We start from the raw sequence: 237438 nt of genomic DNA on the forward strand, positions 1-237438 counted from the left end.
AACCACCGACCCACGAGAAGCTACCAGCAAGCTTTCTCACATACCTACATTGGCCGAATCCTAGACTCGAACCCATGCAGACAGAGGTGAGATGACGTGATCTGTAATGGAGAGTGCTTTAGACCACGTAGCCACTTGGGGACCCCCTTAAAATAAGTAACAGAAAAGAATGAAAGACAACAAGCTTTATAAAATTTAACATATAATTTATTTCCCTAGAATACAAAATGAAAATGAGAAAATAGAACTTAGGTATTGTGAATGAAATCCCAAAATAAGTAAAGAATTATGGACAAGTCCTTGTAATTCAAAGTCCTGAATAAAACTCAGTACAAGTCCCGTAGAAATCCAAAACTGAAAGCGATGATGTGTATGTTATAGCTTATAGAGTGTTGATGTGTCATGCCTTTTGTTGAATCACGGTAGTAAAATTCCATGTTTGAATTCAGTATAAATTTCGGTGAACTTCTATGGCTTCAGTTTCACTAATGGCCCTTTGAAAGTAATGAGAGATGTCAAGATCTTTTTCCTGTTTAACGACAAGTGATTATTCTTTGTCCTCCTGATTAGAATAAAGAGAGTGAATAGTTAAGAGGATCACTGTGATCAATACCCTTTGATCCAAATGAGGAGTGAAAGTGACCTCATCAAAAGCAAGACCAATACATTTGTCAGCTAAAGGAATACTTTCCTGATCAACATCATTCTCCAGAACATTCTTTGCATAGCTCTATTAACTGCACAAGCTGGTTATAAATCAAGGATTTGTTTCAATAGGATCTACTTTCTGATCAAAACAAGGCTTGTCAGATACAAGTGGATTAACCACAACCTCATCTCCAGCTAGGTCATTACCTAGTAATAAATGAATACCTTCAATGGGTAAAGACGACACCTGAGGCTAAATATGATGACAAATTTACACGAGTAAGGAACATCAACAAAGCTGCACTCTACTACCTGAATAAGAACACTCTCATTTGAAGAAGACCTCTCAGAAAAAGGCAAAGTACTTGATAATAAAAGACTGAGAAGCTCCTGTGTCCCTTAAAGTTTTAATAGGGATTCAAAATGAATGGTTCATAATTCTCCATAATAAAATTAGACGGGGGTTTAGTAGACCCAAGAAACATATTGCTTTCAATACATGACCGTGACCTTGGCCTCTTAGAAATAAGAGCATTTGGAATAGGTCTCTATTCTTTTGCTTATTTTTCAGTCTGAAATAACGTGTCCTTCTTGCAATAGATAACACGTGGGAAGAGATAAGGACATCTGATCAATCTTATCAGAAACTTGATTTCTGAAAGTTGTGCCAGATTGAGAATTGGAAGGGCTTGTATTAGACTGAACTACTTTTTTAAAAGAAGACTGCTGAGTGGAAGACTTACTAACAAAAAAAACTTTATGAGCTAAGGAATGCTTGTTAGCTGCACGAGCAGCATTTTCTAAAGTTTCGATCTTATGCTCATCAAGATAAGTCTTAATGTCAATATGGATGCAATTCTTGAACTCGTTAAGTAAAACGAGTTGTCTTAGATTTTTGTAATCTTGATCAACTTTCTTGGCTAAGAACTACCTATCAAATAATTACCCTTTTTCTCATGCAAATTCGACATGAGTTTATCCAGTTTCTTTTTTACAGCTCGTGAATTTTTGCTGATACGCCTCGGGGACTAACTCGTAACCCTTTAAGATGCATTCCTTCGCAAGATCATAGCACTCTGCTGTACAGACAGGGAAGCATAGATGTCTCTGGCTTTGCCAAAAAGGGCATTCTGGAATAATCGTGTCCAGTGCTCTCTTGGTCATTTTGAATTTTCAGCTATTATTTTCTTCTACTTTTTCTCTGAAAGGTGGCACTAACCTAATATTCTTAGTAACATGAAAACTTGAATTTTTGGTATATAAAGTAGGGGATTGCTTTTCACCTGCCAGTTCCAATTCTTTTAATCTAAATTGATATTCCCTTTCTTTTCTCATTGCATTTGCATCTCTCTCTCTCTCTCTCCTCTTTGTCCAATTGCATTTGCATTTGTTTCTCTCTCTCTTTGCTTTGCACCTGCATTTTCCTCTTTCCTGTGAACGTGTCTTTTATAGCTTATAGAGTGCTGATGCATAAAGTCTTTTGTTGAATCACACTAGTATAATTGCATGTCTGAATTCAGTATAAATTCCAGTGAATACCTCTATCCAAGAAATTTATCAGAGTACTTTTGTATTTCTAGAGAAAATAATCACTTAAATTCAGTAATTGAAGAAAATAAAATTCAGCCCAACTGGTCACAACATAATACAACTTGAAAATCCTAGATGTTAAAAGTATGAATGAGCACGTCTACTTCTCTATTTGACCTCAGGTAACAATTAGCATTTTCTATATATAAAAAACATTACCTAATGGAAAATAACCTCTTAGTATGATCCTGATGTTTACAAAACAACCTGGATTATGTGTAATTCACTTAGGAAACTCCAAGAATTTGAACCAAATAAACACATTTACTTTTATTAATAATGATCCTGATATCAAGCCTATACACAGGAAGAATAATTTAGCTATGTATTAGTTGTTCACAATGAATAAAATAAAAAGTAAATCAGGTCAAGCAGAAATTAACCCCGTTTCGGACAAGGTCATGTCTAGCATACAATGTTACATTAAAATGGCATGTAATGAAATATATATAAAAAATATTTTAAAATTAACAAACAAATTTACACAACGCATGTTTAATATTCGTTATGTCTTTGCTAACAGATTAGAAAACTGCATCGTTGGTGAAATTTTACCCGGAACTTGTCATTGCTTTGCTAGTCACATGACCACAAATCTCATAGTTAACATGGCCATGACTTCAGAGGTCCAGTAGTCATGTGATATCAACAGTAAAGCTATGTTCAATGTTGTACACAAAATTAAAAAATATGTAATGAAAATCGTGCAATGTTTGTATAAAAACTAATGCACACTTACTTTGCCAAATATTTATTCAAAACAACAGCGACCAAAACCTGTCAATGTTGCAACAACCTGGAGAAAGCAAGATTCATCAAGCATAGAGCATATGTTGACAACGTTTTTACTGGTATCAGGTCACTACCACGTTGACATTGACTCGGCATGATGAGCTGGCTTTCTTCACGTTGCTGTGTCATTGACAGGTTCCTGGTGACACCGGTATTTTCCTTCGAATACATTCCCTGATCACATTAACTTTTGGAATTCAAGCCCTAATGCCTCCTATATCCAACCCTCTCAGAGATGAAATATTCATATGTGTCAGTATTATGTAGAAAAAGGGCAATAATTCTTGCTCATTACTTCTTTTTGCCAGCTTTAGGTGGTGTTACTTTTAAGCTTTCACTGTGAACTTATAACATCATTCACTTCGCCTCTCAAAATCCATTGGAAATTTGTCATTTTCATATGTACTAAGGCTATCATAGAGGTGGTGTACGTTATTTTGTTAAGTTTGATTATAATTATGTGATTATTGTCACCTCAGCAGACTTCGTTTCCATGTTATCTGACGACATGGCTCTACGCGGCTACATTATAACAATGTGTTGAAGTCCTTGTTTGTGCACACTATTTATCATCCATGCTATAATGGGCATCTCTAGCACACTATTTATCATTCATGCTATAATGGCTGTCTCTAGCACACTATTTATCATCCATGCTATAAGGGGTGTCTCTAGCACACTATTTATCATCCATGCTATAAGGGGTGTCTCTAGCACACTATTTATCATCCATGCTATAATGGGCGTCTCTAGCACACTATTTATCATCCATGCTATAATGGGTGTCTCTAGCACACTATTTATCATCCATGCTATAAGGGGTGTCTCCAGCATTCTTAATGGAGTTAACTATGCATTTCTTGTCGTCTTTTCTTTATTTCATTTGAGAATCAACTATGATGACTAAGTATGCTAAATGCAAGAATTCAAAGCCAGCAAGAAGCCCATGACTCGTGTTTCACATGAACAAATTATACATCGTTGTGCATCGTTCAGCACATATGCCAGTTCGTTTGAGAATACATAGTTTACACTTAAAAGGAAAACTGGAAGAGATGGAGTGACATAGAATATAAACGGACAGAGAGTAATGATCGTTAGAACATTCACCTTGTACTGAGTCTTTAGCTAATATGGTGGGAGATGGTAGGTGAACGGAGGAAGCTGCCACTTCTCCACTGTCCACTGTCTTTGGAGTAACAGGTGCATCTTTTTGTACAACAAGCAATGACAGCGTTGATTTGTTCATGCAATTTTGTCCATGTCCTTCCATCTTCATCTGTTTTAGTAGAGAATTTCGACACTTGTAGGGAAATTCAACCCAATTCTAGGCAGCCCTGGTGGCTATGTCCTCCACATGTCTGAGCATGACCTTCATGCCTTTAAATGAGTTGAATCAGCCATGCCATCTTGTTGCACCTTTGTTTTGATTCCATCTCAGCTGCTGATCATATCATTCAGCCATCCAGCTCTCGATCCATAAGTACTAGCTGCACCTCAGTTTTTATAACATGTCAGCTGCCGACTGTACAATCCAGCCATCCATTCAGTAACTGTACGGCGTCTGTTACATATTGCCCTATGCGTCAAGTTGAGCCATGGAACGTTAACATTACTAGGAATCTTCTTGATAGGCAATTCCATCTGCCAAACATTACCATACGCCATCAATACAGCCATATATACTCCCGTCTGTACATCCAACACCCTTATGGCTGTTTTTAATTTCGACAAAATGATTTTATACCATTTCAACAAATACCTCCTGCAGATACAGCTAGCCGTTTACTCACAGCTTACCCTCTTGGATGGTACCGTGACAATCTTAGAAACAACAGCCAACCAGGAATGTAATATATGGATATCAATCTTTCAACTGACCAGAATGACCCGCACACTGAGTGTAGGAATAAACCCGATGATGGTTCGTGCTCGGATACCACCATAGAGTGGACTGAGTATAGCTTTAAGGTGGCAATAAGGAATTTATGGGGTGTTGTTGAACTGAGAATGTCTGCCACCATGATCTTCTACATCGACATACAGGGTAAATGCCTCAGTTATTATTGATAAAGAAGACAGCCCTTCCATCTTCCTCACAGTATAGAACAATTCGGAAATTGCTGAAATTATATCTGCATAGATCAGTGCAGGCAATTCCAAAGCCTTTATTTTTTTTTCTTCTGAGAGTCATCTTTCAGAGTTCTGTGCAATCTTGCTAGTATAACACCAATTCTGACGTATTCAAAGATTTCTTGGCATTAGACAAGAACTACAATGCAATCAATCTGCCTTCACCTGCTTCCATGTGGTGGATAAAGAAATTGTGCACAACACTTTGAAGATCGTCGCAAGATAAGGGCTGCGTCTTTTGTTCTTGGACTTGGCATCTCTGATCATTCGTCAGGGCTGGGTGTGTGGGGGGGTAGTATGACTTATATTCTAAACGTTAATGTGAGTGGGTAAGTGTTATAGAAGAGACATAATTACTGCCAATTTGCTTTTTCATGGCTCTTGAATTATAAAAAAATTCAGCGGTATGTACAGAATATTTCCAGATCAAATCCCATGTTTATCAGATTGTAAATCCACATAGAAAAACAGCCCTACCTCCAATGTCCTTTTCAGATTTTCATGGCTACATACTGCAGTTCTACCAGATAGTTATTTTATCAGATACAGTAACCAATCAGATGTGACTTCCACTCATTTGCTCATTTGAAAGTTAAAAGTTGACAAATCTAGGGATGCTCTATATTAGTGTTTCCCAGCCCATGAACTGCAACCCCCTCCCCGTGCTGAAGGGTTATTTCAAGGGGATTTATTATCCCGATTAAAAGAGCCTTAAAGTAAAACTTAGGGCCTGCGAAATTTTTTGAAGCTAAGAAGAGTATGTACTCAAAAAGGTTCAGAACCACTGCTCTACAAAGCAACAAAAAGTCATCTGCTCTTATAATATCCACATGGGGCAAATGATAATCAAAAACATCAGCATGTAAGTTGGTACCATAAATCAAAGGCAGAATAAAAGAACCAGTTATGTGATTCTTTTTTTAAAAAATTATCCTTTACCTTTCACATCATTTTGAATATGTATACCTATAAGGGAATTGGTCATGTAAGTTATTTCACAACTTCGTAGCAAATTAAAGTAGTCTTGTTTATATGCACCTTGTGTAACATGGCTAACCAATCAAAATTGATCCTGGTGTGATTACATGTGTAACATGGCTAACCAATCAAAATTGATTCTGGTGTGATTACATGTGTAACATGGCTAACCAATCAAAATTGATCCTGGTGTGATTACATGTGTGTAATATTCAGAATTTGAGATGGGTTAATTATAATTCAGTAATGTGATAAGTATAATTATTGTGTGTGAAGCTAATTCTACAGCTCTTTGTGAATTGTCCTGAAACTTGGATGTTGTTAGCAGCTGCATATTGTTCTGTCATCACACTGACGATTTTTATTTCCCCAAGAGTTATACCTTTTTCTTGGTGTTAAATGTGATCATTTTTGTGTGTGCTTTGGCTGACTTGAAACATGGCAGATATTATGAATATCAGTTGAACATATGCTTATCATTCTGTAACATTCCAATGATTTATGTTGAGTTCACATTAGGGGAAGCAAGAAAAAGCAGCAACTTTTCCAGCTGTAATGGCATCAGTTGTGAAAGATTTGCATACGATTCCTAAACCCATTGGTAGACTTGTACCATACTTGGTATGAATCATTATGAAGCTAAGACAATTAACTTTACATCATGTTCACTGACAACTTTTACCTTGGGGTCAAGGTCTTTGTCAACAAATATTTGTGTTAAGGCTTGATTTTTAGTTTTTTAATTTGCTTTTTTAATTTCTGAGCTCCATGATTTTCATCACATAAATCAGTATAAAGCCAAAATATTTATTTCACAACATTCTTGCTCACCCTTATTACCTTAGGGTCAAGGTTATAGTCGTGCTTTTATTTACCTAAACCCCTTGGTGGATTTTCTTCATACTTGGGATAACTGATCTGAAGCCAAGACATAAATATAGCCAGAACTGTGATAACGTGCACTAAACCCCATGCCTCAGTCATTCCCTCCACCCGGCCGGCCATCCATCCTCACAGTGACAACGGTGACAGTAGATTAAAATATTAATACAACAGTACATAATTTTGCAAATATAATTTTATTTTATGTAAGAACATATATGACACATCTTTGGAGGGAGTACATTGAAAATGTGGGTAAGGAAAATGACCATTTTATTGTTATAAGCATGCATGATGGTTAGAACAGCAGATTAAGGCAACAGTATACATTGGATAAGAAATATGACATGAGGCAAATAAAGGTTCTGAAAGTTAAAATGGAAGCCTTTAAAAATATTTAAGAAGATCAATAACTCAAAGAGGAATTATGGGTGCAGGGTTTAAGCCACAGTATCTGGGTGAAAATGGTAACCTTAAAGCTGAATTGACCCTGGTCACTAAATAGATGGACATAAAGCATATTTACAGTGAGTCTGTTGACTTGTTTTGAAGTCATGGGTTTTCTCAATTCATTAGGCAAGCTGTTTATGTGAGCGGTAAATTTAAAAGAGAGCTTACCATACCTTGTGGTCTGTACCATTGACACTATTGCTAGATTTTGGTGCAGTTTTTTAATGTAGCTGTAGTAATTAGTTGTTTTCTTGTGAAGTACATTATACAATTTAGGTGTTATACGTCTTAATCTTCAGAGTATGAAGATTTGATTTTAATGGAGAATCATTTGAGCTATTAAAATCATCCAACACAGTTTATCTCCCTTTACCGTATTTTTATTTTTCCATTTCTTCCGAGTTTTGTTTGCTTTAGAAATGTTCAATTTAGGGACAGCAGCTGACGTTTGAACTAATAAAGATACATAGATTAATGGACAAATAATGGTTGAGACATTGCAAGATATTTAATTATCGTGCTGTTTTTTTTTGTTTGTTGTTTTTTTTTTTTTGTTTTTTTTTTACAGCTCTTAGGTAAGTGGTATAATCAATATATAGTTGAACAAGTTTCACACCATCCTTACAGAGTATTTCTTGGTATTTTAAGGTTAAATAGGATAAATTTTGCATGTTTGTGCCAAGAGCAATGTCTTGGGATTTATGAAGGTTTGCTTCCATACCATTCCCTGCAAGCCAGTTATTTTATACAAAAGATTTGGGTGAGTTTCTACGGATATGGGATAAAGTTAAGGTAACAACAACAACAACAAGCACATGCACCAACTATTTACATTTCAATTACTAGCAAATAAGGAAGTTTTTCAAATATTTGAATTGCCCTTCATACGTACATAACAATTCTTCAGATCATTAAACAGAACAAAAGTTCTTGAACTTCTTTTTAATGTTTAAAACATTTACAAATTGTGTCATTACTCAACTTAAAAACGACTATAACTTCGACGACATTTTGTTTTACTCTTGTGACCTTTACAGTGTTCACATGTGCATATTATGACTTATGTTCACATTTTGTTGATATTTGTGCATGCTATTTGAATTTTTTGTCCTATATTAAAAAAAAATCAGCGTAGGCGCAGGCTCTTTTTCTTCTACACAGAAATTGTCTTTTTTTAAATTTTTTTTACATACCATATATAATCGCGCTTAAGGGGATCCTAACTATAAACAAACTGGACCATGGTTTGCCGTCGCATAATTCGTTGGCAAATCAGGGTCTGTCTTGATTGTTCTACTGATTACTCTTAACAAATTGCATCGAACCAGATTCGCCAGCATATTATGGTTCGACAGATCTGGGTCGGTGCAGTTTGCAGTTGGATTCTACATTTAAGCGAGTATCGGCGTTAATGTAGAAGCATGCAATTCTAAGTGGACTTTCTGATTTGATGGATTCACATCATTTCAGATTCTAAATGGCCCTGGAAAACGTCTAATAAAAATATCGACTGAGCTGCAGTAGGTAACATGTTATTGTACGATACTTTTGTGGTGTGACGCCCAAGCTTTTCAAAACCAAAATTCATTTTCTTTCTGCTTAAACAGATGTATAAAATAGATTCATAAATCGCTCAGATACGGAAGTTCTTTTTTATATAATCATTAGGATAAATGTATCATTATCAAACGTAACAATTGTTTTAAAGTCATTTATATAGCACGTCGACGTTATGGAGAAATTATTATTGATTTACTTTTGAGTGGCTAAATAAATCGATGTGATATGCTTTAATTCCCTAGCTGAATAGTTAAAATCGTACATACCGCCACTGGCGTACTAAAGGTAAATGGCGCTCGGGGCGACGATGATGACCCAATAGGCCAGAATACGAGGCAAGACATTTTTTCAGGTGTTTTTGGCGTCCCAAGACATCTGGCGCCCGGGGCAACTGCTCCGTCCGACCCCAACCCCTCCGTTAGTACGCTACTGCATACTGTGGAGTTCGAGTCTCGCTTCTTCGCTTAAATAAAATTCATTCGTATGTATATATCACTTGAATATGTGTGGTAAAGTTTTGCGGTCAGCTAATGCCCGTTGGGTTATTAAGTTCGAGGATTGAGCAACCGCGAGATCCGTCTGTGAAAATTAGTAACCCGCGAAAAATAGTGAAATCATAGCAATCAAACGGTACATGACGTCACGAATCTAATATTTCTTGGTCTTCTGGCTAGTTATGATAACATCAAAGGTAATCCCAATAGTCCATGTTCATGAAAATTCCATCAATTATCACGTAAAGTTCACAGATAAAGTACACATACAGACGCGCGCGCACACACACACACACATTGAATCTTCATATATTTTCACCTATACTGGTATTTGAAATTAATGTCAATGAAAATTAAACGAATGATCACGGCTATCAAATGTTATGTACATGGTTCGTGAAAATTTTCACAGTATGTGAGAAGATAATGACTGATATTTTCACACAATTTTCGTTGGAAATGCGTCGATGTTCATGAATATAAATGAATAGATAAATAAATTAATAAATGCCAATATGTTCGAAGGAAAAATTCTGTATGTATCTTTCACATTATATAAATTCACATTATATACCAACATATATCAAAGATGTTTAGTGTTGTTTACAAATAAAATATACATTATGAGTTAAATAAATACACACACATTCTATGAGATCTTCGTTATAGACTACATAATATATCGTTCATGTCGATACTATTTCATTTTCGTTCGGAAAGTTATGACTGCTATACTTCAAGGACTATGCCCAGTTTCTGGATACGATCTCAACAGATTTGTTTTAAAATACTGTTCAATTCAGCTTAGCGCATATGTTTCCGTTCACAAATAGACCATGCTAGGAAAGCCAAGTCATGTTCGGGGGTAAGATTAGAAACTACACGCGATACTGCCATAGTTTTCAGCGTACATGTTTCCTTTGTCTTTTTCAATTATTTTTTATTTTTTGTTGTTTTGCTTTGTGTTAGCCTTTTAGTTGTGTATATACGCTGATAGACGTACAGCTTTGACCTCATCGCCAACAGCGATACTTTGGGGGAGGGGAACCGTGTCTTCTTTATTATGCATTTTGTAATATCAAAGGACTTGTTCTAATATTAGAAAACAAGTTTGCGTGATATTTTAACTCGCTAACATTTACTCAGAAACTAATTTATTTCTCACCATGGATGTAGCTGGGTAATAGTGTTCCCATTATTTGTCCGTCCGACCAGTAACTTTTTAAGCTTAGGAGGCTTTATTGGAAGCTGTTTGAGGGCATATTTTGTTTCATAAACATATTTCCGGGTCTAATATGTAACATTGTTTTACTCTAAGAAAATGATATTTCTTTTGTTTGTTTCAAAATAACTTTGGTAACAAAGATGTATAAGCTGATCTCAATACTTTTTGGATTCAGGTTTTTTAAGCAGTTCCTAATGGCAAGACCATTAAATCTGTTGCAGTGGAAACATTTTCCTTAACAACACGAATATGGTTTTGCAGTTTTATTGCAATATTGTGAAAAGCGTGTTTCAGAAATACGTTAGATCTTTCAACAATTTGTTATTGAGGGTGGTTCCTGGAAAAGTTTTAATAATTTCGAAAAATAGTTTTCTATTAAAATAGTTTTCTTTGATTTTCAAATCATACTTGCAACTTTAAAGTCGTACAGCAATGCATCAAATATGAATTAGGACTCTAATTTACTACAAACTTTTATAAATAATTGTGTATACATTATTATGAAACAATAAAAGAAGAGCTAATACTATTTATGAAAAATTGATTGGAAGCAATAAAATTTCAGCTTAGAGGAGGAAATGGAATATTGTGTTTGCTATTTTAGAAGACAAGGATCAGCCGTAATTTTTTTATTTATTTTGACCGCTCCGGTGGCCTAGTGATTAGAGTGTCCGTCCCGGATGCGAGAGGTCACGGGTTCGAACCACGGCCGAGTCAAACCAAAGACTTACACAAATGGCACGAACGGCTGCTTCTCTAGGCGCTCAGCATTACCAGGTTAGTGTTAGGACTGGTCGGCCCGGTGTCAGGAAAATGTTACTGGTTGGGACATGATGCTACGTATCTGCGACATGACAGTCCAGTGCTAGACATCACCATAAACTGACACACTGTAGACATCGTAGCGATATGACTGAAAAATTGTTAAAGCTCCGTTAAAAAACCCAAACACAATTTTTAAAAATATTTATTTGTTCAGTTTTACAAAATATGATCATTGTACAGACAATTATTTATTTGCTCACTATTTGGTTTGTTGAATTTCCCGATGTCTGTTACTCAACTTTTCACATGGGCAAACAAATTTGTGTGCTCTTATAAACGTATTCTTTTGTATATTAAATGTCAGAAGAGATGTATTTGATACATTGTGTTATATAACGTCTGTCTTTTGATGTATTAAGACGCTTTTATATTTGAGATGAATAACTTAGCTTCTTAAAAGGCCTAATTAATTATGTTTTCAAAATGTTTATGCTGCGCAAGTAAAACTCCAACTGGCATGTAAAATCAGACATTTATTTGCCCATGGACATGTAAATTTTTAGAGCAAATGTAAGGCTTGTCGGCGCTATCAGAATACTTTTTGGGTGGGTGGGGGTGGCAAACATGTAATGGTCAACTATTTAGTTTTACGGATGTAGGCCAAAAACATGTTAAGATGTAAAATCATGGTGGGGGGGGGACATGGTGCCCCTTAGTGCGGACGCCCGTGAGCCTGTCGTAATTTTTGTTGTTGTAAAAATTGTATATTTTCCTTTTGTTCACAGTATCAAATATTTAATAGAAGCTCTCTATCTCCCTCTTTCTCACTATTTTGTGGTAGTTTTCGTGAATGACCATGCCTCTGTATGATTTGTTGATACTTTGTTTTGAAGAGATTTAAATATTTTTCATATTGTTAGTACGTCTTCATGTGAAAAGAAAGTCAGAAGCATTTGTATATAACACATGTATAGATAGATATTCGTGTTTTGGAAAAATGACTATAATATGAAAACACGATGATCTTGTATTATATAATTCTTGTATGATACAATATAATAATTTCACAAAAGGTAGAAAGAGAGTCTCGTGTTCTTTGTGAAGTGGTAATTTTCTTCTTTTAAACATAGAACTTGCCTAACTAGATATTGATTTATTGAAAGAAAGAAACATTATTTAATAAATGAAAAGTTGTAGGCTTTCTCTGCTTTGATTATAGGAATAATATGAGACAAAAACCAGATATAACTAGGACACACTATAATCAATATCTAAATAATGAGGAAACACTAAATTGAGTATCTTGACTGCGCAAACAAGATATGACTTAACACGTGGAAAGATATCAGAAAAGTCGACCTTGGGCTGTGAAATGGGGGTCACATGATATCAAAAGGCTATGTAATGGGTCATACCTTCCTATATAACAGTTTAAGCCAGTGCAGTTCAATTGTAAACAGGGCCGTAGAGAGCTATCATAGTCCCTGGGGTAAGAAACACCATGGCCTCTCCTAGTTCTTGTTCAAACAAAATTTTTCTTTTATAAAATTAGAAAGTGTTGTTCGGTCCAGTCCACCCACACACACCCAGTTCCCCCGCCCCCCCCCCCCCCCCCCCCTTTGTTGGCCCTGATCGCAAATACCAACATCACATGTATTGGCCTTTGCAAGTATTAGTCCAACATTTATTTTTAAAAATTCATTCGGACCACTTCGGCTATTTTTACGTGACATGAGTATGCCTTTATGCCTCGGAGCCACTATAAATATACAGGACTGACGTCGTGGTTACAAATGTACTCTGCACTCCCTCATAAGAAACACCGCATGAATCTCACTGGAGTGAATGTGCCACGTTTGTGAATACACGGTGTTTATGTAGTTATGATTGTAGGTAGGTAGATATTCATTCTTCATCCGTTGATAAAGAACGTGATTGATGGGGATAAAATTACGGTACATAGGAGACCAACCATTTAATGAGGGTGGGGGTGAGTGGGCTAGGATTTATTTTCGACCTGGGAGATATGTCTTCTTTGACCACTTGCAGGCCGGCCCATGGGCAAGGCGAACGAGGCAACCGCCTTAGGCCCTGCACTTTCAAGGGCCCTGCGCTGCTGCCAGAAATCAACTCCGCAATGTAATTTTTTGGCTCGTGTCCCCGCTCATTGCTTGCTGCTTTGGGCCTCGCACATCCTAGTGTCGTTTCTGTCCGCTAGATAATTGTTTTTAAAACTAATATAATGGATACGGTAGGATGTCTCTCTCTCTTTCTCTCTCTCTCTCTCTCTCTCTCTCTCTCTCTCTCGTTTGATAAGTCGGAGCAAGAATATTTTAAAAAAAGGGAATTAAATGTATTAAAAAAAAGTCGTACCCTTCCTCTCTAATTCAATCGCCGGTGCGCAAACTATATGCACGAGGTGCATAAGGGGATACCATAGTGACATTCATCATTATAAAGAGGGGTGGACAAAGACAAAAATTTAAGAAGAAATATATAAACAGTCTTGCATGTTTATAACAGCCTAGTCTGAGTTTCCTCTGACCCTTGTCACACCATTTTTGATATTTGGACATTTATACTGGGGTGTAGGGTCAGAGTTCATTCCCTATCGAAAAGTTGGAATTCGCCGCTTATTAGTCGGCCCAGCAAACTTGAACGACCTTTCATCGAGATAAACCTCTATTTTTATCCATCTGGCTATGACATTGTAAGAAACTTAAGGTGGTCAGTTCATACAGTAGGTTACTGAGTATTGTTGCTGTTGTAGAGTTTAACATCTTTCAGCACAATATAGGCTATACGTGGCGGCCAGTATAAATGGTGGAGGAAGAAGCCGGGAAAACCTCGGAAAGAATCACTGATCCACGAGAAGCTACTGACAAGCTTTCTCACAAACCCACATTGGCCGAACCCGAGAATCGAACCCACTCTGACAGAGGTGAGATGACAATGATCCGTAACGGTGAGCGCTTTAGACCAGTCGACCACTCGGAGCCCCTGGTTAGCATGTTGGTAGGCAAGTAGATAAATAATTAGTTAAGTCAGTAAGTAAATAAATAAATAATTAAGTTTTCGCTATCAATATAAACAAAGGACATTAAAATTTGTATCAACTCACGAGCCTAGCCAGATATATATATATATATATATATATATATACACACACACACACACACACACACACACAAATAACGCACAGACTGAACGCATTTTATGAACGGATAATTCTAGCATGTTTATGCTGTAAGAGGTCATTATTTCCATAATATGTTAATCTGATTTATACATTCCTTTTTTTATCTATTCCTATCCTCGTACTAAACCGGAGTTTTGCATTCGTTCAGAGAAGGCTACAAAATAATGAAGAATATTCTTGCAGGCTGTACTAAAGGCTCCAGCAAGGAACACTGGATTCACAAAAGAAGAATTGAACGACGAGTGAAACCAAGGGTTGATAATGACCTTTTCTTCTGATGTAAAACCTTGTTATCGCTGAAACTGAATCCGGATAGAATTTCGTACAGCTTATAAACCATCAATTTCCTAGCCAGTCGACACGAATCGATTTGAAATGGTGGAGATCGAAAATAGTATAGACAACATATTCTCGCTGAATTTGCGTCGTGTTGTGGAGTATTTGTGAAAATGCATGCCAAAAGAACGTCCGCCATTAGAAACTGTAGATATTTCTAAAGTCAGGGTACTACACGACAATGTATCCTTTGGGTAATTACTGAGGCAGTGTGGTATATATATATATATATATATATATATATATATATATATATATATATATATATATATATATATGACAAGACGCCTGCCAGCATCAGAGGGGGTAGTACACGACAGCGTATCCTTTGCGTAATTGCTGAGGCAGTGTGCTAAAAAAATATAATATGGATGACAAAACGCCTACCAGCGTTAGGGGGATATTGGACAAAGATGAAGCTAAAGACCACGATTTTGACTTCGAAGAACATTCTGTTGAAGGCATCGATTACGAAAATAAAGTTGTAAATAAAGAAGGAGACTTCTGCTCTAGAGGAAAAGCTGACACACATACTAATATGAATCCTAAAGTACAGTCTCACAAGAAGGCAGATGAGGAACACGTTGAAGTGGAAACGTTTATCCAAGTAGATTTGGCTGAAGAGAAAAGGAAAGATGAACGGAGGACCAAAAACGTTAAGTTTGATGCTGTAAAGAATGAACAGACGGTATTATCGGCAGCGGAACGATTACTTAAAGACCAAGATAATTGTGCGAATTCCAAGAAGAACAGTGCTGGAATCGAAGATGACAAAAATACAGACGAAGAAGTTGATAATCACTGTGACGAAGCTGACGCTCCTTTTGGAACGAGGGAACGACCGTCATCGCCATTTGCCAAATACAGAAAAAGTTTAATCTTGGAGTCTCCAGACACTTCAATAGATATCAGTGATAATGGAAATATGAAACTTCAAGAGGAGGATGTCATGAATGGGCTTAGTAATGATTATACAGATCTATATAAATTGTCAGAAGGAACGATTGTAAACGGAAATAGGGCTAGTACGTTCAAAATCTTAAGGAGCTCCGTTCGCCGTCTGGAAAGGCCGTTGTCTGTTTTTGCCGTCACTGTGTCAGTATTACTGTTCATGGCAGATATTGTTACCGATTGCTTGTTGGCGGGAGAATACTACAGTGAAGCAAAGATTGAACTATTGTATGCAACTGTTGTGTTTATCATCGGTCCTGCTCTAATTATGTCTGTCGTGGACCTATCCTGGTTGTACATTGACATCAAGAAGAGACATTCTTCAAAACCATGGAGTAATAAGTGGACCAACATGAAATGGATTCTCACACTTCGTGTTCTGCTTGGAGTTTTCTCATTCGGAAGAATTGTGCGGTATTAAGTTTTATTATATACCAATACCTTTTAATTTTTACTAAAGAAAAACTAGAATTTCAACACTATTTTCTAGGTGTAGGAAAACGAATTTACTGATATTTTCCGATTCCATTCCATTGCATCAAATTCTCTAACGAGGCTGCCCATTTCGGCTTATCAAAACGGTTGAAATTTAAAGCAGTTTATTTTATTTTTTTTAGTTACGGTATAGTGATTTTAATTAAATAATGTTATCACGGTAATCTGATCTTGATTGCTCGATATGTCTTCTTAGTTAGTCCTTATCAGGAGTTTCCGATGCTGACAACTCAGCATAATCTATCAGTCACAATCTCTCTCTCTCTCTCTCTCTCTCTCTCTCTATATATATATATTCCGACTACATATTGGTCGCATGTGTTATCATATATCCAGTACGAGCATACGAAAACAAATTCTTGGCGCTGAAAGCAGGTAGTAGTTTTTGCCATGCAATCTTCAAAACCTATATATATCCAAACTATCTTACTTTATTGTTGAAATTGATTCTTTTTTAAATAGATATTCAAACACATTGGGTTTTACTTGTATTGTACTCTAGGACTTAGAGTGATGTTCATCCTGTTTTAATGCCGACTTTTGCTTTATTTGGAAAATGGAAGGCGGTCCGAAAGCTGACTGCTTGATGTTCGAATATTCATTTGTTCCAAGGTTTTAAGTCCGAAATAGTTTTGTACAAGAGTTATATTTCGCGAACACTGTAGCCGAAAGTTCCATTGTTCGGAAGTTTAGCACGTTCGAAGAATGAAAGGTCCATAGTGCAAAGGTTCATTGATCACAACTTAGAAGGAAACGTTTGAAAGATTCACAAATGCGAAGGTATATGATCTTTGTGAAGACAACAAGGTGTTCATTAGTCCGAACATATTTGAAAAAGATTCACATGTTCGAAACTGTTTTGGTCTGAAGGTATTTAAAAATGGGTTCATTGGATTGAATATTCAATAATTCGAAGATATTTTTATTGGTCCGAAGGAACATTAGTCCTGAAGGTTCATTGGTCCGAATATATATATATATATATATATATATATATATATATATATATATATATATATATCCAAATATAGTTTCATTTTGTACAGTACCGATGCTTAAAAAAATCCGAACATAATTGAAAATGAGTCCCAAAATAGTATTTATTGGGAAAACATTTTTAAAACCATACAGGTCTTTATCATATTTAATTTAAAAAAATGAACGAAAACAATGTTATCTCAGTTTTTCTTATAAAATGGGGCATTTAAACGGGTGTTACAAATGGATGCTCAAATTAAATATTGGGTGCATTATTAAAGTAATTTTACAGTTGTATTAGTTTTCATGAAATGATTTCTGTTAAATATGCATTATGTCGTAATGAGGCAAGGACAAAAGAGTACACGACTGTAAGGAAACAAAATTAAAAAACATTTTTAAAAAAAAATTATAAGCAGTTACAGAGAAAAATTGGGATTTCCATTCAAATTTCCAAACAATTTACATATACGAAACCTTTCTTTTATAATAAAGTCACTTGTTTAATTTGTCCAAATTAGCATCAACTAGAAAAGAAACTCTTTCGTGCTGTCACCTGTGGCATAAGTGTTGTTGTTGTTGTAGTAGGGTTTAACGCCATTTCTCAGCACACGATAGGCTATACGTGGCGGCCAGTATTAATGGTGGAGGAAGAACCCGGGAAAATCCGGAAAGAACCACCGACCCACGAGAAGGTTTCTCACATACCCACATTGGCCGAATCCGAGACTCGAACCCACGCAGACAGAGGTAAGATGGCAGTGATCTGTAACGGAGAGCGCTTTAGACCACTCTGCCACTCGGGGCCCCTATGGCAGAAGTACGTGCATATTAGAAGAATTATTCCATATGAACCTTTGGTATATCTAACTTTCTGACCAGTGCTCTTCCATCGGACCATTGAACCTTGGAAAAAATTAAACCCTTTTTTCTGATTATGACCTTCAAAAAAATGGAACATTTTCTGGATTAAAAAAAAATCTTTGGGCTAATGTACCTTTGACAACGGAACATTTGTCCAGTCTTTCGGACCAACGCACCTTGGGACATTAAGCCCTATTCTTTACCAATGAACCTTTGGACTAACTTACCTTCTAAATATTGAACCTCAAGGCCACTGAAGCACTCTTTCGGACTGATGAACCTTCGAATCAACTAATCGTCGAAAAAGTTAACCTTTTTTCGAACTATGGAAATGTAACCGGTTCAAGTGCATACCTGCAATATTTTGAAATATTGGGTGGTATTCTCTCCAGTTCAGAAACGTTCTTAGCAACATCTATGTACAGAACGAGTTAGTTAGATAGCAATTATTCTTATTTCTGTTCCAGGAGTGTCCAATATATTTACCATTACCTAATGTTCACGAAAATTAAAAAATCAGAAACCGGAAAGAGAGGAACGGAAAGACTATATCAGAAATCTCGTGCAAAAGAGGAGAGACGAGATTTCTATATGTTGGATTTTATTAATGCTTTCACTGAATCTGGTCCACAGCTGATGGTGCAGCTCTTTCTGTTCTTTCAGTATGACCTGAATCTCGACGTTATCAGGGGTGAGTGTATCCATTACTTTAGCCGTGCAATAAAATTTTATGCTGGTGTATCTTTCGAACGAACTCGGGATGTTATCACTTTTCCCCTTTTCGTTCGTAATAGTATTCTAGATTTTGTCTTAGGCACAAAAATTTACGGAATTCTGTAGCATACAAACTTTTCGACAATAGCAAAAGCATACAAAATTTTCGACAATAGCAAAAATAGAACGTACGTGAAAGGACTTGCTGTATATAAAGTTATTCCTCACTGGCAAAATAAATACTAGTACACACTGACAAAATAAATACTAGTACACACTGGCAAGATAAATACTAGCATATTTCCAGACCTGCAACTTGAAAGACAATTCGGCCCAACTCGAAAGACAATTCAGCCCTACTTTTAACAAATTTTTTTTTTCAAAGAACAAGTAGATACTATGTAAGATATATATATATAATTTAAGTAAGACAAAATGTTTTTGATCATTTGTATAGGTTGTATAATAGAATATATGGGAGAACACACAAACTGACATCTTGCGCATTCTAATAAAAATATTATACACATTTATTTTTTATGCCAAAAATTCTGTGCATCTTCACAACAACACTCTTCCGGTCAAATTATCAATAATGATTTATAAAGTAATAAATAGATTTGTACAATATTCTACAGAACACGTAATATTTTTCTAAGATTAGCAACACCGTACACGAAATATTATAACAAATATATTTAATTTTAGGCTTCAGTTTTTAACATTGCTGCATATAAGACACACTCAATTGCACATGGCTTTATAAAATATAGATGAGAGAGAATAATGCAAAGCATTTTGTCAGTGTTTAGTTGCTGCTCTTAACAGTTAATTTTATTGTTTTTATTTTTCAAGTTGATGTCTGTATGTCTTAGTGTGTGCGCACGTAAACTGAAAGCTCAGATCGGAAACAGTCCGAGTTGTCAAAACTATATAGGTTATATGAAATCTTCGTACAGTGTTAGCCTGCTATGCGTGTTCAAAAATGGAAGCTTTCCGACAGCGGCAAATAGAGGTGTTTATAAAAAAATACCCCGTATTTTGAAAGATTATACACTTTTTGTGCAGATACAGAAGATGAGTTTCACTTTGCTGTCTAATGTCCCATGTTTGATAATTTGAGAAAGGCCTTTTTGTTCATTCATAAATTCGTTGTAATGCAAATATTATTTTCATACAGAGAATCAATAATAATATTAATATACAACATAATTTTGCTATTTATTAGCAAAATCTTTAAAAGTGAGAGAATCAGTGTTGATTTTAGAATCGTTACGATTAGTGATTGCACAATATTTTAATACATGCACGTAATTTGGGCTGATGACCTATGTTACGAATAAAGATTATTATTATTATTATTATTATTAATTGTTTATGGTGCACACATGTGCGCAACATGTACACACTACAGGAGTCTGACGTTTTATCAATAACGTAGGATTAAATCTCTGACAACACAAAATCATCTTATAGGTACTATAAGTGTTAATTTCTAGTACCGATAAGGTGTTTCGTGTTGTCAGTGATTTCATCGTACTTTACTGATACAACCTCAAACTCCTGTGGTACATCCATCACGGTTCAGCACCTTCTCAGCTTAAAATAATAATTAGACACATTTGTTGTTTTATAGCCTGCTTTTAGAGAACACTGCAATAGTTCCTGATTACATAAAATAAAAAAAAAAACAACAAACAAAATAAAGGTAAAATAAAACTGTTTGCTATTAATATTGACATATAAAACGCTACAGTACTGTGGTTGCAGTCACAAAATACAGAACTCCAAAAACAGACATGATACTGGACACAAACCGTGACTCCTGGCAACGGAGAAATTTATAGTGACACCTGGCAGAACTCATAACATAAACATTTGACCAATTTATAGTGACTCCTGGCATAACCAATTCCATAAACAATTGACCAATGTATAGAGTGACTCCTGGCATAACCAATAACATAAACAACTGACCAATTTATAGCGTTACAAGACGAAAGGCAAGCTCTGCTGCCAAAGAGCTGCATTGATTTTAGAAAAAAGAGGACATTTACAAAATAAAACACTTCATTTGATATTTAAAAAAAATATTATAAAATCATTGCTGTAGGAGACTGCAGATTTATGTATACAATGCCACCAAAGAGACAAGCAATATAAATTGTAAAGTAAATTTGTAAAATAAAATATATATATTTTAGAGTATCAGATATCTGTATTAAAATGTTTGCATATACACAGTGAATATCATTTTCATTAGGCAAGTTTGCCGAAATTGCATGACCAAGGTAGGTCAATTTAGTATGAAAGTGTAAATGTTTCCATTCAATACAAACGCTCCAGTGGCCTAGTGGTGAGAGCATCCACCTCCAATGCGGGATGTATGGGTTTGAACCCGAGCCAAGTCATACAAAACTTTTTAAAAATGGTTCTAGCATTGAAATGATGCTACATGTCTTCGGCATGATGCCCCAGTGATAGACATCACTATACACTGCCACATTGCAGACATCTTTGCGATATAATCATTAAAACTACATTAAAAGTCCAATACACACCATTCATTACAAACTGGGATTTTAGATGAATGTCAAAATATTCAGATTATCATGTTTGCGCAGCACCAGTTTGTAGTGTATAAACTAAGGTATTATTATAAGCCATGTTTTGATGTCTAAACATTGCCGCAGGCTAGAGTTAGTCTCTTACACAAGGTTACAGCCACCAGAGAAGACCTGGCATCGTGGATTGGCACAGGCATTAGATCGAGCGACTTCCCGCCTGTGTGTTACAGCTTAGTCCTAAGATCAGAGAGACCAGGGCATGTTCTAAATTCGCCTCCTGTGTGGACAGACAGCGAGAAGGACATTGTCCGCTAAGTTTGATTGGATCGGGTCAAAGCGACATCCAATTGGAATTGAGACGGATAGTGTGATAACAATTTTGATTCGGATTATAACTTGTAACTAGCAAGCGAAAATTTATTCTTGCCTAGGAAGATTGCTGAGCAATATAGGATTACTCCGAGGAAGCCACTCGTAATTTGGCAGTAAAACTTAGCGAGGAGATTCTAAGGAAAGACAAAGCTTCGTAAAGATCAGTAAGTTATTTGCTCGATTTTTGCAGAATATTACAGCATTGTAATTGTAATTATGTGTAGCATATATACTTAATTACTGGGATCGTTTGCATTTATATCTTAAAGTACTGCTACAAGTAGGCCTTATTGAAATTTTCATGGATCAAAATACTGTGTCCTGAGATATTTTGTATGGAAAACTGAACAAAACATATGACTCTTTATTGAAGTTGCGAATTTCATGATGTTGAATCAGATTTCCCGACACTAACCGTCATTTTCAACGAAAGAGCTGGTATTTCAGTGTTTCATTTACTATTTTTAATTGTGATTTTATTCATGCTCAGCAAATAGGGACCAATTGTTTTGGTTGTATTTTCTAGAATAAAAAAAATGGGACCATGCCTGACCCTGTATTTTAAGAGTTTGCGAGTTATTGAGACAGAGGTGTGTTGCACAGATTCCTTAAACACCCCCCCCCAAAAAAAAAACATCAGTAGAACGATGCTTTCTAAATCAAAATTGATTATACGTTAATAAGTCATCAATCCGAGTTCGTTTCAACTGCTCCAATACTATTAAATTAGGTAGCGAGAGCTTTAGTTCCACAGTTTAAAAATAGAAGCTTTGCCGGCTGTATCATTCAACATTAAAGCGAATGGAATGATCTTGCCTTTTTCTCTTTGCACCAATCGCTAGAAGAGATTGATATTGGATTTGTAACATACTTTTTAACAAATTCTGTCATATCGCCTCGATGTATGCAGTGTGACAGTTTATAGTGATCTATAGCAGTGGGGCTTCATGCCGCATACATGTAACATGATGTCCAACCCAGTCACTTTATCCTGAAACCAGGCTGACCAATCTTAACAATAACCTCTTAATGCTGAGTGCCTAACGAGGCAGCTGCTAGTACCAGTTTTATACGTCTTTGATATGACTCCATCGGGGTTCAAGGCGGATGCTCTAACCACTCGACAACGGGAACAGTTGATATTTTTTTATCTAAAAAGGCAGAGACAAGCTAGTTATAATGAAGGACTTCACATTCTGTTGCAGATTTAAGAGCATATTTCCGTTGGTCTATGTTTGTACACATGTAAGATTACTTAAGTTAAAAAGTTTAGGTTTTCCACAATCACGTGTGTGTATAGACACTCGCGTCATGTGACTCAGATGCATACTTCTATCCAGGTACAGGAGTATAACACGCCAATCCTTTAAAAAGAAGCCCCACCCACCTCCTACCAGCTCATAAACATTTTACTATAATGCATAAATTCCTAGATTCTTTACAGTTTGCTTTTGTTTTGGGTTTGATATCATTTTTCAGTACACAATAGGCTGTATATGGAAGCCAGAATAACTGGTGGAGGAAGAATGCTGGAAAACCCCAGTAAGAACCACTGACCCATGGCAATTTACTGGCAAGCCTTCTCACATAACCACACTGGCCGAGTCAAAGATTAGAACCCATGCTGACAGAGGACAGATGGCAGTGATAGACAAAGGTGAGCACTCGAGACCACTTGGCTACCTGTGGTCCCTCTTTACAGTTTGTATTTATACATAGTAGGGCATCTATTGGTAGTTACAGTGATCTGAATTTCATCACAATTAGTGTCACATTATTGCTGTGATTTAACAAATATATATATTCTTTTTCAGTCTCAAGCTTATGCACATCGTGGATCAGCATTGCCTGGACGCTAGTGTCCTATTACAACTACAACAGAGATGCAATTTCAAGAAAACAAGCGCCTACCCTACTTGGAATTTGCATATGTTTTATAGCTCGTGCATGCGAACTTGCTGCCAGGATTACAGCCACTGCCCTTTTTATAACTGTCTTTCATTTCTGGGGGTTCTTCCTTGTTTTCCATTTCCTGGGAATGTTGTTGTGGCTGGGTTTTTTTTCCAGACCAAAGCTTGATGATATAGCAAGCACGAAGTTCGGAAAGGTCTTGTACACAATTCTATATGCATTTGTTTTAAATTTTTGTTTCATAAATCTAGAGGAGAAAAGAACATTCAAGAGGATGCTTGTCTTTTATGTCATACTGTATTCTGAGTCTTTTATAATGGCAATTGCGGTTCTGATAAACGCATTACAGTATGACGGGATCCATTCATACAAGGTTCAAAGTCTGATCATCGTTCCTCTTGGTTGCGTGATTCATCTTGTGGCGCAGACAGTGTTTTACTTGTGTTGTCACCCAACAGTTAGTGAAAAGTACCAGTGTTCAAAGCATATGTCATGCAAATAATGCAAACCAATTTTGTCCTTGGAAGTATGCATCAAAGGGTTACTGAGACATCTTGTATTGAGGAATTTACATGATCATGTGCATGCTGTAACACGTGCCCTTCAGAGGAACTTGTCACTGTTTCCCATTTGTTCCATATTTTACATTCCTCCTGCTATTTTATTACTAGGCCTAAGTATGTTTACTCCACTTTTATGAAGAGTCATCATCGTCTAATGATGATGAGAGAGCCTTGTGTCAGCAGAAGGGGGGATTATCAACCTGTGAAGGAAAAGTAAAATGGATGAGGAATACATACATTTACTGATTATGTTACATTATTCTCTTAATGGGCAGCTTGAACTCTTGTGCAATATACATTTCTGAATGATGTCAGCAATCCCCATCAAATACATTGTTAAAAATCAAGCAGCATCGGTAGTTTGGCCAAGTGTAACAACTAAAAGAAGGAATAATATTGGCAACATATATATTATTTGAAAGAGTGCATGGAGCAGAATTACTTTGGAAGAAAACATGTTGTTAATGAAACTCGCATGAATTTTTAAGTTAGTGTAAACCACAAGAATGTCAAACAAATGATTCAGAAAGAAATCGGGAGGAGTAGGAGAGGTCCATCGGGGTGGTGATAGCAATGACTTACAGAGGAAATGCACAGCATGATGAAGGCCTTCTTTCCTTAGGAAACCACTGTGATTAACTGCATCGTGTTAATTTGTATGGTATTTATGGTAAAGATGAAATACCAGTATAATTCAGTTTTACAGTTGGAAAGTACTATCAGGGTAATACAGGTCATCATTTGGACACTGGATTATATAAGTGGCGGGAGATGGGGAATATTACAGCAAGTACATGGCTTGTTTCATACTCAGATTAAAGGCAGAGCAAATGTAGCAGTTGCAGGGCCTCTACCTGGTGAGAGGCCCCACAAAGCAATGAAATGGTATAATTAGAGTGGGATGGGCTGCTTTTAGGAACTGCACCAAGGCCTCCTGCCACCTTAATCCGGGTTCATTTTATGGCACTTTCAACACATTATTGGCTATATCATATGAAGAAATGGGAGCTAAGTGTCTTAAGATTTGCACCAATCACATTGTAGTAAAAATAATGGCACCTTTTTTAATAGCATAAATATGGTAAGATACTAAACAGGGTAAAGAGCTATGAGAAGGGTGCCACCTTGGAACAGGTAAATATGACAAATGAATCCACACTGGATATAAAATCTTTTCTGAGAACAAATCCTTTCATGTAACAAAACAAGCTGAATTATAAATTTTTAAAAAAAATGTTACCAAAAATAACAACCTGAGCTTGTAGAGTTGTAAAATTCACAGTAAATCTTGACAGCAAAGTTAGCTTGTCTGGAGAGCATTATTCTGCAACACTGGTCACTGAAGTAAAATCAGTAGCCTACAGACAGACGTACATGGACCACGCATATTTTTGTATTGCCATCTTGGATATGAGAACATTAAAATAAATTTTAAAAAGTCACATTGTCCAAGTTAAAATATATGGGTATTTTTAAAATCACAAAATGAAATATATCCATTGCATAAACAGGAAAATACAGTTTTGTTATATACCAAAACTTGCGCCTGAATTGAAGCCTAAAGATTAAAGTCTCTGCAGTACCCCACCCACCTACTCTTTCGTAAGTACACCACAATTTCAATTATATTAACAGGCTGATCATAAAAATAGCAGCAATTCAAGATCTGTTGCACTAAGCTACAGTTCTGACATTATACAATTTTTCACCCTATCTGACCACAGTTAAATCCTACTAAGTTATGTATTTATTTTCACATTGTTGACAATGTAGTACTCGGAAACAGCTTTCCTTGCGTGAAATGTGACAAGTTTCCATTTATTGCACTGGCTCACAGAATTTTAATTTTTTAGGCTGCTGGTGTAATTTCAGTAGCCACACACAATGAAGTGTTGCATTGGCATCATGGGTACTTTTGTACTTACAGATGAAAATAGGATATTTCACATGTAGAAATACAGGAATAAAAAAAAACAATGAAAATTATTTCACTAATTGTTTTATATTCCATGCCCATATGCAAAATCCATTTACCTAAAGTATACTGGGGCTTTCCAGTATTCTAGTAAGGGACCATGAGTAGCAGCAGTATACTGGGGTTTTCCAATATTCTAGTAAGGGAATACAAGTGGCAGCAGTATACTGGGGCTTTTCAATATTCTAGTAAGGGAATACAAGTGGCAGCAGTATACTGGGGGCTTTCCAGTATTCTAGTAAGGGACCATGAGTAGCAGCAGTATACTGGGGCTTTTCAATATTCTAGTAAGGGAATACAAGTGGCAGCAGTATACTGGGGGCTTTCCAGTATTCTAGTAAGGGACCATGAGTAGCAGCAGTATACTGGGGCTTTTCAATATTCTAGTAAGGGAATACAAGTGGCAGCAGTATACTGGGGGCTTTCAAGTATTCTAGTAAGGGACCATGAGTAGCAGCAATATACTGGGATGGGGTTCCAGTATTCTAGTAAGGGACTACAAGTGGCAGCAGTATACTGGGGGCTTTCCAATATTCTAGCAAGGGACCATGAGTGCCAGCAGTGTACTGGAGGGTTTCATGTATTCAAGAAAGAGGCAACAAGTGGCAGAATACTGGTGGCTTTCTAGTGCTCTAGGAACTTGGTAAAGGACCATTAGTGGCAACATTATTCTGGTGGTTTTCATGTATTCTAGTAAGGGACAATGAGTGGCAGCAGTAAACTGCTATGTTCTAGTGTTCTATTAAGGGACCGTGAGTGGCATCATTATACTGGTACCATTCTAATGTTCTAGTAAGGGACCATGAAATGGAAATATAGATTACCATACATGCCAACCTCCCCACCCGACCCCCAAGGAGTAAAAGTGCAATTAATACCATTACAAGTGGCCAAAAAGCGTAATTTGGGTGTAAAAAGTATATTACATGCCAGAATTACAGTACTTACGAAAAAGATGAATTTACTTGTGCTACTAATTCAGTTCTGCAGCTGGTCAAAATACTTGTCACATAGTGCAAGCTCTATGAATTAATACAAACACAATAAACTGAAAAATTATGAATATTCAGTACTTAAACTATTCTACATGATTGTATCATTTCGCTGAATGATTGTGAACTGGACTTGTGCTATGAGCATGATCATGTGCTAAGAGGGCTGTTTTATTTTATTATATTCCTCTTTTAAAGTTTGTGAAGCAGTGAAGGTTTGTCCTTTTTTATTATCTGACATTTCTTGAAGTTTGAAAAGATCCATCTGCTCTAAAATTCTTCGTCATACAACACCCACAACTCGCATCATTAAAAAAAAGCATTTCGCTTAACATCTGGTGCCATTATGTTTAAAAGTACAGACTGGTCTGCTAATTAATTGGCTTATCAATATAACGAACCTGTGAGGAAAAGTTCGTTTTTGAAGAAACCCATCTGTTTTCTTGGAAATGGGTCATATACAGTTGCTATAAATTGAAAATAAAGAAAGTACTCTTGTGCTATTCATTTTTTAAAGAATATTCTCACATTTATACGAAAGGAATTAAAAATATAAAAATGACAAAAATAACTATTGCTCTATTTTTATCATATTTTTCAATGTACCAAGAAAGTGCAATCCATATACAGGCGAGCATAAGACATAACTTAGTGGGATGAAAACGTAATGATTATGCCAAAAGTCTAATGGTTGGCATGTATAGATTACCATACTACAGAGAGCCTTTAAATAAAAATGAACATGTTTATGTGCCTATGCTAAACTTTACTTTTCCGATGCATGAAAATGACTATTAAAACGTTTGTTTTTTTATTGGTAAATTCATTTCTTTCTGTTTGTGTGTGTATCATCCAGAAGAATAATAGTACATTTCTAAGTAGGAAATGTTCAGTTATAGAAATTTGTATATGAATGTTTTCAACACATATTTGCAAAAAGTAGCATTAATATTAGTACTAGGTTGAAGATACATTGTGACACAATTTATATGGTAAATTTCACATCATACAAATGACACAATTTATAGGGTCCTTTTCATGTCATACAATATGACAGTTTATATGGTAATTTTTACATCATACAGTATGACAATTCATAGGGTCCTTTTCATGGTGACACGATTTATAGGGTCTTTTTCATGTCATACAGTATAACACTTTATAGGGTAATATTTACATCATACAGTATTGGGTACACATAGGAAAGCCATACTATTAATGTATGCAAGCTGCAAAATACCATAAAGTAAGTATAGTAGTATGATATACTAGTAGACAATTCATCGCAGAATTTAAAAAAAATTTTCCTAAAGAATGCCTTCCATCCTCTTTTAATCAACTTCTGTGAAAGATGCACACATATTATAACAATACAAAAAGTTTTGTTAGGAGAATTAAACATCACGTGTCTATTTATGAAGCACGAGTTTGTTTTCAATCAAACTACACATTTATAAAGCAGGAGTTGTTTTCCATCAAAACACGTGTGTCTATTTATCAAGCAAGAGTTGTTTTCCATCAAAATATGTGTCTGTGTATCAGAGGCTGCAGTCGGAGTACGCGGGACCTAAGGCCGACCATGACCGCGCGGGGCCAGAGTATCGGTATCTCGATTGGTATGCTACTGCATACACTGATTATGACTAGACTAGATCAACGTTCGCGTGCATTACGTTCGGCCTGTACCAGCGTTTCCAATTTACCGGAGAATATAGCATGACAAACTCATAAGGACTGCCTTAGGCCTGAAGCGCGGGGCCCCCTCAAGAACGGTTCCAGGGGCGGTGGCCCCACTTGCCACTCCCAAACGCCGTTCATGCTATGTATCAAGCACGAGTTTTTCCTTCGAAATACGCGTATCTGTTTATCACGCACTGTTGTTTTCCATCAAATTACTGCAACATGATTGAAACCGAATAGATGCTTGGATTGAATGATAACGCAACACATTGTGAGGGTATGCAAGTTTATGAAACAAAATAAATAAATACATGTTCACTACAACACATGCAAATTGACTCGCACACCCACCCACTACACATAATAAACTACTACTATAATGAACATATTACAGATACACATGTGTAACAAGAATACGAGTGGTTCTCACATTGACAATGTGCACAATGAAAAGAGTGTTTACGAATACGTACGAGACAAATTAACAGACAAATACTATTCTCAGAATCGTATGATGCAAAATAAAATAAGTATGGTTCACACAACTATATGATAATAGACAATCGGTAAGGTTCACACAACCAAATACCAACGAAAAATAAATATGATTCAAATAACCACGTGTTACAAAGAATATTAAGTATGGTTAAAATAACCACGTGTTACAAAGCAAATTAAGTATGGTTCAGATAAACACGTGTTACAAAGAAAATTAAGTATGGTTCAAATAGCCACGTGTTACAAAGAAAATTAAGTATGGTTCAAATAACCACGTGTTACAAAGAAAATTAAGTATGGTTCAAATGGTTAAGTATGGTTCAAATAACCACGTGTTACAAAGAAAATTAAGTATGGTTCAAATAACCACGTGTTACAAAGAAAATTAAGTATGGTTCAAATAACCATGTGTTACAAAGCAAATTAAATATGGTTCACAACCATGTGTCTTTGTATACATTACACAATCTAATAGTACTTATCAAGGAGCTGAGAATTCACGTCACAATTCCTTGTCCTTCACCAGAATTATACGTCCATATTCAAAAATTCCCACCATGAAAAAAGATACTGTCGGTTGAGATGGCTTCACTGTCATACTACGGATACTATCCTCGCCATACTGGTTCTTATAGCCCATCCATCCATACAGGCAGACGGCTATAAATAAATCAATCTGGTCATAACAAGGAATAAACAAAATTCAGGGGAAATCCATAAATATATGTTACTAAATTGTTTTATGTGAAATAAAGCCCTTATCGATAAATTGCAACATATTGACTGTCTTTTTCAAGTGTATTAAACCCGCAGAATGACAAATAAAGGCAGTACATTGAACAAAGGCATTTAAACCTTAAAAATACACTTATACAGTGGATTTGTATAAAATTAACACTTACATTTATGGCCGTAGTTAGAGATACATGTAATGTTCAGTCACACCAAACAAAAAAGAAAATGAACCACCCTAGGTAACTCTGTATGCGTCAATGAAATTAATTAACCAAATTGTTCTTAAGGTATGCCAAATTATTTTCTTGCCTTATTTCGTGACAATTACACATTTATTTATAAAGCACGAATTGTTTTCAATCAAAATACACATGTCTATTTATAAAGCACAAGTTGTTTTCTATCAAAATATATGTCTCAGGGGTCAAGCTAGACTTCAGTTTTAGGGAGAAGTGATTTCTCATTTTGGACAGAACAGGGAGAAGTGGGAGCAAAGCCTATATATATATATAGTGTGTGTGTGTGTTGTTTTCATTCTCTTATTTGAATTATGACCTCTATTTCCCAATATGCATACATTGGTTTTAAGCAATAATTTATTTTCAAGAAGAAAGTTTTTCGAGCTCTATACTATGAACACATTTGGTGCATGTTTAAAAATTACCATATTCATATGCAGTATATTTTGGCAATATGACTTAAAATGAGAACAACAGAAGTTATACAATGTAATGAATTTTAACTGAGTAACTAGATTACAGAATTATAATTGCGAGTTAGTATAAATGCTTAATCGACTACCCTTAATCAAAAATTTATCTTTTTACTTTCTAAAATTTCATTATAAAATGGCAGTTGAAAAGATTTCTAAACTTGTTCAAAACAACTACTGTACCATGTACATGAGAGCAAATGCACAAGTCTTTCAGATAATACCGTTGGTCCTAATGTCTTTGTTGCCGATAAAACTTTGCCATAACTATTCGTAGACAACACACCGAAGAATTAAAGTCAGTATATGAATGAAGTAAACGATTTTTTTTCTCTCAACTGAATCGACACAGCCAACATGCAAGTGCATCTATTTGAAGAGTGAGGAGTTTTCTTAATGTCAGCACTCAATTCATAGCTGCGTTTCAATAGTCCACTGATATGATTGCAGATGTAAGGTTTTATTATTTGTCTTTGTACTTAATGGAATGTTAGGCAGTGATTAAATAGTATTTGTTTTGCTTTTTTTTTCTTATTCATATTTTCACCCCAAAAAAGCATGGAGTTTATTCCATCAACATGCAATTGTCTATTTATCAAGCATGAGTTGTTTTCCACCAAAATATATGTGATGATAAACAAAAAGCTATTTTCTAAGCATATTTACTTTTTGCAATGAACTTTGTGCTAATTTAAACAAGGCACTTATATCTATACAAAGTATATAAAAAAACTTCAATATATATATATATATATATATATATATATATATATATATATATATATATATATAATTCTTGTTTAGTTTTTTTTTCATGTTTTGTCTCTTAATTTCCTTTGTATATATCATTACTTGACTTAAAAACGACTATAACGTCGACGACCCACGACGACGACCTTACTACTGTGATCTTTACAGTGTTCACATGTGCATATTTTAAGTATGTTTACATTTTGTCAGTATTTATTCTTGCTATTTCTGTGTGTTGCCCAATACAAAAATTTCAGCAAAAGGCGCATGCTTTTTTTCTTCTACGCAGAAACTGTCTACTTTTGTTACACACACACACACACACACACACACACACACACACATATATATATATATATATATATATATATATATATATATATATATATATATATATATATATATATATATATATATATATATATATATATATATATATATATACACATATATATATATTTGAAACAAAAATACTTTCAAATATGCTACGTTTTAGTTGTCAGTGAGTTTTATTCAACGTTTCAGGCTATTTAATATTGGCTCCATTTAACTCACTTTTGCCACCAGCCCCCCCCCCCCCCTTTTTTTTTTTGCACTGCATGAATGCTTTGAAAACATCTTATTACCAATCTCATGTCTAACTTAAACTTGGAAGATATTACAATGTTATCTTCGAAATAGAAGAAATAAAGTAGTTTCCTCGTGCGAAGAAAATCTCATCTAGAACAAATCTGGGCATCGGAATAAGGTTGAATACAAACAAAATCTATCATATTGTACTTCCTGCAGATGCAAAAGACTGCTGCGGCCACAGGTACTTGTATTTGTTAGTGAAGAAGGAAAACTATTGACAACTCCCATGCATATTCTTAAGTTTTAAAAAAAATGTACACGAGGTGATAAACTTAAGCTGTTTGAAATCTGCCCCTTTACTGAATCTGTGGTATGTTTCTTATTCTATCAGCACCTTCAGTTACTGGTTAAAAATCTCTGTATAAAAAGAAAAATTCCAAACTTGTTCCCCATGTACAATTTAATTAATGAGAGATGCTGCCAGGATTTTATTTTAAGGGGGACTTCATCCTTTGTCACCGAAAGAAGGAGAGAGTAGAAAAGAACGAGGGGGAGGACGGAACAGTCATGGTTCAATATTTACCTAATACTTCAATACTCCACTTCTTTAGAGCTTTTCTGAAATCAAAATCTTTAAAATATGTCACCTTTAGTTGTATAAATATTAATATTTAAATTATTTCTGAGCATACTGTTCCTTATCAGTGTGTTTTCTGTGCTTCCTTCTGAAAGGGCATATGAACTACTAACTTTGTCAGCTTGAAGATGTTTTGAAACTGATCTTTGTAGCTGTTATTTAGAATTTTCAGAGCTCACATATATTATCTTTTGGATATATCTGCTCCAAAATAGGATTTTTCACTAACACAAACTTATTTCTTAAATCAGTAGTTTACTGACTACTATGCCAGATTTCTTATCTGTTGAAAAAATGCTGTATTAGTTTTTTTTTTAGTCAATCAGTGCCGTAGTTTGCTTGTACAGACAGAAGTATTCAAAATGAATATCTTTACTTCTTAATTTCATTTTTGTTCATCCTTATTTATTCATTTTATCTTAACCCTGATATGGATATATGGTTTTGTAGCATATGATTCACGGGCTAAATTGATTGATAAAATAAACGCAAAATTGCATTCAACTTTTAAATTATCTGTATTTTAATTAGGCTCAGTATTCTGCCCTTTCTACATTTAATTTCGAAATACCACGGAAAGGGAGACTGACCGTCATGCCCTCTATTTTTGTTCATCCAACGTGCACATCAGACTCATATTTATAACCAATTTCTCAGCTACAATAATCCAATATATTTCATAACTTTAAACATTGTTGTCATCATCACTATCACCAGCCAGTATTTGGCGCATAAAAACGTAACGAACCACGTCGGGAATCAGATATTTTGGGTCACCCGTAATTTGTAAACGCACTTGTAAAACTGCCTTCATGGAAGGTTCAAACTACGCCATAACGCTTATGGCACTAATTGTCAATCAGATTTAGTTTAGCAACCATTTTTGTCATGCTTGAAGATCCCAGATGTGTAAACAGTTGTCTACCGAAAAACAGATGTCGCAAGAAGAATTGGTAAATAAAAATATTATACCTCGTTAAGCAGATTTTCATATGCAGGACTTTCAACTAAGTCGCAGGAGTTTTCGCGCATCACTTATCTCCAATTCGTACATATTTTGCACGATTCGCGCAATTGCACACCCTGACAGCATCTTTGTTTAAGTACTTTACATATCAATGACTGTAGAGCCAAGTTTCTCTGTTGCTTTGATAGTACTTCCTGTTTGTCACGCTGGGAATAAGCTACACTGATTGCTGATTGGTAGTTATTATTTAACCTCGACCGGAACAAGCAGTAACCACCAATCAGATTTGAACATAATATGTTTCACCATGTGACACACTAGCAGTGTAGCTTTCAAATCGACCAAAGTTGACAAGATCAAATTCAATGTAGAAGCTATCGCGTAAAATTGGTTCATAAATGACAAGTAAGTTCTTCACTATATTCATTATGCACGTGGAACACGTTTGGAAAGTATCGTTTATGCTGAACATGCTGCTGGGTTAAGATAAGTAGCATAGCATTGGGGGTGGGTGGGGGTGGAGCAGATTACGAATCATGTCACTTTGTTTGAATTTGCAGACGACAAGCGAGAATTCTAGATAGTCTTTTTCGCTTTTACTAAACAAAAGGAGTGCCTAGGATTACAAATGTTTTTTCAGCTGCATTCTATATTTAAATAATAAGAAGGCGAACTAATAATAATTATTGATAACCGCTGAAGACTAAAATAACTTATATACGGGAAGTATCGTTTTGTATCGATTCTCCTTCTCTTATATCGATATGTGTATCGTTCCAGCAAAAGTGTCGATGAAACGTTTCAACCCTAGTAATAATTAAACATTCACAAGCAGCTAAGATGTTAGTTAATGCTCCAAAAATATACACACCCCGCAGGGTGTTCATATAAACTGGATGTCCGTGATTCTTTTCCATGGATTATCGTGAAACTTATATAAAATCATACATAATTTTCATTTATATTGATTAATTTTCATCGATATTGACATAAAGTACTCTCTCTCTCTCACACACACACACACACACACACACACACACACACATTGAATCCACATGTATTTTGACCGATTGGTTTCTCGTTTCCTTTGTCTGGTTTGGAAGTACCGTCTGCTTGTCATGCTGAGCAACACACTGAGCTCCAGAAACCCACTGGAGCAGGCAGACAAGGGCGGGTCAACACATTACTGACCAGGAGCTGCCCGGCTTGAGGCGGGCGGTAGTCGGCCAGTGGGACACGATGATCCCACCCACGGTGGAAGCTGACCCGTGGCGCCCCTTTTCTACGCCAATCGGGTGGGACTTATAACCCGTAAAGTGTCAACTTCTGTGTTGTTTCCTAACTCAGTAGCGAGACTGGAGTGACCTTTCCGGGGCACAAGCTTAGGCATGGAGTATGGAAGTAGTAAATAGGGATACCCTAGCGACAATGGAAATTAGCATTACAGGACCCCCTGGGACAATCTGGCGACAAGGGAAAATTAACATGGGAGAAAAATCGTGGGACAATTTGGCGACAAGGGAAATTAACATGGGAAATAGATTTTGGGACTGTTGAGCAACAAGGGGAAATTAACATGGGAATAAATCGTGGGACTGTTGAGCGACAAGGGGAATTGAACATGGGAATATGGGACTGTATAGCATCAAGGGAATTTAAACAGGGTGGGACTGTATAGCGTCAAGGGAAATTGAACATGGGAAAAATTGCTGGGTCACTCTACGGACAAGGGGAATTGAACATGGGAATAGAGTGTGGGTCTGTCTAGGGACTAGGGGAATTTAACATATGGAAATTGAACATGGTGGGTCTGTATAGCGTCAAGGGGAATTGAACATGGTGGGATTGTCTAGGGACAATGATGGTAGAGGGTCAAACACAACAGAGACAGAGACATAAATACACTAGTACAAGCGTGAGATTTATATATAAAGCATTACCAAGACCTGAAATCTTGCTGGGGTGTTCAAAATTTGCATAATTATAATGATGCTATAAATAGCTATAATCAAGGAAATGCTCAACGACAAAATGGATGTGACTAAAAGTAACGCTAAAATGACGAAATTGTCCCAGAATTTAAAGGAAAATAAACATATCCCCGAAAATTAATTTACAATGGTTTAGACTAAAATGGATAAAATTAGTAACTACTTACAATATTAACTTGTGTGACGATCGTGGATACACACCATCTATTTATAGCTATAATGAGCTGAAATTTCTATGAAATTCCACTATCTATTTATAGCTCCAACTTGTGGGTTATTCCTTTGGAAAATCCCACTATCTTTTTATAGCCTCAGCTTGAGTGACGTTCCTGTTTATGAACTCTAGTACATATGTATAGCTACAACCTGTGGAAATCCCCAAGTCCATATTTATAGTCTTAAAATTTCCAGCGTCAGTGACGTCACTGTACTGAACACTAGGGGATAAGTGTCAACAGTGTTGCAAGTGGCTGACCTGAATACGCGCTACTGTAGGTAGGTAGGTAGAATGTATTTGATAGGGATAAAGGGAGTTTTATATGGACAAACAGAGACCAATAGACACAAACACACACACACACAACGTATGCGCGCAGACATATTCACACACACAAATACACAACGTACGCGCGCAGAGATACTCACACACACAAACACACAACGTACGTGCGCAGACATACTCACACACACACACACACACACACACACACACACACACACACACTATAAAATAGATAAAATCAGTAACTACTTACAAAATTTTTCTGTCCGAGGGTGGTAAAAATTGTACATCCATGGATGTCTTGCTGAGCACCTTTTTCCTCCTTTACCACGCTCGGACAGAAAAATGAGTGTGTGGTGAGACAATTCCCACTCATGTTTAAAGGCTTGTCTCTGTTTGTCCATATAAAACTCCCTTTATCCCTATCAAATACATGGGTGTTTATCCACGATCGTCACTCAAGTTGATTTTGTAAGTAGTTACTGATTTTATCTATTTTATAGTGTGTGTGTGTGTGTGTGTGTGTGTATGTCTGCGCACGTACGTTGTGTGTGTGTGTGTGTGTGAGTATGTCTGCGCGCGTACGTTGTGTGTTTGTGTGTGTGTGTGAATATGTCTGCGCGCGTACGTTGTGTGCGTGTGTGTTTGTGTGTCTATTGGTCTCTGTTTGTCCATATAAAACTCCCTTTATCCCTATCAAATACATTCTACCTACCTACCTACAGTAGCGCGTATTCAGGTCAGCCACTTGCAACACTGTTGACACTTATCCCTTAGTGTTCAGTACAGTGACGTCACTGACGCTGGAAATTTTAAGACTATAAATACGGACTTGGGGATTTCCACAGGTTGTAGCTATACATATGTACTAGAGTTCATAAACAGGAACGTCACTCAAGCTGAGGCTATAAAAAGATAGTGGGATTTTCCAAAGGAATAACCCACAAGTTGGAGCTATAAATAGATAGTGGAATTTCATAGGAATTTTAGCTGATTATAGCTATAAATAGATTCATGGGTGTTTATCCACGATCGTCACTCAAGTTGATTTTGTAAGTAGTTACTGATTTTATCTATTTTATAGTGTGTGTGTGTGTGTGAGTATATCTGCGCACGTACGTTGTGTGTGTGTGTGTGACTATGTCTGCGCGCGTACGTTGTGTGTTTGTGTGTGTGTGTGTGAATATGTCTGCGCGCATTCGTTGTGTGTGTGTGTGTGTTTATGTGTGTGTGTCTATTGGTCTCTGTTTGTCCATATAAAACTCCCTTTATCCCTATCAAATACATTCTACCTACCTACCTACAGTAGCGCGTATTCAGGTCAGCCACTTGCAACACTGTTGACACTTATCCCCTAGTGTTCAGTACAGTGACGTCACTGACGCTGGAAATTTTAAGACTATAAATATGGACTTGGGGATTTCCACAGGTTGTAGCTATACATATGTACTAGAGTTCATAAACAGGAACGTCACTCAAGCTGAGGCTATAAAAAGATAGTGGGATTTTCCAAAGGAATAACCCACAAGTTGGAGCTATAAATAGATAGTGGAATTTCATAGGAATTTCAGCTGATTATAGCTATAAATAGATACATGAGTGTGTATCCACGATCGTCACACAAGTTGATATTGTAAGTAGTTACTAATTTTATCCATTTTAGTCTAAACCATTGTAAATTAATTTTCGGGGATATGTTTATTTTCCTTTAAATTCTGGGACAATTTCGTCATTTTAGCGTTACTTTTAGTCACATCCATTTTGTCGTTGAGCATTTCCTTGATTATAGCTATTTATAGCATCATTACAATTATGCAAATTTTTGAACACCCCAGCAAGATTTCAGGTCTTGGTAATGCTTTATATATAAATCTCACGCTTGTACTAGTGTATGTATGTCTCTGTCTCTGTTGTGTTTGACCCTCTACCATCATTGTCCCTAGACAATCCCACCATGTTCAATTCCCCTTGACGCTATACAGACCCACCATGTTCAATTTCCATATGTTAAATTCCCCTAGTCCCTAGACAGACCCACACTCTATTCCCATGTTCAATTCCCCTTGTCCGTAGAGTGACCCAGCAATTTTTCCCATGTTCAATTTCCCTTGACGCTATACATTCCCACCCTGTTTAAATTCCCTTGACGCTATACAGTCCCATATTCCCATGTTCAATTCCCCTTGTCGCTCAACAGTCCCACGATTTATTCCCATGTTAATTTCCCCTTGTTGCTCAACAGTCCCAAAATCTATTTCCCATGTTAATTTCCCTTGTCGCCAAATTGTCCCACGATTTTTCTCCCATGTTAATTTTCCCTTGTCGCCAGATTGTCCCAGGGGGTCCTGTAATGCTAATTTCCATTGTCGCTAGGGTATCCCTATTTGCTACTTATGGAAATCCTGGGATGCCCATACATCAGGATCCTCCTGTAGTCGTTTTTGGTGGGGGCCAAAGGAATGCTGAGTATGACATTTGGCACCAGTTCAGATGCAGGAGCTGCCGAAGGAATTCGTAGTTGACACCCAGCCGCCTTAGGGGCTCCACTCCGGATTTTCTGTCTGGGTTTACTCCGGTAGCCTTTCCTTCTCCCAAAGATATCCATAAGGCAGCGGAGCCATCATCCAATGGATGAGACTTGGTGGGTTTGGAACCAGTTTCCTACTCCTAGACAAACTGACTGACAAGGCTAACGAGCCCAGTCTGCCCACCCAGTTATACCGCCGGGCACTCAGTCGCGTAACACGGCAGGCTCTGTGCAAACAGGGGGCCCCGCGTGAAGGTGCTGATGTGGACACAATAGTGTACGAGATGCCATCTGCAAAAAACCTCCTGTCCAGCAGACCAGACAGTGGTTCCGCGGAGATCACTACACATGGAAAGGAGAGGCTGTGAGAGACGCTTCCCTTTCCTTTGGGAGCAGGACGTCAGGTCCAGGCCTAACCCCCTCCTGAGTACATATACATACATATATATAAGGGTGCACTTTTCTATCGATCCATAAAGAGCACTTACATTTGGGCTAATGAATAATTAATCAGATCTATGGGGACAGACGTGCATGTTAAATTGCTATACTGGAATGATTTTTAATGTATGTGTCGTGAGAAGAATGGATTCTTAATTAAACCTTCGTTTATCTAACATTCAGACAGACTGGAAGGAAAAGGTTAACTTCGATCTTTGTATCGAAAATGTCACAGTTGAGATTGGCCAGAATCAGTTATTTGGTAATCTAGAAGTCAGGCTGACCGCAATTTTGGCGCATAGTTATTAAAGGCGGTATATATACAGACACACACACACACAGACACACACACACACAGACACACACACACACACAGAGACAGACAGACACAGACAGACAGACAGACACACACACACACAAATATTTTCTATGCTAAATAAAGGCGTGTTTCCCCACAAGAAATTTCTTGGTTTTAATCTGCCCCATCGCAAAATTTAGTCGGTCTGCAAGAGGAAAAAAGAAAAATAGGAGACTCCGTGATTGAATTTAGAAGACATTCTCTCGAAAAAAAAATTATCAGAGTGACCGGATATCTGGAAAGTCGACAGATACAATTCTGGAGGTAGAAGCGAGCAAAGTCGAGAGCACAAAGTATTTACGTGAATCTCATGTAATTCGTTGATACCAATTTACTGATTTACTTGAATTTATTTGCGTGTATTTGCATGACTTTATGTGTTTAAATCCGTATATTAATTTTCTTGATATGAGTATAACTGAGTTCATCTATCTGAATTCGTACAATGATCTTCCTTATATAAGTTTGACGAATTGTTTGAATTTGTCGTTTTGATTATTATATGAAACAGGTATTCTAAGAATATCTGCATTACTTTAGTTGATATGAGTTACAAGAATTCGTGTGAATTCTCCGATCTTAGATGATTTTCGTATGATAAAGACTTGAGTGCGTATTGATTGAAATGAACGTTGTTAAGCCATGAAGAGAGATTTCATGTAAAGAATTGAATGTGTGTATTCTCTGAAAATGACGTAGTTAAGTCATGTAATGAATTTCATTTATTCATTTGTGTAATTGAGACGAGAACGGAACTGTTATGTCTCGTGCGATGTTAATGTGAGTCAATGATGAAATAGCCATTAGGAAGTGCGTTAACCTTATGAAACCATGTTTGTTTATGGTCTGCATTGTTTGGCTTGACCAGACAGCATTTGATATTTGCTTGAATTCCAATAGGAAGATATCTTACATAACAATTGGGGAGTAATGATCTATTCCCATAGGATATCTGACAGAAGATTTAGGTTGATTCTCTGTTTAATTTGAAGGAGGAAATTGCTCCACTGACGTATCCACGTACCTACTTATCCAAGTATCTACGTACTTACGTATCCACCTACCCACACAAAGGTTGAGGGCCGAAAGGAGCGAGACAAAAGAGAGTTTGGAGAATAAAAAAGCGAAAGGACCAAGAAGAACAACCACAGAGAGTGAACCGGAAATAAGCAGGTTATGAAGTTGGACAAGGCAATGGCTGTTCACTGATTCTATGATGAAACAATTCATTCAATTAAAACTATTTAAGTATATTTGTGTTTGAAATTCGGTGAATGATTTATTTCAAAAGAGAAGTGATCTTCCTAATGTAACGTATTATCACAGTTGTTTATGTTATTGATTAAATTGTTGTATTTCATGTACGGCGACTCGTGTCATTCTGTTAATATATATGCTAAGATCTCTGTTTATTCCATCTAGAAGTTGCAAACTTTATATTAATATTTACTCGATCCGGGCAACAACACCGAGGGCTATCACCCTCTAGATAACGATAACCAAATAAAGCAGACACCTTTTAAGAAGGTACAGTCCGCCAATCAACCCCACCAACACCTCCAGGCCCAAAAAGTGGGTGCTCGTCCAGGAATCCGAACATTTTGTTCGAGTAAAGAGTCTTAGCAAATATAGAATAGAATAAGTATCTAAATATTGATAATTTCAATATTACTTGTCAAGAAACAGCGATCAGAGCGAATCGAATCTTTGTCTGCTTATTTTTTATATTATATGCATGCATTTTTCGTGTCATTTCTGTTCATATTGTTATAAAAATATTGTAAGAGATTGAGGCAGATTCCTTGCTGTTCGGGTCGTATTCTAAATTTATGAAGCGAAAGTGAAGAATTACCTTTGTATTCTCTTGGGAGAAGAGGTATTTAGGCCAACACCGCAGTAGTAAGTACGCCTTATCTAGTGTGCAAGCGTTACGCTGAATTTGAGCAGACATTCCAACTGTTTACTGCCCGTTTATTGAGTGTTGGTATGGTTTAATTGAGTAGGGCCGTACTATAAGTAGGATAAATACGTGTGGGGCTTATTCCGAGTGGTGCAGTAAAACTTGAGTGTAGATAAAGAACTTAATTCTTGTGTCACCGTACAAGTAGACCGGGATGGCGATAGACAGACAATTATTTAGAGAATTTAAGCCGACTGGTAAGTTTGAAATAAGTTTCGAAGGAGACCAGTTAGCTGAATTTGTTGCACGGAGTGTTAGAGAACTACAAGGAGCAAGTATCCGCGGAACGAGAGAAAGACAAACAGGTAGAGGAACGAAAGAAAGACAGACAGGTAACAGTGATCTTGATTCGCCGTATGTAAAGGGACGAATTCAAGCAGCGTGTTTGTCGGGACTCTCATGACGTAATATTCGGGTTAAGTATGTGTGACCACAGCCTAACCCTATGACGTGTACACCTCTGTACACGTGGAGTCCGTTGAGGCGAAGGGTATGAAGCGACGGTCAGGGTGAAAGCCGCTACGACCCACGACTTCGCCCATAGACAATTTGCTACTTGGCGATTTGAGGAAACTTCAAGAGGAAGATGTGTCTCTCAACAAGGTACGCAAAAGATGGGTCCATACGGAAATTGCCAGACGGCGAGGTAAAGTTCATGACGAAACGAGGTATTTTGTACATGTGCGCTAGGAAATGGACCGATACGTTTAAACAAGTTGTCTTTCCCATAGTGAAGCGAGTAGAAGTGCTTAGGCTGACATATGAGGGTCTACTTGGAAATCACATTGGCGTGACGAAGACTAGAGATAGGCTAGAGAGGGAATTCTACTGGCAAGGTGTGTACGGGGATGTTTGGAGGTTTTGTTTGTCATGTGACAAGTCTCAGCGGGTGGCACCTAAGACATCCCATCGCCCAGTGCCACTAGGAACCATCCCACTGATTGACAAGCCTTTCTCGAGGGTGGCGATTGACCTAGTAGGTTCGATAAAGCTGTCGGCAGAAAGCGTTAATCGTTGTATACTAACAATAGTCGATTACGACACCCAGTACCCGGAGGCCGTGGCCTTAAAAAACGTTGACTCAGTCACGGTAGCTGAGGCCTTGTTAGGAGTTATGTCGAAAGTTGACGCCCCTGAGGAGATATTAACTGACCAGGGGACTCAGCTTGTGAGCCAGGTGATGGAAGAGGTAAACATATTACTGTCCATTAGACACCTGACAACTACCCCGTATTAACGGCAGTGCAAATATTTGGTGGAGCATTGAAACAGGCCCTGAAGAAGCTCTGTTGAGGTTGTCCCAGGGTTTGTGATCGATGCATTCTGGCGATACTTTTTGCGTATCGAGAAGTACCACAGGCTAGTTTGGGTTTTTCGCCTTTCGAACTGGTCAATGGGAGGACAGTCATGGGACCCATGGTTGTATTAAAGCAGTTATGTACGGATGAACAAGCATCCAATGAAGTGTGAACAACATGCCAAATGTTGTTGATCTCCGCAACATGCTGGAAGAGGCTTCTAAATTGGCTCAGGAGAATCTCGGCGACGCGTCCAGCCAAATATGACAATAAGAGAACGAAAGAACGTCACCTCGAAGTGGGTGACAATGTGTTGTTTTTGCTGCCGTTAGAGCACAAAAGACTTCAAGTCTCATGGAGAGGACCATTCGCGGTAACGGAGAAAAAAGGTGGACAGAACTACTGTATCCATGTAGGAGACAAGGAGAAGCTGTACCACGTAAATCTCCTGAATCGTTACCGTGAAAGAGAGACACCGACATAGTTCGTGGCTGCTACAGCTGTGACTGAAGAATCTGACGACAACGGAGGAGAGGCGGAAGTACTCCTTAGCTGTCCTTTGACGAGGGCAGAAATCTACATCGACTTTGTCCTTCAGGAGATGTTAACGTCAGAGCAACGTAAGGAAGTGGAGTCGTTACTCCAAGACTACTTAAGCGACTTGACAGAACGACCTGGCAAGACGGAGTTGGAGGAGTTCACCCTGAAGTTAATGGATGAGAAACCAGTGAGAAGAAACCATATCCGCTACCATATGCGAAATTAGAAACTGACCGAAATGAAATTCAAGCTATGATATACTTGGGAGTTATAGATCCAACTGAGTTGGCGTATAGCTCTCCTGTTGTGTTGGTAAGCAGCATGAAGGGCGAACAGACCAATGGTCGAAAAACGTCCAAATGTCGAAAATAAGCATTCCTACAAACGATCAAAAAAAAAAAGAAAAGCGTCGACAAAATTTAAAAAAGCGTCGACATTTTACTGAGAGAGTCTCTATGGAATTTTTCTAATTGTTGTTGGTGATTTTTTCTAGCTTATTATGCACGCGCTTTACGCAATTACGTTAACGCGAGGTCGCGCCCTCCCTGCTGCTATTCACCCAAATATCTTATCAAGACCTACACGATATCGGGATCTAGGATCATGTAAATTTATTGTTATAAATCCATGCGGAGTAGCCTGCGCTCGTGAAAAGAAATTTCCATCCATATCTCCGTTGCACCAAGTTTGATGAATATTTCGCAACGTCTCCAAACACAACTAAAATTCCTGATCATGGATGGTATTTGTGTGACATTAAACCAATGTGATTGTTCAGTGTTGTTAGATTTGAAATTTTTATCGTCAAATACCTTGAGAATGAAAAATTCCATGAATATAATTTTGCTCATGATTATTGTGGTGGTACACTGCAGCAATGATACAACTGTGCAACGAGAACGGCGAGGCTTGCGGCTTAGTCCATATGGGAGATCTGGCTGTCGTCCACGAATAGTGTTTCAAAGATGTGATTCATGTTGTCCTGAACATGAATGTCCAGTACAAAAATGTCCTAAATGTCCAGAACAAAAATGTCCTAAATGTCCGGTACAAAAATATCCTGAATGTCCGGTACAAAAATATCCCGAATATCCAGGAGTTCCATACACAGCATTAAATCTCAAACAAGCGGAGCATTTATCATCCACAGGAATTACAAACACAGGATCAAGTATGATCATAATTGGTATTTTCATATTGCTGCTTGGTTGAAATTTCACATATTGAAGTGTTTATCTGGTACGATGATACTCCATTTTCCGCTGGAGATTTTTTGTATTGTGTAGGATCTAACAATTACGATCTTGCAGTGTTGGAGAAATTCGGCATACTCAATGGAACATTTATTTTATCAATCTGACATTTGATGAATGGCGAAACTTTACAATTACTATAATGATAAAGTTTCCCCATCATTCAGTAACGCGTCTATGTTGTTCTATATACTCATGCGGTGTTGGTGGTTCTTTTAGCTTAGAAAAGTATTTATTTTTTCTGTTTTTGCAATACGCCAGCAGTGCTCGATATGCGTTTCCTCCGCATCTTTTGCAGATTTCAGCGTGTCCTTGCAATCCACGTCCGCATCCAATACACGGTTTTAACAACGCTCCTCTTCTGATATTTTGATTGTGAGGTCCGCAGTGTTCTCCGTGACATCGTCTGTTACAAAGTTCAGTTGATCCTTCTGGAAGCCATTTACAGTTGTTTGTTCCAATCCTCAATGGCATATCTTATACAATTTAATATACGATACACAAAATCAACCCACCAACAAAAAAACACTCAATACAATAGTTATTTTGTTAATCTGACCCCGCGAAACTGTTTGGCGAAAGTGGCTATTTCTTATATATATATGATTTATGCCACTTTCGCCATCATTTCAGACAAATTATTTTTTCTGCATTACAAATTCCTCAATAATGGGAATGATTTATTCTTTCTAATGCAGTATTCGACGATACATCGATATCTTGCTCCACCACAATCCACGCAGAGGGGATATTTTCCTCGAACTCCTCGCTCACACACAACACATGGTTGCGGTCCGCTTGAATTTGATTTCCTCGCTAATACCATATGAGGTCCACAGAATTCACCACAACTTCGCTTTCCACACTCCACAGATGATCCCTGCGACGAACTAGCACGAAGACGCCTCAGCGATAAATATTCAGAGTATCGACAGTTGCGTTATCTTGTTTTTGGTGAGTGATGCAGCAGTTCGTCAGCGCTGATGTAACAGTTATTTTGTTAATGTTGATGAACAACAAAACAGTTATTTTTTTCTGGAATATTTTGAAAAATTATCTGATTTTGTTGAATTTTCCTATCAACTAACCCATCGAAATCGACAAATTATCTGAACTGCATCATTCACCAACAACAAGATAACGCATTAATCGATATTCCGAGTATCTATCACTGAGGCGTCTCTCTGCTAGTTCGTCGCGTGTTAAAGGTCTGATTGAAAGTTTATCTGAAAATCCAACACGATATCGATCAGTAATACGTATCGCATTAATATCACCGAATAGTTTTTTGTATGTTACTTTAGATCCAGCAACGGGTTCGTTTTTCACGAATCTATCATCGGATATATCTATGATCTTTTCTTTGTTGAAGTCATATACGTATGTTTTTGTTTAAATATATTATAACTGGGACAGACAAATGTTCCATATAAATGTCAGATTAACAAAATGAATGTTTTACCACGAAAGGGAAAAGTGTCGGATTGGTAAAATAACTGTTACGTCAGTGATCTGATAAAATGTTCCATTGACAAATCGGTGATGTTTAAAGTGTAGGTAGTTCTTAATAATATATTTTTACCGACACTTTCAACAACGTCAGATCGGTAAAATTGATGATGGCGAAAGTGTAGGGTTCTCTATATAATATAATTTTACCTACACTTTTGCCAATATCAGATCAGTGAATATTATGTTATGTGACATTTTTCTCATACCTGGAGAACCACCCGTTAATGTTCCATATGTGGAATTTCAACATCGTTGTATGCGCGTCTGTTGCATCAATATCACAACCGCCGTTACATCCTTGATATTCTATTTTTTATTTCTCCATAATTTGTCGTTGATAAAATCTGATTTTGGCCATTGTGGATAGTATAGCGTATAATGGTCACGATTGGAATGTTTATCGTTTGGTTTTAATTCCGCACCGAATCCCCTGTATATCGATTTGATTCTTTCGATGATATTTTTAACGGTCAATGTTTGTTTTGAGTTAACTCGTGATTCAGGAAGTATACAAGACCAGTGTTTTATCAACGCGACGTACTTGGCCAGTTGTTGTTGATGATTTATCATTTCATTTATTTTGCTGATCAGATTATTTCTATCAACGATTTTACTTGTCACACTTAGATCGTCCGGAACAATATCAGGTAAATCCAACATCACAATGACGTCACGGATTATTTTTAATCGTTCTGCGGGTGATATTTTATCCGATCGAAAACTTATCGTTGTTGTTGCATTGCCGTTATTGAATTTATCAACGATGACGCGTTCTGCTCGTTTCATCCTCGATGATTTCTTGTATAACGTTTCAATTTCTTCTGGAGGTAATTTTCCAACGTTACATCGAAATTGATTATTAAGGTATTTTAATTTCATCTCGTACGGGGGTAATTTTTCCTCACAATCGTAGCTGTAATATGTTGTTTCATCGTCGTTACACGTATTTTTTATTCGCGTACCTATGCTGGTTTTTAGAAATTCGTCAACGTGAGGGTCGTTATTTATTATCTCGGATTTGACATTCTTGATGCGCTTCTTCGATAACCAGATATCGTATTCGTCCGGAATTGTTTGGATGATTTCATATCCAGTTGATTTCATTGTGGTTATTAATCGCTGTGTAAAGAAACACCGCGAGTTATTTTCGTCGATGATGTTACTGATAAACGCGAACCCGTATGATGATTCTATTTCACCGCTATTTGGTGCATTAAATAGCTTCTGTATCGGATTAAGCCTGTTTTCGTTCTCTTCAATGACGGCGATTATTTCTTCACGGGTCAGTGGAATGTTATCACGTCTTCGCGGTGATGCCGAATAATGAATTTCATCGACGCAACGAAATCTATGTAGAGCCTTTTTAGTTGCTTCGACAGATCCAAGTTCCTCGGAGAACACAAATAAATGACGAAATCTATCATCGATGATACTGACACCAGCTTCCAGTGTGTGGTTGGTAATAAAAACATCAATGTCATTGTACGCGATGGTGGTGTTAGCGAAATCAATCTTTTTTGTGCCGGATCAGTGTCCGCGTGATAATACCGCACACGATATCGTTGATGCTGTAATTGTTTAGCGAGATTCTCAGCTGAGTAATTCTTGTTCGATTTGTTATGAGTAAAAATTGCAACGCGATTTCCCCGCTCGAGGGTCTTTACAAGATCAGCATAATTGTCCTTGTGGGAATTTGACACGATAAATTTTTTTATCGGTATCGATCCGATAATCGTTCACGACGAATTTCATGTTGGATCGTTTAAGGATATCCCTGAATAGCGTTAAATCGTCATCTTCGGCATCAGCATCTAGAACAATCACACGACCAGATGATTTGATGAGCGACGAAAACTTGTTCCATCTTGCGTGATTATGCACCGATGAAAAGATCTGACGTCGGATTCCGTGCCACTCGTCAGCGATGATCACATCAGGAACACCCCGTACACGTCGTAGCGATTCAACTTGTACAATTACTTTTTTGTTATCATCGAATACAATATCACCAACGATGTCTTTGTATGACATTAATCCGTGATCGGATTTAATCTTCTTAGTGAGGGTTTTCTGAAGGAGACATATAACGCAGATTGTTCTGGTTTGATAGATTTTAACGCTGCTTCGGATTTACCAGTTCCACATGGAGAACCATCAATGTAGTCTCCGTCGATGATTTTACAACCCGATCCCGATTTATGTGCTGGAGGTTCAGTATAAACATGATCAGGATTTCTGCTAACAAAATGATCAGGCTAATCGCTACGACGGTATTTCGACGCCATCAAATATTTTATATAATCGATGTTTCTTTGTTGCTGTGATAACTTATCAACGACAGTAGCTATCGCGACGTTCGTTGAAGTACCGGATAAATAATCGGTAATTTGATCGTGTATGTTTCTACGTGGTGTCGTTATCTTTTTTCCTAATGATCTGAAACAGCCAATCACGAACACATCTGAATAAACAACAACGAAACAATCGATACTTTTGGATTCGATATAATCATGAATCTCGTTATATCCGTGACAGCGTTGACAGATATTACAAAAATGACCGGGTTTCCTTGATATCGTGATCAAGTCGCCGCGAACCTCTTTGATACTTATTAATTGATCCCGTTGACGCGTTAACGCGATTGATATTTCAGCTAGTTCATCTTCGGCGAGACTGTCATTGATGATATTTGTTGATTCTTCTTCGACGTGTTCAATCTCGATAGGCTGAATCGATGTTGGACAAACAAGTAATTCAGACGCAGAAATGCCATTGTGAGATATTAATGTTTTACAGCGCGTTACTTTTCCTGGCTTGTATGATCGCGTGTTAGTTAATTTTATACTGTGAAGACCAGCCTGAGCATCAACAACCCATTCAGGATGATCTTGTTTAGCTCGAGTCGTTAACTCACGTTGTTGTTGTAACGATATTGGCGCGGATTTGACATGAATATGATAACCTGAATTTGTCTCAAATAAAAAAACTCTATTACGTTCACAGTTGCATAATTTAGCAAAATAATCAATAATCTCATCGTTAGTAATTTTTTCTTCTGTTTTTACGCGAGTACCTTGCTTGTCAAATTTATTCTTGTGATCAATCTGATATTTGTAAAATGAATCAATATCAAAGATCGGATATCTTAGTCGAAATTCCGGTATGATTTCATTAACTGACGATTGTCCGCTAAATTTATCAGCGACACGTTCAAAATCATTATCAGAGGAAAAAACGTAGAATTTATCAAAGTGTTGGATTATTATTCCGTGAAGATAATAATTATCGTGTGAGGCACTTTGTAATGCTCGTAACGCATCCTTTTTACTTGATACAGCAACGGAATCTTTTAACGCGTCAATATCAAATATTGAGTAATAATCGCACAGAATACGATAATTAAATCCTGCTAATTCTGCTAGTTCATCCTGTGTGTTATATTCGAATAAGTGTTCGCTGTTAAAAATCGGATTATTCTCGTCACATACATGATTTTTTGATGTTTTTTTTCTGTACAAAGATCTGTAACAATTTTACACATAACATCACAAATATGCGATGGTGGGTTGATTTTGTATAATATATTATTATATAATATTGGATATGATAATTATATTTCTAATTAAAAATATTAAATTATATTTTATATATAAGATATGCCTTCCAAACTGGTCAAAACAATTGTAAATGGCTCCCCAAGGGATCATCTGAGAGATGCAATAAGACATGCCGCGGTGAATATTGCGGATAACACAACCAGAGTGTCAAACGAGGATCTACTGGTCCGAAACCGTGCTTGAGCTGCAGCAAAGGAATATGTGGCAACATGGAGATATGTGCTGATTGTGGAGCAGGTAAGCTCAGAGCAGCTATTTTTTGTTATAAAAATAGAACACCACGGTATTATGTGAAAAAAGAAAATCCTCCGACTGCGCAGGAGTTTATCGAAAAACAGAAGAAAAAGATAATAGCGTCAGACTGACGAAATAAATGTTCTATCGTTGATGAGGGAAGTCCCGTAATACTATATAATATAATATTTATGGGACTTCCCTCAGTCGATCATGCACGTGGGTCAAAGTGTTAGATTAACAAAATAACTGTTCTATCGTTGGTGGCGAAAGTCTCATATTCCTATAATATATAATATTTATGAGAGTTTCGCCAACCATTTTTATCCTACACATCGAAATGTCAGATTAACAAAACAACTGTTCTATCGTTGGTGGAGGAAGTCTCATATTACTATATGTTTTATATTTAAAGATAAATGAATTAAATATAATGCCAAGTCCAAAATCAGCTACAAATATCTGCAGATCGCTTCCGCAGGGATCATCTGTGGAGTGTGGAAAGCGAAGTTGTGGTGAATTCTGTGGACCTCATATGGTATTAGCGAGGAAATCAAATTCAAGCGGACCGCAACCATGTGTTGTGTGTGAGCGAGGAGTTCGAGGAAAATATCCCCTCTGCGTGGATTGTGGTGGAGCAAGATATCGATGTATCGTCGAATACTGCATTAGAAAGAATAAATCATTCCCATCCATTGAGGAATTTGTAATGCAGAAAAAATAATTTGTCTGAAATGATGGCGAAAGTGGCATAAATCATATATATATAAGAAATAGCCACTTTCGCCAAACAGTTTTGCGGGGTCAGATTAACAAAATAACTATTGTATTGAGTGTTTTATGTTGGTGGGTTGATTTTGTGTATCGTATATTAAATTGTATAAGATATGCCATTGAGGATTGAAACAAACAACTGTAAATGGCTTCCAGAAGGATCAACTGAACTTTGTAACAGACGATGTCACGGAGAATACTGCGGACCTCACAATCAAAATATCAGAAGAGGAGCGTTGTTAAAACCGTGTATTGGATGCGGACGTGGATTGCAAGGACACGCTGAAATCTGCAAAAGATGCGGAGGAAGCGCATATCGAGTACTGCTGGCATATTACAAAAACAGAAAAAATAAATACTTTTCTAAGCGAAAAGAACCACCAACACCGCATGAGTATATAGAACAACATAGACGCGTTACTGAATGATGGGGAAACTTTATCATTATAGTAATTGTAAAGTTTCGCATTTCATCAAGCGTCAAATTGACAAAGTACTGCATCGGCAAAATGTCGCATTGACAAATTGTCACATAAAATAAATTTTCCTTATAATATAATTTTTATGTGATAGTTTCCCCAATCATCGAACAAAATAACTGCTACATCGGTGAAATGTTCCATCGACTGCACAGGAGTTGATAAAAAAAAAATAATAGCGTCAGATTGACGAAATAACTTGTATAGAGTATGCCGAATGTCTCCAACACTGCAGGATCGTAATTGTTAGATCCTACACAAATTATATGAAACCCCCAGCGGAAAATGGAGTATCATCGTACCAGATAAACACTTCAATATGTGAAATTTCAACCAAGCAGCAATATGAAAATACCAATTATGATCATACTTGATCCTGTGTTTGTAATTCCCGTGGATGATAAATGCTCCGCTTGTTTGAGATTTAATGCTGTGTATGGAACTCCTGGACATTCAGGATATTTTTGTACCGGACATTCAGGATATGTTTGTACCGGACATTTTTGTGCCGGACATTCAGGACAATTTTGTACTGGACATTTTTGTGCCGGACATTCAGGACATTTTTGTGCTGGACATTTAGGACATTTTTTGTACTGGACATTCATGTTCAGGACAACATGAATCACATCTTTGAAACACTATTCGTGGACGACAGCCAGATCTCCCATATGGACTAAGCCGCAAGCCTCGCCGTTCTCGTTGCACAATTGTATCATTGCTGCAGTGTACCACCACAATAATCATGAGCAAAATTATATTCATGGAATTTTTCATTCTCAAGGTATTTGACGATAAAAATTTCAAATCTAACAACATTGAACAATCGCATTGATTTAGTGTCACACAAATACCATCCATGATCAGGAATTTTAGTTGTGTTTGGAGACGTTGAGAAATATTCATCAAACTTGGTGTAGCGGAGATATGGATGGAAATTTCTTTTCACGAGCGCAGGCTACTCCGCATGGATTTATAACAATAAATTTACGTGATCCTAGATCCCGATATCGTGTAGGTCTTGATAAGATATTTGGATGAATAGCAGCAGGGAGGGCGCGACCTCGCGTTGACGTAATTGCGTAAAGCGCGTGCATAATAAACAAGAAAAAATCACCAACGACAATTAGAAAAATTCCATAGAGACTCTTTCAGTAAAGTGTCGACGCTTTTTTAAAATTTTGTCGACGCTTTCCTTTTTTTCGATCATTTGTAGGAAGGCTTATTTTCGACATTTGGACGTTTATCTACCATTGGTCTGTTCGCCCTTCCTGCTGCTTGGTACAGAAGAAAGACGGTACACACAGATTTTGCGTCGATTAAAGGAAGTTGAACAGGATCACGGAATTCCAGGTAGAAATGTTACCTGATCGTGAGTCCTTATTTACAGGTGTGACCAACGCGGAGTATTTTTCGAAAATCGATCTATCTAAGGGATACTTGCAAATTCCAGTTAGAAATGAAAACCGAGCAAAACTTGCCTTCGCAATTCCATATGGGACCTGCCAGTGGGTCGTCATGCCATTCGGGGTCCAAAATGCGCTGAATGTCTTCACGCGTATGATGCGACAATTACTTTAACCGTTAAGGAGGACTGGAGTTTCAAACTTCATGACGATTTACTCTTAGCGACAGCTACTGGGGACGATCGTATCAGTTTGCTTAAAACCGTTTTAGAACGACTTCGACAAGTGGGACTGATCGTACGACCATCCAAGTGCCATGTAGGGTTTAAGAAACTAACATACTTAGTGTCATACCCTCATCGATGACACGTTTATACCGGATATTTCAAAAAGGTCGACCAACGTACGAGCGCAGTACGAGCAACCCTCATATGTCAGGAGGTTCGATCTTTCTTGGGACTGGCATGGTATTATCGCCGATATGTTGCTGACTTCAGGCTATTGCTAGCCCATTGACTGGCTTGACTCCGACGAAAGTGATATGGACAGACGCATGTGAACGAGCATTTCAGACGTTGAAGGACAGGCTGACGTCAGACGCAGGAGTTAAATTGCCTGATGTGACACGAGATTTTGTTCTATGTACTGACGCTTATGATAGAGGTTATGGGGCAGTGTTATTACAAGAGCACGATGGAAGCTTATTCCCAATTTCATACAGTAGCAGGAAATTGTCAACTGTAGAACGCAATTATCTGGTCTCTGAGAGAGAATGATTGACAGTGATCTTTGGGATATCTAAATTCAAACGTTACCTGTATGTACGAACATTTATTTTAGAAACTGATCACCAACCACGCGCCTAGTTAGCTTAAGATAAGTTGATAAATGGACGATTAATGATATCGTCATTATTTCTACAGCAGTGCCATGTCCAGGTACGGTATATTAAGGGCAACGAGAATGTAGGGGCTGACTGCTTAAGTAGACTAGGGACGTCTGAGGTGATGGTTTCACCTGAGGGCGTGTAAATGAATCAGATTACATCTCCTAAATTTGGAGAGTAAAAATACATGATTTTACTCTTCACTGGGGAGGGGGCTATGTAAGGGTGCAAATTTCTGTCGACCTATAAAGAGCACATTAATTTGGGAAAGATAACAATTAATTAGATTTATGGGGACAGCTGCGTGCTAAATCGCTATACTGCAATGACTTTTAGTGTATGTGTCGTGAGAGGAAGTGATTCTTAATTAAGCCTTCGTTTATTTAACAGTCATGCAGACTGGAAGGAAAAGGTTAACTTCGTTCTTTGTATCAAAAATGTCAGAGTTGAGATTGTCCAGAATCAGTTATTTGTAGAGTTAGAAGTCAGGCTGGACGCAATTTGGGCGCCTAGTTATAAAAGGCGGTAGATACATTTCATCCTGATTGATTACGGTAAATAAGGGCGTGTTTCCCCATACAAAATTAATATGCCCCATCGCAAAATTTAGTCAGTCTACGTTTTCCTGCAAGAGGAATTTTTTAAAAGGAGATTCCGAGATTGAAACTAGAAAAATTCTCTGATAAAACATTTATCCGAGGGACCGGATGTCTGGAAAGTCGACGGACACAATTCTGACGGTGGAGGCGAGCAAAGCTTGAAAGCATAAGTCACTCTCGCGTAAATCGTTAATACCAATATAATGATTTGCTTGAATTTATTTGCTTGCATTTGCATGAATTTATTTTTTTTAAATCCGTAGATCAATTTTCTTGATATGAGTTTAACTGTGTTTGAAATTTGGTGAATGATTTATTTCAAAAGAGAAGTGTATCTTCCTAATGTAACTTATTATCATCACAGTTGTTTATGCAATTTATTAAATTGTTGTATTTCATGTACAGGGGCTTGTGTCATTCTGTTATATATATCTTATATATATCTGTTCAGATCTCTGTTTATTCCATCTGTAAGTTTCACACTTTATGTTAATATTTACTCGATCCGGGGAACAACACAGAGGGCGGTCACCCACTAGATGATGATAACCAAATAAAGCGGACACCTTGTAAGAAGGTATTAGTGCAATCCGCCAATATATATATATATATATATATATATATATATATATATATATATATATATATATATATATATATATTGCATTTAAGTTTGTTTTACTGTATCGAGATATTTTCACATTTGAGATGAATAACTACATGTATTAGGTTCTTAAATGGACCTTTTTGCCATGTTTCTAAGATGTTTATGCTGCGCAAGTTAAACTTTGAAAAGGAAGTAAAATCCGACATTTATTTACCTGTGGCCAAGTAAATTTCTAGAGCAACTCTTAGGCCTGTACAGGGGCGTCCTCAGAAGATATTTTCGGGTGGTGTGTATGTGTGTGTATGGAGGGTGGCAAACATGTAGTCGTCAGCTATTACGTTTTACGGATATAGGCAAAAATATGTTTAGATGTGAAATCGGATGGGGGTTGGGTGGGCGAGTGCCCCTATGTGCGGACAGGCATGGTCCTGTCCTAAGCAGTTTTAAATATGGTATATTCTTCTATTATTTACAGTATCAATTTTTTAATAGGAACTATCTTCCTCTCTCTCTCTCTCTCTCTTTCACTTTCTTGTGGTAGTTTTCCTGAATGTGTGTCTGTGTATGATTTGTTGCTACATTGTTTTGCAGAGATTTCAATATTTTTCATATTGTTCGGGCGTATGCATGTAAAAAGAAAGTCAGACGCTCTTGAATATAACACAGTTATAGATTTTCAGGGTCCTTAAGAGGCGGGGGGGGGGGGGTCGGGGATATATACCCGGAGCCCGGGCCCATAAAGGGGCCCGCGTCGAACAACACTTTTTAATTTTATGAAAGATAAATTTTGTTTGAACAAGAACTAGGAGAGGTCCGGGTGTTTCTTACCCCAGGGCCCGTGATCGCTCTCTACGTCACTGTAGATATTCATGTTCTTGAAAAATGACTATTGTCTGAAAACACGATTATCTCGTATGGGCCGGTAGCTTCTCGTGGGTAGGTGGTTCTTTCCGGGGATTTCCAGTGTTCTTCCTCCACCATTAATACTGGCGTTAAACCCTATAACAAAACAACAACAACAACAACAACAACAAAAATCTCGTATGGTATAAAATTGTTGTAAGATTCAATACAACAATTTCACAAAAGCTTGATAGAGAGTCTCGTATTTTAGTGAAATGGTCATTTTATTCTTTTAAATACTGATCTTACCTAAGTATGTATCGACCTATTAAAAGAAAGACACAGCATTTAATAAAGGAAAGGTGTAGGCTTTCAATACTCAACTGCTGTTCGGATCGTTGCTTACAATTTAACTGTCAGTCATGCATATATAGTTAAATTGTAAGCAACGATACGAGTTCCCGTCTTTCAACTTTGATTATAGGAATAATATGAGACAAAAACCAAATATAACTCGGACACACTATAATCAATATCTGACTAATGAGGAAATACTAAATTGATTATCTTAACTCCGCAAACAAGATAGCACATGACGTGTGGAAAGATAACAAAAAAGTCGACCCTGTGCTCTGAAATAGGGGCCACACGATATCAAAAGGCTATATAATGGGTCATACACCTACCTGTTAAATATAATAATAGATTAATCCGGTCCAATTCAATTGGAAATGGCAACATCACGTGTATTGACCTTTGTAAGTATTATTCCGACATATATATAGTATGTATCAAGAATTGATTCGGACCATTTCGGCTATTTCTATATGTCATGATTGTGCATTGGAGCAACTAAATATATAGGACTCACCTCAGGGTTATGAATGTACTCAGATTATCCCTCGTAAGAAACGCCGCATGATCTAACTGGACTAAATGTGCCAACTTTGTGATTACACGGTAAGTTTATGTAGTTATGAAAGTATGTAGGTATGTAGGTAGGTATTCATAATTCATCTGTTGTTAAAGAATGTGAATGATGGAGAAAAAAATACAATACATAAGGGTCCAACCGTTTGATGGGGTGGGGTGGGGTGGGCATATGCTAGGATTTTCTTTCGAGCTGGGCATATTCTTTTCTCTTCTTTGACTCTCTCTGTCTCTCTCAATTAGTCGGAGCAAGCACGTTTCTTCCAGGGTATTTGTTGGTCGGAATTTAAGACAAGAACTATTTTAAAATATCCTACACCTCCCCTCCAATTAAATGGACGGTGCGTAAACTAATAAGTACGAAGTGCATAAGCGGGTACCATTGTACATACAGACGAACCGCCCGATCAGTCACTGTCCATAACACAGTGTACATGTTTATTGGCAGGCAAAGCTCGAGGGACGGACATGTAGATGACTGGACAAATACAAAGATAAGCATAATTCAAGCTGTGAACTAACGTTGTTACACTGTAATTTTCCCAAACTAAGCAACTAGTGGAGCGTTCAGCCTGCTTCATGGTATGTAGGTTCGAAGAATTTAGTGATTTCCACATATTTTTTTCCACCTGTCTTAGTCCTGCACGTAAGAACTTGACGCTGATATTTATATTTTGGGCATCAGGGTCTTACAGCCTAACTAACAACGCTTTTAGTGTTTTGATGTCGACTAACACTGTAATGAAAGTCAAGTTTTCAGGATTATCTCACACAACTGGCAACTATAATAACGGCGCTTTTCTACAAGTAAAGTCATAATGTTTAAGTTAGACTTTACATACTCTGTTGTCTTTTTTCTAATAAATTCAGATTCTCACAAAAGAAATGGAACTGTTTTCAAGTTTCGTTGGCCTACATTTCACTTGACTGGAAAGCGATGAAAGCCGGGAATGCCGAAATCAGGTTAAGTTGAAATATTCTTTAACGAAACGAATTTATTTTTATGCATATTGGAACTGTATAGCACCGTTTTGTTTCGTTCAAGAAACATATCCATCACATGAACCTATTTAAACATACTTCGGCATACCTCGACTACCGTCGCATTGCAACAAATTCAAATGTATGTCAACGGAACATGAAAATGCGACCATTTGCTAATGTCATATTTTCATTCCGCCAGGATAGACAGTATAAGTATATTAATTACACATAAATTAGTGGAAGTGTCGATATATAACTTTGACTACTCGTTCCGATGTCAACGACGGCGAAACACGATAAACAAGGCCGTTATTTGGATAGTAAGACATAATACTAAAACAAAACCAACATATGCCGTGTCTTACACTATAGGACTACACCAGTCTATGCAATAGTAATATTGTGGGATACCCTGGGGACAATGGAAATCCAAGTCAAAAAGGAAGTGAGAACGTTTGGAGACAACGGGAATTTTAACATGGGTGGGACTATAGAGGGGGAAAAAGTATTGGGACTGTATAGGGAAAATATTAATAGAACAGGTGGAGTGACGTCACGGTACTGGTTATTGGCAACAGTGTAGTAAGGGGCTGACCTCAATGGGACCAAAGAGCGGGGGAAAAACCTAGAACAACACTTGGCGGGGTGGAACTGGCGTTACATTGACATATATAAAACATACAACATGCAGACATAGATTGATGAACATCAAACACATATATGATTAAAAGAATACTTTTTCGAGGCATACGAGCGGCCCATACAAAGGGCCTTTGGTTTTTATGTTAACATCATTCCGTTAACATAGAGGGTACCGTATATGTCTTCGTCTCTTCCTCAAGCTTCTTCTGATTTCTGGACCATATATGAGGACTCAGACAGCCTTGTCTCTCCACATAAATTCTTCTTTTCGAAACGCTCGTATTGGTGATCCAGATAAATGTCCATGATGATTTGACATACATGGGTAAGTCCGGGTTGAACAGTATCGCCGCTACGAGAGTAGATGATTCAACGTTTGTCAACATCTTGTGACTAGAACAGGTGAAGAGACTGAGGTGAACCGTTATTATTTATAGTGGAAGAACGGATCGAAACGGATTGAGTTTTTCACCAATCCAAACACGCGTTTCAAAATTCAGTCACAGTGCGGAGTCTGTCTTCCAATCCGAAAAGAGCTGGCTTTGACGTCACATCCCCTATATAGATCCGCTAGCGTCCGTGCGCAGTGAATCAATGCGACAGAATTTTCAAACATGACGGAAACTAAGAAGACGATGAGTTGGGGTGCATCGGCTGTGGAGATGAGAAGCGATGACATAGCAGTGGCTATCCACAGTCTTACTTCCAGAAGAGACTGATTTTAATTGAGATTTAGTCGATTTTCTTTTTTCGCAAGAATTTGTTCCGATACCAGCACTATCGCCAGCTTCTCCTTCCTTACCACACGTCGATGATTTTAAACAGACAGAAAGAAGAATTAGAGAAACTTTTATAGCAGCAGAAAGAAGCAGAACAAGCTTTTCTCTTTGAAAAGAAACAACGAGAAGAAGAGGCAAGAAAGAAAAGACAGGAAGAAGAAGATGAAGAAGCAGAGAAAAATCAACGTCTAAGAGAAAAGAAGGACAGTGAAAGTCAAACGGTGACGATACTCTTAGATATTTTAGCCGAGTTATGGAGTCTGAAACAAACGTATCAGATTTCTCTAATGCGACCCAAGAGAAAAAGACAATCCGTAGCCAAGCAGCCCAACCCTGTTACTAAACTTGAGATACCTACCCTAGTGATTTCTACCAAATAATTTATAGGATCCAGTCCAGAAGTAGACCTTGGCCGTGGTAAAGGCTTAAGGCAGTTAAAGTGGATTACGTCCCGTTCCTTATTGTGTTTTTCTTTTTTTTGAAAATAAATACCCAATGGTCCTTTTCAGGGCCACGTATTTCTCTCGAAAAGTGATACTATTCATTTTACCAAAATCAATTAAAACTCAAAATCCCATTTTTGTTGCGCATGATGTCCGTGTGTGAAAGGGTGAGTGTAGGTCCTTATTCTAAAAAAGTCAAAGCCATGACACACATCTTCTGTCTGGTCTATTTTGATACAAATATTTCAATCAAATTCACAACACGACACTTTAAAAAGTTCATATACTTCTTCTGTCTTTTTTTCACTCTGTTTTTTTTTTGTTGAATTTCTTCACTTTCACCGGTTTTTCCTCCTCTTCTTCTTCCCTTTCTCCTCGTATTCTTTTCTTCTCGTTTTCTTCCCTTTCTGGACGTGTCTGGGTCATTCCTTTTGGGAGGGTACCTTTTCTTCCTGTTCTGATCCACTCTTTTCCTCAGGCTCCTGTTGTTTTCAGAGCATACCGAAGACCAATGTCCTTTCTCTTGACAGTGATAAGAGGTATCTTGCCTTTTGTCTCTTCTGACTCCTGTCTTGCTTTTTTGACGGTTTGGACACTATGTAACCTATTGCATTGTATTCTTAAAGATATAGCAAGTATCTTGACTTTTATCTCCGAAGGAGGGAGAGTAGTCTGTCGGCTTGTCTGAAGAAAACTTTCGTATGACACCTCGCAAAGTTCTGATCAGAAGTTTGATCTGTGTGGCATCTTCCATCGTTCTGGTCGGTTTGAGAGTGAAATGAATATTGGGAGGGAAGACATTGACCCTTTATATAGGGAACACACTGGTCTATATGGATATAGGGGCCATTGGCATTTAAAATGTCATTTTACATTTTGCACGATGAACGATCGCATCATTTCGTGGAGAAATGAGAAGAAAGTAAGAGGCAGGAACGTGATTTATCCCTTTGTACAGTAGTTGAAGTCTCCGCTCAAATTCAAGGCAGTGGTTTTGAAGATGACATAAGTGAGCCCGAATCCAAACCCTGAGAATCTACATCCAACCAACGTTCACCACCATTAAGCCATGGAAAGTACTACCAAATTCGGAAGCCCGACTGGCCGAGTGGTCTAAAGAGCTCTCCGTTACGGATCATTGCCATCTATCTGCGTCGGTTCGAGTATCGAATTTAGCCAACGTGGGCATGTGAGAAAGCTTGCCAGTAGCTTATCGTGGGTCGGTGGTTCTTTCTCGGGTTTTCCCGGGTTCTTCATCCACCATTAATACTGGTCGCTATGTATAGTCTATACCCTTTTGAGTTCTTGTTTGGTACGTCCTCGACGGTGGCTGTCCCCAGGAAAGATGGAGTGTTCGCACCAGAAGGAGACTGGGTGTGCTTTGGTTGCTTACCCATTACTTAACCATCTGGACCACCTAATTTTTTCGTGTCACTGGACGAGTGCGTGGTCGTCATCATGCCGTCTCTAAATTATAAGACATGAACGGGAAGTGTTAAAAGCAACGTTTTACTTGCCCGATTTACAACGTATAACCAAAAAAGAAGACGAAGTGTACGACGTCGAAAGGATTCTCGAACGAAGAATCTGAAAAGTGAGAAGACACCGTGTCAAAGAAGTCAAAGTGCGTTGGAAAAGATATCCTCCCAGTTTTGATTCTTGGATCGAGGCTTCGAAGGTCATCGACTATAAAAAGAAGTGACGATCATGCCCTTCAAAACAGACTCAGCTACCACTACTACCGTGACCACTCCATCGCCCAGTTCTTCACTGCAAGATCCACGAAAGCAACCCTTGTGGGTGCGGTGTGGAGAACATGTGCCTTAAACCCAAGTCGACTTTTTCTGCCAAATGTGTGTGGTGTATTGTGTCGTTGGTGCGGCCATTGGTAATTTGAGTTTGTAACAAGGAGTCAGACAATTGTGGACCATTTTACTGAGCAGTTTCATCAGTTACCTTCTTCCCGATCCTTCTCTGAAAAACTCCCTAAACGTGAACAACGGGAGCCATGCGTCCAACGTCAGTCACCACTCTAATAATCACCAGAACAGCAATCCTCGTTTTTGACACTCCTCTGACATTCAGTGACTCTACGGACAGCAGCAGAGCTCTGGAATTATAAAAAAAAACAACAACCACTTTTACTTAACCTTACTTAGTGACAGTTCCGTGGAGGTGTTTCCCAACAATACTTTTTGTTGTTAAACAGCCAAATTTCTTCAGGCCATCCGATTAGATCCGAAGCCAATGGGAAAAGGCTTTGGTGGAAATGATTTACCCTACACGAATAAAAAACATCACTGAAACTCAAATCACCTTCCAGTCGACATCCTGAACGTCCAATTGCAAGAAGAGATGTATAAAGTCAGGTTTTCAGGTGACACAAGGTTGATAAGCAATTCATCATTCAGCATCCACTCGTTGAAAATTCCGACAGGCTATTATTCTACCGGTGAATATTTGGTGGATACAGTTGCTGACAGAATCGAAGCTGAGTTTAGGACTGCCCTAAATAGAGCCAAAAAGTGTTAAGGTTGAGTACCATAAAGTGGCTCGTCGCCTACTGATGAAAATTCAGGATACCGATACGTTGTCTATCAGGTTTAATGGTAGTTTGTTTGAAATTTTGGGTCGACATCCACAGATGGTAGCAAGAATCTGAGCCCTAAGATCATCAGTAATATGGATTTTTACAAGGCTTTTGGATCCCCCTTAGAACTGAACGAAGGACTCAATTACAACGTGGTGAGACACACTTCGTACCGTTACTGAGTGTCACTCCTTTCAAAGTGGATTCTACCACGAGCAATGACCAGGAAAGTGGAAAGACCTATTACGTTCACCGCGAATTTGTACATCCTCACTATTTGCCTGTGAGTAAGTCGTATTTTGACACTGTCAACATTGCTATAAACGGAGATCTGGGACAAAATATTCCATTCTCCAAAGGGAAAGTCACGGAGAAACTTCATTTTCGAAAACGAGTATCTAACGAGTTGTAAGTCATGTATCCAGTGTACCGAGGAGTCGCTCGACAGCGAGGACATGGTTTAGGAGATATGTTGAAATCGGCCATTCCTTCGGTGACACCCGTTTTAAAACTGATGATAACACGAGGATTGCACGCCTTGAAATATGCTGCATTGACGCACGGAAAAGAATTTCTCCAAAATGTCATCATCGTCAAACAAAACCACAAAGAAGCTTTCTTGAGAGCAGTCAAAAATGTCTTGCTTCAAATGAGCAAAGACATTTTGGGTCGACAAGAAACTCCTGTAAATGCCATGAACACTGTCGAGTCGAGACATTCCCGCTTCCCTGAAGCCACAGCAAGGACAACGCAAAAGAGACGACGAAGGCACACTTCCAGAGGACTTCATACCTCTAGCCTAGAAAGACTAAGAAAAGAAGAACTGCTCGAGACTTAGACGCTTTTGATTATTAAAAACGCACAGACGAAGCGAAGAAACGGTTACTTGTCATATATTTTTAAGCCAAAGGTTAGGATTGAACTGATGACTTATCATTACCAGTGAAGAAAAGAAAAATGGAAAAGCAAAACAACACAAAAAAGGATACCTGGAGACTTTATTACCTTTTGAACCACAGTTGGTACACTGCTTCTTGGAATCCTATTGTGAAATAATGTGAAATTACAAGGCACAGATTCAGTGGTATGTTGTGTGGCCAATATTGTATTTTCTTCATCAACGCAGTCTTGGATATTCTTTAGAACATTTTGCAACTTATTTTGATCGCCACTAGAAACGATGACAAAGTAGATCAATGTTTTGGGACCATTATTTCTATCTTTTGCCGTTAGCAAGGAAACGTAGAGTAAATCAATGGCCCAATGACTTCCATCAGTGGAAGTCTAGCTTAACTTCACAGCGTTGTCAACCTTGTCAAAATAGTTGGTTATTTGAAAAATGTCTGTTTAAAAAAAACTGTTAATTGTTAGTCGTTAGTTATTTGAATAAAAATGTGTTTTGAAAAATTGTGTATGTCGTTTGTTATCATTTTTACCATGATACATGCTCTTTGACTTGTCTCTATTTATTACCCCAAAATCAACAAACATAGTGTTCCGACTCTAAACATTGTAGGGATGTTTTCTATCGCTTCCGCGCTTGAACCATATACAGCGAGGTGGTCTCCAGTCTGACCATCCATTGTTGACCCATCCTTCTATGAAGACGTGTTCAAGACTAGCCAAGCTGAGCAATGCTTACATGAATTTAGGCAAGCATGATACCCAAACCTGAAGAGATAATGTCAGAATGTAGGAAGTGACCAAAGACCTGATATATGAGTTCTTCAGAGAGGAAATCAAGAAGGAGAAAGAAGAATGGACGAAGAAGTACAGACTTCAGAAGCAGAGAGAGAGAGAGAGAGAGAGAGCAGCAACAGCAGCATCAACAGCAGGAACCAGACAGAGATTTTGTCGACTGCCGTGTAGACACGAAAGTGTTCTCCTTATCTTGACGAAGAAGCAGACTTATTAGGTAGGAACGCCTATCGCCAGACGAGGTACAATCTTAGACGATTAAAGATTGCCATAACTCCCCGTCCACAAAATAACCCCAGCCATTTTAGGGCTACCCCAATACTCTATAAAAGATATACTAGTTCAATTGACAATTGTATGTTAATAATTGTAAAAAAGATAGAAGTGTGTCTTTAAGCACTTAGTTTCCGTAGTTTGTCACAAATATCGCCTGAATGTGTTTATGTTTGTAGTTAGTGCTTGAAAGTAAAAAGAGAGTGAGTGTTTCTTTTAGATCTGCACGGTCATTGTTTTTTTGTTTGTGATAATATGGGTCTTGTACGTTTTGGTGACATGGTATGGCTTCCTTCACGTCCGCGCTTCACAAATATAAAGCGAAAGTGTACGTCAGTCTGGACCGTCGCACATGCCCTTCTGGGCGCACGCAACGTAAATCCAATCATTCAATCAATAAGTCAGTCTGGCTATCTGTCGATGATTCGTCAACTAACAGAAGATGAGCAGACTCACCAAATTGCTTGAACTACAAATGCACCTGAAGTATACCAGGCGCCTCCTGGACGAGCTGGCCATGGAGGCGATTGCAGAAAGTGCAAGAATTCAAGAGGAGGAGGAGAGGACAAGGAAGAAAGAGAAGGAAGAAAGACTTCTGCCTCACCTCATGCTAAAGCCTCTGTGTGAGGTCACGCCTGAAGTGAGGATACCTCCACAGGCATCACCACCACAACCACGTCAGCTACAGTCACTGCCACAACCACTGCCTCTATCACAATAGCAATAGAGTCGTAAATCCCCAGATGGAAAACTGGAGGAGTTGCGAGAGCAACTACGTCAATAACAGTATCACCCCCTGGTCTGGCATAGAAGACAGAGGGAAGTCTTCGTGGTCCCGCAGACTGAAGCTTGTGATGACGAGGCCACTGAAGCTGCCTCCGCACTTCCAGCAGCTTCATTCAGTTGGGAGCAAGATTGGAGTAGCTGTGGGGGGTGGGGTGGGGCAAGGCCTGGAAGGTGTCGTCAATGACAGATGCATTTGGAGTTAGAAAAAAACATCCCTTTTCAGGGCTAACCCTATCTCTAGAAAAGAGACTATTTGTGTGAATGGGGAGTAGTGTGACTATAAACACTGACTCCTTTAATAATATGTGCGTGTGTGTTTGTGCGCATACGTTGCGTGGATAGTAGAGTGTGTGTCTTCTCTTCCCCTGTGTTGATAGTAAATTTAGGCTTGTTTTTTTCCTCTACCCGTGTGTGAATAGTAGAGTGTGTGTGTCTGTATGAGTTAGCGTACGTTTGTGTGGATAGTATATTTGTATTTGTTTTTTTTTTGTTTTTTCTTCTTCTCCTCCCCATATGTGGATAGTATATAATTGTTTTACTTCTTCCCATGTTTGAATAGTATATTTGGAGTTTGTATGAGTTGGCCTACGTTTATGTGGATGTAAGATAATATGTGAAGTGAGTGTAAGGGATGTTTTCCTGTACGTCCGTGCTTGACAAATATAAAGTCAAGCGTCCGTCATTCGCGCCATTCTGCATGGAATGCTCAAAGAAGATGGCTTCAATCCAAACAGACGTCAAGAAAATATTACAAAAGGCAATCGATGACCTGGGGATAGTGGAGAATTTTATGAAGAAGTTTGATTATGGTGTTTATACCATCCACATGGCTAAGAATGAGACGAACACTGTAAAGAAAACGACAGAAAATTTGAGAGAGCTGATGATAAAATTAAAGGAGGACAAAGAAGACAGAAAACAAATGAGAGCCTGGATTGAGAAAATTGAAAAATAGGAAGAAAATGGAGTAAAAAAGAAGAAAAAGAGCGGTAGGAGAAACAAGAGAAGGAGAAAGAGAAGAAAAAGAAGAATGTAGGACTGAAAATAAGAAGTTGGTGGAGAAAAAGAAGAAATTAGAAAATTGGAGCAAGAAAATCAAAGGCTCTTTTCAGGGCCACTCATATGTCTCGAAAATATTTTTATTCTGTTTGCCATATATGTGTTTGATGTTCATCAATCTATGTCTGTATGTAGTATGTGTTATATATGTCTATGTTCCGCCAGTCCCACTCCGACAAGCGTTCTAGGTTTATGTCCGCTGTTTGGTCTGATTGAGGTCAGCCCCTTGCTACATTGTTGCCAATAGTAAGTACCGTGACGTCACCCACCTGTTCCATTCCTATTGTCCCTATACAGTCCCAATACTTTTTGTCCCTTTATACTCCCACCCATGTTAAAATTCCCCATGTTAAATTCCCCCTGTCCCCCAAACGTTTCCACGATCTTTTTGACTGGGATTTCCATTGTCCCTAGGGTTTCCCACTATACTACTGCCAACGTAAGAAATATATGGTTCATAGAGTAGGTCAGTAGGTATGATGGTATGCAGGTAGATAAATAATTAGTTAAGCCAGTAAGTAAATAAATAATCTTTGACTATAAATACAAACATTGGAGATGTAAATTTCTATCAACTCATGATAGTGTGTGTGTGTACGTAACGGAGCTTTAGCAATTTTTCAGTTATATAGCTACGAAGACTGCAGTGTGACAGTTTATAGTGATGTCTAGCACCGGGGCATCATGCCGCAGACATGTAGCATGATGTCTCACCCAATCACATTATCCTGACACCAGGCCGACCAGTCTTAACACTAACCTCTTAATGCCGTTAAGTACCATTTTTGTAACTCTTTGATATATATATATATATATATATATATATATATATATATATATATATATATATATATATATATATATATATATATTTATTTATTTATTTATTTTTCAACACATACTTCAAAATCTTTTAGACGTTGCTTTTTGATATTCCAGTCTTCTTATTAATACCCGAATTTTACATTCGTTCATAGTAGGCTACAAAATAACGAAAGTACATTCTTGCAGGCTGTACCAAAGGCTCCAACAAGAAAAAGGAACATTAGGATTCTTCAAAGAAGAATTGGAGTAGGTACTTGTTTGAGTGAGACCAACTGTTGGTAATGACCTTTTGGTCGAATGTGAAACCTTTTTATGGCTGAACCAGAATCATGACAGAATTCCGTACAGCTTGTAAACCATCAACTTCTTTGTGAAAATGCATGCCAAAAGAACGTGGTTTTCTTTCCATTATAAACGATAGCTATTTCTATATATTCAGGGTAGTACACGACAGCGTATCCTTTGTGTAATTGCTGAGGCAGTGTGCTAAAAAAATATAATATGGATGACAAAACGCCTACCAGCGTTAGGGGGGTATTGGACAAAGATGAAGCTAAAGACCAGGATTTTTACTTCGAAGAACATTATATAGAAGGAATCTATTATGAAAATAAAGATGAAAATAAAGAAGGAGACTCCTGCTCTATAGGAAAAGCTGACACACATACTAATATGAATCCTAAAGTACAGTCTCACAAGGCAGATGAGGATCACATTGAAGTGCAAACGTCTGTCCAAGTATATTTGGCTGAAGAAAAAAGGAAAGACGAACGGAGGACCAAAAGCGTTAAGTTTGAAGCTGTACAGAATGAACAGACAGTATTACCGGTAGCAGAACGATCACTTAAAGATCAAGGTAATTGTGCGATTTCCAAGAACAGTGTTGGAATCGAAGTTGAGAAAAAACTAGACGAAGAACTTACTGATAACTTTGACGAAATGGACGCTCCTTTTGGAACGAGGGAGCCATTAAACTTGCAGTTTGTCGATTACAGAGAAAGTATAATTGTGGAGTCCCCGGTCACTTCAATAGATATCTATTCTAATGGAGGTATGGAGCTTCAAGAGGAGGATGTCATGAACGGGGGTGGTAATGATTATAAAAATCAGGAAAATTGCTTTGAAGAAACAGCTGAAAATGGTAAGAAATGTCATGAAAAGTGTTTGAATGAGAAATATTCTCTGATTGACTATGCAGTAAATTCCGAAGTTAGTCGCAAATCGTCGCTTGCACATCGGGAAATTGAACTGGGTGAGGACGCCAAAAGCAACGGCGGGAGTTGTTCCTCCATTGATCAAGAAAATCACTCCGATGAGAATGATTTGATTGTACACAACGGAAATAGGTCTAGTAAGTTCAAAATCGTAAGGAACTCCGTTCGCCGTCTGGAAAGACCGTTGTCCGTTTTTGCCGCCACTGTGTCAGTATTATTGTTCGTGGCAGATATTGTTACCGATTGCTTGTTGGCGGGAGAATACTACACTGAAGCAAAGATGGGACTATTCTATGCAACTGTTTTGTTTATCATCGGTCCTGTTGCAATTATGTCCGTCGTGGACCTATCCTGGTTGTACATTGACATCAAGGAGAAACATTCTTCAAAACCAAGGAGTAATGAGTGGACCAACATAAAATGGATTCTCACACTTCGTGTTTTGCTTGGAGTTTTCTCATTCGGAAGAATTGTGCGGTAATAAGTTTTATTATATACCTATACATTTTAATTTTTACTAAAGAAAGTTCAGAATTTCAACACTATTTTCTATTTGTAGGAAAACGAATTTACTGACATTTTCCGATTTCATTCCATTGCATCAAATTCTCTAACGAGGCTGCCCATTTCGGCTTATCAAAACGGTTGAAATTTAAAGCAGTTTATGTAGTTTATTAGTTACACATAGTGATTTTAATTACATAAAGTCGTTATCACGGTAATTTGATCTTAATTGCTCGATATGTATTGTTATCAGAATCAGACAATCCTGATTGTGACATGACGCTTCGTCTATAGTTAGTCGTTATAAGGAACTTTCGATGCTAACAACTCGGCATGATCTAGAAAGCATGATCGAAATATATTCATTCCAACTGTGCTATAATCTCTTTTTACCATGTGCAAGCAAACAGAAGAAAATTCTTGGCGCTGAATGCAGGCAGTATTTTCGCCGTTCAGTCTTCAAAACCTATATATCCATACTATCTTACTTTATTGTTGAGATTGATTCCTTTTTTATAAGGAGACACTCACAATGATTTATACTTTTGTTCGAGGACTTAGTGTGATATTCATCCCGTTTGAATGCCGACTCTTGTTTTATTCGGAAAATGTAAGACGGTCCAAATGTTAACAACTGTATGTTGGAAAGTTCATTTTTTCCAAGATTTTCAAGTCCGAAATATTTTTTACAAGAGCTATAATTTGCGAACACTTTACCCCAAAGATCCATTCGAATAATAAAAGGGTCAATAGTCCGAGTGTTCATTGATCCGAGTGTTCATAACTTAGAATGAAGCGTTTGAAAGGTTCACAAGTGTGAATGTATGTGATGTTTGTAAAGACAACCAGGTGTTCATTAGTTCGAACATATCTGAAAATAGATTCGAAGCTGTTTTCTCCCAAAGGTATTTTAAAATGAGTTCATTCGTTTGAAGATTCAATAATTCGAAGATATTTGTATAGGTCTGAAGGGTCATTAGTCCTGAAGGGTCATTAGTCCTAAAAGGGCCATTAGTCCTGAAGGGTCATTAGTCCTGAAGGTTTACTGGTCCAAAGTTTATATAGTCTGAATATATCCGAATATAGGTTAATTTGTGCAGTACTGATGCTTTAAAAGATCGAACATATTTGAAAATTAGTCCCAAAATAGGATTTATTGGATAAACATTTTTAAAATGAGTCCCAAAATAGGATTTATTGGAAAAACATTTTTAAAACCATACAGGTCTTTATTTAATAAGCACTTCATGAAAACAATTTTATATTGATTATTCCTCTTCTGAAATGGGTCACTTAAATAGGTGTTATGAACGCATGCTCAAATTAAACATTGGGTATGTTATTAAAGTAATTTTACAGTCGCTTCATGTATTACTTTGCACCGAATGATTTCTATTAAACATGCATTATGTCATGATGAGAAAAGAGTAAAAAGAGTACACGACTGTAAGGAAACAAAACTCAAAAACATTTTAATGAATTATAAGCAGCTACAGGGAAAACTTGGGGTTTCCATTCAAAAGGCAAACAATTTACATAAAATAAACTTTTCTTTTATACTAAAGTCACTTTTTTAATTTGTCCAAATTAGAATCAACTAGAACAGTGTCTTTTTTTACACAAAAGTCCCCCACCCATGGGTATTAAATCAGAGAAATGTTTATTAATCAAGAAACTCTTCCATGCAATCACTTTAGGTAGAAGTATACACGTATATTATAAGAATTATTTCATTTGAACTTTCGGTATATCGAAATTTCTGACCAGTGCTCTTCCACCATACCAGTGAACTTTCGACAAATTAAACCCTTGTTTCTGATTATGACTCTGCGAAGACCTGAACCCTTTTCTGGATTACGGAATATTTTGCTAACACACCTGGGACGATGGAATCTTAGAACATTTACCCATTCTTTCGGACCAGTGAAATTTCGGACCAATTCGCCTTTAGACCATTAAGCTCTTCCTTCTTATCAATGAACCTTCGAACTAACAACACATTCAGGCCATTGAACCCCCACTTTTGGACTGATGAACCTTCGAATCAATGAATCTTCGAAAAAGCGAACGTTACTTTCAGACAATCGAAATGTAAATGGTTCAAGTTCATACCTGTATCATTTTGATATATTGTGTGTCATTCTATTCAGCTTTCTTAGAAACATCTATATACAGAACGAGTTAGATATTACAATTATTCTCGTTTCTATTCCAGGTGTGTCCAATATATTTATCATTACCTGGTGTTCACGAAGATTCAAAAATCAGAAACCGGAAAGAGAAGAAAGGAAAGGCGTTATCACAAATCTCGTGCAAAAGAGGAGAGACGAGATTTCTGTATGTTGGATTTTATTAATGCTTTTACTGAATCTGGTCTTCAGCTGATGGTGCAGCTCTTTCTGTTCTTTCAGTATGACCTGAATCTCGACGTTATCAGGGGTGAGTGTATCCATTACTTTAGCCGTACAATACTTTTATGCTGGTGTATCTTTCGAACTAGACCAACAAGCTGTTGAAGACTCCGCCTTCTTTTTTTATAGTTAGTTTGACTGTTGGTCTACTTTTGAACGAACTCGGTGTGTTATCACCTTTCCGCTTGACGTTCGTATTGTGATCCAAGATTTTGTCTTAGACACAAAAATTGACGGAATTCTGTAGCAGACATATTTTTTTCGATAAAAACAAAACAAAAAATATACAGTGAAATGACTTGCTGTATATAAAGTTATTCCCCACTGGCCAAACAAATAATAGTATACACTGGCAAAATAATTTTAAAAAATAAATTTATTTATATTTATATTTATTATTTATATTTTTTATAGCATAATTCCAGACCTGCACTCACCATCGTTAATAATTGTCAATAGGCACTTACTCGAGCAACCTTTTATTTTTCTCTTGCGCTTGGTTGTCGTTGGTGATCGTATTAAATTATAAGTCTAAAAATCTTTGTATGGCGTAGGGTCGACCATTATTTATATATGAAAAAGCAACATTCTACATCACGACGGTGTAATTTCTCTTCACTGTTCCTTCTGCACAATGTAACCAATACCTTATCATACTGCATTTGCAAAAGGCCTTATAACAATATTCTCTAGGCTGCAGGCACAAAATACAGAACTCCAAAAACATAGACGCTATATTAGTCACAAATGTGACTCCTGGCATAACCTATAACATAAACAATTGACCAATTTATAGAGTGACTTCTGGCATAACCCATAACATAAACAATTAACCAATTTATAGTTTTAACAGACAGCAGGCAAACTCTAACGCCATAGAACCGTTTGGACAAAGTTAAGAAAAAAGAGGACATTTACAAAATGAAACATCTCTATCTTGATATTAAAAAAAAAATGTTATAAACATCGTTGTTGTAGGAGACAGCTAATTTACGCATACAATGCCACCAAAGAGACAAGCAATATACGTTTGTAAAGTAAATTTGTAAAATAAAATGTATATTTTAGAGTATCAGATATCTGTATTAAAATGTTTGCATATACACAGTGAATATCCTTTTCATTAGACAAGTTTGCCGAAATTGCATGACCAAGGTAGGTAAATTTAGTATGAAAGTGTAAACGTTTCCATTCAATACAAACGCTCCAGTGGCCTAGTGGTTAGAGCATCCACCTCCAATGCAGGATGTATGGGTTTGAACCTGAGCCAAGTCATAAGACCTTAAAAAAAACGGTACTAGAAGCTGCCTCGCTTGGCACTCAGCGTTAATAGGTTAGTGTTAGGATTTTAAATGAATGTCAAAATATTCTGATCTAAATAGCATATAGACCATTTTTAAAACTTTTTTTTTAAATTATAAAATATATAATTTCAATAGTAATAGATTGTTATAACAATGGTATTTGTCTGAAGTCTGGATCACTTTGGGTATACCAGTAATAAATACTAACATGTCTGGAATTGCCCCGCTACTGCATCACTTTGGATATACTAGTAATAAATACTAATATGTCTGGAATTGCCCCGCTACTGGATTACTTTGGGTATACTAGTAATAAATACTAATATGTCTGGAATTGCCCCGCTACTGTAACAGCATTGCAGAATTGTTAACCATCTTTATTGTTTACTATTGATATGAATATGAGATAACAGTGTATTGAGATATTTTGTGAGGAAAACAGAACAAAATAGATGTGTATGACTTTTTATTAAAAGCTGAGAATTTCATTTTGATGAAATAGATTCATGGACACTAACTGCAATTTTCAACAAAAAAACAATATATCAACGTTTCATTTTACTATTTTTGATTGTGAATTTCTTCACGCTCAACATATAGAGGCCAATTCTTTTTGGTATTTTTTAGACAAAATAAAATGGGACCATGCCTGACCCAGAATTATGAGCGAGTTTGCGAGTGAGTTAGGGAGAGGTGTATTGCACATATTCCTTGAACACAAAAAACCCATCAGTAGAATGATTCTTTCTAAATCCATGTTTATAAGCTTATTCATCAATCGAAGTTCGTTTCAATACTTTTAAATTAGGTAGCAACAGCATTAGTTCCAAAGTTTAAAAATAGAAGTTTTGCTGGCTGTATCATTCAACATTAAAGCAAATGGAATGATTTTGCCTTTCTCTCTTTACACCAGTCACCTGAAGAGATTGAGAGTTTTGATCTAAGGCTGAGACATGTTTTGATTATTGACTTTGCATTCAGTTGCTGATTTTAAAAGCATATTTCAGTTGGTCCATGGTTGTACACATGTAAGATTACTTAATTTAAAAAGTTTAGGTTTTCCACAATCACATGTGTGTATAGACACTTCTCATGTTGTGTCATGTAGCTCAGATGCATACAAATTCCATCTTGATACAGGAGTCTAACTCACCAATCCTTTAAAAAGCTCCACCACCCCCAGCTCATAAACATTTTACTGTAATGCATAAATACCTTCACAGAATGTGTCTAGATTCTTTACAGTTTGCTTTTGTTGTGGGTTTAATGCCATTTTTCAGTACATGATAGGCTGTGTATGGAAGCCAGAATAACTCCTGGAGGAAGAATCCGGGAAAACCCTGGTAAGAACCACTGACTCACACGAGTCACAGAAATTTACTGGCAAGCCTTCTCATTTACCCACAAAGGCCGAGCCAGAGACTAGAACCCATGCTGACAGAGGACAGATGGCAGTGATAGACAAAGGTGAGCACTTGAAACCACTTGGCTACCTGTGGTCACTCTTTACAGTTTGTATTTATACATAGTAGGGCATCTATTGGTAGTTACAATGATCTGAATTTCATCACAATTAGTGCCACATTATTGCTGTGATTTAACAAATATATATATTTTTTTCAGTCTCAAGCTTATGTACATCGTGGATCAGCATCGCCTGGACGCTAGTGTGCTATTACAACTACAACAGAGATGCAATTTCAAGAAAACAAGCACTCACACTACTTGGAATTTGCACATGTTTCATAGCCCGCGCATGCGAACTTGCTGCCAGAATTACAGCCATTGCCATTTTCGTAACTTTCTTTCATTTTTGGGGGTTCTTCCTTGTTTTCCATTTCCTGGGAATGTTGTTGTGGCTGGGTTTTTTTTCCAGACCAAAGCTTGATGACATAGCAAGCACAAAGTTCGGAAAGGTCTTGTACACGATTCTATACGCATTTGTTTTAAATTTTTGTTTCATTAATCTAGAGGAGAAAAGAACATTCAAGAGGATGCTTGTCTTTTATATCATACTGTATTCTGAGTCTTTTATAATGGCAATTGTGGTTCTGATAAACGCATTACAACATGACGGGATCCATTCATACAAGGTTCAAAGTCTGATCATCGTTCCTGTTGGTTGGGTGATTCATCTCATGGCACAGACAGTGTTTTACTTGTGTTGTCACCCAACAGTTAGTGAAAAATATCAGTGTTCAAACTGTATGCCATGCAAAAAATGCAGAACCAATTTTGTCTTTTGAATTATGCATCAAAGGGTTACTGAGACATATTGGATTAAGGGATGTATGTGAACTTGTGCATGCATGATAAAATGTGCCCTTCCAAGGAACTTGTAATTGTTTCCCATTTGTTCCATATTTTACATTCCTCCCGCTGTATTATTACTAGGCCTAAGTATGTTTCCTCTTTTATGAAGAGTCATCAGCATCATCATCGAAAGTCAGGGTTGTTGTTATCAGGCTGTGAAGGAAATCAGGAAAAGTAAAATGGATGAGGAACACTTGTTTACTGATTATGTTAAATTATTATGTTCATTAATTCTGAATGGGCAGCTTGAATTCTAGTACATGTATATATTTCTGAATGATGTCAGCAATCCCATTCAAATACGTTTGTTAAAAATCAAGCAGCATCGTTAATTTGGTATGAGTATAACATCTAAAAGTAGGGATAATATCAGTAATATATATATTATTTGAATGAGTGTATGGAGCCAAATTATTTGTTCATGAAACTCGCATGAATTTTTAAGCCAGTATAAAGAATGTCAAACAAATGATTCAGACAGAAATCGGGAGGTGGAGGAGAGGTCCATCGGGATGGTGATAGCAATGACTTACAGAAGAAATGCACAGCAAGATAAAGGCCTTAGGAAACCACGGTGATTAACTGCATAGTGTTAATTTGTATGGTATTTATGGTAAAGATGAAATACTATTATAATTCAATGTTACAGTTGGTAAGTACTATCAGGATAATACAGGTCATCATTTCAACACATGATTATTTAAGCGGCCAGGAATAGGGAATATTATAGCAAGAACATGGCTTGTTTCAAGCTCACATTAAAAGCAGAGTAAATGAAGCAGTTGCAGGGCCCCTGCCTGGTGAGGGGCTCCACATTGCAGTGAAATGGTATAATTAGAGTGGGTTGGGCTGTTTTAAAATTGCACTAGGGCCTCTGCCACCTTTATCTGAACGTGTTTTGTTTTTAATGGCACTTTCAGAAGATTATTGGCTTTATCATGTGAGGAGGGGGCCCCGAGTGGCCGAGTGGTCTAAAGCGCTCTTCGTTACGGATCACTGCCATCTCACCTCTGTCTGCGGTGGTTCGAGTCTAAGATTCAGCCAATGTGGGTATATGAGAAAGCTTGCCAGTAGCTTCTCGAGGGTCGGTGGTTCTTTCCGGGGTTTTCCTGGGTTCTTCCTCCACCATTAATACTGGCCGCCATGTATAGCCTATCGTGTGCTGAAAAATGGCGTTAAACCCCACAACAACAACATTATCATGTGAGGAAGCTGGAACCAAGTGTCTTAAGATTTGCATCAATCACAGTATAGTAAAAATAATGGCACTTTCATTATAACAAAAACACAGTAATACACTAAACAAGGTAAAGAGCTATGAGAAAGGTACCACCTTGGAACAGGTAAATTTGGCAAAAGGGTCCACATTGGATATAAAAACATTTCTAAGAACAAATCCTTTCATGTAACAAAACAAGCTGAAGTATAATTTTTTCAAAGTTACCAAAAATATCTAGAGTTTGTTGAACAGGACCTTTATTGCAAAAAACCACAGTAAATCTGGACTTGTCTGGAGAACATTATTCTGCAACATGGGTCACTGTGAAGTAAAATCAGTAGCAGATAGACATACGTACATGGACCACTCATCTTATTTTTGTATTACCATCATGGATATGGGAACATTTAAAAAATCACATTGCCCAAGTTAAAATATAAGGGTATTTTTAAAATCGCAAAATGAAATATATACCAAACTTGCACATGAATTGAAGCCTAAAAGATGAAATTCAACCTTCAGTACCCTACTCACCCACTCTTTCATAATTCCACCACATTTTCAATTGTATTAACAGGCTGATCATAAAAATAGCAGCAATTCAAGATCTGTTGCAATAAGCTACAATTCTGATATGAAATATTTTAGCCTATGTGACCACAGCTAAATTCTACTAAGCTGTGCAAAATAGTACTGGGGACACCACTTTGTAGAAGAGAATGGTGGCCAGTAAAATATTGTTAGCAAAAAACAATTTCCTTGCCTGAAATGTGATAAGTTTACACTTATTGCTCCAGCTCACAGAATCTTAACTTTTCTGGCCACAAGTGTAATTTCAGTAGGTGCACATAATGAAGTATTGCATTGGCATCATGGGTAATTTTGTACTTTCACAGATGAAAAGAGGAGAATATTTCAAATGCGAAAATACAGGAATTAAAAAAAAAATATAATGAAAACCAATTCTCCAATGGTTTTTTATTCCATGCCCATATACAAATCCATTTACCCAAATAAATATTCCATATCATTTTGTATTTATAAAAGCCTGACTTCAGGAGCTGTGCATCAGACTCATAATTCAAGGGTCCTGGGTTGGAGACCTGCCCAGACAAGCACAGGTTGGGTGCCTTGGTTGGTCCCTGGGAAAAGCACTTAGTTCCAACTTCTCAGCATGATGTTGCCAATGATCTGTTGAAGTATGGTTAAAGTCAACAACAACAACATAACAGTCAAAAAATGAAGTAGCAGTGATAAAACCAATGAGATCCATAATCATTTATGTGTTTATGTGTCAGCAGTAAACCAGGATCTTTCTAGTGTTCTAGTAACTTAGTAAGGGATAGTGAGTGGCAGCAGTAAACTGGGATCTTTCAAGTGTTCTAGTAACTTAGTAAGGGACCATGAGTGGCAGCAGTAAACTGGGATCTTTCTAGTGTTCTATTAACTTAGTAAGGGACAATGAGTGGCAGCAGTAAACTGGGATCTTTCTAGTGTTCTATTAACTTAGTAAGGGACCATGAGTGGCAGCAGTAAACTGGGATCTTTCTAGTGTTCTAGTAAGGGACAATGAGTGGCAGCAGTAAACTGGGATCTTTCTAGTGTTCTATTAACTTAGTAAGAGACAATGAGTGGCAGTAAACTGGGATCTTTCTAGTGTTCTATTAACTTAGTAAGAGACAATGAGTGGCAGCAGTAAACTGGGATCTTTCTAGTGTTCTATTAACTTAGTAAGGGATAGTGAGTTGCAGCAGTAAACTGGGATCTTTCTAATGTTCTAGTAAGGGACAATGAGTGGCAGCAGTAAACTGGGATTTTTCTAGTGTTCTATTAACTTAGTAAGGGATAATGAGTGGCAGCAGTAAACTGGGATCTTTCTAGTGTTCTAGTAAGAGATAATGAGTGGCAGCAGTAAACTGGGATCTTTCTAGTGTTCTTGTAAGAGATAATGAGTGGCAACAGTAAACTGGGATCTTTCTAGTGTTCTAGTAACTTAGTAAGGGACAATGAGTGGCAGCAGGGATCTTTCTAGTGTTCTATTAACTTAGTAAGGGACAACAAGTGGCAGCAGTAAACTGGGATCTTTCTAGTGTTCTATTAACTTAGTAAGGGATACTGAGTGGTAGCAGTGAACTGCTACTTTCCAATGTTCTAGTAACTTAGTAAGGGACCATGGGTGGCAGCAGTATACTGGTGCCGTTCTAATGTTCTAGTAAGGGACCATGAAATGAAGAGATAGATTACGATACATGCCAAATCGTACCCCCTATGGGTAAAATTATTACTACAGTATTACAAGTGGCCAAAGAGCATAATTGGGGCATAACCAGTTTAATCTATCTATTACTTGCCAGAATTACAGCACATATGAAGAAGATGAATTTACTTTTGCTACTAACCTGGTTCTGCAAAATACTTGTCACAAAGGGTAAACTCTACATGGATTAGAACCAGAATACAAGCACAAAATATATTGAAAAATTATTGATATATTCAGCACTTTAACTAGTCTACATGACTGTGTAACTTTTGTTGAATGATTGTGAACTGGACTTGTGCAGTAAGATTGGTCATATGGTCAGAGTGCTGTTTTACATTACTCATATATTCTTCTTTTAAAGTTTGTAAAGCAGTGTTAATTTGTCCTTTTTTTATTATCTGACATGTCTTGAAATTTGAAAAGATGCATCAGCTCTAAAAAGTTTGTCATATAAAATTCACAACTCACATCATAACAAAAGTGTTGCGCTGAACATCTGGTGCCATTTTCTTTAAAATTACAGACTGGTCCATTAGCTAATTAGCTTATGAATATAATGAATCTGTGAGGAAAAGTTCACGTCTGAAAAAAAACCTTTTTTTTGGAAATGGGTCATATACAGAAAGTACTCTTATGCTATTCTTAAACATAAGTACTTTTTTTAAAAGAATATTCTCAAATTTATATGAGTGGAATTAAAGAGATAAAAATGACAAAAACAACTTTTTATTGCTTTATTTTTACCTTATTTTTTTATGTACCACAAAAGTGTAATCCATATACCATCGAGCATAAAACATAATTCGGTGGAAAAAATATAATGATAATGCCAAAATCCTAGTGGTCAGTAGGTATGGATTACCATAATAGAGTGCATTTGGAATAAAAATGAACATGTTCATGTGCCGAAGCTAAACTTGACTGATTTTCCAATGCATGAAAATGACTACTAAAACATGGTTTGGTTTTGTGTCATTTGCTAAATTCATTTCTTTCTGTTTGAAGTGTGAACTCCAACTGAGTATCACATAAAAGAACAATAGTACTGACATTTTTCTAAGCAGGAAATGTTCATTTGTAGAATTTTGTGTACGAACTATATAAACATAAATGTTTTTAACGCTTACATTTGCAAAAGTGAACACTAATAATTTATTAGTACTGGGTTGGAGATACATTATAGCACTTTATATGGTCCTTTTTTGTGTGATACAATATAACACTTTATAGGGTCCTTTTTTGTGTGATACAATGACACAATTTATAGGGTTCTTTTTTGTGTGATACAATATAACACAATTTATAGGGTCTTTTTTTGTGTGATACAATATAACATAATTTATAGGGTCCTTTTTTGTGTGATACAATATAACACAATTTATAGGGTCCTTTTCATGTGATACAATGACACAATGTATAGGCTCCTTTTCACATCATACAATATGACACAATTTATAGGGTCCTTTTCATGTGATACAATGACACAATTTATAGGGTCCTTTTCATGTGATACAATGACATAATTTATAGGGTCCTTTTCATGTGATACAATGACACAATTTATAGGGTAATTCTCATGCCATACAATATGACAATTATATGGTCCTTTTCATGTCAAACAATATGATGCAATTTATAGGGTCCTTTTCTTGTCAAACAATATGATACAATTTATAGGGTCCTTTTCACCTTATACAAAATGACACAATTTATAGGGCAATTTTTACATCACACAGTATTGGGTATACATAGGAAAATCATAATATTGATTTATGTAAGATGCAAAATACCATAAAGCCTATACAGTGCTATGATATTCTACTAGACATAGAATTTGAGGAGAATATTTTTTTCTTCTAAAGAATGCCTTTTAATCAACTTCTGTACAAGATGCACACTTATTATAACAATAAAAATTATTTGTAAGGAGAATTAAACACATGTCCATTTATGAAGTATGAATTGTTTTGCATCAAAATACAATTGTTTTGCATCAAAATACACATGTATATTTATCAAGCATGAGTTGTTTTCCATCAATATAATATGTATCTATTTATCAAGCAGGAGTTGCTTTCCATCAAAATGCATTTATCTATTTATCAAGCAAAACTTCTTTTCCATTAAAATACATGTGTCTATTTGTCAAGCATGGAGTGTCTTCCATCAAAATACATGTATCTAATTATCAAGCACAAGTTGTTTTCCATCAAAATGCAAGACTATTTATGAAGCATGAGTTATTTTCCGTCAAAATACATTATATCTATAAACAAAAAGCTATTTAGTATACTTACTTTTTACAATGAACTTTGGTTCTGCTAACTTAAACAAGGCACTTATATCTATACAAAGTATATAAGAATATATTTATAACAATATATAAGAATGTCAAAGTCTTGTTTAGATTTTTAAAAATCTTATAATTTCCTTTCTAAATTCGCTGTTTTTTTTTCTAGAAATAATGCATAAATTAAGTGGAAAAAACAAGAATAGTTTTGTTTTTTTCTCTCTCAGATATTATATACATGCAAGGCAATGTAAAAGGTTTCATGTGGACTTTATAGGAGGAATACAAAAACATGAAACTCCTTACCATCTTTTCCATTTACCATCCTGAAGCATGTTTTAATTGTTCAAAAAAATGAAAATTAATTTTAAAATCTCAAACTGCTCATTTGGTCCAAGATTACTACCATTAACAATACACAGTGACTCATGTATGATTGTCCCCTATGTCAGATGCAAGAAGGGTGTGGTTGCCCCTGGATATTATTGACCCGTGGGTCTGTGCTGTCCTGCACTAAACTTTATGCAGAGACTATTATTTTCTTATTACAATTACCATGGTGTCTCAGCTTTATTACCCAAAATGCATAGTATACACAAAGTTTAGTCCAAGCCTGTGATGTAGGACTAATATTATGGTGAAGACACTATTTTTCATTTTTCTGTGACCTTGACCTTTGATAAAAAATTTGATGTGCTTTTTCCTTACCCCAAGTGTAAGCCATTCACAAAGTTTTGTACAGTCCTGTGATGTAGAACTAATGTTACTGTGCTTAAACCATTTTATTATTTCAATCACTGTGACCTTGACTTTGATGGATGGTCTTTTTCCTTACTGTAGGTATTAAGCCATACATAAACTTTGACCCAGGACTCTAAAGTAGAACTGTTATTGTGCAGAAACCATTTTTCTCCAGTCAGTAACAGTGACCCAGGTCTTGGACCTTTTGACCCCAATAATCAAAAGGCATCTTACTTGAAGTTGAAGTGCATGCCATTAGCATAGATTTGTGCAGGACTGTGATGTAGAACTAATGTTACGGTGCAGAAATGATTTTTTTCTTTCTGTTGTACTGACCATAACCTTTGACCAAAGAAACTTATAGACTTTTTCTTACCCAAAATGCAAGTTACTTATAAAGTTTGGTATTCCTCGAATAGTGGATAACTACAGTTACTGACCTGATAAAAGCTGGGAACAGACTGTTGATGTACAGATGGTCAGACAGCTGTAAACATGACTCACACTGCTTTGCTGCAGGAGTATTAAAACTATTTACAATGTGTTGCATGTATTATAGTGAGCTTGAGAAAATAATACCTTGACAAAACCATTCCTAATGTTTATACCCTACATTTTGTTTGGTCCCATTTATATAACTGTACATTTTGGTTTTATGAATTTGCATAGTGAAACAATAAGATATGAATTTGCATAGTGAAACAATAAGATATGAATTCGCATAGTGAAAACTACATATTAGATTATGAAAACTACCTAGATGTCTGTACTATTAAGAAATAGCCCTACAGAGATGATTAGACAATGATTAATGCCTCATTATCAACACTGGTGAGTAGCCCAAATGAACAACCAATAAAAAAAAAGTCACTGATTGACAGTTGTTGATATGTTAATTGTACAGATCAAGTGGTTTTTAAAAAAGAAAACAAAAAGATCACATAAAAGAATTTGAGGATTAAGAACACTTGCATTCAAACTGTGCACATGTCCTAACATACATTAGAATATTGTGTATTAATATGGAAAATGACTAGATATACCACATACATACATACACACACACACACACAGACATTGAATGTGTTTATGGAACATTAAAGTCCTGTAACCGATATATAAAAATAACATAGCAATATGCACAGACAGATAGGCAAAAGTAACACTATGGCCATTAGTATGCACAGACAGATAGGCAAAGGTAACACTATGCCCATTTGTATGCACAGACATATAGGCAAAGATAACAATATGCCCATTTGTATGCACACAAAGAGCTGTTTGCAGTGAGTAGCATATTTGTATTTGCCATGAACTGCTTGCTGTCAGTCTTGTTTTCTTTTCAAGTTTCAGAAATTTATTTTGTTTGATGAACATGTATTTGAGATTCTATTTTGCAAAATGGCATTAACAATTTAAACTGAATGAAGATTCTATTTTATTACACACAAAAAAATATCAAATTATTTTCAATAAATATTTTAAAAATTACATTGGATTAGCCAGATGCTGAAACAGGTGTTGCTTACATTACAATCTTACATATTGTAACGGCATAATATGACACAGTTGCTAAAAGTTTTCTTCAGGACCCTCTGTGGAATGTAGCTCTATCTATAATCTGACTACACAAAATCACAGTTTTCAAAAAGATTTGCCAAAGAATAAGAAACAGCCGAATCCTTGAATCACAAATATATTCATTCACCCCAAAATTAAAGTCCGTGATGTATTACTGCAATCAACAAACATTCAAGTCACCTGGACTCAGATGTAGCAGGATTAACATAGTAAAATTGTTCACTTAGAGTGGAAACATGTGATAGAGTCTTCATTTAAGAACCAATCGTTTCCATGCAAATTTTATCAATATTGTGCTTTTTTTAAGTCAAGTCCAACAGCAAACAACAAAGACCCTGATCTGCAGTCACATAAAGCATTGACAGACCAGGGTCTATGTTTGTTGTACTGAATATTCCTAACAAACTGCACAGATCCAGATCTGCCAGCAGATTATGATACCAACTCAACTTATAAGCAACTAATGTGGTTCAAATCTCAGAGGGTTCTGGTGAAAACTATAGTGGGACGTCATATGGGACATTTTACATGTTGACACAAAAAATCGAAAACAGGTGAAAGTGATGTCAAATGGTGATGCATCCTTAAGTAATAGCATGAAATTTGCATATCCTTATATATGATATAGAAGTCTGAAATTTTGAAAATTCTTGCAAACATTAAAGCAATCTTTAAAATGTAGCAGCTAGTCCACCTCAAGTCTGTGAAGAAAGAATCATTAGTGATGGATGCAAGCCATTGCTTATAATCATATTCTGTGTGACTGTGTTAATAAATATTAAGGTCTGAATGTATTGCAATAAATACAACACTAATAAAATGCATCAAAACCCAGACTAACATTCTCCTTGAAAATTTATATTTCCCACAATCCTACACATAAACTGTAGTCTTCTGACATATTTTCCTTTAAAATTTATATTTCCCACAATCCAACACACAAACTGAAGTCTTTTGACACATTTTCCTTGAAACATTTATGTTTACCATAATCCTTCATCCAAAATTAAGTCTTCTGACATACACATATCTGTTTATCACACACCCTTAAAGTAAATTTAAACTTTACATTATGCACTTAGAATATATGTACATGTATAAATCTACAATAAAAAATAAGTCAACAATGAATAATTTTCATAAATTTGTTCTGAGATGGAATGTAAGTACGCTCATTTAATAAGTAATAATCTCCTGCTTGTTATGATATATAATGAAAATTTATTTACTCCAATGCCACATAATGCAATACTATTCACATAATGCAATAATGCAATCCCATTCACATAATGCAATAATGTAATCCCATTATGCAATCCCATTCACATAATGCAATCCCTTTCACATAATGCAATCCCATTCACATAATGCAATAATGCAATACCATTCACATAATGCAATAATGTAATCCCATTATGCAATCCCATTCACATAATGCAATAATGCAATCCCATTCACATAATGCAATCCCACTGATATAATGCAATAATGCAATCCCATTCACATAATGCAATAATGCAATCCCATTTCAAAGAATTTTGATCTTACTAGACTTTTATATCTACATCCAATGCACCCAGTAAACATATACTGAATAAATAAAATGGACTCTGAGTCTACAAGATGATGATACAGCTCATTTTTATCACAGTATATTAACTATATCATTACACTTTTATACATAATATAAAGTTATTTACTCATATGCAACATATACATGCAACACCAATTCAAAGAAATTTTATATTTATTATATTTTTGTATCTACAGCTAATGTGTCCAGTAAATACATACTGAATAAATAAAATGGACTTTGAGACTACAAGATGAAACTACCTACATTTATCAGTCTCTTAGCCATAGTATTACAATTTCGAAAATTCTAGAAATTCAGCAAATCTACAAAATAATTTTCATCATTATCCCATTTGCAATTTGCACAATGTATAGCCATGCTGCTACGATCATGAATACATTTAGTGAATTTAAATCTTTTTGTAAAACTTACGTTTGTGAAAATATAATGACTAACTGTAAATCAGTTTACAATTTTTAAGAGAAAATCAAGTCATCTACTAATTTTACACAAGCTGAAATGGTACATTATGTGAGGTTATCCATAAAATGTGTATATGCTAAAATAATGTTATTCACTAAATTTTATACACACTGAAATAGTTTGTTATGTAATCCACTATATTTTACACAAGTTTAAAAGACTTGTGTCATTCACTAAATTTCACTCAAGCTGAAATAGTCTATTATGTAAATCATTAAATTTTATACAGGCTTAAATAATCTGTCTGATATTTCACAAAAGTTTTAGCAAACTTTAAGAATAAGTGTTATACTATGGTAAAATTTTACATCAGAACAAACTATGTTCTATATGTGTTTCAGCTTTCTCATAAGAAAACTGTACAGCAACAGAAAAATGCAAATACATATTCAATAAGTTATCAATGGACTGCATCAGAAGCATGTCAAATAATCCAGACATAAGAGTAAGATGATGAAAAAAATCATCAATGCAAAGTATGTCATGGTAGTTGTGTCAAAACTGGAAAATTACCAATTCAAAATATGTCATGGTAGTTGGGTCAAAGTTGGAAAAATACTGATTCAAAGTATGTCATGGTAGCTGTGTCAATGTTGGAAAAATACTGATTCATCGCATGGAGAAAATATGTCGATCTATAAGCTACTGCTTATCTGATTGCTTATACCCCATTGTAACCACACTGTTTATACCCCACTGCAACCCCATTGTTTATACTCCCTTGTAACACCATTGTGTATACCCCATTGTAACCCCATTGTTTATACCCATTGTAACCCGACTGTTTATACTCCATTGTAACCCATTGTTTATACCCCACTGCAACCCCATAGTTTATACCCCACTGTTTATACCCCATTGTAACCCCATTGTTTATACTGCACTGTAACCCAATTGTTTATACTCCATTGTGCCCATTCAATAACTGCTGAATGACTGAATGACAGAAGGAACAAAATATTCATCAGTAGTGGCAGGCAGTCCTCCAGGGAAAAGCTCAGATGTGATTGAAATTCATGCAAATCAATTTTATTCTAGACCTGAGAATTCAATTTTCTCAAAGAAAACATCTATCCTCTTTAAGTGCAAATGGAATAAAGAAAACAAAATATAAAAAGTATTAACATAGAATGTCTTAAGGCATCTTATAAAATATGACAATTTAATACAAATATTGCGAAGTGGTTACAACATTACCAAGCACACAAAAAATCGGTAGCATTGGAAGACAGCAAAGATTGCCTGCATACAAGTATTATGGAAAAATAAAATCTTGTGAAAAGATAGGAAAAATTAACAATCTCCAGGCCCAAGTAGAAAGGTTAGAACATGAACTCTCTGCTCTAAAATCAAAGAGTCTACAAAGCCTTCAAATGGATAAACTAGGTGCAATAATGGTGTGCCAGGAAACTCAGACAATACAATACATAAACATGTCAAACAACCAAAATACAAGAGCATGTCAGGGCACTCAGACCATACCAAAACCAGCTATTAGAAAAATATCATTATACACACAAACAGACTCTACCTCAATCTCATCAGTTAAACAAGATGATTCATCTACAGGTATTAGATGAGCACAGCCAAAAATCAGTTAAAGCACATACTGTAAACACTGACCATCATGCGTCTCACTCAACATAAGATCCTGGTACAGAAGGAACTGCTCTAAAGACAACCTCCAATTACCCACAGCATGAAGCTAAATGAAATACAAATAGTGAATACAGCAATTACGAAACTTTCAGTCAGTCTAGTCATTGAAATCAAGAAGTTGCAGTCCAAGCAATGCATTTGAATCCCCCACTTATCAAAATCAGCAACATGATTAGAGACAGATCTCTTCTCATAGGATGATCAATAATCAAAAGAGTAAGAACAAGGATTATATAAAACTGATGTAAAAACCGAAATAGGAGTAACTATTAATACTATTACAGAAAAAAATATTGGAAATGGATATGTCACCATATCATACTGTAATTCTTCTCATTGCTGGCAATAATTACAGTAATGACCATCCTTTAAAGGGCATTGAGGATGATAATGAAAGCTTGTTGTATGCTATCAGGTCCAAAAACACAGAGTGTAAAATAATCATCTCAGGTCTACTGCTGAGAAGGGATGTACTTATCACTCCGTTAAATTATTATACAAGTACACTGTGTGAAAATTTCCAAATACTTTACCTTCTTCAAAGACAATTGAGTGAACCAACAATTATACCAATAAAACCGAATCCATTTGTCAAGAAGAGGTACTGCCTTGGTCCTTAGGAATATAGACCAGTACATAAGACTTATTAAACGGGTTAGGCACGAGTCATAAAACTGCCTGTATTATGGAGAACACGGTCATGTAACACAGCGGTGTCTGCATGGAAAACAGATTATGATCTTTGTAAGAAACTAGGCCATAAGAAAAAGTTGTGCACATACCAATCGGTAGAAGGCAATGATGTACTGGCCTTTGCAACACATATCCAGGAACAAAATGCATTAGAATATGTGTGTACTTTTCAATGTAATAATTATAATTCTACAAACAGATTTCAGGCACTAACTGATTTGTGTACAAAGTGCAACTTGTTAACTTGTAAACAACTATGTGATACTGTTCAAGTAACTTCTCCCTCTCAGGCTCCTCAAGTGTCCAATATATAAATGTCATTTTGTAGGCATGTAAATCAGTCTCATATTGAACATTCTCATGTGTCCACTACATGTGGTCATGGTACAACAGATGGATCTTTTATGTTATCTTCTTCATGTGTTTATGTAAATAATCAAGGTGATAAAAAGAAATCTGTCAAGTCTAAAAACAATACCTTACATGTCTAAAAATCAATCTTCTGATTATGTGTTTGGCCTCCTCAAAAGAGGTCTGCAAGTAATCAACCTAAATATTCACACATCCTCCCTAAACTGAATGAGATAAAGTTAATACTACAGCAAACTAGGTCAGTGAAAATTCTAGGTCTATGTGAAACCTTTTTCTCTGATGATACTGATGATTTGGCTCTCCAAATACAGGGGTTTAACTTTGAAAGAAAAGATAGGGAATCCATGGGGGGTTGGGGGTATTCTTCTCTATGTAGACAGTTCCATTAGTTAAAACAGACATGTTGATCTAGAGACTATTGGGGTAGAGGGTATCTGGATTGAAGTAATCCTTGCCCAATCAAAGCCAATACTCTTATGTTCAGTTTACAGGCCACCTAGTTCCACAGCTGATTGGATTGATAGATTTGAGGTGCAAATTCAAAAAGCATTACTAAAGGAAGATTTAGAAACTATCATATTAGGTGATTTTAACATTGACTACATGAAAACTCCACCATTAACATAGATAAGTAACTTTGAAACTTACAACTTTACTCAATTAATTAACACCCAACCAGAATAACAGATAAAATTGCTACTATCATTGATCATGTCTATACTAATAAACATGAAAACATAAGTGAAATTAATGTTCCAGTATATGCAATGAGTGACCACTACCCAGCATGCATAACTAAACATGTTCTGAAATCATCTAAAATTGGTCAACACATTGAAATACAATACAGGGACAGTTTGATGAGGAAATGTTCTTAAATGATTTAGTTTGTAAACCCTTCCAATCAGTCTGCAATATAGTTGATACCAACATTGCCTTAGACATATGGTATCGGATGTTCAATGCAGCCTTAGATAAGCATGCCCCAATTAAAACAAAAGGGTTAAACACCAAATTACACCCAAGTGGATTACCCCTGAGATCAATGAGGCTAGGTACCTAAGAGATAATTTCCACAAGAAAAAAGACATGAAAAGCTATAGAAAGTGGAGGAATAGAACTAAGCAATGTTAGATAAGGCAAAAGAGAACTACTATAAACAGGCTATTGATGAAAGTAAGAGTACCAAGACATTGTGGAAGCATCTAAAAGAGCTGAACCAACACAAGAACAGTTGTTTTCCCCCTAGACTTAAGCAAAATGATGATATAGCCACAAGGCATTGTGAAATGTTCAACAATTTCTTCATAAGCATCTCCAGTAACAGTATTCAGAACCAGACTAACATCCCAATTGAACTTGATGCTCTTCTGTTATTTATAACAGCAAAAGTTCCTGATGATAATTATTTTTCAAAAGCTAATGTTAGTGAAACTGATGTTTTTGATATGCTAATTAAGGTGAATATTAATAAATCCTCTGGATTGGATGGTATTGGTCCATGAATCCTTAAAACTGTTGAAACAGTAATAACAAAGTCATTAACACATATCATAAACTTAAGTATAAGGAGTGATAATGTTCCAGAAACATTGAAATGTGCAAAGGTTACACCTATCTTTAAGAAAGGAGAAAAGAAGGATCCAGGGAATTACAGACCAATTTCAATTCCACCTGTATTGTCAAAATTATTTGAAAAGCATGTAGCCATTCAGGTCTATAACTTTTTGAAACATACTCTCTGTTTCATAAAGCTCGATCAGGATTTAGAAAGTACCACTTGTGCCAAACAGAACTTAACAAATTAATTAATCTTTGGCTGAAGGAAATGGATAATGGACATATGACTGGGATTGTTTTCCTTGACTTCAAGAAAGCCTTTGATCTTGTTGATCATGAAATTCTGCTGCAAAAGTTGAACTGTTACAGGTTCAACAATCCTTCTTTAAACTGGTTTAGACCGTACCTAAACCAAAGGTCTCAACAAGCAAGCATTGGCAATATTAGCTCTCAGACTCACACTATTTATTCAGGGGTCCCTCAAGGCTCAGTTTTGGGCCCTCTCTTCTTCCTTATCTATATCAATGATCTACCATTAAATAATGAATCCACAAATACAGATTTGTTTGCAGATGATGCAACCTTGTATACATCTAGTTCTGATACTGAAGTTATCCAAATGAGATTAAACTCAGACCTTATTAGAGTCCAAAACTGGGCACAACAAAATAGGATGGTAATTAATGAAGGTAAAACAAAATGTATGATTTTGGGTACATCACAAAAGTTACATCAGTAAGGTAACCCAGAACTATCTCTTGCAATAAGTAATCATCCGTTAGAAAATGTCAAACATGAAAAGCTTGTAGGTGTGTCTTTAGACAATAATTATTATGGAGTGACCATATTGATAAGCTTTGTAAAACATTGTCATCCAAAATTGCCCAACTCAGCAGAATCAAGAAATATTTACCTATGGAAACTCGCAATCTATACTACAAGTTATATATTCTTCCAACAATGGATTATTGTTCAAATGTATGGGGAAACTGTGCTAATTCTGTGCTTGAAAGGATTTATAAACTTCAGAAACGAACAGCACACGTAATTTTAGATGCATGGTTTCGTATACAAGTCGGACCCGACTGCTGACTTCACAGACCTAACATGCCATCACATAATGTGCTGGCAGATCTGGGTTAATAAAGTCTGCTTGGAGTAATTAGTAGAACAAACAACATAGACCAAAGTCAGCTGGCACAATATGTGATGGCAGATCAGGGTCATCATTATTTAAAGTCAGACCCGATTTAAAAAGTAGTATTTATGATATACATGATTTAATTTTACAATATTACTCATACTGAGACTAATTTGAATGTTATTGATGAAAATGTACATGGATTAGAACTGGGAATCATTTTTAAAAAATTGTCCTAATGGAGACAAAATATACTGAAAATACTGGCATACAGTTTCATGTGGCAATAGCAAGACAAGTGATGTGTAACATACCAATGGTACTCACATATAAGTCAAATTCAGCTTCAAACAACAATGCTTCTGAGCTGCTGTCACATAATGTGGAGGCAGATCTGGATTATGTTGTTTGTTCTGCACAGACCAAGGTCTGCCAGCACATAATGTGGAGGCAGATCTGGGTTTATTTTGTTTGTTCTACTTACAATTTCTATGAAACTGCACAGACCAAGGTCTACCAGCACATAATGTGGAGGAGATCCTGGTTTATGCAGTCTGCAGATGAATCAGTCTTAAACATAATATTGACAGTACTCCTCATTAAAGAAAGATTTTATTACTGACACACAGCTGTAGATTTTCAGTGGGAAGTTCTTTGTAAATTGTACTCTTAAATACCTTCACCTAAACAGCAGAATTGCATTTTAAATAATTTCATTTTACAAAGTGGCTTCAATAATATTGTGAAGAGTTTATTCTAGAAAATTCCAAAATCAATTTTTCTGAGAGAGAAGGTGCACACAGCTAATGATATAATCATTGCATTTGCCCTCTGCAAAGACATTTGTGTCAAACTATTTTACTTCCGACTTGCATTAGACAAAATAAAAGTATCATGGATTGGACATCACACAGAAGAGGTGCTTTGTTCATCTTTCTCAATACTGTTGTTGCTATTTTTCCTGTGATTCATATCCCTGGTCATAGGAAATTCCATTGGATGTTCAGAAATTACAACCTGTTCTGGATCTGCACTTTCTTCAATTTCATCCTCACTACTGCTCTCTGTTCTAAATTTCTTCTTCTCAGCTTCAGCATCTAAGTGACCCTGAATTGCATTCCGCAACTGAAATGGAGTTTATAATTAAAGTACATTGAGTCAGTATGATAAGCACACACATTATGCCGAAGTTTGCATGTACAATGTCAATCTTACCTTCATATATCCAATGAGGTCTGTGCTTATAGAATTTGTATGCCCCCCCCACCCCCCGTAGGCAAAAGTCAAGATTCAAAAAGCAACTATAAAATCATTCCAGTAGTAACACATCTTATTGATCCCCATATAAAAATACACCTGCACTGCAAACCTTAATTGCCTAAGTGGTTTCCATAAAATCATAATAACAAAAGTTTGATAATAAAAACTTTATGGGTCCAAAAGGCAAAAATCTTTCTTAAAAATCCAAATTTTTCAAACAGCATGTAAATATCATCTTCTACATTCAGAGAGAAACATGCTGACACAATGTTAATAGCCCAAGTTGGGCCGATTTTGCATGGGCAGAGTCTTTGACTAAAAAGCATAAAAAAGTTCTAAAAATGCACAAATCACTAAAATAGCATAAAAAAATGTAATCAGTTCATCTGTAAATAAATTAAAAAATGCCACCAAATACATCAAAATAGAGCACTTATCTGAACCTTACATCTCTCAGAAGACCATATGTTTCCTGCATTTTTCTACATATCTGATGCATTAGTTATACATTTAGATGCACCAAGACTAATATACTTATGTCAGTTAGTAACCTGGCCACAACATATAAAAACATTACTTATGTCAGTCACTAACCTGGACACAACATATAAAAAACATTACTTATGTCAGTCACTAACCTGGACACAACACATAAAAAAACATTACCTATGTCAGTCACTAACCTGAACACAACACATAATAAAAACACATTACCTATGTCAGTCACTAACCTGGCCACAATATATCAAAAAACATTACCTATGTCAGTCACTAACCTGGACACAACATAAAAAACATTACCTATGTCAGTCACTAACCTGGACACAACATATAAAAAACATTATCATGGACTATGTTGCATTCTTTGGAAACATGCAATTTGTTGAACTGACATTAATTTTTAGTGCAATGGACCTTTCTGAAACTGGCAAAATCACACCTGTTTGCTTTATCATCTGACCCCAGAGCCAAAATTATCTGTATCCACAGAAACACTGAAGCATAACTGTGAATTTTGAGGGCATTTGATTAAAAACTTTACCCCAGTGTACAATTTATCTGCAGTCTTAAGTGAAGCATAAAATGATGACCAAGGTGATGAATAGCAGTTCCAATCAAAATGATTCACTTGCCATACTCCCCAAATATCGAGAATCCTTTATATGCTTGTTAGCATACATTTCTACAAATAAATCAGCTGTAAAAACCAATTTTATTATTTAATTTTCAGACACTGAAAAAATGTGATTTTTGAATCAATAACTAATACCAAGTTTGCTGTTTTGAAAGTATGATGCACTTGTGAATGTCAGTCTGTCAACAAATGGATCTGGAGAAAGCTCACTTGTGCATACTAAGGTGGAATATGAGATTTGGAGAAAGAGTATCACCTGTGTGTACCAAAGGTGACATATGAGAAGTTCTGAGAACCAAAGGCTATTTTCAGCAATAGAGAACTACATAGATATTACTTGCATACAAATTTTTTGAATCAAAAGGAATATTATAAATCTCTCTTATTTCTCCAATAATACTTACCTGAATGTAATGCATTATAAATATAACAACTACCTGGCTAACCCAGTCCTCCTAAGTAGAAATACATTAACCATGTCTTTTAGCTTGTTCTGGCATCTGCTTACTGAGACAAAAGTCCAAACAAAATTGGTCAACCCTTGGACAGAGACACTGACACCATATCTGTCATTCACTAGTTACTACTAGTTATACTGATGTGGACACTCTTCCAAAGATAAAACTGCAAGGTGGATGGTTGGGAGAATTCAGACCTCTATCCCACACATTGAAAGATGTCAGCCAGGTAAATTTCACTCAAATGCTATACTGATGGCAATTGTCCCAACCTAATGAGCCAAAACACGTAAGAAATTCATATGGTCTAGGTTATTTCCATGTAAGCTCAGCAGATAACACAATAGTTCCAGGGCAAAAGTGGAAATATCACCCATTCTTCCACTGTGTTGTTAAAACAAGGTCTTCTGGTGATGACCGACTCAGCATGTTGCCGGTACAACTTCAATGTCCTAACAGAGTCCTGAAGACACCCATGGGAAGAAGGTCTAATGAGGACTGATTTCAAAATGAAAGACTGGTTATAGTGAGAGATTTATAATATTCCTTTTGATTCAAAATTTTTTTATGCAAGTAATATCTATGTAGTTCTCTATTGCTGAAATAGCCTTTGGTTCTCAAAACTTCTCATATGTCACCTTTGGTACACATAGGTGATACTCTTTCTCCAAATCTCATATTCCAGTAAATTCAAGCCAATATGACGAAACTGCTGATATTTCAGTTTGATTTGACAAGTCAAGAATTTCACTGATTTTGCCTACTAAGGCTAGGGTCACAAGGAAACAGGTCATACATGAAATATGTGCCAGCAAGTCTTTAGAAAGTGGTTGAAAGGGTGACTTGTTTAACCATGACAAAACCCAGGGCAAGTTCTATCTTGGACAAATTGTAAAAACCTTCTGTCAAGATAAATTGTCTATGTTCTTGACTATGACCTCCCTTCTATGATGGTGAGATGTGTCAGAAATCATGGAATGGTAGACCTTGCTTGTGATTAGGGCTTCTCCTTGAAAATCTAAAGGAGAGATATGTGATAATTCAGATTTTAAGACAGACTCTCTGCTTGCACTACTGTAAAAAAGGCAGAGATGTTTCTCTGCTTGCACCACTGTAAAAAAGGCAGAGATGTCTCTCTGCTTGCACTACTGTAAAAAAGGCAGAAATGTTTCTCTGCTTGCACCACTGTAAAAAAGACAGAGATGTTTCTCTGCTTGCACTACTGTAAAAAAGGCAGAGATGTTTCTCTGCTTGCACCACTGTAAAAAAGGCAGAGATGTTTCTCTGCTTGCACCACTGTAAAAAAGGCAGAGATGTCTCTCTGCTTGCACTACTGTAAAAAAGGCAGAAATGTTTCTCTGCTTGCACCACTGTAAAAAAGGCAGAGATGTTTCTCTGCTTGCACTACTGTAAAAAAGGCAGAAATGTTTCTCTGCTTGCACTACTGTAAAAAAGGCAGAAACGTTTCTCTGCTTGCACCACTGTAAAAACCTCTCTAGCTATGAGGTCCTCCTATTTTTTTAGAAGAAGCCCCATTATAATCTAAAGTCTAGGGGTTCCTGGTCTGATATCCAATACAATAGAAGACACCACAAGATTGTCAAGAATAATCCTGTGGGAGGTGAACTCATTGAGAAAGTTAGTGAAATGCAGGTCCAGATGAAGCTGAGATATGATAGAATTGAATGTATCCATGTTGAACAGGAATCTGAGAAAAAAGAGATGAACAACAGGTTTCATATTGTTGTACAAAAAACTGCTTACTTTGTGTTTGTGATTTAGGTTTTTCGGAGATCAATATCTGGAATAAAGACTGAATGCTAGAGGAGGTTCCATGAGAGCAAGCATGATATATTTCCAGGAAGAACTGTAAATGGGAAAATGAAGGCAAGTCTTGGAGCAAGCTGAACTTAGAAAGCTCCTTTTGGATGGAAGATGAGTGTCAACATCTGGGTTTATCTATTTTTTTGGATGGTAGATGAGTATCAACATCTAGGTTTATCTATTCTTTTGGATGGGAGATGAGTGTCAACATCTGGGTTTATCTATTCTTTTGGATGGAAGATGAGTGTCAACATCTAGGTTTATCTATTCTTTTGGATGGAAGATGAGTGTCAACATCTGGGTTTATCTGTTCTTTTGGATGGGAGATGAGTGTCAACATCTGAGTTTATCTATTCTTTTGGATGGAAGATGAGTGTCAACATCTGGGTTTTTCTATTCTTTTGGATGGGAGATGAGTGTCAACATCTAGGTTTATCTATTCTTTTGGATGGGAGATGAGTGTCAACATCTGGGTTTATCTATTCTTTGCCTAACTGCCTGTGTTTTCTTTCAGAAGAATCTTGGTGTGTTTTTGAAAACCACTGTTCAGTTAGATCAATATCAGAGATGTTGATGTGATTCCTGAGTGTTTTTCCTTGGAGCAAGCTTCACCAATTTGTATGAAGAACTGTGAATGGGAACATGAAGAAACAAGTAGGTCTATGTTGACCAGAGAGTCCCTCTCAAATGGTGTTGAGGGTTGGTTATGAAGTTTCATTAGCTTGGATATCACTGAGAATTCCATTGTATTTGTGGTGCAAACAATCTCTACTGCCCTTGTCTGGAAGTTGGCATCTGTGATGAGCTGCTGAAATCTTCCTCCAACCAAGATGTTAGATAAGGGAAGCATAAATATGGCATCATTTACTGTTGGAAGAAGGGTGGTGTGGACCAAATGCTGTCCTGGGAGACTCTGGAGGAGGGTTGACCGATCTGGAGTGCCTTAGTGGGGTTCTTCCTATTTCTCAGGTGGGGCTGAGTTTCTGGGCCTACAAGATGGTTGCCTCTTTGATGATCTGCTTCCTAACTCATTTATGTGACTAGAGAAAATGAGGTTGGAAGACAAATAGGTTGCCTTGAGATGATCTTTGACTGTGTAAACATTTAAAAGAATGCATCTCTCTCCATGTGCTGGCTGTTTACAGAACCAACTCTGGAATTGGAGAGCAAAAGTTAAGCTGCCCTGTTGAGAACCCAAGTCATGAGTGAGACTGATTCTTAGGTATGTCTTACAGTGCTGGTCTCAATGGTGGAATCAAGGTATGAATGGGCTTCTGATGCAGCAATGAAATCATACTGAACTTTAGAACAATAGCTATAATGCTGTGAACATATTGTTGCTTGTCCAGCAAGTGTCCATGTGTACAAAATATGGCTTTTACATTCCCTCGCCTGCTAAATTTCTGTTGATAGCATGGGCTTCAATGAGAAAGGCAAGCATGTGAATGTTTTGTGCATGGCTCAATTACAGTTGGATTAAAAGGCCTGTTGACAACTGAGTCTTGATAATGCTTTCTGAAGCAGTGCAGAATGCCAGTGATTCAATCAGATTGTGATAACTGTTTGAAAGGATGCTGGTCTTCCTTGTTTAAAACATTGATGGATGTAGAAATTTTAAAGTGATAAATGATACAGCAAGAGAAGGAGAACAGAACCATGCATGCAGAAAACAGTACATGTCTTCAATGGATACATAAATGACTGAGTCTTCCCTGGACACTGTAAGACTGAGTAGAGAAGGGGCTTGCAAACATAAGTCAGCAATGTGGGACAATAAAGAAACCTCCTATTATGGTGGTGATGACTGGACCAGGAAAGCTGGCTAGAAGTCTGTCCATGTTGGGAAATGTTTATCACCAGATATTGGTCTGTGACAGCCACCTTATTTCCAGGATACATACACTGCATTAATCAGTACTGGGTCACGATGGAGCCAGAACCAATAATGGAATGGTCAGGTGCTGATCTTTGTTGTATTCATAGCAAAAACAGCAAATTTAAACATCACACTTTCTAATATAATCCTACAACTCTGAATTGATCTTTATTTGCATTTCTCTTTTAAAGAATGAATGCGACTCAGAAAAGCAAGAGAATTAGGTCACATACTGTATAAGAAAAATATAATTTAAAAAAAACTTTTTAACTGTGACATGATTTGCCCATGTTAAAAACTAGAAACTTGCTTTCCTCATCAAGTCTATTGCACTATAAAATATTAATTTACAATCAAAACGGAGTGAAATTCAGCAAGGAAGGAGACAGAACATGCTTCCATGTCAATAAAACTCCCAGGATTGCTGAAACTTGAGAAAATACACAAAAAGGAAAGTCTCTGGGGTTGTTAAGGGATACTTCTTTAGTTCCGACAAATCAGTATTTAGAAAAGGGTAAGGTAAGTTAGGGGAAAGTGCGTCCTTGATCTGGACATAAAGTGGCAATTTATTAACTGGAGTCAAAAAATACTGGTCTACAGCCAAAACGCTTCTGAAATAAATGCATTCAAACTTTACTAATTCTGCGTCACCGAAAACAAAAATGATGTTTAAAATTGTTGATTGGCTCTAGTTTTAATAATATGATACTGGATCAGTATATATGGCCCTTGACTTGGAAATGGTGGAGGATAAGTGAGTTATAAATGGAAGGGATCTCAATTTAAACAGAAATGACTAAATACATCTTTGACAGGAGCTATGAATAAATCTATGACTGGGTTTGGTCAGTACTTGCTTTTCATGTAAAACAATGAATTATGCAATCTGAGGCTGGTATTGTGGTATACATTATATGAATTTTATCATGTTAACCCTAGAAGTTATGGATGATGAAATTATAACTACGCTTACATCACTCTGCTGAATAAATTGCCTTATATTAGATCTAGAGATCATACAGTGTCATGCTCTCTTATTTGCTAGTGTTTGATCTTGCAAAGGGACACATTTCTGTTTAGCCAAAGTGAGCAGAGATGCCTCGTACTTGCGTGAAAAATGCAGATAACTTTTTCTATGTTTGTGGTGAAGTGAATTTTGCATCACAAAAGTTCAGTATAACCACTATAGTTAAGAAAGCCTATCATCTTTATTTTGGCTGCAAAATTGGAGGTCAGGACAAATGGTGGGCCTCACATATATGCTGCAACACTTGTGCAACAAATCTTTGCAGTGGTTAAACAGGAAAAGGAAATCTATGCCTTTTGCAGTGCCAATGATTTGGAAAGCACCAACATATCATATCTGCAATTGTTACTTCTGCATGGTGCCTCCAGTTGGGAAAAATGTCTAAGAAGAAAAAGTGGACTGTGCATTATCCAAACATTCCATAAGCTATACGCCCAGTACCCCATGGAAAAGGACTGCCGGTTCCTGATGCACCTGAATCATTTTTACTTGAGTCAGATGAGGAAGAGGAAGAGGACGAAACTTCTAGCCCGTAACCATCAATATCACATGACCCATATTTTCTCCCATCCTCCACCTCTGAACCACTCCTCATAACACAAGGTGAACTGAATGACCTTGTCATGGATTTGGAACTCTCCAAGAGTAAGGCAGAGCTGTTGGGCTCCAGACTACAGCAGTAGAATCTCCAGGCAGGTGATGTTAGGATTTTCATGTTCTGTGATTGTCACAAGGATCTTGTCCCATTCTTCTTTGTGGAAGGTGATCTTGTAGCCTACAATAACAGTGATGGTGTGATGGCAGCCCTCAACATCATTCATGACCCAGATGAGTGGAGACTGTTCACTGATTCATCAAAGATGAGTCTGAAATCTATTGTGCTGCATAACTGTAATGTTCAGCCATCAATTCCAGTCGGTCATGCAGTCCATGTGAAGGAAACCTATGAAAACATGAAACAACGTTTAAGGTGAATAAACTACGACCAACATCAGTGGCAGCTTTGTGGCAATTTGAAGGTTCTTGCTCTCTTGCTTGGTCTGCAATCTGACTACACAAAGTACTGCTGTTTCTTCTGCAAATGGGATAGTTGTGCGAGACATTCCCAGTACATTAAGAGAGACTGGCCACTCCGACAGTCATTGGAGCCTGGGAGGAAAAGTGTTCAGCATCCACCACTTCTTGAATCAAGGAAATTGTGTTACCACACTTGAACATCAAGCTGGGTCTGATGAACTTTGTCAAATCCATGGACAAAACACTACCAGCTTTCAAGTACCTCCGTGGAAAATTTCCAAGGTAAACTTCGAGATGATGCATTTGATCGAGCACTGTGTGGCAAGGAAAGACAGCATGGAAAGCCTTCCAGTTAGTGGCAACAAGTTTTCTCAGAAATAAAAAGGCAGACAACTATGGGGAACTTTGTCAAGGCCATTGACACAACACTAGCAGCTTTCAAGTACCTCTGTGGAAAATTTCTAAGGTTAAGTGAAGCAAAGATAAATGAAGGTGTCTTTGTTGGTCCTCAGATTCATAAACTTCTTCAAAATGATGCATCTGACCCTGCACTGTGCGGCAAGGAAAGACAGCATGGAAAGCCTTCCAGTTAGTGGCAACAAGTTTTTCAGAAATAACAAGGCAGACAACTATGGGGAGTTGGTGAAAAACCTCCACAAGGCATACAAAAGCCTTGGTTGCAACATGTCGCTAAAGAAACATCTTCTGCAGTCTCATCTAGATTTTTCCACCGAACTGTGGAGCAGTGAGAGATAAGCATGGCAAGCTATTTCACCAGGACATTGCAACGATAAAGAAATGCTATCAGGACAAATGGAGCTCATTAATGCTTGCAGACTATGGCTGGACAGTGACAAGAGGTGCTCGATTTAATGAATACAAGAGACAAGCCAAGAAGTACCAAGTAGACACTGAATAAGGACTAAACTATGTAGTTATATATACATAATACTTTCTTGCCTCTTGTTTCATAATAAATTGAATTTATATAACCCTTCTGCTGTTTTTTTAAGTGTTACAAAAACAGGACAGGTGAAATATATTATCATGTAAAGCAACCATAAGCACATGGAAAGACCCACGTTTACAATTTATGATTAAAACTCTACTATCTACACAATATACATAGACGTAAAACGTAAAACCTTAAATATCTTGGAAACAGTAGACAATCAATTATTTTAATTGTCATGTTTGAATTCAGCACATCAAAATCCATTATAAACAGCACATTTGATCTCTGAAGGAGATGACTCCTACAATATTGTAGACCAGTGATATATATGCTCTGTTTGACTCATCTATAAACAGACAACAATGTTGACCTGTAATGGACTTGTATCCAATCCTGGAGTGTTATACTCTCAATGGTTGTTAGCCATGGAAACTGGAATGAACTCAAAAGTCTAATTAGCCTCAACTAGATTCAGAAGTACTGCTAATGATTTCTGAATAATTGATCTCATCATGTATCAGACATTTTTATCAAAGTACAAAAAAATATACGTTAAAGAGAAAGAGATCGTGTATGTATTCTAATATAAGATGATTGTGTCATGGCTCCTGAAATTCCATATAGATGTATTTTTCTTGTACATGAAAAAATAGTTTTTGTTCTTAAAAGTATGACAAAATAATATGTAAAATGTTGATTCAGGGATTGTGCTGGGCCTTGTCGGTGTTGCAAATTGCAATTTTTTCTTTACTGGCAACAAAATATACCATTTGGTGATTTTTTTTGGGGTGACAACACTGTTGGCTGTTTAAACTTGTATATACAATCTTTGGTTTTGGAGTGGAGAAATTCAAATACATGATGAAAGCAAGCCGCAAACTTGGATATAAAATGCACTGGAATCTATCTATTGTTGCTAAACAAGTCCTTTGTTCATACTGACAAACCAACTTAACAGTGCATTGTTATATCATAATCCGCTTATGCTGACATCTGGCCTGAGTACTATATCCGGTCACTCAAGTAGTCAATGCTACCTGACTAGCTATAATCGACCAACCTTTGAAGCCAGAAACAAGAATGACCACAATCAACCAAATGATGGCTATTATTGTTTTTTAATGTACCCAGAAAAAATAGTTTTGCTGAAACTTCAAATAAAACTGATTACCTTTGAAGCAATGATCATTCTGTATAAATACTAAACAAAATGAAAAAGAATTCAGTCTCAATTAATGTTCTACAATTATTTTTTTATGTTGATGCCAGAATAACAAATGGGCATTTGTTTGATCCTCCAGGGTTGTTTTTTAGTGGTGACTTCAATGCATCTTTCATCAGAGCAGGCTGACTACAGTCATCAATAAAAAATAAAGCACCATTCATCAAAGGAAGTCAGCACCAAACGTACATAAATGCAATGAAATCTGATGGATTGTTGCATTTTCAAAACTGACTGGAAGAAGTTTTTTATGCCATTTCCTTTTTGCAGGAAAAACATTTATGCTTAAAAATGCTACCAGTGGTGTCATAAAATGCAAATTAAATTTGAAACCATAGATCTGGCCATCAATTCACTTTTTAATTTGCTCACAACTCTTCGTTTTATGATCAACAGCCTTATCCCCTGGTCAGCCTCTGCAAGATGATAACTGCCTCCAGCTGACCAAAATCAAGGCCACTTTAAGTACATGTGCAAATATTGCCACATGCTACTGGCAACAACATCAAAGTGAATTGTTTAGTTGACATGTGTTTGCTAACAGTGGGATACAGATCAAACATGGACTACCATTTTATGTATATATATGTTATTTTTTCTAATGGAATGTGATACATGGATATTGTATGACATGTGACCTACACTCGAATTCATCATTTTTCAAATACATATACAGTACTTGTTGCATTATGGACTGTACAACAATGTAAGTTGTCAATATACAAGTATATTTCAGACTAGTTTTGTCTTCGTTTAATCAAAAGCACATATTTTTGTGCCTGCTTTACCCCTGGCCATCTTTTATGGTACATGCCTGATTTTCTTCAGTTAATGGGCTTGGTTGGTTATAACACAGTTCGGTCTATAACACGGTCAGGTCCTATGGACCCCTACTACCATGTCATAATGGGGTCACACTGTATGTATAAAGGATGGAATGTATAGATAACTCAACACAGCATGGAGATAATGGTACTCTACTACAAACTTCCAGTGTAGTTTTCATTATTCTAGTCTTACCTCTTTAACAGCCACAACGCCTACTAGTCTTCCTGTATTTGTAACATAGGCATGATTCAGAGCAAGTAGAGAAAACAGGGAATGAACCTGAAATAAATTGTCATTTTTCAATATAAGATACGAAGATAAGAATTCTTTATTTCAGATAGCATAATCCATATATCTAAATTAAATTTAAATATAGAATAAAAATATTTTAAACATATAAAAATCATAAATATCTTATGTACAAATACACAGACACATTTAAAGCAACAGACTGTGTCCAGCAATGTTAAGAATGAAGACATTTAAAGAGTAATTTGTTCCATTTGTCTTTAATATAAGAATGTTCCTACTAACTATAATATGAGAATTTAAACAAATGTCACAGTTTCAGAGATGTAAAGATATAATTTTTACAATTAGACATTATTGTCGTATGTTAAACAGTATGATAATTTCACACTGATGGAGTTAGATGTTTCATCATTAAACTGGAAAGTGACTATTTGTTTTGGATTGAATACCAATTTACTAGGATTATGTGCTTGAAACAAATTGTGAATTTAAGACCCAACAAACACTGATGTTTCTGAGTGAACAACAGGACCCCTTGATGAAACCAAAAACTTGAATACTGATAGAAAGGTAAATTTTCCCTAAACCATGAAAATATATGCCCACAGTAATTACTAAAATACTATAAAGCAGACAAGAATGAATGACTATTTATGCTACCTGGGAGAGCAAAAGGTCATGTAAGACATGTACTACTAAAGCCAACACCCCATGGTTGATCACTTTCAGTCTGTACACCACTCTCACTGTATACAGTAATTATGCTAAGACCTCTGATCCATCACTTTTCAATCTGTATTCAATATTTCCTAGCGCCCTAAGGTCCTGCACTCTCAATGTACATGCTACTTATGCTAGCACCCTATGGTCCTGCACTCTCAATGTACATACTAATTATGCTAGCACCCTATGGTCATGCACTCTCAATGTACATACTAATTATGCTAGCACCCTATGGTCATGCACTCTCAATGTACATACTAATTATGCTAGCACCCTATGGTCCTGTCCTCTCCAAGTATATACTACTTATGCTAGTACCCCTATAGACACACGAAGGCAGCTGACCCAGGCTATAATGGCTCCCAAAAGTAATGGAGACTAATGCAACTGTCTCAGCTGAACCTTAAAGTAGCTTGTTACAACACTAGTCTTTAAAATGTAAAAAATTTTATAGAAATATCTTAAATGGTTTTGAAGTTTTTGCCCTGGGAGTGAAAGTGTGGATAATGGAATGATGGACAGACTAATGATAAAAAAACATGAACAATGCTGAAGTTAAAAAACTGTGAATAGCAAAAGGTACATCTTGATCATTTGTCACATATGTGTACCAAGTTTCAGATATATCCTGAATAGTTTTGGAGTCATGCTCTTGAAACAAAAAGAGTGATGGATCTATGAACAAACTGAAGAACTGAAATAGCAAAGGCACATCAGCATCACAAGTTTAATATAAAACTCATATCTTAAGTAGTCTTGCAGTTTTGTCACAGAAATATGATGTGGATAATGGCTGGATGCATGGAAATTAAAAATGGACTAAAACAATACAAATATTGAAAGTATTGTTAAAGCAAAAGGCAAATCTAGAGTAAGTTTCACCAAGAAATCTTGAACAGTTTGGTAGTTCTGCTCCAGAAATGTTTATGGACCGTCAGAAAGTGACTGACAGAGAGACAGATGGATTGACACAGTAATAGCTTTATCTCCATATTACATACCAGAGTATAAAAGACAAGTGCCTGCATGATACAGATACCCCCATTAACAATATGCAAGTGAAGAAAGCAGAGTTCAGCATGCAAGGGAAAAGTTCTAAGATGAATAGATGTAACAGCTATGTCAAAATTTAGTAAAGAAATGTCACACTTGAGCCTCACCTATTATAAAGCCAGATTTGGTTTCAATCTGGGAAATCTTTGAAATATTTCTGAGCAGAAACAAAACTGTGACAAACAGACAAGAGTGTTATTAAGGGATGCCATGGGATGTGACATGACAGGACAAGCAAAAGTGTTGTTATGGGATTCCACTTGATATGACATGACAGGACAGACATGTATGGTTCTGTTGTGCAACAGAATGTGACATGACTGGACAAAAAAACATGAGTGTTGTTATGGGATGGGACAGGATATGACATGGTAGGACAAACTGAAGTGTTGTCATGGCATGCAACAGGATGTGACATGATAGAACAGTGAGAAGTGTTGATATGGTATGCAACAGCATGTGATATACAGGATATGACATAACAAGACATAAAGAAGTGTCATGAGATGCAACAGGATGTAACATGCTAGGTCAGACAAACATGGGTAACACTATGTGCCACTTCCACATAATATGGCAGGTGTGTAAAATTAGCACTGCTGAAAGACTGCTTCCTTAAAAAAAAGGGCAAAATCTTGACCATTCTAGCTACTATTTATGCCTTCTGAAGAAGATAAAGTTTATATGCATAAAATAATCTAATACATGAAAGCAGGTCATGTTACCAACTGTTTGTGAATTCCAATGTTATACTGTTTTATACACATTATGGGCTGGTGGCTAGAAATACTGAATAAATTTCTCGTACCTGAACTTGTTAAAGAATCAGAACAAAGAGCAAATAAAATGCATATTGTATATTCTCACTCAAAAGTTGAGTCCAAATGCAAAGAACATTGACCCTGATCTATGTTTGTTTTATTGATTACTCCTAACAAACTGCATACACACATATCTGCTGGTGTATGGTATGCCTACAGATCTAGGTCCATGCTGTTTGTAGTTGGACTCCTCTTATACATGAATAAATATGGTAAAAAGAAAATTAATGGCATGTACAAACATAACTATCTGTGTACATCTTGGTCCTTATTATGGATCTATCCAGTTATAAATACATTACTACCTATATCCTCCTTAGGCGATTTTTTTTGCATCGGATCCAGACATTTAATTATCTATGACAAAATGACTAAATATTATACTTCTGTGTGCATATTTTCAATGAAACTGTCATGGATTGACTCTTATGGAGGAGACTGGTCAATACTTTAACTATTCATGCCATATGTTATATAACACCAATGCATGGATGCATGGTTATCTGAATAAGGTAAAGTATATGCAATCTTTCAGTTTTCACTATATGTGTATTTCTCATAACATATGCATTGATTAAAATGGTAACTGTGCCAATGGAGCACACAGTTTTTTGCCCACTTTTGTTATCCAATCCCCATTTTTTGGAAGCAACATTTCTTCAGCTAACTGACTTGGTGACATGGTACATTGATTCCCATCATCATGTCATAGTGAGATTTCACTGTACAAACATTTTTCATTGTCATTAATTCATATGAGACATCATGGCACCAATATTTCTCATTGAGTTTATAGTGCTATGATAAACCTAAGTAAAAAGTGAAAAAGTGATGTCATACACTGATGACACCTTAATGTAATGATCACATAATTTCAAGATGAACAGTTATAACTGATTTTACAAAATTGACATTTTATCATGGATTCTTAACATGGATGCAGCCATTGCCATTATTGCAGCTGAAAAAAAATGACACCATGTCTTGCCATCTGACAATTCAAACCTCAAGAAAATTGGGCAGATATAGAATCCGTACTCATTAATAAGTTGAGTAAAACTGAAAACAACAAAGATCCTGATCTATTGTATCATAACATGCCTGCAGATCAGAGTCAATGTTGTTATGTTGTTGGTTCTATTGATTACTCCTAATAAAATGTACAGACCCAGATCTGCTGGCACATTATGGGACAGCAGATCTGGGTCTATGCAGTTTGCAGTTGGACTTGTCTTATAAGCAACTACATATGGCAGTACTTTCAATCTATACCTTATGTAATGATGTCCTCTCCACCAGCTGGAAGGGAGCTGGGTCAATCTGACAGCCATCCCAGTCTATCCTCATCTGCAGCTGATCGTATTCCCATGCTTCTTGCTAGAGAAACAGAATATTTTGGTTCAAATGCAAACAACATAGACCCTGATCTGCAGTTGCATAATGTGCTGGAGGATCACGGTCTACTTTGTTTATTCTTTTGATTACTCACAGAAGAAACTGCACATACCCAGATATGATGGTGCATCATGCAATGGAAGATCTGGGTCTGTGCAGTTTGCAGTTGGACTAGACTGATATGAAAGGTTTTTGTAAGTATATTATAAGGGTACATGTACATGTAACTGTGTGGTGGGAATACTGTGCATCATTAATGGGTCATGTTGCAGATCTGATTCTGTATATCAATGGTTACACTGTCACAAATATTTAGTTTTATTGTAGACAAATTAATGAAACATTAATCCTTTGAAGGGACTGACACTCTACTAGCCAAAAAGAATTTCCAGGACCCCCACACACACACACACACAAGTCCACTTCCTAAGTGTAGCTGCTAACTATTGAAACCCTCCCTGATACTGTTGCGAAATTCCAACGTGCCAAATTTGGTAACAAAATTATTTTCTTATATTTGAAAAACAATGGTTTCTCACTTCTTTAAGCTGTCACTGCAATATATCAACAGTGGCCACTCAGTGTATGCGAACTAAACTTTTGGATCATGAGGAAGGCATTATTTAAAGGCACAGCACATGAATCAATGTGTAAAGATTTCTAATTTCACTTGTACTCACTGTACTCCAGTTACAAGGTGAGTGTAACTTAAAGGTGCCAATATATCTAATTCCAAATTGAGGTGGTTTTGATGCATTAAGGAAAAGGGATCAATTGAAGGTAGTCGGTTTCTGCATTGTCACAAATGCAGCTGTGGTGTTGTAGCAGAAATGAGATTCATCTTTGTCACCAGTATGACAGGTATCATTCATCTGTATGCCTGTGAAGTGAGCTATCTCTAATGAAAAAAGCTCATCCATGAGGAGAAATACTTTTCATTAGGGTCAGGGATCATTCAACATTTAAAAATTAGTCTGCAAAGTCATGTGTTACAATAACTGCTGCATAGGGTTTTGTTTCATTCTCTATTCATCACGTGCCTCTCACATAAATCAACTGTTTTTGATTAATCCAGATATTGTTTGAAGTGTGAACAGCTAGCTGACTGTAAATCATATTATACAAGTTGTCCAGAAGAGAGTCAGTCTGCTGTTTCATGAGTTATATGTGCAAATTATTAGCAAAATTAGTGTTTTGCACAGTGTACAAAACAAAGACCGGTGATTTTTTAAAAGACAGAGGTGATTTAATATATAGGATGAATTCAAGTAAACAGGATACAGTTATCTTGTGTGGAAAATAAGTTTGGGAAGAACAATATACACAAGGACTTTATTATCTGGGTGAAAAATACACTAAATTAAATCTGTTGAGAATAATAATAATAATAATAGTACATGCAATAATAATAATAATAATAATAATAATAAAAACAAAAACAACAATAATAACAGTAACAAAAACACCACCACCACCACCAATAATATTAATAATAATGATAATAATAATAATAATAATAATAATAAATAACAAGAACTGTATTTGGTGCATGGTGTTTGTTCAAATTTTAAGTCATACAGATGTCTCCCATAGTAGTGGCTGCTGTTAGATTCAAGATGAATCACAGTGTCCATATTGGAAGGGATAAAATTGATATTTAGAACTAACTATACGTTCTAACAAATAAGATTAATAGCTCCCATACCCAAATAACAATTACACCCAAATAACAATTACACCCCAAATAACAAATACCTATTATAGCTAAATAACAAACAATTATTACTGTCATTATACAGTGCTTTTCAGCCAAAATTAAAAACAAATTAAGTCTAAGAAGCCAAACTAATTAATAAGAAGTATTTATTTGACAATTAACTTAAAATAGAATGAAATGATTTCAACTGATTTTTCTCAAGCCCTTACCGATTACTGAAATATAATAATAGAATGAAATATGAATGTTTAAGATCTGCACTGCATACAGTCAAAGCCCAGATGGAAACATAATTATCAGCATTTGATCAAGCAGACTGATGGACCATACAATGTACCAGTTCACACACAGACAAAAGCACAGTAAGAAGATAAAATAAAAGCTACCCCAAAATATTCCTACCATATCACAGGTTGAAATCCGAACAGATTTTGAAAGTTTACTGTATGCTGCTAGGTACTGCAGCCCAAATACATGTAAAATAATGAGATCAGGACTACCTCCTCGTGTGGACACCAGGGTGAAAAAAATCAATGAACCGATATTTGACCTATGTGAAGACTTCAACCTACAGTACATTCCATAATACACATATTTCTTTCTTCAGAATCAGGATGTCAACCTTAGTCTCTACTACAGAGTCAAAATTCATTTAAGTAGAAAAGGAACCTCTCAACTACTGAGAATATTAACATATATGCCCCCATTTTCAGGCACTATAATGAAGAGTACTGTCTCTACTGTGGAGAAACTGGGCATGTGACACAGGTATGCTATCATGGCAAACAGATTGAGTGCTTCAGATGCCATACATCTGGACACAAACAAAGACTCTGTCAATGTATTATACATACTAAGAAACTGGCAAAGAGGAGAATGCCAGTGCATCATTTATAAAAAATCTAACTGTACCTAGTGAGACTCTTGACTCTAACTATTCAATGGATACTATTTAAATAGAAAAGTTAATGGATTTTCAAGGTCTGTATGTGATTTTGAAGATGCTATTGTATATGAACATTTAAATATGGAAATAGGATGTAAGAATGATAAAAGTAGTATGGAGACAATCTCAGTGAGTACCCCATTGCATGATGACATACATATAATTGATATGAAACTAGATATAAAAGTTCTAACATAGGTCACTTAAATGTACAAGGTATAGTGGGAAAAATAGACCAGATTAAGTTAATGTTGTCTTCCAAGGAAAATAAAATATATGTTTAAGGACTCACTGAAACCAAATTAAATGCTAACCACAATGACAATCCATTTCACTGTCAAGGTTACAATAAAAAAGTATGCAGGGACAGAGAGACAGCAGGGGGAGGTCTTGTTGTATACATTAGGGAAGATGTAAATGCAGAAAGGCCACATGACTTGGAGTCACATGAAATTGAGAGTATCTTGGTGGAAATTTCTCAAAATAATGAAAAATCATTCCTAGTTGATTTCATTTATAGGCCACCTTCGTCCAAAGCAATTTGGAATGATAACTTTTTGAAACAAATGAAAAATTTTGTTTGCACAGAAGAAAGAAACATATAAACTCAGCAGTATAAATTAGGACCTTCTCAATAATGAAATAAGGAACAAATGGATGAAATTTTCAGAATCATTAGGCCTAGACCAGCTGGTAAATGAACCCACAAGGGTAACAGAAAAATCAAGCACTCTTATTGATCACATTTATACCAACCTACCAGACAATATGGCTTGTGTTAATGTACTGAATGTTGGTCGTAGTGACCACTATCCTACTTTTTGACAAGAAAGGTTAAATGCAAGAGAAATAAGAAAAATACACACAAAACTATCACTTACAGACCATTCAAAATTTTTAATGAAGAACAATTTCTCAATGACCTATATAAAGTTACATGGAATATGATCCAAAAATTTGGATGACATAGATGAAGCTCTGAGGGTGTGGACTGACTTATTTATGGATGTAGTCTCTATGTATGCACCACTAAAAGTACATCAAGTAAAGACTGAAATTCAACCTAATTGGCTTATTACTGAAATCCTGGATGTTATGAAAACATGAGACTAATTCAAGGCTATGGGAAACCATGCACAATATAAAGTATGGAGAAATAAAATAACAAGTATGATTAAAAAGCTAAAAAAACTTATCAATCATTGCTTGAAAACAAAAAGAGCAACACAAACTCCACTTGGAAAGTCTTCAATGAACTCACTGGAGGAACACACAAAGATAAGACAAATAAAATTCACTCACTTCTGGTAAATGACACCATAGTCATTGATGATACTGACATTGAAAATGTTCGCAATGATTTTTTCACCAACATTACCACAAATTAAAAGAACCAGTGATAGAAAAAACCTTTAATGAACTGAAAAAGTTCTGCAGCAGCAAAATCTCTGAGTTGAGGTAAGGTTCCCTATTCCACCAGTATTAAAAAACTTTGTTAAAAAATGTCTCAGTGAACTTGATACCAAGAAAGCTACAGGACTGGATCAGATTGGTTCATGACTCATTAAATCTTCTGCCTCTGCTATTTAAGATAGCATAACATTCATAATCAATTTAAGTATTGCAAACTCATCTATCCCCAAAATATGGAAAACTGTAAAAGTAACTCCTATTCACAAATCTGGTTCAAAGGATGATGCTGACAACTACCAACCAATCTCAATACTACCAAACTTGTCAAAATTGATTGAAAAACATGTCCATGACTCATTCATGTCAAATTTAACAAAACACTTGCTGTTGCACTCTAATCAATCAGGCTTTAGACAGAAACATTCATGTGAGACTGCCTTGATCTCCCTAAATGATAAATGGCTTCAAGTACTTGACCAAGGTAGAATAATAGGATCTGTATTTGTAGATTTCAGGAAAGCTTTTGACAAGGTGAATCATGAAATCGTTATGAAGAAACTGAAAAATCTACCAATGTGATGAAAGAACAATTAGATGGTTTACTTCTTACTTAAGTGAGAGAACACAAGATGTTTACATAAATAATGTTCTTTCTGAACCTGAAACAATTAGATATGGAGTACCACAAGGCTAAATTCTAGGTCCATTACTATTTTATTTATTAATGGCCTACCACTTTTACTAAGGGACTCAATACGATCTACAGATCTCTATGCAGATGACACAACATTGTCAGACATCCAAAACACAAAGCATGAACTCGGAATTCCTTTACAGAATGCCCTAAACAAACTGGACAACTGATGCACATGCAATGGCATGGTGGTAAATACTGGTAAAACTAAAATATTACTTATCTCAACATGGCAAAAAAGGACAAATCTTGATACTGATGAACTATGTCTCACATGGATGGATACAAATTTGCAAATGGTCTGGTCTGTCATGACAGACTACCTGGTTTGGTAGATAATAACCTATCATGGACTGAACATATCAGAAAAAAAGTCAATTCAAGTTTATGGCTTTTCAGTAGGACAAGAAATTTTCTCCCTGAAAGGCACAGAAAACTATTTTATAACAGTTACATACAACCCTATTTAGACTACTTTAATACAGTATGGGGTAATTCAAATGAAAGAGCATTTGGGCTAATATCAATCCAGAAAGAAAGCAAGGAAAATTTAGCTGGTAAGTTAAAAATATTACCTATTAAAGACTGAAACTGTTTGAGAAAAGCCAAATTAATGAACAGGATATCCAATAATAGTGCTCCTGAATATTTACAATCACTATTCCAGTATAGGCTACTTGGTAAAACTCCCCACCTGTGATCCATGTCTACCAAACAGAATAAAATTCTCTAACCAAATAAAGAATTATTTTTTAAAAGTTTCCAATACTCTGGACTTTGCTCTAGAATAGTATTCCAGTTGAGATGAGAAATGCCCACTCTATTTCCTTCTTCCAAACCCAATATATTCAGTGGCTTCAGAGATGCAGCTAAAATGACTAAATTCCTGCGTATGAGGGCCTCAAGGTAGATTAGTTCTTAGCTAATTGTGTTACCCTCTTTACATAAAGTCATTATTATTATGTTTATAAATCTTCCATGCTAAGACAATTCATGCAAAACCTTCATGAGTAATTCATACCAACATGTTTTAACCCTTTACCTCATAGAGCATAGTGACAAAGTGCAGCTCGCTATACATAGAACACAGGTTACCTAGTCGACCGCATACACATAGCTTGCCTGTGAACTATTAAGCAATGTAGTGTATGTTACGTTTAACAGCAATTTTAACCATTTTACATTTTTGGTACACATCTATTACATGTGGAACAATTTAAGAGTAAAGTCCGATTGTTATAGCTGTGTAATTATTTATCACGGAAGAATTTGTTATGTGCTTTAAAATCTGGAGAGAATTCGTTCACCGTCATGTCAGTGAGGCCGTGTGACCAACCGTAGAGTTGCCATTTCTCATACTCGAAATTTACAAGTTTTTCATCTGTGTCTACATCACTAAGTCATCTGAATTTGATAATTTATAAAAACTAATTGCAGCCTATATCAATATCAGAGCCTTTACCTAAGTTATTGAATCTTTCATAGTTGTGATTCTAATCATGAAAACTTCATAAGTACTGAATGAAATCTGCGACCGCCATTTTGGAGAGTGGAGATTACGACCCAGTTACTTTAAATAGCAGATATCGACCAGTACATAAACAGTGACCACGTGATCTGACGTAATTGTCATTCACAGAAATGAATATAGTATCTAATAAGGGGTTTTCCACGAAGGTGGCGCTACGAAAACCGGCTTAAAATGGCTGATGTTTACAGCAGATGTCAAAAGGCGCTTCTATGGGACTTTTGTAGAAGCGTCAAAAGTCGCTTCGATGCGACTTTTGTAGAGGCATCCAAAGACGGTTGTATGAGGTAATGGGTTAATTCAGTCAAATAGTGACCTCAACGAAAGAAACAAAGTTTGCACTGGTACAAACACTGATATTTCACTTTGCAATTTAGGCTCATGCAAAAAAATCTCAAGACCATACAGTCATTTACATTCTGCACCCACCGAAATGTCTGTAAGGAGATGGAAGAATCGAATTTCATATATGTTCGTGTTTATAAAGTACACAAGCAGTCCAGAATTTGACATGTTTGGATGAACAAATGGACAAAATCATTTAAAATATTGAAACCAAATAATCATGAACAGCAAATGACACATCTAAGCCACTTGTTTAATATGAGTACCAAATATCATAAAGATATTTTGTTTAATATGATTACCAACAATTAGATATCTTGTTTAATAAGAGTACCAAATATCATGTCTTGTTTAATATAAGTACCAAATATCATAAATATGTCTTGTTTTATATGATTAATAAATATTATAGAGATCTTATTTAACATGAGAACCAACTATCATTGAGATATCTTGTTTAACATTAAGACTGTGTATCATAAAGATATCTTGTTTAATATGAGTACCAAATATCAGAGATATCTTGTTTAACATAGTACCAAATACATATATGCCTTGTTTAATGAGTACCTATATCACAGATATGTCTTTTTTAATATGAATACCAAATAGCATATATATCTTGTGCAACATGAATACCAAATATCAAAGAGATATTTAGTTTAATACGATTACCATAGGTCATAGAGATATCCTGAATGGTTTTAGAGTCATGCTCCAGAGGAATAGCAGTATGACGGTTTTGAATGTCACCATCATGGAGGCCATCAGGTCTTTCAGTGAAAACTTTGTACTGATATGACCATCCTGTCAGCAGAAGTACTGCCAACAAGATTATGGTCACTGTGGCAGCAGCACTGGATCTTAGATTGGTGTCATTAGGAGTAGAATTGTTTTAGTTAAAACCCTATGTCAGCATGACCATTAACTTAGAGTTAGTAGGGATTCAAAATTTTAAGTTGGTCACCATGGTGGCCAAATTGAATGTTCAAGGGTCATCATTTTAATTTAACTGACTAGACATTATAAGAAGTATCTGTTAAAAAAATAACGGTAAATATGATCATCCAGTCTGAAGTCATGACAAGATTTTCGTGATGGCCACCATGGCAGCCATACTGGATGACACACTGGCACCATCTGACCTTGAACGATGTTCATGTACTCATACATTACAGAATCATAACCACCACAACCTGAGTATAAACCTTGCACAGAAACAGCAAATCGCAAAACTGATGGGATAAAATAAAATTATTGCAAAACAGCTTCTGCTTATGTTTTGATGCTTTCTTGAATCTGGTGGTACATCTGCTGTCAGTAATATTGTCAGTAAAATGGGGATAACTTACTTTGTCTGCTGATAAATTTTTAACCTTCACTGGTTCTGGAGGCTGAAATAAAAAATATACAAGGTTTAATATTTATCTGTTTATTCTACCAATAAAATTTATGGAAGTGGGATGGGGGTGCAATAAAAAAAGAAACTGGTAGTATCTGAAGGCAATTAGATGGACAAAAGTCACAGAATACTGTTATAAACAAATCCTGAATATAGCCATATTTGCTGACCTTTACAGAACTCTCCATGAGGAAGCTGACCAGCAATCCAATGGTTTGTGTGGGTAACAATGCATTCATGATCCACATGGAGATAATGGCCCTAATTACAATTTTGACAATTCCATTGACAGGTGTGGCAGGAGAAGCTTGTTGCCAACAACTGCTGTATATTTGCACTGCCACCTACAATTTCAGAATTTCAATTGAATACATTCATTAAAAAAATATATAATATACTGCCATATTCTGTCTGAGACATTTTATCTAATTAAGATTAAAATGTTCTTCGATTCAAAACCTATCAGTCCAAGTCAAGAAGACACCTGCTTTATCTGATTTTGTGTCATTGAAAGTGCTTTCAGACACAAAATTCAATGTACATAAATGAGAATCTTGATTGTTTAGTCTCTTTCCTCTCATGCCCAATTGATTGCAATCAGAAGTGGTGTACACATTCTAATAATTTGTAACAAATTATCCTATAGTTTTAAAAATTATGCAGTATGGATGTGATAGCATAAAAATAGATACAATAAAAAAAAAGAAATAGGCCAATGTATTCTTATTGATACAGTGTATAAAAGATACCAGTGATGATAACATGTCAAACATTGTACATACAGTCTGTCCTAAAAAAAAGATACCAGCGATGATAACATGTCAAACATTGTACTTACTGTCTGTCCTAAAAAAAAGATACCAGCGATGATAACATGTCAAACATTGTACTTACAGTGTCTGTCCAAAACATAAGATACCAATGATGATAACATGTCAAACATTGTACTTCCAATCTGTCCAAAACATAAGATACCAGTCATGATAACATGCCAAACATTGTACTTACACTGTCTGTCCAAAACATAAGATACCAGTCATGATAACATGTCAAACATTGTACTTACTGTCTGTCCAAAACATAAGATACCAATGATGATAACATGTCAAACATTGTACTTACTGTCTGTCCAAAACATAAGATACCAGTGATGATAACATGCCAAACATTGTACTTACACTGTCTGTCCAAAACATAAGATACCAGTGATGATAACATGCCAAACATTGTACTTATAATCTGTCCAAAACATAAGATACCAGAGATGATAACATGTCAAACATTGTACTTACAGTCTGTCCAAAACATAAGATACCAGTGATGATAACATGCCAAACATTGTACTTACACTGTCTGTCCAAAACATAAGATACCAATGATGATAACATGTCAAACATTGTACTTACAATCTGTCCAAAACATAAGAGACCAGTGATGATAACATGTCAAACATTGTACTTACACTGTCTGTCCAAAACATAAGATACCAGTGATGATAACATGTCAAACATTGTACTTACAGTCTGTCCAAAACATAAGATACCAGTGATGATAACATGCCAAACATTGTACTTACACTGTCTGTCCAAAACATAAGATACCAATGATGATAACATGTCAAACATTGTACTTACAATCTGTCCAAAACATAAGATACCAGTGATGATAACATGTCAAACATTGTACTTACTGTCTGTCCTAAAAAAAAGATACCAGTGATGATAACATGTCAAACATTGTACTTACAATCTGTCCAAAACATAAGATACCAGTGATGATAACATATCAAACATTGTACTTACAGTCTGTCCTAAAAAAAGATACCAGTGATAATAACATGTCAAACATTGTACTTACAGTCTGTCCTAAAAAAAAGATACCAGTGATAATAACATGTCAAACATTGTACTTACAGTCTGTCCAAAACATAAGATACCAGCGATGATAACATGTCAAACACTGTACTTACAGTCTGTCCAAAACATAAGATATCAGTGATGATAACATGTCAAACATTGTACTTACAGTCTGTCCTAAACATAAGATACCAGCGATGATAACATGTCAAACATTGTACTTACAGTCTGTCCTAAACATAAGATACCAGCGATGATAACATGTCAAACATTGTACTTACTGTCTGTCCTAAACATAAGATACCAGCGATGATAACATGTCAAACATTGTACTTACTGTCTGTCCTAAACATAAGATACCAGCGATGATAACATGTCAAACATTGTACTTACAGTCTGTCCTAAACATAAGATACCAATGATAGTAACATGTCAAACATAGTACTTACAGTCTATTAAAAAAAGATACCAGTGATGATAACATGTCAAACATTGTACTTACAATCTGTCCAAAACATAAGATACCAGTGATGATAACATGTCAAACATTGTACTTACAGTCTGTCCAAAACATAAAATACCAGTCATGATAACATGTCAAACACTGTACTTACTGTCTGTCCTAAACATAAGATACCAGCGATGATAACATGTCAAACATTGTACTTACACTGTCTGTCCAAAACATAAGATACCAGCGATGATAACATGTCAAACATTGTACTTACAGTCTGTCCTAAACATAAGATATCAGTGATGATAACATGTCAAACATTGTATTTACTGTCTGTCCTAAACATAAGATACCAGTGATGATAACATGTCAAACATAGTACTTACAGTCTGTCCAAAACATAAGATACCAGTGATAGTAACATGTCAAACATAGTACTTACAGTCTATTAAAAAAAGATACCAGTGATGATAACATGTCAAACATTGTACTTACAATCTGTCCAAAACATAAGATACCAGTCATGATAACATGTCAAACATTGTACTTACAGTCTCTCCAAAACATAAGATACCAGTCATGATAACATGTCAAACACTGTACTTACAGTCTGTCCAAAACATAAGATATCAGTGATGATAACATGTCAAACATTGTACTTACAGTCTGTCCTAAACATAAGATATCAGTGATGATAACATGTCAAACATTGTACTTACAGTCTGTCCTAAACATAAGATACCAGTGATGATAACATGTCAAACATAGTACTTACAGTCTATTAAAAAAGATACCAGTGATGATAACATGTCAAACATTGTACTTACACTGTCTGTCCTAAACATAAGATACCAGTCATGATAACATGTCAAACATTGTACTTACAATCTGTCCAAAACATAAGATACCAGTGATGATAACATGTCAAACATTGTACTTACAGTCTGTCCTAAACATAAGATACCAGTGATGATAACATGTCAAACATAGTACTTACAGTCTGTCCAAAACATAAGATACCAGTCATGATAACATGTCAAACACTGTACTTACAGTCTGTCCAAAACATAAGATATCAGTGATGATAACATGTCAAACATTGTACTTACTGTCTGTCCTAAACATAAGATACCAGTGATAGTAACATGTCAAACATAGTACTTACAGTCTATTAAAAAAAGATACCAGTGATGATAACATGTCAAACATTGTACTTACAGTCTGTCCAAAACATAAGATACCAGTCATGATAACATGTCAAACACTGTACTTACAGTCCGTCCAAAACATAAGATATCAGTGATGATAACATGTCAAACATTGTACTTACTGTCTGTCCTAAACATAAGATACCAGTGATGATAACACGTCAAACATAGTACTTACAGTCTGTCCAAAACATAAGATACCAGTGATAGTAACATGTCAAACATAGTACTTACAGTCTATTAAAAAAAGATATCAGTGATGATAACATGTCAAACATTGTACTTACAGTCTGTCCAAAACATAAGATACCAGCGATGATAACATGTCAAACACTGTACTTACAATCTGTCCAAAACATAAGATACCAGTCATGATAACATGTCAAACACTGTACTTACAGTCTGTCCAAAACATAAGATACCAGTGATAGTAACATGTCAAACATAGTACTTACAGTCTATTAAAAAAAGATATCAGTGATGATAACATGTCAAACATTGTACTTACAGTCTGTCCAAAACATAAGATACCAGCGATGATAACATGTCAAACATTGTACTTACAGTCTGTCCTAAACATAAGATATCAGTCATGATAACATGTCAAACACTGTACTTACAGTCTGTCCAAAACATAAGATACCAGCGATGATAACATGTCAAACATTGTACTTACACTGTCTGTCCAAAACATAAGATACCAGTCATGATAACATGTCAAACATTGTACTTATAGTCTGTCCAAAACATAAGATACCAGTCATGATAACATGTCAAACATTGTACTTACAGTCTGTCCTAAAAAAAAAGATACCAGTCATGATAACATGTCAAACATTGTACTTACAGTCTGTCCTAAAAAAAAAGATACCAGTGATGATAACATGTCAAACATTGTACTTACAGTCTGTCCAAAACATAAGATACCAGTCATGATAACATGTCAAACATTGTACTTACAGTCCGTCCAAAACATAAGACACCAATGATGATAACATGTCAAACATTGTACTTACAGTCTGTCCTAAAAAAAAAAGATACCAGTCATGATAACATGTCAAACATTGTACTTACAGTCTGTCCAAAACATAAGATACCAGTGATGATAACATGTCAAACATTGTACTTACAGTCTGTCCTAAACAAAAGATACAAGTACTTATAAACATAAAATACAACATATATTCAGACATATATTAAGCATAACTCCTGAATCATTTCAGAAACAAATCTGAAATGTATTTATAATCTGTAACTATTTCTGGTGGGAAATATTTATTGTATATCATTTTTATTGGACAAATATATGCGGTAATTCAGCAGGAACTAGGAGAAAAATGAACGAATTTGCATTTAAAATTTTACAAAATCATATATCTTGAAATATTCTATCAATATTAAAGGCAGTGAAAAGGATAACAGCTGGAACATGTAATTTTCAAGTCAGTCTTCTTCATGTTTTCAAACAGTTGGCTCAAATTTAAAAGTACAAGGCCTGGTCAATGCAACAATAAATGTGACAATGTTGTAAAAATACAGTGTTGCAATTTGTAAAGCCTTTCTAAAATAGTAGCTAATAAGAATACTGTTAATATAGACATCTTTCAAAATATCTGATACACAAAAGTAATTTTGTGCCAAAAAGTGGGCACCCCCACTCTAATTAGTCTTTAATTGCATAAATTTCAAATTAAAACTGTGTCATAGTTTAAGGATCTTTGCTAGATTCGTGTACTTTAGTCATCAAATGAAAAAGAAAAAAACAAACACATACATAACATATAGACAAAGATCGACCTACTGTCACATTTTGCACCAGAAAATCAGGGTTAACTCTGCTTCTGACTCAAAGTAAATGCTGTGTTGTTGTTGTTGTGGGGTTTAATGCCATTTTTAAGATCATGATAGGCTATACATGGCAGCCAGTATTAATGGTAGAGGAAGAACCCAGGAAAATCCCGGAAAGAACCACCAACCCATGAGAAGCTTCTGGCAAGCTTTCTCACATACCCAAACTGGCCGAATCCGAGACTCGAACCCACACAGACAGAGGTGAGATGGCAGTCACCCATAACGGAGAGCACTTTAGACCAGTTGGCCACTTGGGGCCCCCTAAGTAAATGCTATAGATACCAATATACTGGTACATCATGTGATGAAAGCTCCATGTCCATGTCATTCGAAATATGTGTACTATACAAATAAATATTTTTGTTTAAAGTTCAAATATTATATTTTGGGTAACCTTGTGGCTGAGCTGTCTAAAGCACTCAACTTTACCAGTCACTGCCACCACAGCTCTGTCCATATGGGTTTCAGTCTCTGGTTCAGCCATTGTGGGTATGTGAGAAAGCTTACCAGTATCATTCAATGGGTCGGTGGTTCTTACCAGGGTTTCCATGATGCTTCCTCAACCAGTTTTACTGGCTGCTATGTGTAGCCTATATTTTGCAAAGAAATGGCTTTAAACCCAAAACAACATCGACAACAGATAATATGTTCAATAATAACTATGTTGCTTATAAATCTGCATTTCCTCACAAATGCAAAAATTAATAGGATGCATGAATTCTTTATATTGCAGAACCAGTGTTCATTCATTCTACATTTTTTAAACTTGGGGTCAAGTTCTCATGGCATAGAATTAAAATGAAAAATAACTGAACAATAGGGAACAGTGTTTATAATTTCCATGAGAAGACACAGGAAGATGACTTTTAAATTGGATTTGTATTATAGTATGAACCTGCACATGTACTGTCTCAATCCACCTACATAAGTGTAGAAAGTTAAAGCAGAAATGTTCACTTTCAAAGTTTAGCTTATACTGTAGGTGCATTTACAATTCACGCTGAAATTTTATCTGCCGCTATGGTCTGACTTAAAGTTTCATCATTATCATCCATTTCAGGGTGGGGCTCCAAGTGGCCTAGTGGTCTAAAGCACTCACCGTTATGGATCTCTACCATCTCACCTCTGTCTGCGTGGGTTCGAGTATCGGGTTTGGCCAATGTGGGTATGTGAGAAAGCTTGCCAGTTGCTTCTCATGGGTAGGTAACTCTTTCTGGGGTTTTCCCCAGGTTCTTCCTCCAGCATTTATACTGGCCGCCATGTATAGCCTATCTTGTGTTAAAAAATGGCATTAAACACTACTACAACAACAACAACAACATTTCAGGGCAGTCTTAAATATCAATCTATTTATAACAAATGCCAATTTAAGCTTTAAATACTGATGATTATTTTGGCATGGTCTTTGTCACAACACCATTTGTGAAAAAAAGATTTATCTGCTTTGTAGACACCATAGCCTTGTGTAAGCTGCAAGTGAAAACCCTCATTAGCTATACTTGTGGCAAAGAACCAAATGAAATGATTCTAACTGATGACCAGTCTAAATCAAAAGTGCTTACCACAATTTACTGTTTAGCATAAAGCATCCCAGTGACTTTTAGCATAAAGCATTTCAGTGACTTTTAGCACAAGCATCCCAGTGACTTTTAGCATAAAGCATCTCAGTGACTTTTAGCATAAAGCATTTCAGTGACTTTTAGGCACATACTAATTCTTTTACAAAGCAGCAGCATGTGACAGTGACATGAATGTGACACAATGGTGTGACAAAAATTTCTAGTAAGCAAAAGGTTACAATTTGCAATGTAAAATTAACAAAGCATGACTATATAAAATGATTGTCTAACCACTGAATTCCATTCCGATCACCCACACTAAAATTTTTATTAATTTAACCAACTGACATAAGCATGCACCATATCCAGACAATAATCTTAACTGTCAACTGGATCCAACTTACTTCGGAGGTAAAACTGGTTTTCATATAGCAAAAGCAGTCCTATAGTGACAATGGGACAGTGACAGCATGTGTTCTGTACTTAGTTTTGCTAACCATGGAGGTAATTTTGAGTGAGCCAAGCACAATCGCACGTGCTACACTTATCTTCTTTCTGGTTCAGTGGCTTTTAGGTCACACACAAATTGTCCAGTAGTGAAAATCAGACAATCGGACAGTGACATGTGTTTCACACTTAGTTTTGTCAACTGTTAATTATTAGTGAAGTAAGCACAGGTGCTCATGCCACTAGCCTATTTGCCAGTTTGTTTACATAATTTTGCTAAATATTTTTAATTATTTTTTATAGGTACATCTACAAAATAAGCGATGTCATGCCATTATGTCAATTTTCTGTTGGGGGGACAGGGGTGGATGGGGAAGGCAATGCAACTTTAAATACATGAATGAAAAAGAGAATATTTCAGAAATGTAAGCATTTACTTTATTTTTTATAAATATAATTGTTGATAGCCAAAATAAATTATTCTAAACTTAGTTTGTGCTTAACATTGTAAAACTTACCAATCTGACGTGCTTGGACATGTTTTGTATGCTATCCTTCTGTAATAAAATAATAAATTTCATGAAGCATTAATAATGGACTGCAGTTTACAAATGCCAAGTAGCTTCAAAAATACCCTTAAAACTGCTTCTCACACCCCTCCAAAATAACTACACCCAACCCCACCCACACACTGTAAGTATTCAGAATGTGAACAAAATAAGCAAAATAATTATGAGTTTATTTTATGGCTTATATATGTCTCTGGAGCAGGAATGTATGGCTTGTTTATGACTCTGGAGCAGGAATGTATGGCTTGTTTATGACTCTGGAGTAGAAATGTATGGTTTGTATATGACTCTTGAGTAGAAATGTATGGTTTGTATATGACTCTGGAGTAGAAATGTATGGCTTATACATGTCTCTGGAGTAGAAATGTATGGCTTATATATGACTCTGGAGTAGAAATGTATGGTTTGTACATGTCTCTGGAGTAGACATGTATGGCTTGTATATGACTCTGGAGTAGAAACGTATGGTTTGTATATGACTCTGGAGTAGAAATGTATGGCTTATATATGTCTCTGGAGTAGAAATGTATGGCTTATATATGACTCTGGAGTAGAAATGTATGGTTTGTATATGACTCTGGAGTAGAAATATATGGTTTGTATATGACTCTGGAGCAGGAATGTATGGCTTGTTTATGACTCTGGAGTATAAATGTATGGTTTGTATATGACTCTGGAGCAGGAATGTATGGCTTATATATGTCTCTGGAGTAGAAATGTATGGCTTGTTTATGACTCTGGAGTAGAAATGTATGGCTTGTTTATGACTCTGGAGCAGGAATGTATGACTTATATATGACTCTGGAGCAGGAATGTATGGCTTATATATGACTCTGGAGTAGAAATATATGGCTTATATATGTCTCTGGAGTAGAAATGTATGGTCTGTTTATGACTCTGGAGTAGAAATGTATGGCTTGTTTATGACTCTGGAGCAGGAATGTATGGCTTATATATGACTCAGGAGTATAAATGTATGGTTTGTATATGACTGGAGCAGGAATGTTTACTTGTTTATGACTCGGGAGTCGAAATGTATGGCTTATATATGTCTCTGAAGCAGAAATGTATGGCTTGTTTATGACTCTGGAGCAGGAATGCATGGCTTGTTTATGATTCTGGAGTAGAAATGTACGGCTTGTCTATGACTCTGTAGTAGCAATGTATGGCTTATATATGAAGTAGGCTTGCATCTAAGCTACTTTAATTGTTAGGGTATTTAAGTAAATTTCTTCCAACTTACATTCATGTAGTATGGTAAATCTTCTAAAATGCTGTCTTTGTGTTGATCAGATAATTTCCTAAAATAGTTATTGATCCCAGCTGAAATCAAAGAAAGCATCAAACGAGCAATTAATACATATTACTTAAAGGAAATTACAATGAAACCCCATTATCTGGTTACCTCTTTAACATGGATAAATCAGTCAGGACTAACACAGGCCTTTCAGCTACATTTTCCAAAAGTGATTCAGTGATTTTACAGGACATGGTGGGGGGGCTGGGGTTCTTTAAAAAATGTATGGATTTTATAAAGCAATTCTAAATCAATATAGTGATACTGATGTGCTAATAGCTTGAATTCTTGCCACATTTTTAAGCATTGAAACAATGCCAATTAGCAAATATTAATAATTCAATTTAAAAATATCATCAGGAACTAACAAACACATGTATTGAGTGCTTCCTCAAGATAAATCTTTCTTTGTCCCATTTTCACTCCCTCTTCTTAAAAAAAGAAAATGCAAAAAAAAACTGGCACTTGCTTCTATCACATAAAACAGGGATATTATAGTGATTTTGAAAATATTATGGGGAACAATATGTGAAAAAATCCATGGATTTTATAAGGATTCATACAATATATCGGGATGGCTGGGAGGTTAAAAGACATCCTGTTAAAGACATAGAGGAAATCTGTTTCCAAAAATTGTCATTTTGAAACTGTAGCATTCTAATTAATGAGGCCCAGATTAACAAGACTTCAATAAATATTGATCTCAGAACATCTGATTTGAGTTAAATAATATACACTGAATGGAAAAATTAGCCAAATCAGTATTTTATTTGCATTTATCTGCACTCCATTCATGTCTGCATTTCAGTAAAATCATCTCTTCATTTTTCATTGAATGTCAGATTGATTTTGTCAGATTTTTCATAACTAAGGATAGAATTATTTCTTTTGTATCTTGTCTTATCAGAAGCATCAAATTAGCATCTGCATAAAATGCAATGGATACAAATGAATTTACAATAATTAAAACCATAATTGCAACTGCAATAAATATAAATCAGAGAATTAAGAATATAGATGGCTTGGATGATTAATGAAATACTACATTAAGAGGATCAAAGAAATAAACATAACTTATTCGATACTGATAAATCATGTTCCTTTTTCATGACCATAAGCAAACACTAATACTGCTTCAAACACATATGATCTTAATTATAAATGTTTCAGGTCTTTTCTTATCTTGATGTCCAGACAAAGAAATTAAATTAAAAAAATTCACAAACATTTTGACAAAAATATTTAAATTACTTTTGGTATAAGCATCTTCCACAGAGATGATTCTGTATTAGTTTAAGTGCAACATAGCCATCAAACTATATCAAGAGAGATAACCACTGATTAATAATGTCCCTTAGTTAAGAATTAAGTCCCTTTACATATTTAAACTAACTTTCCAAAATCGAAAGGTCAGAAGTGATAAACATAGAAAGCATTATTTTTACTAACATACAGCAGACAGCATGCCACAGGCATTGTGGGATACAATCTCAATACAGCTAAAGAATATCTCTCAGCAAAGTAAATTTTATTATTTATTTCATGCAGATAAAAACTGTACAGATACAACAACAGATAAAGATATCATGACATCATTATCAGTTGATCATGTCTGCCTCAAGAAGAATACCGGTATATATATGAAGCAAGTATTTGGAGAAATCACTGCACCCTGGCTCATATGAAGTATTCTAATAACTCGTAAATGGTTGCACAGTGTACAATGACAGTCGATGATTTAAAATATTTTACCCTTCTTCATCTGCTTGAATACTGACCACACAGTTTCTGTCTCACCGCATGAGATTCTGTATCATTGCATGTGATTCTGTATCACTGCATGAGATTCTGTATCACTGCATGAGATTCTGTATCATTGCATGTGATTCTGTATCACTGCATGAGATTCTGTATCATTGCATGTGATTCTGTATCACTGCATGAGATTCTGTATCATTGCATATGATTCTGTATCATTGCATGAGGTTCTGTATCACTGCATGTGATTCTGTATCACTGCATGTGATTCTGTATCACCACGAGATTCTGTATCACTGCATGTGATTCTGTATCACTGCATGAGATTCTGTATCACTGCATGTGATTCTGTATCATTGCATGTGATTCTTTATCACCACATGAGATTCTGTATCATTGCATGTGATTCTGTATCACTGTATGAGATTCTGTATCACTGCATGTGATTCTGCATCATTGCATGAGATTCTGTATCACTGCATGAGAGGCATGTGATTCTGTATCATTGCATGTGATTCTGTATCATTGCATGTGATTCTTTATCAATGCATGAGATTCTGTATCACTGCATGAGATTCTGTATCATTGCATGTGATTCTGTATCACTGCATGAGATTCTGAATCACTGCATGTGATTCTGTATTATTGCATGAGATTCTGTATCATTGCATGTGATTCTGTATCACTGCATGGGATTTCCTTTCTTTTAAAAATCCTGACACTGTATCTGCTACTCATACTTTAGAGTTATAAAATTACTTTTAGTATTTCCATATAACATAATGCTTAAAACCTCTAATTAATTTGTTTCTTGATAATATTTGCTGTCGCCATTGTCTGCACTAGCTATTTCAATGGCACTGCTGTCTTCACTAGTCATTTCTATGCCTCTGCTGGATGGCTCAGTCAACATCAGTGACATAAACTTATTTTGCACAACAACATACGAATTTTCTGGTTACAGGTTTCTGGCTACAGGCTTGACACAGTTTACACTGTTCTTGTTTCAATGTGATCCAACTCAGTTATTTATCAAGATGTTCCTGATGTGATATGAAAAATCATACATCTTTGGAGCCTCTTTGACAAATCTGTTTGATGTATTTAGGCAAAATAGAAAGTTAGCTTTTTTCTGTCATGTTATAAACTCACCATTGTTCAGGCAATGTGATTCCTGAATTAGCTAACCGGTTGGCTAAACTTGTCAACCAGTATTTCTTTGAGATAACAGACACAATGGTGGTCTTAAACTCATGCTCACTTACTTCTTACAGTCAGCAGACATATTTGGTCAGTGTCAATTATCATGGTGTGAACTTGCAACCCCAGATGAGCCCTACAAATGACAAATTACATCTTCAAAGGCTCTGAGGTTGTATCAGACCAGATTAAATCTCATAACTGACCTCAACTGTGTATTCATCGTCCATACATTCTTCATTTGCTCTGCATTCTGTTTTCATTTCACTAATAAAATTAATCATTTCAATGTCTGCACTAGACATTAAATTAATTCAGTAAAAATGTCCTTGCTCTAAGCAGGATTTTGAAGAAAAAAATGCTGGTGTTGCTAAATCATAAAATATTTAAGGCAGAGATCTATAAGGGTAGAAAATAAAATTGTACTGAAAATGATTAATCAATTTTCAATATAAAAGGAGGGCTGCTCAATGTACTAAAATGCTATCCCACAATAACTGATCACGATGATGATGATAATAACTATATTCTCTTCTTCACCACCCCACCACAAAACTTATATGCCTACCATATTCTTCTTCTTATTATTATTCCTTATCATAACCATCTTTTCGCATCATCATCTTCATTTTCACTACCACTACAACTATAATCACCATGACAAAATATGGGCCATTTCAATGGGGTGAAAACCTTATATTTTCTAATGATAAAATTGACTGAATTCATTAAAATTAAAAAAATATCAAGAACTGGAGTCCAACTATTATGTATAAAGGTATATTTAAATTACAATTAAAAGTATAATTTCTAACAGCAAATATAATAGAATTTTCCTGTATAAATAGGTGCCATTTTTACAAGTCATTGTGGGTAATTTTCTGTAAGGTATTATGGTTACGAATAGTAACTGAAACATTTTTTGTTGATATAAGCAGTGAAGAGGTTAAAATAAGATATGGAACTAGTTTTACTCAGTGCTTACAGAAAATTACCCACAACAGCTTACAGAAAATTACCCACAACAACTTAAAGAAAATTACCCACAACAACATACAGAAAATTACCACAACAACTTTCATATAATACTTCAAAGTGAAGCTAAATTTCATTTTCTTGCTCAAACTAACTGGGCTCTCATTCTGTCAAGGATTGTAGTTATCATCTTCTCAGCAAACTTGAAGGATGTGCCGTTATGATGTTGTGAAACAGACAAAAGAATTTTAGCCTTACTTGTTAAATCAGAAGCACTAGATGCCTTTGCAATTTTTCCCGTTAAGGAACCAGTTGATGATTTCTTCAGAATGGAGCGCAGTGGGAGATTCAGTGTGTGATAAGTTTGTTTTTCTCTGTCCTTTTCTTGGCTAATGTCCAAGTCATCCAGGGAATGACTTGACTGAAAAATGTGGCAAGTCAATTAAAATACAATCTTGCAAGCAAATGTCAAATTTTGTCCTAAAAAATAATGCCTTATATGATTTTCCAGTCTATCAGAAAATGGCTACACTATGGAATTTTCTGGCTAACGCTCCTTATAACTTTAATCATCACCAATTGTGAATTAGTACCCTCTCTCTCTCTCCCTCACTCCCTCCCTCTCTGCTTTGTTTATATAATCCTCCATTTTATCTCTTCAACTAACAAAATATTGATCTAATGCTGCCTTTCTTTATTTTCCTTTGTTAAGAAATTTAGTCATCTGCATCATCTTTACAACCTTATAAATACATTAAACTAGTGGATGTCAGCAACATCATTGCTAAAATCTCAAGACACTAGCCATGCATTTTCAATTGCCAAATATATTTTTTTTTAAATAATGAATTGCCATCTGAGAAATCAAATTTGTCTTTGACGGTTTGATGATTGGTAGTTTTAAGATAATAAATGGATACAAGTACCGGGCCAACACGTCTACAATGGACAGCAAAGACCTGGCAGAAATTGGCCTTTATATTTAGGTGAACCAAATATATTATGATATGTTATGTTATATTACATTATATTCTATTATATTATACATGCAATATGTTGCTTTCTTACTTTAATGCGGATATGTTTCAATTTTAGCTTTCTCAAAAATGTTAATAAAATTATAATCTGTAAAATTTTGTTATTCATAGTACCAATATTCACTCATATATTGTTGTCTTTATTCCCCTCTTGCATTACTGATGACATTTTTGTCAATAATAAAAGCTGAACTTTAAGTACTGTAATCTCAATCTAAATTTATTTGATTGGCAGTAGTTTTTTTTTTCAGTGGCTGGATGCAATATTTTAATGTTTAAAAGTCAGATACTAACAGATTTACACAGCTGGTAGCCCATCAAGTAGCAACACATTTACACAGATGGGAGTCATCAGATCCTAACAGATTTACACAGATCACAACCCATCAGATACAAACAGATTTACATAGATGGTAGCCCATCAGGCAGTAGTGCATTTACACAGATGGCAACCCATTAGGTACTAACAGACTTACACAGATGGCAGCCTATCAGATCCTCACAGATTTACACATCACAACCTATCATAAACTGACAGATTTACATAGATGGCAGCCCATCAGTTAGTAACACATTTACACAGATGGCAGCCCATCAGGTACAAACACATTTACACAGACTGCAGCCCATCAGATCCTCACAGATTTATACAGATCACAACCCATTAGGTACTAACATATTTACACAGATGGCAGCCATCAGGTAGTAACACATTTACATAGATGGCAGCCCATCAGATCCTCACATTTACACTGATCACAACACATCAGATACTAACAGATTTACATAGATGACAGCCCATCAGGTAGTAATACATTTACACAGATGGCAGCCCATTAAGTACTAACAGATATACACAGATGGCAGCCCATTAAGTATTAACACATTTACACAGATGGCTGCCCATCAGATCCTCTCAGATTTACACAGATCACAACCCATCAGATACTAACAGATTTACACAGACAGCAGCCCATCAGGGAGTAACATATTTACACAAATGGCAGCCCATTAGGTACTAACATATTTGCACAGATCGCAGTCCATCAGCTGATTACATAATTTGTTGGAATCTTAGCTTTCACATTTTGTTTGGCCAGAACTAACATAGACTAAAATTAATTTCAGTCAGATGGACTCAATGGAAGATATCAATTTTATTTTGATTAATAATGTGTCCCCCTATAAAAAATAAAATAAAAACAAATTATAGGCCCAAATGACATTCCACTGCTCTGTACAATTAAAACTCTATTCAGTGTGGATAATATTCGATTTACTAGATAGTGTTTTACTAAAAGTCATGAATATACATGTACCTACTCCTATGTATCAAAAACTTAACTGTATCTATCTACAGTGTGACCCTGCTACAGCACACTCCGTTATAACATGAATTCAAATAAAACACGACTGTGGTGTGGCTCATGAAATTTCACATACATGTATTTTCTTGTATATGAAAAAAAATCTTTCTTAAAAGTATGAAAAAACTAGTAACAAATTTTATCATTTTGGGGAAGAGATTGCACATGAATTGTTACGTAAGACTATCATGGCGAAGCTCCTGAAATTTCATATACATGTACACTAAAAATATTTCTTCTTGAAAGTATAAAAAATAATGTGTAAAAATTGTATTTAGGGATTGCACTGTGACTTTTTCCTCAATGGTGACAAAATATACCATCTGGCCATTTTATTTTTGTGACATTGTTGCTGTTTGAACTTGTATCTTGGGTTTGGAGTGAACAAATTCAGAGACACTATGAAAGGAAGATGCAAACTTGATATAAAATGCACTGGAATCTGTCTATTGTTACATGAATAGATTCTTTGTTCATACTGACAAACCATCTTAGCAGTGCACTGTTATATCAGAATCTGCTTATGCTGACATCTGGCCTGAGTACTGTATGCTGCAATACACTCCAATAGTCATGCTACCAGGACTGGCTACAATCGACCAACCTTTGAAGGCAGGAACAGTAACTGCTACAATGAGCCAAATGATGTCTAATTCCTTTTTGTAAATAATTTCTCCAGAAAAATAGATTTGCTGAAACTTTAAAAAGAAAACTGATTACCTTCGAAGCATCTAATTGTTCTGAATAACGAAAAGAAAATCGGCCTTGATCAATGTACTATAATTATTTGAACACACAATAAGAAATGGGCATACATCCAATCCTCCAAAGTGGTGACTTCAATAACACATGCACCCTTTATCAAAGAAAGCCGACTCCAATGCTGACCTTTAGCGGTGACTTCAATAACACATGCACCCTTCATCAAAGAAAGCCGACTCCAATGCTGACCTTCAGTGGTAACTTCAATAACACATGCACCATTCATCAAAGAAAGCCGACTCCAAAGCTGATCTTTAGCGATGACTTCAATAACACATATGCCCTTCATCAAAGAAAGCCGACTCCAATGCTGACCTTTAGCGGTGACTTTAATAACACATATGCCCTTCATCAATGAAAGCCGACTCCAAAGCTGACCTTTAGTGATGACTTCAATAACACATATGCCCTTCATCAATGCTGACCTTTAGCAGTGACTTAAATAACACATACACCCTTTATCAAAGCTGACCTTTAGTGGTGACTTCAATAACACATGCACCCTTCATCAGAGCTGACCTTTAGTGGTGATTTCAATAACACATCCACCCTTCATCAAAGAAAGCCAACTACAATCTTCAATGAGAACTTTCATCAAAAGGAAGTCAGCACCAAACTCAAATAAAAGCAACGGAGTCTGATGGATTGTTGCATTTTCCAAAGTGACTGGAACACATTTATTGTGCCTTGAAAATGTTCTTTTTGCAGTAAAACAGTTTATGCTTAAGATCAAGATCAATGGCAGCATAAACATAAATTAAATTTCTAATCTTTTGAAACCACAGATATCTGGTCATCAAATTAACTAAAGATGGGTATCTCACAAAGATGTTTGTTAAACGTTTTAAATTTTTAACATGCTTTTATTTCCCTATGAATAGCCTCATCCCCTGGGTTGCCTCAGCAAGATGATAGCTGTCTACAGCTGACCAAAACCTAGGCCAATTTCATCTACATGTAGCATGTAAACAACTACAGCTATAGCCATGTGTTACTGACAACAATATCGTAGTGAAATGTTGAGTGACAAGTCAATATAGATCAAATGAGGAATCTGAAAGATTGTGAAAAGCATTACTCCAAGGGGTTCAAATACACATCACATATTTACCAGTGAAAACATTCTGTATTATATTACTTATTAATGTGGACTCATTATAGTGTTAGAGTTACTCTAGATTCAGAAACAAGGTTCTGTCTTTACAATTACGGTAAGCTTTCACAGTGCAACCAACTTTTGCAAGTTGGAGATCAAAACACTGTCAGCACCTAATCAGGTTATCTTTCTCATGTCCTTTGACCTTGAACCTGATACTATGCATAAATGTCAAGATTTAACCAGATGCTAAGTTTTATTAAATCTATAAGTGATCTTGCTTGGAAGAAAAGCAGTTAGTGAAGTTGTTGTTGTTGTTGTTGTGGGGTTTAACGCCATTTTTCAGCACGATAGGGCTATACATGGCGGCCAGTATTAATGGTGGAGGAAGAACCCGGAAAACCCCGGAAAGAACCACCGACCCACGAGAAGCTACTGGCAAGCTTTCTCACATGCCCACATTGGCTGAATCTTAGACTCGAACCGCCACAGACATAGGTGAGATGGCAGCGATCCGTAACGAAGAGCGCTTTAGACCACTCGGCCACTCGGGGCCCCTAGTGAAGTTGTATTTCAGACATATCAAAAGACTGCATTAAATTATACAAATCCAGTAAGTAGCAAAGACAAGATTTGGATGCAATAATGGACACCAGGTTTGGTACCATTTTAATTTAGTACCATGTAGACATTTAGTATCATGTAGAAATCTAGTGTCACATAAACAGCTAAAGTCTTTTCATGATACAACCATCCGTCAAGGATAGTAGTAGTGATAAAATGAATTTAAAGATGGCTGTTGTGGCAGATATACTGGATGCCTGAGGGGCATTAGTTTCAATTAAGATCAAGTACACATCACAAGTCCTTTAGTGAAAACCCTATTTCAATATCCATTCTGAAGTAACAATAACAAGATCTGCAAAAAGGCCTTTTCACTTAGGAGCACTACACATTATATGAGGTGGGAGGTTTTTATACAGAGAAACCCAGTCTTAATGTGACCATCTGATCTGGAGCAGTGATAATAAGATTTCCAAGATGGATACCATGGAGGCCATATTGGATGTCAGATTGGAGCCATTTTCATTTAGTTCCAACAACATGGAGCTATTAACTAATATCAATATGATCATCCAATTTGGATGAGTAGTGATGAGATTTTTAAGCCAGTAGCCATACTGGATGTCTATCGGTTTGGTGTTATAACTATCTGTCTAGGAGTTGCCATAACAAGATGACTATTGTAGTGATCATACTGGATGTCCAGGGGGCACAACTTTCATTTCTGACCAACAGAAGATCATAAGAAGTCATTAAGTGAAAACTTCATGTCAGTATTATCATCTCTTCATGAAAAGTAGAGACAGATTTTCCAGATGGCTGCCATGGTGTTTTTTTTATGTCAGATAGGTACCAGTTTTTATTTTATAAAGTCCCATGTTGATATGACCATCCATACTGGAGGAATAGCAATAACAAGAATTTCAGAATGGCAATCATGGCTGTCATATTTGATGTCTCAGAGGCACCATTTTCATTTAGAACCTACTAGAGATTATAAGAAGTTTTTTTTTTTTATGAAAACCCCATTTCAAGAGGAGCTGCAAAATTTTCAAGATGGCCAATGTAGTGGCCAAACTGGATGTCAGATTGGCACCAGTTTCATTTAGAACAAATCAGACATCATACGTTTTTCAGAAAGAATCCAGGCTCAATACTAAGAAGGAGTAAAGATAAAAAAATTTAAGATGGCCACCATGGCAGCCATACTGTATTTCAGATTTGCACCATTTTCATTAAAGATTAACTTGACATCAAAAGAAGTCTTTTAGTGACAAAGAAAAACAACAAATGATGTCGACAGAACCAACCATTCAAAGTAGTAACAACAAAAAAGTTTTCTGGATGGAAGCCATCATGGTTGTCTGATATGCTTCAGACGAATTAACCTATTGATGAATGTATTGTAAAGTTTCCTGGCGATCTTCCCAATTGATTTGGAGTTGTAATAACAAATGCCAGATGTACTTCAGATGTGGGACAGAGACATCACATAAAGTCTATGACCAGTTGAGCTAAAAAAAAACAAAAACCAATTCACACTGAACCTATGAAAGAAAGATATAACTCATAAATCAAAACTGCATAAATTACCTAATTTGAACTAAATATCCTTCCATATTGTTGATAAGCAAATCCAATGCAGAAAAAAATATCCAGGTGGAAACAGGCCTTGATTATCAATTTTTGTACCCAGTTATTTCCCACAGCTTTTCTCAAGCACTGTAACCTTGACCCTGAACCTTTTGATTCAAAAATCAAAAAGCTTCTTTCTTAACTCAAGTGCAAGGCATCTGCTAAGTTTGGTAGATGGTATAAAACTAAACTTAAGTGACTGTGCAGAAATAAAAGAAGCAACAGACAAAACTCATGTATATAATTAAGAGGGAAAGGAAAAATTAGAAAAACTCATCTACATAATTATGAGGGAAAGGAAAAATTAACATAACATAATATGCACCACCTTTTGACAGATATAAAGAAAATAACTAGTATAACTTTTGCATAAATACAACTTAAGACATTTGCTTAAATTTTGCAGTTATTAATGCACAATTTGTTAGTGATGTTAAGTTACATTTATATGTAACTGATCTAAAAATAACCAGATAGGATGCATTGACTACTGTAAGTACTCACTTACGTCAACTAAATCTGCAACAAAAAAAAGATCCTGATCTGCTGCAGCATAATGCATCTGCAGATCAGGGTCTATGTTGTTTGTTCTACTGTTTACTCCTAACAAACTGCACAGACCAAAATCTGCCAGTGTATTATGTGACAACAGATCTTGGTCTGTCCAGTTTTTGGTTGGACTCTTCTTATAAGCAAGTTTATATATATATATATATATATATATATATATATATATATATATATATATATATATATATATATAGTAACTGATTCTGATAATTGGTAACAATATTCATTTCATAGGTGTTTTTCTTCTGAAGAGAGAGGAGCTTCCAATTTGAATGTTTGCATGACTGGGAACTATCCTGACAATAGGTATATCTCAGTACTCACTGCTCTTGTTATTGCAAATCGAGGCACCCTTTTCATTTTGTCATTATCATCACCATTTTCAACAACTTTTGTCACTTCAAACCTCATCTTTGGTGCACCTGCATTGGTGACAACAATTTTTGGAAGCGGTGGGGTTGAAGGCCGTTGAGAATCTGAGAAAATTGGGATTGACTGAACAGAGTTAATTTCTTCATCCTCATTTTCACTTTCACTTCTGTCACAACTTGCATCAGGAAAAAATATCTTCTGGTCATGGCTCAAGTGCACCCACAACATGCGTTCCAATTCAATCCGACGGATTGATCCCAGTAATATCATAGAATCTGAAAGATGTAAAAAGATTTAAGTCTGTACTCTTAAATGATTTTGTATCGTACAGGATTACCTCAGTATTGAACATTATGATAAAATACTAATAATGAATTATCTTTAATTTCAGCACAAGTACTGTTATTTATGAAAGATGTCATTTCTTTTAAATTAAGAGTTTTCTAATCATTTATAAGGAAGTATATAAAATACATAATTTTAGAAACTTTCAAGCGATTTTACACCATAAATAAATTGAATCTCTATCATGCAGCACTAACTTTAAAAAAAAAAAAATCCCAGTTACAAAAAAAAATATTCAGCAACTGGGGCCATCTTTATGTACTCTGAATATCAGCCACCTTCGCCAAATAGCCATTTTTCTGCTTCTATCTCCCATTTTTCAGATATTTATAAGCAAGGCTTTTGTAAGAATGTTACATCTTACATGCAAATTAAGCCACAATCTATACATGCCCTATATGTGACTTGAATTTTTTTTAAACAAATACCTTAATGTTGATAATGATGATGACATTACTGCTTTGGCCACTGACAAACAGATGAAACCAATGACTTGCTATCATCTAAATACATCTAAAAAAAATAAGCTAATTTTCATAAAATGAAAGTTGTTAAAATTAAAATTTAATTTAATTAATTAAATGAATATTCACCTGATGCATCTACCAAAGGATATGACCTGAAATTACTGGTTGTAAGAAGCTCTTTCAAATCACCATATGTGGAGGTAAATGTAATAAACTTTACCTCCTTTTTCATGATATCTTCAGCATAAACATTCCAAGTGCTGCAAAAACAGAAAGAAAATATTGTTTGTATATGAAATATCCTGTCACAATTTCAAAAGGTACTCAAAAACTTGTGACTACATCTACAGTTTGTATAATTAGAAATGGCTGAATTTCATTCAGACCTCACAAATTAAGGGTTTATCTTCAGTGTAACAATATAACTAATCAGAAACATTATGTACATTTCTAAAGTTTTCATTTTTCTATGGTTCTTTACCTGTAACTACTAAACATAATGAAGAGCTGAAATTCACCACAACAGTAACTGATGTAAATTCACATCTGTTAGTGGAGTAGTAATTGATGTAAATTTACAGCTATTAGTGGGGTACTAACTGACGTAAATTCACAACTATTAGTGGCATACTAATTGACGTAAATTCAATTATTTGTGGGGTATTTACTGATTTAAATTCACTACTATCTGTGTGGGTACTAACTGATATAATTCACAGCTAATAGTGGCATACTAATTTATGTAAATTACCACTATTTGTGGACTACTAACTGATGAACTGACAAAAATTCACAACTATTTGTGAGGTACTAATTGATGTAAATTTACAGCTATTATTGGCATAATAATTGAAATTCACTGCTATATGTTGGGTACTAACTGATATAAATTCACTGCCATTAGTAGGGTACTAACTATGTAAATTCACAGCTACTAGTGGCAAACTTATCCATGTAACTTCACACTATTTGTGAAGTACTAATTGATGTAAATTCATTACCATTAGTGGGGTACTTACTGATATAAATTCACATCTAATTTCTTGTTGTTGTTGTAGGGCTTAACGCCATTTTTCAGCACATGATAGGCTATACATGGCGGCCAGTATTAATGGTGAAGGAAGAACCCGGAAAAATCCGGAAAGAACCACTGACCCACGAGAAGCTACTGGCAAGCTTTCTCACATACCCACATTGGCTGAATCTGAGACTCGAGCCCACGCAGACAGAGGTGAGATGGCAGTGATCCGTAACGGAGAGCGCTTTAGACCACTCGGGGCCCCTAAATTCACATCTAATAATGGGTTTTAACTGATGTAAATTGACATGAACTTTGTGAGTGTTACAAACAACAAATTAAATATCCTGTGAACATCTGAAAATATATGACCTTCCTCTTTCCTTCAGTGGTATATTAAAATTATCATTAACAAAAATGTATGCAAAATGACAAAAAAATGTTAGCAATAAAATAGTTCACAAAATAAATGAATTTACAGTATGTGCTTTGCAACTAGATTAATATGTAATAACTGATCTTTCTGCAATTTAACATGATGACAAGATACCTTTCTTTTGATGTGATAATATCTGGCAAATATGGAAGACGTTTCAGCAAAATAATACTGTCATAAAAGGATGGCTGGAATAAGTTGGCCACAGCATTGGAAATTAAAACAGCTGTCTGAAAAATGAAACAAGAACTAAAGCTATTAGCAATGGACGCATCATAAAGGACCACATTCGCTACAACTTACTGAGTCATGCTTTAAACAGGTGACCCAACTCACTACAGTCTGCCAAGCCACGCATTAAACAGACAACCCAACTCACTACATTTTGCTGAGCCATGCTTTAAACAGACAACCCAACTCACTACAATACTGCTGAGTCATTCTTTAAACAGACAACAGAACTCACTAATCTGCTGAGCCATGCTTCAAACAGACAACCCAACTCACTACAATCTTTTGAGCCATGCTTTTAACAGACAACCAAACTCAATACAGTTTGCTGAGCCATGCTTTAAACAGACAACCAAACTCAATACAATACTGCTGAGTCATGCTTTAAACAGACAACAGAACTCACTAATCTGCTGAGCCAAGCTTCAAACAGACAACCCAACTCACTACAATTTGCTGAGCCATGCTTTAAACAGACAACCCAACTCACTACAGTCTGCTGAGCCATGCTTTAAACAGACAACCCAACTCACTACAATACTGCTGAGTCATTCTTTAAACAGACAACAGAACTCACTAATCTGCTGAGCCATGCTTCAGACAGACAACCCAACTCACTACAATCTTTTGAGCCATGCTTTTAACAGACAACCAAACTCAATACAGTTTGCTGAGCCATGCTTTAAACAGACAACCAAACTCAATACAATACTACTGAGTCATGCTTTAAACAGACAACAGAACTCACTAATCTGCTGAGCCAAGCTTCAAACAGACAACCCAACTCACTACAATTTGCTGAGCCATGCTTTAAACAGACAACCCAACTTAATATAGTCCACTGAGCCATGCTTTAAATGGACAACCAAACTTAATCCAGTTTGCTGATCCATGCTTTAAACAGACAACAGAACTCAATACAGTTTGCTCAGCCATGCTTTAAACAGACAACCCATCTCACTACAATTTGCTGAGTCATGCTTTAAACAGACAACAGAACTCACTAATCTGCTGAGCCATGCTTCAAACAGACAACCAAACGTAATCCAGTTTGCTGATCCATAATTTAAACAGACAAAAGAATTCAATACAGTTTGCTAAGCCATGCTTTAAACAGACAACAGAACTCAATACAGTTTGCTGTATTATGCTTTAAACAAACAACCCAAATCACTAGTCTGCCGAGCCATGCTTTAAACAGACAACCTAACTCAATACAGTCTGCTGAGCCATGCTTTAAATAGATAACCCAACTCACTTGTCTGCTGAGCCATGCTTTAAACAGACAACCTAACTCAATACAGTCTGCTGAGCCATGCTTTAAACAGACAACCAAACTCAATACAGTCTGCTGAGCCAGGCTTTAAACAGACAACCCAACTCACTACAATTTGCTGAGCCATGCTTTAAACAGACAACCCAACTCAATAAAGTCTGCTGAGCCAAGCTTTAAACAGACAACCCATCTCAACACAGTCTGCTGAGCCATGCTTTAAACAGACAACCTAACTCAATACAGTCTGCTGAGCCACGCTTTAAACAGACAACCAAACTCAATACAGCCTGCTGAGCCATGCTTTAAACAGACAACCCAACTCAATACAGTCTGCTGAGCCATGCTTTACACAGACAACCCAACTAACTAGTCTGCTAAGCCATGCTTTGAACAGACAACCAAACTCAATACAGTCTGCTGAGCCATGCTTTAAACAGACAACCCAATTCAATACAGTCTGCTGAGCCAGGCCTTAAACAGACAACCCAACTCAATACAGTCTGCTGAGCCATGCTTTAAACAGACAACCAAACTCAATACAGTCTGCTGAGCCATGCTTTAAACAGGCAACCTAACTCAACACAGTCTGCTGAGCCATGCTTTAAACAGACAACCCAACTCACTAGTCTCCTGAGCCATGCTTTAAATAGACAACCCGTCTCAATACAGTCTGCTGAGCCATGCTTTAAACAGAGGACCCCATTTACTACAGACTGCTGAGCTGTGTTTTAAACAGGAGCTCATGCTGGGAAACCAAACTTAGGAGACTAGGCATTTAGGAGACCATAACTTCCTAAATGATGACTGGTAATGCTTGAAATCAAACTCAATCAAGATCAGTAAGCTCCAGGCCAAATTTTGTTGAAATCAAACAATGCATGTAAATTACTGTTGTAGAAAAAAAATTGGTTGGATGGGCCATCAAGGGCCATAATCTTCTGAATGATAATGTATTGTACTGGGATATTGGACAGTAGGAATCAAATGTTTCACCAATGTAAAATAGCATGACAAATTTGCTTGAAATTTAAAATTCATTTGTAAAGTAATACTATAGAACCAAGAAGGCATCAACCAGGGGCCAAAACTACTGTAAATAGTGTCATGGAAAGCTAAAAATCTGAATAATTTAAGGTCTTGTCAACATACAGTAGCGTATTAAATTTCATTCAAATGCAAGAATCTTTAGCAAACGTGTGTTGCAGAAACCAAAGTTAGGAGGATGGAAATTCAGAGGCATAATTATGTTGTGGAATGCTGGAAATCAAACTTGTTAAAGGTTTCATTTTTGAAACTGCATGCCAAATTAGGCTGAAATCCAACAACCTTGCTAATTTATGCTGCAGAAAATCATGTCTGAAGGATGGGTAATCAGGGGGCACAACTCATGTAAATGATGATGTGGAATGCTGGGAACCTAACTCAATCAAAGTCTTATCATTATAGAGCTGCATGCCAAATTTCAACAATCTTTGACAAAGCTAAGCTGTGGAAACAAAAGTTAGCACAATGGCCGTTCAGAAGACATAACTCCTCTAAGAACAGGATACAGGAGACTGGAAATCAAACTCTTACAAAATGAATTTAGATATACAATACCATTTATAATTTTTATTTATTTTCATAATTACATTTATTAAATTTCTATGTCTACAGGCATCTGCAGAAAAGTACTTATTATTTCATGAACTTCAAGGTGAATGAAATTAAAATGTTGACACTATGTATGTACAGCATTCAATGTATACATTAAGTTCATGACTTGTAAGTAGCATTAAATGATGGCAGTAAGTTCATGACTTTTATGTAGCATTCAATGTATACATTAAGTTCATGACTTGTAAGTAGAATTCAATGTGTACATTAAGTTCACGACTTTTAAGTAGCATTAAATGATGGCATGACTTTTATGTATACATTATAATGTATACATAATGTATACATTAAGTTCATGACTTTTATCCACATACAGCATTAAATATGGACAGTACGTTCATGACTTTTATGTAGCATTCAATGTATACATTAAGTTCATGACTTGTAAGTAGCATTAAATGACAGCAGTAAGTTCATGACTTGAAAGTAGCATTCAATGTATACATTAAGTTCATGACTTGTAAGTAGCATTAAATGATGGCAGTAAGTTCATGACTTTTATGTAGCATTCAATGTATACATTAAGTTCATGACTTGTAAGTAGCATTCAATGTATACATTAAGTTCATGACTTTTAAGTAGCACTAAATGATGGCAGTAAGTTCATGACTTTTATCCACATACAGCATTAAATATGGACAGTACGTTCATGACTTTTATGTAGCATTAAATGACAGCAGTAAGTTCATGACTTGTAAGTAGCTTTTCTATTACTGTTCATTATATTTTTCACGAAATAACTTCAAATGCACAAACGTCAACCACACTTGAACAGACAGGCGCATGTACGAGTCTCCTTGATGATTTTTTAAATTTTATTTCCTTGAATGGTTGGAACTTTTTGAGTATATAATTTGGAGAAATATCGATGTTAGACATACTATGCATGTATAGGACGTTTGTAGCTCTCACCTATCTGCCTGTCTGTCTATATGTATGTCTGTCTCCTTCATCTGGTGCATGGGTATGTATATCCTTGAATGAATGTGTGTTCGCATACGTATATTACATAAACATGCTTCTGGCTAAAAACAAGCATAAAATGATGCTAAGATAAAGTCAACAAATACAGATATTTATGAGTATCCATTTATTATTGACTTGTAGAGCATGTTCTTACAAGCAGTCTCGTTTTTAAATCATACTGTTTGCAATTTTACATCCGGTCAGGCAGATCAATATTGATTTAAAAGGCGAACCAAAGTAATAGGACGGAATCTGTGAAATAATTGGATCTTAAAAACTTACATATTTGATGCAAAGAAAGTTAAACAGAATTAAATTAACTTTAAGATGAATTTGCTGGTGGCAATCATAAATGTTGTCTAAAGACCCCAGCAAATTTGAGAGTTATTATGTGTCAGCATAAGCAAAGAAAAATCATGCTTAAAGTTATTGCACGTACTGTCCGATACTTGATGTTTCAAAAGTCAAAAAGAAAATGAAACAAAAAAAGCGTCACTGGGCATGTTATTTAATCTGAATATTGTATGATATTTACACCCAAATATGAATAAATATTCTGTCTGCATTAATTACACTCCTTTATCGTTATGATAGCTAATGTAATTATTGCTTTGTTATGTTCCTCTGAACGCATTAAAATACTGTGTTCCATTTTTTAAAAAAAAAAATTCTGGTTTAAAATATTCAGCATTACAAATCAGCTGACATATCGAATTCATGTTATAGTTTTCTTATCGAACTTGTGTTATAACTTTCTTAACTCATGTTATAAATGACTATTAGCTTTGCAAAAGTAACTGAGAAAGAAGGATATATCAACATATGAAAAATGCAAATTGTTGAGATTGTTTTTGTTAAAGATATATAGCCAAAAATGTTCAATAAATGTTTAAAATCAGAGAGCAAAGTGAAATGGTCCTACAAATGTATCTGAAATTATGGATAATGAATTTATATTATCAGGTATGGACAGTATATTTAATTTAATTATTTGATATCATTTAAGTATGGAAAGTAAATATTATTTAATTATCTGATATAATGTAAGTATGGACACTGAATCTAATTATCTGATTTAATGTCTATAATTATTCTCCTAGTATGAACAAAAGATGTTTGACACATATAATTGATTCATTGATTTAACCATAATGATCTGTAGTACAGCAAAGATTCCTTTCTTTGTTGACTTTATGTTTCGCTAACCAAGTGTAGAGCGGTGAACTATCCAAAACTGGAAATTTTTTGTGGGCATGTGCATTGGAGCTAAGTGAGGTAATTTTAGGTGCTACGATCAGTAACTCTGTTGCAACCGTGAAACCCCCTATAGGAGAGATAAGGCAAGTCAATGTTTATTTTATTTTAAAAATTAATTCTCTTAACTATGTTCACAAAATTCACAATACAAACATCCAAGTACAAATCTGTTCTGCTCATAAAATCATAAAAGATACAATGCAGATGATATCCTAAAGTTACATCAGTGTTATCTATCTAATCTTCAAACAATAAAAATATACAAAAATAAAGTGAAATTGTTTTTTTTCTTCATCTGGCAACTTTATATATATATATATATATATATATATATATATATATATATATATATATATATATATATATATATATATACACACACACATACACACACATACACACACACATACACATATTTGATGAAAGGGAGATAACTTACAACAGCTGGAAGCACATGACTTATCTGTCCTGTCAATTCAAACACTATCACAGATGTAGATATAGTTCTTGTAACGCTGCCTGATAGTGCTGCTGCTCCTAAAAAAAATTACAAACCTTTTTAATGAGAATGATTACATCACTCCATCATGTTTAAAACTATTCATTTAAGAATTTTATAGTTTTGTCTGGGACAAATATTTATTCTTGTAACATCAGGGTTGTGTTCAATGAAGCTAAACTTTGGTGACATTTTACTAGTGCTAAGCAATGAATCCCACTGAACAGGATGTCAGGGAATGGTACTAGGTGACATCTGACTAGTGCCAAGCTATGAATCCCACTCTACAAGACGTCAGTGAATGGTACTAGGTGACATTTGACTAGTGCCAAGCTATGAATCCCACTGTACAGATGTCAGGGAATGGTACTAGGTGACATTTGACTAGTGCCAAGCTATGAATCCCACTCCACAGGATGTCAGTGAATGGTACTAGGTGACATCTGACTAGTGCCAAGCTATGAATCCCATTCTACATGATGTCAGTGAATGGTACTAGGTGGCATTTGGCTAGTGCAAAGAATAAGAGAGTTAGCTTGCTGCATGCAATGCAACCAATTTGTGTTCCACTCACTGGAGAGCTTACAAACTGATACATGCAAAGATATTTTGGAGATTCTAGATATGTGGTTAACTTTAATTGATGGTACTATGCCCAATGTGTATTTAGACCTGTTTGCTTATTCAACCATGTGGATTAAATATACCATTTCCATGGGCAAGTAATGTGTTTTTGTTAATTTTTGAAGGGGATGGTTAAAAAGACTCCAAAAAGTCATTTTTTTGCCATTCTGATGCATCTATTTGTTCATTATATTAAAAATTTATGCAAGGGGATTAGCAATTGTCTTATGTGATAACAGTGCACAACGCCATCCTTACTGATCCAACCCAGATGACCTTTGTATGAAACACATGTGATTTTAATATTCACTGGTATAAGCCAAGTCTAATGATGAAAAATAAGAAACAAAACTATTATAAAAACATTTTGCTACACAGCTGAACTTTGGTCTCAAACACTGTGCAGCATTAATTTCTCTTTATACTAGACAAATGCATAATATTATTTATTGCATATAAAAATTCCAATTAGGATAACTTGATCTTTCTCCTCCAGTGAGTGCAGGATTTTAGTATATATCTAAAATAGTGTTGATGAATAGTTATAAGTTTCATGAATAAAAATCAGTTTTAAAGAATTGAATATACTTGTTAGTACGAATTCAGATTCGGAGATCTTTAAATATACTGACACCAGCATAACAGTTTGCAGTGATGATCAAGAACAAAAACTTTTTAGCACAAACCTCTATATAACTGACACTTCCTCAAAAATAACAACACTAAAGACAATCTGCTTTTACTTCACATTCATAAGCAACCTTTATGTAAAAGACAATTTGTTAAAAATTTTCTTTCTAACCAGGTGTCACATTATATGCTTACTTTCAATCTAAAGTTCAGCTTAATCAAAGTATCATGAGGTTACAAAAATCTTCTAAAACTACTTCTACTGTATTGGACTTACCCACAACAGCATTATCCACCAGGGACAATCTTGTAAATAATACACGGACTTACCCACAACAGCATTATCCACCAGGGACAATCTTGTAAATAATACATGGACTTACCCACAACAGCATTATCCACCAGGGACAATCTTACCTATAAGATAATATCCTGCTGGTACAATCTCATTAATAGCAAATTACCTTACCCACAACATCATATCCTCCTGGAACTATCTTGTGAATAACAATGGACTTACCCAGAACAGCATATCATCTTGTGACCCATGGACTTAACAGCATATCCTGCTGGTACAATCTTGTGAATAGCACATTTACTTACCCACAACATCATATCCTGCTGGAACAATCTTGTGCATAATACAAGGACTTACCCACAACAGCATATCCTCCTGGAACTATCGTGTGAATAACATAAGGACATACCTACGACAGCATATCCTGCTGGTACAATCTTGTGAATAGCACATTAACTTACCCATGACATCATATCCTCCTGGAACAATCTTGTGCATAATACAAGGACTTACCCACAAAAGCGTATCCTCCTGGAACTATCGTGTGAATAACATAAGGACATACCTACGACAGCATATCCTCCTGAAACTATTGTGTGAATAACATAAGGACATACCTACAACAGCATATCCTCCTGGAACTATCGTGTGAATAACATAAGGACATACCTATGACAGCATATCCTCCTGAAACTATTGTGTGAATAACATAAGGACATACCTACAACAGCATATCCTCCTGGAACTATCGTGTGAATAACATAAGGACATACCTACGACAGCATAACCTCCTGGAACTATCTTGTGAATAACACCACCACCTTGTATTCCATTTGGAAACCAGGCTGCCATGCTTTCTCCTGTCAATCTACCAAATGCAGCACCTTTGTGGAGAAAAATGTACATAAATTGTAAAATAAACTGGTCCTTCATCATAATACATTTCTTTACAGTCTGATGTATAATATGGGTATTGAGGTGGATCCCATTACTGCCATGCTTTGTACTAAATATTTCAACCCACTGGGATCCCATCACAAATATGGTGCATCTTCCACGTATGACTTAATCAAAGATCCTGAGATCCTTATATTTGCCAGAAATATATGTAGATCAAAGGTTTTGACCAGAACATCTGCTGAACAACTGGACACTGGACACAGAAGCTTGCAGCCATCATTAATTCAATTTGTCTTTCATTTTTTATCCACTAGGCTTCAAAAAAAAAAACCTTAATGAAGTCACAAGGTCAAGTTTATAGACTGTAGCTTTGATGGACGACTGACAGAAATGTTGCCAATTAACTTTGATTAGTCTTAACATTTTCTTAATTACTGAAATAATCTATTGCCACCAAAACAAGCTAATCTATGGGATTTTTATTAAAACCCTATAAATGAATGATTGATGCAGGGTTTGTTCTATAAACATTACACAAGTCCCTTAAACTACATGGTTTGTATCATATTATGTCAGTACAATATACTTTTAGAATAAACCAGAGTCCCTCAAAGGGGCTGACCCTCTACTGGGTGAAAAGAATTTCCCGAAAAAACAGTTTGTTCTTTATAATTGTGGAGTGTTGAAACTATGACTGACACTCTTCAGCAATAACAAAATTTTCAAAATTAGCTGCTGTGATGCACATACTGGTGATGACAATGCCCAATCATCCATTCAGGTGGATTAGTGACAAAAAGATTTTAGGACAGTTGTCATGGATCAACTACGTATCATTAGAACTGTGTAATGGCAGTCATACTTGATTTTTAACTGTCACTTTTTTTCATCAAGGACCAACTAGCTATCATTAAGACTGTTGTAATGGCAGTCATACTTGATTTTTAACTGTCACCCTTTGTCATCAAGGACCAACTAGCTATCATTAAGAGTAATAATGCTTATCTGATCATAATACCTTGGGAGAACTGCTATCTCTCAAATCCAGCCCTCCCAGACTGAAATGTTTTGGATAAAAGCTAAAAGTTATCTGCCCACCTGCATATGGATTACAAGGCCTCTCTTTCTTTAGAGAGAATGATTCTTGGCATGAGTGGAAGTGGTTGTAAATTAAGAATTAATGGGATTTGGCACCAATCCCTGTATCAAAGACAGATCACTCTTTCTAACTACCATCTTGGGGAGCAGATGACATATCGGATGTCAGATTGACAGCATTTTCATTTTGGATCATTGTACAAAGTATTTTACTGAGAACCCGATGCTGACATGACCATCTACTTAGCAATAACAATAACAAGATTTTCAAGATGGCCACTATGTTGCTGTCAGAAAGGCACTATTTTCATTTAAGACCAAATGGATATTATAAGAAGTCTTTGGGTGAAAACAGCATTCTGATGACATTCAGAAGGAGTAACAATAACAAGCTCTTTAAGATGACTACCATAGTTGACCAAATAGATATCATAAGTAGTCTTTTAACGGAAGCCACATGTTGATAAAACCATCCATTCAGGTGTAGTAGCAATAACAAGATTTACAGGTGCTTTGGAGACCATACTGGACATCAGATTGGCACATTTTCAATTAGGACCAACAAGGCATCATAATAAGTCTTTTAGTTAAAACTTATTGTTGATATGACCATCCATGTTGGAGAAGTAATGATAACGATTTTCATGATGGCTGCTGTAGTAGGCACACTGGATAACAGATCCACACCATTTTCATTTAGGACCAACTAGACATCATAATTAGTCTTTCAGTGAAAACTCCATGTTGGTATGACCATAATTCAATTCACTTATTGGCACAACCATTCCAGGGGCCTAATTGTTTAGAGTGTCTGCCTTGGATGTGGACGTCACAGGTTAGAACCCCTGCCTAGTCACTCGCTTAGAACTCAGCATTAAGAGGTTAGCTTTAGGGCTAGTCAGCCTGGTGTTAGGATAATGTGTCTGGGTGGGTCATGATGCTACATGTCTGCGGCATGGTGCCCCAGTATAAGACATCACTATAAACTGCCTCACTACAAACATTGTATTGATATGACTGAAAAACTGTTCAAACTACACTAAAAATCTAAATCACACATACACACACACATGACCATAGTGCATGTTTGTGTCTGTGTGTGTGAAGTTTCATGGCAATCCTCCAAGTAGTTCAAAAGCAGTAGCGATAACATGCTTGTACTAACAGACAGACCATTCCATAGGCTCTTCTAGTCTATGGAAGACCAGAGCTGAATATGTGAAGACTGAAAGAAACTAGCAACAACAACAAATGTTTATTATCATTTTCCAATACCTATTTGGAGACCTGGTCAAATAAACCTACGCCATCAAACTTTACTGGACATGACTGTTAATCAGGTGTTGTGTAATTTCAGGTGTTGTGTAATTTCAAGGTAGCAAGTCAGCTTGTTGTTAATTAACAATTTATTTTTTTTAAACACTGGAGGAAAATAAAATACTATTGTTGGGTGAAATTCTGAAGCATAGTTTTCTGAAAGAATTTTTGTAAATTTCACATATAATTAGTTTTACAGGAAACCAATTATCATGGAATGATAATAAATCAGTGGCCAATCTGGAACCATAAATGACATTTTTCCAAATATTTAATAAATGACTATAACAATGATTTCATGTTTGTCGTTTGAATGATTTTATACTAAATTTCATAAATATATCACTGCCATGTTAATTTTAAGAAAAATAAGTCCAGCAAGAGTTATCCAAACTTCAGGATCCTGTGCTTTGTAGCTAAAGAGTGTGTCTTAATCAGCAATATCTCTATCAACTGTCTGACAAAAAAACACCTGGACTCCATTATTTATATCATATAGTCACAAACATTGAAAAATGCCATTATAATTTAAATCTGATCTCTGAACTACCGCTACTTTAGGGATTCCAAGGGCAGAAGCCAGGAATTACACCTTCTCTAAATGATGGACAGATACATGAAAGTCATCACAATCACACTTTTCATGCTAAATCATGGGGATACAAATACACACTATAACACTAGTATCTGCTCATAAACCTTTCTAACTGGGGTAGCTGACAATATGCACTAGATTGACTCAAGACTGAAAATTAGGTTAAAGTAACCTACATTTGGTATGGTCATGTTACTCGTCTTGGTATGCGCTCACATAACAATTTTCATGTGTAGATATAAGGGTCCAAGATTCTGAAGGTGAAATAAAGACAAACAAGTCATAAAAGTGTGACAATGAGGATTTGGTGTGGTTCAATTCCTCCTTTATGATGCCTCCATGTACAAAGTTTCATGAATTTAGGTGAAAAAGGGTACAATATACTGAGGTTTATAAAAACTATAGCTGAGAATATGTCAGTCAAAAAAATAAATCAGAATAACCTAGTTTTTATGGTAATATTACTCACCTTATAGGTTGCAATTTTTTATAGATGCAAGTGAAATAAGGTCTAAAACATTGAGATGTAATGAACTGATACAAAAAAGTAACTAAAGTACAAATATATTGTCACATTGACCTAGTTTTAATATGGCTAAGTCACACTCATTATGATGAATGAACAGGTGAAATGCTATTTGCCCTCAACACTCTCCCTTGCTACAAACATTGTTATGTATATTTAATTTATATTCTTTGTTGGCTTTTCTAAATGACTGTATGATACATACATTTGTATTTTGTACCTGACCTTGTCCAAAATAAAGCTCACTGCATACCTGACCATAGACTTTTATTCTGTAAATAACATAATACATAGCTAATATTCCTCTGTGAGTATAGATTCAATATTAGAATCATTATCAATGAATGTAAAATTGTTTATCTTTAGTCCTTGATAATGGTATTCCCCCATAGAAAAACCTGGTTTATGTGATATTTGCCATGTCCTTTATTATAATTTTAGTATAATTTTAAACCCTCATCCTGGTTTTATTTTTGTGTCTTAGCTTTTTATATAATGTTGTTTACTGAAGAAATTACTCATTTGTATATTGACATCTTAAAGCAGAACCAGTCTTTTTGTTATGCTCAGTTTTTCATTTGGGTGGAATTATTTATTCAAATTATTATTCTCTGGAAATACAAAATGTTGAGTGATTGTGATACAACAAAAGACTGTTAGTACATCGTCACATTATAGACCACTGGTATATTACCATACTTGAGACAACATACATATCAACATTCAATATTTGGAATACCACTGGAATTCAATTGGACCTTCATACACTCTGACTTTTGATAGAACTTTAATGACTATTTGGGATTTAATTCCAAATACTGTAAGCTCTTTTTAAATTTTTACTTTGTATTCAAAGGAAATAAATTATTTGTTGAATTTCACTTTTTTCTGTTGCTTAGTTTAAGACCATAACAAGATGTTAATATGCCAATAACCACTTACCATGTCATATACACACAAGATCAAAAACTTAGTGAAGGTTTACATGTGTCTGTGAAAGAAGGAGAGGTACATGGATAAAAAAATGCAAAACTTACATGATAATAACTGCATTTATCAAGATACTATTAATATCATGATAATTATGTCCCAAGAAAAAGATCAAACAAATGCATGCATGAAAATAGAGATACACTGAAACTTACTTGGTTAAATAAAATATCCTCATCCATAACTCAAGATAATCATTGAGCTAATGGAGCACCTTGTTTTCATAAATACCTGAGTTCATTTCTAAATCTTGTTGTAACCCAGGTCAGAATTCACTCCACCCAACAATATCCACATATTATACTACTTCAAAAATGACAACTATCCCCTAAAGGACACACTCATTTTCAGGTTTCCAACATTTAATGGTGGTTGAATACAACAGTGGCTAACTGACAACAAATACAGATTGTAGCAACAAGCTTCAGCAATGACCAACATGGGCAAAATGAATATTGCAAAATAGGTGTATGTTTATACGATTTTTGTGATTGGGTCCAAGGTGTGACCACATTATCGGAAATCTCACAACTGTACTACAATGAAGTAGACTTGTAAAGGGCATACAAAACAGTACAGTTTTATTATTCTTATTTACAAAATCACAAAGTGGATCATACTTTTAGAAACAATCTCTTACAAAAGGCGAATTAATAATTTGGAAAACTCATTCCACATATTCAAATGGAAAGACTTTCCATGTATTACCAAATGCAGACTGTGTCCCACTGTAACTATAATCCACCTCTTTAACCCTATTTTTGCAGCAAAATTCTATTATTTTTTAATAATGTTTCTTGTGCTTAAAAGGATAATTAACACACATTACTAAATTGATATAAGTGAGAAGTAAGAAATAAATACATAAAATAATTATACTTTAATGCCTAAATTGTGCAGAACATGACAAACCTATTGTGAACACTGGAACAAAAACTCCAGCTGGTATTGGCAACGTGTTACATACTGCTCCCATCCAAAACTGAAATATATTATAAGAAAAAGGTCCAATAAAACATAAGTTAAGAAAAAAGCATAATCACATATAAAGGCAGATTTTACAGCATCAATAAAATGAATTAAAATGCTTTATGACTGCTTAAATTAAAATGCTTTACGGTTGCTTAAATTAATTACATTCAGAACAGATGAATAAATAACTTATCTTTATCAAAGGGTTTTTAAATTTAGATGATTAGTGACATTTTCAGACCAGCATGTTCTTTAGATACAAAAACTTGTCACTATGCAATCAGAATAAATTATTTTGTAACTATGACTAAATTCATTTCATAATTTATTTTCAAATTGAAAAAATTAATTTCATCACACTTATGAGACGAACTTAAAAACATGCATTGGCCTGAATCTTAGGAACTTTACATTCAGTATATTTTTTTAGAAGTTTTGCATCTTAAAAATATAAGCACAGCATCCTTCCTATACATTGACATTTAAAAAAAATAAAAAACTGATATCATTAAAAATATATCAGGAAAGTAAATAAACATATGAATGGAAGAAATATAAATAATATTATAAAAATATCTAATTGGAAGCAAAATCCCATATAAAATCTAATAAAGAAGGTTATATTACAATCTAGTTCCCTGATCTCTTACTGTTCTCACTTTGATGCACTTAATATGAATTAGTCTTCCACTATTTTCAACATAAATAATTTCTCAATGAAAAAAAAATTTTATGAGTCTTCTGTGTTAATACAAATTAAAAAATTATTAATTAATGACAACAATATCACTAAATAAAAATATGTGTACCTATTTTTGCATATGCAGATTAAACAATTGAAAAATAATCATTGTTAAAGAAAATGGAGCAGAATTCATAATCTCAAAGTAAAAATAAAGTAGAACTAGACACAATTTCAAATATGAAAATTGTTGTATGTATGAATGAATGAATACATATGCATATGTGTGTGTATGTGGGTAGTTTATTTTTCATGACTGCAACTCTGATTCACTGATGACAAGTCACCCTTCTGGATGGCTCTGACTTACAGACTTATAAAAGGCTCAAAGAGAAATTAGCTTTCTGAAGCCCTAAAACAGGAAGGTGTGTGTGACTTCAAATCAAATCATACTTGAGTATATACAGTAATAAATATTACATGACAATGAATACATTTTGAACATACAGTGGAATCCCGCTATAATGCAATAATTGGGGTATGCAAAATTGGATCACGTTAATATTGGGTCACGTTAATGCGGGGTTTTAGAGCATTTTACTTTTTTCAGAGAACAACTCGTTGGCACATATACGTGTATTCATGTTTAATGTATATGATGAATAGGGTATCAACACCATTCACTGTCGTGTCGTCGTGGCATGCAGTTCATCCATAATGCATGTAATTCCATTGAAAAATTGCACACAGATTAACAATATTCAGTAATTTTTTCCCTGATCATTGTGTCTGAACTCAACGTCTAATATACAGCATGAACAGAGTATCAACACCATTTACTTGCCATCTGATATTGTACCGTCGGGGCTTGCAATTAATCCGTACTATCTGTAATTCCATTGCAAAAATTGTATACATATTTAAACTATTCAATAATTTTGTCACACTATTATGTGTCTGAATTCAATGGGGAAAATTAACAGCAAATTTAGGTTAAGAAAGACGAAGCACGTGTACAGTTCATTACGCTCTAGGGTCTATGAATGGAGTCTGTACAAATTTCATAGCGCAAAAATTTTCTCATGCGTTGCCGTGTAAATTTGTCAATTGCAAATTGCCAAAAATTAACGCTTGTACACCTATTTGCTTGAACAACTAAAGCAAGAATAATTAACAATCAACACATGCTTTCAATGTGCATATAATTTTTACTTCAGATTTTGTGAATATTGAAAGAAATGTGTGAAAAGTACTATACTAGTCATTGCACAAAGTGCAGAAAACGACCTGCATTTGTGAACTTGCTTTTCCATAATGGGAAATTTTTTTATAAAAAAATAGGAAATTAATAACAGGTTGATAAACAAACACCATACCCATGTAAAACCCAAGAACTAAGTGCAGTAGGCCTGCAATGGTTACGAGTCACTTTCATAAATTTTTATAAACTGTAAGCATGTACAATTTCATACCCTTTCAATATATTCAGCTAATAAAGCAGACATTAGTATTGATAGCATCTAATAACACCGCCAAGCCCAGCAAACATGTTGGCAGCTTTCGTTTGTTTGATGTTTATTAAATTGTGAGAATCTTTCATCAACCACTGCATTGTCTCTGCTTGGTTGTGTATGCAGTTAAAGAAGAAACACGTGTCGGCTATTGTTTGAGCAACAATTGCATACAGAATTAACTGAAGACAATCACAAAGACGACTTACTGGCTTTGCTCATGGATCAGTAATGAGTAACATTTCTGATAATGTTTATTTTGGCATAACACTTGAAGAACCTGGTGATATTGTTAAATTTCAGAAGCTACACCACAATCGTATTACATTAAAATTCATAAGAAAGTTCTTTTCCAAAATGATAATAAACGGTTTAAACACTATTTCTCGTACTCAATAAAATATATATTTCCCGGTATGAGAAAAATACACATACATGTATTTAAAATTTCAGGAACCATGCCACAATTATATTAAATTTTTGAAATGATACGCTATCTCTTCCCCATAATGATAATAAATTTTTATACACTATTTCATATACTTTGAACAAAAAATATTTTTTCATGTGTAAATGAATACAGAAAATTTCAAGAGCCATGCCACGACCGCGTTATATCCGAATTTGCGTTATAGTGGGCCATGTAATAATGGGGTTGCACTGTACTATTAAAGAAAGAATATTTATCTTAATGGCAAAAACACTTTCCGACTTTAAATTAACACTGTTGCAAATTATATAAATTATATGTTTCTTTAATGAGAATCTGTCAATATGCCAACTACATACCAAATTACTGCCAAAATTTTCATAATTCCAAGAACGAACAGTGAACTATCCAAGAACAGTTTTCAATACTCAGGCTTAATATTTTGCAACTGCATTCCAAAGAAAATCAAACAGAAACCCTCAATAGCTGTATTTCAAAACAAAGTTGTATAATGGATGAAATAATAACTTATATATAACTTAAACCCTCCAGATTCTCATATTATAGAAATGCAGGTGAACTTACTTATAATACTTATTTTGTCGAGAACGATGGAGCGAGAGTGAAAATAATCAAAAATACTTTGCCTTGATATCAGTGATTATACTTTGTAAAGTTTGCATATTATACTAAGGCCCCACAGGTGATTTTTTGTATTCAGCTATGAGTTATCATCTATAACTGAATACATCATTATCATTATTAACTGGTAAATGAAGATCTCCAGTGACTCATAACTGGAGTCACAATAACTTACAATCCTAAGTGCTGATTTGCATTCATAATTAGGAAGACCATGATGCTGAGACAAAATGCTGATGGTATATTTCCAGGACTCACAAAAAAGTAACTAATATTGACAGTTATAAGCAGTACCAACTTACATTCATAACTATGAAGAGAACAAGGTTGACATATATATTAGTGTATGGGTGTTTCCAGTGACTGATGATTTCTTCCTCATCCAAGTCATCTGCTTGGCCTCTGGTCCACGTAATGTTACCAAACAGTTCGTTGACAGCCTTACGGTGAGTCAGCTGTTGAGGAGAATTTCAAATAATCTATCATAAATCTCACAATTTTACATGCCATGTTAATATCTGTTTCAAATTCTTTCTCCATAATAAATACTTCAGAATTTGTTTGTTGTGGTAGAAGTTTCCATGTAAATATGGGAATTTGCATATTTTCATTATTGCCTTTGACAAATTCTGGTGTTTAATTTATGGAAATTAGCATGGTTACAACTATTTTCTTCATTCTATGAGGTACAAATTTTTTGAATAAATCATAGAGTCTTGTGAAATATGTGTAATATATATTATATTTAATATTTTTGTGTGTTCTGTTTCATATTTCAGGTCAAAACCAATTACCTCCCCAGCAAAAAACTGGCCAAGTCCAGGTGGGAATGTAAGAGTTGATATAACAAAGGCAACAATGCCAGGGTAGATGAATCGGCTGAAAAACAGATGTTAAAAAATATGTAATAAATATGTTTGTGGTAATTTTTATAAAAAAATATTTTAAAAAATAGATTCTTAAAGTAGATTAAAATAATCTAATCAAAAGATGGGTAAATTTAAAAAGCAATAAAACAAGAAAATTTAATATAGTTATTCTTTACCTTGGCTTCTAAAATTCTGCTGAATCATTTACAAAATAACCATTAGAAATAAAACTTATCACATGGACTGACCATCACTATTATGAAAATGTCAAATTAATTTTTGGGGCAAAAATAACCTTGATCAGTAATGATCAAAACTGAAATTGCTATGCATAAACCTAGCCAAAATCTGAGCACCAGTCACCTTGAGATCTACTATGTTAGCTCCAGTCACCTTGAGATTAAATATGTCAGCTCCAGTCACCTTGAGATCTACTACGTCAGCTCCAGTCACCTTGAGATTAATTATGTCAGCTCCAGTCACCTTGAGATCTACTATGTCAGTTCCAGTCACCTTGAGATTAATTATGTCAGCTCCAGTCACCTTGAGATCTACTATGTCAGTTCCAGTCACCTTGACTATGCTAGTTACAGTCACCTTGAGATTTACTATGTCAGTTCCAGTCACCTTGAGATTTACTATGCCAGTTTGAGCCACCTTGCGATTTACTATGCTAAGTTCCAGTCACCTTGTTGTTGTAGGGTTTAATGCCATTTTTTCAGCACAAGATAGACTAAACATGGTGGCCAGTATTAATGGTGGAAGAAGAACAAAAAAAAACCTGGAAAGAACCACCAACCCACATGAAGCTACTGGCAAGCTTTCTCATGTAACCACATTAGCCGAATCCGAGACTCAAACCGATGCAGACAGAGGTGAGATGGCAGTGATCCATAACTGTGAGCACTTTTGACCACTTGGCCACTCAGGGTCCCTCCAGTCACCTTGAGATTTACTATGTCTGTTCCAGTCACCTTGAGATTTACTATGTCAGTTCCAGTCACCTTGAGATTTACTATGTCAGTTCCAGTGACCTCATCTTTACTAGTTAAGGGTCATTGATATCCACACCAACCAGTGAAATGTATCATTGTGTACTGAGGCTGCTATGATATTCCTAACAATCTCTCAATTTAAATACAACACGGGATCTGATCGGAATAGTTTCTTTCAGCTGCATCCAGTGAGATAGTGGAACTGTAGATACTCTTTCAGCTAGCTAATTATGTGAAGGGTTGATGTGGAACAAACTATACTGACAACCACTGGCTTGCAAAGTTGCAGCAACCTTGACCTTTCACCTCATGCACAGAAAAAACTTTTCCTGCTCAAGTGTAATTTACATATAAAGTTTGATGAAAATTAAACCAAGTAAACTTATAAAACAGAAAGGAAAATTACGTTGTCAGCTCTTGTGACCCTGACCTTGGACCTAATGACCCTTAACTTAAAAGGCCTCTGCCTCTGCCCATGGTAAGCCACATATGAGGCTGGAGAAAAGAAGGCAACAATAAACTACGTTTTATTGCAGAAACCACCTAGCCAATTGACAGATGGATGGACAGATGGACATCACTTTCACTCTAGAAGGATTAAAAGAATAATCAGAAAATTAAACCAGGAACTATCACGCTGTTTTTTTCATAATGTAACTGTCTATAACTGTTAATAATTCTGTCTTACAAAATGTATTTTTTTATGGGGGTGGGGAAACTAATTTTTATCATGTAATACTTACCTGTCACTATTGCCTTGCTATCTCCTCAGGGAAGTAAGCCCCCTCATCCAAAGCTCATAATTCCAACTTCTCAGAACATTCCAGAAATCTATAACAGAAAGAACTCAGAACCAGTCTGAATACTATGTCATAGGTTCATACGGTATGTTCCTCCTCTCTGAATTGGATCCAGAACTATGCATTAGCCATCAGAGCAGGGTGGGATGAGGGATTCTTGCAATAGTGACAGTTAAGTATTACATTATCAAAATTAGCTTTACTCATCAAAAAGTACATTTTGATAGTAGTAATACAATATCTGGATTTTTCACCACAAATAAAAAAGGATGACAAGCTAGAGAAACGAACTCATTAAAACCAGTGAACCGAAACAACCATTTTCTATAAATAAGGCCTGAAGCCTGCTCCTATTTACAGATGCAAAGGAGAGCAGGAAAACAGTTTTAAGGGTAAGGTTATCACGAGAAGTTTCAACCAATAATTTATAACGGGGTTTTGAGAAGGACCACAACACGCATGAGAGATTCCCTTTAAGCATATTAGTAAGCGAAAACACCAGTCTTTGCAGCTAAAATATCCTGACAAGATCATCAAGATGGGTGTCCAAACCAATGGCCTGACCTTAGAGAACCTGAGCATGTTGGACAGGACTGCACTATAGCCCTTGATTCTAGAATTTGGGAATTCTCTCTCTTCAAGCAAGAAGGGAAGAAGTCTGCCACTGTGATTAGAGAGGGACAGCTAGGATGAATGTGTTTCCTACTACATGAAATGTAAGAGATTCTCCATTCCGCATCGTAAACCTTGGGCATGCACAATCTTCTGGCTTGAACGATATAGTTGGCAACCTTGCATGAAAATTGTCCTGGTGGATAAATTACTTCAGTAGAGCCAAGCAATCTGCAACCTGTTGTAGAAAAGAGACATCCTCTGCTGTGACAGCAGGTTCCTCCTCTAATGAAACATCCTGAGATGGTCTATCAACAAGGCAAGAACACAATCAATGGAACTGTAAAAGGGCTTTCAGACTGAGCAGAGCAGTGGAGGTCCTGACTTGTCAGAGCACTTGCTGAATCATTCTGAACGGTAGCAAGGTAAGATAACCAATGATTTCACCTCTGACTGAAGACATCTGCTCCCCAGACCCTATGATCATGGACTTGAGAGATGCAACTGGGAAGTTAGCTGTTCAGTTTCATCACAAAAACTCTACCAAAGGTCTCCCACGTCCCAATCTGAACATGGACTCTGTGAGGATTACCTTGCCCCTCCTGGACTGTCTGCCTGAATATTTTACTACTCTGAATAAGACAATATTATAGGGTAATTCCTTTGTAGGCTGGCGAGTGCAAAGAGAAGGAACATGTGTGCCTCACTGTCACCTGAGGTACCCTACCAATGACATATTGGAGGAGACCATCACCCAGTGACTCATTACTTGGTTGAAGCACCCTTGTGAGGCTAAAAATACCACTCTAATTTCCAAACTGATTTTGTGGAAAGGTAGTTTCTTTCTGGGATCATGAACCCTGAGGAACTAGGCCTCTGGACTCTCAGTGAGCACCCCAGTCCAAATCTGATGCATCCATGAACTTGGGAGTGTTATGTAGAGGTGTGACTTGGGACTCTGGTCAGCAGTCTTGGTTGGTCCACCAACTAACGCTTGGTAAAATTCTTATTCTAGAGAAATCCAATTTGTCAGGGGTTCCCTTTGCAGCTTACAGCATACCAGAAGAAACTAAAGAAGGTGCAAAGACAGTTTTCCTAGAGGAACCAGGTCCACACTGGAGTTTAAGGTCCCCATGAGATATTGGCAAGCCGATAACAAAGTCTTGACTTGAATCGCTCTCTATAAATTGTCAATTGCTGGTTTCAAAGAATGTATAAAACTTTGGAGTAAACAGGGATGATAAGGACTAGCAATAACATAATTTTCAAGATGGACACCAAGGTGGTCACATTATAGATCAGATTGGAACAATTCCAGTTAGGATCAACTATATATCACAATACATCCTATTAAGTAGAAGGTAAGGCATAAATACTGAATGTCTGTCAGTATCTTTTGAAAAATATATAAGTAACAATACTTACTTTTTCTGCAGAAAGGCTGATAACTTTTTATGTTTACGTAAAAAGAGAACTATTCTTCTGTGTAACAAAATAAAGAGAGCCCCTGCAAAACCACAGGCAACCCTGCAAAAAATTGGACAAGAAAACTTCCATCAATACATCTGACAAGCCAGAGATGCTGTAAATACTGGAATTCAATCCATTATATTAAATATTATGCATTTTAATTTTATGCACATGTAATTTTACAAATTGTCAATTAATTTATTTTTCCACAAGGTTTAATGTTTGCAATTTGTGACAAAGCAAAAAATATGTAAATAATTAAACCACATGGAAACCTCCAATATATGGCTTACACAAATTTGTCTTTGAGGTTGTAAACCTCCCAATATATGGCTTACACACAATTGTCATTCAGGTTGTATTCTTTTATAAATTATCCAATACACAAATTGTTTATATGAAATACAGCTGGAATAAATGCCCATATACTGAACAATATAAGTTCAATTTATAAATGCCCATATACTGAACAATATAAGTTCAATTTGAAGCAAAATAAGAAGGCTAAACAAGTTAATTCAATCCAAAAGTATTTGTCCACATTTGAAATTATATATATATATATATATATATATATATATATATATATATATATATATATATATATATATAGAATATCAGAAATTATATTCATTGTCAATTCTTACAAGGTAATCTTCTAAATAAACAATCTGATATCAATGTTATGACATCTACATCAATGCTTATAGGGCAAGATATAAACAACATAACATTTATATCCAACACCTGTATGCAAAAATACATTTTTAAGCCTAAGTAATCAATACAAATCATTCATATCTTTCATAGTCCCTAAAACAAATTTAGAGAAATGCATTCAATATTTATGAAAGTGAATAAATGTACACCTCTCCCTCAATAACTTGTGCACAATGGGGTCCAAAAACATGGACCGCATTATAAATGAGAGTGCAAGTTACTGAGGGACCTAAAGAAAATGAGTGATCCATCCCCACTAGGACATCGAGCTAACCATGCAACAAGGGGGTGGTGGTAAATGTACCGTTTAATGGGTGCTGACTCATTTTATAATCACGTTGAGAAAACTTGTCAATAAAGCACTTTTTCTAATGAAGATGTTTGTTATTTTGTATTGATTACAATTATTTTCAAGATGCCAAACATATGAAAGATTGTTAACATTATTCGAACCACCCATACAGAATGTTCTCATGGATTCCATATGGAACACTTTAGAAATCCATATGGAAGAGATATGGACTGAAAAACTTATGGAATCAGACAATTTATTCCATATCAATTCATGAGCCTACTTTCCATATGGAAAAAAGTGCTTATGGATTAAAGTTGCAACTTTATTCCATACGGAATTTTCATTTGCTGTGAAGTACTTAAGGAAGTGATATGGAATACATTGTCTGATTCCATAAGTTTTTCAGTCCATATCTCTTCCATACGGATTCCTGAAGTATTCCATACGGAATTCATGAGAAATTTCTGTACAGGATTGCCTGGTGGCCTTGCTATTTTATGAATGAGCAGGTTAATTAAAGGTAGTTTTAATTATATCACATACACAATAAATTTATAACTTTGTTCAACTGATCAAATGGAATGAGTTCAACCAATATACAACCAGGGCCGCTAGATCTTACGCATGTAGGATTTGCATGCCTCTTAACTTTTTTTAATTCCACCTCCTTTATTTGATATAAAAGATGCAATTAACGTGATAATACAAAAAAGGACAGCTTTTAATTTAGTGCAACAATAAGACAAATGTTTCATATATCAAAACATGGTTGGCACTTAATTAAGTTAGCGAAACGCTTGCTGACATAGCTGTCACGGTCGATTGATGCTTTTTATGTTTGAATACAAGAAGGCATATTGCATTTATGATGATTACACTTAAACTGAATTAAAATATAGAACTAAAATACAAGTTTCACTTGATAAAAGAATTATCTAATTTATATTTATTAAAGCAATGCCTCCAGCAGACATAAGTGAAATTTTCTTTGATCAAATTTTCATTGAATATCATCATTTACAGTGTATAAAGAAGGTCATTTGGAAAGAACATGTAGCAAAATATATGACTTGTTACTAAAAGTTTATAATTTCAAAATGTTGATTAAAATTTCCAGGTCCAATATACCATTTTCGATAATATTACAAGCAATTCATCACTGTTTCATCTACCGATCACGATTTTCTTCAAGTTCAACAAATAGGGCTAAAAAAATGTGTATTTTCTAGTTTTAAAAATGGGGTCCACGCCTGACCCCATGTTTTAAGCAAGTTCATGTGTTATCAGGGTGAGAGTTATCATGGGAGTGGAGTATTTAAATTAATGTATGTGGGCCTGGATTATATTGTTTCCAGAGAGGAATTATGAAAAATTAGTATCTTTAAGACATTTAATGAAATTAATGTACTCAAGATTCCCATACATAAATGTTTTCCTCGGTCAGCCAATCACTGGACACAGTTATATTTCTTTTTTTGGTGAAATTTACATGCAGGTCTATACCAATAAATGCACCTTCTTGTCCTAGCAGCGAAATTTCTTACCATGATTAGCTGGGAAGGAAGGAGATAGATAGGTGGATATGTGTCACACTTGTTTATTTCACACACTGTGGTGGTTCTCTTGAGGACTAATTAGCTTTACAAGACTTCATCACTAATTTTGTAAAACAAACTGAGCTACACTGCAATGAAACTGAAAATTTCTTACCCTATAAAACAAAATGCAAGCATTTCAAGAGGATCAAAGGGAAATTCCTGTCTAAGATTTGTCTTGAATAAAGCTGTCAATGTCTCTGAAAAATAAACAAAAATGATTATTACTGAAAATTCTTTCCATATAAAAATTTTCGTAAATTTATTAGAACTTACAAACAAAAATGCCAATCTCTTGTGATCATTCAAACAAGCAAGTATCCAAAATGTTAAGATATTTATTTAGACAATGATTATTGATTCACGTAATTGGCAAATTCATGCATTTTGCCCCAAAAAAGTGAGGCTTGCTTTTCAACTATACATTGCTAGATTCTGTCCCTTGGTCCAACATCAGCAAGACTAAATGTTTGTCCAATCAGTGATCTGCGAACTCATTATGAGATTGCAGATCTTGATCTATATTATTAGCAGTTCATACAACTTATGAGCAAGTACGTATATATAGAAAAAAATTTGCTTTTTTAATGGACAAATTCAATCAAATCCCAACATCTAATTCCTAATTTCAAAATGTCTACGATATTTGAAAATATTCCAAACTGGAAGGATGTAGTACAGGAATATACCATGAAAGTGATACATTCCTAGGTGCTACCTCTACCAAAGTTCCTGAATTATTTCATTTAAATTTAGATTTTAGCTCCTGTACTGAGAAAAAAAGTAATAATAAGCAAAGTCTGTTTAGTCACCAAATATTTATGCTCTTTTTAAATAATCTGACCTTGCTCTCTTTGTTCATTATGTAAGCTAATATCTTCCATGTTGAAGTTGCACTCTGTATTAAATTAAATGGAAATGAAGTTAACATTGTATGAATTTCTTTTTTTTTCTTTTCTTCTGTAAATGGGATGCTACATGTCAGGAGCAGGTCAGGAGCAGGTTGGAATATTGTATTAATTACATCATGTACTTCTCATTCAATCCTGAAAATGAGTTGGTTTATTAAACAAATTTATGAACGGTTTGAATCAGATTGTGTGGACATATCTTTCTGTAGATTAATTCTTTCATTCATGCTGAATAAGAGCCATCCAGTAAATGTGAAATACAAAAAATTTTATAAATCAATGGATAATATTTGAAACTCTAGATGTTTGTAGTACATAAAATACTGTTCAATTCAGATATATTTACATTTTCATGCCTCCATTCCTATTCAGAAATGCATATATGGCATCCACTGTGCTGATCCATTTCGTGATTCTATTCATGTTTGTAATATTTAATTTACCAGTAATATTTTCTGATTAATGAAATCCAAATAACCATGAGGATGAACAAAATGTAAGTTGTCAATTTGTTTGTGACATATTACACTCAAAAAAATAATTGTATTTTATAATGGTTTTGTCTTTATTTTTCTGTACCTACCTATCCATTTATCTATCCAGTTTTACTTATTTATTTTCCCAAAGTGCAACTGTCTCAGTGATGACAAGTTACCCTTTCAGACAGAACTGACTTTCAAAATAAACCCCTAATTATAGAAGGGTCAAAGAGAAATTCGTTTTTGCAGCCCTAAAATAAAGGGGGGGGGGTCAAATTATAATCAAGTATATGTGGTACTTGTTTGATTTAGTGCCATATTAGCATACTACAGGCTAAATAAAATGGTGCCAATTAAATAATATAGCTCCAAAACTTTCTCAAAGCATTATATCACAATAATTCTAGTCCATCTTTCAGTATATCATAACATGTTTTGCTTCATTTAGATCACATTTTGTATAGATGTATAGGTTTTTAATTTGCATTTTATTACTGTTTAAAAAAAAATTTAAGGTTTTCCATCTAACTGCTTTTATAAACCTTGATGCAGACTGATTATCTATTCATAAATATGCTCTATCTTGAAAGATCACCTCTATTAGACATACATCTGTCTTATACAACTACTTATTTAGGTTCCTCATATCAAAATTATTGTAAAAATTTGACCTGTTTTAAGCAGCCAACTTCCCTTAAAAGTAACTTTTCAAATGTACCAGATGTGCCTAATTAAGACATGTGTGACTCTGTAAATGAGAACTTGACACTAAGTAGTTTAAATGTACACTTCAATTCTTACCTTCATCTTGAAACCATAGAGCCAAAAGTCTAAACACCAAGGCACCACAGACAGCTGAAAAGAAACCTCGCCAGTAATTCCTGACAGCAAAGTAGGTCGCTGTTACCTCTATACTAAATAATACACCTGTAATTAAATAAAAACAATTCTTCTAAAATTTGCTGAAACTCTGAAAGGTCAATAAATGAAACAAATCTGTGTGTAGTAAAATACATATCCTCTAGACTATCGCTGAAAGTCTTTACCACTGAGAAAAAGGTAAATGAATTTTTTTTAAAAATCCCCTCCCCAAAATAGCTAAATTTATTTAAATGCATAAATGCACCAATTTATTTAAATGCACACAATCTTAATCAGGTTATCTGCAGATGCATATTAAATTTAAAACAAATTTCTTTTGCTACTTCATGCAGCTTCTAAGGACTTGTGCAGAATCCAACCTAGGACATGTAATTGTGGCAGTCATGTTAATTTTTTAACAAACTGGATCTGAAAATCAACACCTTATATTATCAATCCCTCCCCCTTCTTTTTCAAATGGAGGCAGAATTCCTCCCTGAAATGTAAAGTTGTCTAGATTGGTAACAATCAGATGCAAAGATCACTTTACTAAATTTTGTTTACTATTGTGATATATTCTAATTTTGTTCTTGATATACAAACATATAATCTAAGTCTGATCAAAACTGGATCACAAATATGTCTTCCAGAGTGGTAACAACCTCAGCCAATCAAATGCAAATTTACATCTGATTCGTTATGATCCATGGATCTCATTCAATATCAAATTGATCCATGATCATGATAATATAAGCCCTTATTTCAAATATGATCAAAATTGAATCAGAAATATGGCACTGAGAGTGGCAAGATCAGCCAGACCAATGCAAGATCAACTCATAAATATAAGTGCAGCACACTCATTTTTGAATGTGTACACAATTTTAATGATATAAGCATACATCTAAGTTTGATCAAATTTAAATCAGGAAAATGGCATTGAGGGTGCTAAGAAGCAAAGCCTGTCTGATGCAAGATCAACTCAAAAAGGTCATCTCCCTTGTGCAGTTCATGGGGATAAGTCTTTTCAAGAAACATCTATATATCATAAAAACAAACCAAATAATGATGCTAAACTCCTATCATGATTTATAGTGTTACCTCCAATGGGAGCTGCAAATGTCCCTGCCACTCCGACAGCACAAGCTGCTGCCAGCATCTCTGATCTCCTTGACTCATTCTGAAATGGACAAAAGGATCTTCAGTAGGGTGGTGCTAATGAGTGAATCTGGTTGATAAATAGTGTGATCTGTATATAAATATGCACACTTATTGATCACGACTGCCTTCAGGTAATAGAAATAAACTTTACCTAACTAGAAATGTTTTCATGAAATACAAATGGAACACCACCATGCCTAACAAACAGACCTAAATGCAAATTTTATCACATGGGTGAACATAAATTTTACCTGTTTTCTATTACACATGACAAATATATGCAGATGTACTGAGTGCTTTTACTTTTGTTGTGTGGTGAAAAACAAACATGCAACAGCTAAACCAATACCTACCTCATATATACCTTTAAAAGATGAAATTTTTCCCAGCATTGCAGCTACCAAGCTAGCAATATGTACAAAGGGACCCTGGAATAAACAAATGAGGTTTTATCATGTTTTGTGACCAAAAAACTGTGACAATGCCATATACATCATCCAATAATTAAATCTTAATTATTTATTCCACATTTGATATACAAGTTGTAACATGAACACATGTGTCAAATCTACTACCAATATATATATATATATATATATATATATATATATATATATATATATATATATATATATATATATATATATATATATATATATATATATATATAAATAAAGCTACTGATGTGAGTTGCACCAGACATGGCTTTCTTTTTTGGAGGAATGCTTGAATATGATCAAGAAAAGGAACATTGTCCTGAAAATAAACACAGAGAGGTTTCCTTTCCCCCTTCGAAACCACCAATTTTTCCCATCATCACCCAAATCCCTGTGGGGAAAATCTGTCTTGGAAACATGCAAGCTAACTAATATCAATGTGGTTTCTTCTGAAGTGAAAGCAGCTTCTAAACAGTATTTGTTTAGTCAGGTATTTATCATGACGATGGGTCTATATAATTTAGCAGTGGTTTCTTCACAGTGCATCTAACCCCCAAAATGCAAAAATTAAACAAAACAGTCTGTGAACATCAAAAACCTTTTTGGATTTTCCAAAATGTTGGCAACAGTTGACTTTGCCAGTAGGATGTATATGCAGGTGTAGATATCTAAAGCAAATATTCAATAAATAATAATAAATTTTCATGAAATATGCATAAGAATGTATATAGCATACCAGAGGAATGATTACTGACTTCCACATGTAAATATACTCTGCCCCTACCGCAACCCACCTCCTCCTTATGATGGAAATGAGACTACAGTAAACAAGGCACACACCTATGTACGAGTACAATGATTCGTCAACATGCATGTCTTCTGACACTGACCATACTATGTACTAAGTCTCACAGTAATCCAATAGAAAAAAACACTCGAGCAGTACATTAAAAAAATTCCATCATATATTGATTGCAACCAGCTTGAAGTCAAAACGGCAATTATATTTACAACTCATAAAATTCTTTGGAGCACAAATATTTATCAATACACATCTAAAGATGAAGAAAATAGTATGAACAGAATTTTACTGCAATCAATAAAAAACACAAAACTGCTGGATTAGTTGATCTAACAAGACCATTTCATAAAGTGCATTAAGCCACAAAACAAAATGGGCAATAACTCTAACATAAATCTGAACAGCAATGTACTTTGTCAGTATGGGCATCTACAGTACATAACCATAATATTTACCAAACTGTATGACAATCTATCAAAAACTATGGAACTAGCTATGCTAATGAGGGAAAGAAATAAGGACCAAAGAATTGATGAACCAACACATGGGTTACCATAAGCCCCTGCCTCTATAGCGACAGGGGTATATTAATTGAATAATTTAATCAACAATAAGATATAAAATCAGAATAAAGACAGGGAATGGATAATAATATGTATGATGCAATCAGTTATTCCTGCAATTCATTAACAGATGACAAATGTCCAAAATATGGTCAATCAGACACTTAAAGGTTCTTTTCTTTGTTAGACATTTGAATACTGACTATCTGCAATATGCACATATACAAAGGATGAACATCACTAAAAGGGGCCTTGGACAACCAAGTGGGTTCCAGTCTCGGGCTCAGTAAATGTGGGTACGTGAGAAAGCTTGCCAGTAGCTTCCGGTGGGTATATGGTTATTACCTGGTGTTTCCTGGGTTCTTCCTCAACTAGTTATACTGGCTGCCATGTATAGCCTATCAGTTGCTGAAAAATGGCATTAAGCCCAAAACAACAACAACAACAGCAGCAGCATCACTAACAATGGCAAAATCTCGGTACCATGTTGCTAATCTCTTGTCTCATCAAACAAATATAGTCTTGAAAAAATGTGTACATCAATTATTCTGAAATAGCTATATTCAGTATACAGTCCACTCCTGTGCATCTCTTGTTACTTATGGTGCCACAAATGAGAACAATTGATTAAACTGAAACATCTTCAGTGCTTCAGGTCTGTGAATTTCATTGGATGCAGCAGCAAGCAACTGCATCCAATCAAAATCAATCTGTTCAAATCTAAACAGTGTTCATACATTAATGAGACAACAGGAGCATAGTACTGGAATGGACTAATAAATAAGCAAAATAAGCAATTTTCCACTGCCAGTCCATGTTCATGAAAATACATCCTTTCCCTCGAATACAACTGTAAAGGCTTCTCTCTGGTACACAGTCATAATTTGGATATTAAACTTAAAGTATCCTTTTGAAGTCATTTGCCTAAGCTATTTTTGGTTGATGTACAATGCAACACTGTCACATGCCATTAGTTAACTGGCTTTGTATACTAGACAGGCAATTCAAGAAATCCTACTGCTGTTGCTAGGACAAAGCACTGAATCGTTTCATTGATCTGCCAAGCTGTAGATAGGTTGACATATCTGGACCTTGGCTAGCAAAGATGAAATTGAAAATGATTATCCAACACTTTTGATGGCAACAGAACACAATAAGATCTGAATTACAGTAAATTTAGATTTTAGGAGACCTAAAATTTATTATCATGATATCTGAGTATCATCCCAGCCAACAAGAGCCAGATATTACAGACCTGCCAACCCTAACAAGACTATCTCAGTAAGGCAATTGATATCTTCCATAAGTCTGACCAGTGTACTGTAAGGTATAACAAAATCTCATGTACTGCTATTTTAAATTTGGAAGACATGTATTTAAAAAAGTTTGATCTTTGAAGCTGATGCAGCGACTGTAAACATTATTTTCAACTAAAAAGTTTGTAAAGTACATGTAGACATTTTTTGCCTCTAGAACAGTTGCACAAGCTTCAACTCCAACCCCTATGCAGCTCACTGGCTTGTTGCTATCTCTCAACTTGATGAAATTCTTGGCAAATTGTATCCATTTCACATGACAACAGCAAACAATCTCCCATTCAACTCAATGTAATGTCCAATAAATGTGATTGTGCCCCTTCCTGCTGTTCTTCTTCTTCCAATAAGGTACAATACTACGTTCTGGTGTATTTCCATACATATCCCAAGAATCAGAATAGTCTTCTGCAGTGATTTTTAACATTTTTTAAAAGGCTTATTTTTCTTTCGCCTTCAACATGTATCTCTTGCAGCATGCCATTTTAAAAAAATTCAATAATCAACAATTTGAACATGTACGTGCTTTGCTTGAAAAAATATAAGCAGTTTAAAGCATCTGTAGTACTCATGTACAGTTAGTCCGATTCCCTGACTAACTACAAAATCTAATATTAAACCAAGATCCAAATCAAACATGGTCAAGTCATTTATTTGGAATTTACCACAACAATCATATTTCCATAGTGTTTGCTTTCATCCTGTAAGTCCATAAAGGGTCATTTTTGTCAGACTTGCAGGAAAATAGTAAGGGTTGGCAGCTCTGATATTATACGAGAGATGAAGGGATTGTGCAATGTGCATCTCATTTACAAATCTACTGCTGACTGTTCTCATCAATGGAGTTTTCTATATTTTTCAATTTTGTTACAACTAACCTCTTTTCCAATTGGAAGTGTGCTGCCTATTGAAGAGATCAGACCAACAACTTTAGCTACAAGTGTTCGGAATGTTAGAAATTCTTTCAGTACAACCCCTCTCAAAACTGTTTTCATCTCTGGAATCCCTGACCCTGAAAGAAAGACAAAAAAATATTCTTGGGGTGCAATTGCAAGGCCTGCAACTAATGCAAACAAACTGAATCAAATGCAAACATTAAACACAAATCACATAATATATTTTCAAAGCATATCTTTGTTTCTTCACTAAATCCATCATATATTAGAACATTCTCCCCTATAGAGAGGAATTTCCATCCTAAATTTTCAATTCTAGATTAAAACTTTAAAAAAATAATTCTGAAACAAATATGGTTGGAAGGCACGAGGATTTCATGAAACTGCACCTAAGTGAGAGATCTATTTTTCCACCATTTCTGTAGACACAATGATTTTGGAAAATTAGTTAATGCCTGGCCCTTTGGTTACCAGTTTTAGAAGTATCTTACTTATATGAATGATCTGTCTTCATATCCATCTTCAAATCCCTATCTGATTTTTAAAGCGCCAGTAAATAAATAAATTAATATATAAATATACCCTGGTTCACCCTTCCTTATCTCTGGATCCTTTTAAAACTGCAATAAAGACTAGCATTTGTAATGTATATCTGAGGATTCCCCTAACACAAAAGCTTGCAAGTATCTAGAATATAAGAATTATAGATTTATTTTCTAAAAATGTAGGATTTGAATATGATCTTTCATAACATATATGGTCCGAGCAATATAGGATAATTGTTGTTGTTGTGGAGTTTAATGCCATTTTTCAGCACATGATAGACTATACATGGCAGCCAGTATTAATGGTGGAGGAAGAACCCGGGAAAACCCCGGAAAGAACCAATGACCCATGAGAAGCTACTGGCAAGCTTTATCACATACCCACATTGGCCGAATCCAAGACTCAAACCCATGCAGACAGAGGTGAGATGGCAGTGATCTGTAACGGAGAGCACTCTAGACCATTCAGCCTCTCAGGGCCCCTATAGGATAATAATGAACAGGAAAATCTAAGCCTCATTTATACAAATCATCAATAAATCTGAACCTTACTAATACAGATTACTGTACTAATTCATCTCCACTGCACAAGAAGTTTTGCCAACTTAAACAATGAACTCTTGACTGCTTAGGGTTTGGCATAATGCATTGTTGTAGTTGGAAAAATCAAAGAATTCAAAGGAAACCAATGATGTTCAATGGAGCAACCACATACATAATCTTGTACTTGCTAAACTTGGGAGGTTGAACATGGGACCACAGAGGTACAAAGTTTGTCTGTTACCACTGCTTTTTCCAAGCATAAATGTATTTATCCCCATTTTAGTTTATTGTATTATGTTCTGTGTGTGTCTACATGGAGTTTAACCAGTGGGGTTCTATTGTAATAAAACAGTACTTTAATGAAATTTATCATAAACCATGATATAGGTAAATTATCATATGAAATGACACACTTCTGGAAAACATTATTATTTCAGAAAATGGAAACTTAAGAGTTTAATTTGCAAAAAGCTCTTCTTGAACTGTAACAGAATGGAAAATGGTGTCCTGCTGTCTCCAACGATGCAGTATTCATTTGTTCTTTAAATCTGAGACTTGTAGCAATCATGAACTTTACAACTCTATACACAACTAAAAACACAGCTCCCTCGTTATAATGCTGCCTATGGTATATACCACCTAAGAGTCAGACCACCAATCGTTTCAGCTCTAAATTTAAAATGTGGTCTCTTACCATACTCAGCCAATATGTTACAATGAAAAACCTTATTGTGACAGAGTGCTGTACTTCATTCCTTTTTAAACTTCCTGGGTGTAACTAGGTTTTTTTCATTTTACAAAAAATGAAACACCTTATTTGACTGAGCTTTAAATGAATCATATAAATTCTTAAAACTTTCTATGGTTATGGAATTCCTTAATTAGTCTTGTGGTTCGTATTAAAAATATTTGTTAACTGTGACATACATAATTACAGTTGTGCTAAATTGGTAACATTTAGCAGCATGCACCAAAAATATATAAATCTGTTTCTTCATACAAGATAAAAAAGTAAATATGCTTACCAATGGCTTGAGGGGACACCAGATGTGTGAAACCAGTTGCAAATAATATAAACAAGATAGAATATAGGACCCATGCCATATATTGTAGGGATACAGAAAAGGATAATTCTTCATACAACCAGTACTTAGCTGAAAAAGAAAGAAAAAAGGTGTCCATTAAAATAACCATGCTTTAAGTACAATATCATTTTTATTATTTAGTAAATTATGTTTCTCTGAGAATATTTAACAATCGCATTAACATTAGGAAATAAATTTTGCTACCTCTCAAATCCAACCCTCCCTGAAAAATGCAAACTGTTGTCTTTCCTGTCCATATCAGATAGAGAAGGGAAGAAACTTCCAAATTACCTCCCCTTTCCACTGCCACCTGTATAATGGATGTTTTATCCAATTTAAGCTTCAACCAAACACCAACAAGGAGACTCATGCTCAAGAGGTTTAAGTTAATGTGATTAGTTAAGTATTCTTGAAAAGAAATAATTTGCAAAAAATAAATTGACTTTCTCTGCTGAATATATTCCCCAATCACATTAACATTAGGACAAAAGGCAGTAGCAAAATAATGCATAAACCTCCAACTTCTAACATGGGAAATATGACTGCATTCTCTTTCCAAAAGATAAAGTTCTCTCTTAACATGAATGCAGAACAATCAACAGTTTTATGACATGTGACAATAATACACCAGTAATAAGAAACTAATGACATTTCTTAACACCCCCACCCCAAAAATAAGTTTTATTCCAGTAAAGATATAAACCCCACCCTACAAGGAGGATGTGCTTTCATTAACTGAGTCTGGTGGTTATCTGAACTTCAGCCTTTGGGTCAAGCCAATACTAGATCAGAACGTTGAGAAGATCAACTGTGCATAATAACTAACAGCTTCAATGATGTCTCTTATCAAAACATTGTGTTTGACTTGCAGAGATCACTTGAATCTCATGAACTTAAATGTTCGTGAGATGTATCTGGTCTGTTTAGACTTGAGTTCATCACCCACATAAGCCAATTAAAGGTATTGTCAGCACAATCTTTTGATGCATCAGTCATGGCCAGCAAGCGAATGACCACCTTCTGGTTCCTCAGTCAACTCTTCTTTGCTATGAAGCTTGGTTACATCATTAGGACCAAAGATCCATCCACTTTTGGGAACATGGTGAATGACCATGGCCTAGTCAAGTCAAAATTGGTCAGCATGTCTTACAGGTTCTTGTCATGGCCTATAGCCCCTCAAAATAATTGGGATTGACTTGTCCTCAAAGAAAAAGAAAAGAAAGCAAATTGAGAGATATAAACCTGCAAGGGGACAAAAGGTCCTCACCAAAGGAACGTATTTATATACAAATGCACACATATACACACAAGCATACCTATACATAACAGCATTTACATGTATAGCCACAATATATTTACTTACTTTCCTTTCACCAGATGGATACTTGCCCATATATACTGAACTATATGCAATTAGTAACAAAATAGACTAGTAGTATACTTAATGATGCCCACAGGCATTTATTAATACAAATACAGTAGTTTTCTTTCTCATTTTAACAATGTGTCTGAAGCCACTGGATATATAGGGTTTGGACGAAGGAAACAGCGTTGGCATTTCTAATCTCAAATGGAATACTATTCCACAGCAAAGTTCCATAGTATTGGAAACTTTTTTGGAATAATTTCTTATTTGGTTTGGGAATTTTATATTGTCTGGTAGACACAGATCACAGGTGGGTAGCCTATGCTGGAACAGTGATTGTAAATATTCAGGAGCACTATTATTGGAGATGTCCTGTGCATTAATTTGGCTTTACAGAACCAGATTCGATCTATAATATTTAATATTTTTATCTTACCAGCTAATATTTCCTTGCTTTCTGTTTGGATTGATATTAGCCCAAATGCTCTGTTTTGAAGACAAACTAGCTATGCTATGATTTTATCATTTTTACAGTAGTCTAAATAGGGTTGTATGTAACTTTTATAAAATAGTTTTCTGTGTCATTCACAGAGAAAATGTCTTATCCTACTGAGAAGCCATAAACTTGAATTGACTTTTTACTGATATGCTTGATATGTTCAGTCCATGATGGGTTATTATCTACCAAAACACCAAGTAGTCTATCATGACAGACCATTTGCATATTTTTATCCTTACATGTCAAACATAGTTCATCACTATAAAGAGCTGGGGTTTTCTGTCGTGTTGAGATAAGTAATATATTTTAGTATTACCAGTATTTGGCACCATGCCACTGCATGTGCACCAGTTGTCCAGTTTGTTTAGGGTATCCTGTTGTTGTTGTAGAGTTTAATGCCATTTTTCAGCACAAGATAGGCTATACATGGCGGCCAGTATAAATGGTAGAAGAATGCTGGAAGAACAATCAGGGAAAACCCCAGGAAGAACCACAAACCCACAAGAAGCTACTGGCAAGCTTTCTCACATACCCACATTGGCCAAGCCTGAGACTTGAACCCACGCAGATGGAGATGAGATAGCAATGATCCGTAATGGTGAGCGCTTTAGACCACTCTGCCACTCTGGGCCCCAGGGTATCCTGTAAAGAAGTTTCCTGTTCATGCTTTGTGTTCTGCATGTCTGACAATGTGGTGTCATCTGCATGGAGATCTATGGATGAAAGTGAGTCCCCCAGTAAACGTAAGTTATTAATAAATAATATAAATAGTAATGGACCTAGAATTGAGCCTTGTGGTACTACATATCTAATTGTTCCAGGTTCATACTGAACATTTTTTATATAAGCATGTTGTGTTATGTTATGAAGTAAACCATCTGATTGTGCATATATCACAATGGCAACTTTTCAGTTTCTTCTAAACGATTTCATGATCCACCATGTCAAAAGCTTTCCTGAAATTGACAACTACAGATCCTATTATTCTACCCTGATCAAGTGCCTGAAGCCATTTATCAGTTAGCGACATGAAGGCAGTCTCACATGAATGTTTCTGTCTAAAGCCTGAATGATTAGGGTGTACAGTAACAGCAAGTGTTTGGATAAAAAAAATTACATGAACAAGTCATCGACATGTTTTTCAATCAATTTTGACAAGTTTGGTAATATTGAGATTGTCTGATAGTTATCAGCATCTCCTTAGAATCTGATTTGAGAATAGGCATTACTTTTGCAGTTTTCCGTATTTTGGTTTCAGATGAGGTTGCAATACTTATTTTGATTTTGAATGTTATGTTATCTGAAATAGCAGAAGCAGAAGATTTAATGAGTCATGACCAATCTGATCAACTTCTATAGCGTTCTTGGTATCAAGTTCAACGAGACATTTTTAACAAAGTTTTTTTATACTGATGGGATAGAGAAACATACCTCCTTAGGGATTCTGCTACTGCAGAATCTTTTCAGTTCATTAAAGTTGTTTTCTGTCACTGGTTCCTTTAAATAAGTGGTAATGTTGGTGAAAAAAAATCATTGAAAGCATTTGCAATGTCACTGTCATCACTGACTATGGTGTCATTTACCAGAAGTGAGTGAATTTTATTTGACTGATATTTGTATGTTCCCCCAGTGAGTTCATTGAAGACTTTCCAAATGAAGTTTGTGTTGCTCATTTTGTTTTCAAGCAATGATTGATAATAAGGTTTTTTAAAGCTTTTTTAATCATACTTGTTACTTTATTTCTCCATACTTTATCTTGTGCATGGTTCCCCATAGCCTTGAATTGGTCTTGTGTTTTCATAGCATCTAGGATTTCAGTAAGAAGCCAGTTAGGTTGGATTTCATACTTTACTCGATGTACTTTCAATGGTGCATATTTGAAGACTACATCCATAAATCAGTCAATCCACACCCTCAGAGCTTCATCTATGTCATCAAAACTCTGAATTATATTCCATGAAACTTTATATAGGTCATCCAGAAAATGATCTTCATTAATATTTTTGAATGATCTGTAAGTGATATAGTTTTCTGTGTATTTTTCCTATTCCTCTTGCATTTTACTTTTCTTGTCAGAAAAGTAAAGTAGTGGTCACTAAGACCAGCATTCGGTACATTAACATATGACATACTGTCTGGTATGTTGGTATAAATGTGATCAATAAGAGTGCTTGATATTTCTGTTACTCTTGTGGGTTCATTTACCAGCTGGATTAGGCCTAATGATTCAACAAATTCCATCCAGTTGTTCCTTAATTATTTTACTACTGAGTGAGTCTTACTTGAGTACTGAGTAAGTCCTTATGTACATCACCTAGTAGATATGTTCTTTCTCCTGTGCAAGAACATTTTCCATTTGTTTCAAATAGTTATCATTCCAGATTGCTCTTGAAGAAGGTGGCCTGTAAATGAAACCAACTAGGAATAATTCTGCATTATTTTGAAACATTTCCACCCAAATACTCTCAATTTCTTGTGACTCCAAGTCAGGTCACCTTTCTGCAATTACATCTTCCCTAATGCATACAATAAGACCTCCCCCTGTGGTCTCTCTGTCCCTGCATAACGGTTTATTGTAGCCTTGACAGTGAAATAGATTATCATTGTGGTTAGCGTTTAATTTGGTTTCTGTGAGTCCTAAAAAACATGTATATTATTTTCCTTGGAAGACAACATTAACTGAATCTGGTCTATTTTTTCCACTATACCTTGTACATTAAAGTGACCTATGTTAAAATCTCTTGTATTTAGTTTCATATCAATTATATGTATGTCATCATGCAATGGTGCACTGAGGGTGATTGTCTCCATTACTACTTTTATCAGAATGCTCAATATGAGACTGATTTACATATGTGCAAGAAGACACTGACATGTTAGACACCTAAGAAGCCTGAGAAGTAACTTTAACATTATCACATAGTTGTCTACCTGTCATTAACTTATACTTTGTACAAAAATCAGAATATGCACAGGTGGATATTTGTGCAACAAAAACTTAGCACCTGTAATGTTACACTCTATGTTATAATAATAATAATAATAATAATGCCCTTATTTAAAGAGGGTAACACAATTAGCTAAAAACTAATCTACCTTGAGGCCCTCATTGAAACTAAGTTTACTTTAGACTGTGGATTTTGATAATTAAAATAGTGTATTGGTGTTTTGCATTTACACTTAGTTTACATGCATTCAACGCATACTTCTAATAAAATATTAAACTTGTTTAATAACTATTTTGTTAGTAAGATTGTGAAAAGTAACACCTTAACATGCAGTACAATTGACATTCTCTTCATCATCATACCACTAAAGATTATTGATAGTTGAACAGAGTTTTTGCTTGTGTCCGAGTCCATTACAAACATAACACCCGATGGCTTTGCCATGGTGACAGGTTTACATTACATGGTCTGTTTCACCACAATAATGACAATAAGTGGATGTTTTCCTGAATATGGGGGTATAGCAGTTTACATTTCTAAGTAATAAAGCAGGTCCTTGGTGCTCAAGTGAATTTTGTCCTTAGAATACAGTTTTAGGTTGACTTTATTTCTTGCGTTTCCATAAAAGAATGAATGATACTGGTCTATATAGTGCAAATTAAACTGTTCACATAGATCAATACATATTTCATTTACTAGGTTCACTTGTGCATCAACATGAGGAGGCATCCAGATACTTTTATGCTGCTTGAACATTTAGAAATCAGAGTTTAAAGTAGACTTTTATTATCATCTTTGATTTCATCCAGACTACGACCAACACTTACATCATTTCCTCTTATCTGAACTACTATTGTTCTGTAAGATGTAAAGGTCCATGCTCAATACTATAGCATCCAGCATATTAGCCAGCAAGTGATGAAAAGGGAGATAATTTGGAAGCCATTCTTCCCTTTGTCTTGATTATACAGACAAGAAAGATAAACTTATTCATCCAATCACAAGGACTGATCTTAGAAGTAGTAGAATTTATTACCTAGTAACATCAATGTGACTGTGGATTTTATTTGACAGTAAATATCTCTTCGGACCAATTATAATCCTTGTAAATTCATGGAGAATGACAAGAAGTTACATCAGATGAATTGTATTATTGATAAAAGGAAATACAGAATTAAAGCAAATTTGAATGCATGCCATACATGCTTGGGTACAACTGTAAACAATTCAAACCCTGACCTGCCATTACATAATGAGCTGGTAGATCATGATCTATGCTTTATGTTCTACTGGTAAGTACTAACAATTTTATTAATACTTGCCAAGAGCATTATACAATGACAGATTAAGGTCTATGTTTTATGTTCTACTGGTAAGTACTAACAATTTTATTGATACTTGCCAAAAGCATTATGCAATGACAGACTAAGGTCTATGTTTTATGTTCTACTGGTTGTTGTTGTTGTTGTTGTTGGGTTTAACGCCATTTTTCAGCACACGATAGGCTATGTATGGCGGCCAGTATTAATGGTGGAGGAAGAACCCGGGAAAACTCCGGGAAGAACCACCGACCCACAAGAAGCTACTGGCAAGCTTTCTCACATACCCACATTGGTGTTCTACTGGTAAGTACTAACAATTTCATCACTATTTGCCAAAAGCATTATACAATGACAGACAACGGTCTATGATTTTGGTTCTACTGGTAAGTACTAACAATTTCATTGATACGTGCCAAGAGCATTATACAGTGACAGATTAATAAATAAAGTCTACATTATTTGTTCTACTGGTAAGTACTAACAAATCTTCATCGATATCTGCTGAAGCAACATATGTTGACGGATCACAGTCTGTATTGTTCTAGCATTATGAGATGACAAATCAGGGTCGATGTTGTTTGTCTACTGATAAGTGTTAACAAACTTCAAAGACATCTGCCAGAGCATTATGTGATAACATGGTCTATGTTCTGCCAGTAAGTCCTAACAAACCTTATATATATATACATGTGTGTGTGTGTGTGTATATATATATATATATATATATATATATATATATATATATATATATATATGTATGTGTGTGTGTGTGTGTGTGTGGCATTATGTGATGATAAATCAAATCCAACTGATACACATGTATATCTGGTACTATCACAAACCCAGATATCAAATCCAACTTATACACAAGCACATACAGTATTGTCACAAACCCAGAGTATATCAAATACATATATATATATATATATATATATATATATATATATATATATATATATATATATATATATATATATATATATATATATATATACAAGTATTTATTGTACAACCACAAACCTAAATGTATACATGGTATATTCTTCTATTTGATTAAGGAGTTAATTTTTTTCTTCTCTAAATTTATGTAAAATAGTTTTAAACAAATGACACTCATTATATCACTGTCAATGATATAATGGATTGTGAAATGTGGTTCTGCCAATTTTCAGCAATCTCTATTGTACATATGATCTGTTGAGTCTTCTTCCATTGATAAGAAAGCCATTTTTTAACCAATCTAACAGGCTCTCTCATCTAATCAATGTAGAAGCACAATTGTGTTCAAAAACCTCAGTGCATACATATATTTCTATTAAAACAATGTCTGAAAAATACAAAACATGAAAAATCATTTTGACACAAAAATGCTAGTGTCCATTAAGAGTACTTTAGGACATACAGGCTCAGTTGTAATTCAGAGTCAGAGAAATTATGAAGAATGTAATGGCTCTAAGTTTAATAGTTCTTGTGTTGTCACACTAAAATGGCCTCAGAACATATGGATGAATATGTGTACATGCAAATGTATGGATAGACAGTAACTTAATAAGCCTCTGCTATCTCAAAAAAGATATTGGCACAGTCTCTAAAACAGTTCTGGACTTTAAGAACTTACCTTCTTGGCATTTTTCTATGATATAATCCATTGCAAAACTTAAGAGAGCCATAAGGATTCCAAGCAAGGTCAAAAATATCCAATCTTCTCCAACTTTACGAAATATGAAATCTCGAAACTGTGCACATCTTGCTGAACAGAAGAAAAAACAAAAATATCTTAGCTTCAACTTCTTGAATGCTTCCCGTAATAATTACTTTGGTTACTAGATTAGTACATTAAACCTCTGATTTACATGTATTTGATTTACTCATGTCTTGTGTTTACAAGTATTGATATTAATACACAAGCTGAAAAATACATCCAAGATGCACGCCATTCATGTATATAGATGAATGTGCAGCATGGGTTCCCAAGCAGGAACAGCCATTTTTTGTGTTCGATTGGGATGAAAAATCAGCTCCTTATTGATGGATGGATTCAAGCTGTGCAAATATGACATGTGAGGTTTCCAAGGAATGTAATATATATCAGAGTTTTACATAAAATAAAGCAAGAGTAATCAATGTTCATTGTAGGTCACTATGTGAGAATAAATGGTTAACAACTGAACATTTACCATATATACTTACTTATGAGTTGGATCGAACAACACAGATCTAGCTCTGACACTGGCAAATCAGAATCTATTATTTGTTTGTTCTACTGATTATTCCTAACAAACAGTATAGACCCAGATCTGGCACCACAACAATGCAGCAGCAGATCTGGATCAAAGCAGTTTGGATTTGATTTACAAGTATGTAAGGTAAACGAACATAAGAACTTAAAACACTGTAAGATAATAAATAAGAAATGTATTAAATATTTTGGAAAAGTATGTTCACACATACACACAATCATATTTGTCACATGAATATGTCTGGTAATTATTACTCATGTACTCATAGATATATTAATTTTCTAACATTACATATATTTCATTTCTCTGGGTCATAACAGAATATAAAAAAGAATACCATATATACTCGCTTATAAGACGAGTCCAACTGCAAACTGCACAGACCCAGATCTGCCATCTCATAATGTGCTGGCAGATTTGGGTCTGTGCAGTTTGTTAGAAGTAATCAGTAAAACAACACTGATACTGATATGCAGGCACATTAGGCTAGCAGATAAGGATCTTTGTTGTTTTCAGTTTGACTTGACTTATAAACAAGTACAATGGTATATTATAGTATAAAAATATATATTTGTGAGGTACCAATTTTGTTTAAATTCTGTGGTTGCAACAAGAAATTCATTTCAGGAGCCAAAGATTATGAAAAAGATCTGACCAATGAAGAAATTAGGACTCTCTTACTGCCACATCCACAATGTTCCAGTTTTCATAACTACTGTATATACTCACTGATAAGTCAAGTCAAACTGAAAACAACAAAGATCCTGATCTGCCATAGCATAACGTGCCTGCAGACCAGGGTATATGTTATTTATTCTACTGATTACTCCCATCAAACTGCACATACCCAGATCTGTCAGCTCATTGTACAATGGCAGATCTATGTCTATGCAGGTTGCAGTAGGACTCATCTTATAAGTGAGTATATACGGTAACCCACACACATTACCTGACCTTATTATCTCACTACCAAATGTATGTGTGACCTTAACGAAGGCTTTAATGTTTGCCAAAATATCTAAATGTGTACATAATATACAATAACTGAAAGGATGCCAATTAATCAGACCAATTTGAAACTCAGCCTTTAGTCCAATTTATGCATTAGTCTTACAGCTGACAGCGATTCATATGTATTAGCCACTGGCAACGTACATGCACATCTTTGAACTCTTAAATAACATTTGCAGAATAAGCCGTTTCTGACAACTCAGGTGTGTGACAACTGAGATGTATGTGTGTGATTTGCATTTTTAATGTAGCTTTAACAATTTGAGCCATATCGCTACAATGTCTGTAATGTGGCAGTTTATAGTGATGTCTCACACTGGGGCACCATGCTGCAGCTATGTGACAAGATGTTCCACCCAGTTACATTACCCTGCCACCAGGCCAACCGGTCCTAACACTAACCTCTTAATGCTGAGCACCAAGAGAAGCAGCTGCAAGTACACTTTTTAAAATCTTTGGTAACTTGGCAGGGGTTCAACCCATGACCTCCCACATCTGAGGCAGAAGTTTTAACCATAAGGCCACTGAAGCAGTCAGAAAAATGTGGTAAATCATTCTAATAATTGTTGATACTGATACATATTTACAACAGAAAAAAAAACTACCACACAACTAGACATATTACTTAAATATGCACATCTACAAACACCAGATGTACCACAAGCATGTTAATTTGCATGGTTACCAATTATGTATCTTCAATAATAATAAAAAGTCTTTGTCATTGCATTTGACCTTGAATCTGATATTATGGATCACTGAATTTGTCTCACACAACCTACAAACACTTGGTTAATTCAAAAATTAATATTTTTTATTAAAAAACTAACAAGTTATTGAACAGGTATCATTCCTGGCATTCTTCAGACATATCCACAAACTCGATATAATAAAATTCAATCCAAATATCTATATTTTTCAGCTCAGAAGTCAGTACAGCTAAAAACCTGAATTAAGAATTTTACCTTAAATTAACATTAGCACTAACTATTAATTTCAGGTTACATTCTAGAAAGGAATATTTAGGGTGGAAGGATTAGGAAATCCACCCTCACATACCTCAGGTTAAATATGGGTGGATGTCAAAATAAAGGATAGTTTTACTGGAAAAATAAAGGTAGTGTTTGAAGATATGGTGCAAGATTTCAGCATATATACTTGATTTTTCAGAGCAAGTTTTTTAGAAATAAAGTGAGAAAGAATCCTATAAAAGCATATCTCAGAATAAACCTGCTACTAGTAGTTGTTATTTGGAATGCAACCTAATACAAAGTCTGGTCAAAATTAATTTGTATATGGACAAGTCACTGTGCTCATAAGCTTAATCTTGTACAAAAAATGCAAATAATTACCTTTGACCTAACTCTAAATTGAATATACAGGTCTGGTTTATTAATTCCATCAAAAAAGTTCATGTACACTGTACATTGGTAAAATATAATAAATATAATTGTATTTGCAAGTTTTGTATATTTCACCAAAATCCATAGCTTTTTGCAGATTGTCATTACATGTGTAACCTACAGGTATGCACCAAGTGGGTGACTTTCAACCCTGCAGTTTAGGAGGTAATGATGGATGGATGGATGGATGAATGAATGAATGGATGGATATCATAATATCTCCTCACTCAAGCATGGGAATAAAAATCATTCAAGCAATTAAGGGGGAGAGGGGGTGACAAACTTTGTCACGGACAAACAGACTAATGCACATAGAGCAATTACTGAATTATCCCTACTTAATAAGCAAGTTGTACAAGACATACTGAAATATCCCTACTAAATAAGCAAGTTGTACAAAACATTCTGAATCATCCCTACTTAATAAGCAAGTTGTACCAAACATACTGAATTATCCCTACTTAATAAGCAAGTTGTACAAGACATACTATTGTTGTTGTTGTTGTTCTAGGGTTTAACGCCATTTTTCAGCACAAGATAGGCTATACATGGCGGCAAGTATAACTGGTGGAGGAAGAACCCTGGTAAACCCAATTTAGAACCACCGACCCAGGAGAAGCTACAGACAGGCTTTCCCATGTAGCCACATTAGCCGAGCCTTGGATTCAAACCCACGCAGACAGAGGTGAGATGGCAGTGATCCGGAATGGTGAGCGCTTTAGACCACTCGGCCACTCAGGCCCCCAAGACATACTGAATTATCCCTACTTAATAAGCAAGTTGTACAAGACATACTGAATTATCCCAACTTAATAAGCAAGTTGTACAAGACATACTGAATTATCCCAACTTAATAAGCAAGTTGTACAAGACATACTGAATTATCCCAACTTAATAAGCAAGTTGTACAAGACATACTGAATTATCCCTACTTAATAAGCAAGTTGTACAAGACATACTGAATTATCCCTACTTAATAAGCAAGTTGTACAAGAAATACTGAATTATTCCTACTTAATAAGCAAGTTGTACAAGACATACTGCATTATCCCAACTTAATCAGCAAGTTGTACAAGACATACTGCATTATCCCAACTTAATATGCAAGTTGTACAAGACATACTGAATTATCCCAACTTAATAAGCAAATTGTACAAGACATACTGAATTATCCCTACTTAATAAGCAAGTTGTACAAGACATACAGAAACAGATAATAATACAAAACCATCTGTTCATAATATTTTTACAAAAACAGTGATGGGTGATTGGCTAAGTGAGAGAAAAATCCTACTTTTACATCTAACTCCTTTCCACCATATTTCATTACTTTTAGTGAATAATATTCTCTGTGAGAGTTTCTTATTTGACATATATTCTATTTTTAATGTAATCTTTTATTTCTACCCTTTTCTGCTTTTTTATATCTGTTTTATCAATCATTGAATATATTCTCTCTCCCTCTGACTCGTCTTGATTATGTACAATTCAAAACACTACAGCATGCATCCACAATGTTCATTGTTTACAAGTTCTTCAAGCTTTGGAAATAACTACACTACAATAGCACAGGTAAATGCTAGCTGTTGAACTTATTGTTAATAATTAGATCCTTCAGTAAACATGGCCATAAAGTATCACTTCATGTGTGTCATCTATTTGTACATAACCTTTTATGCCTGGTACATCTAATTCACGTTACTGTATTTCCTGCCAGGCTAATTCCAGCACAAATGATGTTACCATGTATACTCTCAGCAAAAATTACTTATAAAATCAGCACAAAGCATGATGTTACTGGAGGTACATGGTATTACTGGTAAACCAGTTTAGATATTTTCTAGTGTTACATGTCACTGTACTTTTTCACTGTACTAGTACATTGGTAGTTTCTATCAGAAAGGCAAGTATGGTAATTCCCGAGTAATCTTACAAATTTAATGATATTAAAAAATATAAAAAAATATTTTTTTACAAAACAGTTTTATTTATCACAATTTCATTTTGAATGTTTGACACATGTCATGTATGCCAACATGGTGGACAAACTGAATGGTGTGAAAAATATTTGGGCATTAAGAATTAGTGATACAATTTTCAATATGTTCACTGTAGCAGACATATAGTATTTGGGGTCAGATCAGCACCATTTTCATGTAGAATATACATCAACTAGATATCATAATACACCTTCTGGTGACAACTCCATGTCATTTTAGGAGTAGTAGCAATAACAAAATTTGCAAGATGGCTCTTGTGGTATCCAAACTTAAAATTAGAACTGGACTATTTTCATCTAGTACCAAATAAACATAATAAGGTGAAAATCCTATGTTAATATGAATTTCCATTATTGGAGGACTAGAGGTGCATGATGGCCATTACTGTGGCCTTTTTGATGTCGGATCTACAAACTCTTTATTTAAGGCAAACTCGATACCGTAAGAAGTCTTCCAACAGAAAAAGTCATGTTTCAATTTGTTTTCCATTCCCCTGTAGTAGTAATCACAAGATTTTCAAGATGGCTGATGTGGTGGCCATACTGGTTGTCATATTGTAATGCTGCATATATCTCCAATTGCTGCTCAAACAAATTTGCAGACAAACGTGGTCAGCATAATATGAGTCCTTTTGTCCAAATCATTATAAAATGTAGCATACAGTTTCATAATAAATTCATGTTAATGTACGTGTCATAACTGTCAACAAACACAAAAGTAGCACTCAATATATTTAACCATTGATGCAATAACCTGTTATCATAAGTAATGGACAGCTTATTAAGCACGTAGGACAAGGAGTGCTAATTAAAGATAGCCATGAAATATTAAGACAAAACTAGCTTTGTTCCTCATTCATAGGCAAAATAACATGTATAGCTTTCAACACAAGCAAGCAGACAATTGTCACAGAGTTGAGGACCTACAAATGTAACCACAGCAAGAGACTGAGGATTGCAAATTTAAGTGTCTTTCAAGAACTTCCAAATGAAAATGAAGCATTTCATTTGGTATACTCAAGGTTTTGTTTGGTAAATTAAATAACATTTGGTTTGACAGGCCTTATGTGCAATACAGAATAATGGTGGGGCCTGACCTAGATCGAAAGGTGCTCCCTGACTTGGGTTATATTTTTCATCACTTTTACTTATATATATGTCATAAAGAAAAGGACATTGTGAGCTATAACAACTTTTATCTACCGTATATACTCACTTATAACCTGAATCAAACTGCAAAGTGCATAGATCCAGATCACCTATTAGATAATGTATCAGCAGATCTGGATCTATTCAGTTTGTTAGGATTAGTCAGTAGAACAAGCAACATAGACCCTGATCTGCTGGCACATTAGGTGATAAAAGACCAGAGGCCTATGTTTCTTGAGACTAGACTTAGACGTGAATATATACTGTAATCCCAACTGCAGTGTATTGTTGATCCCCCCAAAAAGATCCAACAAATTAGTACAAAAGCTTAAAGACTTGCTTGCCTTTGAATGACATTGTGTGCTAATTGTTTTGAAAGTAATTAGAAGTATGCCAGAACAGCCTTTGTGATTGTCTGAGAGTGAGAGTATGGTACCAGAACAGCCTTTGTGATTGTCTGAGAGTGAGAGTATGGTACCTTTTTCATTTCCACTGAATCAACAAAGTATGCACGAAAATGTGATGAAATCGATAAAACTATGCTGTTGGATTATTTTATAATTCTACTTAATGTTTGATTTTTAAAGCAAATTTTTTATCAAGACACCACAGTATATTGTGATAGGATTTGATTGTTGACATCTAGTGAACATTGATCCAAACACCAAGTTGACACTGTGGTATACAACATGGAAATAACATTTAACCTAATACTTCCTTTGACAGATAAGGTAATTACAAAGGTACAATGATTTTCTTCAGGGGATTGTCTTCTACTATAAGATCCTCAATATATATATATATATATATATATATATATATATATATATATATATATATATATATATATATATATATATATATATATATAAAATCCTTAAAGGGCAAATATTTAATCAATTTTGCATAGTTTCATTTATGGCGGATAAGTGGGATCCATCAACCATCAAGAGGACTCTGTGATATTCTAGTCCAGGGAAATTCTTGAATCAATATACCAATGATACACTGTACAAATCTGATAATAATTAAAAGGGTTTAGAATTACAGACAGATCCGAAATCTCATATACAGTGGAAGTTGTGGGGGTGTAATGGAGGGGATCAATGACTGCATTAAAATCATCTATGCACCAGTAAGTGCTTCTTCCGTATACATGTAGTTTACTCCCTCATCAATTCCAACAAATACTTAATGTGTCAGTTGTGATAATTCTAAATTGTTCATGTAATGGTGCAACAGTCATGCCTCTTACACACAGGACTGATATGACTGATACTAAATTATCTTCACATAAAAAAAATTAGAAAAATTTCATCAAAGGTAATAAAGGTCATGAAATAACATGCATACTCACTTATAAGATGACTACAGCTGCAAAATGAACAGACCCAGATCTGCCATTGCATAAAGTGAAAGCAGATCTGGGTCAATGCAGTTTGTTGGGAATAATCATAAGAACAAACAATATGGACCCTGAGCTGCCTGCACATTATGTGATGGCATATGAGGATCTATGTTGTTTGCAGGTGGATGCAACTTATAAATGAGTATATACAATATATCTAAAGAAATATTGTACTCTAAGAGGCATCCCTTTCCAATAATTTTGAAGATATAAACCCATGTGAGTGAATAACATTATAATGAAAACTTATCCTGAAAGAAGCCATTTACAAAGTGTAATGGAAAACCTTTGTAAAATGGCTTTCAACAAATCATACAACTGCCCACAAGAACCTGTTCACTATTTATCTACAAATACTCTCTGCCTATAAAAAATACTGTATTACTTTCAAAAAGTAAAATTCAATCGGTTGGCTAGATGGCTGGTATTTTTGTTTTTAACAATGATTTCAACGCAACACTGGCTAGAAAATCATGTCAAGCAAAAGACAGCTAAGTATTTTTCCCAGTGACACACCAAAACTGCTAACCCAGGCTCCAACACTTATGGAGGAGTGTAACATTCCTTCCAATTAAGCTAACAATGCTTCCCAAGGGGTCAAGCCAGATTTGATCTTTAGGGAAAAATAACTTCTCTTTTGGATAGAACAGGGAAAGTGAGAGCTGAACCAGAAGAAGTGGGATCAAAGCTAGAAATGCAGTGTATGTATGTGTCTTTTTGTTCACTTACTTGAATTATGCCCCCATTTCCCAGTATATATACATATATGCAATTAACACTTTTTAAGCAATAATTTATCTTGAAGTATACAAGTTTCTGAGTCGTATTTTTATTATAAACATTTAGTACATGCTTAAAAATTATTTTCATATGCAGTGTATTTTGGAAATATGGCTTAATTAAAAGAGAACAAAAAAAGCAATACATTGTAATGAATTTCATCTGAGTAAATAGATTACATTATTATAATTGCAAGTTAGATAAAATGCTTATTAACCTACCATTTATCTCAAATTTTTTTTTACTTTCTGAAAGTTCACTATAAAATGGTACTTGAAATGATTTCAAAACATGTTTGAAATGACCGCTGTACCATGTACATAAGATCAAATGCATGTTTGAAACTACCACTGTACCATGTACATAAGATCAAATGCATACATGCCTTCAGATCCTATTGCTGGTCCTAATTTATTTGTTGCCAATAAAACTTTACCATAACTAGTCATAGACAACACAGTGAAGAATGAAAGACAATATATGAATGAACTAAAACCTTTTTTACAACCAAACTGACACAGCCAACATGTGAGTGCACTATTTAATATAAAGGGGGGCTATCTTAATGTTACCACTCACTTTCTAGCTTCTTTACAACAGGTCACTGATAGGATTGCAAATTTAAGGTTTTATTATTTGTCTATGTACATGTAGTTGTTGTTGTTGTTGTTGTTGTGGCGTTTAACGCCATTTTTCAGCACACGATAGGCTATGCATGTCGGCCAGTATTAATGGTGGAGGAAGAACCCAGGAAAATCCCGGGAAGAACCACCGACCCACGAGAAGCTACTGACAAGCTTTCTCACATACCCACATTAGCCGAATCCTAGACTCGAACCCACGCAGACAGAGGTGAGATGGCAGTGATTTGTAACGGAAAGCGCTTTAGACCACTCGGCCACTCGGGGCCCCTGTACTTGTAGTAACTTTAGGCATTGGCTAAATGGTAAGTATTTGCTTTGTTTGTCTTCATATTTACACAAAAATGAGTGTAAGTCAGAAAACAACTATGACCTTAAAGCACTTATAAAATTTCACAACACAGCATTGTCCCATACATTTCAGATCTACATAATCACATTTAAAAGTTAAATCTTCAAAAATATTTAGACTTTGATTTCTATGAATTGTATATTTTTCTGAATATATTTGCCCAATGGTTTACAAAAACAATCTAATAAAGTGGTACTTCCCTGACACACTGATTTCTACCATTATTTCCCCATGAAGGTTCACTTCAGTTTCAAATTGATTTTATAAATAAAATAATGTACATGTGGCAGCTAAAATATTCAGATCACAGATTCTATTCTTAAAACACAAACTGCTATTTATATACTAATGTTAAAATTTTAAAATGCAACCTTTTATTTTTTTTCATTGAAGAATAACTTGAAAAAATTGGGCAGAGATAGTTGCTAACTTTGTTAACTGTCAATCAGCCATCAAAACACATGCCTGTGAGCAGGTAAAAGTTTGTTGGCACAATTGACATCAGCACCAGCTATCTGATGGCTTGATACCTACATTTTGCCCTGAGGTACAACAATTTAATGGAGCTAACCTGGCTATAGCAAGGGAGCATCTCAGAAACTACAGTCACTCAATGTACCTCTAAAAAAATCACAAAGCAAAGTCATTTTTGCTTTCCTAACAGAAGAAGGCAAAGTTTACATTTTTCCAGACAACTTAGTCACCTCTTTGCCTGGTTGCATGACCTATATTCAACAAAAGACATCTGGAAGTCACATTTACAATATTCACATTTCACACATAAGTTGCTTGCTTGCTTTAATGACAAAGAAAGACATCAAATGGTAAATGAATTAATGCAAAATTGCATAATTGGTGAATATTTGTTTAAAAACAAAAAATGAAAATTAAAGGGACAATTAAGAAAGTAAATTAAATTTGATTCTCACCTAAAAAATCCAAAATCTTTGGTCTAGGTTTTGGCTCAATGTTACCTAGATCTTTTTTATCATGTTTTGATATCTTTGATTGGAATTTAGCAAAGGCGCCAAGTTCCCGTGTGTATCTCCCGTATATCTGAAGAAGAAAAACGATATTAAAATGACTATAATTTCTATCTCTATCTTTAAAACAACAAAAAATTTGCTGGTCTTTTCAACTTAGACATTAAAATAATAATCTAAAGTTATTCACTTATTCTCATATGTGAGCCTGTGGTTAGTGTACTTAAATTATTCAAATTTTGGTGTCAAATGCTATTGAAGTCCAACAATAATGTGGACCGTAATGCTAATTTTCAGGAATTGGGCTGTCATATTGGAGAATCATGGAAAACCCACATGTCTAAAAAAAATCAGAAAAAAAGTACCAAATCAGGAGGAAACTTGGAACAATGCAATTAATCATCCCCTTTGAGGCTACCAAAGGGTAAGTATGTTAAAATATCACTCTAAAGTGGTATTTTATATACAGTTAATGAATTTCACTTTGACACTTTCATACTATATTTGTATGCAATAAAACTTAAAAGAACATTGTTCTTATGTAAATTCAAACGTTTGTCAGCAAGTATAACATATTTTATTTTGATCATAATGCTGTCGTTTTCTGCGTACAGTGGTCTACAATGTGCCCCATCCAAACCTCCTCAAAAGTTATCACCAAATTACATCCCTTAACAGCTCTATCCAACATCCAGTACTTGTCATGGCAGATCAACAAGGTACATATATTGCTTTAAATGACTATTAAGACCAAAAATTTATCAAATAAAAAAGTCATTGATAATACAATCTTTCAGAAATAATATTCTTAGATAAATTACAAAGGGACTTTATTAGAAAAATTAGGTACAAGAACTGTCAATAGTATGTGCCAGTACTAATTTTATTTGTTTTAAAATAAAGTTACACTTAAAATAAATTTAAAAATGTGAAATGATTGCAGAGGCAATATTGTTTATATCAACTTTATTAATTTATAGTATGGTCAGTTTATTGAAACAGCTGGAATTTGAGTTATTGACTGTATAGTTCTTCTAGGAATTAAGTTTTCCTCAGCTGTAAACTATTAAGCTGTGCTAAATTATCTGCATTAAAATGGACATTTATAATATTCCAGGAAACTCTGCTAATGAGAAAGAAAATTATTTATCTTTTATATTTTAAAATATGTTCCAGGCTACAAATAATGGTAGAACATCACGTATTGAGGAGACAGTGCAATTTATCCATATAAAGTTTTGGGAGAATATAGATAGCTGTTTTATTAAAATATCTTCATAATTATTTTCATAAGAAGTTTTGTTTCTTATTGACATTTGAAAAGTGAGTTAATTAACCAGATTTTGTGACATGTACATGTTAAAATTGCCCAAAGTAGTAACCCAAACAAGAAAAAAATTAACTAGTTTCTATTTTGATGTCTACAAATGTGCTTATATACCTAGGCAACCAGTTTTTACATTTAGATGTTTAAATTAGAAAATTATTTGTCTTTTGTATATAATGAGTTTTTAAATTTATTTACAATTTCGTTGCTTTCCTTTCAAATTTTCATGCATACAAATCGAATTTTACATAATGCACACCTTTTGGCAGGCACCTTTTCTTTGTGATCAAACTTTAAAATTTCGTTACAAATTTAAACATTTACATATTTTAAAATGGATTTCAGATTTTGACTTCTCGTGGCATGAACTTTCCAAAAATGTATAATTTATAAGTGTTTTATAACATTTTGAAAATCGTATTGAATAAGCTAATGGATGGATAAACGGATAGACATGACTAAAATCAAGATACCATCGCTGCAGGCAAAGAATGCATAATTAAAAAAATAAACTGAAATAATATTCAGCTGGATTTTAAACATCTCTTATATAATGGTTAAGAATTATTGATAAAGCATAGAGACCTTATTGTCACAATTACTTCCTTCGAAAACAGGTGACCAACCGAAATTGTGATCTACACTCTGACAATTGTTCTTTTGCAACGAACAACGACCATTCTCAACCATATGCAATAATATTTATCAGTAAATATTTTGAATATGCAAGTAGTTTGCATCTATGTAACTATAACAGCTTGTCAATTCTGATATAAAAAAAATTTACCAGCGTTTGCTCATATCCGAACTGGTTGTCTTTCTTCTGTTTATCTGCCATCTTTTTCCCTGGTCTGACTGGAGAGTGATCTCGCTTGTTACTGGCTTGTTTTAACGTCTGCAAAAGGTAAGTCCAGAAGGCAGGTTATGTCATCAGACCAGCAACCAAAACAATTTACTGTATTAAAATTATTTCGTTATCATTGCTCGTTCATTCATTAGTTAAAATAAATCACTAATTCATTCATTCATTTCGGACTCTTGCGTTCAAATAATTCTTTTTTAGAGTTTTTGTTAAGACATTCACGCAATCCTTCTTACAATACAGCGTCAGTCATTATTTAAAGTTTCAACATATGTGTGGGAACGCGTTACATAAACCCTACGGGTTTTTTTCTTTGTTTAAAAATGCACCCCCACCCATACGTAAGAAAATTGCTACGACCGTGTCCATCCCCCAATCCCGAAAAACATATATCAGGAGTTTTTCAACGGGACTGAAGTTCATAGCAGTTTAAAATAATATCTTTTCTTATTTTATTTCTTCCTTTTAACTGATGAATACTGAAACTATCATAGTTATGATATTAGTCAGCAATAACGTGTTTCCTGTTAGCCGCTGTGGTGGACATTTTGGATATCAGATTGGCACCGATTTCATTTAGCACCAACAAGACCACATGTAAGACCAAAAAGACATAGCTAAAAGTCTTCTAGTGGAAATCGCATGTCGAGATGATTTTCCGTTTTGGATGAGTAACGATAATAATATTTGATTTTAAAGATGGCTGCCGTGATGGCAACACTGGACATCAGATTAGCACGATTTTCATATAGGACGAACTAGACATCATAACAGGTCCTTTGGTGAAAGCACCATATATATGACCAGTTATCTAGGAGAAGTAGTGGTAACAAGCATGAACGGCGTTTAAGGGTAGCAAGTGGGGCGACCGCCCCAGGCCCCTCTCTTGAGGTGGCCCCGCGCTTCAGGCCTAAGGTCGTCCTTATGAGTTTGTCAAGCTATATTCTCCGGTAAATCGGAAACGCTGATACAGGCCGCAAGTAATGCACGCTAATTATTGTTCTTAATTCGTGTCTTCATGTTATTTGAAAAATGACAATCATAATCAGTTTATTAGGCCAAAGGCATTTTCGTCATGTTATTATTTCGATTAAAAAACACGTTGTCCACAAACAGTAATTCGTGCGCCAACTCGCAACAGTTGATCTAGTCTAGACATAATCAATGTTTGCAGTAGCATACCAATCGAGATACCGATACTCTGGCCCCGCGCGGTCATGGTCGGCCCTAGGCCCCGCGTACTCCTAACGCCGCCTCTGGTAACCAGAGTTTCGAGATGGCCATTTCACGGCCAAATTGGAAGTCCGATCGGCACCATTTTCATCTAAGATGACATTATAAGAAATCTTTCAGTGAAAACTACTTGATGATGTGGTTACTCATTCAGAAGTTGCTATAACAAGATTTTCAAGATGGCCACTACTGCAACCATAGATATCTGAGCAGCACCATTTTCATAAGGACCAACTAGACACCACGAGAAGTTGTTAAGTAAAGACCCCATATTAATCTGACAATCTATTCAGAACGAGGAGACAGCTCCTGTGGCCTAAGTGGTTAGAGCGTCCACCTTGGATGCGGGTTCTAACTCCGGTAGTGTCATGTCAAAGACTCATAAAAAATGGTCCTAGCAACTGCCTCGTTTGGCGCTCAGCATTAAGAGGTTAGTGTTATGACTGATTGGTCTGGTGTCAAGATAAAGTGACGGGGTGGGACATGATGCCACATGTCTGCAGAATGATGTCTCAGTGTTAGACACCACTACAAACTGCCATACTGCAGACATCGTAGCGATATGACTGAAAACATTTTAAAGTTACGTTAAAAATCCAAGTCACACACACACACACATTCAGGACGAGGAGCTATTACACCATTTTCAACATAGCCAGTGTTACGGCTATATGGGTGTACAAGCATCACCATTTTCATTTAGTACCAGCTAGACATCGCAACAATTCTTTTAGTGAAAATTCGTTACCAATATTTGCTTTCATTTATTAGGAGAAGCGATAACAAGATTTTCAAGATGGATTTTGTGGTATATTGGACATCAGAGAGGCACCAGTTTCGTTTACGAGCAACTATACATCATAAAAAGTCTTGTAATGAAAATTATATGTTGATATGACATCCAAACAGGAGGACTTTCGAAAATAAGATTTTTAAGATAGCCTCAGTGGTGGCCATATTAAATGTCCGAATTGCACCATTTTCGTTTATACCAGACAACTAGACTACGGGATGAATGTGTGTATAAAGTTTCATGGCAATCCTCTATTGTATTTCGAAAAAGGATAGTTACAAAACATTACAGCGTAAATTTTTCCACTCGCCTAAATGATTTTTAATACATTTTTAATCTTATCGAAAAGTCAGAGATATTAACCGATTTACTTAATTAAAATAACTGGTAGAATAAGAAATATATTGTCAAATGAACTGAATTTCAAAGAATATTGCGTATTTGTATATAAACATCTACACGATAAAACGGTTCTGATGATTGCTTTGAATGATCTTAACTTGATTATGTATGACCGCGGTTTGCTCGTGAGTACTTTCTTTGTTCTGGAAGTAACTGGTATTCTACGGATGGACGTTACCAAGTTAAATATTGATTAATGGTGTCAGACGCTGTCCGCTGTATCAAGTAAAAAAAAAAATCATATCACTATCAGTCAGAGAGAGAGAGTCGTTTATCATGTAATAAGAAGGATAGACGTTAACAAATCATGGTATTTATCGAGCCATTGCATATAAGAGCAATGAAAGAAAACATTAAATTCAAGTCATATATAAAATTAGCGCACGTAAGGAAAAATAGTTTTCTACATGAGAGAGAGAGAGAGAGAGAGAGAGAATAAAGAGTGTATAAGTAGTGAACAGTTTTCGACCTCGATATTCATAATTAATATAATAAAAATAACGGACATTGAAAACCGATTGCATCTATTGTGCTACCCTGTAAGAAAAGAAACAAAAATTAATCAGTCAGGAAACGAAATGAATGAAGAAAGAAAAAAAAAACACGAAAACACCACCGAACTTCTTAAAATGCATTCTAATACAATATAAATATGTTCCACAAATTAAAGAAATGCAACATTTGCAGGTGATATTTTTACACTGTTAGAAACTTCTGCACTTTCAATTCAGTTCTCGGGGCCCCGAGTGGCCGAGTGGTCTAAAGCGCTCTTCGTTACGGATCACTGCCATCTCACCTCTGTCTGCGGCGGTTCGAGTCTAAGATTCAGCCAATGTGGGCATGTGAGAAAGCTTGCCAGTAGCTTCTCGTGGGTCGGTGGTTCTTTCCGGGGTTTTCCGGGTTCTTCCTCCACCATTAATACTGGCCGCCATGTATAGCCTATCGTGCTGAAAAATGGCGTTAAACCCCACAACAAATCAATTCAGTTTTCTTTCAGTATATGAAATAACTATCATTCAACAAATGACGAAATGTTGGCGATTGTAATAAGACATAAATTTTATCACGTAGGCAGTCAAAAATGATTGACAATATGTATAATGACAGATAATGCAACAGAAGAAAACAAAAGTCATGCTGGTGCATAAAAGAATGATGTGACCCGGGTTAGAAAATGAGAGTTATGGTACAAAAATCAGAAGAAAAAACTGCTTTCAGACTATAAATTAGACAAACTTTTCTCGTATGATACCAGTGATATTGCATGGTGAGGGACTAAAAATGTATTGACGTAGAAAATCGGCCATTTAAAGCGCCCTCGATTTCTCTGCCAATACCCTTTTGTCGCCCCATTTTGCACTATCCATGGTATTCCACTCAGACATATATTGTAAGTAATACTGACAAGGTGCCACTTGTAAGAACGTTGCATATAACTATGATGAAAGTACAATATGGATCTGATCGTGCAAAGGAAGTATACACATAAATCTAAGTTGTCAGTTACCTATAGCACAAGAGGGCTTGTACGATGTTATGATTGTGTGAGGCGAGATACACAAAAAGGAATATTAAAACAGAAATAAGAAAGAGAAAACAAATATCAATAAGGAGGGGTGACAACCAGTTTTACGATGATAATGTCAAGTTTACCAATTAAAATTTATACATGTTTTATTTTGTTTCTCTTTCAAATTTACTCTCGTTTTCAAAACGGTTTATTTTAGGTACAATATTTAATTCATGTACGCATGCATATTACAAAAGATGATAATATGGATAATATTCTCTCTCTCTCTCTCTCTCTCTCTCTCTCTCTCTCTCTCTCTCTATATATATATATATATATATATATATATATATAAATATATATATATATATATGATAAAAGTAATTTGCTTGTAATTGTATCGCGCAACCGATTGATCAATTGATCGATTGATTGCTTAAAGATTCGATGAAATCGCTACAATAGGCAGATAGACATCATGTATTCATTGCCATTTGTCAAACATAATTCAGTATTCCAGCAAATATGTATGTGTGTGAGATAGAGACAGACAGACACACAAACAGATAGAAAACACTTTGATAATGTCGTTTTAAAATCGAATCTAAAAATATACTTGATGCTGCATCTAACAATCTATTAATGCAAATGGCCCGAAAAATGTAAAAGGGATCTTTTTATACAGGCTTACACGAGTCCATATTCTTCTTTCCTTCGTTAACCCTTTAACTGCGGAAACGACATATATAATAGCTACCGGACGGTTGCATCTTAAGTGCCCTGTATATTGTAGTAATCTGGACCTTCATTCGCCTTGATCTTTGTTTATTATACCTTTCTCGGGGGGGGGGGGGCCTAGACTTACTCTGCACTATATAGCTAAAGTTGTTGCGCTGATGTGCCTTTAAATTACATACATACATACATACATACATACATACTGTTGTTGTTGTTTGGGGTTTAACGCAATTTTTCTGCATACGATATGCTGTACATTGCGGTCAGTATACTTTCGTGGAGGAAAAACTTGAGAAATTCCCGATAAGAACCACCGACCCACTGGAAGCTACTGGAAGCTTTCCCCACATACCCACATAAACCGAGCCCGAGACATACATACATACATACATACATACATACCGATTGCTGATGATAGTATCGTTATCGCTGAACACGGTAAAGAAATTATGTTATCTGTTTGCTTTCATTAAGTACTGAAGTAAGTGGGCCCCCGAGTGGCCGAGTGGTCTAAAGCGCTCTTCGTTACGGATCACTGCCATCTCACCTCTGTCTGCGGCGGTTCGAGTCTAAGATTCAGCCAATGTGGGCATGTGAGAAAGCTTGTCAGTAGCTTCTCGTGGGTCGGTGGTTCTTTCCAGGGTTTTCCGGGTTCTTCCTCCACCATTAATACTGGCCGCCATGTATAGCCTATCGTGCTGAAAAATGGCGTTAAACCCCACAATAACAACAACAACAACAACAACAACTGAAGTAAGTCGCTAACAAGGGCACCCCAAATGTATTAAACTGTACTCTTTTTTTTTAAATGGAGAATATATATATATATATATATATATATATATATATATATATATATATATATATATATATATATATATATATATATATATATATATACTCGTTATAAACGTGTAAGCACGAACACATATAGTGATACTGCTTCAGTAAAAAAAAAAATGCACTATAAGTGTGGACTATCAAAGTATACACTTCTGATCATATCCGTTTCTACGAAGTATCCACTTCGCTTTATAATCGATGGCGGTCGACACATTGCGTGGTGCTTTTTTGTAAGCTATGCGCCTTTGGGAGAAACGTGACTGTTACATTAATGGATGAATTATATGGCATTTGATGCTGGTTTACAGAGTATTTCTCATAACAAGACACGTGTTTTTTTTATGTATTTTAATATCCGTAAAAACAAAATAATGGAATTCAATAAGCAGTATTTAGAATATATGCGTGAGATATTAATAGACGTGAAGGGTTGGTTGACGATAAAAGTATTGGGGAAAAAACCCGAGGGTTCGTTACCGCACGATTTATTTCTACTTTCTGCTAATACCCGTCGAGTCCTGCACCCTACAATATCACTGGTATCACATGAGACAATATTGCCCAACAGTTCGGTATCTGTATATGACAACAAGACTTTGTAGGCCACGTCTTTCTGGTATGCGCCTCTTCCCAGCATTAAGTGCGTGTCTGTGGTTTGTATTTTTTACTTAGCTTGAACAATTTGTCGGTCATATCGCTACGATGCCTGCAGTGTGGCAGTTTATAGTGATGTCTGAATCGCCCTTCATCCATCAACGATGAAGCCATCAGTCGTCTTTCCCAGTTACCCATCAATGAAGCACTGGATGACCCCACCCCCACCCCCGCAACCTCACTGGAGACACAGAAAGCGATACCTCTGCTCTCCAGTGGCAAAACCCCTGGTTCAGACTCCATCCCAGCTGAAGTCTACAAGGAAGGGGGCACAACCCTGATGGATAGGCTCCACCAACCGTTTTTACTGGTGAGACACCAAGAACGATCTCTCAGGAATTCAGAGACGCTTCCATAATCCACCTGTATAGGCGCAACCACCGGGGAATAAGGGTATATCCTTGCTCTCAATCGCAGGAAAGATACTCGCCGCAATCCTACTGAACCTCTTCACTACGCACCTTGACCAGAGACTCCTACCAGAAAGCCTGTGTGGAATCCGAAATGGTGCTTGCTGCGAGACAGCTACAAGAGAAATGTCAAGAGCAAAACGCCGACCTCTTCTCCATCTACGTCGACTTGACAAAGGCCTTTGATACTGTTAGCAGAGAAGGCTTCAAACGAAAACCAAGGTTATGACATACACTATCAGGAAATTCTTATTTGCTGATGACTGCGCCCTCAACGCTGGCTCAGAAGCCGACCTGCAGCACAGCGCTGACAAGTTCTCCAGCTCCTGCACAAGCTTCGGCCTCACCCTTCCGTACCAAGAAGACTAAAGTCCTGCATCAGCCGGATCTTGGAAAGGCCTCTGTTGAGCCCAATATCACCGTCAACGACTTAAAATGCAACGTAGTGAACCGCTTCACCACACATGGCAGCACACTTTCACAGAGCATCACTATTGACGACGAAGTGAACCTCCGCATTGCCAGAACCAGCTCAACTTTCGACAGACTGTATGACAACATCTGCAGTAGAAGAAGCATCAGCATCCAGACCAAACTAAAGGTCTAGAGGGTAGTTGAGCTCCCCAAACTACTTTACGCATGCGAAACGTGGGCGGTGTATCAACGCCACGCCTGGAAGCTGAACCACCTTCACGCCACAAGTCTCAGGAAAATCCTCAACACCGAGTGTCAGGAAAAGGTTCCAAACACTGAGGTACTCGCCCAAGCAGGTATCCCCAGCATCCACACCATCCTGATGCAGTCCCAGCTACGCTGGGCGGGACATGTACGCATGCCAGACCACCGGTCGCCTAAGAGACTCTTCTTTGGCGAGCTACACAAAGGACAGCGATCCCACGGAGGTCAGAAGAAACGCTTCAAAGACAATCTGAAAGCTGCATTGAAAGCGTTCAACATAAACCCTGATTCCTGGGATTAAACAGCAAGCGATCGAGTCACTAGGCGTTCTTCCAAGGCTCCAAGTTGTGCGAATCTGGCAGGACAGCAGCTGCATATCTAAGAGGCAAGCCAGAATAAGCGAGTGCCATCAACCCTCTTGGACATGTCCCACTCAACCCTTGTCCTTTATGCAAACGAACATTCCGTGCAAGGATTGGCTCTTCCCCTCCAACCCTTGGATGACTAGAGTGGTCCTCGTCGACTCGACGGACGAACAACAACAGTGATGTCTTGTACTGGGGCATCATGCCGTAGACATGTGGCATTATGTCCCACGCAGTCACATCATCCTGACACCAGGCTGATTAGTCTTCTTAACACTAATCACTAAGCATTAAGTATTAAGTCTTTAATTTTAACGCTGCATCATATGTCAGTATTCATTTCACCAATAAATTTCGACTATTCACGTGATCATTCTATTCATTTCAGATCGCAACATTCGTCATTTTTACATGTGCTGTGGCGTTGAGAGTGACCGTTACTTCGTTTTCTGAAGGAAAATGAACTTCAAAGTGCAAATATTTCTAAAAGTGCAAGTTAGGTTTATCTGCGAGGCTAAATTGCTTTCTTTTCTGGAACATATTCGTGTCGCGTTAGAACGGGCTTCGCAGATTTATATCCGTAAAATATGGGCACGATATGTTAACAGTGAATATAGGCCTACTGAGGACAATATTACGGAGTATTTCTGGAATTATTTTGTTTTTTGTTGCAGCTATTGTAAGGAAAGTCAGTATGGTACTTTCTTCTTTCGTTCCTTTTTAAATGTCAATTCACAATTGGATGTTCGTTTGTTTTGTTTTGTTTATAAAAACAAAAAGTAATTGTGTATTTACAGGTAGACAAAATACATACAATCAATATATCGGACACTTCTTTCTATTCTCTGTAGCGATTTTCTTTCTTCTCTCTCTCTCTCATACACACACACACACGCACGCACACACACATTATGATATGGGTAGAATGGGTCATTAATATTTTGATTTGTAACGCCCATCAGTGAAATACCAGTTACTAGGCGGAATTTAGAACAACGCAAATATCTGAGGAGAAAGCCGATGTCATACTAAAATGTATGGCAGTAGTTCCCAAACTTTTATTGGCCCCGACCATAAAAAAATTGGTTTTTGGAGCCTCCCGACCCCGTTTCCACATTTTGATTAGTTTTGCCGCCATTAAAAAAAATAAAAAAATCCTGGCGCCCCTCTAGAACGTCCTCGCGACCCTTACTTGGATCACGGCCTGCGGGGTGTGAACCACTGATGTATGGAATAGTCTGTGATTAAGCTACAAAAGAATTTATTTTCTAAACTTAATTCATAAGATTTGTTTTAACTGTTTTATCCAAGACAGTATGTGTTCAATAAATCGGTGATCTTTGAAAGTATGGTTTAGTAAACGCTATATGATTTGGAGAGTGAATTTGTGGAACGAGAAAATCAACAGAATAGATAGATCTATCATTTAAATATTCTGTATTGAATACCATTTGGTGTGATTAACGTAATCATGATGGGTTTTTGCAGTGCCAAACAAGAAAGAAAGAAAGAAAAGAGAGGATGAAAAAGGGGATATTCCTTTCACACAGGGGCTCGTATCGTTGCTTATATAAATATATAACATAATATAATATAATATAATATAATATAGTACATGTATAACAGGTCAATTGTAAGCAACGATACAAGCCCCTGTGCTTTCATGGGCAAAAAATAAAAATAAAATGCCCAGCCTGTTAACAGACATAGGCGATGCTGGACAAGATCACTTACCATTGTGTAGCCTTTTGACGTGATGTTGAACGACAGCGTGGAAGCAAATGTAAAGCCTTTTTAGTATAGACAGATGCACTGTACTGGACGGAATATTTACAGTCCACACAGAACACATTTAACAATAATGCCCAGTGAAGAAATAATAAAACAAGTAGAATCCATGCCAAGCTAACAACTTGAGAGATTTGTTACATTATTCTTAATGCTAAGAAACCGTGAGCACGATCTATTCTAGTCGAATTACAAATAGGATTTAAACAATTACAGTATATACTCGCTTATAACTCGGAGTCCAACCGCAAATTGAATATCCCGATATCTGATGTCGCATCATGCACTGGCAGATCTGGGTCTATTCAGTTTTGTTAGGAGTAATCAGTAGAACAATCACCATAGACCATGATCTGTCCGCACATCGTTGCTTTCGGGCGGACTGGTGTTATACGCGCGTATACGGTAATATGCAGTGGCTATGCCCTCAACATTAGCATAAGAAAAGGACAGTGCGTTGTATTTATTAATGGTTCTCACGTGAAGTTTAAATCAAGATAAAATTAGTAACCTACGGGCATTCACAATTAGTGAATATTTATTTTAATGCTGCCCTCGATTTTGGGTGGGTAAATAAATAGGTTACAACACAAATGGGAATCGCATGCAAGTGCATGTTGTTGTTGCCAGTGATGTTGTTATTGCGTACCGTTACCCCTAATTCTTTATATATGCAAATGAGTTATAATGTTCATAATAATTACACACGTATTGTCTTTCTCGTGTTGATATAGCTAGTTGGACTTTTGTTGTTGAGGTAGCTGCCCAAATTACTTCAAACAGGGCGGAAAAGGTTAGACGAACAAAGACTAAGAAAGACACCGACCTAAAATGTGACATTTATTTGTCCAACGTGCCGACGAAGGTCTTTCCTTTCCGCGTGTAAGTGTATGTTGTCTGAAGCTGTTTCTAACGGCCATCTGCTAATGCAAGCTAAGGGTACCCGAGGAATATAATCTGCATATTTCAATGTCTCTACCACAACGCATATCAATTTATTGACTATAAGTTTCTTATATCCCCTCCCACCAAGTTCTACTGTCTTCACCATCAATAAAACAATTATATGTTTGCAAGAGCAAAATGGAAAGGTTACCAAATGATCCAGGTGACATCGACTATTAATCTGGTTGGCTCTCAGTTGCCAACACACCTTAATATTTCCAGGTGAACATACGAGAAGGTAAAATGAGTTGTCTCTGACAACATGGGATACATTTCTTTTAAATGTTTTTAACCATCAATATTCGTGACCATTAAGTCCCTCCTTTTGTTTGTATTAGTAGAGTTTTCGCCAGATCAATTTATACTCACAGAGAAATCAATATACCCCACTAACGCAAACAAAACACGCACACACAACAACAACAAACTTCTCAAAGTGGACATACAAATCACAGTGTGGATATTTAAAAGACACATAAACCATATACACTGTAAATTTTATATACTTTTTTACTCGTTCGACTCTCACGACCTTGGCCTTTGAACCTCCAATTTTAATACATGTATAGTTTAACAGCACGCACTAGCAAGCATTATACGTAGTCGTATGGAAACAAAAATAGATGCGCAGAAATATACACTGTTGCTGTATAATGAATGATTGACGACTGTCATCGTGGACACAGTGCACCTGTCTAAGCGAAAATCACAAGGGGGATTAGTTATATGACCGAAATGTTTTAAAGACAGTGTACCAGACTACTTCAACACATCTCGGATTATGCAAGGTTTGAGCTCGAGTGTTTGCCATTGTGTGTGTCTGTCTGTCTGTGATATAAACAATAGCAACAACAATATATCTCACATATTTGAATTGATTGTGCGTCAGTATATATGTAAAGCAATCCAACTCTAAAGTCTCACCTGAGTGGAATTTCCAGACCATTCCCGGTGACCACTTATACTCCGTGGCCTTGACTTGATACTTTCTTTTACCTATGGGGAAATTCTAACTCGTGCCTGATTTAGTGAATTCGCCAACAAACTTCTTAAACTGTTTAATGATGTATATAGGAGAGAGTATATAGGAGAGAGAGAGAGAGAGAGAGAAAGAGAGAGATATCAACAGTTGCTGTTTTGGGTTCAACGCCGTTTCTCAGCGACATATAGGATAAACATGGCGGATAGTATAACTGGTGGAGGAAGAACCCGGACAAACCACGGTAAGAATCACCGTCCCACGGGAAGCTAATGGCAGCTTTGTCACATAAACGCAGTTGCCGAGACGGAGATGCACGAGGCACGCGGACAGAGTTGCGATGGCAGTGATAGGTAAAGGCAAGCGCTTTAGACCACTCGGCCACCCAGGGTCCCGGATTGCAAAGGGACGAAGATGAAGATCAGCCTCAGAAACAACAATGCAACATGTATGAAAACATACATATTACACAAAACAAAACAAAAACACAAACAGATGTCACCAGACAAAGAGACCGGCGATAATATTTTTCACGAGTCTTGTTTCGCGAATCTAGTAGGTAAGACTCAAAACTCAGATAGGTCTGATGACATAAACCATCAACACTAGTGGCGATACCATCAACACCCCACAACTTATGTCGTCGGAAGTGATGAATTCCGGGAAATTAAAGACGCCATGGTGCATTTTCGCTTCGACTGAAAGTACATTTTGTTTTCAATTCCGTATTAAACCATTCAGGTAAACGTTGGTGTGTGCCGAAGACAACAGTTTATCGGCTAATCGGTTATCTTTGTTTGGGTATTGTGTCAACTATCCAAGAGATACCACTGCGTATCGCATTATTCAATGCTCAATCAGTAGGACAACCGCACATAAATAGTTAATTTTATCAACGATTAGAATATCGACGTCTTTTTCCTGACAGAAACATGGCTAAAAACATCAGGCGATGAGCCCAAGTGCACGGATTTAACACCCACCGGTTACTCTATCAAGTCGTTACCCCGCCACTCTCGCGGAGGTGGCATTGCTGTCATCGCAAAGAATTCCATGATCGACCGTCTTAACCACACAACAACCATCAATTTCTACCACACATCGTTTGAACTAGTCCAAATGACACTCTGCCTCTACTGCCCTCCTAGTATAAAAAAAAAACCAAACAAACAAGTTGACTGAATCTCTCTTTTTGGAGCAGTTTCCGAAACTCCTGGAGTATGGAAATTCGATAGGTGGCAACCTGATTATTCTTGAAGATTTCAACTTTCACTTTGACTGCCCTGGAAACCCATACACATCAAAACTCCTTGATTCCATACATATTTTGAACCTCAAACAGTTACTTAACCGACCCACCCATAAACATGGACACATTTTAGACTGGATTCGTCAGAGACCGGATGAAAATATTCTTCGGTCCTCCCTGGTATCCCACGAACTTGTATCAGATCACCTCTGCATTATATGCGATCTTGACGTGTCAGTCTCTAACCTTCCACCTTTATTTGCTACTAAGGGAAACTTCCGTACGATAAATAGAATCATACTAATACATGGCATCCAAGCAAACCTAACAACTTGCATACCTCCTACAGCAGAACAACTCGATAACAGTCTGTGCTCATTGTTTGACAAACATGACCCAGCAACCAAGCAGAGTATCAATTCAAAGTGCTTTCCGTGGTATAGCAGTGTTAGGGACCAGCTTCGCACTGATAAAAGAGACCGCCGTTAAGCTGAGAGGCTTTGGCTTTCCACCAGACTCACTATTCATAAACAAATATATGACCTTCCAGACATATTTGCAAATTTTTTCGATGACAAAGTATAAATCATTAGAGATAAGCTTGACAACACAGTTTCAATTCACTCGTCGTCACCATACAACTGCGAATCAGAATTCCAGTGGCAGCCGTTAGCAGTACATGTATTTGAACCTGTCTCTATGGATTTAGTGCGTACAATCGCGATCAAGAGTGCACCAAAGTCATGTGAACTTGATCCAATTCCAACATCACTTCCGTTTGAATTCTTAGAACCAATATTGCCTTCACTAACTTATGTTATTAATAGCTCTCTCTCATCCGGGGAATTCCCGTCATTTTTCAAAACTGCCATTGTAAAGCCTCTGCTGAAGAAACCATCACTGGACCATTACGGTTTAAAGAACTACCGCCCAGTTTCTAATCTCCCATTCATATAAAAAATCTAAGAAAAAGTTGTTCTATCCCAATTTGTATCTCATATGAATTCAAACAGTCTCTATAGCAATGCATATCGCCCTTGCCACAGTACTGAAACTACTCTTGTAAAAGTAGTTAATGACCCTCTCCCTGCTTTGGATAGAGGAAAGATTACAGTTCTCACCCTACTTGATATGTCTGCAGCGTTTGACACAATAGGCCATGATATATTACTTCACAGTCTCCAACATGTATTTGGCATTTATGATACAGCCTTACTGTTCTTGCAGTCGAAATAGGTGAGTTTTAAGAGCACTCTTGAATGAGATCGCCGTGCCTTTGTGTCAAAGTTCAGTGGGCAATTCGTTCCACGTAGCTGGGTCCTGGTATGCAAAAGAATGTTGTCCATATGACTTCGTTTTCATAGTCCTACTTGGTCAACAGGACACAGATTGTGCCTGTATATGGAATACACTCCAGTCCAGTTGATCTATGTTGTGGTATTCCACAGGGGTTTGTTCTTGGACCTGTTCTCTTAATTCTATACACTCACCCGCTCTCAAGTGTCATTGATCATCATCCAGTGTCTCACCAATTGTACGCTGATGACACCCAAATATACAAATCTAGCCATCAAACTGAAGTTGATGCTACCATCCAAGGTGTAGAGATGTGAATTTCTGAAGTGAAATCATGGATGACATGTAACAAGCTGCAGATGAATGATGATAAAACTGAAGCCATTCTGATCACAACACAAAAACTTTCCCATTCACATCATTTACCTAAAGCAATAAATATCAGCAACACCAACATCAAATTCACACAATCAGTACGAAACCTAGGTGTTACTCTTGACAGTACTCTCACATTGCACCAACATGTCATGAACATATGCAAGGCTGCATATCTTGAGCTGAGACGCATCAGCTCAATTCGCAAATATATTTCAGCTGATGCCACTAAAACACTTGTGTGTTCATTAATACTTTCAAGACTGGATTAGTGTAATTCAATTATATCTGGTTCCTCTCAATATCTACTCCAGAAACTTCAAAACGTTCAAAACATAGCTGCTCGGATCATCCTTAGAGTACCACGATCAGAGCACACCTTCCCCTGCTCTGTACCCTACACTGGCAATCCATTCGATCCAGAATCAAACACAAAATGTGTTTTCTGTGCTACGTTTCACTGACGAACTCCAGCTCTACATACCTATCTGACCTCCCCCATGTGTACACGCCAGCACGATACTTACTCTTCTCCGCTGACAATCGTATACTCATTATTTCCACTATGAAAACGAAGTCATGTGGACAACATTCTTTTGCATACCAAGGCCCAGCTACGTGGAACGAATTGCCCACTGAACTTTGACACAAAGGCACGGCGATCTCATTCAAGAGTGCTCTTAAAACTCACCTATTTCGACTGCAAGAACAGACTTAAAGACCTAATAATGTTTCTTACCTTAAATATTTTCAGCATGTTTTTGTTTTCTAATTTCATGGTGTTTGTTTTTTGTAATCACATCATTATGTATGGTTTTTTTTTTTTGTTTTAGGTGTTGATTAATGTTACAAAGTGCTTAGAGCTTCTAAAGATTAGGCGCTATACAAAGCCCTCGTGATTATTATTATTATTATATGTATGACTTGTACTTCCTTCAAACACCTTCGCCCGATGATCGGTTGAGGTGTTTGAAGTTATCAGCAGCGCTTGGGACAAATATTTACACTTCACCAGAAAATTCGACAGTAGAAAATATTTCGTAAGTTTTTTCAACAGCTCTTATAAAATGTACATGTGAGCACTTACACATATCTTCACACCATTGTGTTCATACCATCATACCATAAGGGTCACTAAGGTTACACTGACTACTAGCAAAATAAACTTTACAACTACATGTTTAGGAGTTAATTCAAAGATAAAAATGAATCTTTTGGGGTAGGTCAATTTTTGGTAAATTTTTAAACCTAAAATAAAGATTGGCATAAAGGCAGCTGATTAACTATTTATACATATTTGTAATTACATTACATTTATCAATCAAGGTACTTATATCAGTTACAATTAATAACAACGTCTAGTTTCGTCTGCACTCTTGCGAAGACATTTGGCCAAAAATACATGGTGTAATTAACAAGACGAGCAATTAAACCATAACCATTTATAACTGGTTAGTGCATTACGACAGCTACTCCCCGTGCCACGAGGTCAGTACAAGAGCAAATATAATCCAGTCGCCTTTTCACGTACGTTTTTAACTTTTAACCTAATATAAATCAGTGGCATGTTAACTCATCCAGGCTGACACTTTTGAACCAATACTATATCCAGTTCTAGGCTCGATCTCAGAGGTCATGGTCATTAGATGGGAAAAGATCAGTAGATGGGCGCATAGGGCCGGATTAAGAATTTGGGGGCAGAGGGTCACGTAACACGGGTGGTGTGACTTTATAGATCTCAAATACACATACTCCGAGTTTCCTCTGACCCTTGCCATCCCATTTTTGATATTTGGACACTGATGTTGGGGTGTAGGGTCAGAATCCACTCCCTATTGAAAAGTTGGAATTTGCCGACACCAGTTGGTGTCGGCATAGGGTAGCCACTTACTAGATGCCCTAGCGAATTTGAACGACCTTTCATAAAGTTATACCTGCATGAAATCGATAGATATATGATTTATTTTCTCAAAAATCGTAAGCGTAGCATTCGTTTGAACTGAATTTCGCCATTTGCATTGGGAGTCACATGACTATACAAATTTCTCAACCTACATGTCAATGACATCAGAGGTCATATAGTCACGTGATATCAACAATAAACAAATTTTCAAAGTTGTTGTACATATAATTTGTAAATATTATATGGAAGTCACTTAATGTTTGTAAATAAATATAATCCACACTTAATTCTCAACACATGTATTCATAGAACAACGATCAGAAAACTGTCGGTATCGCAGCAGGGTGGAGAAAACCATTTTCAACAAGTACCAATCACGTATCAGCGAGGTTTTTGTTGGTATCACGTGACTACCGCATCGGCATGTGCTCTCTCCTTAGGTGGCGCTCTACAGTTTCGTATTTTGCATAGGGAGGGTTAGAATTTTAAAGAAAAAGAATTCCCCCGGCTTTCCTCGCTGGTTATACTGGCTATTTACGAAATACATTGTATATCTTAGGTATAATTCAAAGAACCTTTAATTCCCTTTATTTTGGTGTATGATTGATGGGTGTAATATGGGTTATAGAGTATACAGCTTGGCCTTACTCCAGGTGTGCACCTTTAAAAAAAGTGCTTGCTCCACTTGGTCATTTTCACTTCCTGAACTTCAGAGGTAAATTGTATAAAAAAGAGCCGATAACGTTTTTTTACATTTGATTTAGTTGGTAATTGATTCATTGCACTTTCAGAAGCTGGTATTGTCTAGTCTGGCAAAATTTATTTTCCCTATTTTAATAGCTGTTAATTATAGCGTACTTTATACTAATTCAGGCTGATTTTTTTTTTTAGCACAAGGGAGCAGTCATTTTAGTTAGCAGTGTACTTAGATCATGTACAATTTCCAAAAGTACAATATCCAATTAAATATCATCCACATTACATCAATGTAGCATAGAGGTATTCCAACATTCTCTCCATTGTGCATGTTTTAAATGCAAACAACTTCACCTTACATACGTCACTCTCTCAAAAGTACATAATAACTGGTGAGCGCCCCTTAGTGAATCTGGTTTTACTTCAAGTTGCTTCAACATTTACAGATTTCCAGTTATTGTTTTCAAAATATATATTTTGAGAAGTTTGTGTTCTTTCATGTTTCTATAATGATTACCTGACTTTCATTCATATGATCGATTTGTTTTCCTACAGCAACACTAGGAATGGGTTATTGTTAATGTCATGTGAGTATATTACTGCTGATGTCATTGACATGTCGGTTGCGAGATTTGTATAGTCATGTGACTCCCAATTCAAATAGCGAGGTCCAGGTCAAATTTCAGCAACGATGTACTTTCGTCTTGTCTGTCAGCGGAATGGAGATCTAACAAATGCTATGCTCGCAATTTCGTAGGAAAAAAAAATCATATTCCTATCGATTTCATGCCACAGGTACATCTCGATGAAAGGTCGTTCAAATTTGGTAAGCCGGCTACTAAGCAGCTACCCTATGCCGACACCAACTGGGTTGGCAAGGTTCAGAGGCAACTCGGACTAAAATACACACTGAAAGCTGTCCTTAAACTGTCTTTTATATGAAAATTAATTATTAGAGCTATACTAGGCTAAGCATTAGACGGTTTAGACCTATATATGGTTTATTTGAACACATGCAATTTAATTCACTGCAACCAGGAAGGCCCCGTGACGGAGGGGGGGGGGGTCGTTCCCCACCCCTTTTAATCAGGCCCTGTTGGCATACCTGTATTTGTATACCGCTCGCGGACGCAGCGTGAAGGTTTGGAGCGCCTGGGGGCAATATTGTTTAGTGGCGTCCTTTCTGTGCTACAGAGAACAATTTTTATGTTAATTCCACCCCCACCTAACCCCACCCCCGCACAAAATATAAGCTTTATGAGGAACTGATATCATTAAACTAAGGCGAAGGACATTACTATGAAAGTTTTCAGATTTTAAAAAAAATGAAACCTCCTACTGCTACCCCAATTACGAGTGGCTGACAATAAGTGGTGTGGGTCTGGGGTGGGGTTTATTAGACTTACTCGTATTTCAAAGGATGAATTCAGAAGTTATACATAAAGACGATATTCGCAAGAATTTAAGCTCTCCGAATTGTTTCTTTATATGCTACTGTAAATAAAACTGTCATGACAGAGCTTTTAAACAAAATAATTACCTGCGAATTAAAAGATGCGGACGTGTGTTAAGACCATTTATCAGCACATATCAGGCTATATATGGCAGCCAGTCTATTTGGCGGAGGAAGGATCCGGGAGTATCCCGGAAAGAACCACCTCTACCGATCCACGGGAAGCAACTGACAAGCCTTCTCACATACCCACGCTGGCTGAGCCGAGATTCGATCCCACGGGAACAGAGGTGATATGTCAGTGATCGGTAAAAGGCGAACTCGGTCCCCCGGGACTCCCAGAGAGATAAAAAGCGATAGACATGTAGACAGATAGATAGATAGGCTACAGTTTTAAATGGACATACATAAAAAAAAATACTATGCTGGTCTTGACAGGTATATAAGCAAGCATTAGAGACTGACAAACCAGTGAGTAATGCCCTCCGGGTGTCATCCAAGTTCAAGTCTCCCTAATGTATTTTTAACATTTCAACTCATTGTTGTATATTTGCAAGCACAGTCGCACCTGTAATGCAATTAGGTAATTAAAAAAAACATATTTAGAAAGTTGTTTGTATATTAGAAAATGAAATAAAATACCCTATATGATTTCACTTACCTTTGTGCCATTTCCTCTTTCGATAGTGTTTTCCGTCTGAAGATCACGTCCCAGTACTACGAAGGTCGTTCTGTAAGGAACGTGTCTTAGGTACAAGATTCATGACATTAGACAAGGGGCGTTGCGATTGATGTGCAGATTTTCTATAGAATTATAACTAATTGGTCAGCTATTTATAGATATAGTTCTTACGACTTACATAAAACCGATTCAAACAATACCAAACTAAATGCAGAAAAAATAAAGATTAAAAGAGAACACGCGTGTCATTGTATATTAATATATACGTATGTATATATTTATTCGTATTACAATCAGTCTGTACGATGCATCATTTTATTATCATTTTTTACGATATCAAATGTTATTTTATTCTATGTCGAACTTTTCATTTTTATGTCCAAATTGAGATGTTTGCTACCCATAAAATCTTTATGCACATTTGTTAAAAAAAATATCATAATTTTTATTTATTTTAAAAATACCAATTTTTATATAAAATAAATTAAAATATGGAATGTAAAAGATTCCAAACTTATGACTTGTGATGTTGAATTTTGATAGTAAGCTTTCTTTTTGTCATAAACAGTTGAATCAAATGTTCAGTACGGCCTTATATATATATATATATATATATATATATATATATATATATATATATATATATATATATATATATATATATATATATATATATATATATATATATATATATATATAACACTGCTAAAAATAGCATCGCTTAAACTCTGAACGAGCTAGAGTAAACAAGAGAGAGAGAGAGAGAGAGATCGCAGTATCGTGGAATGGTAAACAACGATAACGATGGAGGGTACAGAATAGAACTTACGCCTGAGGCACTAACCTCCATCGTAAGATGCACATTTGTTTTATCTCCTATCGGCATAATGTTGCCCCTTCATGATTCTACGGGTTCACTCTCTTTCAATAAAAATTTAAGCGATTTGGTATGCAGGATTTATACATATGCAGTTAAAGTGTTCTTATATACACAAAAGTGAATGTATGTATATATGTATGCATGCATGCATGTATGTATGTATGTATGTATGTATACATGCGCGCGTGCATGTAGGAATGTATGAGCAGGAAAGTCACTTAGGTGAGGGACGTGTTACGCATATAATTTATGACATAGTAGACTATGGCTGTTATGACTTATGTGCAGATTTTCAGTTGAATTGCACTAAAATGGCTGGCTTGCAGGCACACACAGACACTGTTGCGTGGTGGTTTGTGATTATCATTATCTAGTGGATGATCGACCGCTGTGTTATTGCCTTTATCGAGTATATTATAAAATAAAAACTGAAATGAATGGGTGGAATAACAAGAGACCTGATATGATATATATAATAGAACACGAACCCCGTGTAAAGAAAATAACAATTTAATAAATTTGTCACGTTTGCTCAGCCACAGTTCGTTAGTCTTGTATAAACTAAGGTATTATTACAAGCAATGTTTTGACTTATAAACATTGCCGCAGGCTAGAGGTAACCTCTTACGCAAGGTTACCGTGACCAGAGAGAATATCTTGGATCGGCACAAGCGGTAGATCGAGCAACTTCCCACCTATGTGTTACAGTTCAGTCCTAAGATCAGAGGAACCGCGAGTGGGAAACGGGGCGTGTTTTAAATCCGTCCCCACGTGGACAGACAGCGAGAAGGACATTGTCCGCTAAGTTGATTGGATAAGGTCAAAACGACATCCAATCGCAATTGAAATAGAGGGTGTGATAACAATTTCGATCCGAATTATAACTTGTCACTAGAAAGCGAAAATTTAGTCTCGACTAGGAAGATTGCTGAGCAATATAGGGTTACTCCGAAGGAGCCATTTGTAATTTGGCGGTAAAACTTAGAGAGGAGAATCTAAGGAAAGACAAAGCTTCATAAAGGTCAGTAAGTTATTTGATCGATTTTTGCAGAATGTTACGGCATTGTAATTGTAATTATGTGTTGGATGTATACTTAATTAATGTGATCGCATAGTACGTCGAATTAAAAAAAGCTTGAGTATTATGTCGAGAATTATGTAGATTGTTAGCTTGTGGTCAGAATTAATTTTGTAATTCGCTATTAGGTTACTTAGTAGTAAACTAGTGCATTTTTTCAAGTGATATGTTAGAATTTGCTCATGCTTGAATTGTGAATTTGGAAATTGATAGAAGTATGTAACATTAGTTAATATGGATGTATGGATATATCGGAGCATGGGTATGTGAATATTTGTGTACTTTGTATGAGTTGTAATGTAAAGAAATGCGTCTGATTGCTATGATATTTGTTTGGTATAATAGGATTAGGAATATGTACTGATCTGGCGCAATTTATTGATGTAAGTATGAGAAGTAATTGATACCGTACTTTTTTTTTACTACGTTGTTTTACCATACAAGAATGTACTAGTATTTAGATGTGAGTGCGTGACCAAAGAAATTTAATAGCCGTTATCTGATGATAGGCTGGGTTTAGTGTGATACGAGAGGGCTAAGGAAAATATTGTACCGTCCTTGTGTTTCACAGTAAGCTTGGGGGGGGGGGGGGGACAAAACGTCCGATTCAGTTGAGTCCCGAGTCTCTAAGAGGGGAGACGGAAGTGAGACTAGCAGCGCATTCGGAATCGATAAGTGTAGTCGTTGGAGAGAGTCGAGGAGGAAGAAGAGGAAATGGAGTCCAGGAGGAGAAAGTCTAGTCGTTTGAGAGAGTCGAGGAGGAAGAGGAGGAAATGGAGTCCAGGAGGAGAAAGTGGAAAAGGAGGAGGAGTATAGAGATGTTGAGGAGGAGAAGTAGTTTCGAGAAAGTCGGGAGGTAGAGAAGGAATTGGAGGAATAAGAGAGGAGAAACACAGATGAGTAGAATACTAGGACAGGTGGAAAGGTATCTCATACTACTAATCAAATCTAATCAAATGATGCAGTAAGATATCACAGGGTTGAGCGGAAGGAGAGTACTTGGGAAATTTTAATCATTTGAGTATTGAATTGTTATTAAATTGTTATTCGTTGAATTTCACCGTTTTGTATATTCAATCATTTAAACGTCGGTATTGCCGGCTGGTGGTTCGGAGCTTTACATCTATCTTTCGCTAATTTAACTTCCAATCAAAATCGAGCCTGGGTGGGACTTCAATAATAATTTAATTAGAATATTGAGAGCACCCCACCCCAACCATACACAACTACCACAGTGGCGGCATAACAACCCGTCACGTCACAAAATTATATCCATTATATAAACACAATTAAATTGAAACAATGACATTTGAATGATACACTTTCTCTTAGAAACAAATTTGTAAAATTTATTTTAAATTGCCCAGCATTGCTTGCCGATCCTTCCAAAGAAATAATAATAATAATAATGAGGACTTTGTATAGCGCCTAATCTTTAGAAGCTCTAAGCGCTTTACAACATTAGACAACACCTATAAGATAAAAACATATAATGATATGATTACAAAAACAAAAATCATGAAATTAGAAAACATTATATAAAAAAAAACAAGCTGAGAATATTTAAGGTAGGAAACATTATTAGGTCTTTAAGTTTGTTCTTGCAGTCGAAATAAGTGAGTTTTGAGAGCCCTCTTGAATGTGATCACTGTGTCTTTGTGTCTAAGTTCACTGGGCGATTCATTCCACGTAGCTGGACCCTGGTATGCAAAAGAATGTTGTCCATATGACTTCGTTTTCATAGTGGAAATAATGAGTATATGATTGTCAGCAGAGGAGAGTAAGTATTGTGCTGGTGTGTACACATGGGTGAGGTCGGATAGGTATGTTGGATTAGAGTCTGACAGTGAAACGTAGTACAGAGAACACATTTTGTGTTTGATTCTGGATCGAATGGATAGCCAGTGTAGGGTACAGAGCAGCGGGGAGGTGTGCTCTGATCGTGTTACTGTAAGGATGATCCAAGCAGCTGTGTTTTGAAAATTTTGAAGTTTCTGGAGCAGATATTGAGATGAACCAGACATAGTGATTTACAATAGTCCAGTCTTGAAAGTACTAATGAACAGACAAGTGTTTTAGCAGCATCAGCTGCAAGATATTTGCGAATGGAGCTGATGCGTCTCAGCTCAAGATATGCAGCCTTGCATATGTTCATGACATGTTGGTGCAATGTGAGAGTACTGTCCAGAGTAACACCTAGGTTTCGTACTGATTGTGTGAATTTAGTGTTGGTGCTGCTGATATTTCTTGTTTGAGGTAAAGGATGTGAATGAGAAAGTCTTTATGTTGTGATCAGAATGGCCTCAGTTTTATCATCATTCATCTGCAGCTTGTTACATGTCATCCATGATTTCACTTCAGAAATGCACCTCTCTACACTTTGGATGGTAGCATCAACTTCAGTTTGGTGGCTAGATTTGTATATGTGGGTGTCATCAGCGTACAATTGGTGAAACACTGGATGATGATATATCACACTTGAGAGCGATTGAGTGTACATAATGAAGAGAACATGTCCAAGAACAGACCCCTGTGGAACACCACAACATAGATCAACTGAGCTGGAGTGTATTCCATTTGCAGATACAATTTGTGTCCTGTTGACCAAGTAGGACTTGAACCACAGTAAGGCTGTATCATGAATGCCAAATACATGCTGGAGACGATGAAGTAATATATCATGGTCTATTGTGTCAAATGCTGCAGACGAATCAAGGAGGGTGAGGAATGTAATCGTTCCGCTATCCAACGCAGAGAGAATGTCATTAACTACTTTTAGAAGAGTAGTTTCAGTACTGTGGCAAGGGCGGTATGCAGATTGTGTATTGCTAAAAAGACCGTTTGAATTTAGATGAGATACAAGCTGGGATAGAACAACCTTTTCTAAGATTTTTTATATCAATGGGAGATTAGAAACTGGGTGGTAGTTCTTTAAATCGTTATGGTCTAGTGTTGGTTTCTTCAGCAGAGGCTTTACAATGGCAGATTTGAAAAATGATGGGAATTCCCCGGATGAGAGAGATGTATTAATAACATAAGTTAGTGAAGGCAATACTGGATCTAAGCACTCAAACAGCAGTGATGTTGAAATTGGATCAAGTTCACATGCACTCTTCATCAGGATTGTACGTACGAAATCCATAGAGACAGGTTCAAATGCTGCTAATGGTTTGCGCTCAAATTCTGTATCCCAACTGTTTGGTGACGACGAGTCAATAGAAATTGTGGTGTCAAGCTTATCTCTAATGGTATGTACTTTGTCACGGAAGAAATTTGCAAACATGTCCGGAAAGTCGGCTGGAGAGAAGGCAGTTGGAAGTGTTGTAGATTTGTTCCTTGACATTAGCTTGTTAGTATTCTCGAAGAGCTCTTTGCAGCTGGAACTTTCCATGATCTTAGTAGTGTAGTGGGCTGATTTCGCTGCATGGACTATATTTGTTACATTCTTCTTAGAGGCGTCATAGATTTGCTTATGAATAGTGAGTCTCGTGGAAAGCCAAAGCCTCTCAGCTTTACGGCGGTCTCTTTTAGCAGTGCGAAGCTGGTCCCTAACACTGATACTCTGCACTTGGTAGCTGGTGCATGTTTGTCAAGCAATGAACGCAGGCAGTTATCGAGTTGTTCTGCGGTAGGAGGTAAGCAAGTTGTAAAGTTAGCTTGGATGTCGTGCATTAGTTTGGTTCTATTTATCATACGGAGGTTTCTCTTAGTAGCAGATAAAGGTGGAGGGTTAGGGACTGATACGTCAAGATGGCATATAATGCAGAGGTAATCTGTTGCAAGGTCATGGGATACCAGGGAGGACTGTAGAATGTTATCATCAGGTCTATGAAGAATCCAGTCTAAAATGTGACCGTGTTTATGGGTGGGTTGGTTAACTGACTGTTTGAGGTTGAAAACATTAATGGAATATATGAGTTTTGATGTATTTGGGTTTCCGGGACAATCAAAGTGAAAGTTGAAATCTCCAAGAATAATTAGGTTGCCACCTATCGAATTTCCATAGTCCAGGAGATTCGGAAACTGTTCCAAAAAGAGAGAGTCAGCCAGCTTGTTTTTTTCTACTAGAAGGAGGGCGGTATAGGCACTAAAAATAGACTGACCTTTGCTCCAGTGTGAGTGTGGTTTGGACTTGTTCAAACGATGTGTGGTCGAAATTGAATGTTGTGGTGTGGTTAAGACGTTTTATCATGGTGCTCTTTGTGATGACAGCAATTCCACCTCCGCAAGAATTACGGGGCAACGACTTGATGGAGTAACCAGTGGGTGTTAGATCCACTCACTTGGGCTCGTCGCCTGATGTTTTTAGCCGTGTTTCTGTCAGGAAAAAATAGGTCAATATTCTGGTCGTTGATAAAATTAACTATTTCTGTGCGCTTTTCCGGTGGTCCTACTGATTGGGCATTGAATAATGCAATACGCAGAGGTATCTCCCGGACAGTTGACACAAAGGTTGACGAATTAATAGGGATTTGAATTAGGTTATCTAAATTAACGGTCGATTTTTATTTTAATTGGTGAGCCGAAATAAGGGAGATAACTGGAATTTTTCTTCCTGTTCTACGCCGGCCAGCCTTGAAACAACGTTTCTTTTTTCGCTTCTGTTTACATTTAGGTAATGATGAATGTAGTCCCAGTTCGTTTAGTCTATAGCACAATGTAGTGTGGAGAGGCAAAGAGTGATCATTTAAAGCAATTAATGAGAGTCCATCGTAGCATAAACGGGTTGACTGGCGAGTATCACGTGATGGCGGTTTGTTCAAAAACAGTGGAGCAAGGCAGCTGAGAAAAAGTTTAATTGCTCTCATTTCCAAAACAAGGAGATGAAGAAACACATACGAATTTAACAGCCAATACATAATGAACACAATAACGTAGATGAAAACAGGCAACAAGCACAAATATCATGAAAACGGCAATAAAAAAAACGGAACAGCTGCTTCAAGCCAGGTTAAGCGAAAGCGGCCATCTTGTTTTCTCCAAGATGACAGGTTGATGACAGGTTTGAGTTGACCTATACCTTATACCCCCACCCCTCTCTCTCTCTCTCTCTCTCTCTCTCTCTCTCTCTCTCTCTCTCTCTCTCTCTCTGTCTCTCTCCTTTCGGGTCATCAACCTTAGTTTTACACCTGTCTCCGCCTCTGTATGGGTACTTGTATGGACCTATTTTCGATTGTTAAAATAAATAATAGACAACCTAAATATTTGTCAGGTTTCTTCCTCCTGGGGTCGAACACTAGCCCCTCTATCATTACGTCAGATATCGTGTTATCGTAAATCAGCAGAAACTAAGGCTAATACGGGTCAATTACCAGCTCTGCTGCTGTAATTAAATCATTGTTATATCAATAATGGCACCAGCGATGGAGTCTCATACAGTTAGATTAGCTCGAGAACGACTAGAAGCAATCAAAATATGTCTTCCCGTTCGTGACAAAAACTTCAAGGACGTCAAGAATCTCAGGTGGAATTTGCAGAAGGCGCAAAATAACTAGTTAAACCGGTTACGAAGGCTACCGAATCAGTTACGAAGGCTACCGAAGTGGTTACAGAGGAGACCAAAAGTCTTCTTCCTACGTTGGAGCAAACCGTTAGAGCAAATGGAAAAATAGCAGAAAGAACTAAAAAGTAAAAGATTCTACGAGAACTTCCAGGTGAAATAGCTGCTGCACAACCTTCTGCTGTAGAAATGACTTGAGGGTATTCGTACTGAAATCGCTGACGTAAAAAATGAACTTGCACCTAAATCTAAAGCAAAAGTAAATATTATACTGACTGAAAAATTTAAGGAAGGCATTGTCGAATATATTAAAAATACTAAAGAAAATGAATTTCCTGGAAAAATACTAGCTGGTATATATAATAAATCTGGTATTTTAAAACCCGGTTACGAAAACGTATCTGATAATGATCTTCTTAAATGGATGCATCGCATCCAAGTCAAACAAGTCAAACTTAATGATTTTAATTTCAAAAGTCTTGTTAATGCAGTACAAAGACTTGATGACGAGTTACATAAACAAGTTTCTCAACAAAATTCGTCACTGCCACAAGATCCTTCGTATCAGCTTCCTCCACCACGGCAAGAGCCTTCATATCAACTTCCTCCACCACAGCAAGAGCCTTCATATCAATTTCCTCCACCACAGCAAGAACCTTCATATCAGCTTCCTCCACCATAGCAAGGGACGATGTCTAGAGAAGAAGAAAGGAAACAGAGAGAAGAAATGAAGCAAATAGATGAAGAAAGGAAACAGAGAGAAGAAAAGAGGAGGCAAAGAGAAACCAGACGGGGGAGGGGAAATTGCGTTTTTCACTAAGTAAGGAACGAAATACTAGTGATGATTCTTTTTGCGCTACTGGACGTGATCTTTTGTCAGCGGGGGTGATCTAATCACTTATCCTAACAATGTTCTTTCTGACGTTGAACGACTAGAAGTCATCATGGGGGGAAACGTGCTGGAAATAATTCTCCCTAGATTATTAATGAAGCCGCTGATATTTGTTGAAGATTATTTACAGGCGGTATCATGGACATCGGTGTTTATAGGAAACTTACGGACGAAATCGTTGATGATTATCACAGTGATTAGATAAATAATAAATAAGATGATCGTACATAATGCTCAACTTGGGCCTGTAATTGTCAGAGTAGTAAACTCACGATTGCCAATCTACAAAGCTATTTACGGAGATGGACTCGTTGATGTTGTTCAAGGTTTGTTTAAGAGAATAGCTCCAAAAGCAAAAGCGATTGCAAAACAGCTAGGAATGAAAACTATTGACGTTGTTCGTGATAAAGGTATTGATGCTGTTGGTGATTTTGCCAGTAAAACGTTCTCAGCAATCAAGGATAGACTAGCTCGATTAGTACGAAGAAAACCACAGCCACTAGTGAAACTGGCCAGTACTGAAGTTATGCCTGCAAAAATTAGTAAAATAATAAATCTACCTGCAAATGAAAAACTAGCAGAATTGGCTGCTAAGTTGTTTCTACAAAGTTGACTAATGAAATTATGCCGACAAAAACAAGTATTATTTCAAGAAGTGGTCTTCGTGTTAGACGAATGTAATTATAATAAGGTGTTTAAGCGTATATCCCATCCAGCGTTCGATATGGATGCACCAATTCTTAAAGATGAATCTATACGCGATTATCATTATTATTCTTATGACGCACGTGTACCAAATCAGCGTGGTCGAATCGAAGCATTTATTGAAGTAGAGGGAGAACTTGCAACAGATATTCCTCATACTACGGCATGTGGAGCTAATGATATAGTTGGTTTTGTTAACAACAGTATTATGGCGTTATTTGACAGCGCTACGTATATGATTGACGGAAGAAATGTTGAAACAATTCAAAACGACGTTGATGTTGCTACAACGGTAATAAATTTAGCAAGATACTCTGATGATTATAAGAGATCAGCTGGTCAAAGATGTTTGACAAAGATAACACGAATCATCGTGATCACAGACAATATTTTAAAGTACACGAAATACTGTGACTGATCCACAACCAGATAGACAGACCTGGGGCTGAATTTCTAATGTTACAGAGTACCAACGACAATTACAATTTAGGATTTGCTATTCCTAAATCAGTGTTGAAAGATGGTCGTAGAAGATTTTCGTGCGCGATTCCACTTTCACACATCTTTGGATTCTATAGAAATGTCAGAAAAGCTATCTTTGGAGCGAAACATACATTTGTACTTGTGAGAAAGGGTCACGATAACGATGCTATTTTGCGACCAGCCGGCGTTGCTGCTGATAAAGTAATATTATTTAAACTTTCATTGTGGATAAAAGCAACGAATCGGTTGTTTACTGAAGAACAAAAATTACTTTCTTTTATGGATCCAGGTGGTAAATCATTGTTATCATGGTTAACAATGACCACAGATAGGACTCAGAGCAATATTATTTATGGGTTATGTACATGGCAAATAGCATCACAACAAGGGATTTCTGCGCCATGACATATATTTATCGCTTTACAAAATGATGAACGATTAGATGATCAAATCATATGATATTTGATAATTTTAATGTTAGTGATGTTTCTTTACCTATAAATGGACATCAAAAACCATCTGAGGATATAACTTTTAACTTTGAAAATAATTACATAGCACGTGCATCGTTTAATGACATTTATGGGACGTGATCAAAATATAGATACCGGTTTACAAATAACGCCGTTAGATTTTAGAAATCTGCATCCGATTTATTACTTTTCGTTTCAGCATCTTGATTTATCCAGACCATCTTGATGTATCCAGACAATCTGTTATTGATATTCATTTTTGAGCTTATGTGAACCCAGGTGCTGGTGTTAATTACAGAGCAATTGCAGATATGCTCACCGAGAAAGCAATGTTGCTCGAATGTGTTGGTGGCAGAATGAGAGTTATTGCCGCTCCAGCAGAAAATATGTAGCGTAATTAAGTCAATCACATATTTTATAATGTCATATCATCATGTTAGTGTCAGTCTGACTCCTGGTCAGATTAAAAGGCTTCAATTAGAATCAGTGAAACGCACCGGAATAAGAATATCACTAAAGCGAAATCAGATCACAGGTGGTCAAAGTAAGTTATCGCTGACCGAACGTCAACTCAAACATTTCAGTGATGCCAAGCAATAAAAAAATATATAAAAAAACCGGCGTTAAACTCAATATTCCTCAGGTGCCATCAGAGACTCGATTAAAACAGGCGGTATATTTCCAATTCTTGCGGCGATACCAGAGTTAATATTTTCTGTAGCTCCAGCCGTTGCAAAGGCAGCCGAGTTAGGTGCTGTTGGAACCGCCGCTGGAATGGCATAAAAGAAAGCAACAGGACAAGGAATACAAAAAATACGCGGTCGGGGCCTAAGATTATCAATACGGAAAAGGTCTGAGACTTCCAGAAACTCCGTGTTAGTCTTTCCAATGTCGAATTTTGATTTACTTGATGCTGCTAAGAAACTAAATATACATTTTTTTAGAGGTGTGTTTGTGCGCGATCAGTTACCTTACAAACCAAATAATATTGAAACAGGTATTATCAATCTTGATAATAGCACCGGCGTTGTCACTCATTGGGTGACATGATCCACGTGGAATTATTTATTTTGATTCGTATGGGCTGGCTCCACCAAAATAATTTATGAATTACGTAAACACAATAAAAACTCGAGTCTGGTATTCAACATTACCAACACATACAATAACCGATCTTATAGGTATCCGGCCATGAAACAAGTGCTGTACACGAAGCTATATCAAAATCAACATTACCACCTCACAAAGTCGTGCACGATCATACAAGTACACGATCTAAATAGATCTTAAAGTATAATGGTATATATATCCATAAGATCCTCTTCGTTCAAAGACAAGAAAAAATTCGACGACGTATATTTGTCAGATTACGAGACTAAAGATGAGCTCGCCTATATTATGAACCTATCTGTAGTTGACCGAGATGAAGTTGTTGTTTTTCAGGATGAATAAGGTGTTTTAAAGACGATTAATGTCAAATAGAATGTGATGTGATGTGATTTGGATTTTTAACGTAGCTTTAACAAATTTTCAGTCATAACGCTACAATGTCTGCAATGTGGCAGTTTATAGTGATGTCTAGCACTGGGGCACCATGCCGCAGACATGTAGCATGATGTCCCACCCAGTCACATTATCCCGACACCAGGCCGACCAGTCCTAACACTAACCTCTTGATGCGGAGCGCCAAGCGAGGCAGCTGTTAGTACCATTTTTGTAAGTCTTTGGTATAACTCGGCCGGGGATCGAACCCATGACCTCCCGCATCCGAGGCGTAAGCTCTAACCACTAGGCCACCGGAGCAGTCAACTGGAATGACATAGTTCGTAGAGTTCTTGGTGCTAAATTGGGTACAATTGTGAATTATATGGATGGTGCGTCTCCACAGTTTACTCATTTAAGATCTTCATTGCTCGCGTACGTTTCGATAACTCTATTATCGATGATAACTCGAGTTTCTGAGTTTGCTGTCAAAGTCGCTACGGATTCATTTTATATCAGCAAGACTACAAAGTTGCTAGAACAACTACATATCAGCACTTATGCATCATGGGGTGAATGGGGAATAAACAAGAAAATATACTCGATTATTCTGAATCCGCTATTGTTTCAATTAAAGATATTTATTACCAAAAAATCAGTTATCAAAATTGTCATCATCACCATATGTGTTTGATCCTGTGACTAGAAATAAGACGGTTTATCGCAATGGATTTGGTGGTTATGGTAAAACAACTCGTGTGATCGAATAATTCTTGAACAGTTGTTCAGAAATAATTGATATTAACACCTACACACAGATTCGCAAGAGAAATGAGAGAAATAAGTATTAAATCATGCACTTATCATAAAGTCTTTCCAAGAAAGGGCGATAAATGGACTCCTGAGCGAATGGGCGAGAAATACATTCCAAGAGTTATTGCTTGGGATGAAATATGTACAATGTCGCTAGATAATGTGTGGCGATCATGGTCAACCACCACTTTTTGTTGGATTGTCTCCACACGAATTGTTAAAGAATTTTGTAGATTATTATGAAAAAATAACTGATGATCATAGAGCAATCGATCCAGAATTAAGGGAGTTTACGAAATTAATCAGACTACAACTAAATAAAATTCAATGTGAAATAATGCGTGAAATAATTTCAGAAACTTCTTGGAACGATTTTCTGCAAGTGTGGAGACCAAATGATTTGGTAGCGGCAAGTAGAAAGATACACTTCAACAGATGTTATTTCAGTTACATAAAGAAATTTTTTTAAATCTACCCGTACCCTTTTGTTATCGACCAGCAGATACGCGACGACAGAATATCGACGTTGATATACCGGGTTCGACGGAAAAACAGAATCTTGTATTAATGATAATGTTTTAGTTCCTGTTAGTGTTGATGAGAGCGCGTTAACCATGGGAAAAGTCCGTGGACGCTATGATACGCAATGACGATTCATTCATCTTAGGGGTTAACTATTTCTGATAGGCGAGTTTGGATCGTCGATGATCGTATTAAATGGTCAAGCTTAGTTTATCTCGCAGTGTCTAGAGTCAGAAGAATATCTCAGCTGCGGAGAATTGTCATAGACTTCACAGAAACTGCTGGCGATGTTAGTGACAATGATATTGTAAGAAAAAATTAGTTCTAAATACAATGGGGAAAAAAATAAACGCGACTTTGATCTCGATGCTGAATTTATCATGACATTAAAACAGCGACAGTATAATCATTGTGTTGACTGTAATACAATACTGTTGTGGATCAATATTCTAAATAATCCAAGACAATTTACCATAGATAGAATTAACAGTAGTCTTGGTCATACACGAGAAAATACAATGCTGAATATGTCTTGAGTGTAATCGACGTAGGGGTGCTAGCTTACAAAAGTGATCGCGGTGGTAATTGTGTCTTCATGAATTCCTTGTAATTGTTCACGTACAAATCCACGTGGAGGAGCAGTTGAATCTCTTTTGTAAATTGCAGGTCTACCCCTGGATCGTACCACGCTAGAAATGTTATGTGTCGTAATACTCCAAATAAGATCAGTCGCTCTTTTTTTTACCACCTTCAAGTTCACCGGGTTCATATCAATATCTTACGGTTAAGTTACCTAGCACTGGTTGTTTTGAAATATCGTTTTATTGGTATGTGTTTTTGTTTGTTTGTAATTACATTAACGGGTTTCATGGCAGTTGCACGAGTAATTTCATTATTTAACGCAGCTATCATACTTGGTAATCTTTCAACCTACCCGCGAGATCTTATATTTTTCTAAATTATTTCCTTCGCGTACTGATATCATAATAATCGCCCAGCAAGTGTTCGATTAAATCGTTCAACAATTGCCTGATCACGGTGAATTGCGATATGTCCTCGTCTGATCGTGACGTTATGTTGCTTCATCAACGATGATACTGCACTAAGAAATTCTTTGCCAGGATCAACATGTAGTAGCCGTGGCCATCGTAAGGGTCCTCGTTGATAAATTCGTTTAAGCGCAGCTGAAACTTCAGTTTTTATTGTTGATTGCTTGGATTTACGTAGCGTGCGCAAAAACTTCAGTTGCTGTTTTAGTTGATAACGGCTATGCTTCCTTGTATCTAGTTGTATCTAGTTGCAACGTCAACTACAGTCAACGCGTATTTGTATCTTAATTGACGTCTTCCAATTTTAATAGTATCGTGTGGTAAAAATAATAAATCCACCTGATGAATTTTATTTGGCACGCTGACATCAAAATGTGCATGTTGAATTTTTTTAGGTGGTTGTAGATAAAATTGCCATATTCCCAGTCGTGCTAACCAATTTGCAGCAAGAGAACGTGTAACATTTGCTGCATTAGCGAGTTTACTAATCGCTGCTTTACCCCTCCAATATCCTTTTGGACTATAATAAATTGATTCCATTATTTTTTAATAATCGGTTGGTTACTTACCGGCTCCTAATAATAATTTACCTTTCATCGCAGATCTTAACAATTAATTTGCTAATGATTCTCTGAAAAATGTATTATTTATAGAGTTTAATGCATGAACCAACTTCACATATGCGATATGTCATTGTTGCAGATCTTTACTTTTATAAGCTACACCATGATCTTGGCACGCTTTATCAATAGCGTTTATTGGATAATCACCAGGTCTTGGCTGATCTTGGTTATCAAGTCGAATATTAGGTCGGGTACCAGGACCACAATAAGTATATCCTGGAAGATGTTTTTCTCCTGGGTATTTTGCCCATGGTGTTCCTGGTAATTTTCCTAACGAAGAAGCGATATCACCACCAGCAGGCACTTTGTGTCCTGACTGTGTCCGTAACTCAGTTAGGGAGATAAACTGTATTTTTTTGTACCACATTTTACGCATTTACATGTAACCGCACGCTTTTTTTTTTTTGCTATCATAATTGTTAATCCACTTGTGGGTGTGGATGCTCTGCATCGAACGCAATATATATTCATATTACAAGTATATGGATGTAATTGATTTCTCAGCGACAAGAAAGCAAGAACCTGTCAAACATCATCCAGCGTTACCAAATTCTTTGAGAGCAATTATCATAGGTCCATCTGGGTCTGGTAAAACATAATTGCTACTTCATTTGATAATGAGACGGATCAAATGGGATAAGTTGTATTTCGTAGCTCCGTCAGTTGATGATCAGCGATGCTACGAAGTATTTAAAGATTTTAATGAAAATGCAGAATTGTTAAATGAAGGTGGTAATGATATTAGTGAATGTATTACTGATATTGATGAGGCCCCATCTGTAGATGACACTGATGGATTTATTCATAATTAAGTAGTATACGACGACGTAATGCTGGACAAACAATGAAATCCAGCTTGGATATTTTCCAGAGGAGGACACAAAAACACAGACGTGATTTATGTTACTCAATGATATACACAAACACCAAAAGTGATCAGGGACAATTGTAATATTTTAGTCGTATTTAATGTCGTTGATACACATACTCTGCGAAATATTCGTCATACTTGGTATAGTGGGATATGGATATAATTAAATTTAAAAAATTTCTTTCCGCGAGCACATTCAACCCCATACGGATTTATAGCAATAAATTTACATGATACTTGGTCACAATATCGTGTAGGTCTTGATAAAATCTTTGGATGAGAGACTGATAATTACAGCAGAAGAGGGGGTGCGACCTCAATGAAGCGTAGCGGTGGGTAAACACGCGCGCATACTTTGTAAAAAAAAAAACAATAACGACAACAATAAAGTAACAACAAAAGAAAACTAACCCAATTAGAGAAGCTCTTTGTCGGTTAGAGGCTTTGGTTTTCATTTTCGTAGGAAGCCTTATTTTTCATAAATAGACTTTTCAGCAAATGGTCTGTTCACCCTCTCTGCTGCTGGACAAGAATTGGTCCGGCAGTGCCATTTGCATTCAAATATTCTTGGATTTCACCACTGACCGAAAGGTAAGATCAGAACAACCTCGAGTCTGTATTCAACGCTAAATACAAGCAGACTATAGCTGTTGTTCTTGTTGTTGTTATAGGGTTTAACGCCATTTTTCAGCACAAGATAGGCTATACATGGCGGCCAGTATTAATGGTGGAGGAAGAACAGCGGAAAACCTCGGAAAGAATCACCAACCCACGAGAAGCTACCGGCAAGCTTTCTCACATATCCACAAGACTCGAACCCACGCAGACAGAGGTCAGACGATAGCAAGGAAATAAATAAATAATGTTATTGTGCCATGGTAACATAATCATAGTAGCGTAGATAATGCTTTATTATAAACATGTTAAAATATGTTCAATATCCAAATTTACCAAAATCAATATTTGTTTTTGCCACGAAAATTAAAATGCATGACAATGTGCATTAACGATATTTACTGCGGACTCAGTGGAACAAACAAGATAGAGCTTCATCTGCAGGATCATTATTTAACGACAGATCAGGGTGTACGTTTTTTTTTGTTTTTTTTTTTTTTTTTTTTTTTTTTTTTTTTTTTTGCAGTTTGATTCGACTTGAAAGCGAGTACATAAGGTAGGTATCAATTTATGAACAAACTATTAGAACGGCTTGCTTACACTATAAACCAGGCGTGTTCAGCCCGCGGCTCAGTATTTAATGTTGTGCGGCCCGTGGCCATGTAGCCAAACCTTTTGAAAATATGCGTTATAATTGATATTCATAATTAGAGATAGGAAACTATTCTTGCTCATGCTTTCCGCGACCTTAAACATATGATTTGTTTTGGCCCCCAGCCATGAAATGTTGGACGCCCCTGATCTAATCAATGATAAATTCACGACAACAACTAAACATTTTAAGGCAATGGAACAAAATTATTTAAGAAAAGATATATATCCCCTGGAATACATCGCTAAGTTTGAAAGGTTTAATGAAACTAAATTATCACTAAACAAAATTTGTATTCCGACTTCAGTAGATCATGAATTTGTTTGGTGACTTACGTGACTAGTATGTAAAGTCCAACAGTTTTTTTGAAAAGAATTTTAAATTGTATGTACGAATAATCATAAACAAGACCCAGCAAATTTTTTAGTCATCTGGACCAGATCGTGATACAGGTTTGAAAGCAAGTAAGATAGCATTACAATTGCTCTCAGATCATAATGTATTCTTCATGACATAATCTGAATTAGAAGAGGAACAGGGCTGTGGCTGTGGTGTCTACGGAGGCGTCCTTACCTCAGGCTTGACCTCATACAGAAGTCTTAGCATGAGGTGAGGCAGGATTCCTCTTTTCTTTTCCTCCTCTTCTTTCTTTTATCTCTCCTCCTCCTACTCTATCCTAACCTCTTCGGCTATGGCCTCTATAGTCAGCTCATCCAGCAAACGCCTGGCATACGCCAGGTGTATTTGGAGTTCAAGCAATTTGCTTATCCTTTTTTAGTTAATGCGTCAACGATAGGAAGCCAGAGTGACGAGCGTTTCCCTTTATATTCATCAAGCACGGACGTGAAGGAAAACACCCCTGACAAGAAAGCATACAAGGTCCATATCATTACCCCAAAAACATGGAATGCGCGGACCTATACGAAACACTTTTTACTTACAAACGCTAACTACTAACAAAAACTCACGGACTATTTTGGCAAGCTACGGAAACGGAGTGCTTATAGACACACTTTTAGCAGCTAATGAAACGAAATGCTTTTAGACACAATTTTTTAAAAACATACTAACATACCATTGTCAACAGAATTAGTATCTCTTTTCTAGAGTATCGGGTAGCCATGAAAAGGGACGTTTTTGTGGACTAGGATTTATGGCAAAATTTTATTGTCTAAGATTGCGTCCACGAGAAGAAGAACTCTTTCGTGTCTACACGACAGTCGACAAAACCTCTGTCTGGTTCCTGCAGCTGTTGTTGCTGGCCATGACAGATAACGCGAGACTCTCGCCGTGACCTCTTTTCTACGTAAGGCTTGCCAGACCATATTTGGATATTCTACGCTAACTATCAATCAAATGGCGAATAATCGCTTCTTGGTGGAATTTCAAAGTTGCCGATAAACCGTATTTACTTTGAATGCGCAGATTTCTGACTCAAATCGCGTCATATTTTTACTACGATTTGTTTTACGTTTCCAAATAAGGCCTCAATGTCTTTATATGGCACACAACAAACAAGGCTGAGAACGGAAGTAATCACTATTTGAACTAATATGGCGGACGATCTAAACGAAAATATCGGATAAAAAAACGTAAACGAGATTTTACAACTAATCTACAAACTACAATGATTTTATATATTTCCGGTATTAAATAAGATGACTACTCAATTTATTGGATTATTCGTAAGGAATATGTTTAAATTGTTATTATTAGGCTGATAAGTTTGAATCACTCCCGGCTTGCTTCATTGACACGTATATGCTCATTCTAGTACTCTGTCCACGAGGTAGGAGTAAGGGTAATACTATTAGTACTAGTAGCTGATGAGCACCTCAGTCCTGAGCAGGAAGTGTATACTACAGATGAAACTTCATTATATTGGCGATGCGTGACCTCGGTTGGTCTGGCAAAACCATTAATTCGGCAAGGCTTTGGAACCAAGGATGCCGGAAAATTGGTCGTTTCCCTGTACCATTTTTCTGTCTTTGGCATGACTCGGCCGGGTTTCGAACCCGCGAATTCCCGCATCCGAGGCGGACACTCTAACCACTAGGCCACCGGAGCGGTTTCAGTTAAAGTAAATAATAAACTTGACTTTGGACAAGGTTACGTCCAAATTATAATGTTACATTACAATAGTATATAATGAAATATTTTATATAAAAAAATAAAACAAAAAACAATGCAGTTTAAATATACATAACAACACATACTCACGTGTGTGTGTGTGTGTGTGTGTGTGTGTGTTAAAAGACCTTTGTTGAAATATTAGATTTATAGACTACTTTTACTCCAGAGGTAAAAAGTTATTTTTGAGAATAATAATGTTGTAATGGGAGAAGAGAGTTTAAAAATCAAAGAAGGAAACTGTAAATGTGGCAAAACTATTAATTTAATTACAACGTGGAAGGAGGGCATGCTCGCTTTGCTCACTTAACTCACTTCGATGGAAAGTAACCATTAGGTAAAGTATTTTTATTCCACTTACAAATCTCTAATCCTCATTGCAACTTAATGCAATCTTACTTAATATAATATTTTACATCTCATTATAATACCATCTAATTAGGGGGCCCTGAGTGGCCGAGTGGTCTAAAGCGCTTTCCGTTACGGATCACTGCCATCTCACCTCTGTCTGCGTGGGTTCGAGTCTCGGATTCGGCTAATGTGGGTATGTGAGAAAGCTTGCCGGTAGCTTCTCGTGGGTCGGTGGTTCTTTCCGGGGTTTTCCCGGGTTCTTCCTCCACCATTAATACTGGCCGCCATGTATAGCCTATCGTGTGCTGAAAAATGGCGTTAAACCCTACAACAACAACAACAACCATCTAATTAAATCATTTGTTAGCGATTTATCGTTTGATTAAATAGGCAATATTCGTACATTTCTAATTTTAAATTCTTTTTAATTGCTGACTTGCAACACATTTGCATATACATTTTAATTGTAACTTTATTTTAAATATTGACTTGCAATACACCTTTGCATACTTTCTTTTCATCCTCTTTGTCTTAAAATCAAATAGTTTATTTTTAAGGCATAAATCATACAAATCACGTTCAAAACATCCTTCTGGTAGCCTTTTGTTCATTTGAGGAACACCTAAATACGATTGTTTTGTAATCGTTTGTGTCATAAAACTGTATTTTTATGTCATTGTAAACGTTTGCTGTCTCTGCATAGACATATTCAGAAACAACCAATCGCGAAATATGCTTTTGTTTTGAAGTTTAAAATATTTATCTCTGTTAGTACATATTTTTATATTCATTCACTTTCTTAAGTATACTGAACACAGTCTAATTAACAATTTGAATGAAATCTTTTCAAACTTGCGGGGGAGTTGTTTTTTTTCTTTCTTTTTTTTGTTGAAAAAGGTAATGAATTAATAAATTAAATTAATTTTAACGATGTCTTTTGAGAATAAATATGAGTAGTATAGTGGGTTAGTTTAGCCTCAATGGGAATTAGCATTACAGACCCCCCTGGACCTGTTTAGCCTCAATGGAAATTTAACATTAACCACCCTGGGCCTGTTTAGCCTCAATGGAAATTTAACATGGGCAAAAAACCCTGTGCCTGTTTAGCCTCAAGGGAATTTAACATTGGAAGAAAAAGACGTTTGGGCCTGTTGAGCCTCAAGGGGAAATGGAATAGGGTTGGGACCCTATTTTTTTTAAGAAAAAAGGGTAGGCAATGGAAAGTCATTCTATTTTCGAGACCTATGAGTGGCCCTGAAAATGGCCTTTGAATTTATGTTAATATGCCCTTAACATAAAGGGCATCTGCGGCATCTTCTTGTCCTCAAGCTGCGTCTTACTGCAGGGCCATAAATCAGAGTCCTCTTGAGGCATCCTTGTCTTTCTACGTAGATCTTACGTATCCACAGACTGGTGACTGTCCTGTGGACAACGGTCCACTTGGATCGGACATACATGAGCATGTCCGTCCTAAACATCATTGAAGACACAAGGGTGGATGATTCAACTGTGGTCCACATCTTGAGGCGACGAGAACAGGTGAATCAATGCACTGAACTGCGCTTATTTATAGGTATAGGAAGGATTGAAACGGATTGAGTTCATTGACCAATCCAAACACGCGTTACAAAATTCAGTCAGCCCGCATCCAATCCGAAGAGAACAGTCTGTGACGTCACGTGGTCTATATAGATTCGCTAGCGCCTGTGTGTAGTCAATCTATGCGACAGTGATTCAACATGACGGAAACTCAGAAAACGATCCATTGGGGTGCACCAGCAGTGGAGACCACCCAAGGGAACCCGGACTTACTTTCAGAAGAGGTAAATTGGGATTTTGTGGATTTTCTTACCTCGCAAGAATTTGTTCCGGAACCTTCGTTACCTTCTTCATTACCGCAAGTGGAGAATTTTAGACAGAGACAGAAAGAAGAATTGGAGAAATTTATACAACGTCAAAAGGAAGCGGAACAAGCTTTTCTCCTACAGCAACAGCAGCAAGAAGAAGAGGTAAGAAAAAAACAAGAAGAAGAAGAAGTAGCAGCAAAGAAACAAGAGGGTGAAAATCAAACGGTCACATTACTGTTGGACATTTTAGCGGAGTTAAGAAGTCTGAAACAAATGTATCAGACTTCTTTATTACGACCAAAGAGAATACGACCTTCCCGAGCTAAACACGTCAACCCTGTGACTAAGCCTACCGTACCACCCTTAGTGATTTCAACCAAATCATCATCATCAACAGTATGCAGTCCAGAAGTAGGCCTCGGCCGTGGCAAAGGCTTAAGACAGTTAAAGTTGATTGCTTAAACTCACCCCTACACCAAAAAACCCAAAGGCCCTTTTCAGGACCACCCACGTCTCTCGAAAAGAAATACAATTTCAATTGCCAATAACTCAAAAAAAACAAAAACATTTTACCCCTATAGTACGTGTATATGAGTGTGTGAGTGTACGTTCTTATTTTAAAATCAAAACTCAAAGACACTTACCTTATATAATTAATGTATTCTTTTATCAATAGTTACAATTCAATTCACAATTCACAACAGAGCACTTTAAAAAGTTCTTACACTCCTTCTGTCTCATTGTTTACTCTCTCTTTTTTTTTTTTCAATTTCTTCACCGTCACAGTCTTTTCCTCCTCTTCCTCCTCACTTTCTTCCCTTCTTCTTTTCTTCTCCTGTTTCTTTTTCTTCACCTGGCTGCTTTCTTCCTCTGAAGAATCTCTCTCTTCTTCTGAAGAATCCCTCTTTTCTTCTGTCTCCTCTTGTTTCTTTTTTGGGCAATCTGGAGACCAATGTCCTTTTTCTTGACAATAATAACAGGTATCTTGACTTTTGTCTTTTCTAGCCCCTGTTTTTTTTCTTTTTTGACGGTCTGGACACTCTGAAGACCAATGCCCTTTCTTCTGACAGATATAGCAAGTATCTTGACTTTTATCTCGAAAGGAAGGAGAGTAGTCCGTCGGCTGATCTGAAGAGAATTTTCTAATGACCCCTCGCAAAGCTCTGATGAAACGTTCGATTTGGCTAGTCTCTTCCATCGTTGTGCTCGGTTTGAGAGTGAAATGAATAGTGAAAGGACAAGACACACACCCATTTATATACGCTGGTTTGCCATGACTATAAATTAGTCTATGGTGTTTAAACTTGAGTCATTTGACGTTTTGCACTCAAGATGAAACGATCCTATTCATTCGAGAAGAAAGAAGAAGAAGAAAGTAAGAGGCAGAAACGTGATCTATCGCCTCGTACCAGGGCTGAAGTCTTGGCACAAATTCATGCCAGTGATTTTCAAGAGGACATGAGTGAACCAGAATCCGAACCCTCTAAACAAAGTTCGCCAGCCTTAGTCAACCCTGAAAAGTACTATTCCATTCGAGAGACGGAAAAGCTCTCCTCTAGAAAATTTAGAACCACGGCTTACAAATACACAGTGAAGTTTAAAGATTTCAAGTCCGAAGTACCGTTAGACAAAGCAGAAGGGTTCATCACCGGGGTGTGGGATTCTTTGCTCACCGCACTCAAGCGACAATGTCAACCCAAAGAAGACGATCGCTTGAGACTTTCCATACAACACGACGGTTTGAAATCCCCTGTTTGGATCGAGTTTAGCAGACCCGCAGAACTAACTGCTTCCAAAGTCATGGACAAGATTCAACACGTGCAACAATCCAATGACAAGTTTGACATCACCGATGGAAAAGCCACATTGGACATGACCCACGTCTCTCCTCCTCAAGGGACCGGACAACGCAATAAGGTGTTACTGGTGAACGACCTTCGAAGCACCAAAAAGAGTCTCGTCCAAATTCACAATTCTCAAGACCAGATGTGTTTAGCCCGAGCCATCGTGGTGGGACGAACCTATGCCAACAAGAACGACACGACAGAATGGAAAAGACTCTGGAAAACTATTCGACAATCGGACCGAGCCAAACAACGAAACGAAGCAGAACTCCTGTTACAACAAGCCGACTTGCCCAAAGACACACCCTGTGGCATTCCTGAGATGCAAAAATTGCAAGATGTCCTAGCTCCATGCTACACCTTGAACGTGCACCCTCAAGAAGTGCGCGGACCTCTGTTGTTTCGAGGGAAAGACTTTAAGGACGGAAAATACATTCATGTCTATTATCACGATGACCATTTCGATACCATTACCAGTATCACTGCATTCCTGCGATACAGTTATTACTGTGAGAAATGTGACTATGGCTATAACAATCGAGAGCAACACAAACATTGTGGATTGAAATGCTCAGGATGTTTGGCCTCTCCACCCTGTCTGAGCGAAGGACAAGAAAGAGTACATTGTCCTGCTTGTCTGCGTACGTTTGTCAGCCCTGCCTGTTACCAACAACATCTCAAGACGCAAGGTTCACAGCAGAAATGTGCTTGTCAACTCCTGAGATTGTGCTCTACGTGTGGACAAGGCCTACGTACCAATAATGCCAAGGAACACGTATGTTCAGGAAAGAAAAAATGTCACATTTGTCACCACATCGTCTACTTGGAACACCAATGCTACATGCAAAAATACCAACCCCCACCAGAGAAAGAGGACGGTCACAAGAAGAAAGGCAATTTCATGTTTTTCGATTTCGAATGCATGCAAGAGACCGGCATTCACATTCCTAATTTCTGCGTGGCTCATCGAGCGTGGGAGAAGTGCATTCAAGAACCTATTTTCAGTCATTGCCCTCAATGCAGCAAGATTCCCGGAGGGCGTGAAAAAATCTTTCGAGGACCGAACACGTTAGCCGATTTTGCCCAGTGGGTCTTAGACCCCATCGACAAGACGTGGAGCCAAGAGGACATCGAACGTTACGGAGATTGTCATCGTCATGCCACAGTGATGGCTCACAATTTCTCCGGATACGATGGACAGTTTCTTTTGAGGTACTATACGGAACATGGCACCGAACGTCCTAAAGTGACTTTGAACGGAGCCAAAATCATTGTCATGCAAGTGGGACAAATGTAGTTTAAAGATTCGATGAGTTACTTGGCCATGCCTTTGAGTCGAATGCCTAAAACGTTTGGAATGACAGAAATGGCTAAAGGGTACTTTCCACACTTTTTCAATACGGAAGCCAATCAACACGCCGTTCTACCCCATTTACCTGAGGCTCACTATTACGACCCCGACAACATGCGTACCGAACAACGAGAAGCTTTCTACGCTTGGTACCAGGCTCACGCCTCGGACCCTTTCGACTTTCAGGAAGAAATGCTAAAGTATTGTCGTTCCGACGTGGACATTTTACGGCGATGCTGTGGAAAATTTCGAGAACTGTTCATGGAACACGGAGGGGTCGATCCTTTGAAAGAAGCTTGCACCATTGCCAAAACGTGCTCCTTAGTGTACCGGCAACGATTCATGCCTGAAAACACCGTGGCTGTCATCAGCCCTCAAACGACCCACTATGTCAAACGTCAATACTCGGTCAAAGCCCTACGCTGGTTACATTACTTGTGCGACAAGGAAGACAAATGGATTCAGCATGCACGCAACGGAGGGGGCGAAAAGACCATCGGAACGCATTCTGTCGATGGTTGGGACTTAGAAAACCCCAAGATCGTGTACGAGTTTAACGGTTGCTTATTTCACGGATGTCCCGTCTGTTACCCTGATCGTAGCACTAAAAATCAGTTTTTACAACGAACCATGGAAGACTTGTACCAGGACACTTGTCAGCGTCGCCTAAAGTTAGAACAGCAAGGATACCAAGTGGTGGAAATGTGGGAACACGAGTACGATCACCGTTTGAAAATCGATCCCGAATTTAAACGCCTCGTGGAAAGTTACCAGTTCATGGACCCGCTGAACCCGAGGGATAGTTTGTTCGGAGGTAGAACCAATGCCACCTGTTTGCTGTACCAAGCCGACGAAGAGAAAGGAGAAGAAATCAAATACTTGGACGTGTGTTCGCTGTATCCCTACGTGTGCAAATATTGTCGCTTTCCTGCAGGGCACCCGCAATTGTTCACGGAACACATCGACCTGAAAAACATTCGACAATACGAAGGTCTGATCAAGTGCAAAGTTTTGCCTCCCACGGACTTGTACTATCCCGTGTTACCTCACCATTGCCAAGGCAAACTGATGTTTCCTTTGTGCCGTACTTGTGCCGAAACGTGCAACCAAGATCAGCCTTGTCAGCACACCCAGGAAGAACGGGCTTTGACGGGGACGTGGGTAAGCGTGGAATTGTTCAAAGCTTTGGACATGGGATACCAACTGTTAGAAGTGTACGAAATTTGCCACTTTCCCAAGACACAACAATACCACAAAGGTGACCCCACGCAGAAAGGCATTTTCGCCGACTACGTGGATGCCTTTTTGAAACTGAAGCAAGAAGTCAGCGGCTATCCTTCCTGGTGTCACACTTCCGAAGACGAAAAGACATTCAAAGAGAAATACTATGAACAAGAAGGCATCTCTTTAGACCACATCGAGAAAAACGAAGGCAGGCGATCGTTTGCCAAAGTGATGTTAAATTGCTTCTGGGGAAAAATGGCACAACGACCGTGTTTACCCAAGACGGAATATTTGACAGAACCTTCCCGCTACTTCCAAATGATTCACGAGAAAACCAAATTCATCAGACACATGGACGTCGTTCGCGAGGATTTGATCTTGGTCAATTACGAAGAAGATCTGGACTTTATACAAGACGACCCTTTTGGAAATGTCATCATTGCGGCTTACGTGACAGCTCATGCTCGCTTAAAATTGTACGAAGCTTTAGAACTGTTAGGGGAACGCGTCCTGTACTTTGACACGGACAGTTGCATTTACATCCATCACCCGATTCAACATCACCCTGACATCGAAGGAGACCGTTTAGGAGCCTGGACAGACGAGCATCCCGACGACAAGATTCTAAGTTTCGTCAGTGGTGGTCCCAAAAATTACGGCTACGAATACCGTGACAAACAAGGAGAAGTGCACACGACGTGCAAAGTGAAAGGACTGACTCTGAATCATCGTACCAGTCGAGTGGTCAACTTTGGGGTATTGAAAGAAGCCTTGCAATCGGGAGAGGATGGACACTTTAAAGTGACCACCTATCAACCGAACAAGATTGTACGTTTACCCACTCACCACATCGTCAGTCGACCCTTGGAAAAAGTCTATCAAATCGTGTACCAGAAGCGAGTGAGACTTCCCAATCACTTTACGTTGCCGTACGGTCACGTCGGTATTGGTCTGTATATAAAAAGGAACCCTAGGCAAGATCGATAGTTCATTGTGACTACCAAGACCGAGCGAACAAGATGAATACTTTCAGAGAAACACAGAACAAGTTGTTTAGAAAGGCACAATTCAAGTGTGAGGCTTCGGAAGTGGAATGCGATTGTGAGTCTTGCGATGGGTACGATGCTGTACGCTGTGACCTTAGCGATGCCGTAAAGCATCATGGGAACTTTAGTGTCACTACCCCTATCATGGAAAGGGATGCTGTGCGTGTCAAACCTGAGGGATGCGAAAGTGATGCCGCTCGTCCTCTTGGACATTTTACTGGGCTTCGTTTTAAAGGGGAATGTTCACCTTCACGTCTACCTCCCTACGGATGTCATCCAGCCCTGAGCAAACTCCTGCCCATGTCACTCAACCCTCATCGAAACGAACCTGTGAAAGACGAATATTCGTTTCCTGTGCGTTTGTCGGAATACTGCGACTTTGAAAATCGTCTTCAATCGTTCAAAGGAAAATGGCCTAAGTATCTGGGAGGACCGACCCCCGAAGAATTAGCCAGAGCCGGATTTTTCTACTTGGGCGAAGGAGATAAAGTCAAGTGCTTCAGTTGTGGTGTGTCACTTCACCACTGGGAACCGCAAGATTCGGCCTACGTAGAACATGCTCGATGGTCACCGAATTGTCATTACTTACCCTTAGTGGGACCAAGACATTGAAGTAACTTCTTACCATAATCTGTTCATGGATACTTTACAAGAGAACATTCGTGCTTTGCCTGTGGAGTTGAGAGAAAGGATTTACCGAGAACTGGTCAAAATACAAGCGAAACGTAAAGAACAATTGCATCCGTTACGTCACCGGTGTTTGAACCACTGGTACCTTCAGGCTATACAAGGACTG

General features: G+C 36.3%; 3 protein-coding genes and 1 long non-coding RNA gene across 5 annotated transcripts; 2 read left to right on the forward strand and 2 right to left on the reverse strand.

The window, feature by feature from the left end:
- Window positions 1–13272: 13272 nt before the first annotated feature.
- Window positions 13273–24210, forward strand: LOC149781845 (uncharacterized). Its single transcript, XM_089935017.1, has 5 exons — window positions 13273–13410; window positions 14900–16417; window positions 18808–19031; window positions 23808–24003; window positions 24156–24210. Exons 2-5 carry the CDS (start codon window positions 15420–15422, stop codon window positions 24208–24210), a joined length of 1473 nt encoding a protein of 490 aa, XP_089791143.1. The 5' UTR covers window positions 13273–13410; window positions 14900–15419.
- A 191-nt stretch (window positions 24211–24401) lies between these two features.
- LOC149781846 (uncharacterized) lies at window positions 24402–61699 on the reverse strand. Its single transcript, XR_016414802.1, has 3 exons — window positions 61548–61699; window positions 55799–55969; window positions 24402–24667 (listed from the first exon to the last, which is right to left on the reverse strand). It is a non-coding gene; the product is annotated as an uncharacterized LOC149781846 (long non-coding RNA).
- On the forward strand, window positions 56676–78421 carry LOC149781847 (XK-related protein 6-like). 2 transcript variants are annotated; one of them, XM_089936034.1, is made up of 4 exons: window positions 56676–56773; window positions 67009–68513; window positions 70756–70979; window positions 73879–78421. In XM_089936034.1, the coding sequence occupies exons 2-4, from the start codon at window positions 67324–67326 to the stop codon at window positions 74499–74501; spliced, it is 2037 nt and encodes a 678-aa protein (XP_089792160.1). In that variant the 5' UTR covers window positions 56676–56773; window positions 67009–67323; the 3' UTR covers window positions 74502–78421. The 2 variants fall into 2 exon arrangements, with proteins under 2 accessions (XP_089792160.1, XP_089792161.1); XM_089936035.1 differs by lacking the exon at window positions 56676–56773 and adding an exon at window positions 57170–57325.
- Window positions 78422–88847: 10426 nt separating this feature from the next.
- On the reverse strand, window positions 88848–200809 carry LOC149781848 (chloride channel protein 2-like). The gene is made up of 26 exons (XM_089936036.1): window positions 200580–200809; window positions 191145–191252; window positions 188977–189103; window positions 178683–178814; window positions 170870–170998; window positions 168739–168872; window positions 165099–165173; window positions 164686–164764; window positions 163525–163650; window positions 161449–161533; window positions 158679–158780; window positions 154772–154856; window positions 154280–154432; window positions 150653–150722; window positions 145088–145198; window positions 142703–142800; window positions 136992–137107; window positions 135550–135683; window positions 134564–134886; window positions 127467–127629; window positions 123222–123301; window positions 121928–121966; window positions 113985–114026; window positions 105867–105971; window positions 101938–102024; window positions 88848–91268 (listed from the first exon to the last, which is right to left on the reverse strand). Exons 1-26 carry the CDS (start codon window positions 200580–200582, stop codon window positions 91050–91052), a joined length of 2925 nt encoding a protein of 974 aa, XP_089792162.1. The 5' UTR covers window positions 200583–200809; the 3' UTR covers window positions 88848–91049.
- Window positions 200810–237438: the final 36629 nt, after the last annotated feature.

Source organism: Sinohyriopsis cumingii, chromosome 15 (assembly GCF_028554795.1).
Source record: "Sinohyriopsis cumingii isolate HCF-2022 chromosome 15, ASM2855479v2, whole genome shotgun sequence".
NCBI classification, from domain to species: domain Eukaryota; kingdom Metazoa; phylum Mollusca; class Bivalvia; order Unionida; family Unionidae; genus Sinohyriopsis; species Sinohyriopsis cumingii.

What these genes read in the sequence shown, in the direction of transcription:
- LOC149781845 (XM_089935017.1), top strand. Translation starts at nt 15,420, where the DNA reads ATGGATGACAAAACGCCTACCAGCGTTAGGGGGATATTGGACAAAGAT. An exon ending in TCATTCGGAAGAATTGTGCG is followed by an intron (nt 16,418 to 18,807) that starts GTATTAAGTTTT and finishes TTTCTGTTCCAG; the next exon opens with GAGTGTCCAATATATTTACC. An exon ending in ACTGTCTTTCATTTCTGGGG is followed by an intron (nt 24,004 to 24,155) that starts GTTCTTCCTTGT and finishes TCATAAATCTAG; the next exon opens with AGGAGAAAAGAACATTCAAG.
- LOC149781847 (XM_089936034.1), top strand. Translation starts at nt 67,324, where the DNA reads ATGGATGACAAAACGCCTACCAGCGTTAGGGGGGTATTGGACAAAGAT. An exon ending in TCATTCGGAAGAATTGTGCG is followed by an intron (nt 68,514 to 70,755) that starts GTAATAAGTTTT and finishes TTTCTATTCCAG; the next exon opens with GTGTGTCCAATATATTTATC. An exon ending in GAATCTCGACGTTATCAGGG is followed by an intron (nt 70,980 to 73,878) that starts GTGAGTGTATCC and finishes TATTTTTTTCAG; the next exon opens with TCTCAAGCTTATGTACATCG.
- LOC149781848 (XM_089936036.1), bottom strand. An exon ending in GCCAGTTTTTTGCTGGGGAG is followed by an intron (nt 154,433 to 154,771) that starts GTAATTGGTTTT and finishes TCTCCTCAACAG; the next exon opens with CTGACTCACCGTAAGGCTGT. An exon ending in GCGTTGTGGCTGTTAAAGAG is followed by an intron (nt 91,269 to 101,937) that starts GTAAGACTAGAA and finishes ACTCCATTTCAG; the next exon opens with TTGCGGAATGCAATTCAGGG.